This window comes from Cygnus atratus, chromosome 1, assembly GCF_013377495.2.
Source record: "Cygnus atratus isolate AKBS03 ecotype Queensland, Australia chromosome 1, CAtr_DNAZoo_HiC_assembly, whole genome shotgun sequence".
NCBI classification, from domain to species: domain Eukaryota; kingdom Metazoa; phylum Chordata; class Aves; order Anseriformes; family Anatidae; genus Cygnus; species Cygnus atratus.
The window spans coordinates 74,183,630-74,471,987 of record NC_066362.1 but is presented as its reverse complement, the minus strand read 5'-3'; the positions used below and the strand labels follow the sequence as shown (position 1 = coordinate 74,471,987).

Genomic DNA, 288,358 nt, shown 5'->3' with positions numbered 1-288,358 from the left:
GTGGGGGTCTGTAATAGACCGCCAAACCAGGATGAGGAGATGGATGAGGAGTTCTACAGACAGCTGGCAACAGTTGCGAAATCATCACCTCTTGTCCTCGGGGGGGGACTTCAACTTCCCTGGAAATGCAATACAGCTCAGAAGAAGCAGTCTAGGAGGTTTCTGGAGAGTGTGGAAGATAGCTTCCTGACGCAGCTGGTTAGTGAGCCTACCAGGGGAGGTGCCCCAGTAGACCTTCTGTTCACAAACAGAGAAGGACTGGTGGGAGATGTGGTGGTCGGGAGCTGTCTTGGGCAGAGTGACCATGAAATGGTAGAGTCCTCTATTCCTGGCAAAGTCAGGAAGGGGATGAGTGAAATTGCTGTCTTGGCCTTCCAGAGGGCAGACTTTGAGCTGTTCAGGACACTGGTTGGCAGAGCCCCTTGGGAGGTAGTTCTGAAGGGCAGAGGAGTCCAGGAAGGCTGGGAACTCCTCAAGAAGGAAATCTTAATGGCTCAGGGACGGTCTGTCCCCATGTGCCCAAAGATGAGCCAGTGTGGAAGAAGACCGGCCTGGCTGAACAGAGAGTTGTGGCTAGAGCTTAGGAAAAAAAAGAGGGTTTATGATCTTTGGAAAAGAGGGTGAGCCGCTCAGGAGGTCTATAGGGATGTTGCGAGGCTGTGCAGGGACAAAATTAGAAAGGCCAAAGCTCATCTGGAGCTCAATCTGGCTACTGCTGTTAAAGACAACAGAAAATGTTTTTATAAATACATTAACACGAAAAGGAGGACTAAGGAGAATCTCCATCCTTTACCGGATGCGGGGGGAAACTTAGTGATGAGAGATGAGGAAAAGGCTGAGGTGCTTAATGCCTTCTTTGCCTCAGTCTTTAGCAGCAAGACCAGTTGTTCTCTAGATACCCACTACCCTGAGCTGGTGGAAGGAGATGGGGAGCAGAATGTGGCCCTCACAATCCACGAGGAAATGGTTGGTGACCTGCTACAGCACTTGGATGTATGCAAGTCGATGGGGCCGGATGGGATCCACCTGAGGGTACTGAGAGAACTGGCAGAGGACCCGGCCAAGCTGCTTTCCATCATTTATCAGCAGTCATGGCTATCCGGGGAGGTCCCTGTCGACTGGTGGCTAGCAAATGTGACGCCCATCTACAAGAAGGGCCGGAAGGTAGATCCAGGAAACTATAGGCCTGTTAGTTTGACCTCAGTGCCAGGGAAGCTCATGGAGCAGATTATCTTGTCATCACGCGGCACTTGCAGGGCAAGCAGGCCCAGTCAGCATGGGTTTATGAAAGGCAGGTCCTGCTTGATGAACCTGATCTCCTTCTATGACAAAGTGACGTGCTTAGTGGATGAGGGAAAGGCTGTGAATGTGTTCTACCTTGACTTCAGTAGGCTTTGGACACTGTTTCCCACTGCATTCTCCTCAAGAAACTGGCTGCTCATGGCTTGGACTGGCGTATGCTTTGTTGGGTTAAAAACTGGCTGGATAGCCAGGCCCAAAGAGTCATGGTGAATAGAGTTAAATCCAGTTGGAGGCCGGTTACTAGTGGAGTCCCCCAGGGCTCAGTACCAGGGCAAATTCTTTTTAATATCTTTATAGATCTAGATGAGGGGATCGAGTGCAACCTCAGTAAGTTTGCAGATGACACCAAGTTAAGTGCCTGCGTTGACCTGCTCAAGGGTAGGAAGGCTCTGCAGGATAGGCTGGACTGATGGGCTGAGGCCAGCTGTATGAAGTTCAGTAAGGCCAAGTGCCGGGTCCTGCACCTGGAGCACAACAACCCCAAGCAGAGCTACAGGCTGGGAGATGAGTGGTTAGAAAGCTGCCCGGCAGAGAAGAACCTGGGAGTATTGGTTGATAGTCGGCTGAATATGAGCCAGCAGTGTGCTCAGGTGGCCAAAAAGGCCAACAGCATCCTGGCTTGTATAAGAAACAGTGTGGCCAACAGGACTAGGGAAGTGATTGTCCCCCTGTACGTGGCTCTGGTGAGGCCGCACCTCGACTACTGTGTTCAGTTTTGGGCCCCTCACTACAAGAAGGACATGGAGGTGCTCGAGCGAGTCCAGAGAAGGGCAACGAAGCTGGTGAGGAGTCTGGAGAACAAGTCTTATGAGGAGCAGCTGAGGGAGCTGGGATTGTTCAGTCTGGAGAAGAGGAGGCTCAGGGGCGACCTTATCGCACTCTATAGATACCTTAAAGGAGGCTGTAGAGAGGTGGGGATTAGTCTATTCTCCCACGTGCCTGGTGACAGGATGAGGGGGAATGGGCTAAAGTTGTGCCAGGGGAGGTTTAGGTTGGATATGAGGAAGAACTTCTTTACCGAAAGGGTTGTTAGGCATTGGAATGCCCAGGGAAGTGGTTGAGTCACCATCCCTGGAGGTCTTTAAAAGATGTTTAGATGTAGCCCTTAGTGATCTGGTTTAGTGGAGGAGTTGTTAGTGTTAGGTCAGAGGTTGGACTAGGTGATCTTGGAGGTCTCTTCCAACCTAGATGATTTTGTGATTCTGTGAGAAGCTTGAGGACGGAGCTAAATGGCCACTTTATGGATTAATCGACTATAACACTATCTTGCAATTAATGTTGGTTTTGATGAGAGAAGGAAAATGGGATGAAATGTTGTATACTGCTATGTTGTTTCAGCATCCTGGAGGGAAAAGGTATGGAATCAAGTTGGCTCCTGATTGAGCCTTTGGTGTTAGCATTAGAAAAGTACATGCTGGAGAAAGATAAAAAGAAGTGTTAAAAGGGTTGTTGAAGGTGTTAAAGGTGTGGCATGTAGTATTTGACTGAGCTGTTTGAAGTTGAATGAGCAGGGAAAGAGGATGTAGGAACGTTAGTAGTTCCAGGGTTGAGGTGGAGATCTCAAAATCACGGGTGTGAGCCCTCTGTGGCAGAGGGATCATGATGAGTCCAAGAGAGTTGTCATGGAAACAGAAAAGCAGCTAACTCTTAAAACAACCTGAGTTCATGTGCAAGCTCAGATTGCCAATGGAACCACTCAGGGAACTGTGAACAATTGCATTCCCCTGACCAACCCCCCACTGAGACCCTAATCACCCTGGAAATTATGAACAGTTACATAAATACCAAAATCTGGTTAAACTGGGAATTGAGAATCTGTTCCAACAAGGTCCAAAAGAAACCCCTATGGAATTTTTGAATTTTTGGACCAACTTTGAAATGCAATGAAGAACAAAAAAAAAAAAAAGACAAAAAATTTGGACCTGGCTTCAGAAAACAAACAGAGGCAATTGGCTAGCCTCTTCCTAGAGCAATCAGCCCCTGATATCAGAAAGAAATTGTCTTAGGTTGCAGGATAAACTTGCAACAGTCGGGAATGACAGGGACCTGGGGCATCTACCCTAGCAGGTCCACTGGTTGAAATAAAGCTAGGAAACAAAGAAAGAGGCTTGAATTTTTTGTTGGTTGCAGGAGCTTCTTTCTCTGTGTTGCAGGAGCTTCTTTCTCTGTGTTAATTCAAAAATTGATTCTGGAAAAACGTTGAGTCTGTATATGTAATAGGAGCAACTGGCCAACAGGAAAAGGCGTTTTTTGCAATGCTTGATATTTAAATTGGGAAAAATGATTGGAATTCATCAATTTTTATACTTACCCAGTTTGCTAAGGCCCTTATTAGGAAGAGACTTGCTGGGAAAATTGGATGCAAAAATTTCTTTTGAACAAGGAAAAATGGAAATCATATTAAACTCTTAAATCTATGTAATTATGAACCAAGTGACCAGGAGTCTGGGCTACAGGAATACCTGGGAGAGCAAAGAATGTAGTACCTGAAAAAATTGATTTAAAGGAAAATACTCCCAAGACATGCCAAAAGCAATACCCACTAAAGCTGGAAGACGGAAGAGGAATGGAAGGAATAATTAAAAACTTTCAGAATATAACACTTCATATAGGCCTAGTTAGAAAGGCAGATGGAACATATCGTATAGTCCAGGATTTAAGGAGACTCTGTAGTAGCCAACCCCTATAACTGTTTGACAAAATTGGAAAACAGTCAAGTTTGGTTTACGGTACTAGATTTAAAGGATGCCTTTTTCTGCCTGCCTGTGGCAACTGAAAGCCAGAAATTCTTTGCCTTTGAATGGGAAAATCATACTAAAGGACAAAAAACTCAGCTTACTTGGACTGTGTTACCACAGGGGTTCAAGAATAGCCCCACCATATTCGGGAAACAACTAGTCTGTGATCTTGAAGCTTGAAAGACCCCTTCGGGAAAAGGGGACACTGTTGCAACTGAAGAAGAAAAAGAATGTGTAGAATGGACCATTAGTTTACTACATTTTTTTGGCACTAATACTGTGAACCCTGCCTCTTAGTAACAGAGTTTCCAGATTACCCATTCACGATTGCATCAAGACCATGGACACAGTATACTGCAGCTGACCAGACTTAAAGGATACATCCCTAGAAGAGGGGGAGGATTGGTATATAGATGGCAGCAGCTTCATCTGCTAGGGATTTCACCTCACAGGATATGTGGTAACAAACATCAGCCCAGAAGGTGGAAAACATCGCCTTGATAAGAGCTTTTGAGCTGGCCAAACATTTGGACAGATTTGAAATATGCCTTTGGTGTGGTGCATGCACACGGGGTAATTTGGAAGGAGAGAGGACTTTTATCTTCCTCGATTAAACATGCAGAGGAGATACTGAAGTTACTCCAAGCAGTATACCTGCCTACTAAAGTTGCCATTTTGCACTGTAAAGGACATCAAGCAGGGGATACTGATATTGTAAATACTGATATGATATGGATACTGATATGGTAAAAAGACTGGCTGATGCAGGAGCCAAAGGGGTGGCAGAACGGGTATCTGAGAGTCAGATTTTGGCACTAGTACCAGGAACAGAAAACCAGGCATTAACAAAAGCTTTAGAAAATGAAGTAGAATATTCTAAGATGTAAAAAGAAAATGTTACCTACAGGTTTAATGTAAATAAATGATGGGAGAATTGATACCATATTAAATTGAATAGTAATTGGAGAACATAAAAAAGTATGCTGAGGAGCTGAAGTAATGTAACAGTTTTTAAATAGAAAACGGATAGGACCTAATTTGTATACCATTGTTAGACAGGTATAAAAGTAAGCCACAGACAGGAATCAAGCTCCAAACAATGGTAAATTAATTTTTTTTGAAATCCCAAGAAAAGTGGGGTATCAGTATTTACTGGTATTAACTGACACCTTTTCAGGATGGCCAGAAGCATTCCCGACCAGAACAGCCAAGGCTCGGGAGGTAACTAAGATATTACTACAAGAAATAATACCTCGTTTTGGAGTTCCAGCAACTATATCCTCTGGCAGGGTACCACACTTTATCTCAAGAGTGGTACAACAAATTAGCCACCATTTGGGTATAGACTGGCAACTTCATACTCCATATCGCCCTCAGTTGAGTGGCCAGGTAGAAAAAATGAACCACTTAATCAAACAACAAATTGTGAAACTGGGACAAGAAGCAAATTTGGTCTGGCCTCGGTCTCTTCCTTTAGCCGTTTTGCACATACCAAGAGCAAAGGAAGGGCTAAGCTCCTTTGAAATCTTACATGGACGACCCTATGGAATACAAAGAGGAATGTCCTTGCAAACTGGGGATGAAATTATGACCTCCTATATGGTGGCCTTACGTAAACAGCTCAATGAAATTGGAAAGCATGTGAGTGGGACTCGGGGTAGAGGGTTAGATGGACCAGTGCACAATAGACAACCTGGAGAGTGTGTGTATGTAAAGTCTCTTGCAGAGAAGACTTTGGAACCACAGTGGGAAGGACCATTCCAGATACTCCTTACCTCTTTCACAGTGATCAAAATCAAGGAGCAGAATGCCTGGATCCATCACACCAGAGTGAAAAAGACACCCAAGACCCCATGGAAGGTTACTCAGGTGTAACCTGGAAGGTGTAACCAGGTGTAACAAGGAAGCTGAACAGTGGGAGCACAGTACCTAAAAAGTGGAACATGTCCATTTGGCAATTGTGAACATCTAGGGCAGAGATATGAACTACTCCCACTTGAAAATGTTAACATATACATCAGATGCTAACTTCCTGTGTATATGTTAAGAAACAAAAACAGATTGAGGCTGCAGTAGCTCAAGATGATACATCCTGGGGATTTACAGATTTGGTACAAAAATTGACTTCCTGGTTGCCAAAATTAACATGGCTGATGCAACTGTTTATCACAATAATCGTGGTCGTATTTTTATCCATGGTTCTTTGCGTGGTGAACTGATGTACCTTATGGTGTTTTGAGAGTACAGGAAACTCCTACAGCAAGTGGAAGAAGAACCAGCTCAGACGGAAACTGGAGTCTAACAAATATTTTGAAAGAAAGATAGGGAAACACTGTATTGAACCTAGAAATAGTAAAAGAATTTACTTTTTAGAAAAGGGGGGACTGAGAGAGGGAGTTAGGAGAATCTTAGCAAATAGAGCGCTGACAGTATCAAACTAGTGGATGCTACTTAGTGTCTTTGCTAACTATTGTACATTGCGCAAATTAATTAAAGCAAGAAGCCTTGGGCCACTTACCAAGGTTAGTCTCTTGATAAGAGTGTGAGCCTGTCTTAAGAAACTGGCAGAAACTGGTCCTGCGGATGGACAAGAGCCAAGGAGCAACTGAGTCTGTGCAAGGACAAGAGGTCAACGAGGAAGAGTCACCAACCTTCATCCCCATGACCCCCGGCAACCACCACCAGGAGATACTGCGCAAGCGCAGATGGGAGGAGCTTATGGAAATGACTTCTTGAACTAATTTTAATATGAAGCGGGGACAGGTTATGCATATGTATAGGCGCATTGTGAAACTTCATGCGTATGTAATGCTTTACTGCATATAACCATGGCAAGTTGCCACATCACGTGCGCACGACTTTGGTGGGACTACCCCCCTTGCTGCCCAGCACTGAATAAACATACCTACTTTACAATCTTACTGTTTGTGGAGTCTGTTTTCTGCAAGTCAAAACCACCAACCTTATCAGTCTCTGTTAATATGTCAGCCTGTACATTACAGCAGCTGAGGAGCCAGCACACATTTGTGTCTGCTGTCACTCCTCCATGGTGGCCATTTCTGGCAGGGAGGCAGAGGACAGCTGGAGGTTGTGGCTTCTAAAATTGCTCTAGTGTGCATTGCCAGGGCTTGTCATCTGTGCACAGGGAGAACTCCAGCAAAAGTTGTTGCATGGCATAACAATTTTACTCACTGATCAAGTGGCAAAATCCAGAAAAACAACACCGGCAGTTTGTTACAGGAATCTCATTTAGGTCCCTGCATTAGCAGGGAGTACAGAGGCTTCTCCTCCCTCTTCTCCACTCCATTGGTGTAAACAGCTTCACTGTTTCTGAAGCCAGTTTATAGTAAGGAGTCCTAAGCTACTAACAAACAGTAATTCCCACACATTGGAGTCATAAAGTACACAGAATTTTACATACACATACACTGCATTTTTGTAAACTTTTCTTGCGTTCACGTATTCTTGCAAGTCCACACAGCTCAGATGTTATCAAGACACTGGATATTATATGCACCTGTGTATAAGTTGAGCCTGGTATCTGAAAAGAGGCTTTGTTCCAGTCTGTCTGCAGAATCTGCAATCATTCTTCCATCTTTGCGAAGGATAATTTATATACAGATAAACTAGAACAGAGTGGAATTGGTGTTGTTGACTTCCCAGCCACTCCCTGAAGAGAGAACAGCAATTTCCACTGGAGTGGGACTCAGCATTTGAGGTCTAAACCTCATTATGCTGATATCTGTGCAAGTTCTATTTTTAAATGAAGGCATTCATTTTTGCAGACACCCTTTCCATCGTCAGAATAAAGCACATAATTGGTTGCAATTATTTCTGTCTTATCTGATATACATATACACCATCACAGGTAGCAGAAATACTCATCTGCATGTTTTGTGATTCAGACACTAGGAGACACTGGTCTGCAGATCCTGTGGTGAAGAAGAATGGGTTATTTCCAGGTCTAGAAAGCAGATTCCTAGCACACAGCAACTTTGTCTAAAATAAGGAGCTCCAGTATAGCTGTAGATACACAATAGATTGTCACAGAGGTTATTCCTGTTACATTAAGTAAAGTTTTTTGGCTTGTACTAGCTGTTCCTCCTCCAGCTTGGTAGCTGGTGGCTCTCATTCAGCTAGATTCGGCATTGGCATGTATATACACTTGGGTGTTAAAAACATGGCCTTAGAACCCAACAGCTTTGCCTTTAGGGGCTGGCAGTGGTTTTCTCATGCAGCAAAGGAGACAGACTGTGCCTAGGAATGGGAGTAGGATTCACTGCTGTCTTTTGAAACTTCAGAAGCCTTTTGGGCAGGTGGTAAGGATGTATTGCTCTTATGCCCTCAGGATTAAACAACTTCAGTGGATTTTTGATGCCAATGAAGTTTTCTGACTCACATTCACAGGAACGGGGGGAAAATTCTGTCTTCCTCTGCAGAACTTCCACTGCAGATGTCTACTCTCTCTAGTCGTGTCTTCTTGTGGCTTAGCACATTTTGTAGGTTGTGGTTTTCTGTATGACACAGACTAGGACTCCTCAGCATGGAGCTGCTGAGAGCTGTAAAATAGAAGTCTACAAAATCCCAAGTGAACAGTGGATGGAAGAGTGACTGTATCATCTGTTGCAATGCAAGAACAAAGGAACATCACATTACACTATCTGTTTGCAGCCTCTAAGAAGACAAAAGGAGTCCTTTTTCACACAGTGGGTATTTAGATGAAGAACTTACAGCCATAGGATGGTGTCAATACCAGCACAGGGGAAGAAAAAAAAAATTAAGTACTATTAAACACAAAGATACTCACATAGTCCTGTGCTCTCAATTGTATTCTTGCACAAGCATTTCTACTATTCCTCCTCTACTCTGCCGTGGTCAGGCCTCACCTGGAGTACTGTGTCCAGTTCTGGGCTCCCCGGTACAAAAAAGACAGGGATCTCCTGGAAAGAGTCCAGCAGAGGGCCACTAAGATGACACAGGGCCTGGAGCATCTTCCCTACAAGTAAAGGCTGAGAGACCTGGGTCCGTTCAGCCTGGAGAAAAGAAGACTAAGAGGGAATCTTATTAATGTTTATAAATATCTTAAGTGTGGGAGACAGTGGGATTTGGCCAACCTCTTTTCAGGGGTTTGTGGGGACAGGACAAAGGGTAATGGCCACAAAATGGAGCACAGGAAGTTCCGCACCAACATGCGAAAGAACTTCTTCATGGGAAAGGTGACAGAGCACTAGAACAGGCTGCCCAGGGAGGTTGTGGAGTCTCCTTCTCTGGAGATATTCAAGGCCCATCTGGACGCCTACCTGGGCAGCCTGCTCTAAGGAAGCTGCTTTGGCAGGGGGGGTGGATCCGATGATCTCTCAAGGCCCCTTCCAACCCCTACAATTCTGTGATTCTGTGTGATTCTGTGATTTGTTATAGGCTGCTGTCAGAAACAGCTCACTGGGTCAGACAGTGGTTTGATTTCATGCCATCTATCTGCAGTTCTGTCTTAAATTAGGAGGTGTGGGTAGTGAATAGGACCTGTGTCTGAAGACTACAAGGCTTGAATTGGCGGTCTCCAAAATGAGCAAGCCATAATGCACGGAACACATCTTTTATTCAATAAGCAAGCAAGCGCAGAAGTATAATGTGTAGTGCTTACTATTCATACAGTACTAAAAATATAAAAATAGAAATAAAATTTCACTGAAAGCATTTTCACTCACAAATATACAAGGAAAAGTGCTGTCAAGCCACATCATGCTACACCACTTGCCAGTTAAACTGACAGTTTGTTTCCCAACAAAACTGAAACACCAAAAATCTGCTAGTTTTTCCTCATGGCTTTTGGCGAGACTGAATATTTGACTAGCAAAAATAGGCCTCCTGCCACTGAGAACCTAAAAGGCATTGATGTCATTACCTAACAGAATAAAATAATTCTGTAAAGTTTTACAGTAATAGGAGCCTGCTTCAGGCTGTTTGTGTACCTGTCATCGAAAATAAAAGAAATCAACTTTCCTCCTGATCACAATCCAGACCAACAAGCCATGGCTAACAATTACTGAAACTATTCTGCATCAATATTTGTACAATACTCCCACCTGGTGGTGTATTTTTAAACTCTCTTCCCTCATTGCTGCCATTCCCTCTGCCTGCTTACATTGTCACACATATCCACTTTATCTTAGGTCTGAGGGAGTCCAGTAGCACAGAGAACAGTGCTGAATGCCGTTAACTTTTGGTGGAACAGGAGGATATCCAGCACCTTATCTTCTCTGACTGTATCTAATAGGTGAAATTCAGATCTGCACAGTAAACCAACATGAGTTAGAGACTGATTCCTGAAAAAAGACCTCTGCACCAGATAGATGCCTTGGTCCCCATTTTGAGGGACTAAGCTAGAGCTGCAGGCTGAAAGCTTCTGTTTGCTGACCTTCTGGATGGAGCTGAACTTCTTCCATCAAGAAGACTGCTGCATGCAGCCATCCATGATCCATGAAAGCATGCATGAGCTTGGGGATTAGTGACAATCACAGCTATATTTCATAACAAGGCCTGTCTTGCAGAGTGTACCAGTACACAGAACCTACTCAGAAATTATAGAGATAAGGGTGTGCAGAACTTAATGTGAATCCGACTTTGATCATTTATTTTGGAATGGGATTTATTTATACTTGATTTACCAGCTATAAAAATAAATGTGATGATTAACCCCTGAGATCATTCTAGCATACAGTTTTGGCCTGTTACTTGTTCCCCTCTGAAATAATTTATTTGGTTTATGGACATTTATTTAGGTCTTTATGAAAAGCTTTATAAAACATTAAATAAGCAAGATGGGCCTGAAAAGGTGTACATTCTAGTTGCACATATGATACATACCTTATACATAATACAATTTCTTAGCAGCTGAATGTTCTAGTGTTGTCTAGGAAGTTCTTGCATGTGGACAAGTAATTAAAATACCAGAAAATGAACAGCTGTTTAGGATCAAAGATAATCGTATCTGGTTTACACTTAAATTGTTTAAGGTTTTCTTAGATTGTTTACTTGATCTACGGTTTATTTTGATTGTTTTTCTTTCTTTAAATCTTGTTACACATAATAGCTACAGTAGTTTGTCCAGCAGGTAATAAATGAATGCATAAAGCACTTCTAGCTACATTTGGATATCATATGCATGCATTTTTATAAATAAAAATCAAATGTGAGGTCACATTTTCCCATCTTCTGTTTATAAACTAAATCAAATTTCTCATTCATAGAAACAGTGAAGATGTCTTTCCATAGCCCAACTCGACCTGAAACACAGAGAGGGAACAGTCAGACAGTGGAGAGAACACCAAATTTTTACAGTCTAATTGTGCAGGGCACCAAGAATAATTTGTGAGAAGCTGATCAGTCTTAACTTTCACTGAAACCTCAATGAGACCTGATACTATTCATTATCTTCCCCAATCACCCCTGCCATAACCTCTGTGAGGACTTCCTCTGTGAGGACTTAAAAAAAAAAAAAAAGTGCCCTATGCCTTGTCATCTGCACTGGAAGAGTATTATAAAAGAAAAATTCAGATTTTTATGAGATACTGCTCCAGCCTTAATTAACTATAAATACAGATTTTGTTTTGGATATTAACTTACAAGTTGATTTCTGGTGTCAGTTCAAAATATGGATGCTTAATAATACCATCAGCTAACAACAATACATTTCAAAATGACCGTGCCTTCACCATATACTCACTGGAAAACAATTCAAAAGGTGCATGAAATACAGAACATTAAGCTGATTATTGAATTTTGATCACTGAGATAAAATACTAGAAATCAACTATGCTAAAAATTCATGTTTAAAGGTAAGTTCAACAGACCAATTTATGTTTCTTAGAATGGAAAGAAATGATTTGTAAAATACGAGTGAATGCCCAGATTGTATCTATTGACAAGATATTGACAAGAACACATGCCATGCAACCAGTTTATGACATTTAAGTTTTAATTTTGTACATGAGGAAGAGGAATCTTTTGGTGGATACAGTATGGACACTGAACACTTTTACCTTGTATGGAGTATTCTTCTACTTTACTGAACCCAACTAGTAATACAACCTGATGACATTGCTGAAGTCACCAGTCAAAGGCTACAGTCCCCTTAGCAACTGTTACTCTGCAACAAATTTTAACTTGTATTCCTGTTGGGTTACTTATTGATGAATAAGCCCCAAGGAGTAACCAGACTGAGATAAACAATTCTCTTCTCATTTATACTGGGTATAAATAAAGACAAAATCCAGGCTTGTTCAGCTGGAATAAATTAAAGGAAAACTGAGACTATGCTACCCTGAGACTATGCTACCACAGTTTAATCATAACAGCAAGAACAAAACTACATGCAGGGAACTTAATTAAACATCTGATGCATAAGAAGAACATCTATTTAATTAACATTGCTTTTATGCAGCAACTCTATCATTGAATCCAAAGACAAAACTGTCTGAAACTTCTATAAATTAGACATTAACATGATGATATAGTATGTGTGACAAGGGCCACTTAATGAAATCAGGATTTTCCTATAACTCCTGAAGGTATGATAGTGTTGCGGTTTGTTTCAGGATCAAAAGGGTCAAAAGAACCTGAAACTGACTAAAAATGCATCATTTTGTTTTTGCCAAGTTTGTCCCGTATCAAACAGACCATTAAGAAATGTCTTGCAATCAGAAACATCTGATAGTTTTATTCTGGTAACTCTAATTGCATAAAGTACAGCAGAAAACATAAAAGCCTGTATTTATCTTTCAATAATGTTAAGAAGTATTTTCTTCCTCTACTTGGGAAAGAGGAATGTTTTTATTTCTGAATCTCCCTAACAGCACATATGAACAAATCACAGGTTTTACAAAACAAATGCAGTGGATTATTTGTAATTTTTTTTTTAAACCACATGAATTTATAGGTTGTCAAAAAAAGTCACCCACCTGGTTTATGATTTGAATCATGCAATTGTGTAACTTATGATGTGATATGAGTCAAATGTAAATAATATATCTAATCATTGCTCTGCTTTCACAGCAGCTCATGGTTATCTTCAGAGTATAGATCAATGTGCTAAAAGAAAAAAATGAAGAACTAAAATAAAGCAAAATAAATGTAACTAATGACAAATTAAAAATATTTGAAACAAATTCCAATAAACTGTCATGTAACCGCCACAATTCTGTCACAGAAATGAACAGAAGAACAAAGCACTGTTAATGAAGCTACATTCTGAAGTAACAAAATATTGTAAAAGCCAGAGACAAGTGAACAAAAGAAATTCAAAATAAGGATTTATTTTTTAAAAAGCACACAGTGAACAAGTGACAAAATATTAAATCAGCTGTTGTAGCTCCCTTCCTTCTTTATTACAAAATGGAAGTATCTTTTTGAAAGGTTTGTTAGAAGAGAGCAGTAAGAGGCTCTGACCCTTGGCTGGGGCTTGCAGGCTCCACTACAGAACAATGAACACTAATACCATGCACAGAATGGTACGTGCAAAAGTGGGCATCACCCAGTTTATCTGGATGGAGATGACCTGGGGAGCAGTGGCAGTGGTTGACCTTTCTGCGTGTTGAAGGACTCAGCAGCTGTGTTCCCTTCTCTCTGGTTTCTCTGATATTGCAGCCTCACCTTTCTCTCACAACCGCCTTGCTGGCTTTCACTGGGCAAAAAGGAGGGATTTTGGCTGTGCACAGCATGTAGCTGTGCTGCTGCTCCACAGATCTCCAGGTAGCAGAGGTTAGATACAAATCTAGGTTTTTGTGTTACTTCATACAATTGAACTGAAGAAAATGTGGCTCTGTTGTTTGTAAGATCTTAAACTTATATCAAACACTTGATCTGAGGCATTCAAGATGCCTTACCAGACTCATTTTTTGATCTTGCCTTCACAGCAGAGAAGTGAGGTGATAATATGAGTTTGGTAATCTGCTGTAAAATTCTATGGCAAATGAGATGGTCTCTTTTTTATAAAAGATACAACCTGTATTACATGTTGAATTTTTCAGTTTGAAAAAGCAAGAGGAGGGCAGGATGAGAGTTGAAAGTAAGATATCTAAGAGCAGAAAAAACACACTATGCAGTAGAGACTACCAAAGACTTCACTGGAAAACAATCTCTGTAACTACAAACTTCTTTGTCTTCACCAAAATTTTACCTCAAGCCAGCAAACTTCAGATAGTTATTTCAAGAACTAATTATTTATCATAACATAACTGAACTGGGACAAAAAAAAGGTGCCATATCACAGTTATGGCAGAACCACCCACAGGAAATCAGGTTCCAGGTCCTACAGTACTAACTGGAATGTACAGCTCCTATGTAACATACAAAAAGCCTTTCTGTACTATTTTTACAAAGTCACACATAAAAGCAAGGAGGTCTGAGCAATAGCTTTTGTAAAGTGTGACATTCTGAAATGTTTGTGCCAACATACAAACAGCACAAGTTACTGACGGGCAGTTACCCTGACCAGTCTGTGCAGGGGAATGAAAATTGGCATAAGGCTCTGCCAAGAAAGACAAAGGTCAAAGAATAGCAGTGATCTGCTTCCATGGGAAACAGATCCTCTCAAACAAACCTGACTGAATGTTCATAAGATTACAGTCTGACTGAGTAAAGGTGAATGCAAAGATACAATGGACTTCTGTAAGGCATGTGACGTGTTTTTTTAATGCAATTACATAATGTTGTATTGGATTTATGTGGAAAGGTTTGGGGAGGGTGAAGGGGGACTGCAAGGCTGGCTTCTGTGAGAAGAGATAAGGAGCTGCCTGCCATGTTGGACAGAGTCAGTTCCAGCTGTCTCCAAAACACTGTTGGCCAGAGCTGAACACCATTAGCTGGTGGTACCTCTGTGATAACATTATTAAAAAAGGGAGAGAAAACTGCTGTGAAGCAGCTGTGAAAAAAAATTAGAAAAATGCAAGAGAACCAACCCTGCACACAACAAAGTCAGTGAAAAAGAAGGGGGTGGAGGTGCTTCACATGCCAGAGCAGAGATTCCCCTGCAGTCCATGTAGAATACTGTGGTGAAACAGGTTGTTCCCCCACAGCTAAGGGAGGACCATGTCGGAACACTGCCATGCTGCAGCCCATGGGTACCCAGTCTCTTCCTAAAGGACTGTACCCAATGGATAGGACCCATGCTTGAGCAGTTCTTGAAGAACTGCAACCCACTGCAAGGACCCATGTTGGACCAATTTGTGAAGGACTGTATCCTGTGGGACAGACCCCACACCAGAGCAGCAGCAAAGTGAAAGGAGAAAGCAGCAGCAGAGAGGAACTGTTATGAACAGACCACAACCTCCATTCCCCCCTGCATCACTCAGGGTGGGGAGGAGGTAGAAGAGTCAGCAGTGAAATCAAGCCTAGGAAGAAGCAACAAAAGGTAGGTTTAGTTTTGTCTTTGTTTCCCACCATCCTACTCTATTTTTAACTTGCAATAAATTAATCTTCTCCAGGTCAAGTCTGTTTTGCCTGTGATGGTAATTGGTGAGCAAACTCCCCAACTTTATCTTGACCCACAAGTTTTTTCATCCTTTTTTCTCCTCCTGTATCACTGAGAAAGGGGAGTCAGAGAGCAGCTTGGTAGGCATCTCGCAGCCAGCCAAGGTTAACACTGCCTCCCCCCCAGTCAATAAAATGCATGATAAATGAATAAACAATTGGCTTACTCAAAATTAGCAGTGAAGATGGACTAATGATGTTTTATATTCTTATCAGAGATTTGAGAATTATAAAAATTACAGCTAATAAAATTCACACATAACAAGAAGATTGGCTGAGAGAAGTAATATGGAAGGGGCTCCTACACAGAAGCTTAAGAACAAAGCATTCAGGTCATGCTCCCTGAATAAGGGACAATAACATTTCTAACATTTCAACCAGTTCCTCTGAAAAGACTGTGTGGTCACGATAAGCATGAGCTTCATGTTTGATGCTGTAGCAAAAAGTGCTAATGTGGCCACAGATGGACAAAGGAGGGAGAGGGAAACAAAGTTAAAGTTAAAACTGAATTAAATCAGTGGATAAAGTGATTTTTATCCTGAACAAGGCACTTGTGACAATGACATAGGAAATCTCCATCTCATTCTTTATGCTCTTGTTTTTAAAAAGAGCTCTTAAGTGTTGTAATGCAGCCCACAGAAAATAAGTAGAGGGAGACTTCTTGAGTCCACTTTCCTATGCTTATCAGAAAGAAGACTGAGAAAGGACTTGATTTCTTGGCATTGTTGAAATACAGATATATCAGCAGATCAAAGGACACTTCAGGTTCCTAGAGAAAGGCCTCACAAGAATAAACATCTATAAGCTACAAACATTTTAAACAGCTGAGAGACAATGAAAAACAGACATAAGGAAAACTAGAAGTTCTTCTCATTTGATACCTTGAAACTAGAATGATTTGCTATTCTAGAAAATCTGATATAATGAAACACAAGGGTTTAGGCCAGGACAAATGAAATTGTATGGGCTTTGGCATGCCAAATGTCAGAAGGAGCCAAGCAATCTTCCCAGCATTAACAGCTCAATCAGTTGAAGTAAGCCAAAAAGACATCTTGTCTTCTCCAACAGAGCAGTTTGGATGATGCTCAATATGCACTGTTGATCCTGAATGTTTCCATTCTTTTAATCACTTCCACCTGACTTTATTCCGAAACAAACCTCAAAATTGTACCAGTTTCCTCACATCATTTATAGAGCAATATTTTGCAAACATCTTAGAGTATCTTGGATGTTACTAAGCTGTCAGATGCTTCTTGCAACTTCCACTCTTTTAAGTTTTACTGTGGGTTTTAAACATACCCCTGCCAACAGGAAGCGCTTCTGCATTACAGCACTGATCAATGAGTTGATGGCAGTGTTCCACCATGGATTCCAACTGTGCTTTGTCATAAGAAACTCCCAAAAACCTCACCAGTTGCTCCACCATTGTTGCTAGGTCCTGTAAGAGAGCATTTAAAGATGAGTTTATTTTACAGTATTTTAAATGATTTTTTTTTGTATGAGTTTAAATACTTCAAAGTGAATTACGTCCTGATGAGTGGGAAAAATATCAATGAAAAAGTTGCAGAAACATCACCATAAAAATTTTCCCACCTTCCTATTTGCTGAAAGTAAACCCACATATTCCAAGTAAATAGGGGAGAACAGATAGGAAGCGGAGTGATGCTGTGATGCCACCAGCTTTCAGCAGCATCCCTCACTGAGGGGTTAGGAATATACTGTTATTCAAAATAATGGGTTTGAAATCATTGTTACTGAATTATTCTGATTATATTACACCTTTTAGCATCCAGCTCCATGAGAAGGTTTAAGAAAAAATACAAGCTGGAATTTATATAAATGTGCATTTTGAAATATTCTCACTAATTCTCAAAAATATATTATTGCAATAGGAAATGGAAATTGATGTTCTATGTAGTATTTCCATTACATTTCTGATTTAAAATACAGTGGATTTGTTAGCCAACGCACTGTAAGGACGTTAGAATTATGTTCACCTTATGCTACATGATCATCCCCAATTAAGACTGATTCCCATATGACAGTAAGAACAATCAAATAATCAGAATAAGTGCCAAATATATAGGATAAACCCCCTGATGAGAGTGTGATACCTCTGTTCTCATTGATACAATGCACACAGTAAGACATTTATTTTAAGTGAACACCCAATGTTGAGGGTACCAAGCATTGAGCAGTTACACCTCTCTGCCTTCTGTGCGAGCAATGGAGCACCTACACATGCAGGTGGATTCCTGAGTAAATTACTGCTTCTACAAAAGTGCTGACAGTACATGGAACAAATTGAATGCCAGTGCTTTAAAAATGGTATCAGACATTAGGAAGCTCAACTATGGAAACATGAACCATTTTTTTCCCTTCATATGTTTTAAATGCTACAATGCTAAAAGCAATTAAAATACCTCTTTGCTACATGTAACCTACCTTGTGCATATCTTCATACTTGAGGAAAAGCATGTTGGCATCCATGTGATGTTCCCAAAACTCTTGGACATGTTCAAACCAAGAGCCATATCCTACTACAGGTACAGGAGATATTATGATAGGCATATACAAAAAAAATACTGTTATTAATTCCTCTTCAAAAAGTGAAAAAAAATAATTGGAGAGGTTCATAGCCCCAAAGGAACCACCTAGTTTTGACCCATTGCCATGCACATCAATTAATTTAATTGAAAAAGAGTGTTTCTATCAGTTTGGAATATTCAAAAGAGCTAACCTGTCATAAAAAATGTTCAACTGAAAATGTAACTATATTTCACTATGAACCTCTCTAGAGCTCAGTATTAGTAATGCTTGACTACTACACAGAAGTGGAGCCAACATAAACATAAATTATATAGTTTTGCAAAAGGCAGATTTTCAGTGGCTCTAACCTGTGTGAATTCCCGCAATTAGCATTATCACACTGCACCTTCCATCATCTAGAAGCTAGATACTCATTAGTGGAAAATTCCATAGAGCATCTTTTATGATGGACAAAAAACCTGCTAACAACCATTATCTTTTCTTAGTTAGTTAAGTATTGAGGAAACAGACTTAAGTTTTCTTCACTGTCATTCTCAGAAAACTGAAGATGTACTGACAGAATATTCTATTTATCATTACATCTTTTGTCCCCTCTAAAATTTAAGACCTATTCTCTTCTGTTGTAACTTTCTTAGTACTTCCATGCAACTGACACAGTTATGCCAGAACATGGTCTCAGGTATACTGTAGCCAAGGTGCTACACTGGGAAGGCCTACGTTCCCAATTCTGCTCCAGCAGTGGTTACTAGAAATTCTAACACGCACACTACCCCAAATTTTCTTCCTTTATTTTCCAGTTCTCTGATAAAGTCCATATTTGTGCTGATTTCAGTCCATCTGCATGTGTGTAGCAGAGGTACAGACACTAGCATTTATTACCCAGAGAGTATCTTTTGCTGCTAATATTACCAAAATGAAACCTGGAAGAGAAATGCATTCTGGATATTACTTTCTTACCAGTGATAAATTCCCCAAAAGTATGTCAGATAATCAAGGCAGGAGCTAAGCAAACACGGTGAGCAGTTTTACACATTTTCTCAGTATTTTTAGTCACATTTATCTCTACGGCAAACATCACTACAAAACATTTAACTTTTTAGCTTTGTATTTTGAAGCCACCTTTTCCCTTTGAAAAAGAACAATTTCATTTTGGTATATGAAAAGTTTTCAATGCACAGAAGTCAGTTTCATATGAAAAAGAATACAGAACTTCCCTTCTATATTAGGCCTTTTAATATATCTTTCATATGTCTCCAGTCTAGAAGTTCCTGCTCACAGGCTACAGACAAGATTCCCATTCCTGGGGAATGTAGAAGAAAAAACTGAAGGTGCACTAGAACAGAAGGAGATCATTCACCCTCCCTGCACAAAAGAAAATGACAGAGGTTATAAAGCCTGTTAACTAACCTCCACTGGCAGGCTTTTACTTTTAAATTCCCTTTAGTATTATATTGCTTCTTTAGCATCAAGTCCTCCATATTCCAACTTTAAGGAAATTTGGATCTAGAAGAGATCCTGGTCTCAGAGCAGATCACAAGGTGTTGGGTGGCTTCTTAGCATCACATTAGGGTATCAGAGAAGATTTTGTAGAAAAAGAATACAGTAAAAAAATTGCTAATTTTTTTAATCTCACTAGCTACATGTAGCAATCCACTGGCAACAAGCCCAATGATAGCCAGTTATGTGAGAACATAGGGCTTGCCCTCCCCCTAAGTTTACTGAGTTGGTGCAACAGAGCTACTTATGGTAGTGCAGTTGGAATGGGAACAGTTGGTGGGTGTGTCACAATACAGCCCTTGCTCAAAGGAGTTACTGGGTATCCATCTACTGAGCTGCTGTAATGCAGGTTACTGTATTCTCATTTCAGTGGTATATTTTCAGACAGTAACAGCCTACAGCTGCTTTCTTACAGGGGCTCACTTCAACTTACTGATATATTTCTACTGATGTACTCCATGCACTCAGTCTCATGCAAAACTAGACATTTTTGTGCATTAACCGATATCTTGCTAGCAACTAATTTCAAGTTCCAGAATTAAATAAAAATATTAAAGGAATTACCATGGCAAATGTTTCTTGAGGAGCAGAAAGACTACTGAAGTAGGTAAGCACAGAGAACTGAAAGCAACAGGTGCCAGGCACATTCACCACTTTTCACAGGGTACCTGCTGCCTTGCAAACTGAATTTTAAAAAATAGAGTAGACCAGAATTTGCCTGAGTGAAGTAGAATGGTATCAAGCCCATGGGGTGAGTAATTGTAAGGCAGTTATTAAGAAGGCATGGCCACAGTCCACATGGACAAATCTAAGTCTATGCAGCACTGTATCTGTAGCAACCTCCCTACTCTATAAACAAAACAACTGCACCTTTATCCACTTCATTTCTGTACTTGCAGAGGGAATGCAGAGATGAAAATACATGTGTAACAGCATGTGCACGTGCTCCTTACACTTGTCATTCATAAACCTTCTGCAGAACTCCTGAAATGTTCCTCTGTAGCTCATGGTTCTTAGGGAGCGGTGAAACTGGTAATAGGACACCACCAGGTCTTTGGGGTTGCGAGCCATGTATATTACCTACAACAGCGAGAGAAAATCTTAAAAGTTTTTTTTCCCCCCCATTTCCCAAAGCACAAACAACTGCTGCTGGTTCAGTTAAATAAACATGAATTTTTACCTTTGAATTGCCATTATGGAGGTCTGAAGGCAAAAAACGATATGGTAGGTGGCTTTTTATGAGGCGAGGAGATGTTAGTTCCTAAAATAAAGCAAAGAAACATTTCTTATTGTGTATTAGTTCTTGGCACATCCTGAGCTGTCCTGAGCCGTCATACTTGACGTCCTTTACCGTCCTGAGTCACATTCACTAAGTCACTTAAGTTAATAGGGGTCTGCAACTAGATAATAGGTCATGGAATTGCATCTTTTTTTTTTTTTAAATCAAAAGGACGGATAATGCATATGTGCAGAAATTGTAGAAATCGTTGTGTGGGGTTTGTTTGTTTTTGTTTTGTTTTGAAACTACTTCCATTTGTAGGACCTTCAAGAAGAGTGTAACTGTAGCATTATTGGTGTAACACTAACTTTGTTTCCTCTGATACTTCCACTAAAATTCTGTGAAAAAAGAAGCTCTAAATAAGGAGCTTCAGAAAATCCTTAACTTCTTAACTTCAAAATTATAACCCTGCAATTTTATCTTCAAAAATAGGCCTAGACAGTCGAGAGGTTTATCTTGAGAATATTAACACTTTTCAAACAGAAAGCACTTTTCTATCATAATTTCAGAAAAAAATGTCTTATGACACAATCTCTCAGGAGAGAAGAGCTGCATAAACTGGTATTAGATCAAGTTGCTAGCACATAGTATTCATAATGTGTAACCTCAAACTAAACCGCTCACTACTGCCACCACATATTTGCCGTGAAGTAGCACTGAGGTTTCACTGGAATAGGGTGACAGTGAAAAAGAAAAGCAACCTCTGACCCCTAAATGCTCTCAGCTTAAAAGCAGGCTGATGCTGCAGTTGTCAGTGACCAGAACTAGCTTCGATCTATCCATGCCAGCCTTAGCTAGCACAATTCATTAAGCACTGTAGAAGTTCTAGAATGGAGCCTAGTATTTTGGCTAATCATTCCAATATATGACTGTATTTAAAGTAGTTACAACAATAATAAAATCACACATGCCATGCCACTAGTCTGAGTAATTCTTAATAACATGGAAATCATTTCAAGCAGAATATTCCAAACTCCTCTAACTACACTACAGAGTCTACAGATTCACAGACCCTGGGTCTCTAAGGACCTAGATGTGCAAATCCAGAGTACAGGGTCTATAGATCCACAGATCTCTGTATGTGTAGTTCTTTTGCAAATTCAAGAAAGGGATCAAAGCAAATCAGTCGTATTTGGGGAGCTTCCAAGGAAAGGAGGCTTAGAACTCTTATTCAAGAAATCCATTCTCAAGATATTTAGGATGTTGAGAAACATGTTTTAAGACATTACATAGAGTATAAACAAGCTTAATAAAAGCAACTTCAAAATAACCCAATAATATTCTGAATCATTTCAACAAACTGAGCAAGTCCAGTGATGAAAAGGACAAGGACACAGGATGAGATGAAGTGATAAATATGGAGCCTACAAAAAAGATATCCAAATGCTGAAAGACTTTCTTTGCAATACATTGTACCTTGATGATGTCCAGACCAGGCTGAGGGTACTCTAGGACTGGAAGTTGTTCATCTATATTCATTAGTCCAATCTCATCTGGATCAGCTCCCTGACTCACTAGATAAACCACTTCCTGTAGCAAGCCTGTGCCTGCATAAACCAAACAATGAAAGAGAACAGATTGTATTACAGTTCTTATCTAAACAGAAGCATATGAAGGGAGACCTAGACATAGAAATAACGATAACTTTTGTCCTTAAGAGTCTGCTCTGAACTCAGTCTATAGCTACTGTTTTAATGTAGTATGTCTGCTCCCTTTGTTTTTTTGTTTTGTTTTTAAACACATGAAGATCTTTCACATAGAATATCTGAGGTTTATCTTTGGTAGTAACTTAAATAGAACTATATTTTTGTTTCCCAGTCCTTTTACCTGACTTGGAAAAGTATTTTTCCTGAATTGGAAAGCATTTTACATATACTGAGTCTTACCCTATGAATGTTAGTTAGGCAAATACTACTATCTCACTTTTAGAAATTAAAAAAAATGAAGCTGATAGAGGTCATCCAAGTTCATAAAATGCATTATAGTGGCTATACCGGGAAACAGCCACAGTGTCCTCTATTCTAAACAGCAGGCAGTTCTACTGTTACATAATTATTTGGGTCTATTTATACTTCCATTTTATAGATTGGATAAACCACTGACCACATCAATATGTAGTGAGTTAGTCATAAGCTTTAGAAGCCCTAATTATGTACCTCTCTCCGGTCTGAAGACACTTACAAAAGCAACCAATAAATAATATAGCCTTAATGACTGCACATTGGAAAGTTAAAAGGTATTTCAAACATAAGTTTGAACAGGGAAAATATTTCAACTGATTTCACCTTCAGGCAGGTAGGACTGGAAAGCAGGAAACACTCTAAACAGACTAACAAAATTCAGAGATATTCGCCAGGGCCTTAAAAAGAGAAAGGCATGGGCTTTTGGTGAGATGGAAAAACAGAATGAGATGAGATCAAGTTGATCTAACAGGCAAGGGACCCCATGGTTTAAAAGACAAGTCACGTGGACATGGGAAATCCTGGATACTGTGACAGACTTACCAATTCTTTAAGTGTTGCGAGTAGTAAAGAAAACGAGACCAGGATTTATTCTCTCGTGTTACCTAAAGGACCAAATAACCCAAACCTATCTGCTTCATGACCTTGGAAAGACTAGCTGCAAATCTAGAAATCATGCTTTTGGTCCCATTTATGTTGAAAATAATTTGCAAGTTGCAAGTAATTTGTAAATTCATTAAGTAATTCATGTTAGCTATTATGACTGTACACATGAACAAAGATACATTTTGCACAAATTCCTGTATGTTCTTCCAACAAAAAGAAAATTGCTGTATTATTCAGATTATTTTTTTAAATCTACACTAGGAGTAAGGAAAAAAAAAACAAAGACTCACATACTGTAGAGACTGGTTAGAGTGAACACAGTTTGGATGAAATATGAAAGAACACACCTCTCTAAAAATTGCTTTGGAAAATAAGTACTTTAAGACTTTGTTTCCTGACTGATTGGTGAGTAAATTAAAATTGCTTGAAAAAAATAAACTTTTACATTATCATCACCCAGAGACAGCTGTCACAGACTTAATACACACTTGCCCTTGAGGCTGTTCACTCTACTTTTTTTTTTTTTTTTAGAAGTCCAAGCATGTATTTTATGTATTAAAATTAACATTCATAGGGTACTTCAGTATCAGTCCTTGTGACTCTGAATAAGCACAACCCTTGTTGTCATTAAATATTTATTCTGACAGAAGACATCCTGGTTCTCTATAATTTATTTCTGTATTTCCAATTCTGCTTGCAAAAAAATGCTATTACAGCAACCTTGTTCCATGAAAGGAAAAGGAATAACTGTGTAGGGATAAACACTAACACCAGGACTTTCTAAGTCTCAATCTTTCTCCTCTTAGCTGCTCTCTAGACAAAAAGACGCCATTTCCACTGTGCCCCTGAATACAGGATGGATGCTGGGTTGAGGCAAGACTATGCTGAAAAATTCAGGAGAGCAGCATGTTCCCACCCAGCTCTTCACCAAGTCAACCAGGTAACTAGGAGGTAAAGGCTGAGAAGAACATTCCCCATGGCCTTACCTAGTTCTGCTCAGACCTGTGGCCATGTACTAGACTTGCCTTGGTTACCAGCAAGATCCACAGAGCACTGGAGAGATAGGAAAAGACCTGCTAAATATCTTATAATCCACATAGTTTGTAGGAGGCATGGGGAAGAAGGTTTCTGATTTGGAGGAAAATGAGCCTCTGGAAGCTCAAAAGTCTTCACTGTTTTCATCTAAATGTGCTTCCATCAAAAATAATTATTCATTAAGAGTAATGCTGGGCACATGGCAGACAAAAATAAAAATCTTGATCAAGTACAGGTTCTTTAAAACAGTACTTTGAATCTATGAACCTCAGTGCTAATAATAAGCACCCACATGCACATATACATAAACTACTATAGCTATGCATGATTCTATGATTCTATAGAATGCTGCACATACTCTAGCATCCTATTCTAATTCATATAGTGATAACTATTTCTGCAAACTCTTCTACAACAGGGAGGACTGTAAACTGATAGCATAGATATTTGGCTTCTGGCCAACCAGCAGGTTAGTTTCTCCTCCCTACAGATGCATTAGGATCTCTGATCCTGAATCATCCCACCCGTGAACTCTGTGCTAGTTTTCACTTTTTGTGTAAAAAAAACTTGTTTACAGAGAAAAATAGCTAAAACCATTTATATAAAATTATATATATATATATAAAACCTCTTCACATCTCTATTAGGATTAAGAACAACTCAAATTGAAATTACAGATATCAACAGAGCTGAACATTCTTTTGGTTTAGAAATGGTGGCTTAGCCTAGCAAGAGACAAATGGCAGCCCAAATTCCAGACCTAGATCCTAGGGCAGGATCTTCTACTCCATTTTCTAGATGCCCAAGCCTAGACTGGGGCTAGCAAAGTTTATTAAATTTGCCACCGTGGAAGGTGAATGCGAGTCTTCCATTGCTGCCCCTGACTTCCCATCTGGGTATAAAGCATATAGAAATTGTCTGTTTAAACCAACTGACAAACTGATGTCTGAAGTGTGAGAACCGCCATTTTATGGGGTTGGACCTAGAGTAAATTGCTGAAAATGAGATTTTCATAAGAAATTATGTGAATTGGGTATTAGAGTTGATTTAATCCCTCTGATAAACCCTGTGTATCACCAAACTTGGGCAGATCTAAATGATACAGAAAATTTCTTAGTAAAAGGGGCAATAATGACACTTGTTGGAGAGAAGAAGAAAGCTAAAGAAAATTAAAGAAAAGAAAATAAAGGAAGCTAAAGAAAAAAAAAGTGTAGAGTTTACCTTTATACTCCCCAGATTTCTGGCCTGGCTGCCAACTATGATGCATTGTCACTTGAGGGCTCCTCACTTTTTAAGTGAAATTAAAGGACCAGGTCACTAAGTGGAAAAGCTATCATTTATGTACACAAAGCCAAAGTTTTTTCTTGGAGCCAATCAGTGGATCTTGTGAATTCTCTAGTATTTTCTATCACCTTCTCCTTATGTTTCTGAATGCATGCACTTGTACGTGCATGCCTCACCTGGCATGGTACAGAAAGGGTGAACAGTCACAGACAAACAGGATTAATCTGTCAGCCTTTGGGCATGAGGCACCAGATGCAACGTTCATAAGTACCCAGTGATTCTATCCTGCCTTCTTCCAGCTGCTGCAGATCCACATTTCATCCTGGAAGAAGACTACTGTCCCTGCTAACTCCAAGGTCATATTGCCAAAACAGACATGGAATTCATTAAAGCCTATCCAATTTCAACTAAAATGAACCTAGTCAGCAGAGAAACTTCAGAGCGCTGTACCCGAGAAACACTCTTCCCTGAGAAGCTTTTCTGTTATGTCTATACAATGCCCCAGGAGAAGTAGTGTTCCAATTTATCGTATAATATCTGGAAAGAGATGGGATGGGAAAACAGCAGTAATAAGCTACTGCCAGAACCTGCAGGTTTTTAAGAGATCCTTTTAAATTACCTATGAACCTACATTTCTACTCTGCATAAGGGCATGTACAAAAGAAGCCCCATCACAGCAGTTTGAAACTGTGCTAGTTGGGCTGTGCTGTCCTTTGCAGCCTAATGATATACAGAATCAGGACTCACTAAGAATCCTTCCACCCCACAATCACCCCTACAATGAATGGGAACCCTCTTGCAAGGCCAGTGCCTCCGCAACACTAGCAAGGTTAGTTCATGGCCATAACGTCTCTGCTTATCAGTAAGCCTAACTGCTCCAGCAGCAACCAGACAGCATAGCAAGATAACCAGAACTTTGAAATACCTCGCAGCTATTCCTTTCTGTTTCTATACGTTATTTTCAACATCAAATACAGCCTCTGTAAGAGAGAGCATTATTTTTTAGGGCAAATGTTCTCTGGCTCCTCTCAGTACTTTCTGGCCACTGGCACACTCACATGCAGCTATTGCACCTCACAGATTTGTTCCAAGTGAAGTGGCAGATACAAAGATGGATGCCTCCTGTGAAATTTTCCTTCCCTCCATTGTTTCTACTGTAGTTTATTTCAGTTTTCTCCCCTCCACATCAGCTAACATGGGACAAGCCTGCAACTCAAAGATGTGAAGGTCTTTCTTGTAAGGAAAGTCATACTGAAAAACATAATAAATACTAATGTTAATATTAACAATTTTGTAGCACTCCCAATTAGTTGCACCTCATTTGATCTACCAGTGCTTGATCAAGTTTCAACTAATACAATGCAACAGACCCATTATGACTCATAGGTGTTTTTTTTTTTTTATAGCATTGGTAAACGTAGAGTGCTCATTAAAAATGAGGGCTGCAAAAGCTGTTACAGATTGGTCTAGCAAGTGCTATAAACCAATTCCCCACACAATTCTAATTGCCTGCAAGCTCATTCCCTTTTCACCAATTTCAGTGTACATCTGCAGGTAAGTATGGCAAATTCATCTTTGTCCTACAGTAGTGGAGGGAAAATTAGATTTTTCCATTAGAGGAAAATAAATAAAAACAAACCATAAAAATCTCTCTTCTTCAGGTCCATATGTCCTTGTTCTCCTACACCTTGGAATTCCAACTGTCCTAAGAATATGGATTTTTATTTTTATCACTTAGGGTTTTAATAATAAAAATTATATGTAGACCTTGACACCATATATTCCAATTCTTCTGTTCCTAGATGAGACTCATGATTCAGAATGAAGGCTGAAATTATGTTATATTGCCAATATTTTTGACTGCCTCATTAAGGTGCTGATTTTCAGAAGGAACTGAATACTCATGCTGAGATTAATGCCCCCTTTACTTGGCCTAAATGCCTCTAAATTCAATATTCACCTGTCAAAGGAATCTGTGGAACATGAGGAAACTGAATCCAGATCCTGAAACTGATAGCAACAGCTTAAACATATTTGGATTTAAAACAAATGTTAACTGTATGATTTCCAATAACATTCAGTAAGTAGGGTCTTGGCTTTTTAGACTTATTAATCAGTTTAGTTTTCATTTAAGCTAATGGCTTTTAAAAACAAAACTAATCGGCTAAATTCTGCTCGTCTTTCGCTAGACTTATATCAGAAAATACAGAACTGGGTCCATTAGGTCTGAACTGTGTTTTTAATGTGCAGCACCAGAGGCTGTAAACAGTATCCTATAAAAAGTGTATTCTACTTGGAGCTAAGAGGTACTTTTATTTGGTTAAAAAGCTATTGCTGAACTGTTTACACACATATTATCCTTAGAAGCATTACTACCATGTATAAGACAATAAACAATTACAAAACAGTGTTATTTTCAGTTCATGCATTAGTACTATTTTTAAAAGATGGCCCAAGTCCTAATTCTCCCTTACGTTAGGGCACTAACTACTCAAGTGAGTGTGGGATGAGAAGTGCAGAATGAACCACGGTGCATCCCAGACCAGGCACCGACTGCAAAGGCTTCACCATTGCCAAAAGCAATGCAGACGATGTGGTGTTTTCCACTCCTAGCAACAGCAACAGGAGCAGCTCAGAAAAAGGCCTCCTTACACTAGGAAGTGAAACATGCCAGGGCCTGTTCTCTGGGAGGACATGCTGGGCAGCCAAACCCGCATCCATAGAGATGAATTTCCCAAAAACAAGACAGCCTCATCTGTAGCTTCCTGGGACCTATCCCTGGCTCCAGCTACTTCCCACCCCATGTTGGGGAGCCTACTGTCTGGGAAAGGGCAAACTGTGCCAGGGAACGGGCTAGCAACAAAGCTATGCTGATGACAGCCTGCCACTGTTGGAGCCTCTGTCTTAGGTTTACCAGTGTAGACATGGAGAGCAGAAAACTGGATTGTCTGTGTTCCCTACTTTAGGCTTCATAAAACCAGAAGAAAAACAGCTTGAGTCACAAGCTCCCTAAAATCTCTATCCAAACCATGGTTATGCCAATCCACTCCAACAGGCAGTGGACCACAAGGCAAAGGCCTCTTGCTGGGGACAGTTGGGACAAAAAAATATTTCTTTCCCTCTCAAAGAAGCCACAACATCCTCACAGCCTCTGGAACTGCAGCAAGGAGTAGGTGCATACTACCAGCACTACAAACCAAGAGACAGGTCCACAGATTGTTTTTTTATCCCTAGATTTTGAGTAACAAGACGACACTGGTTTGTCTCTCTGCCTTTTGAATGATGAGTCAGGATTTATGCTCTCAAGCTTGTCCCCATATCCATGATTTTATCATACCTAGGTGTCCCAGAATTTGTTACAGGTTCTTCACTGACAGCTGATACTGGTTGGTAGCTGAGAGGGGAGAAGGACTTTACTCACGGCCATTCTCTTTAGGCCTTAGCTGGTCTGGTAAAATATGTCCATGTCCATGGATGCTTGTCATGTCAGTACCAGACGTCATCACCCATGGAGCAGCTTGTGTGAAGTTGTCCCAATTCATGTGAAACCACATCAGCCAAATTAGCTTAAGGAGTTTATCTTTTGGCATAAACTCACCTACCTAATTCTCCTTGAGACAAATGAGAATATATTCACACAAAATGCTCTGCAAGCAGTTCTTTAAGACAAACAGCAGGCTAAGGACACTAAAATCCTGCACTACTGCAGATGCTTTTAAAAGAGGTCATCTACCCATATCCTTAGATTAATCCTTGCTTTCTGTTTCCACTCACCAAATAAAATGTGCTGCCATGGTACAAGATAGCACAACACCCACCTTGTTAAAACAAAGAGAAAAAAAATGTATGGTATAACATCTCTGGAAGGAATATTACATGTTGGGAACATGGAAATAATACCTAGATCAATTAAAGCTGCAGTCTTGCTTGCTGCCTTACTATCTGACAGAATTACATCCCTCTTTACCCTTTCCACACTTATTCAAGGTTGACCAGGTCTAAAGTCAACCTAGTCCATTCAGTTGTCACCTTCTTTCCTTGGGCTTCTCTCTGAACATCCTACTTTGGACATCCTCATGACGCAATTCAGAGAAACAAGCCCTTCGTAACAGCAGTGCGAGCACCGGATCATGCAGTTATGCGAAAGGGTAGGCCACCAGGAGAGTAATTCATGGAGGAAAGACTGCTTTTATTGCTTTTATTTTATGCTACCAGGCAGATTCTGTCTCAAACATCTGGAAATTATCTGGCAAACTCTGGCCATATAAACTAGCAATGATAATTCTTCACAATGTGCCAATGGTGTATTACTAGACTTTCAAGTCCCACTTTCTCCCTGGAGCACACATAAGATACATGCAGTTACCTCAATCTTACCTCAGCTATATCCCAAGCCCTGCTTTCTCTGCAGTCCTATTCCCCCAGTCTTTTAAAGCCTACATGGAAAAGATGACCCAACTGCACCACTCGTTACCCCAGCAAGAGCTCAACTTAATCTCCAGCAATAAGTCCCCCCATGGCATCAAATTCACCTCCATTTTCACACAAGTAACAACACTGTACCAAGGATAAGGCAGAAAAGAACACTGCTGTGATGACAAGTCATTGTTTTTTAAATCACCCTGAAGGACTTAATCATATTAAAGAGAAGTCCTTAATTACCCTAAGCACCACTGATTTCTAGGACAACTATATCACTTTGTCTTGTAATGTTGTAATACAATACAATGTTGTAATACAGACTGCAGCTAAATGCAGCGAAGGCAGGAGACAACAGGGCTTCCATATCAGAAACTTGTGTTGAGGTTGTTCTCATAGCATTTGTGGTGACTGTCACCTCTTGAAGTGCTTTGGTTGGCATTCAGACTTGTGTAGCGAACAGAAATGCAATTGTATGCCTCCGTTTCAATCCCTTCCAGGAAAATTGTTGGACAAAGCTTGCCTACACATTAATGTATATTTGCATATATTAGGTGGTTAAATCACAAGAAGGCAGCATACAGTGTCATGTGAAAGCACTGAAAATACGAGCTGTATGTGCAAAAAAAATGGAAAAGAGGCATATTGTTGTTTCAGAATTTCTAGGAACATTTTTAACCTTCCATGCATGAGACTATGTAGTCTCTTTAGTCAGCTATTACTTGTATAAGATCAGGGAGTAAACCATTTTGTCTCAAACAGAATCACCCTCAAATGAACGCTGCCCATCGTAAGAGCTGCCCTGAGCAAAATCATTCTTTGCAAGGTACCCATGCCCCCACTCATATTTAACACACTCTCATTCCCTCTATCTGCTGAACTGAAGTTTTAGGCAAGCTACAGTCATTTCTATTCTGCTATTGCTCTTCAAATTAGAAACGGATATAGATCTAATCGGGAGTACAAAAGGGGATCTGCCAATCTGTATCACCATGGGTTTTCTCAGTATTGCTGCAAAATCCTTGAAGAGAGCACACTATTTCTGATAGAAAGCGCTGTTGATCCAACAGAAGCACTCACATTGATCATTATTAATGTGCACTTCAACTACATATGCATAGAGCAATCCAATTTTAGCAATACCTGCAGCAGTTCTGTGCTACTCTGGCAACCCTGATCAGCAGTAAATAGGCTTTTAACTGTATAGTTAACCTGGGTTTATGATTGCCTTGCATCAGCAGGACATTGCAAATCAGCCACTGTACTGGCAAATCTGAACTGCTGTGTAGGTAGTCAGTGTGTATCTTCTGAACATGTGTCTCATCTCGTCTGCTTCACATTTGTCTCATTTTGTTGGCTTGGATGAATTTATTACTCACATACTTGGACACAGTGAAGGGCTAATTCTGCACCCTTGTCTGTATCCCATATGGTGATCTGATATCATTACACATCATCCAGAACTTGCAGCCTTATACAGGATGATGGCCTTCACATCCTGCACTATAAATGGTGGGTGGGTAAAAGCACATGAAATTAACTTGCATTTTTTAAATTATAGATGTACTGTGGCATTTATTAACAAAAACCTCTTGGTAGTTGGTTCTCCACTGCTCCTCCTTTCACTTTATATCCTCTACTATCTCAGCCACTGCCTCAGACTTAGCTAGCTAAACATTTCTTATACACTTTCTGCCTCTGATATGCTTCCTTTCTGCCATTTCTCAGTACCGTGCATTTTCCTCGCAGTGGGTCTCATAAGCCTATAGTCTCATTTGACCAAAATGAGATAAATGAATGTTTCCAAATGTTTCATCTGCCATGCCATGTGTGTCTGTGCATATATTGAGCAAAACATTTTTCTTGCTACTGAATCTGCAATGTGTTACAGGATTAATATATAACATAAATGGTTTATATAGTCTGTATCAGTCTGTAAAGGACTTTGGTATACAGAACCCTAATTATTTCAGCTCTTAAGCCCCATCTCTCCAGATTCTCCAAAGTGTTACTGAAATTTTGAACAGGCTGAAAGTGATTAGATGCTGGGTGCTTCATGTTATTAATCCTTTGTTTGTTGCTCCCTTCCACCAAGCTAAAAAATAAAAACATTCCCATACAGTGGTATTATTATATGCTCAGCTCTAATACCTAGATGTTTGATTCAAATTTAGAGCTATAATTTGCTAGTTTATCTACAAAAATATAGATGGTAGATGATACCTTTTCTCTAAGAGAATTTCTAGTCATTATACATGAAACAAATTCTGTCAGAGATGAAATACATCCATATGCCTCCAATGGAAAATGCAGACAAAATGCTTAAATAACTTATCCAAGGTCAGAGAATCTGCAGCAAAGAAATCATACCAAATGTCCAGCATACAAAAACTTGCATCACTTCTGAAGCAGCACTGATGGGACAATGCAGGCAGTAGTTTCTTCTCTCCAATATAGGGTGTTCAGTTGAGTAGTAATTTAAAGAAGAAAGAAGTCGTTTAATAAAAGATTGCATAATAAGAATGAAGAATCACATGTGCTTAACCTAATTCAGTCTAATGTTCAAGTATTTTGCTTTCCTTCATTAACATCTTCACTATGAAAGATGAACATTAATCACACAATCACAGAATCGTCTACGTTGGAAGAGACCTCCAAGATCATCTAGTCCAACCTCTGACCTAACACTAACAACTCCTCCACTAAACCATATCACTAAGCTCTACATCTAAACGTCTTTTAAAGACCTCCAGGGATGGTGACTCAACCACTTCCCTGGGCAGCCCATTCCAATGCCTAACAACCCTTTCAGTAAAGAAGTTCCTCCTAATATCCAACCTAAACCTCCCCTGGCACAACTTTAGCCCATTCCCCCTCGTCCTGTCACCAGGCACGTGGGAGAATAGACTAATCCCCACCTCTCTACAGCCTCCTTTAAGGTACCTATAGAGAGCAATGAGGTACCCCCCGAGCCTCCTCTTCTCCAGGCTGAACAATCCCAGCTCCCTCAGCCGCTCCTCATAAGACTTGTTCTCCAGACCCCACACCAGCTTCGTTGCCCTTCTCTGGACTCGCTCGAGCACCTCCATGTCCTTCTTGTAGTGAGGGGCCCAAAACTGAACACAGTACTCGAGGTGCGGCCTCACCAGAGCCGAGTACAGGGGGGACAATCACCTCCCTAGACCTGCTGGCCACACTGCTTCTTATACAAGCCAGGATGCTGTTGGCCTTCTTGGCCACCTGAGCACACTGCTGGCTCATATTCAGCCGACTATCAACCAATACTCCCAGGTCCTTCTCTGCCAGGCAGCTTTCCAACCACTCATCTCCCAGCTTATAGCGCTGCTTGGGGTTGTTGTGCTCCAGGTGCAGGACCTGGCACTTGGCCTCATTGAACTTCATACAGTTGACCTCAGCCCATTGGTCCAGCCTATCCAGATCCTCCTGCAGAGCCTTCCTTCCCTCGAGCAGATCGACACACGCACCTAACTTGGTGTCACCTGCAAACTTACTGAGGGTGCACTCAAACATGAAATGAGAATGAACTGGGTTGAGCTGATTTACATAATTTTCCTAATTCTTTAGTCTTTGAGGTCATTATCATCTATCTAACCCAGTCAATACTGATTTCACATACGGGGAGAAGGTGGGCAGGCTGAGGAGCATTCGGGATTCGGAGAAAGAGGTCAGCTGGTGGGATCATACTCTTACCATCCCTGAGACAGAAGCATCAGCTAACCACAACACAAATGAAGGATCTCCTACTCTCTCACCACCAGGCAGTAGAAGGGGACTTAAGAGATGGGGAAATGGAAGCAGGTTTCTGTTCAGGGTGGCTAGTGAACCCCACTCCGCTACTTCACCTTCCCAGGTGCTTTTATTCTACAAGGTATTAGGCTCTGGAACTCGATGGACAGGCAAATGATGATGTGGATGAAGGTCAATCCAGGTTAGAGGGATCACCTGGGGCAAGTCAGCCTACCCCCAGTATCATGACTCTCTCTGTCACAAGAAAAAGAAAGGTTGTTGTCATAGGTGACTCCCTTATGACGGGAACAGAGGGCCCCATATGCCAACTGGACCCGACCCATAGGGAAGTCTGCTGCCTCCCCAGGGCCTGGGTAAGAGACATTACTAGAAAACGCTAGCCCGGTATGGCCCTCTGATTACTATCCTTTATAGTTTTTTCACGTCAGCAATGAGAACTTTTTTCATGTAGCAAAAAGAAGTCCAAGGACAATCAAAAGGGACTTCAGGGCCTTGAGGCAATTAGTTAAAGGATCAGGTACACAGCTAGTGTTTTCTTCTATCCCTCCAGTACCAGAGAGCAACATTAAAAGAATTAGGCAGACCTAATACGTAGCTCCAAGGCTGGTGTCACCATCAGAATTTGGGGGTTTTTGATCATGGGATGGTCTGCACAACACCAGGCCTGCCGGTGCCTGACAGGACACACCCTTCTCAGAGGGTGAAAAGGATGTTTACTCAGGAGTTAGCATGGCTGAGTTTTAAACTAGTTTTGAAGGGGGAAATGAACAAAAACAGGCTTGCTGGTGATAAGCTACAGGACAGCATGCCAAAACAAAGTGTGGGGTACAGTGAAGCACATTTGAAATAATTCTACACAAATGCATGCAGCCTGAGGAACAAGCAAGAGGAGCTAGGAGCCTTGGCTCTGACCCAAAGCAAAACCTGGTGGGAAGTCATGTGACTGGTGTGTTAAAACAAACAGTTACAGACTCTTCAGACAGGACATGCAGGACAGATGAGATGGGGGGTTGGCACCGTATGTAATGGAGGGCTGGGCTGTACAGAGCTTGCCATTGGTGATGACAACATAGTTGAGAGTCTCAGGGTAAGAATTAAGGGACAAAAAAGTAAAGCAGATGTCACTGTGGAAGTCTACTACAGACCACCCTGCCAAGATGACAACACTGATGAATTATTCTTTAAGGACACCTCTAGATCTGCCACCCTTGTCCTTCTGCGTGACTTTAACTTGGCAGATATTAGCTGGGAATACCACACAGCTGATACAAACATATCCAAGAGATTCCTAAAACTCCTTGATAACTTATTGGCACAGGTACTAAGGGAGCCAACCAGGAAACGTGTCCTCCTTGATTTGTTGCTTGTAAACAGAGAGGGTCTCATGGGTGAAAAGGCAATTGGTGGCTGTCTTGGCCGTAGTGACTCTGAAGTAGTTGAGTTTAAAATCTTTGGTGATAGGAAAAAAACTGCCATGACAACTTGAACCCTGGATATGGGAAGAGCAGACTTCAGGCTCTGCATGGAACTAGTTAATAACATCCCACAGGCAACTGCTTTTGAAAGTATTGAGATCCACCAGTGCTGGTCACTTTCTAAGTACAACCCCTTAAGAGCACAGGAACAGACAATTCCAAAATATCAGAAGTCAAGCAGGTGGGGCAGAAGACTGCCTTGGCCTAGCAGGGATCTTTTTCTAGAGCTTAGGCAGAAAAATAAAGTGTATGGCCACTGGAAGCAAGGTCAGGTGACATGTAAGGACTACAGGGATGCTGCTTGCATTGTAGACACAAAATTCACACAGCCAAAGCTCAGAGTTGAAGTTGGCCAGTATCACAGGAGACAATAAAAAGAGCTTTTTAAAATATGTTAACAGTAAAAGGAGGACCGGAGATAACATTGGTCTGTTACTTGATGAGAAGGGTCACCTCATAAACAGGGACATAGACAAAGCAGAAACATTTAATACCTTCTTCACTTCTGTCTCCGGTACCAATGAGGACCACGACTGCAGTAGTGATAAACTCCCAGTGAGCCCCCAACTTGTGCAGGATCTGCTGTTCCAGCTGGATGCATGCAAGTTTTTTCCTCTTCCCTGAGTCTTCTTTCACAAAGCAAGTCACTTGAGTTTTACACTACTTCACAGTAGGGAAGCAATTATGCTAGAGACCCAGCAATACCTATTAGGTAACTAGAGAATTCTTCCTCTTCTGAACCATTTGTTCTTTCTCTAGTAAGATCTCTTCACTGTCTTGAAGAATGACTCATGAGAGAAACATGAGAAAAACACTGCTAGCTAGATAAAAAAAAAACAAGTTTTCCTAATGACAGATCTTTCCTCACCACCTTTAGTTCCTGCTTTACGCGTGTAAGGACCTATTCAATTCTACTCCCACTGAAATCAAGTCAAATGCATCAGTGGCAAACATCTCATTGTCTTCAATTCCTTATTATTTGACATTTTTATTTATAATTTCTTTGCCTAGTAATAGTTAGGACTGAGTCAATACCAGATGATATTATGAGCTATATACAAATAAAACAAAAGATAATCCCATTTCAAAAGGGTTTTCAAAGCGCAGGAACCCAATGGCCCTGACCCCTACAAATAATTGTGTATTGGTCTTGCTTTCCTGCACCTGGGTGGTCCTCAATGGAGTGAGCTTAAGAAGCAGTGTACTTACTCTTTTAATTGTTGGAAAGAATAAGGCTTCAGTCACCAAAAACCAAGAGCATGAAATCAAATTCAAATGTACCCTATATATCAGTCCCTATAATGACAGTTCACAGAACACTTCTCCATCACCCAATGCAGTTTGCTGACTCCTTTTTGTTTGCGCAAGAAGTCCATTCTTTCTGACTAGCTGGAATAGAACTGAAGCACATTCATACCGCATTAAAGATGTTGGATATCTGAGCTTTACAAATTACTTAAGATAAGGAGAAACTGAAAAAATATGATGGGATTGGAAGAGAGAAATAGTAAGTACCACCATTCTGACTTCCAAAATATTAACTTGTTCATGAAACTAACATAGGCATGGTATTGTTGTAAGTCACAGGAAAGAGCTTGTAAGCATGCATAATATTGCCTCACAAAACAGAGGACAAAGGAAAAAAATCCCAAATGTATTTTGTGTAAAAATCTCTCGATTTTTAAGCCAACCTCATGACTTCTCAAGTCATGTCTCTGGGCCAGTAACACTTGAATTCCCTCTTAAAACATAAACCAATTTAAAACAAACTGATTAAACTCAAGTGACCAAAATCCTGCATAGAGAATAGGATTATAAATCCAGAATAGCAGAATGTGGCTATTCTGCAAGATAAGAAACTGTTGTCAAAATATAACAACAAAACTCTTGGGAAGAGTTCCTTATGAGAACACTGGAAATTAAGGCAAATCAACCAACTTAATACACAAAACATCCACGTGGACGCCCTTGTTCCCTGAGGAGCCTTACTCCAACAGCATAAGGCTTTCTTAAACCTGCTATTAACCAGGGTAAACCTCTGCCACCCACTGCAGCTGACTCTTCGCTGTCTGACAGCTCCCAGCCCAGAAACTCCCACAGACTGGGCACATCCTTGGGCAACCTTTCAGCCTGATTCTCCTCTCGTTTATGTCTGCACAAATCAGGACTGTCAGCAGTGTTGGCCCTGTGTATGTCTGGGTCAGTGTGAAGAATCTGATTCCTTGTGCTCAGGCTTATCAGTCTGCCACATTATGCAGGGGCAACTGGAATGCGTTAGCCAGCGAGGCAGCAACATGGGTACCTCAAAAAAGTACAACTTACCAAGCCACAGCTGGGGTATGCTAATGGGCAGGTAAGAGGACACAAACACTCTGATTCCCTGACATAATACAATCACCGCAGCTCTGTGCAGACCTGCAACCTACTCACTGATTGCTATGTCAGGTCACTGCAGATACATTAGCTAGTGAGCTAGATGTCTGCAGAGTGCAGGACACCCCTACAAGCACAGCTCATGTGCAGCCATGTAAACCTAACCAAGCAATAATGCTCTTTATATTGAAGGGTATTATTATGCAGTACAGTAACATTCAAAGACCTGAACCAGAAACCAGCCTTGCTAGTTAAGTGTAACATCCCTGCCAAGAAATCACATAATCTGAGGACAACAAGAAGGATGGGATTGGAGAAGACAAAGCACAACTTCCACAGGAGACACAGTCATTTGGTATAATTTTTTACAGTATATTTATTAAAGACATTTTTCCACTGTATTTTATAATATAGTCCCACAGACAATTGAAACTGATCAGAAGGTGAAGGGAAAAAAACAACTGCCTAGAAATAATAAGTCCCTGAATGAATTTCACAGCCAAAGAAAAGCACATGAATCTCCATCCCCAATGGTTCAAGCCTCCCTTTGCCTGAAGTGTAGCAGCGTGAGTGCTGGGTCTGATACAAATAATATTCTAGATGTTGATTAACAGAAGGCTGTTGATTTTAAGAGGAAAATCAGACAAGCAAGGAAAGTGGGGGTTACACTGAAATTTCTATGTCTGGTTCACAGCCCAGAAGCTTCTTCCACTGCTCTAACCATCAAAGGATCAAAGAACTGTTTTCCCTACAATGAAAAAAAACATGAGGCACATGGAAAGAATAACAGATTACACTACAAGGGAAATGGAAGAATGTAGACAGAGCCCCAGCACGTGGCAGGGAAAGGGGATGGACAGAACAATAAACAGAGCTCCTCCCGGCCAGGGAAGGGAGGATGGGAGGGATATCACTGTCCCAGAAAGAGGTGTTAGATTCAGGAGCACTGGAAATAGAAGAGGATAAGAGACTGGCGTGCCTGCAGTCGGAGAGGTATATACAACAGGAGGAGGCACAAAACCCATGATGCGTATAATGCACTTTATCAGCAGGTACAATGAGAAGCAAGACTTTCTTCTGTACATACAGAATCTTTTATGCAAATAAAATAATGGCAAACTCAAACGAACCTTCTCCAGTTCATTTCATACATGACTGAAGGTAAGTGTTAAGAAAGAATTTGAAAGATGAGAACTCAATGAATGTACACACAGGAAAGCTGTCCTTGAACTGATGTGCAAATTTACTGTTGGTACTTCATTAAGCCTAAGGCCTAAAGTCAGCCATCATATTCCCTACAAACTATTGGGTAGTTACTGAAATTCAATGCTGCAAGAAAAATTCAAAATGTTGTCTATAAAAAGACAGACCTACAGACAGCTGAAGTCCATATCCAGCACTCACATTTCACAGCGGACAAGATGACAGAAGAGCAAGAGTTCTCAAGAACTGACTGGACTTAAAGCTGATACTTGCCCAGCAACTGACATTTTCCCACACAGAACTCCGGAACATTTGGCAAAATAATCAAAACTGGAGAGACAACTCTGCTATTAATGTAAATAGCTCACTTTAACAAATTACCAGTTTTACAAAAAGGCATTAATTTGTGGGCTTTGACCCAGGAACATAAAATGCACACTGATGCGGAACAGGTACAAGAGGATATTAAGAAAGCTTGCCACTGCACATCAGTTATGATTAAAGCAAACAAAGATCTACAGTCAAGGGTTAGCATCATAAGCCACAGCAAAATACCTAAGTGAACTTGGAGTCAGTACTATACTTTAGGTGCTGATTTAATTCCACTGAAATCGTTGACCTTAATTAACAGACAGTCTAACTCTTGGCATGGTGACTGAGGAAATACCATGAAAGAATTTGCTTGTTCATTAATTCTGTAGTTTATTACATTCATAGAGAAGAATTTTAATTTTCAAGTAGGGTACAAAACCCCCACAGTATGAGAGGGTTCCAGGAAAGTTATTAGAGAGGAAGCACATTGTACCTCTGTAACACTGCATCTCATCTGTGAAGCAACCTGTTGTGTGGGCTCCAATTATTTAATGCTATATAGAATAGTATTACTATACACTTGCAGTTACCATAAATCTCATTACACCCTGCTCAGCCTGCCCATTCTACACTACAAACTTGCATGAAAAATGAAACCTGTGACTTGATCTTTTCAACAGAGCAGAAGCCCACCTGATTTTAAGTCATGTACCATGACAAAAAGGGTTTCTGTAATTACAGTCCTAATATATACATATGTAAAAGCATACATGCACACTGACATATTTACATATGTCTGTTTAAATGGGTCTCTGGGTTTTAGGCACAAGCTCATCCCACTCCAGCAGCTACCAGAAGTTGTTACCATTGATTGGATGCAGGTGTTAGGATTAAAGATGTAGGCAGTATCATTATTTAAGCACCCATCAGTGGAAATCACATTAAAACAGAGTCATCTTCCATTAGGCTTATTACATTACTCCCAGTAAGGCCACTGGTACATTCAGTTTTCTACCATTATTGGACCAGCTTTTTCCTGGATCACTCCCAACTTGTCAATATCCGTAACTATTTCCAAGCAATGTCTCCATCTCATGTTTAGAGCAGCAGCATCACAGAGCATGTCTTCAAAATGGCATACATACTTCTACATCAGTCACTAGGAATACTGAAGCAGTCCTGACACCCCCACCCCACCCCCCGGAAACATAGACCATAAGCCACTTGTATATTTTCTTTGCCAGATAAGCCAACACACAGTCAAAAGCTACTGATAGAGCCTTTTGATATTAAGTTATGGTACAGGGCTCAGTAGGAGCTAGAAACTCTTGCCTCTCTCACATCTAGCAGAAGGGCTTGTTTGTGTATTTCTTCCACAATTTGAACAGATGGAAAGGTGGTGAAACAATGAACATGATTTACTTTCATAAAAGTTTTCCATTAAACCTATCTGAAATTACTGTATTTTTCTCTTCCTAAATTTCTGTTGTCAAAAATACTCTTGAAATTTTGTTCAAATGTAATTTATTAACAGAAATTAGGTAAGTGGGTCCCAAGCATGTTTTACATTTGAAGATTCCCCAAGAATGCTGAGGTATTTCATCCCTATTAACTATATTTTGTGCATGAAACATGTTTTGTAAAACTACTTTCTTCCATTATGAGAATTCTGATCAGCTCCAGTTAACAGAAAAATCTGTCAATGCTGTTGAGAGACAGGAGGATGAAGCTGTAGTTAAGGTAACGGAGAAGAGCATGTGGTTCTGGATTCAGTTTCTGGCTTTGATGTAGACTTCCTCTAGGGCCTTGGGTAAATCCATGGAAACCATATTTGGGTTGTCTAATTTCTAGTGACAGGCCTGTCCCTAGTCAGCAAACCCTTTCACAGTTGATTCAGAAACCCTAAATAAGGCACCAAGCCATAAGCCATGTAGGATCAGTGGACAAAACAAGTTCCATGGGTTTCAGAAGACCTCAGGCCACCTGAAGGTGGACTGTTGCCTCCTGGAGCTTGCAGACATTATGATTGTGTTTTAAAGCCTATTCCCATGACAAGAACAGACTCAAGACCCATCATAAATATACTCTGTCCTAGCAAGTAAAATACTATGGCACCTATTTTATCGCAAGGTGAGGCTGCCCCTCCAGTTCCTCCACACAACTCTGTACCTCCAGCTTTGGTGCTCTAGTTCTCCACCTCCCTTTTCCTCAGCTTTCACACTGTTATTAAACTCTCCTATAGTAAAGCACTGCCTCTAGCTTTGTAAGTGAGCAGTTGCTTGTCACTGACCTCAGCTGGGGTCCTGAGGGACCTACTATATTCACAAAATAATAGCAAATTATACATGATTATGCAAGTTGGCTTTCCATGGCCAACTGTATAGCCATCAAAGCTAAATTATTCCCAGGTGATGTATTACAGCTATTTTGTGCCTGGCTGCTAGAAACTGAGGTTAGGTGTGGATATTTAGCAGTTTGTCAGTGCAAGGTTGGGGTGCTGTACTAACAGAGGTGCACAGATTCACAAAATAAAGTCTTAAAACTGAAAGAATTAAATTGTGTGCTTCCTGTACGCTATATAAGTCTTTACAAGAACAATAAGGATGCTGTTACCTTGTCCTAGTCCTAGCATTCTGGGGGCCATTTGCCAGCCTACAAACTAGCCCTATCCTCTCTAATGCATGCATCTGTCAAGCTCTAGCTTGTCTTTAATAGCATAATTTTTAACCAAATGTTAAAAAAAGTGAAGATATTTAAAACTCCTTGAGAAATGGCATCGTAACAGATGTTGCTTTTTTGAAAATGTATTTGTGAGGCAGCAGACTGAGGAGAAACAGCAAAGAACCCTTCGTAAAGCAAAATAATAAGAGCTAGTCAGTAAGCTGTGATACTGAAACATTTCACAAGGGCATTTACAGAGCTAACATCTGTTATCTCCAGTGGACTTTGAATTTTCTAGAAAGCGATCATCCTGTTACCAGGAAAAAACCTCACTCAAGAAAGGGCTTCAGCAAGAAGCCGTTGTGTTTGCTGCTGGTTTGCTCGGCCGCCTCGCCGAGCTACCATATTTCCGCCTCCGTGAGGGCAGCACCGCATCCCCCCGCACCACTTTTAGCCGTTTCTGCACGGGAATCCCGGAGCTGGCAGCAGACGCCCCGGCGGCGTGGGGCCGTGCCGGCGGCAGCGCAGAGTGCCCGGGCACACGTCCCCGGGGGGCTGGTGCCCGCCTACCTGACTTAGGATAGGTGACGATCCAGACGTCGCTGTCCCTCACCGGGAAGTTGGCGATCTCCTCCATCTTCCCCCGGCAGAAGGGCGGCAGCCGCACGCCATTGTACTCGAAGTACTTGCTCTCGAACTCCCCCGGCGTGCTGGGGGTCTCAGCCTCGCTCTCCGCCATCCTCGCCCTGGCTGGCAGAGATGGAAGTGACCGGGGGGGAGGGAGGTGCGGGAGCGCCTGGCGGCAGCGGGCAAAGCGAGGACCAGGCCCCGCCCCCGCGCACGCCCGGCGAAAGGGGGAGCGGGAGCGCGCGCTGATGTCATGCGCGGCGCCGCCAACGGCCGCCAAGCGCCGGCCGCGGGGCCGCACAGGGGGATGGGGGGGTCCCGTCAGCCCTGTGCCGCTGGCAGGGTGCAGGCCGTCCCCCTTGTCGGGGAGGCAGACCTCAGAGAAGCGGCTGTCCGTTTGCATTCCTCGTACTGCCCAGGCTGAGCCCCAGAATTGTTTCTTACACAGCACAGTCTTCATCCTGCATCCCTTTTCCCGCTCCTTAGGTGCCAGCTCTGTAGGGCAGCAGCCCAGGGGGGTGCTGCATACTGGCTCCAGCCTGATCCTGCCCCAGCAGGCACAGCTGCCCCCAGCAAAGCCCTTTCTGACTCGCTCCCTACAGCACAGCTTACTACCAGCACTGCTGGTACTGCCTGATAAAGATACAGCCATTATCAGCTCCCACTTCACCCCTACCCTGACGGGCAGCCCCATCCACACAGTTCCTAACACCTCAGCTGATGCTTGGGCCAGAGCTTAAATAGCATTTCCCTCCCTGAGCCTGTAGGTTAGCACCCAGGTGCTGCTGTTCAGGGTATTTAAGGCCTGCTGGCACCTGACAGAAAAGTATAAAAGGTCTACCCCCCAGTTAAACTCTCTTTATATTAAAGAAATCAGGAGAATTTTAGCTGTTTTGCCTGGTATGGATGAAAAGCCAGCAGTTTGATAGACTTAGGCCTCTGTTAGTTCCAGGAAGGTTAGTAAAGAATTTTTATTTGCTTCTTTTAATGGTTGTTTGGCTGTGTGTATGCTTCTAAAATGATGTTAAAGTATAACATTCTTTGAAAGCTTCAGATACAAAGTGTCTACAATAAGTATAAACTTCCAAAAAAATCATGAAGAAACAGGAAATTAGGGGAGGAGGGTGCAATTGCATAACAAATACGTTTCTGAGGGAGTAAAATATAGCTAACTTCAAGTTAATGCACTAAATTGTGAACAGCAACCAGATGGAAGTTGTCAAACTGTCCCTACTACAACCTCAGGAACCTCAACGAAAACAACAATACAAACAGCTCAGAGCAGTAACTACTTTGAGCCTTTATAGTTCCATCTGTTATTAAGTAGAAATCAGTATCTTTACTGTAGTTTACTTGTTCTTGCCACTACTAAACTACAGGCATTAAAACTATAGGTGGAGCAGGTAGGAAGAGTTCACAAAAAGCTATTATCCAAAAAAAAAGAAAATCTCTCCCTTGAATGAAAATAATTTGTAGAAGTGGGTCAGTTTAATATATATAATGTATACATATATGTGCGTGTGTGTATATATATATATATACATATATATATATATATACACACTTAGAGTAATTCACCCTGGAGTGTTTTGACTAGTAAGAACTGCTCTAGAAGTTGATAAAACGTGTTTAAGTCCCTGTGATGCCAAGGTTAGTTTTGAAACTGTTCCTTCAAGATACCAAAGTCAAAATTCTCTCTAGAAATCTAAAAGAACTTTTCCAGCTTAAATAAAGAAATACATATTTGTGAAAGGTGGGTTAACAAGATTGGAGAATCCAAGGAGCTGGGTGGTTGGCATTCTATATTTCAAGATAATATTGTAAACTTAGAAATAACTGGTATTCTGGGGCTGGTGCTTCTTATTTTCTTCCCAATGGTGTTTCAAGTGGTCTCTTTTCTTTTTATTCTTCCATTGCTTAAAAAAAAAAAAAAAGTAGTTCAAAGCTGCAATTTTCTATGGGAAGCTGAATTGTGGGGTTTTCTAGATAACCATCAAGGCAAGATTTATTAATGTTTTCTGATGCTTAAAATCATTAAATTGTATCAGTGATAACTTCAAACCCCAACAAAATAGACAAAGACTTGAATTCTAGACTCTGCTGCTATTTATTGATTTAATTTTGCTTCTAGAATTCCTAACTTAGCCCTCAGGTGTTCACACAGACCTTGCTGCATATATCACGTGGAGGGAGCCATCCTGACAATAGAAAAACTGTGTTTCTGTTTTCCCTTTAAGTTAATAGGAGTTGTCCACATGTGTCTTGGGGTGGAATTCCTTTATGTAGAGCAAAAAGCCCAGCAGACATTACCACAAGGGATACAGCAATAATTGGAGCATCCTTCTAGCACTGAATGCTTTCACTTACCTTCTGTTTCGAATGAAAGAGCAATTGGAGCCCAATGGGGATGAGAAATTGGCTGTCATGGATTAACTGCCCTTGCAAAGATCAGGTACGGTGAATCCTAATGTAGACACGTTGGACCTATAGTGCACCAATTGCACAGCCGATGTATGCATGTGAATATTCAACATACTGGATTTGCTGCAGGTATACAGATCACCTGCCCAGCGCTTACCAAGGTCTGATGTATGAGATGTGCACCAGACTTGCTGGGAATTCAGACTACTGGACTACAGGATGTTTGAAAGACTGTCACTAGAAGTCACTGGACCACCCTCTGTATAAAACTTGGATAAGACTTGGAAAAGAAGATCCTAGAAGAAAAATGAAATGCTGACTTTAGGGAAAAGTTTTCATTTTAAGATCAGAGGAAGCAGGATTCAAGCCTAGAAACAGATTAACTGTTCCTATGCTCTTTAGGTATGTCTGTATTTATGTGTTCTGTCACTACAAAAAGCACTTCTGTAACCTTTGTGCTCCCGAAGAGTTAGATGTCCTTGTCTTTGCTATCAGATTTGCATACTTATCAGATGAAACTATTGTAAAGAACATTCCCGTCTCAAGATGTGCGTATACTGTTGCAGACACAAATAGTTCTTTCAAAAATCTATCTGATGAAAAGATAAACTTGGCAATGTTCTGCCTTACCTTTTTATTAAACCATTGTAACAGCAACCCGCATCAGGGTTGGAGAGATGAGCTTATTCAGAAGGAAAGGGTTCAGAGGAAGCTAGACCGCTCCCACATGTTGAGGTGCCAACTACTGTTCAGTTTTAGACCTGAAACCTATAAATGCTATCACAAGTATGTGATGTTTATAAAACCTTGCTTTCTGAGAGGTGCTTGTTTGTTCAGGGAATACACATGAACTTTCAGGAATGTTTCTTACAGTCTCAGCCCATATATGAGTGAGAGCAATGTGACCTTCAAGCACACAGTCCTAGTCCAGCATCCTAGTTATTTTAGTGAATGGGGCTGAGGAATAAGCCATTGATCGTCACTCACTGTCTTGGGTTTTGTCTCTGGTACCCCATGAAGAGTGAACACTCGGGCCTCAGCCAGGACCCTAAGGAATTGTATCTCTTTTCTGCATAACATTAACAAAGTCTCCCTGTGCTTAAATTCCCACCTCTAAAACAGTGCAAGTACTCAAGCGCTATCTGAAGGGATCTCTTATTATTATCCAAGTGCAAGATTCAAGGTCTTTCTAGGAGACAAGATTGATGCAAAGCATACATTTCCCTGATGTAATCCTGTTCAATACAGTCAGAATGCGAGGGTTTGTATTTGTTAAGTGTTCATAGCTGATACTTGAAAGAGACCGTTGCTCAGTGTCCCAGGTTGTGGAAGACCACTCAGCATTAAATTCAGAAGTATTGCAAGTCACCTTCTGATGTTTCACTGAGGCAGGTCCTTGCAACATAGCATTTTTTATTTTTATACTTTTTACAAATTTAAAATGCTTCTAAAATTATAATATGGAGAGTTTCAAAGTTAGCAGGCTTGTATCATGAATACTGGTAGACTTCATGCGTAATCTTTATTCTTAGCACTATACTTCCCAGAAGGCCATGTAGGAAGACATGTAGACAATAGGAGCCTGTCTTACTGCCAGCTTAAACAGTGTAAGAAAGCATGTGATCACTTTGCTGATGCGTCATATGCATTAAGCTTGAAATGAGGACAGGGAGACAAAAGGCAAGTGACTAAAACCAATCATCATGCTGTGGGATCACTTCAAAAGTACAAATGGAAGAGGTGCACCAGTATTTTGGGTGAGTCAAAGCAAAGATCACATGAGAAGATGATGAGCAGGAAACAAGTCGACACTGCATATTAATGGCTTTCCTTTCCTGAAAGGTCAGAATGGGAATTTCGTAAACCAGCATCATCACATCACATAAATTATGCAATGATAATTCCACCAGGCAAGACAGTATGGGATATCTAGCATGCCTCAACTAGCCACACTGTAAATACTTCCCCAGTGGGCTGTAGATCACTTTAGCTATCAGCATATTTCCAGCTGTATTCCATCCTCCCAGAATTTTGAGCTTGGAGCTGTTTTTAACATAATTTTTTTTCAAAAAATGACCATTAGGGATTATTTTTGAGGCACAAATGTTTGTCTGGGACTGAGCCATAAGGAAAAGCAGATTTCTAACTTAACATGCTCTATCTTTCACTGGAAATCTTCTTGGAAGCCAAATGGCCTTGTAGGCACAGTGCTGGCCTGGGACATAGGAATCTAAACTCTATTGCAAGCTCTTGGTACTTCCATAGGTGAACGTGGATGTGTAGCTTCACCACCTTTAGCTTCCATCAGCCTCCCTATAAAGGGGGACAGCAACAGTTGGTCATATTTGTTCGTGGGAGAAAGTATAATCTGATATCAACATATAACAAGGCTATCATTGATGCTTAATTATTATTATGCTTGTTACTTACTTATGGCATTATTAAAGTTGAAGACATGGTTTGGGGATAAATAGTCTCTTTAGCAAGATGAGGGCACGGGAGGTAGATGATCATTTCAAGACAGCAATTAATGTGGCTTTCACTGTATTCTTATGGTAACTATTTCTTAATTCTCAGTGTATTAGGAGAGGCAGACAACTGAGTAGCCTTTGGGTATACTAGTTTCACTATCTTGGCATAGTAAGGGTAGTGTATCTATATCTTATAAAATTGCTTTACTTTTGAAGGACCAGATTTGAACATCTCCAGTGATCCAACACTACAGATCTACAGGATTTCTTGTATTTACGGTTGTAACCCCACAGAAACGGTAGCCAAATAAGCAGTGAACTGGATATGGCTGCTTTAGAGCTAGGGTCTCAGATTTACTTTCCTTTCTGAATGCTTCTGAATTTAGCTGGAGAAGTTATTTCTCAAAGCAATCTGTTCTAGAAATGGCACAGTTGCTGTTGTTCCTGATGAGAATTAATAAGAACATTTTCATATGTTTTATGCTTCTAAAAGTATATTAGATTTTTTTCATATCTAAACATTGGCTTAGAGATATGATGGCTAATCTTCAAATCACAGAACTTAAACACATAAGACCCTATGAGTTCCTGAATGGACTTCATAGTGCATGCTTTCATATCAGTTTTCTGCTATTCAAACAGCTGCAGAATGTCAAGTGCAGTTAACTGGGAGCATGTGTAAATGAAAAGACAAATTTGAGCTGACTCCACACAAGCCAGGCGGTGGTATAGTCAGGTTTGTGTAGTGATACAGGGAAGTTTCAGTGCTCTCAGGCAACAGCTCAGCTTTCTGCTTACAGCTAAGCAACTGTGTGGATTTGAAAGCTTGGGATGGTAGTGGATGAGGAACTCTGCACTGTGCTTTGCAATCCCTACCCTTTAGGCACTTCCATAAAACCACTCTGATATCTGATGAGTGTCTAAGCAACTAGAGCTTAATAAATCTAGCTCTAGACTAGAAAGTTGAAAAGATGTGTTAAAGGGAATTGTCTGCTCTTCCTGTGTAGTCATTTTCACATTGAGGATACAGATATCAAAAAGAAGGCCATAGCAAAGAAGGGAGTTGCCCACCTGGACTTCTCAGGAACGTCCAGAGTTGCTTTAATCGTCAAAACAGGTGTTGATTGGGGTTTAGACTATGTACCTCAGAAAGCAGTGAATGTCATCCTCCACAGTCTTACATGAGTTCAGAGAGGTGAAGAACAGTCTCCACTACACGTTAATTACAGATACTGCCTCACATCAACACAGAAAACAAAAATGGGTATGCACAGCTGAGAGTCAGCTTTCTACCTCATTTCTTAGTGAATTAGTGGGAAAAGAAAGGGAAGAAGGTATGTATTAGATTGAGGAGAAGGCATAAAAATAGAGAAACTGATCTCTGCTACTGGGGTGAGCAAGCTTGGATGACAGGGAAGAAACAGGATGACCAGAGAAAGGCAATATGAAAGTAGTCAGTGTAGGAAGAACAGAAGTGACTTACGAGATAGGGATGGAAGAATCTGGGTGCTGAAATGAATGTGCAAAGTTGCTTGCAAGTTGGTGATGGCATGGTGTGACACCCTGCTGTAGTCAGGAGCATTAAAGGTCTCAAATGTAAGACAAACTGAGGGTGGTGGGAAGTGGGAGACCACACATAGGGCCTGAAAGAAGGTAAAAATGGAATGATATAGTAATGTGATCTCAAATTGAACTAGTCTGATGTTGACTAGGACTGTAGATGCATACAGTGGAGCACATGTGACTTGAATTACATAATCCCCATCATCATCAATATGGCTATTTATACATTTAAAATGACCATGTGCACCGTTACTTTATTGCATTGGTGAGTTAATAAAGGCATTAAAATGTGCAAACTTGAGTAGAAATTGATAACAGTAATGTCCTGACACAACTGACATAGTATTCTGTATTTTCATACATACATGTATCACATACATACACACTTAACTAGTCATCTACTACTTCAGAATGGATTTGTCAAGTTAACTAATGACCAAGAAAATAGTTGCTGTTGGTCTCAGTCCTGACAGTCCCTCTGTCAAGTCACTGTCTTGTTGCTCTACTTTATATTCTGTGTGTGAGCGTGTACCTATGATGGTTGTCAAGGTTAGATTCATTCTCAAAGGCTTTCCCAGAGAGTCTGGTATTGTAACTTAAATCACCTCAGCTGCAAAACATACACCTCAGGGAGTGTGATGAGAACCTTTCTCTGGGACACTGAGCAACTGGTTCACATGGTTCTCTCAAATATTCTTGCTTATTAACTGCTGGGGTAAGGATTCAATCCTGGGGTAGTTTCATTTCATATGTGGGACGCTAAATAGCAACAAAACACATCTATCATGTAGACAGCCTGTTTGTGGTGTAGTAGAAAACAGAACGTAGCTCTTAGAGACTAGAATTGATGAAAAATCCTCCTTCCTTCTCTTTGATCAGCATCTTTGGGGCAGGTGAGGCCTGATACGTATTACCTGCAAACTTTAGATACAACAGTGCCTCCATGCAGCACTGTTCTCAGCTGAACATCTCACATTCTCAAGAAAAAAAAACAGGTAGTACCATATATGACTTAATCATACACCTAGAGTACTACTTTCCCATCCTCAGAGGCAGCATTGCTTTTTGTTGCCTGAGGCCAAATTTTGTCTCCTGAGCTGTTTTCTAGTCACTCGTTTGGTTCATAGGTGCATAGCAGAGAAAGATGATTTGTAAGGGACTATTTTTATTTCCTCTTCTCTAATTCTAGGCGGTCTGGGATGACAACCTCTACAGGGCTAAATATCCTGGAGACCTACCAAATTGCTGCTTCTGCAGCTAATTTGAGGAAAGGGGGCTGGTAGATTCTAGCAGGAAGCTCAACAGCAGGGAAATGGCATTTGGAAAGAACTTGAAAAGGCAGAAGGAAATGTGACAGGTGCCTGGAGGAAAGATAGTTGCTCAGAAATGTTCATACTAGAGTTCACACTAGAGAGTACAAGTTGCAGGTGTGGACTGTTACCTTGCTGCATGGTGAACACAGGGCAAAGTAAATCTTCCTCACAGTTGTTCCAGGCATTGGTGCAGCAGCAAGCATATGCTGCTAAAAGGAGGAAAATATTTTCTCGTACAGTTGTTTGAACTACAATTATGTAAATAACAACAGATAGAACAGCTGCTAGCACATGAGGAAACCGTATGCTGGGCTTCCCCTGTGCTTTGCTAAGGCAGCTTGTGTGAGTGGCAGTAGACATTTCATGACATCTCCTTTCTGATCCTCTGTTGCATCTCCTGCAAAGTGCACTCCCTGAAGGCCTTTGTGGAGCAGGAAGCAGAAGCTAGGCTCTTCCTTTCTTACTACCACAAAGAATCTGTTCCTCAGGGAGCAGGACAAGCTGTGAGCAGTGCCTGCATGGATTGTGTAAGGCACAGGGGGAAGAACCCACAGGTTCCTATGAATAACTACACAAACCTGGCAACCTTCCGTGTGTAAGAGATGCCATGACTGGTTCTCTAACACTAGCAGCATTAATTCATGGTGGCCTGATTGTGGCCAGGTGTATGTAATGGAGACTAACAAACTGTACATGGCTATATGCCAGGCTTCAAAGCCACTCTGCCCCACAAATTCTGAAGTGATATATGAATGGATGAGCAGGCTGATTTTTTATTTTTTTTCAATGGCACTGTTTAGATCACAGGCAGATTTGGAAATGAAATAGCTCATCTTTCAGCTTCTAAATCCACATGTTGACTATTGCAAAGCTCAGAGATTTTGGTTGCAAACCATCTTCGCCTACAACCTCATCCTAATACTTACAGCTAGCAATATGGTTCTTCAGACCAAAGAGTCACAAGGACTACAGCGCAGTATCTGCTGGCATGTTGGTGGTATCATGATAACACTGGATGTATCATCAGCTGTGTCATGAAATCACCTGTAAATAGTTCAGATGTAATGTCTTCCGCAAATGGCTACAGTCATCTCTGGTGGAGATGGACCTTTAGTGAAGGCAGAGGTTACAGTGTTTCAAGAATGTCATCTGTACAGGTGTAATATGACTCAACAGGACTTCTTAATTTTACTGACAAGTAGATCTATGTTTTTCTGAACACTGTGCATTACTGTCAGGAGCAAGCCTAGCTGTTAGGTATAATTTAGAGCCTTTGGAATATAGCAACCTGGTATTCTTCCTAACTACCTTTATTATCATTGTTTAGGTGCTGAGGACTAAGAAAGCACAGGTGCTGGGTTTAAAAAACAAACAAACAAACTTCAATTTAAATGCTTAAACTTTTATCTCACTAGTTTCTGTGGAACTCTATCATACGAATTAGGGATGTAGACAATTTCTAGAAAGAGAAACAATACAAATCAGTTATATTCCAGGAGACATAGTATTTTCCTGAATTTTAAGCACATGGCTGGTAAAAGGAACTCTTAATTTCTAACCTCAGTTTTGCTCTAATTTACTTGACTTTTCAACTCAAGTTCTTCAACCTCTTCTTTCCCTACTTATGAAATACACTGAATGCATTTGTCTCAGGAGTCTTTATGATGGATTTGCCAAAGCCTCCTCACTTACAGCAGCCTCTTCAGAGCTAAATGTAAGAGTATGTTTACCAGAATATGTTCAGTGCGAAGTTCTTTCCAGCACAAACTAACTCGCAATGTTTCATGGTTGTTCAACCTTCAGCTATGTGGCTGGGCAAAATGGAATTTAAACTTGTTCGTATCAAAGACTGCCACAGAGGACAATTGCTAGGGAAAGAGGCTGGTAAAGAAGCTGTTGCCCAAGAAGTTCTGTATTAACAGGTTTGGGAGTCTGACCTCATACTTCAAGCTATTCTGGTTATGTCCAGTACCTCATGTGGTTTGTGCAGGAAGCTGTTTGAGGAGTAGAAGGCAAGGTGTGTGAGTCTGCCTGTGTTCTGATGCCATCTAAAGCTACTACATTAAGCCTAAGAAGCATCTGATTTTCTTGCAGATGAGCCTTTCTTGTGCTTACGCTGAAGAAATCTGAATGAGGGTCTTGGTAAACAAAATGCAAAACACATTTGTGAGATGTTCAAATCCCCATCATCCACCTCCTTGGATTGTGGCCTAGTCATCAGATTATAGACTAGGTAAGAATGGACTCCCATGCTTTCTGTGGATGATGTGAACTAGAAAATTCTTTGGGCTAGGAGCAAGAAAAATTTCAGAAGTGTATCCCAGGAGTCTGTCTTCTTTCCCCTGGTACTGGGCAAACAGAGTGCTGGGGATTCTTGTGTGTTTTAGTGACCTGATTCTGAGCAGGTCGGGACTTAATACACAGCTCTAGGGCTCTCCAGGTAATGCTTTTTATAATTTTAATTATTTTTTTTTAGTTCTATTAAAAATCATGATAGAGTTCCTCAAACTGAATGTCTTGAATTACACTAAATAGAGTCCTAACAAATACAGCTCAGATCACAACTGCAGACATTCTATATGTAATTGAAGATGCTCTACTCAAAGTATTAAATAGCAGATAGAAATCAAGATGAATAAGCTGTCACTGAATCTTTCTCACTGCTTTGAGACAGGTGGTAAAAGTGATTTCTTTGGATATGCATGAAAAATCAACATGAAGTAAGACAGCCTTGAAGGAACTATGTGCAGATGAATACAAAGGGCTTTCAATTGCTGTTAGTACAGATAAATCTCCTGGACAACGTAGCTCCAAGCCAGTAATACTAAATCAGTAACAAGCATTCTGACAGGCAGTGGCAGATGGCTATGATGGGTGATTTGGAGAGAGGTTTTCCCTAATTGCAAAACCAAATCCAAGGGTCTTCTCTTCTGAATCTTTCAGAGTCAGAAATAGAATGACATGAGCTTCTTAACCCTGGTTATTCAAGCTAGCATGCTATGGAGAAATTTGTTCTGTAAGTCTCTAAATACCAAGGTGAAGTGCCTTAATTTTTCATATTGCCGCTGTGAAATTCATATTACTATGAGGTAGTGAGGTGCAATTGGCATTGACATGCACATCATTTTATGCTTTACAGCAGCTCGTTTGCTTTTTTTGCTTTTTTTTTTTTTTTTGTAACAGTCATTAGGAAAAGGGAAGCTTTAACAACAGTGAATTTGCTCAAGTCCTTACTGTTTCCTTGCTCAGCCATAGTTTTTCAAAGTACAGCTCTCCCCTCCCCAGAAGCTCAAGCTGAGGTTAATGTCCTGGACTGCAGCTGAACATAAGGCCTTCCTTTGAAACAAGGGTAAGGGCTTCAGCTGTGGTGGTACATCATTGGGCAGGAGATGCTCTTTGGGTAGGTCTGCTCTGCCTTTCACACATAGGCCCAAATTTATTATTGAGCTTCAACTTCTTATTCATAATGGAGGGCTATACATTCAAAAAGCATTCATGTTTCTTAAACTTTTTAGTATTTACAGCATGAAACAGTGAAAACTGTAGATAGCCTGTACAGAATTTCTGGAGCACCACTGTACATTCATTACAGGCTGTGCTGAACAAGTAGCCTGCATTATTCTTGTCAAAATTATTTTTTTCAAATGGAACTGTATCTTTGATCAGTCATTCTTTATTCATTCCTGATGTGACCACCACCTGAAGAAAGAGCCATCTTTCAAATGATGGGAAGTTGCCATGTTTTGGATGAGTGTTCCTGTTCCCCTCAGCAAGAGGTTTCCACCGTAGCAATGTATGTTCACCATGTGAACTCTCCTCTGATCTATTTTACTACTAGGTCATCCAGGCTAGTTCAGTCACTCTTGTGCCTGTGTAGCAAATAAATTAAAATGAGTCACTTTGCACTGAAGCAAATAAGGTATGCTTCCACTCCTCTCAACAACTTTGCTGTGGGAGCATTGGCCTTCAGAAGAGGATGACAGAGAGAACTGCTCTGTAGATTTATCACATGAACTTGTGGCCAGGCTATTTTACAAATTAAGTAGCAGGTCCTTGTTCTTCATTTTTTGGTTTGCACTGAAAGTCATTACCAGAGTCAGACCTGAATGTTTCAAAATGAGTACTTTTTTGATTGCAAAAATAATCAGGATGTACCCACTACTCTTGTTTAATCTGGTAATCATTTCCAATGCTAGAGAATTCACTTAATACTAGTATAACTCCATGCAATTTAAAAAATGTGTTGCAATTTCAGACAATTCAATCTGCATTCACAGACTGAAATTGTAGTGCCTGATGCAACTTTAGATGCTGCTTTCTTTTTCAGTGGGGTGGTTTCCTGTTGAGGGTACAGATGTGACTATCATATGCCTTAACACTAGGGATGCATATTGAGCATAAACTGCATTGCTTTTTACCTCTCCTGTCACAGGGATGAAGAAGTCTTGGATTTAAATATGGTTTTCATTGTTTTTTTCCTTAAAAAAAAAAAAAAAAGACTCATAAAGTAAGCAATATGTGCAAGGAGAAAGCAAATGAAAGAATGGAGCTTTAGCTGTAATAGGGAGTCTGTTTTCCTCACTAGTTCTAGGTACTGTGTGACCTAACCCTTGTAACTCTTGTTCAAACTATCCTTTAATTATATTGTTGCACTTCCAAAAGCCAGTCACGTGTCAAATGGGGCTGTCAGAATATCGTCATGCAATCATTTAGCAAGAAATTCAGCCTAATGGATTTTGAAAATCTAACCTAAATGGGAGTGTTTTTTCTTTCACAACAAGCTAAATCCATTTCTTAGTCCTCTTGCACCTGTTTTTTTCTCACATGCTTAAACCAGCATTACTTTCCATACTGTTACATGTAAATGAAGCCAGAAAAAAAAAAAAAGGAAGTAAAAATTTGTCTTGATAGATCTGTTTCTGGAACTGAGAAACCAGAAGACCTATAGCCCATGTATGGGCCTTTTAGCTACTGAGTCTGTAAACTCTGCTTTCAGAGCAAGACTGTGTTAATCTGTGTTATAACTACTTCCTAGATTACTGTTGTTATCCTTACAAAGGAAAAGCTACAGAATTAAACAATGGTGGTTACTGGAATACCTGTCACACATTTACCTGTAAATACTGTAACACCATTCACTTGTATGTTCTATGCCAATTTAGCTCCTCTAAATACTTGAGCACTATGTTTTCCCCCCTGTAAAAGTGTAGTGATACATTGCCCATCAGATCATACCAAATCTTTGATTCAAGTAAAGCCTAAAGCAACAAAGGTCTGTTTGTGTGATTCCTTGTACCTTGCAAGAAGTGGTTGACTGTTTAGGTCTTAGATGTGCTTTTTTGTTCATTCTCTGTAAAGGAAGGTAAAAGGGTTAGAACTTTTCCATGCATGTATTAATAACAAATGCAGAGGAAACATTCTGTGGCTCTTTGAATCTGCATTTAGAAACCTAGAAATCAAACTGCTGAAATTTCAGAAAATGGGCTACATGTCTTACAAAACATTCAGAGATGTAACTGGTTCTTATGATCTGCAGCAAGTTTTTTTCTGTTATTCTGTAGATTGTACTTGCAAATTCATATATGCTTCAGATGTATGCCTCAACTTATGAAAATGACTACTGCAATGCAGTGTTCTCAGCGCAGTGTTCTCCTCTGCTCTATCATCTGTTTCCTGTTATTTTTAAGAGTTGTTTCAAGATATAAAGGTCACTCTGCTTTGGTCTTTCTTTATCCTGTACTCTTCTAATTATGAAATGGACATTTGACAGATGCAGTCGCATTGCCAAGATGTGTAGTGTTCTGAGAATCTAACTCATTTTGCCGTTTCAGGAAACTGCAAATTAATTAAAGTTGACATTGGGATTTTTTAAACAAAAGATAAAATTTTCAGATAGAGTTAGGATGGTTTCTTAAACTTGAAGCAGCTGTTTTATGTGCATTACACATATACACATACACATACCATTTTTGTTCTGAAGCCGTTTCAGACTGCCATTCCACCATACTTTCTCTTGAGCAGCTACTTCCCCATCTCCTTCCTTTACCCAACCTCAGATGTTCATTCTTGCTTATTTGCTTCTGTGCCAGCTTCTTGGTTATTTTGATTGCTTCTGTAGCTGCTCTTTTGCCTTACAAAACAGAAAATGGAGAGGATAAGCTGCAGTCTTCTGTAAATTGAGAGTTTATTGGGAAGAGGAAATAAAAGGCTCAAAGATGTTGATAGTAAGTGCTTCAATGAGAATTATTTTCAATTAGGGAATCAGGCTTGATGTCAGAATAGCAGTATATAAGTTAATTATATGGTATAAGAGATATTCCTTTACAAGAAAAACAAATATATGTATTAGGAACAATGCAACATAGAAGTGGTTCCTATAGCTGCTGCAGGGCTCTGTTTCTTTAACCTAGAGCCTGTGTGCTACTGACAGTCCCCAGTACATGAAACCAAATGGACAAAATCTTGGCATAAATGTAAACAACCTCACATTAATTCTGTCGCGGAAAATAAAGATTTTGTAGTCTAACATTTACTTGGCACTACCTGGTGACTATGATGGCAATACTGAAAAAATTTCCTTGGGTTTATTTTGAAAACAGCTAAGTAGTCATTCAGTTGTTTCTTGGCATTTTTAAAGGTGATGGGATCTGAGGAATTAGTCATTTAGCTGCAACTTGAAATCACAGTGCGATCTAGTTTTCACTTCCTTCTTTCACCTTTTTCATAGGTGTTTTCGTAGGTGCTGAACCTGAAGTGTGCACACTTTCTTCAGAACTAGGAAGTAATATGTTTCTAGCTTTGAAGTAATTGCTTCAGTCAGGAGGTTTGCTATAATCTGAGGACAGACAGCTTTGATTTGATTCCTCAGGACAGAAAAAAATATAATGGAGTTGGCATCAAGCAGGAGACTGGAACTTAAAGTTCTGGGATTACTAAAGCTAAAAATAGGTAACAAGGAAAGGAATGGATGCATCCCCTTAGGGGACACATCGCAGCCAGCTCACAAGATTAGGAGCTGTAGGAATATATATATTGGTGTTGATTGGATTTTGAAAGGTTTTGAGATCCTCGGCTGAGAGCTGGCTGAGTTCTCTACAACTGAGAATCAATGAACTGCTTGGGCAGCTTGGGATATATACTAGGCAAGATGTGTGCAACAGGTTTCCTTCATCTGACATTGGACCTCTTATACTTTTAAGATTCATCAGTGAGTGATTAACAGCTGGACAACCAAGAGCTTCCACTAAGGCCTTCACATCAAACTGTAGGGAAAAAACATTCCATGTACTCTTTCTGTTGGACATTGCATTTGGAATGTAGATTACATGAAATTGTGTTTTATGAAGTAGATGGTAACTTTAGACTTGTCTAAAGACTGTTTCAAACTACTTGCATCCCCCATCATCCTGATTTAAATGCACATGTATGTGCACGTGTTTTAGAAATGGAAAAGGAAATGTGGCTTGTCTCCACAAGCTCCTTGAAAGAATTACAGAATTATAACTAATCTGAGTTGACCCATCACTGGTGACCTCCATGAAAATATATTTAGCTGGAGACTGAGTAAACCTCTTAAGGCTTAAAAAAAAAAAAAAAAGTCCATGTAAATTTTTTTCTGGATTTTGTTTTCCATGCGTTGGACAGTTCCTGGAGTATTGATGTTAGGGTGTAGCTTTCACAGTTCACACATTGCTAATAGACATTTTATATAAAGAGAATAGGTTGCTTGCACCTGACAACAGGAGAAAGTCCTATCTTTATCAACATTTTCTCTTTGAAAAGCCTTTTGGCCAGATTAACAAGGACGGAACTGTAGTGTGTGCTAGAGGAAGGCTGGAGGGCTGCCTCGTGTTACGGCAACAGAGTAAGGAGTCTGCTCCCTACAAAGGCAAGGAAAAAGGGGTGTTCAAGGACAGGCAGAAGTACAAGAATTAGCAGTCCTAATGCCTGCAAGAATGCAGACCTGGTAACAAAAGCCCAGCTGGTGTCACCTCTGCCAGCAGTCACTGTAATGAGTCACCAGAAGAGCAGCTGATGAGCCTTGAGCAGGTGCTGCAGTTTGTTCAGCTGTCTGAAGTCATGAGGAGTCAGCCTGGTTGGCTATAGCAGGCTTCATGAGCCTAGAAGGCAGAGCCAAGTGTCTGCAAAACACAGGGCACCCAAGACTCATATTTGTTTCCAGTCTCACCTTCTCTGATTTGCTCTCTGACCTTCATCCTCTCCCTTGTGTAGCTTTGCCTAGATAAATATGCCCCTAAGCTAGCCTTCTTACTTCTTACATGCACCAGTGTGCCTTAACTTTCTGACTTCAGAGCACACAGGTGTCAAGTGCCTCTTCAAGAAATAACCTCTCACGTTGGGATAGCAACTAGAAACTGGAACCTCAACTTCAGTTATTGCTTCTTAGAATGTTAATTATGTTACCAAACATACCTCAACCTCAGTAACTACTTGATGGGAAATGCAACCATTAGATAGATGTTTATACAGCTCTGGATATGAAAACACTTGCTGTAGGGTGCAGTGTGGTCTCCTGTCTGCCTGTATGGCTGTGGTCAGGGAGATTTGCCAAAACTGAATTAGCTGCCCAGTAACAGCCAACAGGCGTGGAGTGAGATGAATTGTATTAATCTCTGTGGCAGCTAATCCCAACTGAATCTTGGTGGTTTTGGATGCTGCATCTTGCTGTTTGGGACCAGGTTCTATGCTTGGAACACAGAGCAGCATTCTCAGTACTCAGAAAAATATGAAAAAAATGTAAGCAGACAAGGTTCAAGGTTGAAGCATTCGTCTATAAGTACACAGGCACATACATAGTTAAAGCATTTATGCTAATAATCTCAGATCATACAGCTTGTCACACAAAGTTTACACAGGTATTTGAATGCCCAGAAGGAATTAATTTGTGATTGGGTAACACCTCAGCTTATAAAACTGGGGCAGGGAAGATCTTAAGTTGTACTTCAGTACTTACGCTGCTAGTTCTGTACAAGTGTGCATTTCTATGGTACAATGGAGGTGGAAAGCCGTATGGAAGTCTTCTCTGAGTAAAGAGAAACATCTTACCCTGATATTAGACTGAAGCTTTATGCACATAATCATGATTATCTAACTGAACTTTGAAATAAACCCATGAAATCATGCAAAGCTTCTAGTTCTGCTTGGCAAATTTAAGGCAATATAAAGATAAAAGCTACCAAGAGTGTTTTTGTCTTCTGAATATGCAGAACTTGTACTTATGTTGATCTTGGCAACAAATGAGATTAGAAGAGGTCATCTAAAGATAAGATTATTATCCCAACTACCTGTATTCTTTCTTCCCCCTAGTCTCCCAGTTAATCTTCACTTGTATTGCTGCATGTCTAGGGGAAGGAAAAGTAGTGGTGTTTCTTCTGCCCTAGTCTAGAATTGGGTCCCCCTTTCCATGGAACATCCAGAAATGTTGAAGTGTTTTTGCTGTGGCAGGAAAGAAACGCTGCAGTGCTGGGGGTGGGGGTTGGAAATGTAAGGATTTGCTGTAGGAGATTGAATCCTCTTCCTGGCGTGTGTTGTTGTGTTTACAAGCTTCCTGTGACCTTGTGTTTTTTCTTGGGAATAATCAGTATTATCTTCATTTAGTGTGCAATGAGATATGTTGCCCCTTTTAGAGGTGGCAAAGAAGGGTTTAATCTAGCAGGACTGTATTACTCTGGGTTTATCTTTGGTTGAAAAGAGAAGCACAGTTTACCTCTAGGTTTTAGGGGTTGGGAACTGCACTGTACCTAGCTGTGTGCACATCTGGAGGGCTGAGTGGGAAGTCAATGGGTAGCAGACAGATACAGCCCTGCCTCAAAGTGTGGATAGAAATAGGGAATTTTCTTATTCAGAGCTTCACTTTGGTGAGGCTAAGCTGCATTCTTTGCTTTTGAAATTGACTGAACGAAACACCTTGTTCTCGTGTTGACCAAATCAGTGCTGTAGTATTATTTGGTTAGAGAGAGGTTGTTGTCTTTACTTCTGTTTCTGGAGTAGTATAATCCATTCCATGTGACAAGTCAGGACCAGTCCTATTAATGGAGTAAAGTTAAAGATAGGAGTTTCTCTGAATCTACCAGCTAAGAACTGAGATCAGTTCTGGCTGTTTCACAACCTAACTGACACATCTATCACTCCACAGTCAAATTCCCTTTAGTAAGTCAACATTTGGCAGATGGGAAGCTGGGGAGGGGTGGGGGAGAAACAGTGACCTAGATTAGAAAACAGGAATGGATTATGGGAGGGAAGAGATACTGTGCATTCTCATGCCTTAGATTCTTTTCCACATACTGAGAAGACGATGAAAATTACTGTGTTGTATATAACTTAAGACTTAAATTTTACACAGGGTGGTCCACTGCAGTATTACAGCCATCAGAAGTGCATAGGGCTGCACCTGCATGTGCCTGGGTTAAACAACGGATTTGGGGGTGCAAGGGAGGGATAGACCAAAACAAATAAAAAAATCCAAATTATTTTTTCACAACTCTTTTGTCATGGCAGAAATAGAAACAAACAACAACAACAAAAGGCTTCTGAAAGAATTGAAGTCAGATACAACAGCAGTCTGTTTTCAATGGCATGTTTTTTGGGAGTGAAAGAGGGCAGAGGAGGTAAATGTCAGTCACTTCTCATACCAGACGCAGCTGACTGACCCACTGACCAGCTTTGGCTGGCACTGTGCTGTGCCTTTTGCCCCTCACACCCGAGGGAGGGAAGGAGGGGCTGTCCATAGCTCACAAGATGAGATCACTGTAAGTGCATCAGCATCCCTAGCCTCACTGCACTGGCCCCAGTCTTAAGGTTAAGTTGTGTTAGACTGAGTCAACCAACCAGTTGGCTCCTGACAAAGGGAAAAGACTGTCCCTGTTTGTCTAGTTCTTGCTAAGCCAATTCGTCTTTTTAAACCAGCAAGCTATTCACTCCTGTTGTTCTGAGCTTACATGGCTGAACTGGGTAAGCATAGGATCAGAGAAGTGGCAGAGCAGTGACAGGAGGAGGAAAGGAGACTGGGGAGCATGTGAACATGGAAGCAGAAGAGGAAGGAACACAAATTGGAAGGATGAGGGGCAAAGGGACAAAATATGGAAGTGCCAGGAAGCTGAGAGTCCTTGGTCTTGCAGTAGAGCAGAGCTGGGAAAGATGTCAGTACTCCTGGTCCAAAGGAACACCTGCCATAAGCTACATAATTACTTGTTTCAGAATAAGAAATCTTACGAGGATGAAAAGGTGAGGAAAGTCCATGAGCATGGGGTGTCCTTCTACATGAGGGGCTTGTGCAAATCTGAGAAAATGGACAATGAACCATTATAAAAGTGTCAGTGAAGTGATGATAAACAACCACCCATACGTTCTGGAATACATTCACATATTTCTATTATGAAAACTATTGCTGTCCAAAGATGCCAATGGCCCCTTTTAGTGAGGAAAAAACAGCTGAAGTTGAGTAAAGGCGATGACTTGCTGACTGTGGCTCTGAGCTAATTGTCACTGTTCTTGTCTACCAGCACAAGTGAAGATCAAAAGCAAAAGTATGAGTAGTTAAACATTATCAATTTATATCAGTTTCAACTAAATAACACACAACATAGCATATTTCAGAAACCCAGCTTCATGGAAATACTAGTAAATCACAGGAATGTGACAATTTCAGCAGTATTCAGTGGGAAAAGAACAAAAGAATTGCTTCTACACTTACATTTAACTTCAACAACCAATTCATTTCCAGTAGGGTAAAATATTTCATTTAAACTTATTTGGTTTTAGTTGCATATTACTCTTCATACAGCTTAACATTACCAAAATCTGCTTATTCAAAGGAAACACTTGCATTTTCACACTGAAGTATTTCCAAATAGCCATTTTTTCTGCATTGTAAAGAAAAAAATAATCTGGGTTTAAATTCTGAATCAGAATGCAAACACAGTTAACAATACTAGACTTTCTCAGAAAAAAGGAAGCTGTAAAATCATTAAAAAGGAGTGTGAAACAGCCATGAGGGTATGCATTCATTCTGTTGTTATTTTTCAGCTTTTCTTTTGGTGATACAGGAATAGGTTTTATCAGATATGAGTATCAAGTCAAGAGGAAAAACATGCCAGGGAAATGCTTACACTGAACTGCAGCACATACTTCAGTGTAGCATCTGATCTTCATTTAAATAAATTTAGAACATCAGCTATAAAAAAATAGAGCATCAGTGTATGAATTGACACTGCTTGCTTGGGAAATCTTCTGTATTAGTTTTCAAGAATTCAGCCAAAACTTTGATGTATGAATCTATTTCTCTAGTGACAAATTCTGAACATATATGCTTACCAAAGTAAAATCTGTACTATAAAAGGTGTATTACTGTGGGAGATTCACTTAACACTAGTCAATGAACTGTGCAGTATGAATTTAGGACTGAAATAACTGCATTAGAAGTACAAAAATAGCAAATGTACAATGGGAATGTGCATGCAATTTTTTCTTGAGCAACAGCAACAGTAATATCTGCAGCAGGCAGTACTGACCGTTTAAAAAAAAATTCTCTAAACTGAACTCTCTGAATATACAAACACAAGCTCCTGGATCAGTTACAGGAATTAGTTTCAAAATGATTCAGTTAGCAGTTAAATGAGATGTTTGTATTTTAGCTGAAGTATCTTGGGATGGGCTCTAATCTAGATAGCTTTGGCCTCCCTGGTGTGTTAAATGAGGCCTTCAGTCTGTTCCTGTGGAGGCCAATAGAAGTTTCCCTAATGATACAGGCTCTTACCATTGCTTATGCAAATTGTCTTTAGCCAAAAATGTAACCCTACTTACATTTTGATTATAAACACTAACGGCTAGAAAAAGTCCATCTTTCAGTTGTCATCTTACATGCTCTGAAATCCTTCATTAATTTGTTCAGTTGTGTTACTTACAAGACTGTTGCACAACAGTGGGAGAAGTGGCAAGTCCTGACAAATGCTTGCTTTGTCTAGAGATTAGTTGTTTAACTATCTTCACCATCACATCCTACATTTTTGTCATGCGAAAGCCAGGCTTTAATCCTCTAAAGCCCTATGTCTCTACTTAATGGATGTGTTCCAGGGTCTCTAGTTAAAAGAAAGAGTTTCACTGACTTGATTTATTATAGGATTAGAGTGAGCTTGAGTACCATTAGAAATTCCTTCTCATGTTTCAAAATTGATAAGGGGCTACATAGGTCAAGCACACTAATCATGGACTAGGGACATTGGGCAGCTCTTCAGTCTTGTACATGTAGGAGAGAACTAATGTGACTACATATGTTTTTTCTCTCTCCCTTTTGTTTCTTTTTGCTGTTTTCTTTGAGGGAAAGTGGACCTAGAGTCCCTTTCGCTGGACATATTTGAATGGCAGTAGTCCCCATGCTGTCATTCACCATCTAGGACAGCATGTTTGCTCAGCATCACAGCTCCCTCCTCACCTCAAACTATAGCACAACTACATGCAGCCTTTTTTTTCTAGTTACCCCTGATCCTCAGCTGAAGTTCTAGCAGACATACCATGTAGGTGGTAAGTCTCTTTTCAGTTCATCACTGCCATCCTATTTTATGGGTATAGAACATTTTGTCTTTCTGGCACAAATTTTATACTATTTTTTCTCAGTGAAAAGCATCACTGAAGCGAGGGGGAAGCACTGAAAGTAAAGGTGTTACTCTAGCAGAGCAGTTGGCCAATTTCTAAAACTAAATGCAAGTTTGCCAGTAGATCTGAAGTGTGAGTGTGTTGGTTTGCATCAATGGAAGATCTGGACCTGGCAATACAAACAGATAACGAGTTGTTGATTTAGAATGGCACTCAAACAACCAGTGACATTGGAAGTCTAGAGTAAAATTTTTGCTGGTAGTGAACTTCCATAAGATTCCAGGGAAGCTGGGAGCATAATAGGTTCCCACTTTCTGCTGTGCATATCATTTGCCTGTTGAACAGCTAAACAATTAGCTATTATCTAGTGCCAGCTAGATGAAAATGAAATAATTAGACCTGCAAAGGGAGATGGGTGTTCTGTTTGCTGTTTCAACTTGAAATGCTTGATGCCTGGGGCTAAAATTTACAGCACCGAGTTAAAGCTAAGCCTAAATTTCCTATGCAGCAAGAATTTTGAGGAATTGTGAATTCTTCAAAATGGGATTTATAATAGCCAGACCCCTGCACAGTTAACTGCCTGAATTATCTGACAGGACAATGATGAGGGCGGATGTTTACTTTAAGCCAATGAGACATGCATAGCTTAGATGGCTTCCTTGATGAACTTAAATAACATCTTTCCTCTGTAAACAAAAAGGTCTCTATTCCTGTTAAAGCATAGCTGCAGGGAGATGAGCCTTCCCCATCATCCTCCTCACACTAATTCAGAGATTAAAACAGAGGTCCAGGCAGAGGAAGGTCACCGAAGATCACTCCTGTAACAGCTTGTTGACCCACAGATGAAGCTGTAGCCAACTGTGATAGCTTCAGCCACTTTCCTCTAGCAGTATTCTCCACTATTTGGTCCAAACTTCCAGCTCTGCAGCTTATGTCAGTAACAGAGTCTATGGGTGACCCGTTCGGTGATAAACTGGAGCTGATTGATACAGCAGTGCGCTAAGGGTTAAGAAGAAGATTACTCAGGGGCATAGAGTGGTAACCAGGCTAGAATAAGAGGAAGTGGGAACCAATAAGAAGTTGCTAGGCTCGGACGGGCCTATAGAGGGCTACGCGTGATCAAAAGGAATGCACCAATCAGAAGTCTGTAACTACGCTCGCTAGCCGCGTGCAGCGCGTGTAGCTGGCTCAGAAAGCTATATAATGTCTGGCATTAGAACAATAAACGTGAACAGCAGGTCTAGTGGGGCATTCCCCCAGTAGGCTCACTAACCAGCTGAGTTGGGAAGCTGTCTTCCACATACTCCAGGAACCTCCTAGACTGCTTCCTCGGGGCTGTATTATATTTCCAGGATCTCCATTTCTCGACTATCTTGGAGTCCGTGTCCTCATTCCCTTCAAGAATCCTCCGAGACCTTTTGGGAAAAGGCAGACCCACTGAGTTGTCTTCGCTTTTTCATCCCCATTTTTAGGAGAACTAGAAGCCTCCAAGTTGCAGTACTAAATTAGTGTGAGTAGTCATGATGCATACAGAGTAGTTGTCCAACTTCTCCATAACACAAAGATAAGCTAAGACCCCGAGCCTACAACGTTGTTGTTTTGAACAGAAGGGTCCCTAAACACTGTGCAGCATAGCATACATCATATCCACCTAGGCTACCCCCAGCCTCAACTTCCTTCCCCTGTTGTGTGGTGAATGCTCCTTCCTTCTGGGGTTCTTGGCATGGCCCCTTTTCTCCAGGTCACCCATTTTACAAAAACAGCACGGAAGCTTGTCCACAGCAAGGCCATGGGTTTAGTTGTTGAGAAGCAGAATTGTTTAGGTTGAGAAACACCCCAGAGGAAAGAGTTATTTCTTGGAAGATTAATTCTTCCAGCCACTCCACTGTGCGTAGATGCTCATATGAGCACAGCAAAGGGCAGTGACTGATCAGGTTGGTATTACTACCCAAAAGCTCACTAGGAGTCTTTGCTTTGGTTTAGCCATCTGCAAGGTACAACTGTTTGGTATCAGCTTCTTCCTTTCTCTAACTGCAAGAAATACAGAATTTTTCGAATCTCTGGTATTTAAAGAATCAAGGGAGCCATGACTACTACTATAACAAAGACCTATATTCATGCACCTTGTATATGTTTGAATCCCACTGACATACTCTGCTAATAGCATCTTCACCTGTGTTCATCTCCTTAATCCTTTCACCATAATTTCTTACCATATATTCAAATGTAAAGAATAGGGCTAATGCATGCTAAGCAGCTTACTAGTTACTATTTACACAAGCAATATTTTCCTTTTATTACAAATGTTAATTCCACAGTTTTCTCTTTCCACCTCTCAGTGGTGCTGAATGAAGGACCAACTGTTTCTGTGACCTGTTTCTATATAGAATGGAAACCTCTGCAAGTAGGTGAATATAAAATAATCTTCAATCTTGTCTTGCAGCACAACAAACCAACCATCAGTAAAGATTCAAAATGTATCATAACTCTGGGGAAGTTTTCTGCTAGAGAAACAGTTCATTATCTACATATCTATCTCTAGATCAATTCTCTGAATATTACTGGTCTTGGAGTTGGGAAGACAAATATCTAGTCTTCAGAGCAATAGCAAGTTTGAAGTCTTCTCTTAGGTCAAGACCACAGAGGGAGGCTTTGAGTATCTCTCAGTTGTTGTAAGGTGCTGATTATTAGGCCTTTTAATGATAAGATGTTAGGTCTTTAAGGTACATTATTTGCCACAAAGCAGTTACCATATATAGTTATATCCAGAATTGCCATTAAATAATAAATATAGCTAATGTAGAAACAGCCGAAGAGGAAACAATACATTCTAATAGCCCCACCACAAACAGAAAAAGGAACTCTTTCTCTACAAGACAAGATTTGAAAAATCTTACCGTGGTGGCTGTCTGAATTTTCCTCAGAGTTTGTTAGCCATTCTCTTTTTTTTTCCTAGCATCCTGTCTTTAAACAGTTCCAAGTACTTTAAAAATAACTAATAAGAAGAGCTAAGGTTGCAAATTGGCAATGGGCATAGTCATTGCTGTATCTCATTTGTAGGATATATAAAGCACCAAGGGGTCTTTGGCAATAAACTATTGCTACATACAAATCAGGCCACAAAGTTGTGAAACAAAAATGCTGTGAAAATATAGCTGAGTTAAAATTTGACCTTGTTAATGTGAAATAGTTTAAGCTATTTGTTCTGTGCAATAGTTATGAAGAGTAAAGGCAACAGCTGTGGTATCAGACCTGAGAAGCAAATTGTTACCCTCAAGATTTAACTTTGAGAATGAAAACCACAGGTTGCACCAAGGAATTCAAGATAGGAAATTTCATTTTCTTCTACCAGAACCAGTTACACTGGTTTCCGGACACCCTCTAAATATGAAAATATGCTATGTGCAGGAGAATTTCTATTGACTTTTAGAAATAAATTGACAAAGCAAGACTCTATAGTCACATAGTTCAGTCACTGTTTTAATTTCTTTAGCATGCGGTGGATAGTTCTACCTTTGATTATAGCCACCTCTTGATTATCAGTGAGTGGGTTGCATGTGCTGTGGGTTAACAAGACTCCTGCTAGCAGCACAGTGATGCAGCGTGCATGATGGAGTGCATGTCCCTTGCACCCCACTTAAAACCTGTTCTGTTCTTCACAGAGACCTGTTATCAAACAAGATGGTCAAAGCCAAACGCGCTGAATGTTTTGTTACTTAGCACGTACTGTGTATTATCTTTTCAGAATTTGGTTTGCTTCATTTCCCCTTCCCACATTGCTTTAAGTGAAGGTTGGCAGTAGAATTCAGCATTTCAACAGAAAGCATTTTTAGAACATGGGATGCACCCAGATCTAAGAATCTCCTGTCTGTTTTGAGGCTCAGTCCACTATCAACTGAAAATCAGAACAGGCCTCTTAGCTTTAGTTCAAAGCATGCATTAGGATTATCCTGTGAAGTTTAGAAGCTGCACTGAAATTGCTCAAACTATCAGCATCTGTGTTAGCTGCATACAGCACAGTTTTTGAGAACATACTCCATAATTTGTACAGTTTTACTACTCCCTGCCATAATAGCTTAGGAACATAATTACCAAAACATTAACCCAATCCCAAAATCTTTCCCAAAGGATAGCAGGATCAGGCCCAAGGGAAAAGCAGGTCAGTATCTTTCACTAAAATGACCTACTTTCCATCTCTTGCCAATGAAACCAGAGAGTAGTTAACCTGAGATGTCTGCAAGCTTAATGAGCCATGCTATGACATGTGAACAGAAAAAAATAACCACACAAACTGCCTGTGTCTTTGCTTGTTGATACCGCTGTTTTAGAAAGAACTGGAAGCCAGTTATGGACCAAGAATGATATTTTTGCCAAGAACAAATTCTCTGCAAAGGCTAATATAGAGTAGAGGATATTTCAGGTGGTGCTGCAAACAGATGATAAAGTGTAAAAAGCTATACTCAGGAAAGTTTAAATAATGTTCTCTGTCCTTGCTCCCCAGAAATGCAGCCCTGTGGCAGAAGTCAGGGAAGAGAGCAGCACAGTGTGCATGTGGAGCCTTGGCATGAGGAATGTAATGGGATTCCTTGTCCAGGTTATGATTAGTATTTGTCCTCAGCTCACCTCCCTCTGTAATTCAACACTCTTCTGTCCTTACCCTGTGGTTCCTCATGCATTTTTAACAGTCAAGGTTTCAGTCCTCTGGCCACCGATGTAGGAGGTATTCCCTTAGGGTGTGCCCAGATAACAGAGGATGACTATAAGAAAGAAGTAAAATTCATCTGTAAAAGATTTAAATTATTCCTCTGGTAAATTAGCATATTCAGGGGTGCATAAAAAGGAGTCACCTGAATAACAAAGACACCAGGGCTCATACTCTTTCTCCCCCAGGATCTCAGACCTTACCACTTGTCGCCTGTCCAGTAATGTTCCTTTGTTGCCTCCTATTTGTGCTCAGTCCTATATGGTTCCTTTACCTATAAATTATATGCCTTCATTAAACTTAATACTTAAATGGTATCTTTCTTCTAAGGAGTTAAAAGCACTTTACAAATGCACTATTGCTTTTCTCTCTTCTTTTCCAATATATTTAATCAGTATCTTAGGAAAATGACACACCTAAATCGTAATTAGTATTGTAGCTACATGGAAAGGATTAAGGGAGAAGCTTTCAGCAGCTAAATGATGGACGGATGGCACACCTGTTGAATTTATATGCTCAGCCCCTTGACTGGGCTGGGTTGACATCTGTTTACAGATGTTTAAGCTGCATGCAGGTTTCCTGGTAGATTGTATCCCCATCAGACTTCACTAAATTTCTGTTAACTTGCTTGAGGCTTTACTTCATTTCCCTGTATTTACTGGGAAATTATTATGGAGTAGATTCAGTAAAGGATCTAGTATGTCTGCAACACTGATTGCAGCACAGTGTATGTAGTGATATGTGAGATAAATGAGACAATTTTGAAACCATGTATTGTACAACCACAGTAGGGTTAGTTGGTAGTGCTTGTGATGGATTGCATCATCTTTCTCGGATGGCCCAGTTTTTAGAGCTAGCTTGAGGATTTTTATCCTAAACAGCTGTGTGGTGCAGGATGGATAAACTTGTACTTGGAATTAAATGAGTAAACTAAAAATGTGAAAAACAACAACAACAAAAAAGAATTAGAATAGGTTTTGAGAGGAAGGACAATTATCTTTATAGGCCTGGAGATAAAAGGGAGGTGAAATAGACAAGTGATTAGCCAAAGGTTCAGTGTGTCAAACTAATCTATGCTTTTGATGAAACAGTTGGTTTTCCAGGCAAGGGAACTAGCAGCCATCTTGTCTGTGTACCTCTGGTGATATTTTGCATGAAAAACTATGCACTAAGCTGGAGATGATGTAGTGGAGAAATTGTAAGATCTGTTATGGAGCAACCAGAGGAGATAAAAACTGGTACTGAAAAAGAATAAGCATATGCAGGAAGGGGAGTACAGTGTAGAGAGAAAACTTGGTGTTGTGTACAGGGGAATTGAATTTAAAAAAAAAAAGCAGAGATGAGGAAGGACCTGAATTTATCAGCTGATCATAATATGACTATAACTAGTCAGAATTAGTGATTCAGCTTCCCTAGGCTGTAAGGCTCTAGTGATACCCCATCTGAAGGACTGGTTACTGGACTGGTCAGGGCACATTTGTAGTGCCTTTCTGGTGACAGAGGGATGGAGGAGCCCAGCTACCCGAGTGTCATGCGTGAGGGCTGGCTGAGAATAAGGTTCATCGCTCCAAGCATTGCCAGTTAAAGAAAGGAGTTACTAAAGTCAAAGGACAGTGAAAAAGTAGATGGTCATGAACTGGCTGTGTATCATTTTATGGTAGAAATGCAAAGACTCCTCCCACCTATTAAAGAAATGAGGTTCAGGAACAGCTTTCTAGTGACAGGTTAGGACTAAAATTATTTTTTAAATGGAGTTGATCTCAGCCTGCAAAACAGATTAGTCACGAAAAAACTGATGTGATAATCCTTTGAAAATCCCCTACCGTTTAACTGGCTCTCCATATCTAATTAATGAATCAGGTTGCCCAGAGAGGTTGTGGATGCCCCATTCCTGGAAGTGTTCAAGACCAGGTTGAATGAGGCCCTGGGCAACCTTATCTAGTGGTTGGTATTCCAGCCCATGGCAGGGGGTTTGAAACTAGATGATCTTTAAGGTCCCTTCCAACCTGAGCCATTCTGTGATTCTATGCATTTCTGCAGTTGGACAGAACTGTTCCTCTCTGAGCACCTCTGTGCCTCTTTTCCAAAAGTATGGATTGAGAAATGGTACTCTCCTGTACATAAGCTCTGAGTAAATACACACACATGGATAGAATACAAAATATAGGGGAGCTGGCCTTTTAGAAGAAAATGGAAGGAAGAAAAAAAAAAAAAAGGTGGTCACTATTTTAATTGAAATAGGACTCAGGAACTGTGGGATGTGGCTCCCTCTTTATTTACAGCTCTCTCCTTCCCTGTGAGCTGAAATGGGTTCAGTCTCACACCTTCTTCCCTAAATGAAGAGAAATGCCTCAGTGACAGACATGTTTGGGATTAGGACACTCTGCTCTGCCTATTGAAATGGTGAGATGACGAATGGATGAAGATGCATGCCACAAATAGATGTAGGTGGCTGGAGAGCTAAGTTAGAGACAGGAAAACTGAAGGTGTGACCCAGTGCTTGTGGTGTTCATTCAGACAAAATCCAGAGTTTCTCCTGATAGTGTGTGTTTTGTCCAAGGATTATTCAAGATCTTGCTGGTAGAACTACCTAGTAATTTTTCAGCATTGGCTTCAGGCCCACTCAGACTGAAAAAGAGCTCAATTCCCTGCTCTCTCTCTCTGGCAGTGTGCCCTGCAAATAAAAAATTGCACAACACAACCTCTCTCCTAGGTGTATTTTGGAGGTGTGAGCTCCTCTGTGTCTCTTTCAAGATGTTTTTGAATTCTGTTGTTAGGATATGATGGTGTATGCGGATAGCTAAAGAGGGTTTCATTAGCCCTGACCAAAGCAATTAAATCCTGAAAGATTTCAGATATGTTGTTCTGTTTTTCTCATAGTCCAGCCCTGGGGAACTCTGGGATTTGTGGAGAGTTGTCACATACAACTACCAGTTCCTCTTAAACTATTAGAGGAAACCAGCGCCTTTCTCCAGGGAGATAAATCCTGCCTGGAAGCAGTCAGGTGCATTTGAGACTTCCAGAGCACTTGTTTTCTAAATGTTTCTGTGCACCCCTCTGGCCTGCAATGGCCTACTCCACAGAAGTATCTGGGCTAGCAGGGAAGGTGGTCTACAGAGCTGACACAGTGGCATTGCTACACTGGTGCAGACCAGAGTCAGGGCTGGCCGACACCTCTTCATAGGGGTGTTATGTGGCTGTGAGACAGCTCTTCCATAGCATGTGTTGGTCAACAGGCCCGTTTGCTGCTGGGCTAGATGTGGTGACGTGGTGGGGCATTAAGCAATTCTGTACAGGCAGTCGCAGGTGACCCTATGGGGAGGGAGGTGGGTTAGCGATGGGACGTGGTTGGATGTGTGGATGATTGGATGTATCCAGCCTAGATGGTGCTATGGTTCTCTGTTAATCACTGATGGCCCGGCAAGCTGTCAGCACGTTCCAGGCTTTCTGGCAGCACTCAGGCACCTGAAGATGCCGATGTGAAACCTCCGGAGAACCCTCTGTGCCTGGCTCCCGCGGTCGGTTGCTCAGCCCGCCGGGGACTTCACAAGCTCCATCAGACGATGCTGGTTGTTTGGGCTGGGAGTGGTATTTACCTCCTCTGCCCATGCTTCTGTCCCTAAAACGCCGTTGGGGCGTGCCACCTGAGGCACTCGGTGCCGAACGCAACCTGTACGTCCATCCTCCCTTTATTATTTAGCCCGTCATCCCCTCAGCCGGGCCCCGCCTCACAGTCGGGTGGGGGACGGGGACACCGGATGGGGGCGGGGCTTCATTTGCATCCGCCCCGGGGTTGGCTGGGCCGCCGCTGTGCCATGGCGAGGCGGCGAGCGGCAGCACGCCATTGGCTGTCCGGCGGGGCTGGGCGGGGCCGCGGCGGGGAGCCGCAGGATAGCTCCGCACTCGCGTACTGCGCGGGGTGACGGACGCTGCGGTGGTTGGAGCAGCGGCAGCGCGAGTGGCTGTAACGGCCGCAACGGCTAGCTGCTGGTGGCCATGCTGGACCGCGAGCGCGGCTGGAGCGTGTCGTTCGCTGGCTGCGGTTTCCTGGGCGTCTACCACATCGGCGCGGCCACCTGCCTGCAGGAGCACGCCCCGCACATCATTCGCGACGCACGGCACATCTACGGCGCCTCGGCCGGAGCGCTGGCCGGCGCCGTGCTGGTCGGAGGCGGCTCGCTGGGTGCGGGGCGGCAGGGCGGGGCGGGGCGGGGGGGGGTTGTTCCTGGGCAGCTGTAGTCTCTCTCGGGAAATAAGCGCTCGTTATCTGGCGGGAAGAAAAACCGTATACCTTACTTCAACTTATTTGGGGCTGACGAGAACCCAAATAGATGTTTATCTAGTAAATTTGATGTGCTAGACGTTAAAGCAGGCTGATGCGTGGAAAATATCAAGCTTGTTTGGTAGTGACTAAAGTGCATTTTAAAAGGTGTATGAAACATCTGAAAATTATTTTCCTTTTAAATCAGAGATCCACGGAATAAAGGCTTGGGATGCAAAATTGATAGTTTTTGTTCACAGGAGCCATAAGAGGTTTAGAACTAGGAGGCTTTTTAAGTTCACATTTCATCTTGCTCAGAGGTAGAGGAGGAAAACCACTTATGTTGAATTTGGAAAGGGTTTGTTGGTGTTTTTAAACTTCTGAGCTCATCACTAAAATGTGAAGAAGTTCTCTGTACCTGTGAGGGACTTGTGCTGTGAAATGCTTGTCCCTGCTGCTCGGTCACTTACCTGTCACTTACGCTAAACTTCTTCAAAGTTTTAGCAATAAACTTGTATTACTTAAACATTTTAATTTAAATTTACTTGAAGGTACTAGCACAGCACGCATAAATTGTTATGAGCCTCGTACCGGCTTTTAAAACAAGCCATGTTTATCCACAGTAGCTGTTTAGTTTTAGTACATATCCAGTGCTAAGTTTTAAGATATTGTAAATGATTCAGGAAGACTTGGAAGCTGCTATAAATATAAGAAGTATTCTAAAGCACACAAATATTGTTTACCTGGCCATATGTGATATTAACAGCTTTAAACATTTTTAGTATTTTAATAATTAAGAGTTGTAAACTTAAAATTATTCCAACGTCTTTCTTATATGCCAAGTGGAATTTTCACTTTTCTATAAACACTAGATTAACTAGTGTGTTTGTCACCACTGCCCAAGGTATTATATTTTATGGACAAGTGTATTTCTTCTGGAAACATTTTTTTAAGTCACTTGGGAGTATTACAAGACGATTCAAAAACAGCCATATTCTAAAATCTTTGAGTTATTAGCAAGAATTCAGATGTTAACTCTGCATCTTTTTAGTTGTTAATTTTATGTTAATTGATATAACATGCAGTATTTATTTCTGCACTTATGGTTCCAAGTCCCACCTATTTTCACAGTTGCGTTTCCCTGTGGGAAGACAGAGCCAGGCTCTTCTTGGAGATGCCTGGTGGAAGAATGAGAGGCAGCAGACACAGTGGGAAAATGGGAAATTCTGATTAAATCAGAGGAAAAGAAAAATGCCACAATGGTGACAAAATACTGGAATAGGTGCACAGAGAAATTGTGGTATCTCTATCCTTGGAGGTGTTCAAGACTTGACTGGACCCAGGTCTGAATTACTATGCTTGTCCTCACACATAAAACCACAAGTGTGTATGTGTAGCTCTGAACAGGGTTTTTGACTAAACTTGACTTGCATTTTTTACCTCTTGGAGGTTTGTAGCCAGATGTTTTGACTAAAGGGATTTCTTTTTGTTACCTGTTGGAAAGACCAACTTAGAGTCTGTAGGTTTTCAAGTTTGACTTACTGTGAACAGACATTAAATAGAGAAAACAGAATTGGACTGCTCTAGACTGAGGGAGAAGCTTCCTTCATTGAATTTATGGGAAGATTAAGGTAGGAGCTCAGAGGCGGCTGTTCTTTTGAGGATGATACGCATTTTGGGCTGATCCAAATTGGAACTGTTGAGGTGCACTCATCTTAGATCTTCTCCATAGATGTCTTTGGACATCCAGTATTTTTGTGGTGAGGTGGTAATCCGTTCTAAGTCTATTGGCTCAGGTTTTTTTGGGTGTACTCTGTTAAGCATAGGTTTTTGGTTTAGTGTGCTAAGAAAGGCTGAGGTGTTCCTACTCGAGAGGAAAAAAAAAAAAAAAAGCTTTGTAGAAATACAGTATTTTCAAAAATAAATCTGAACTCAAAAGCAAAGTTCTTTTCAGTGCAGTGTTCGTGGTTAGCTTGATAAGTTGAATCCTATCTATTCCAGAAAGAAGCTATGTAAGTTAAAATATGCAAATTCTGAACAGATTTTTGAATGACCTTGTAGTGTATCACTCAGGTTAAACCTGTTATTTTGACCTTCCTCCCCCTCTTCTTCCAAGTTGACTTGCTTATCGGGCAATATCCACAAAGTATGCCCTGGAGAAGCATAATACTAAATATTTAAACAAAACCTTGACAGGAGGATGAGCTGTTATTCTCATTAAGCATGACTAGGTTTCTGGCTGATAGAATGGTTTAGCTGTTCTTCAGGAACAATCATGTACTCTGTAGTGGTTTGATCTAGTTCCTAAATGCTGATTTAATTGAAGAAAATTTAATTATATGTCTGTTACATATTGGTAAAAACACCTATTGAAATGGAGACCTGTGTGAGAGGTGTTGCAGATCTCCCCCACATTCCTTATCCACTAAGCAGTGGGTAAATTTTTAAAGCTAAAAATTTCCCTCTTGAAGCTCCCTACTGGAAGTTCCCATGTAATGGTCCCTTTATTGTGTTTATGTATAAAGGAAGATAAATGATGCCCTGAAATTTTAAGTTGGGTTAAAGTCCAGCAGGTATTACTAGTGGTGACGAACCCAGGCTGTGATGAACTTCTTCAGCAGAGATACTGTGGAACTAAAATCCGTGCATCGTGTAGTTTTTATGGATTTTTTTTTATGGATGTTGCATGTGGAATACTTCTATGCATACATGCATATGGAAGGTTACTCATCTTTCTTTCTTCTTAAAGAACATGTTTCTAGAATTAATAATTCCAAACAGAAGCATATTATATGGATATTCTATACCTATACTCAGAAATAACAGATATAAATAACTTAGTGGCTGGGTCTTCATGAGAACAAGTTCTAACTATTTGAAAGTCTTAGGTGACTACTTTTTTCCTTCTCAGAAGACTTTTCAACTTGCAGTTAAATGCTAGTGGACAGTTATTTCATGTATTAAAAGCTCTTGAATTTTCGTATTGGCAATCAGAAAGAAAAGTTGGAGCTCTAGAGATGATTTAGTTATAAAAGTTTGGTTTGGAGGGGTATCTTTTTCTTTTTTTTTTTATTGGCATATTTTCTATTAAATGAAATGCATTTTGTTTGCAGCTGAAGCTTGTGCAGATGTTCTGGCATTAGCGAAAGAAGCTAGAAAGCGAAATCTTGGACCTCTTCATCCTTCCTTCAACGTGATAAAGATAATACGAGATGGACTGATGAGAAATCTTCCAGAAAACACTCACCAGTTGTCATCAGGCAGACTGTGTATTTCACTAACCAGAGTATCAGATGGTAAAAATACATTGATATCTAATTTTAACTCTAAAGAAGAAGTTGTCCAGGTATGTTTATTTTGGCAACTTTTTGACGTTTTTGTAATCTCAAGTCCATTTCACATCTTTCATTGGGTTTCCATTTTAAAAATTTAAAGACATTGTTACTTTGAAAGTATTTTAAAAATTAATTCAATCTTCATTATGCCAAATTTATTCTGTTTTCCCAGTTAATATATCCGTGAACTGAGGGAGTAGGTATGTGAGATCAATCTTAAAATGGACAAAGGCCATTTTAAGATTGGACAAAAGGACAAAGTGCTGTGTATCTAATGACAGTGTCTTTCATGAAGAAGGTTTTTTAAGGTTGTTCTTATAAAAGCAGTCATCAGGAAACAGTCAAAAATACCTTTTTTTTATTTCTTAATATCCATGAATAAGCTAGTTCTATATTATTACTCTGGGATCATGCTAGTGTCCCCAGTTAGTTACTTTGGTTACTCAGAAGAGTGCTGCTTCCGTGCCCAGGGAAGCAGTTGAGTCACCATCCCTGGAGGTATTTAAAAGATGTTTAGATGTAGAGCTTAGTGATGTGGTTTAGTGGAGGACTTGTTAGTGTTAGGTCAGAGGTTGGACTAGGTGATCTTGGAGGTCTCTTCCAACCTAGATGATTCTGTGGTTCTGTGAAAATGTGTAGCTTGAGGGAATGATCATAAACTTTTTCTTGCTAATTAGCATTTCTACAAATGGTCTTTTAGTGAGTCGTATCTTTTTTTTAATGGATTGGGGTTGCATTCCATAAAGAAGTTTGAACACCCTCAATTGTCTATGTAAAATAATGCTTGTTAATAATATATATTTTTTTTATTTAAGAATACTTGCTGTTGGTTGTTTTTTGATTCAGTTGTTCTTGCCAACAGCTAAAGAGATAAAGATAAATGATAAATTTAATAATAGAACAGTTACCATTTAATTTATATAATCTCATTTTTCTACAGGCTTTGATCTGTAGTTCATTTGTCCCCATTTATTGCGGCCTAATTCCACCATCATTTAGAGGTGTGGTAAGTCCTAGTTTTTGATTTTTAAAAACACTTGTATCTATTCAGAAAATAATAAAAGACAATGTATATACTTTTTTGTTGTTGTTATCCTACAATAAAATAAATAAGCTCTCATCAGAGCTTTTAGTACTGTAGCTGTATGTATGTTACTACTTTTCAAAAGAGCAAGGGAACAGCAGATGTGTTGGAAGTAGAAGATATGTATCTCTTCTCCATCCTGGAAAAAAAAATCCCCCCCTCAAATGTCTCATTTGCTGATGTAGTAATTAAAATAGAGTATTCTAAGCTAGCAAAAGTGAACATTTAAGGATAAATATTTAATGAAGACAGTGATGCTCACTTACATGCATAAATTGATAGGAAGGATCACTTGTTTATTTTGGGGGAAAAAAAAATCTGAGAGATTATATTGTATATCTGCATGTTCTTGGTATAGATAAATCTGCCTTAAAACTGAATTTCAATTCAATTAGATATAGCCAAAGATTTTTAATGTCTTGTCATTGGTGTTAAGTGTGAAAGAGATTGCTCGTCAGTCTGTTCCCATTACTTCACAGGAACTCTTGGTTACAAAACCTCTTAATACTTCATGGCTGTACTGGGTTTTCTAAAATCCCACATTAAAGGGGCAACAACTGCAAAAAAATCAGTATAGTTTGCAGATGTTTTGATTAACAGGTCTGAAAGTGGGCATGCACTTCATCATATTAATGGCTTTTTTTTATGGTGTTGCACTAACTTGCGTTTTCTTTCCTTCCAAATTTGATGTTCCTTACATAAGGAGAGGGGAAGTATGTTGAAAGAAAACTCAAAACTTCCTTAACATTGTTTGATTACAGACTGTTCTGAAGGCTATCTGGAAGTGCTAAAAGGTCAAGGATAGCCATGGAATGTATTTTCTTCTGCTGCTGAAATTAAAGCAAAAGTGATTAGAACTGTGTAGGGATTTATCTTTATCTGTATTTCTAAACCTTGTATGTCTTCTTAAAATCCTCCAGATTAAAGGTGTTATGAAAACAGGACGTTGGACTGAAGCCAAGGTTTAGGTGGATCCAGGATAATCTGGCTACTCAGTCCTTGTCACCAGACAACAATGTTATTTTAAAAGGCTTAGTTCAGAGTACAAAAACATACAAGAGATATTTGATTTGGTTCTGTTTTGAGGCAAGGGGAAAGAAGGAATCTTATCGTTTTGTTCTTTGCGATTATTTTGATATGATTTTAATGCATAGAAGTCACGTTGTAACATGGTAATAGTATTACACTTGTGTATGCTTGGTATGAGTCCTGTAGGGTGTAAACACAATGGAATGTCTAGTATTTAAACTTTGTAGCATCTTGCCGTTTATTGGCTTGACGCTTTGTGCCTATATACCCTGTCTTCCAAAGACTTGAAGATAACTTCCAATAGATGTACAATACTAATAATATGCAACAGCTCTTCTGTGTGCATCTACTGCAACAACTGACGCTCAGAGTGTTTATAGAGCATTACTTTGCAGACCACGTTGCATTCAATAGCATGGTAAGCGCCAGCAAAAGAAACAGATTTGCTGAAGTTTATTATATAACACAACTTCAGTTCTGGGCTAGCTATTCTGTAAGCAGTAGAAATGCCAAAGGCTAGTTTCTGTTGGATTTGAGGTGCTTCTCCAAGATGAACTTTTTCCTTTTTTGCGAAGTGTTTGGGTGATGTGTTTGTTTTACACCTTTCAAACACAGTGTTTGAGATTAAACATTTTGTGAGGGAATAAATGGACAGAAACTGAAGAAGGAAAAAGGCAAAAAATAACAAAACCACAACCAACAAGTATTTATGTAGAACAGTAGATCAGGTGTGTGCTTCCATCCTTGAATAATTTAATGAGAAGACTGCATGCTATGATTCCACCTTTGCTTCTTGACCAAACAGCTTGTATGGTGCTTGATAATTCCACAAAGGACTTGGTGATTGCCTGAGTACCTTAGTGATTGCATTATACACCTGGAGGAAGTTTGTCAGCAGCTGCATACTGCTGAGTCTAAAAAGTGTTTGAGAAAGCTGGTAGGTAGGAACAAGCTGCTCTAAAAGAGTACGTTGGATAAATTGCTCTGAAGCTGTCCTCTTCCTCATTCCTAATGTGTTTCTCAGAATGCTTAGGGAGCTAGTATCAAGACGGATTAAATTGATAATCCAGGTTGCTCCTGCTCAAAACATTACCTTACTTTTACATTTTATAAAGGACCTTCAGTTCTCTCTGACACCTAGTTAGGAAGGAGGAAAATGGAGCCAGTAGAACAGCAAAGTTGGTAATGAGGAATGGGCTTTCGACATTGTCAGAACAAACTGGCTAAAATTCATCCTACTGGAAAGAAGGCTGTTGTGAGTGACCCAATAAGTTGTCTTTGCTCATAGCAGCTGCAGCACTATAGATTTATTACCCCAATATAGAACTCCTCAGTTCTTGAGTCTTAAAATGTCTGAGATGATGATGCACTAAAACTACAGGCATGGGCAGTTAAACACAAAGACTAAAGGATAACCTGGAACAGCTTCTGAACTTGCATGCAAAGCGGAGCGGATACCCACAACTGATGTCAGGAATCCTGAAGCTTTTTTTACTTGCTGTTTCTTCATGTACAAATATTTATGATGCTTTTATATTAAATTCTAGTTACTAAGAGCAATTTTAAGTAACTCATATTCTAACTATATGGATTAATATCGAGGAACTTGAGATTCAAAGTGTAGAGCTATTCTTTTACTTGTGTTCTTTCTACAGAGGCACCCAGGTAGCTCTTAGTTTTGTGCTGTCCTTTGAGGAAGACGAGACAGTTGCACTAATATTTTTAGTGCACGTTGTGTGGGATTATCATCCCTAAAATGGACTTTTTCTTTCTTAAACATCCAGAAAAGTCACAAATAGAATGCTCTTAGACTATCTATGGAGCTACAGGTACAAATGTTTAAGTGACGTAAGAGGACAAAACATACTACTGAAAATGTTTAGACTGGGAGCGTAGACAGAGACTGTACTATTATTCTTAAGTGATATTTAGTTCTCTAATGGGAAATCTGCTATTTAGAAAATTTCAATGTTCTTTTTACTTCCTTTAATATTTGTAGCGCTATGTGGATGGAGGAATCAGTGACAACTTGCCTCAGTATGAATCTAAGAATACAATCACAGTTTCACCTTTTGCTGGGGAGTGTGATATCTGCCCAAAGGGGAATTCAGCCAATTTTCATGAAATGAACTTGACCAACACCAGCATTCAGCTCAGTTTGGGGAACCTTTATCGTTTAACACAAGCACTCTTTCCACCAGAACCTAAGGTAACTTCATGTAGTTACTAAAACATTTTTCCAATATATAGGCTTTGTTTTTGCAGAAAGCTACAGTAATCTTAGCACTTCATCTAGTCATATAAAGTTTTCTGTTGACAACTTCTCTTGTTTCTATTTTATTCGTAGCCTGTCTTCATTCTAAAAGAATGAAGTTAGAACTAGATGATCTTTGAGGTCACTTCCAACCCAAGCCATTCTATGATTCATTCTCCTTATTTTTAGTCTCTCTGACTAAAAATGGTATTGGCTTTCTCTGTTTATTTAGGAATTAACACAGGATTCTATCATAAAATCAACACTGGTAAATTAATAACAGGCAGTTTAGAGTCCTTTCATGTTTACCTGCTAACCAGGTTCTTCAGAACTTTGCAGTTCTAAAGCAACAGGTCTTTGTAAACTTAATACTTGATGCAGGCAGCTTGCCTTTAAATTTTGCTAAGCACTTGTAATTGCAGATCTGATGAGGGAAATAGCTTGAATTGCAGTTGCTGAAGCTGAAAAAATGAAAACAGACTTTGCCAACTGGCTTTTGGGATATACTACAGAGGAGAAATGTTTCTGACTACTATAGTTGTGTTTTGTTTTGTTTTTTTTTAATTGGGAGGGTTTTGACCATTTGGAAAAAAAAAAGTTAAATTTTACTTATGTATGTGTTAATTTTTTTCTTTTGTCTAGGACTACTGTGTACATTAGTAGGTGAGCTGGTGTTGCATCTGGTGAAAGATGTTTTCATGTGGAAGGCTAAGTTTGAGCTTGAACATGCGAATTGCACAGCTGACTTCTCACTGTTTTGGGAATTGGGAAGCACAGGGAGGGAACGGGGGAATTGGCATATTCTACTAAGCCACCCTGTTACATTGCTCCTGACATAGACTAGCCAAAGGAGGAAACTCTTGCAAACAGTTAGAATGTTGTCCTTTAAGCTGAGTAATTCAGTACATCTATGATAGTTGAAAAATAAGCTTACATATGCATGATCACGTGTGTCACACAGTAGGTTTATTGATGTGAATCTGTTGAATTAGAGCAATTGTAAGAAACTTCTAGAATTATAAGGATGAAAGGTAGATGTAAATGGCTTTGCATTCTGTGAACTCTTGATCTTAAATCTCCTTTTATTTGGCTGACTCATTTACCCTCTGCTTGCAGGTACTTGGAGAGATTTGTGAGCAAGGATATTCAGATGCTTTTAAATTCTTGAAAGAGAATGGTATGTTACACTTGTGGATAATTACTGATGATATGGTCTTAACCTGGGTTTAAAAATTAAAAAAAAATGGGTGAAGCGGTTTTAAGTAGCTAAGAGGGGCTAAGTCATAGAGGCTTTTTGAAGGTAAGTTATCATCATGGTAAGTTATATTTTCATTCTGAATTTCATTTGATAGAAATCATAGTAGTCACTAGTCATCTGAGGCAGTTGTGCTGTCATGTAGAAATTGCACTTCTGGGGTTTTGTCAAACTTGTATGAAGTGAATGTTACGGTATTGTTAAGTGAAATAACCAGGGAATTCTAATTCCAGGAAAAATGTATTACTAGTTTCTTCTGTGTTATCCTTAAAGGATAGGAATAGGCTATTGTTACCCACTCCTCTGTAACCTGCATCTTACCGCTTCCTCTTCTGTATCATCCAAATAAATTTGTAGGTGAACTCTTATAGTCCAGAACTGGGAGCTGGCTAACAATATAAAATCAGTAATGGACAAATACTTTGTATTATGAAAGACTTTAAAAGAAGAGGACTTGTACTGTAGCAGTTACTGGGATCTGGATAAGTTTGTGAATAAGAATTAAAACCTGCTTCATTTTGCTCTTCAATTCCAGTAACATAGTTTATATTGATAAATGCTATTCCCTGATCAACTTGGGGACGGACAGGTTAAAGACAATAACTTAATATTAGCATGGAATTAACCATATGTAAGGTATGCCTACTCCCTATATTTGTTGGAAGCAGAAGCAAATTGGAGATAGTACTTGGTCAGATTAGAGGAATGGAAATTGAATTGTGATACTTGTACTATTAAAGCTAGTGCCACCTGCAGTGCTGTAATGTAGTCATAGCTTAATGTGCTCATTACTCATTCTCTGTTATAACTACGTATTAAATATTCAAGTCTCCTTGAAACAATTTCGTCACTGTTAAAGAACATCACAGTTCAGGTTAAGAGTTTCATTTCTAGTAATATTATTATATATTTACTGAGAGAGTCCCACTTTAGATCCTTTATGAAGTGATTAAAAGCACAACTTTTACAAAAAGAACCCGGCCTATAATTTGAGGTTGCTTGTGCTAAGATGGGCTGTGTTGCTGTACTGTTTCACAAGTTTCCTGTGTGCACATTTCCATCTGACACTGTCTGAGATTGCTTGCAGGTCTTCCATGGTGTCTTTCCCACACATCTTCTCTGTATTGCACTATTGTCCTCCTTCTCGTACTACTGATACCTTTGTTCTTATTCCGTCACAGGTTTGTGAATCAGTGATAACTGTAGCCTCTCCAAACTCATTCATTATTCATATCCTTTCTCATTGAGCTATTTCAACTGTAGGAGCTATTCCCCCCTCCCCCCCCCCCCCCCCAAAGAACATGTTGATTTAGATAACTCTCTGCTATATTCATTGTATATTCTTTTGACATTTATCTTTTAGGAGTACTTGTAAGTAGGATATAGATTCTATTGCATGTAGGTGTGGGTCCTAGTTAAATTTGGTAGTCTTTATATATAGTAACTTCATGTTGTTTTTCTGGAGACTGAATGTAAATACTCCTTTTTGTTATAGTTCACTTTGTGCTTATTTTCTAATCCTCAATTCTAAGGCAATTAGAAGTGCTATTTGTTAATCGGAATCCACCGCTTTTGCAAGGCAACTAATACTGATTTATATCTATACTTTGAATATATCTTTAAACAATATTGCACCCTACTTGCTTTCCTTTTTTGCTTTATTGTGACAGTAGCTCAGAGTACTCTTGTGAAAACTGCCATGTCAAATTTCCCAAATTGGTCTGATGTATTGAGGATGTTTTCTTTCAAGTAAAAACAAAATCAGTTTTCTTCTTTTTTAACTATTTCCTTTGTTGCTGGAAAACAACTTTGGCAAATGACTGTGTTTCCAACGCAGTTTCAGTTAATTGTTCACTTTTTCATTTTCTTTAGAACTCATTTTAAAGTAAGACCTAAACCTCCAAAAGAGTATTCATCAATATGACTAAATGTTTGTAGACTTATAAGAGCAAGTGTATTGGACATTGGGTAGATAATGTTCCCTCAGGATAAGGACTTCTGTAAAGATCCAGAGTACAGGTACTCTGAAGACCTGTGGAGTGAGCCTAAGTGGAAGCTCTTGACTCTTTCAGGTATTCTGAATGACTCAATTTATGTCAGCTTGTCCTTCACAAAAAGAAATCCACATGAGGCTGTGCAACACGTTGACTATATGAAGAAAAAAAATATTTCTGAAAACAACAGAGTGGAAACTTCAAAAGTGGAAGTACTCAGTAACCAGATAAAACAAAATTCATGGCCTTTGGAGAAGAGCATATTTGAGAGTCTACCTCCTAGGCTTCGTAAAGGTATGTTCTTCAGACTGTTCTGTAACTTTAAATGACAAACTTCGATTTCCCAACTTGCCCCCCTGCCTTACTCTTATCTTATAATTTGCATTAAATGTTTTTTATTTAATCTTGTAATTCCCTATGAAATTAGAGACTAGCTCAAGCCAAAAATGTTGCTTAAATGCTCACAAAATGTGAATGTGTACATTTTGATTTAGTTACAAAAATAAGATTGAGCTTAGAAGGAGCTACTTTTAACACTGTGGAGTCATGAACAGGATTCTTATTTGGTTTTGGATATATTTTGCTCATCCACAGTATCTTTATAAGTGTATATTTCACAACAAATTTGAACCTCAAATCCAAATACCAGTTACCACCATCTTATTTTTAAACCATACTTCAGTAGATTTCTAATTGTCTGTTTTTCTTGACTTTTTAATAAGATGTTAATAGACCAGGAACACTTCTAATATTTCTTAATCTATAATTTTTACCAAGGTTTTTTGTAGATGCTGAACAGTATTTTCAAGATCAGAAATTCCTAGTTCCAGTGACCTAGGAGAACAAAATCTGAAGTGTGAAACTTCTGAAACCATATATATAACAACTAGAACGTGTGGAACTCTCGAATTTAAACTCCTTAAAGTTACACAGTCTCAGATAAGACAAGAATGCTGTATAAAATATATAAGTATTTTTTGGAGAGGGGAACCTTACATCCTCTCATCATAAATTAATACTTATATTTATTGCTTAAAATTTCAGGGTAATGCCTTTTTGTCCCTGTGGTATTAGTCAGTGCTTCACATATTTTAAAGTAGCATAGAGAAGGTTTATGATAAGAGTGCCTTGAGATTACCTTTTTTAGTTTCTGTCTGAACATTGCTCAGTAAGACTTCACAATATTGACTGAAGATTACCAAACCTTGAGCAAATTATTTAAACAATTTTCAAATAATCTTTTTTTTTTTTCCAAAACAATTATTCTTAAGCACTGCAGGAAGCCTGTAAAGAACCAAATGGATTCTATGCTCAGTTCTCTAAACTCTTCCCAATACGAGTGATATCTTACCTGATGCTACCATATACACTGCCTGTGGAGTCTGCTTATTCTGCTGCTTTACGGTAAAACTTTTTCATGAACAATTTTATATTTATTATACTTGAGTATAAATGAATGCTGATTAATTTTTTGTAGGCACTCTGGTACTCTATAATTCAAGTGTTAACTGTCTAAAGTCCATAATTTCTACCTACGTAATATATCCTCCTAAAACCTGTATAGTCTAAGGCTAGATAAACATATTAAGAAGACTTCTAAAAACAACGACAAACTACTAAAAGCTGTCTTTTAATTGCTCAAAAGAAGTCCCCTTAATTGTGTTTGCCAGGAGCAGATTCTTTACTACTACTGCTATATTGTGCAGTAAAATATTTTTCTCTGCCACTTAACATGGCCCTTCTGCATCATATTTGACAGATGAGAAGCAGTCAACAGAATTATGTGGTGTTCCCCTCTCCCCCCAGTGTAACTGACTGAGGTTAAGAGCATTATAAGGAAAAAGAATGTATTTGTGACTTTGTTCTATTTCTGCCTTACTCTTGTTCTTCCTTTCCCATGTAACATTAAACTGACAACCAAGTTCCTACTATGCAGAAAGGTCTCAGAGACGGAAGTTTCCTTCAGTCTTCCTAAAAGTTGGTAACGTTGTATAGAATACACATACTGGTCAGACACTAAGCATAGATCAGAGACATAGTGCTGTGTGCTGCACTTCTTTTCTTAGCTTGTAGAAAAGAGATGAGTGAGATAGATGAAAATTTAGAGAGGTTGAGAAGACCTGGAGATATTGGTAGGGGAGTTAACACAGCTTTCATTCTCGCTGAGTTATTTTGTTGGATGTGGGACTCGGTGTGTGGAAATATAATGTACATTAGCTTTACTGCTTACAAAGTACCTTGCGTATTTTGATTTTGATTGTAGGTTAGTGAACTGGTTTCCTGACATGCCGGCTGATGTTCGATGGATGCAAGAACAGTTTTGTCAGATTGCTGGTACAGTTTATTCCCAGGCCAAAAGGAGGCTTTTCTGTACATCCAGGTAAACTGGTGTGCTGCTGCATGTAAACGATGTATTTTTTGGAATTCTCTCTTATCAGAGTTTCAAGAACTACTAAGTTTCCCCCTTTAAACAGGATTTAATCATTTTCTCCAGGGTAGCACAAAATGGTTCTCACTGCTTCTAACCCTTATCTTTGTTTTTTAAGACTATTGTGTGGAGTTTCTTGTTTGTAACTGATCAATGACTGCTACATACCTGAGATGTAGAGGTGTTGCCTGTTGGTATGCTTATGCTTTTGGGGGTGTTACAGAACAAGCATTGGACTGGAAACAAAGACCATGTTTCTGCTCTGCTCCATAGCAGCTGGAACAATCAGTAAGAAAAGAGGAGAAGGTTGCTCAAGAAATTCTAAATCAGATGTGGGAGTTTGGAACTGGAAAATGTTGGGAGAAAGACTTTATGTGGAAAGAGCAAGCTCTTGGTCATAAAACAGGGCATGGTGGTCACATGGCTTTTCCTCCATGCTTTTATGGTATCTTAAAGGTGATTGATTGATTGTCCTGGTTTTGGCTGGGATAGAGTTAAATAATTTTCTTCCTAGTATCTGGTACAGTGTTATGTTTTGGACTTAGGATGAGAATAATGTTGATAACACCTGTGTTTCAGTTGTTGCAGAGCAGTGCTCACAGTGAGCCAAGAGCTTTTCTGTTTCTCTCACTGATGTGCCAGTGATGAGGCTGGGGGTGCACCAGAGGTTGGGAGGGGACACAGCCAGGACAGCTGACCCAGGATGACCAAAGGGACATTCCGTACCATGTAATGTTGTGCTCAGCAATAAAAGCTGGGGGGAAGAAAGGGGGCGAGAGGGGGCGGACATTTGGAGTGATGGCATTTATCTTCCCAAGAAACTTGCGTAATGGACCTGTTTTCTAACAAATGGCTGAACTTCCGCTTGCCGATGGGAAACAGTGAATAATTTCCTTGTTTTGCTTTTGCTTCACCTAGTAAAGTGTCTTAATCTCAACCCACAAGTTCTTGTGGCCTCTGACTTTTCTCCCCCATCCCACATGGGGAGAGTGAGCAAGCAGTTCCGTGGTACTTGGCTGCCTACTGGGATTAAACCACAATAGTGATCAACTCCCACAGAACTGTTTATATTGTCAAAAACTCTCAAAGTTTTCTGACGCCTTTCTTTAAGTGGATTTCATCTTCAGGTAGCTAGGTCCCAAGGCTCTGTATGTAGAATCCTGCACTGTATTCTATAGGCAACTGTGGGCATGTACTGTGTTTCAGCATCCATCACGAACTTATTGCTGCTTTTGCAGAAATACCCCCACTGTTTTTTTCCTCTCTTCTTGTTATGTCATCAGATCTAGATTCTCTTTTGCAATCAGACCTAAATCTTGTGAAAATTTGAGCTGTTAACAGTTTGGACATCCTCTTAGTAAACCTAACCTTCTGGATGGTATCTCCTAGTGCAAGTGAAATTCAAGTGTGGAAACTGAAGTTGAAACGTGTGATAGGGAGGGAGTTTGTTTGGAGGGGGGGAGTGGTGGTTTGATATGTTTTTATAGTTGTTGGGTTTTTGTGTTGTCTATTTGCAAAGACACTGAAAGAGAGAGAAGACAGAACTTTTTTGAAAAAAAGATGTGTATTCTTGGTGACAACTTCAGTTTCCTGCTTCTCAAATTACAAAGGACTAACCTGGTGGTTCAGGTGCTGTTGTAAAGCTTAAAATTCTGTTCCAGCTATTTAAGTTGGTGATACTTAGCTGGTTGTGAAGTGTAATGCAGAGATGGTGTTCATGAAGTCGAACAACTATCTTTGCTTGTGAATGTTGAGACCATGCTAATTAATGTCTGCTAACCACTGTGATTGGTAAGTGACCAAATACTCCAGGTGGATAGCTGGGGGAGATCAGAACTCCTCAAGTGGTAATGTACGAGGTATGAGCTGCGTCTCTCCATCTAAGCTTATCAGAACAGTACGATGATTTTTAACGTAACAATTTTATACCTATTTCTATGGACAATACATAATGGTAGATTGCCCTTATTCGAGGTAAGATTGCTTTAAGATTATTTTCCTGTTGTCCTATGTCCTGACTCATTAAATGCATTTAGTATTAACCATTTTCCTGTAGTGTTCTTCCTCATGGAGATTCCCTGTAAAGTATCTGAACAGTAATAGAATTGTCATTCAAACATTAGTAATCTTTTTTTTTCTTCTTAAACAGGAAAGACAATTATGCATCGTTAAGGAAATGTCAAACTGCCCCATCTACTGTGGAATTTCATTCCTCATACTGTCATCTTCATCACTGTCATCAAGTGCCTCACTCTTCTGTGGACATTGAAACCTGGCTCTGGGAGTCTTCACAATACATGGACTCAGTTATGAAACATGTTTCTGCTAATCCAAAGGAGCAGTCAGACTCCTATCCTAATTTTCTCCCAAATTCTGATGAGTCTGGACTGGAAATAGATTTTGACTCTTCCTCAGAGACAAGTTTCCAAACTTGTCCAGAATTAATTCCAGAAAATTAATGTGGAAATAGATTCCAAGCTTCCAAAATTCCAGTTTGGCAGAGAAATTTAAATCCTAAAAGACTAAAGGTCACTTTCTTTATTGCCAATAAGTCTTGGAGTATTGTTTACAGTTTCCTAAAAAATCTGCCTTTAGAATTCTTATATTTTATGGATCATAAAAAAAAATGTGGTTGCTATTACTAAGTAACAGACTGCATGTCTGTCAAAGCACCAGCTCAGTGAACTATAGTAAGGCTTGCAGTAAACAGTGTCTCTCTGGAAATCAGATTTTAAAAAATCTACTTTCAGAATAAAAAAAATCAATTCTGTAAGCAGCTTGTTAGACGAACAAACACTGAAAACAAAAGTTTTTTTTTAAAATACAATTCCTAATGATATGTTTTAGGATTACTTTTATAGCACTTAAATGAAATTGAACGTGTACTACATAAAGGGAATTACACATCTGAGCTTTTTAGTGGCTTCCTATGTCTGTTTGCCTTATGTTTGAACATACTGGTCTATTTATGGAAAAGTTGTCTGCATGAGATACTGTAGGAACAGTATCATTCTAGGTTCTTTTACATACTGCACAGTTCATATTACTGCTCAAGTTCCTCTATGGCTCTTCCTTGTTTTAAATACTTCAATGGAAAAAGTTGTAAGAACTGGGACACTTTCACATGAAGTGTAAACAGGTACAGTTTCAGTGACTTCATAGGACTTTTGTGTACTTAAAAAGAGCTTAATACTTGACTAAGTATTGAAAAGTAGGTAAAATAGTGGCTGTGATTAGTAGCACAAAGTAATTTGAGGTGTTTAACTTTATGGCAAATGTGAACGTACATCAATGTATAGAAAGTGGTAGATGTTGTTTTGGTCTTCTAATTGCTACCCAATCATTCTTGATAATTTCCTCCCCCCCTCCTTGCTTGAGATATTTTTTTTCTCTCCTTTCACTTCCCTCTTGCTAGAGGGGTGAAGAAAAAAAGGTCTTTTCTATCTCAGTGAGGTATGATAGCCCAAAGGAAGTTTTCCAAGAACAATTGCTGGAAGAAGCAAAAAAAAAACTTATTGAAGTAACAATATCCAGGGCCATGTGCAAAGGCCTCAAATAATGATTTGAAAATCAGCCAACTCTTATCTGTGTTGAGTGATGAGGATTTTAAATACCCCCCTACAAACATTATACATGATTTTAATAAAGACAACATATCAGTGTATGAATACTTCAGGAAAAATAAGTAACTGCTGAGATTTAACTACCCTTTTGATGTTTTGGTATCATGTCTTCGACATAGTTGTTTTTACAGTAGAAGGAAACAACTGTGTCTTCAGAGGTCAGGTTGTGCATGTGGGATGGGGCAGGTCTGTGACATTTGAAGGCTTCTCTTTCAAGAATATGAGTTCTGGGCAACCCAGGTGCAGTCCAGGGAGGAGACTATGCATGCTTACTGAAAGCATCCTGTAAAAGGAGTAGCAGACTTCAGGAATGTGATGCTCAGGAGAGAAGAAAAGGGAATGTCTGTTGCTGTAGCGTCAACTATGCTACGTAGAAATCTTTCAGATAGCAAAATCTAGCATTTCTGAATTGGACCAGCATTTAAATGGTTTATCAGTTTCTCAGATTTCCCTAGGCTCCAAGTGCTAAATTTTACAACATTAAAATGATTAAAATGAATGGCGGGGGACAGGGGAGAAACTGTCAAGCTATCAATTTTATGTTACAGAAGACTTTTACTTCAACTGCTTTATTCATTTATTGTGTGTATGCATTTTTAAATTTGCAAGAAAATTTGGAAGTGTTATTGTAACCACAACTAAAAGATAGAAGTTCTGAGTTTTATTGTCTCAAGCTTTTTGTAACATTTAACAGAATGTTATACAATTAGTTTTACCAGTATCTTTTAGAATTTAAGCATGATTGACAAGTTCTGCTTTCTGTGTACTGAGGTAGTTCTACTAAATACATTTAAATCAATATTACCCCCTTCTTCCATTCTGCATAGCTCCAATTTTCTCTAATTTTTCTAAAATAAAAAGACAATCTCTTTTGTTACCACATTTTCTTGTTACCAAGCTTTCTGGGGTATAACTGACCAACTACAACTTAACTCAAAATGCATTAATTTCATAGAATCATAGAATGGCTTGGGATGCAAAGGACCTTAAAGACCATCCAGTTTCAATGCCCCTGCCAGGGGCAGGGATGCCACCTACTAAATCAGGTTGCCCAGGGCTTCATCCGACCTGGTCTTGAACATCTCCAGGGACAGGGCATCCACAGTTTCTCTGGGCAGCCTGCTCCAGTGCCTCACCACCCTCTGAGTGAACAATTTTCTCCCAAAATCTAATCTTAATACACCCTCTTTTAGTTTAAAACTAATCACTGTTGTCCTGTCCGTTATTTGCCTGAGCAAAAATATGCTACCTACATGCCCCCTTTAAGTATTGAAAAGCTTCAATGAGATTAGCCCGGAGCCTTCTCTTTCATGCTGAATAGCCCCATCCCTCTCACCCTTTCTTCATGGGAGAGGTCTCCAGTCCTTTGAGCATCTTTGTGGGCCTCCTCTGGACTCACTCTAACACCCCCACATCCTTCTGGTGCTGGGGACCCAAAAGCTGGACACAATACTCCAAGTGGGGCCTCACAAGGGTGAGGGGGATGATCCCCTCCCTCGACCTGCTTCTGGCCACCCCTCTGTTGCTGCAGCCCACAATGCAGTTGCCATTCTGGGCTGCAAGCATGCACTGCTGGCTCATGCCAAGCTTTTAGTCCACCAGAACCCCCAAGTCCTCTCCGCAGGGTTGCTCTTAATGAGTTGTTCTCCCAGTCTGTGCTCATGTGTGGGATTGCCCTGACCCAAGTGCAGCACCTTGCACTTGGCCTTGCTGAACATCATTAGGTTCATGTGGGCCCACTTCTCAAGCCAGTCCCTTTGATAGCATCCCTTCCTTCTCTTGTATTGACTGCACCACTCAGCTTGGTGTCACCTGTGAACTTGCTGACAGTGCACCTGATCCCACTGCCTATGTCATGGATAAAGATATTCAACAGTACTTGTCCCAGGACAGACCCCTGAGGGACACCACTCATTATCAGCCTCCACCTGGACATAGAGCCATTGTCTACCACTCTCTGGGTGCGGCCTTATGGCCAATTCCTTGCCCACTGATTGGTCCTCCCTTCCCATCCAGATGAGAGATCAGGTTGTCATATGGGATTGTGTCTAAGGCCTTGCAGAAGTCCACGTAGGTGACACAGGTCGGTCTTACCTTGTCCTTGGAGTGATGCTTGGAGTGATGCTGTCACTCCACCACTGAAGGCCACCAGATCGGTCAGGCAGGATCTGCCCTTGGTGAAGCTTTGTCTTGCATGTACCTTAACGTTGCCTCAAGGAGGATCTGTTCCATGAACTTCTCAGGCACAAAGGGGAGGCTCCCCGTCTGCAGTTCCCCGGGTCCTCCTTTCTACCCTTTATTAAAAACGGGAGCGATGTTTCCCTTTTCCCAGTCATCGGTGACTCCACCTGACCGCCACGACTTTCCAAACACGACGGATACAACCCCGACACCTCCCGCAGCCCGTCCTCCTCCCCCGCCCCCGCCCCCATCAGGCCCCACGACCCCGACCCCGCCCGTTTCCCGTAGGCGCCGAGCGCCGCCATTTCGCGACATCCGCGCGCTGCCGGCTCCGCCCCGCCGCTTCCCCCCCTACCACCCAATGAGGGCCGGGGCGGTGCCGGCTGGTATGGCAGCCCACGCGCCGCGGCGTTGAGTACCAAAGGTCACCGCCGCCAATCCTGCCGCTGCCGCCGCCGCCGCCATGGGCACCGTATACGCTCGGGTAGGGGCTGTGTCGCGGGCAGCGGGAGGGCAAGGACCGCGGGAGGGCGGCCTCGCTGCCGCCACCAACCTCTCCCTTCGGCGACCTTCGGGCGGGTCCGGGCGGCGGCACCCGCGGGCTGAGCGCCGGGGGCGGTCGGGTTCGCTCCGGGGGCATGGAGACATGGGGGCGGCCTGTCCCGGCCGGGGGCTGCCGGCGCTGACCTTGGGGCAGTCAGCGGCCCCGTGGAGCGGCCCAGCTGTCTTTCCCCTAACGCGGCCCCAGGGAGCCGACCTGGAGGTGCCTGCAGCCGCGACATGGGTAACTGTGGTTGTAGTCCCAAATCAGAGGTGCTTCAGCCCTTTGCGCGTCTTTGTGGCTCTCCTCTGGACCCGCTCTAAGAGGTCTACATGCTTCTCTTGCTGGGGGCCCCAGAGCTGGCTGCGGCACTCCAAGTGGGGCCTCACAAGGCAGAGCAGAGGGGGACAATCCCCTTCCTCGACCTGTATCTGGCTACCCCTCTGTTGCTACAGACCAGTATGCAGTTGGCCTTCTGGGTTGCAGGCATGCACTGCTGGCACATGCCGAGCTTTTGGCCCACTAGAACCCCCAAGTCCTCTCCACAGGGCTGCTCTCAATGAGTTGTTCTCCTAGTCTGTGTTCATGTGTGGGATTGCCCTGACCTAGGTGCAGCACCTTGTACTTGGCCCTGCTGAACCTCATTACCATGATTTAAGTTATATTTTGATATTTTTCTCATATTTTTGGTTTCACATTCATCTGTCAATTGCTATTCAGTATCATGTGGATGCAGAGCATTCCATGTTTGCCTTAGAGCTATCAGGAGCAAGAAAGGACTCTGTTTATTTAACTTGTTTCTGATGTGTAACAGGAATTTGCCATTCCAGCAATCCTTAAATAATGCAGCAAGTACTGTATTAGTGACTTAAGACTAAAAGTGTATTTACAAAGTTACCCAATCCTGACTTCTGCTTTTGCAGGTAAACCTATATTTGCTCTTGCTCGATTCCATTGTCTTCTGTTAAGAGTCTTATTACTTTAGGACTCTTTCAAGTATAGTAAATAAAGCCATATTGTATTGCAAAACATTTTGATTACAACACTCACCTGAAGAGCTCTGATGGATGGGGCCTGAGGTTCTCGAACACTACTCAGAAGGATGCTTTTAAAAGACATTAAAATACAAAAGTATGTAAAAATGTACGTGAAGAAAAGTAGTGCACTGAACACACCTCTTTTCTTCATCGTTCATCATTTGCACTCCTCTTGCTCCCAAAAACCCAAGCGAAGTGTTGCCTCGCTTATTTTAAAATAATAACAAAACAACAACAAAAAAAGATAGAGTTCATATTTAACACAGGATGCATGCTTTAAAAATAAGGTTATTCTTGGAAGAGAGCAGTATTATTTTGATAAATCATGAAAGCTATTTAGCTTTCACTAAAATTGTCAGCAAGCATGTAGTTAACAAGTGTGCTGGTAATTCCCCTCACTTTAGTTGTTCTGTTTAGCTTTTTTGCCCCCCTGTGACCTGATGAACACAGGGTCAGAAACCATCATTTTTCTTTACAGAAGACAACTTGCAAATCATGGACTATATTAAATGGAGCTTTCTTGTATGCTTTCAGAGTTTGGAGCCCCTTCCAATGAGTGGGCCAGACTTTGGTGCCTTGGGAGAGGAAGCTGAGCTGGTTGAAGTTGAACCTGAAACAAAGCAGGAAATTCTTGAAAACAAAGATGCAAGTACCACATCAGCATCCTGATGTTTTTTTCTCAACAGAAATGTCTTAGTGCACTTGCATGTTTTTCCTGAGGGAATTTTCTAAACTGTGGTGTGAGACGTGAAAGAATTAAATTTAGTGCTGTAAATTTAATCTGTTGTTCTCTAGTTTCTGTCCTTTTTTAACTTGCCACAGGGATTATTATTAAGCTTTGAGCTAATAGACCTGTTTCCAGATGCTGATTTCTCCCTTCTTTCATAAGAGATTTCTGCCCTGCAATACTGTTTAGCAGCAAACTATGTAACAGTCCTTAATCTGCTTGAGTGCAGTATTAGGGGCATAGTTTAGTGGGGGATATTGGTGGTAGGGGGGTGGTTGGGACCAGATGATCTTGGAGGTCTTTTCCAACCTTAATCATTTTATGTTTAGCCATGTTTGGGTAAACTGCCACTGTGTGAATTATGTCATGATGGTAAATACTAACTTAAGCAAAAGATGTTTTTCTGTTCTGTTTTGCTTTTTATTTCATATGTAAGAGCATGTCTGCTTTGGTCCATAATAGTTTTAACCATACTAGTGGGAACGGATATCATGCACCATCGTAGTTTCTATATAATTTTCCTTATTCAGTTCAGAGTTATTCCCCCTAGAAGCTTGGTAATAATTTTTTTTAATTATTATTTTGTTTTGTTTATTACATATTTATTCTGATAGTTTTTTAATTATTATAATTAATTTATTATTTATAATTATTAATAATTAATAGTCTTATAATTTATTTAATTGATATTATTATTAATTTAATTATTATACATTTGCAGTAATGGTAGGTTGTTCTTATTCTGCTACCTTATTCATTACAAATACATGAAGCATTTGCAGAGTTTTTTGGTAGTTATCCCTAAAATTATAATACACTGAAAAGATTGGAAAAATAAGGAAAATACAAATGCACTACAGTTATTGCATCAGCTAACCTGGAATCTGTTGTGATTTTTAACATAAAATGGTCTCAGATGATGAAACAGAAAGGCGAATATTTTTAAGAAAAGAGATAATGCTGTGATATTAATATGCACTTTAAACTACAAAGCTCCAGTGGTAGTAAGAATTTTAATAGTTTAAATATATATGATTTGAGGTGGGTTTTGTTTCATTTTTTTTCCTTATGTGTAGCTGATACAAGAAATGGCTAACTACAGCTAACAACATGCTTTGCCTTAAGTGTCTAAATATGTTAATATGATTTCTGTGGTGACTTATTTCACCATCTAACACTTAAGAAACCCCAGCAGCAATACTCCACTACTGTCTCTTCTGCTCTAAACAGTATTAGATTTGATATTAGAGTTTTTTCTCTTTACTTTTCTTGTTAAAGGAACAGTTTTCCAGAAACGTAGATAGCACTGATTTCTCATGATGTAGGCTAGCAGTAATTAACCTAGGAATCTTCAGGATTTTTTTTCACTTAAAACAAAAAAAAGAAAACAGTTTTTTTTATGTATAGCTGTTTTTGATGCTCATTGTTAGATGCAAGCTCAGTATTTGTGTTTCAACATGTGTTACTTTTAGGTGGTTGTTCAGCATGTACACTTCGATGGACTTGGAAGGACCAAAGATGACATTATCATGTATGAAATCTCTGATGTTTTCAAGGCTAAAAATCTCATTGATGTAAGTACTATAGTGAATAACACCTCGTATTTAAAAATTCAGGTTATGGTTTTCTGTCTTCCTGCCTTGGGCTACTCTCCTCAGATGTGATGCAACTTTGCCAAGTTTTGTGATGATTCTAAACTTGTCATATGGAAGACAAACTTAAATGTGCAATACTGGCAGATACTGTATTTTCTGATGTGTTGAGCTCAAAGGCATTGAGAGATGGCAGACAGTAATCGCATATTTTCAGCTTCACCATTCCTGTTTGAGAATTGCTAACTGTGTAGGGGACATTTTCAATTAATTTGCTTAAGAAAAGTTACTGGAGCTCAGCAAAAATGACCAGTGGCAGTCTCCACAATGGATGAAAGCGTAAGTTAGGCTGTGTGTCCTTGCACTTCTAGGTGGTGATTCCTTCTGGAGTGCAGCTGGCAGTGAATTATCTTGCTCTGGCTGTGCAGGTCAAGTACACCATGAAGACAAAATTCTTGTTTTGTGTGTATTTTCTGAGTATATGTCCCCATGTAGTGCTTGATTATGCAACTGAATTCATCATGAGATTCACTGGGTTTTATCTCCAGTTGGGGCAGAAAAAGAGTATGTGTGTGAAATTACGGATGAAGTGTGCATGCCAACTTTTAATTTAGACATGTTTCCTTTTAGTACTATAAGAAGTGCAAAGGAGTCATCAAGTCTTTACGTGTAAGCTGGTCTAGATTTTAATAGATTAGGATGTGTTTGTTTTGTTCTGCTTTTGTGAAAAGCATGGGTCCAGTAAATAGATGTGTAAGATTTAAGTACTGAAACCAATTTGAATAATAGGTTTAAGCATCCTAACAATTAGGATGCAAGCTAGGTAGGAAATTAAGCCAGATGCTCTGGGTTTAATTGCTTGATAGATTTGAATGTTAAAGTGGGTTGTGATTATTTTGAAGGCACATATATATATGTTTATATCTGTGCATACAAAATCTGTGAATATTGCGTGACTTAGCAGCATCTTGTTTTATACTAGTTATTTTAGTAAGCTGAAAGACTGAGCTACTTATCTCATCCTGTAGGTAATGAGAAAATCACATGAAGCTCGTGAAAAGTTGCTTCGTCTAGGAATCTTTAGACAGGTAGAGGTTTTGATTGATACCTGTCAAGGTATGTATTGCCTCATTAATTCTCACCTTTTTTTCATACACACATAGACACACATACTTATAATGTACATTTCCCTGTGCTAGAGGTCAGGCATTTTTTGTGTATATAACTTACAAAGGTATATGAGAGAGCTTTGTATATTTTAGGTATACGTGTAGGTGTGCTATATATAAGCATGTATGTGCCTACATCCGATATCTGCACGAAAAAGATGCATTTGCCTGTGGCTGCATATATGCGTATGATTATTACTTGTATATATGCAAAAATGCGTGAATTTCAAGCATTGAAATAATTACAGTACACATCCCTTAATGCAAAATTTCAGAGGAAGGATAAATGCTTGAGGAAAAGCTTGAAAGTACCTCCTGTACTTCCATGTATTAAACTCACTTAAGTGATATTATATCAACACATTTGTTGTGCTTAATGGAAATACTAGTACTTGTATCAATGCTTGTAATTAAAAATGGTCTTATACATATGGGGCAGCTGAGTGTGTGCAGGTTGCTCAATAAGGCTCATTTGGCATGTCCAGTCTTGTAATTGCTTTGCAACCTCAGTGTTCTTTTCAGCAGAACAAAGTGGCATTATTGAGAAGGAAATGCAGTGCAGTTGCACAGGCTGTTAGTGATGGGCTGCTGTCCCAGTTGCTTCAAGCAGAATTAGGTACCCCTGACAGCTGTGTTTTTTGAACAGTTGCCTCAGCCAGAGTCCTGAGGGAACTGGATAGCTTGTGTTGTCCAGCACTTAGCCACAAAGTGCTGGGAGCTCTGCTCTAGTTGACAGCATTATTCTTGACATGTCTGGACCACTTTAATTTCTATTTCTTGTAACATAAGAATTTGTGTGTGGCTTTGTTTTTAGTGGCTAGGTAATAAATCTTGCTAATTCATTATTAAATTAGCATGCTGATGATTAAAGCCAGACACGCTTTGAATGAACGAAATTCTGAATGCACATCCAAACAACATCTCAGAATCATAGAATATCCTCAGTTGGAAGGGACCCACAAGGATCAGTGAGTCCAACTCCTGGCTCCACACAGGACCACCCAAAAATCAAATCAGACCCCATGTCTGAGAGCGTTGTCCAAATGCCTCTTGAACTCTGGCAGGCTTGGTAGTGTGACTGCTTCTCTTCCTCATACATCTTGCCTTCTAGACCCTTCACCATCTTTTCCTCGAGCTGTTTATCTTTGTAATGTAGGGGTTTTATTATTGTTCAATTCAACCAGTTTTCAAAAAAAAATCAAGTAATAATCAAGTCAATAATCAAGTAATCTTATGTCTGTGGGTTTGGTTTTTTAGTTGGTTGGTTTTTTTAAGTAGCCCTCTAGAGGTGATGCTTTTTATTTATTTAGGAGATGATGCCCTTCCAAATGGTTTAGATGTAACCTTTGAGGTAACAGAATTAAGAAGACTAACTGGAAGCTATAACACTATGGTTGGCAACAACGAAGGCAGTATGGTATGGATCATTTCAAATATTTATTGATTCCTTTTGATATTCCTCTTACTTTCATGCTTCAAACCTAGCAAGGAATTTGATGATTAAATAAGTGAGGACTTGATCGAAGCCAAATTATTTTCTTGATCCAGCTTTACTAAGGCTTTGTCAGACTTTTGTCTGTAAAGAGCCTTTGTATTAGTCAGGCTTTCACTCAGCAAAAGCCTGTTTCACATGAGGGAAGAACTTCGTATAAACACAAATTAGTTATTCCACCTCAGTATGTTATTTTTTTTAATTGTTAAAATTACTTTGGTTATTTATTGATAGTATTTAAGATGCTTTATCTACTAGAGAAGCCATTAAGCAGTTTGGCATCTAGCTTCTATGAGAATTATTTAAATGTTTTTTCTTCTCAATCAGAATGCTTTAGGTTTGACTTAAAAATTGTTCTAATTTTTCACTTATTTTAGCTCAGTAGCAGTTATTCTGGGTTGCAGAATGCTAGGTTTTTCCATGACCATTATAAACCATGGAACTTATTTCCATTTTATTCACTTAAGAATGCATCAGATTAAAATACGGTGTGAGAAATATTTACCAACTGACACAAAAAGTAACAGACATACTGTTGTTCTGTTAACATGACTTTAACAGTGGTGCTAGTTTAAGTAGATCCTGCTTTCATGTGCTCATTCCTGCACCTGTTGTGCCTTCTCATGTGCACAGTGCAGCTCTTCTTGGGCCTGCTAGATAAGCCAGATCAAGGGACTCATCCTTTTCTTCTTAGGGGTATTTTTAACCTGGATAAGATACTGCACAAGTCGGGTAATGGTGTTTTGTGAGTGCAGGGCAAATAGTAACCGAGTGAACTGAGAAACGGTTATGCAGTTCTGCCACTGAGATCAATGCCCAGGATATCATGGTCTGAATGAAATTGGTACAGAATTCTACTGGAACTGGCTCTTACCTGATTTGGGGCAGCTCCTGGTCTTCTCTTGGTGAGACCACCCCTGCAGCCCCCTTGCTATGACAACCTTGCCACATAAACCCAATGCTCGGTTCTAGTGCAATTTGAAAACAGTCTGAAAACTACTTTGGTTTCTCTTTTTTTACTCAGCTTCCCTATCAATTTAATTTTTATTTGTTACAGAGAAGTAAAACACTTGAATAATATAAAAGCATGTTCATGTATACACTAGTTGTGGCAGCAGAGATTGTTTCTTTAAGAGTTAAATTGATTTGACATCTATTCTAATCCCTTAAATTCATCTGAAGTCTGTTGATATAATATTTTGTACTAATAGCCCTTTGGATTAGTGGTTTCTGGTTGGATAATTGCATAGTAGCCACCATCACAAAGTTCAGATGACTGATTTCCTTTCAATAGCTGTTAGCTTTAAAAACCTGATCGACTTTGTCTTTTTATAGTTATTTTAAAATAGCACACACAACAGAACAATCCTGGATGTATCTGCGATTGGGGGAAACTTGTTCCATCATTTCTGCCAAAGGGTCAAGTACTGTGAATAGGATACAGGGAATTTTTGTCTGAACAAGAAAACATTTAACTATAGTTTCTGGAAAATTGTGATGGTACGTTGTGCTGCTGTCAGGGCTGATTGCAAAAATATTTTGTTTCTCAAAACAAAAATACCAGGGAGTGGCTCTGTATTGATGATTCTCCATTGGCTTACTGATGTGGTACCAATGAACCCTACCTGGCAGGTAGTTTTCCTGATGATCAGCTGGAAACTCTGCAGTTGCCAAATACTTGTTATCCTGTGCTTCCAGACTGGCTGGGAAATTTTGCTTGAAATAACAGCAGTACTGATGATACAGTGAGAATGCAGGTTATGTCAGCAGGTATTGGACCGCACTAAAAATTGGATGATGATACTAAATGTAACTTGTGCTACTGCGATGGCTGCTGCCAGTGCAAAGAGAAACCTAATTTACAAGAACAACACATTCAGTTACAAGTATTTTTTAATGTCTTTATTTCTCATTCTTAGGGTAGATGTGCATACCTTCAGCATATGATTAAGACACAACTTAGCGAACTGTTAACTATGTAATGTTGTTTTTTTTTTTAATTTATGTAGGTACTTGGGCTCAAGTTCCCCAATCTCTTTGGACGTGCAGAAAAGGTAACCTTCCAGTTCTCATATGGAACAAAGGAAACTTCATATGGCCTGTCATTCTTCAAACCACAGCCTGGAAACTTTGAAAGAAAGTAGGGAATGCATTTCTAAGTATTTCTTTTTTAATGAAGAAATATAAAACAATTATTAAGATATTTCATTGAGTAATAACTAAAATTATTCCTTTGCTGAGGGTCTGTTAGTCTTTAAGTAATGTAGTAGATCTGTTTCTTAATTTTTTTTGTGATAATGTAAAACTCCATCTACTTAAGTAGTTTCACTTTCAAATCTACCACTAATGTTGTTTCAGTTTTTCAGTTAACCTGTATAAAGTAACTGGACAGTTCCCTTGGAGCTCTCTTCGTGAAACTGATAGAGGAATATCAACAGAACTTAATGTAAGTGTAGCAGAGGCGTTTGTGGAGTACATGCTTCATTTACATTTAATTCAGCTCACAAATATTTGCAAATATATTGCAAATATTTGCTTTACTTTGTGAAAAGTGACTGAAACACTTGTGCACAGGGCAAATTTGTCATTATTTAAAAGATGTCAATAATTTTAAAATGGCAGAGGTAATACATTGTAAGTCTTTCTTAGAATGTAATTTTATTTTCGCCATATAAAAATGCCCAATGTGTTTTTCTTCACATTTTTAATGTTTAAAGCAGCATTTTAGAAAGGCAGGTGGTTGTCGCACTCAATCCAGTTCAAGATATTTTTTTTCAAACTCTCTTGGTTGGAGCAGAATTATTCCCACATGAAAAATTATTTCGCTATGATACGAGAAGTTTGGAAAGAAAAAGCGTAGACTCATGTATAAATAAGACTTGAGAGAGGGAGATGTTTATTTTAATTTTGTAGCAAAATTGCCTTTTTTTTTTTTGTAGTTTCCAATCTGGAAGACCAATCACACACTGAAGTGGGAGGGTGTGTGGAGAGAGCTTGGATGCCTTGGTAGAACAGCATCCTTCTCTGTTCGAGAAGAAAGTGGACACTCTCTGAAATCTTCCCTCTCTGTAAGGCTTTTACCCATTTTAAACGTGGCGTGTGTTATTGTGAGTAATCTCATATTTTTGAATGATTGCAAAGGAGCTTTTTGTCTTATTTCCTGGTAGGTAGTATGTTTTATTTCAGATGTCTTCTGCCATGTTTGGTCATTCACACAGAGTCATCCAGGAGGTCCAAAGAGAAAACACTTTGAAAAAATGACTGTTGCATTTTAACTGTTACATAGGCTGGCCCATTCTTTCTTCGAGGCTGTGTAAGAGAACCTCCTTGTCATCTGCCATCTATTTTTGCAGTATTATCTTACTTTGCAGAAGACAGGATCAGTAATGTTCTTCATCCTATGGTTGTACTGCTGTTTCTGAATATTGTTCTGCTGTTTCTAAATACAAGCAATTTTTGTTTGCTTGTCATCTTTGATCTGTAGGTCACATTGTAGGAGATGAATTTTGTGACGGTAACTGCAAATAGTTTGTGATACACACTGAGGTGTTGTTGCCATATTTCTGATGTTTACCACGACCCAAAGTTATAAATATATATGATGTGGCCTCTAAAGTCAAAACGAAGTTATTCTGTAGGAATATTGTTTCCAAATCCACGGAGCTACGCAAGCCTTAGCTGGAGCTGTGGTTGTCTTCCACTATGTGCACAGGTTTTGACTGAAAATAATAGTGTCACTATGTGGTATTCAATAGATAAGAGAACTGAAAAATAATCAGTTGATTCTTTTCAGCATGCCATGGTAATTGATTCCCGGAACTCTACAATCTTGCCAAAAAGAGGTGCTTTGCTGAAAATTAATCAGGTAGTATTAAATCATTTATACATAATTGGATATTTTATGTGTGTTTGAGTAACTCCTATTTTATCTAACTACTGTTCGTATTAAAAAATGCCTAAAGTTAAATTAATTGTAAATTGACTAGGATACAGTGAAGGCTAGTAGTTACTTTTTAAAAATCATGATTTTTTTTAATGGAAGCAAATTTTCATTTGTATACCATTGGTAAAACAATGCAGCTCATTTCTTGCCATTAGCACTAAATTATTTATTAGCTGAGATGCATTATCACTGACGGTTTCTACACTCGATGGCAGATATTAGTCTCCTGTTTCCTATCACTGCATTGCAAAGCTACCAGACTGTGGTCATATTGCTACTTACAAAGTTTGCAAATCTTAGAATTAAAATTGAAAGATAGGGTAAAAATAACTCTCAAAGGCATATACACATGTATCATTTTAACACAGAAAATGGTTTTTACTCTTGTTATGTTTAGAGCTTTAGAAAAGCTGGCTTTTCTGCTGTATGGGTTAATGCTTCCAGAAGCATTAACTTCTGGAGTGTTTCAGAAGCAGACTGCTTTGAAATGCCATTGGAACTAGAAGTGCTGCTGTTCTGTAAGCAGCAGTGAACTATTCTGATTGAGTAAGAAAGGTGGTTATAATTCAGGATTTAGTTAGCATATTGTTACGTGCTGCCTGTAACGCTGCTTCAGTCACTTATTCTATTCAGCTAGCGTTGGTGTAATACAGTCATTTGTCTTTGGTTTTTCAGTCCTGTTTTAGTGCGTATGAAATCTCAGGTCCTAGGTAAATAAAATGAGGTTTGATTTCAGGTGCTGAATTTTCAAGCTCTATTCTCTTGTGCCCTCATTTGTGGAAATGGTTTAGAAAGCAATAGCCTTGCACAGTATTTGGGGGAAAGAAAAAGTTCTGAGGGTTATGCATGTTTTTTCATTGCTCCAAAACTCAGGTGTCTCAATATCCAATGTCTGTGTTTCTTATTCAGAAAACACTGCTTATGATGATGCAGGCATGATGAATTTGTGTTGGAAGAAACACATAATACCCTTTACAGCTTTAAATTTCTGTCTTTGCAGGAGCTGGCTGGCTATACAGGTGGAGATGTGAGATTTCTGAAAGAAGATTTTGAATTTCAGTTAAATAAGCAACTTCTCTGGGATTCGGTAATTTTTTAAAAAGATATCTTATTAATTGAATTAACAAATGAGGTTATTGAATCAGTGTCTTATGATGATTTTTCACCATGGATTACAAAAATATGATGAAAGTGAAAGATTGATGATGTTGATACTTTGATTTGTATTTTTGGAAATGAAATACTTTTATTTTTAACCTGTTATAACCATGTACAGTCATGTGAGAAGTGGACAGTTTGTAAAGGGCTTGTCTGACAGCTAACAGTAGAAACTATTTTCCTTTCAGAGGGAATGCTGGGCATGTCTGTTTTTTGTAATCATTCGTTAGAGTGATTTTTGAAAAACTGAACTACAGCCTTTGTTCTGTCTTTTTTACCTGCTTATATATAGTCTGGCTAATCTTGATTTAGTTGGCTTTTGTCATCATAAATTATGAATATATGCCTACTAATTCTGGAAACATAGTGTGTATTATATGGTAATTATTTCTTCTATGTAAAATTATCAGGAAGTAGTGGGAAAACTGATTTCACTACAACACTAAGCATGAACCACAACGTTTTGAACTTCTTCATATTTATGTACAATGAATGATTGAAGTTTCAATAAGAAAAATACATGGAAGTGTAAGAAGTCTGTGTTAGACTCCAGTCTGCCACCCTGTAGGCAGAGCACATTTTATGGTCTGGTATCTATATTAGTTCTTCGGTTTGGAGTCACTGTGCAGTTCTGAAGCAAATTCCTGTATCATCCCCCCTTACGATGTATTGATTAGATTGGCAGAGCAGTTCTTGTGGACACCAACCAGGTTCTCTTGAGAGGAAACTACACTGGATTCTACATCAAGTTCACGCTTTTTGTATTCTAGTTTCTTATGAGAACATAGAGCTCTTAAGTCCCAGGCAGCTTTAACAGTATAGACATAATATTAGGCTGAAATGGGTGTTTTTCTATTTACTGAAATACGAATTTCACTATGTCCTAGAAATATTTCCGTCTGTATATAAAAAGATGTTCTTTTATCACATGGAGATTATGCAGTATGTTCCTGATAAATAGGCGTGGAATTAACAGAGCAATTTCCATTGTGAATATTTAAAAGCAGAACTAACAATAATTTCTACCCCAGGATCCAAAAATAAAAAATAAAAAATGTTGAGACAATCTTTGCCTCTTAACAGCATTTTAAGAAATATTTGAATGATGAAGAAATTTTAGGAGCCTGGGAAAATGTTAACATCACGCCAACACAAACTGAAAAACTCAAAGCTACTTCTGTAGTGTGCATATTTATCAACCAGTGCTGTAAGGAACTGTTGGTCTGCTCTTCCATGCTTTTATTCGGAGTAGACTCTGTGCAATGCAGTTTTAAGAATTATCAGTGAGACCAACATGAAAGAGCATTTTAAGGCAATTTGCTATACCCTTTTCTTATCACATCATTATATGCGCACCTTTCATGTGATGGAAGAAAGGGCATTGCCTGATGTGTACTTCTAGGCATTTTATATATATTTGCTGACCTTCAGCTGATCAAGACAGGATATCCTACTATGAAGTAATTCAATGACTTCTTGGTTACATAAAAAGGATTTTGTTCTTTCCCGTGGCTACTAATATGGCTACACTCTGAATGAAAGTGAAGCAAATCTCGTCATAACGTGTACATAATTTTCTGTAATCCATTGTCTATGAGTGTGGACTTGGGTACAACTGGCCTTTGCATGTGCTGTGTAATGAGATGTGCTTGTACCTCATGATGAGTTCACATGTGCTTATGACAGGGGAGGTGTCTGGGACTCTCAGGGAAGAACATAGCAGGAGTGGTGTGTAGACCAGGGGAATTATCCAACACTTGTAGCCTTGGTATTACCAATAGATCTCACCATTTGGTAGTAGTACTTCTACTTTGTACACAGACAAGAGGCAAACGATTAAATGTGTTTGTTAGAGTGTCTGGCCCCCAAGAACTAGATAAATAAGCAATAATTATATATATGGAATGTATGTCAACATAGTGAGTTATGGAAGATAGTTTCATTTACTTACAAGGCTAATTTACAGGCAGGTAATAATTGTAGTTTACTGGTAGCTATTTGCTTCTACAGGTTTAACATTGCCAGGAGTAATTTATGTCAACAGGTGTTGTCTTATTTCAAGGCATGAAAATTTGTAAGTAAGTAGGAGTTGCATGAGCGTTTCCTTAGCTATTGTGAAAGTAGCACTTGGTTTAAAAAGTCCTACTTCAAGATGTAGCACTGCATAGTGTAGAAAGAGGGCAGCAACGATCAAGAGTTTCCTGAAAATACAGTTATTGAAGGTGTGATATCCATGCACGCACTGTGATCATTTGTAACTTTCTGTCAGACTAATCGGAGCTCTGCCTTCACTAAGCAATGGAAATTTACTAATACCATTTTTAGGGAAACTAAATAATATGTATGTGTTAAAAAATAATTCTTTTTTTTTTTTCCTCCAAAGGTTTTTTCGGCATCACTTTGGGGTGGAGTGGTAGTACCTATTGGAGACAAGCCATCCAGTATAGCTGATAGGCAAGTTTCTTTGTTTGTTCATTCTAAATGTTTCTTAATTTCTTGCAATCAACCCAGGTAATGTATGAAAAAGGGTATAACAGAAGAGAGAAGCAGAAGTAGCTCTGACTTTGAGGATAATAAAATAAACTTAAAATTTGCTTTAGTTGCATGTTAATAATCAAAACAAGTCTTCTGTTTTTCATTTTCATATTGGGGAGGGATAAATTTATAATTTGCTAAGTAGTAGCTCTGTCTGCCAATGTTTGCAATTGCAAACGAGTATTTACCATCTCCAAAATTTCATATTGGGCATAGTTAACACTGTAGGTATCTTTACCTAAAAAGTCAAGTTACATTATAGCTTTACTTCTAATTTTGCCCTCCGACACCTCCTTTTAAAGATCACTAGCAGAAAGCATTTAGACTTAAATTTATTTACAAGAAGTGCTAAACGTCAGTTGTATTAACTTTGCATGTAATGGATCTTAACTAGAGTATTTCTATCAAAATTCTTACAACAGACTGAGATTCAGGGTTCCGATTCTTCGATTCTTCCGATTCTGGGGTACCTTCCATTTTTGTCTTTATAAATGATGGAAAACTAGTTTTGATGTTTAATACTTGATTTAGTTTGAAATTTTTGCTAAATGTATCAGTATTTTGATTTTTATATAATTTCTTTTATTTCTTTAAATGCACTTTACAACGCTTTTTATAAGGTCACCTGTAACTCTGAAAAGCAATGTTAAAAGTATGAGTAGATAGTTTCAAATACACCCTTACAAGTAAAGCATTAACTAAATCTGACTGTATTCGCTAGGTTTTACCTTGGTGGACCAACAAGTGTGCGAGGGTTCAGTATGTACAGCATTGGACCCCAGAATGAAGGTCTGAAACATTTATATCCCACTCTTCTAACAATACTGAAAATATTACCATGTAACAAAGACATAAATTCTATCCTTTAGCTTTTCATAGCTTTAGAATAATTGCTCCCTTTCAGGGCTTGTTAGGTCTTTGATCTGTCATTATATATTAGTTTTCAATGGAAAAAAGTCCAGTAGCTCTTAGTTAAGACATAGTTACTTCTATAAACCAAGCCTGTGTTTGTACTTGCATAGGTTACTGTTACATTTGTTCTCTTTGTACTGACTTTTTGTGTATAAAAAATACACACCATTTTCTAATGTTTCTTAAAGGGAATTTCACCAGAGCATATTTTTTTTTCCTAAAATAAGTCAAGTAGGTGCCAGAGCTCCCTCTTCCCCCTTCCTTCCTCCCCCTTCCTTTAGGAACAACTCGGGGATGTACCTTCCTTTAGGAACAACTCGGGGATGTACCTTTAAGAGCTGGGTCTTTTCGTGTATTCCACAGTAAATGCTTTGATTTCTGCATTTCCATAAATAGGTGATTACTTGGGAGGAGATGCCTACTGGGCTGGAGGCTTGCATCTGTACACTCCTCTACCTTTCCGGCCTGGTCGGGGAGGTTTTGGAGACCTTTTCCGAACACATTTCTTCCTCAATGCTGGAAACCTCTGCAATCTTAACTATGGTAAAACTCAGTAGACTTGTAAAGTAGAAGAGAACTGTTATGAGTATTTATTCAAAAGCAATTTGTTTACTACCCATATTTTGGAGGCTGTCAAAAAGCTGTTGCTGTTAACTTGTATGTTTGACAGATTGCCAGTGTTTTTGTTTTTGTTTTTTTACTCCTTGCATAAATCATAGCACAACTTAATATGAAAGAGAGCTAGGATGGCAACAGCAGAATCTGTGAATTGGTGGTGTTCATAAACTAGTGTGGGGTAGTTGATTCATGCCTGCTATTTTATAACATTCTAAAAGGAGACTGGAAAGTGATGTTACAGTGATACTCTCATGTTTTTGGAGATGGACTAAATAAAAAGTGGTGGCATTAGAGGATAGAAGGAGGTATGGTAGTTGAAGGGATTTTTCTTTGATGCTCAGCTAGGCCCCAAACAACAGTAACACCAGGCAAATTTCAGCCTAGTTTTATTACTGAGAGTGATGTTACATGGTACAGAACATCCCATCAGTTGGTTTTGGTCAGCTGTCCCAGGTGCTTTCCCTCTGCTTCTCATCGATTGCCCACCTATTTGCTGGGGGGGAATGACAGAGTGAGATATGGAGAAAGCCTTGGTACTGTGTAAGTAATGTTCAGTAATAGCTGAAACATCAATGTATTATCAACACTGTCCTGGTTACAAATCCAAAACATAGCACCATAATACCTGTATGGGCTGCTATGAAGAAAATTAACTCTATCCCAGTACAGGGATATTGTGATATTTGATAAAGTTTCCTTTGCTTGATGAAGAGAGATGGCATCCATGTGGGAGGGTTGTACTTTATGCAGTGAAAAAAAACAGATGAATCAGATTTAAAACTAGCAGAGAGATGCTAAAGACTTTTAGTTCAGTTTTAGTACTCATTTCTGGATTCATGCAAGTAAGTGCCCTGTGGTGAGAAAGGAAGCTCAAACAGAATCTTAGAAGTGGGTAGTTTGAGTCCAAACTACTTGGCATTTACAAGATTCGTGGGTAATAAATTTGTAATCTGCAGGAGGTGCTCCCAAGTAGTCTGTTTCCTAGCTCTGGCATTCCAGCTTGTCTTTGAACATCTTGGCAATCTACTTTGATTCTTGTTGTGCTGGTCTTTTGCTTTCAGGTGATGGTCCCAGAGCTCACCTGCAGAAGCTGGCAGAGTATATCCGATGGTCTTATGGTGCCGGAATAGTGCTCCGACTTGGAAACATTGCTAGATTGGAACTTAATTACTGTTTCCCCATGGGAGTACAGTCTGGTGACAGGTTTGTTTTTTACACCAATTTCTTTAATAGTAACTAGTTTTAAAAGTGACTGCACTTCTGTATGGTTTTGGCAGAGAGAACTGCTGTCTTTTGTTTATTCAGTGACAGTTTAGAGATTTTTTTTCAGTACTTAATGCTCTTTTCTTTCAGCTGGTTATATTTATGTTGGTTTCACAATACTTCTTAGCTTAAACCTGTTTATATCAGGTTTTAGAGTTCATTTAACTTGAGATCAGGTGTTGAAAAGTATGAATAGCTATGTAGCAGGTTTAATTTCTTCAGGGGAAATGATCACTCAAACAGCTCATGGGATTTTCCTAAGCCTTCCAAAAACAAATGATTGGATAAATAGCAAGGTCAACGTCTTTGCTTGAAAAATGAACGCAAGTGTAACTGTATAGATAAAGGGAGAACAAATTAATTTGTTAGCAACCAATTATCCTACACCAAGCAAATATTAAAATATGTAATAGAAAAGCTTCATTGGGGTTGCTCTTGCCTGCGAAGTACCATGAATATTGTAGGAGAAACTCTGTTTTGTACAGGAATCAGATTATGTTTCTACTTGTCATTCATGTGAAATGTGAACAAATAACAGCAATTTGAAAATTATGGGCTTTATTTTACAAATGTAAGCGCTCCATATGGATGACAGATTGGCAAAGCATTTATTTAAAAGAGCCTTTGTCAGCTGAAGTTTGAACTGTAACTTTCCAGAGACTGAAAGCCTTGGAAATCTGTGGGTAAGGAGAATTAATTTTAATTTCATCAGTACGCTATAAATCACTTATGTTGTTTATTATTTGTGTCTTTTCAGGATATGTGATGGTGTTCAGTTTGGAGCAGGAATCAGATTCCTATAATATAGAAATGATTTACATCAGTAATATGAAGTTGAGCTCTGTAATTGAAATTAAGACTATAATACAGCTCGATATGGTCTATTTTTTTCTTTAAATACTGATACACATTTGAGTGATTTACCTCAGACTCCACAAGAAACTATATTAAAAGAATTATGCTCTGAAGGTTCATTGTACCTCTGATTCTTATCAAAGATGGGAGAATGTTCATAAGATTCTAGCTATTTTAATTTATAGTTTTTACTTAGTAGTAGTTTCTTAAAAAGTTAGACAGTTGTGTTGGAAATTGGTTCTTGAATACATTCGACATGACTGTAATTGTCATTGGCCTGCATAGCCTTCAGTCTTCCAACTGCAAGTCTCACAAGTGCTGGGATGACCAAGTGCGTGTATGGTCAGAGTGGAAATTAAGGGGTAACAGTTTTTCTCCATCTTCAAAATGCATCAAAAATGATACAAAAAATAATGGTATTAAGTGAAGCAGAATATTCTGATTCAAGTATGTTTCACTACTGTAAAATCATCCATATGTAAATGTGTCCTGTAATCTGAATTGCGTACTATAAATGCTCAAGTCCAGCTGCCTAGCATAGTGAATGCTAAAATTCAAGAATAACTTTGAAAGATTTTCAACTCTGAGGAAGTTTTGAGTCTTTAATAATCATAGCCAAGCCATTGATTTTGGGTCTTGCTGGTTAGATCTTCTGTAGCAGTTGCAAAAACAGACATCTGGAAGTGATCACATGATGCTGCCTTGTTTGCTTTTGTGTCAGAGGCATGCTTCACTACTACCTTTTTTAGATGCTAATCACAAAAGTGGCCTCTGAGACTGGAGTAATTCACTAGTTCAGTCCTAATGACTCAGCTTTGAAGATAGTTTAGATAGATAGATAGACCTACATCAATCTTTAGTTATAAGAGAGTGAATCTGTAATCTACTTTTCCTGCATCTAAATTTACTTTTGCTGTTGTTGTTTTAGGCGTTGGAAAAGATAAAATTACAATACAAATAATATTCTGGGAGAGTAGAATTTCCCAGCTTTGTCCAGTCTGTCCTTGACTCTAAATCTCCTCATGTAATTGTCTAGCACTGGTTCTTGAGCAGAAGTATACAAACTATTATACTCCCACTTTCTTCTATCCAACTAAAGGCATGGGTTCGCACATACTGAGAAGCTGTGTGACTTTGCTGAATGATGTCAGGACTCATGAAATCTTGTTCCCAGTCAAGTTAGTGCTGGCAGGCACTCTGTTCTTTAAAGAGGCTACAGTTTTATGCATTGCTTTAGCAGTGGTATATATTGCTATTGTACTAATACAGTGACTAAATCTGTTCATGTTGGTAACTCACTTTATAAAATACAAAGCCTAGAAACTGGTCTGTGTAGCTTTGCAGAGCTTCACTTGACTGAACATCCTTCCCCTTTTTATAAAGTTTATCAACAGGATCACAGATGTTCGAAACAGAAAGTGTGAATTACAGAAATCAGATCTACTTCAAATACCAACATTTAATATAAAGATTTTTTTGTGTGTTTATCTAACAGTGAGAGAAACACTCTGTAGCCAACAACTTAGGCTCAGGCGAGGATCTCAGTGGAGTAGCAATTTATTCGCTATTGCAGTGGCGGGCGTCCCACAAGCAGGAGCGTGCCTACTAGTCACACAGTATGGCTTATATACTTTATTTATCGATGGCCAGGACCCTCCCTTGTTTCCCTATTGACTAGGTAATCCAGATTCACAGCCTATCCGATGCTTCAGAGACAATACATGGCCTTCAGTTGCCTGCCTGTTAAATTTCAAATTTCTTTTGACTTTTTTTACTGTTTGAAGTGGTAATGTTTCTTCACTTATCTGACTTAACTTGACACCGTGATTTTCACCTAATTGTTCTAAGGAGTCTGGTTGTCTGCATTTTACAAGGTCGCCTGCTAAATTTTCTTATCACTGCAAGCATATCTCAATACCGCGTTGCTTACCTTTAAACAATGTTACTTTGCAAAAACATTTTATTCCCACAACAGCTCATGTGGCAAATACATATTTAACAAAGCATTTCCGATGATTTTTTGTTGTTACAAGATAAAATATGACGCTATGTTAAGAATGCCAACAAATGTAACTGTTTTTTCTCCAGCACCATCTACATTTTGACATACAAAAATATTTTTGGTGGGAAGAATGGGAATGTTTAGATACTAAAATACTGTTAGGATTTTCTCCCAGGAGTTCTAAGTTTATTTTGGTCATGTTGATAAAATTAGATGCATTCTGATACCCTAGGAACTCTGTTTTGTGCGCATTGTTATTAAAGTCTTCTCACATTTAGTCTTTTAATATTGCGTGGGAGTCCTAAACTAGTATCAGTTGTCCATTCTAGAGGGCAAGGTATCCTTCCTGAGTAGAAATAGTCTTAAGTTGTGCACTAAGAATCTAGCTTACAGTTAAGTTTTGGGAAAACTGTGATCTATACAATAAAATAAGGGATGAATGGGGAAATTTTGTTGAAGGCTGAACAAACAAGCCTTTCAAGAACATCTGCTGACAGACTATGCTTTACTGAATACCATAGAATTGCCAGTAATAATAAAGGGAGGAAAATCCTGAGTCTTTATCTGGGTCACTGTTTCCCTACCTGTATTGCACTACATTAAAAGATAATGTTTTCTTACAGCATATAACAAGTGCACAAAAAGGAAGGGAATGCATTCCAGACTCTGGAAGCAATGTCTGAATCACACTGTCACTTGTATAGAATATTTTGAAATGAATAATGTATTCCCACTTGAAATTTGTTGCAGATGCTTATAATTAGGATGGATAAGATAGAAAGTAGAATCCCAGTAGAATCTGCTCTAGCACTGAGCAAAATCAGTGGCAGAATGAATCTGAAATAATTTTCTTCTTAGTTGATTGCATTTCTGGACATAGAGTCTGGAAAAGGATAAAAGGCATAAGGAAGGTCTGCAGTAATAACTGTGATTCCAAAGGATGGTATTTGCTTAAATGGAGTCTTGGATATTGGTTTACTTACTGAGTAATTGAGATGCCCTTGCTTTTATAGCCTACTGTGCTGCACCTGAAGCTGGACCACATGCCTGAGGAGCCTTTAGGTGTATGTTAACAGCACTGAGGTGGCAGATGCCATCTGAAGGAGAGTTTCTTTGGCTGTGGTGTTTCTTCAGTGCCTACATTTCTTTCTATGGGCTAAAAAAGACCTGGAGGGGGGGGAAAGAGCACCTTCCTTATAGTCAAGAAGTAGCAGGAGCTTCTGGGGACAAGGACTGTGCAGTCTTACTGCTGTATTGAGGGCACCTCTGAGCCAGTGAGAGCAGAGAAATGTGTCAATAACAGGGCTAATGTTTCTATCACCAGTTCTAAGGCAGTGATTTCTTGGAGCTGTTCCACCTGCATAAAACAAAGTTGTGAACGTTCTTTATGTTTGGGAGAGCTGGTGGCATGAGGCAATGCTAATAAGTAAGCTGTTAGGCGGACTTTGGGGGAAGGTGGATGAGGAAACAGGGAGGTTGTTTGAGTGTAGGGGTCAGGTTTGTTGTGATATTGAGATCAAAACTGCATTTGATTTCAAAAATACAAGCTTTAAAAATAAAATAGGATGCCAATTTATAATATGGAAATGTGCTTCAACAAAAGTATGTTTGCTGTTGCCCTGTGCCTTTCTTAATACAGGTCTGTACCTGTTGTTAGTGAAGATCTCAGCAGAGATGTAGCAACTAATGTCTGATACTCAGTGCCTTGCCAAAATACCTATTGAATTTTGTAGAAAGTGCTGTTCCTGTCATGTCCTTGGAGGGGAATGTGCAGAATTGTCCTTTCCCATGTACAATAAAATAGACAGAAAAGCGAGTATGGGTCAGACTGGGTCTCCCTTCCCTGGTGTGCATGAGCAGTTACTTGAATGAGAAAATACTAATTTGTATTGATGTTGCAGGGGGAAAAAAGCCTCATTCCTTAATGGGAATAGTGAAGTTGGTCATATGCCTGGCATATTATCTTGAATTTTGTATGGGATAACATAAGAAAATAATCTAAAATTACAGAATTTCAATGCACAGGATTGCAGTATTTTTCTGCCATTCTCATCTCTTTAAAAGGCCTAGCGCCTGGCAGCCCCAGTGCTAACGATAGATTTGAGGAGGATTTTTACACAATTACTCTGCCATGGGAAGGTTTTTGAAATTGTGGAATTTACTGTATGATTTATGTCATCAGTGCTAAATTGCTGTTAGCAACTGCAGTGCTCTTGGTGATATTAACTTAATTGGGACAAGACTTTATGCAGAATGTGGTCTGTGCAAGTCAGAGCACTCAGCTTCCTTCCATTGTTAGAAAATACAAACTGGTCTGCAGCTGTAGAGCTAATGTATGCATGGAATAAATGGTCTTTGTAAAAAATTTTCAACTAGAATACATAATATAAATTATTCTGAAGCAAATCAGTAGCATCAGTTAAGAGGCACATTTCTACCTCAGTAGTGAACAAGTACCATTATTTAAAAATAAAACCAAAATAACAACAACAAAAAAAGCATTTTCAATCATTTGGTAGACCAGAGAGAAAAAATAATAGCATCTTGTGTCTAAATTATCTATCATCTGAGAAAAATCAGTATGCATATTATTATAATAGAGGAAGACTGTATGGAATGATTTTCTATTTTGAAAAGCCATGTGGTTCTGCTTTACTTCAGTATGTGAAGAACTATGAGATCATTGCCCCATATATCCCAGGTCACCATTACTTTGTGTGTGGGAATAAAAATGTTGTTTTTGCAGAGTTACATTGTTTAAAGGTAAGGAATGTGGTATTGATATGCTTGCAGTGATAAGAAAGCTTAACAGACAACCTTGTAAAATGCAGACAACCAGAATCTTTAGAGCAATTAGGCGGAAATCACTGGGTAAGAAACATTACCACCTCAAAGAGTATAAAAGTCAAAAGAAATTTGACTTAATAACAGGCCGACAACTGAAAGCCATGTATTGTCTCTGAAGCATCGGATAGGTTGTGAATCTGGATTACCCAGTCAACGGGGAAACAGGGGAGGGTCCCAGTCCTCGAGGAAAAAAAAAGTATATAAACTGTGTTATGGAACTAGTAGGTGTGTTCTCCTGCTTGTGGGGCGCCTGCCATTGCAATCGCGAATAAATTACTACTTCACTGAGATCCTCACCTGAGCCTAAGTTGTTGGCTACAGAGTGTTTCTCACATGTGACACACCTAATTACAGTAATCTCGTTTTGAATGGAGTATCAAATGCTAAAGTAGAGGAAGCAACAACAACAGCAAAAAACATTGAAAGTCTTTTTTATAGGCAAAATGAGCAAATGTCAATCCAGACTTTTAAGTGTTCAGCAAAACGTTAAACCTAACAATTCTGGGCTGAAATTAAAATAGATTTTGAACTAGATTTGGTCTTTCCAGTGTAATGTTTTGTGAAAGACATGTTTTCTTAATGAATATACTCTCACAGGAATCTCCTGACAAAAGAGGGTACCAGAGAGAATTTTCTGGGTCATAAACTGCTGGTATCTCATTCAGTGTGGAAGGTTTCAATGAATAATGTAACTGGGCTGCCTTGGTACTCCTCTTTACACAGAACACACACTTCAAATGGAAGGCCATTCAACTCATGCGGCAGCAGCTGTGTCACTTTGAATGGCTATCGGCCAGTTAAATTATTAAAGACTAACAAACACTTGAAAGTCCTCACATAAGCTCTTCATTTCCTATTTAGAAGAGCACTGTTTGTTTGAACTTCTTGTTTTCTTTTTTTGAAGTGTAATGTTGCCTTTGCCATAGACACTCTCTTCTTGTCTCAAACAATCCAGTTTCCTTTTATTTTACAATAGGTTGACATACTTTTCCTACTTAGGCTGTAAATTTAAACATTTCTGTTATAAACATGTAGGATATCAAAGTGTGAGGCAAATGGATGTATTTGTGTGGTTTTCTTTAAATTATTGAAAGATATTTGCACATAAGTTGTTAAATTTCAAGTGCTGTACTTAGGTTGGTTAAGATTTGTATGCTGTTTGGACTGTGTGTATAGCTTGTGAACCAATTTGTGTGCTTTCTTGGTTGGAGTTTGTACTTACAGATTTTCAGATTACAATTTCATAAAAACATTCTGGTATGTGAACTGATTGATTTTTTTTTTTTTCTCTAAAAGTTGGGTAAAAAGTTTTTTCCACAATGCCTTAAAGCTAAGTGTAATCTAAGACTTCAGTGTTAATTTTATGAAATGAAACAACCACTGTGGTAGTCCTGCTGTTAATTTAACATTTGTATGTACTGCAGTGATACTAGTGTTTGTTTTATGGATTCAGGTTTTGTATGCACTGAAAATTGCATTTGTAAGCTATCTCACTTGGCCGGTGCCTGTTGAATGCAGGTAAATTCCTTGCTAACTATATAATTTTGCAAAAATATATAATAACCTTAAATGAAATGGGCAACCTAATCAATGAATAACTTTGTGTACCTCTTCAGCATAAGTAAGGTTACCACTCCATTTCCCTCCCACCATTGTCTTTGTTTGTTTGTTTTGTTTTCCCTTCTGTTTATTCAAAATACTTATTTTAACGTTAACTTACGAAGTGGAAAGAACTGCAGGGACTGTTCTCTGTGGATGCAGTGTATGCCTGGTCTTTGTCCTGAGCCATCTGCTGCACAGGAGTTAATTTTACCACCAGTGCTTGTATTGTAACACAAGTCTTATAGATCACAGATCTTTCATTCTGTGAAGATTTTGAGAGCGTTCCCTCAAACAGCTGGAGGAGCTGTGTTTGAACTGACTTATTTAATAAATTATGCAACTCTTCAACACCCACAGTACTGGCACTACCACTGCTAAATGATGCGAAAACACACTTGACTGGCCAACTTGGTACTGAGGGATTTAGGCAGCTGCAGTTTTGGATAAGTACACTCAGAACTGTGTGAAAGATGCATCTATTCATAGTGTATCTGAGTCCGACTAGCAAAAATGCATCTCGTTAATGACTCTAAGTCTTGAAATGTTCACTGGAAAAATGTGTATTAGTTGAATTAGTTGTAGTATTCTACACAGTAGAATACCTGAAGTTTTTGGTATGTTAATCCTTTTTTTCCTCTAATAAATGAACAGGGTAAAAATCCTCTGCTATGGGCAATACACTGTAGTTTCAGAAAACCAAACTTATTTGTCCTTCCCAAGAAGCCATATCAATAAACAGTATTCATCAAAAGATCCTTCACAGGCAAACACAAGACAGGTTTTTCTTGCTGTGAGGTATGAAGATCAAGCATTTGCTGGAAGGAGGATGTTTGATTAAGGCTGGGGCAATGGGCTGTCTAACCAAGAAAAACTTCCTCAGTTTTTAGTTTAGATTTACCATACATTACAAAATCAGAGTAGCATAGCATAAAGTTCACAGATTTTTAAAGGCAGTGTGATATGTGGAGTAATAATTCCTGTCAAGAAGATGGTTGATCTTAATAAAGAAGGGGGAGATGTGGGAGTGTGGCCATGGGGGTCCACAAGCCCCATCAGACTCTTAACGATGAGGCCATCAGGAATGTAAAGAGTTTAGAGGGAACAAAGAAGGGTGATTCAGGAGACGCCATGACGTCTCGGGTTGCTTGTTCTCCAGCCGTTAAGGCATGGAAGTTGCTGGGGGTTTGCTGGTTGCCGGGCAAAGTTGTTTGACCAATGAAGAGTTAGCGGAAAAGGACTGCTGTGGGGCGAATAGTATAAGAAGGGAGCCTGTCCTCAATATGGGATGCAACACGATATGATGAAGTTCTGTCATCAATAAAGTAGTAGCAGTTACTGATCCTAAAAGAACCCTGGTGTCCGTGTGGTCATTACGCCACAAATGGCACCCGAACAGGGACCTGAGGAAAACAAACAGGGACATGAAGAAAAACAGGGACATGAACAACAGGGACAGGCTAGCAGAACAGGGACCAGGACAGGAACAGGGACGTTGATCGCCTCATGAAGATAGGTTCGGTCAAACTCAGCAAACCGCTCAAAGAAGCTCGTATAGAAGGTTGCTGGAAATACGCGCACCGGAGCTGGAAGGAAGCTCCAGCTGAGAGAAGCGGACCCGCGCACACAACTGCCCCTCGCTGGCTGAAGGTAAGCAGTTAGCATTATGGGGAATCATACGTCCTTAGAAACAAAGACTGTCCTGGTAACCTTACAGCTTATTCCCTTTATTAACAATCAGACAGTTTATGATCCTGAAACATGGGACCAAATTGAGGTCAAGGTGTGGCACTCTGCTACTAGAGACGACGGGGTTGCGGTGGGATTGCTTGGCCCCTGGCGAGCAGTCTCTGAGGCCTTAAAGAGCCATGTGCGACCACAATCAGAAACGTGTGATTTGCCAGATAGTGAGGGAGCTGCGGGCTCGTCCACTGATCCACCTGCTACACCATCGGCCCCCCCCGCCGCTACTGCCATCGCAGGCCTTTGCTGTTATGCCCCCTGGTGACCTGGACGTTCCTTTTGATCTAAGCCCTACAGGCCCTGAAAAGGAGCCGGATCTGTTTCCCTTAGATCCGGGAGGAATAGGATACATAAGGCCCGAAGGCCGAGTTGCTTAACAACTTAAAGCGAGACATATTGTACCCATGACTAGCCCTGGACTTATCCGGTGTTTGTAATCAAGAAAAGGAATAGAAAATGGAGACTTGTTATATGATCTGAGAAAAATTAATGAAGTCATGGAAGATATGGGAGCATTTCAACCAGGATTACCAACTCCAACTATGCTCCCTAGTCATGGACATCAATAGTAACAGACTTAAAGGATTGTTTGTTAAACACTTGCCAGAATTCGGAAAACTTTGCCATGTTTATGTTTCAATTGATACCTTTTCTGATTGTACATTTGTATAAGCGTACTTGGGTTTCTTATGAATATGTAAAAGCAATGTTCTATATATTTAGAAAGTTCGACAGGTGTGTGTGCATGTTGGTAGAGCGTAGACTCCCCGCGCACTCAGCACTGTTTACTTGCCTTTTATAAATATTACTAAATTCAGATTGAGGTGTATCTTCATTTATAACAGCAGGGTTACCTATGAATTAAGACAAACACTTCTGTAACAAAGCATGACACGAGTGTCCTGGTGAAGCAGTAACCTTTAAAGAATATTTGAGCAGATTAGGGGAGAGGAGTATTGCAGTGCTTGGTAGACAGGTGCATGGAGCCAGGATGATGTGGACATGATCGTGTGGTCACTGCAATTTGTATCAGCTACGCGTTAAACATTGACTGCGGGCAGATCCTTATAAAATCCCTTTTGTATGCTGTGTGCAACATTGATCACAGGATGCTTCCTCATATCTTGCAGTAAAAAAAATCAGAATTGAAAGCCGCTGGCAGGTCTGGGACATGCCAAGGAAACAGGAAGAGAAGCTGAGGTTATAACCAATGTCTTAAGCAGGATTTCCACTTATTGAAATTAATTTCTGAAATCAGGAGAAAAAAAAAGAAAAAAACAACAACTTTGGACAGGAATAAGAAAACAAATTCTGTGTAAGCTTCAGGACTGACCAGTGCTTAAAGAAACAATTTGAACTTGCCCTGTGTTTGCATTCTATTTGGACACCAATTTATCATGTCACTAGAATCACCTTCTAGTTGCTGTTCCCAGGACGTCGGCGACACGTGGCCAGCGCTCCCAGCTCTCGGTTGCTTTTGCCAGCGATGCGCAGCAGTGCTGTGGGTGACTTTGTCCCTCATGTGCTGGAGCAGTGGGTGGCTTGAGCAGAGGGACATTATAGCCTGGAAACCTAATCCATTAAACGCTAACATTCAAAGCGGCTGCAGGTCCTGCTCCAAACCTGTGACTACCCCTTGATTCTGTGTTTTGCCAGCCTTTGTTTTTCACTCTCCCATTGATTTGCAAAATGCAACAGCAGGAGTGGAGCCCCTATGGCGAACCCATGGTTCAAATGCAGATAGAAAACCAATTAGAGACACAATGACGTGAGAAAGCATTGTGTTCTTCAGTATCATTAGCTATCATGTTAAATAATACTTTCCACACACAAAACAAAACAAAAACAACAACAAATATTTTTATACAGATGCAACATAGGTAATTAATGGTGTCTCTGTGTTTAGAAAACTGCTCCAAGTAACTAGTTACAACAGAAATGCAAAACACTTAGTCTCCTTTCTTGAAAACACAAGGCAAAGTCAAAGATGCGTTGCGTAGTGCTGCTCCTGTGGCAGGTCAGGCAGGAAAATCTGTCCTTCAAGCTGCCCTAGGCTGGGTGCATGGACCCTCTGTCAAGTCGCCTTGACTTGACAAGTTCTGTGCTGGGGTAAGGGCTGCTGATGGGGAGCTGTGGCAGGATCATGGCCAAGGGCATGTGCATAACTTTAGGTACCCAGCAGTCTCATTAAAGTCAATGGGATCCCTTCAGGAGCTTAAAGTTAAGTATGCGCATCAGACTTTGCAGGATCAGAGCCTAACACTAGGAACTCTTTCAGGATGTTTCTAACGTGTATTCCACAGAGCCCTCATCACGCTCCCTGATGCCGTAATGAAAACTTCTTTGGGATCACAACTAACTGGTTTCGGCTGTTTCTCTGCCTATACGCTTTGCTTACGGTGGCGGTGCTCCCTCTCTGAGGTGCCCATGGAGTCCCTCACACCCCGTGCCGGGAGGGGAAGTCACAGCTGCAGTCCATTCACCCCCTTTTCTAACCCCTATCAGCACAGCTCTCCTCCTCAAATTTGAACATTTGAAATCTCAAATGTTTTTATTTATTTATTTTTTATCCTCGAGGCTCTCCGGGTGCCCGGTGCATCCCTCTGGAGCGGCCGCCACCCGCGTCGGGTGACCATGTTGTCCCACCCCTGCCGCCTGCGGCCTTCCCCGCCGTGGCAGGGCGCTGTGGCCGGCGGCAGCGGCTCCCAGCCCGCCCCCTGCCCTCCGCGCCTCCGAGGCTTGCACGCCCCCTGCTCCCCACCGCGGCCGGCCGGGAGCTTTCCCCCTCCTCGCCGCTCGCAGGGCTTTGTTCGGCTCCGCGGGACACTCCAGACCCCCGCACAGGGCACGGCAGGGCTCGGGCCGGCTGCCCCGTTACCCCCCTCCCCAAGGCGAAACCCATGTCCTCTGCTCCCATCCGCTCGCCGACGCTGCGGCCCCACAGGATGAAAAAAGATGAGTCGTTCCTGGGCAAGCTCGGTGGCACCCTGGCGAGGAAGAAGAAAGCCAAGGAGGGTGAGTTTGACCGGGGGGGGTGGGGGGCAAAAAGTGCATCCCACCGGCGCCCCCCGCAGCAGCCCCCGAGCAGGGCAGAAACCCCTTTTATTCTCCAGCCGGGCAGCGCCACCCGGGGCAGTGGAGGGGAGGGCGAAGGAGCAGCTGGGTCGGCGGCGTGCCAGCCTGCCTTGCCCGCCCACCCGCCCGCTCTCAGGCCTGCGAGTGGGCCCTGCCCCGGCGGGGCGTGGAGCCTCAGCCGGACCAGGGCTGGGGCCGGGGTCGGCGGCGAGGCACGGAGGAGGAGCGGCCTGAACCGCCGCGGTCGGTTGGTGGGGGGTGGTTGGTCGCCGAACGCCGGTCAGGCAGTCAGAGGGGCGCCCTCGGCTGCTGCCCGACTGGGCCGCTCGCCGTTGGGAGGGGAACCCGCGTAAAATAAACTGCTGGTGACAATGTGGGAGTCTTTTTTTCCCTTTTTTTAATCTAGTCGAAGTGTGAGAATTGTAAAAGCTGCGAGGGAATGATTAAATCCACCTGTGTTTTGTGCCTGGTTTATCCATGCCTTTTATATTGGCACAGATATTTTGCCCAGGGGATTTCAGTAACTGACTAACTTAAGCAAAAAGGTGTCACCCCTCACATGACAGAATTTAGCATGGGCACCCTCATAGGAGAGCATGAAGGTGTTGGCCTACCCCTTTCGCATGGGGCACCTGGAAGAAGTTCTGTCAGCCGTAGCACCAGCTGATGCTGCACCCATCTTAGGGGTGTGCAGCTTCATGGGGTGCATGCTGCTAGCTGCCCACAGCTGGCCTCATCTAGATACTCCCACAACGTGTTTTCGTAGCTGTCTGTTTACACCAAAGGCTGTGCGGAGATAGTACTGCTTGCACTGAAGCAACACGTCTCCCTGTCTACACAAAAAAGTTGTCTTCTAGCCAACAGGCTTGATAAAGATGGTCCAGCCCTGTATGAACAAACTATAACTTTCCCCTGAGCATCACCTCCTTGAGGACAGTGTACACTGTTGCCCTCCGATTCCCTGACTGACCAAACACATGCTTTTTGTGGAGAAACTCATCCCATTGTGCACAAAGTGGTGCCTTCTGCTCGCAGGAAATCTGAGCATGGTTTCCTTATGTTGAGATGCGGCTCTGGCTTTCTGGCTGGTTAAAATTGGCCTTGGCTTTATTGTGGTGCCAGAGGGGTGTAGGGTAGGAAGCAACTCTAGTTTCAGTCTCCTTTTGACTAGCTGTTGAGTGAGCGTGCTTTGCCCATGTTGAGTCTATTAATTGCCTGTGATATTTAGAAGGCAGATTTTAATACTTAAAATATTTGGCCTCAAAACCCATCTCAAGGAAATTGCTTCCCTTTCCTTCTCCTGGTTGTTCTGGTGTGGCTTACTGGTATTTCCTCCATTATCTATTTTAAATCAAGTTTCTCTGTTGTGGTTCTGCTGAGGAGTAGCAGAAGCAGTCGTGCCTTTACCGTGATGTCATTTACTTCTGAAGGAAGATGGCGGAGAAAACCCATTTCCAGCAGGGGATGGCAACTGCACGCTTGGAAAGAGTAGTTTGTTCAAAGGTGACTTTTAAACCTAAACAGGTTGGAGGTGCCTCTTCTTCAACAAGAAGTGTCAGTGTTGTGAGACCGTGTTTTTAAGGAGACCAGTCACTCGGTCAGAGTGCCACAGTCACTCAGCTGGGGCCATTTTGCTGAGTTTGTGTGTTATTTTTTGCCAGATCCTGTGGCCACAGCTCCCCTTGCTGTAGGATGGCCTGTTGTAGTTGCTGCTTTGGTGTTCACTGGGGAACTGATGCTGTGGTAATATAGAAAGCATGGCCATGCTTTTGCCAGCATGATGTGAAGGAAATGGAAATGTGTGACTCAGCTTTTAATCTGAGTATTCCTTCCAGATTGACAAGGGAAACAGAGACAACACGGTTCCCACCCCTGGAGCTGCCTCTTGGCATGATGTGTTTATGCACAGCACTATGGTGCTGCAGGCCATTGAAGCCCTTCATTTTAGAGGAAAATGGCTTACTACCCTTCTGCTTTTTCCTCATTAGGAAGATTTAAGGCCCATGGAAGGCATGCTTTGAGCTGTCTTGTGCATTGTGCTGGGGTGGCTCTCATGCAGGTCATTAAGACCGCAGCCCTGAAACTGGAGGGGACCCAGGGCTAAGCTGCGAAGAGGTGCTGGGGTGGGGATCAGTGTCAAGGGAGAGAGGCTCTTCAAGCCTTGTGCTAGGACTTGGCCGGCCACCAGAACAAACTGCAGGGCTAGAAGCTAAATCTTGGTATGAGACTGTGAAACAGAAGCAAATTGGAAGCTCACCTGAGTGACACTGAATGAATTGATAGACCACATAAGAACAGTATGGTCATGTGCTTGGGAACTGCTTCACCCTTGAGGACTTTTCTGCCTCCCTGCAGGCAGTTTCTGCTCAGCTTCTCTGAGTGGACCAGCAGAGGTCAGAGTGATCTTCTGAGACTGTAGACTGCCTTTTATAGCAGCTACTCTCCACAATAATTGAAATGTTGTTTGCTGACTTGCCACAACCAAACTATCCTTGCTTCCTCTTCCCCTATAGCATGAGAAGTAAGCAAGCCAGAGAGCTCTTAATAAATAATTCTTGCTTTTGCTGGCCTGTCTTTTTTATCGTAGTGTAAATACGAGCCTGTTATCACCGTCTCGGCTGTGTATATATACAAGACCTTTAACTTGGTCCATGCAGCAGTTGCAATGCAGTTAAATTAATCCTTTTAGTCTTTGTGCACAACTCATCTGTGAGCTACATAGCTCAGAGATCCGTAGAATAATATTGTTTTGTGTTTTTTTTTTTTTTACTTCTATGAGTGTCTTTTTTTTTTTTTTTAATCATAGGTGGCAGCCATGTCATAAATAACCATAATATGTGGCTGCAGACCTATAAGCAACTAAGTGTAAATATTTTTTGGCAAGCTTACATGCTGTGATCCATTTTTAGAGAGGTTGTATTCAGAGAGGAGTGTTCATTAGGCTTATCAAAATTGCCACTGTAAGCTCATAACCTTGCTTTATGATGGGACAATAAATACAATTCCTAGGTATGGTGGAGATAGTAACTATGGTGGTATTCGAAGTATTTACTGTGACGTGTAAGCAACTTTGCTGTTACTCCTGCTTTAGCAGTATAACATGGTATGGTGTTTTGTAAGCAGGTGCCTGGAGATCAAGTATGGTTAAGATTTCAAATTCTAAAGCATTTTAAGAGTCAAAGTCTATACGTTGTTTACCTGTCTGAGGAAGTCTTTGAATTTGTACCTTGAACCTTTGCTTCGTGCTGTTGAACATTATATTCCTGTTTCTGAATTTTTATGGCTGAACTGACTTATCGTTCAACCCTGACTTAAAAGAAACAACCACAGATGTTTGTTGGGAAAAAACATTTTTAGTCTGATTTCCTATGGCCATAGTATGTGTGATCTCACTGTCTGTTTGACTCCTCCCTTCCTCTTCCTTCCCAGTAATGTTTTTCACCCATCGTTTGGCTAAAAATGGCCCTGAGAGAAAACTACCTTCAGGATTATTAAATGACTACAGGTTTTGTCAAAATGAGCAACCCAGTTAGAACAGGAAGACCTTAGTGGATTACCATTGCAGGAAAAACTGCAAATGAACTCGACCTGTGTAAGATATGAGAGTCCATGTGGGAGCGAAGTGATCAGAAAAATGAACAGTCTATGGGGAGACTGCGACAATGAGCATTTCTGTATGTTACAATCAGTCATGGCATACATCCTGAGGAAGGCGGGATGCATTAGTTCCAGTGCTCATGTGACCATGTGGTTTATTTTTCCCCCCCCATATTAGGTTATATGGAAATATGCATGAAGTCTTAAGTTTGCCTGGTGTTACTGTGAAATGGTTCTGTCTTGGTATATCTTGGGCTTTCAAGACGTGCCAGATCTGCGTTGTGGTTAATAAAACTTCAGCACAGCTGTTCAGATGCTCCAAAATCTGCTTTAAATACCTTAGGAAACTATTGGGGTGCTGGCAGGGCTCATAGCAAGGTACAGTTTTTAAGCTTCTTTTCAGACCCAGTACAAGATGCTGTTTTGGATAATGCTCTATGTTATCTTGACCTATAAAAGGAACTTTAAAAAACTTCCCCTTTCCTGTCGGTCAAAGAGTGATGTCCTTGAACTGAAATAAAGGAGGTGTTTTGCTGCAAGTGTCACTTCTGGGTTACTTGCAGTGCTTTGTGTTTTTTTTTTTTTGTTTTCTTTTTTTTCTCATAACACACCATTGGAAAGATTTGGGTAGCAGGTGTTTGGCTAAATAAACCTTCTATTATTATCTGTTCATGTGTGTCTGTGTATATTTATATATAGTCTGTATGGAGGAGTCATCCAGAGAAATACAACAGACTCAATTGCTCAGTTGTTTCCCAGTGGCATGATGGAGGATGAGCACAGAGATTTTCAGAGTGCTCCAGAAGAGAGCAATTTGTTGTGCTGCCTGATGAAATCAGTGGTGGTGGGGGAAAGGAGGGAAAGGAGCCCAAACTGACCGCTACAGAAGGCAGCAGCTGCAGGATATACAGATTTTATGCATATCAAAGTAGGTTAAAGCACTGTAGTTAGGGTCTGTGCCTCAGTATAACAGCCAGATGGTGTGGTCCTGCAAAGTTTCCTCCTGTGTTTGCCTACAGGCATGCCAGCTTGGTACATAGGTTGGTGGGTGTTTCTCTAGAGGGCAAGTTCCTTTCTCCCACAGAAAGGCAGCAGTCCTTCCCTCTGTCTTGCAGCAAGAAAAGCTGGAGGTTGAGTAATTGATATGCTCATGGTCACCTGTTGAGCCAGTGACAAAGCTGGGGAAAGAAACTTCATGAGTCCTCTCTGGTGCCGTGGTACTTAGGTAGAGGTGCTGCATCATCTGCGTCTGTGCTTCCCACAGCTCTACACAAGATAAAGCCCATCTTCAAATTGTTCAGGTGGAACTGTTGCCCACTCCATTTTGGCTTCCTTGAGGGAAGAAGATAAGGAAATAGGCTCAACAACAGAATTAAATTGGAGCAAATGTTGTTTTTCATTTGTTTTGTGTTTTTTTTTTTTATCATTCCTTTGAAATTGATGGGGCTGCTTCTGCACGTAATTGTTCTCTGAACGGAAAAGAGGTTCAGAAACAGGTTCCTCAGATCTACTTCATTGCCTTTGTATGTGATAAGCGCATCACAACTCAAAGGCATTCCCTTGAACACAACAGGATAGCAGAATCGGATTTAGCCTGGAAAACGGATCTCATCTTTCATTTGAAGAGGGTATACTAAAAATCATTAAAAGCTCTCTTTAATGCCATCTGTTGTGTAGTCTCTAGAGGTGCATCAGTGTGAACGCCCTGCAAAAAATCAAACTTCTCTGTTTCAACATGCTGTGGCTGCGCTTTAGCCACTGATTAGTGTCTGCTTGAGACTTCTCACAGAAATACTTTGCTTGAAAATCACAGAATCATCTAGGTTGGAAGAGACCTCCAAGATCACTTAGTCCATCCTCTGACCTAACACTAACAACTCCTCCACTAAACCAGATCACTAAGCTCTACATCTAAATGTCTTTTAAAGACCTCCAGGGATGGTGACTCAACCACTTCCCTGGGCAGCCCATTCCAATGCCAAACAACCCTTTCAGTAAAGAAGTTCTTCCTAATAACCAACCTAAACCTCCTCTGGCACAACTTTAGCCCATTCCCCCTCATCCTGTCACCAGGCACGTGGGAGAATAGACCAATCCCCACCTCGCTACAGCCTCCTTTAAGGTATTTATAGAGTGCAATGAGGTCTCCCCTGAGCCTCCTCTTCTCCAGACTGAACAATCCCAGCTCCCTCAGCCGCTCCTCATAAGACTTGTTCTCCAGACCCCACACCAGCTTCGTTGCCCTTCTCTGGACTCGCTCGAGCATCTCGATGTCGTTCTTGTAGCGATGGGCCCAAAACTGAACACAGTACTCGAGGTGCGGCCTCACCAGAGCCACGTACAGGGGGACAATCACTTCCTTAGCCCTCCTGGCCACACTGTTTCTTATACAAGCCAGGATGCTGTTGGCCTTCTTGGCCACCTGAGCACACTGCTGGCTCATATTCAGCTGACTATCAACCAGTACTCCCAGGTCCTTCTCTGCCAGGCAGCTTTCCAACCACTCATCTCCCAGCCTGTAGCACTGCTTGGGGTTGTTGTGCCCCAGGTGCAGGACCTGGCACTTGGCCTTACTGAACTTCATACAGTTGACCTCAGCCCATCGGTCCAGCCTATCCAGATCATCCTGCAGAGCCTTCCTACCCTCGAGCAGATCAATGCACGCACCTAACTTGGTGTCATCTGCAAACTTATGCGGGTACACTCGATCCCCTCATCCAGATCATCGATAAAGATATTAAAGAGAACTGGCCCCAGTACTGAGCCCTGGGGGACTCCACTAGTGACCGGCCTCCAACTGGATTTAACTCCATTCACCATGACTCTTTGGGCCTGGCTATCCAACCAGTTTTTAACCCAACGAAGCTTACGCCAGTCCAAGCCATGAGCAGCCAGTTTCTTGAGGAGAATGCAGTGGGAAACGTTGTCCAAAGCCTTACTGAAGTCAAGGTAGACCACATCCACAGCCTTTCCCTCATCCACTAAGCGCGTCGCTTTGTCATAGAAGGAGATCAGGTTCATCAAGCAGGACCTGCCTTTCATAAACCCATGCTGACTGGGCCTGATTGCCTGCTTGCCCTTAAAGTGCCGCGTGATGACACTCAAGATAATCTGCTCCATGAGCTTTCCTGGCACTGAGGTCAAATTAACAGGCCTATAGTTTCCTGGGTCTACCTTCCGGCCCTTCTTGTAGATGGGTGTCACATCTGCTAGCCGCCAGTCAACTGGGACCTCCACTGATAGCCATGACTGCTGATAAATGATGGAAAGCGGCTTGGCCAGTTCTTCCAGCAGCTCTCTCAGTACCCTCAGGTGGATCCTATCCGGCCCCATCAACTTGCATACATCTAAGTGTTGTAGCAGGTCACCAACCATTTCCTCGTGGATTGTGAGGGCCACATTCTGCTCCCCATCTCCTTCCACCAGCTCAGGGTACCGGGTATCCAGAGAACAACTGGTCTTGCTGCTAAAGACTGAGGCAAAGAAGGCATTAAGCACCTCAGCCTTTTCCTCGTCTCTTGTCACAAAGTTTCCCCCCGCATCCAGTAAAGGATGGAGATTCTCCTTAGTCCTCCTTTTCGTGTTAATGTATTTATAAAAACATTTTCTGTTGTCTTTAACAGCAGTAGCCAGATTGAGCTCCAGATGAGCTTTGGCCTTTCTAATTTTGTCCCCGCATATCCTTACAACATCCCTATAATCCTTCTGAGTGGCCTGCCCTCTTTTCCAAAGATCATAAACCCTCTCTTTTTTCCTAAGCTCTAGCCACAACTCTCTGTTCAGCCAGGCCGGTCTTCTTCCACGCCGGCTCATCTTTGGGCACGTGGGGACAGACCGCTCCTGAGCCATTAAGATTTCCTTCTTGAGGAGTTCCCAGCCTTCCTGGACTCCTCTGCCCTTCAGGACTGCCTCCCAAGGGGCTCTGCCAACCAGCGTCCTGAACAGCTCAAAGTCTACCCTCCGGAAGTCCAAGACAGCAGTTTTAGTGGTCTCCCTCCTGACTTCACCAAGAATAGAGGACTCTACCATTTCGTGGTCACTCTGCCCAAGACAGCTCCCGACCACCACATCTCCCACCAGTTCTTCTCTGTTTATGAACAGAAGGTCTACTGGGGCACTTCCCCTGGTAGGCTCACTAACCAGTTGCATCAGGAAACTATCTGCCACGCTCTCCAGAAACCTCCTAGACTGCTTCCTCTGAGCTGTATTGCATTTCCAGGATATGTCTGGGAAGTTGAAGTCCCCCTTCATGGGGGGGCTTGTGAGTGCACTTCAGCTGGGCCATTGCCGGCTCCTCAGTCCCTGACATTGTTCCCCCTGGCACACCTCTAATGAGCCTTATTCCATCCCCATCCCAGTCCCCCTTCCTACCTAGTTTAAAGCCCTCTCAATGAGCCCTGCCAGCTCCTGTGCTAGTATCTGTTTTCCCCTTAGAGACAGGTGAGACCCATCTGCAGTTAGCAGGCTGGGTGCCAAGTAAACCACCCTGTGGTCAAAAAAACAAAATTTCTGTGTTGGCACCAGCTTCTGAGCCACCTGTTTATCAGGTGGGCTTTCCATGTCCTCTCCATACCCCTCCCTGCCACTGTAGGGATGGAGGAAAGCACGACCTGTACTCCCACTCCATCTACTAATCATCCCAGTCCCCTAAAGTCCCATTTGATAGCCTTCAGGCTTCTCTCTTCAATAGCATCTCTGCCAGCCTGGACTGTCAAAAGAGGGTAGTAGTCAGAGGGGCGAACCAGGTTAGGAAGCTTTCTGGCAATATCCCTGACCCTGGCCCCAGGGAGGCAGCAGACCCCTACAGGTAGGGTCAGGTCGACAAATAGGTCCCTCTGTTCCCCTGAGAAGGGAGTCACCTACAACAATTACCCTTCTTTCTTTCTTAGTGGAGGCAGTCCTGAGGCGTGGAGTCAACTTCCTCGCCCTAGGCATCCTTCTGGATAGACTATTCACCTCATCCTCACCCACCGGTCTCTCAAGCTCCAGGGCCTCAAACCTGTTGTGTAAGGGCACCTGGGAAGGCGATTCCAAAAAAGGCCTTTACAATAGATTTTAGAGAGATACAAAGCTGTAAGGCACTCTATCTTCTTTCACCTTGCAGGCAGTGCTCATGTTGGTTGTATTATTTATGCCCGGTATTTGTCCTGGTCACAAGTGTTCTTTGCCATTGCAGATGGCATTTTTTGCTGGCTATGCCCAGGTGTCCTTCTTTATGAATGGGTGCTGGCGGAGTAATTGCTCCAAACTCTGATTGGACTTTGTCATTCATCTGGTGCCCAGAAAGCTCAGGATGGAGTGTGCTACTGATGTGGTGCCTGTGCTTTTGTCATGAAGCATGTCCACATTTCTAAATAGCAGTGAAGTGCCAAGTAACTTGCAGGATGTTGGCTAGTCTTGTGGTGCTTCTCACCTACCAGGAAGCTTCGGGAGCAAATCAGCCTCTCGCAGATCCTTGGGGTACAATGTGATAAAAGCTTCTACTGGCTGCTTCCTACTATCTCCTGACCTGATACTCAATGTATGTTCAGGCTGTTCCCTTCAATAGACTGGTGTTAGAGCTCGCCCCCATCTGAAGTTACTCTCAATGTCCATAGTATGGGGCAGTGAATCCCAAGTTGGCTGGAGAGACAGAGTATGTGGTGTCTGGTTCTGTGGTTCTGGTTCACACAGGTACTTTTGCTGCAGCCGGAGAGGTTACTTGGTAGGGGAAGTGTATTTGTGCATCATAATGCAGTTGCTGCTGAAGCACTTGAGCAGAAGGTGAGATGAATGCTGGCTAAGCAAAACTACTTGCTTTTTAAGAGAGGAATTAGCATATAATTATATTAAATAATTATCTATTAATATATAAATATATATATTAATTAAATTATATTATATACCTTTCTAGATATGTCTATATATCCATGGAAAGACTGTGTGCAGACATGCAAATTCAAGTCGAACTTATTATCCTTTCTAGTATTAATTTAAACAGAGACTTAAATTTCCAGTCAGAACCTGTGCAGCCCAATTGCTGAGTTTTTCCTGAAGGGCTCATTTGTTCCTCTGACTACGTCTGTCTTCAGTCTTGTCTTGCTGGAGCAGTGCCAGATTGTGCTCTGATACTGAGTTCTGTTCTGGCAAAAGTTTTACTGTAGATAGTTTATGTCAATGTCTCCACCAAAATAAGCTTAATGTGCACAAGAATAATCTTTTTTACAGTGTCATAAAAACACATTTTGCTCCTGTAACTGCATCAAGGCTGGGATGATTTGCCCAACACAGCTCTAGGCATAGTCTCTCAGTGAGACGGTAGAGTTTTTAATTACAGTTGAAAGTTTTTCTTCCAGACAGGATGCAGCAAAAGTATGCAAAATAGCTCTGTAGCTCTTCAGTCTCAATTGAAAAAAGTGACTTGCTTTTATTTAATAAAACCAAACATTCTAAAATTGTTAATTTTCCAAGTTGAAATCATTAAAATGAGCATAATTGTAAGAACATTGGTATGTTTTATCATAAAGCCTTAGCAAGGTGCTTATAAAGACTTTTAGTTTTACAAAGCCAGATTCCAGAATTTCTTAAAAGTACTAATTCAAGGAACTGGAAAGGTAGTTCTCTTTTCCTTAAAAACTAATCTACACTTAAAGGCAATGTTCCAGTGATATCTGTTTCTTTTCATTTCTTCTAAAGGATTCATTAATGCTAATATCTTGGGAGAGGCTTCTAGACACAGACATCTGGCTGTTTCTGTTTCGAGGAGCGTGTGTGTGAGTCTTGTGAGACTTTGATGTGTGGAGGGCTGCATGCAGACCTGATAGGAAGCGAGGCAGCTGCAAAGTTGTGACCTCATGCAAAGTCCGTGCAGATGCTCTTTGCTGGACAGTGGGAATGGGGCATTCCTGGTCTCGTTGGTGAATCTGTGTGGGGAGATTAGGCTGTGTGCTGCAGTGCATGGCATCATACTGTCTTAAGTGCTTGGTTTTAAGAGTTGTGATACTTCAGAGCTCTGTATAAATACAAATGCATCCTACTGATTTACATGCTGGCAATAGTCCAGAAGACTTACTATTCTTAGGTATAACAGTGCTAAATGTCTTTTTGTGTACTTTAAGAACTGCTACAGGTCAGCAAATCCAAAAACCAGATGAAGCTGGTGGAGTTTTTCAGTGCAGTGCGTGGGCTTTGGATCACACCTTGATGTTAGAAGATTTGGGAGATTATCTGGCAAGCTCTTTCAATTGCAGAAGCATGTCAGAACAACTTGTTGCTAAGGGATCCAAGGTTATGTGGTCTGCAGTGAGGCCAGCGTAAGGCAGAGTCTTCTGTTTACAGGAATTGGTGTTTCAACAGTTACAGCTTTGCTGTTCAACTGAGATGAGAAATTTTTGTGTGTTCCTTATGTGTACAGGTGTCATCAACAGAGCTGAGGAGACTCAAGTTTGTAGCTGCAGAAGCACCAGTTGTTGCTGGTACTTCAAAGCTGCTCACAAAGTGGCTTAGTTTTCAAAGGAAATTGTGTTCAGATCTCTTGGGCACCACTAGAAGTCCTGGCCTGCCAACAGGTACCTCTGAGGTGTGGTTTCTGTCAGGGTTCCTGGGACATAATGTCTCAATGGGGATGTAAGAGAGTACTGACATACAGACATAAGACACCAACATATAAGGAGGGCGAATTTTCCACCTTTCATGTAGCATAATATGTTTTGTCGTTGCCCTTGCTGCTGCTGGTAATGCAGAAGGCTCTGTACTTTCCTTATAACCCTGTAGTCTTGCTCCATTTCCAGCATTTTCAGCCTTTCTGTGCTCTTATGCCAGTGAGCCAAAGTCTTCACTGCAGCAGCACGCCAAGGGCCAGCCCTCAAACTCTATTCAGTTATTTCTGGAGACCTGAAGGCCAGCAAGAAGGAAGGAAGGGGAGGCTTGTCTCCCCAAAGGCTTTTTCTTATGCTGACCTCTGCTCATTACAGCAAACATCCATGTTCCTTGAACAAATGGGTATTTTACTGCAGAAGGCAGTGACTTAAAAGTCAACCACATGGCTCCAGAGAAAGATCTGACCTGCTGTCAACCCATGCCAGTGCCTGGATGTGACTGATGGTACTGGTCATCTGTGATGGTGTCCACTGAAAGACGCCTTATTCTGTACTGCCCTCCACTTGAGCTCTTTGGTGTGGTGGCTTCAGTAGTTGCTCATCCTCTCTCTTGTACATTCTCTGTCTGCTCTGTGAAATGTGCTGTACATGCGCATTGTCACTGATGAAGCTTAGTTTGACCCTCAGGGCACTGCAAAATCAACTGATGTAGTCATCAGAGCTGTTGAATGTATCTTGTGAAGTGTGCATCTCGGTGGCAGGTGTTCCCCTCAGTGTATGGCACATACGGGGAATGGCCCTTGCTTTACGTGCTGCTCTTGTGGCTGCGGTGTACCTGCCTCAGGCAGTGAGCAGAGGTGACGTTAGCACTTATCAGCCTCGGCTGAGGGACAGGAGGTGGAGGGAAGTGCAATGTGTGCTGTAGTGCTGCTGCTTGCCAGGGGCCCTTCTGGGCCGCTCTCAGGAGGAGCGCTGGCTTCCTGGGAGCTCTGCTGCAGGACAGGCCACCTGGTGACAGTGCACACTGACTGCACCATTGCAGGCAGGGCTGTGGGCTGGGGAGCTAAACCAGCACGTCTCTTGTGGGTGATGGTGACCCTGGTTTGTCTTCAGGAGCGGGCTGAGAGTGGAGGGGAAGTGGGAACAGGAACCTCTGTATTGCAGAACTTGTAGGTCAGTGGCCAAGTGATTGCTCTGGGGTGAAGTGTATTCAGCCTACTCAGGTGTCAGCTTCCCGATTTGGACGCTTTCGTTGGCTGAGTAGAAAGCTGCAAGCCAAAATTCGTAATTTCTGTTGTAGGTGCGTGTATATATATATGTAGATATAGTTTAACTGGAGAAGTATTGTGGCTAATATATGTGGTTTTAGGGTTTTGTAGTTTGAATCCATCTAAGTCTTGCTCTGAAAACCAGATGTGGAGAGAACATGCACACCTGGCAGAGTGTGCTGGCCTGGAGCTCTGGGCTCTTAAATCACTGTCACTTCCTTGTGGGGGAACATAGATCCACACAACGAAGCTTCTAATTATAAATGCTGGACATGCAATTTGTTTCCATACACCAGCTGTGGACTTCTCTCCAGAGCCTTTAGGCTCAGAGGGGAGGCTGCAGAACGTCATTCTGCTTGTGGCTTTGCCAGTGGCAATCAACAGGATCTTTGGGAATTCAGGTTTGCCTCTCAGTGATTGTTTCTCCAAGTTAAAAGGCTTCTTTATAATCCCTGAGACCTGTCTGGTGATCAGATATAGCTTGCAGTTTGGTTGTAAAATAAGCAAACTGTTCTGGCTCCTGGAATTCCAGTTCCTTCTTTAGTCCTTCTTTCTCTGAGTAGTTGAACCACAATCATAGAATATATGATTATGCTATATATATATATACACTAAACATAATGGAATAAACTGAACAAAGAAATAGTATATTTTCTATTATAGCTGCCATGTAGCCTTGCTACTTTCTTTTTTTTTTAGCTGAGGTGGTTGCATATACAGTCAGTGAGAGCTGGATGAGGAGAGTGATTCTGATGGCTACATGGAGCGTGGTGTCTTTTTCACTGTCGTTAAATAGAAAAATGTGTTATTGCTCACACAGATTCAGATTAATAGTTTCCCTCTTGACCATTTACAAGATTGTGCTGAGATTAGACCACTCTCTTGAAAATGCCCACTTTTACTGCAGTACTGCAGCTGTAGTTGTATTAACGTAGTGAGGGGCCAAAGTTTAAATCATCACCTTGGATCCTAGGTATCATTTAGCTTAGTATTGTTTAATATAAAAAATTCACCTGTGGCGGTTGTTCTCTGCTGACATTAGTATTATGAGCAGTAAGAAGGCTAGGGAATGATGTTTGACCAAGCCATGACTCTGACATATAAGGTGTTTGTTTTATACTCTCTTTCCAACTGTATATTTCTGTTTCCTTAATTCCTGTCATTTACACATTACCAGACAGCTCACAGGCACCAACATTTGCTGATACAGTTCAGGACCTGGCAAAGAGCCTTAATCCATATGCTCTTTAACCAAGGGGGAATGAGCATGTGTTTCTTTTCTGTAACTATAATTTTTAGTGAGAGACTTTTCTTCCCATTAATGGTGTCACATGCCAGAATCCTGGCAGAAGCATCCTCGCTTGTCTCCATTATTTGCTCAACAAAGGTGATGTTGATCCAGTGGTTGGTAAGAGGATTGTCTGAGAATGAAAGTGCAACTCCTTTGAAACTGTCTGAGCTGAGGAATTCCAGTTTTATGCTGAATGCACAGGAGATGAGCATCGCTGTCCCAGGGAGGCTGATCAGTTTGCTGTGTCACAGCATAGCTAGCAAGACAGAGTGGTACTGGGAGTGTGAAAGATTTCATATCTGTTATATTGGAAGAGTAAAAGCAGAACAACCAATTGCTGTGCAAGAGAATGGGCATAAAGGTGCCTGCCTGGGGAGCAGCTCTGCTGACAGGCCTTGGGGGCCTTGGTGGGCAGCAAGATGACCACAGGCCAGCAGCGTGCCATTGCAACAAAGATTCCTAGGCTGTATTAACAGAAGCACAGCCAGTAGGTTGAGCAGGGTGGTCACCTCCCTCTACGCAGCACTCATTAGATTCCAGTTCACAGAATCACAGAATCATTAAGGTTGGGAAAGACCTCCAAGATCATCTGGTCCAACCATCCCCCTACTACCAATGTCACCCACTAAACCATGTCCCTAAGCACCAGGTCCAACCTTTCCTTAAACAACCCCAGGAAAGGTGATGCCACGACCTCCCTAGGCAACCTGTTCCAATGCCTGACTACTCTTTCTGAAAAGTAATGTCTCCTAATTTCCAACCTAAACCTCCCCTGGCACAACTTGAGGCCGTTCCCTCTAGTTCACTAATAATTCCACTAGTTACCTGTGAGAAGAGGCTGACCCCCAGCTCCCCACACCTTCCTTTCAGGTAGTTGTAGAGAGCAATAAGGTCTCCTCTGAGCCTCCTCTTCTCCAGACTAAACAACCCCAGTTCCCTCAGCCGTTCCTCATAGGACTTGTGTTCCAGGCCCTTCACCAGCTTTGTAGACCTTCTCTGGACACACTCCAGGGCCTCGATGTCTTTCTTGTAGTGAGGGACCCAAAGCTGAACATAGTACTCGAGGTGCAGCCTCACCAGAGCACAGCACAGGGGGACAATCACCTCCCTGGTCCTGCTGGCTACATGATTCCTGATACAAGCCAGGATGCCGTTGGCCTTCTTGGCCACCTGAGCACACTGCCGGCTCATGTTCAGGCAAGCATCGACCAACACCCCCAGATCCTTTTCCTTTGCACAGCTTTCGAGTCACTCTGCCCCAAGCCTGTAGTGCTGCATGGGGTTGTTGTGACCAAAGTGCAGGACCCGGCACTTAGCCATGTTGAACCTCATCCCATTGGCCTCTGCCCATCAATCCAACCTGTCCAGGTCCCTCTGCAAGGCCTTCCTACCCTCTGGCAGATCAACACTACCCCCCAACTTGGTGTCGTCTACAAAAGTTGATGTACTGTGTCCAATTTTGGGCTCCTCAATGCCAGGAAGACACGACTAAACTGGAGCACATTCATCAGTGAGCCACCAGGATGGATGGCGGCTGGAGCACTCCTCCTGTGAGGAGAGGCTGAGGGAGCTGGGCTTGTTCAGCCTGGGAAAAGAAGGGATTTAGGGAGATCTTCTGTAAGCAGTCTGCTAGTACCTCTGAGGAGATCACTGAGAAGATGAAGCCAGGTGCTTCACAGTTGTTCATAGTGGAGGAAAGAGCCAACAGGAATAAACTACAGCAAGTGAGGTTCAGACTGGATAAAGGGAGAAACTTTGTCATGATGGGGACTATGAAGCAATGGGACAGGATGCTCAGAGAGTTTGTGCAGTCTCTGTTCTTGGAGGTTTTAAGATGTGACAGGATAAAGCTCTGAGCAACTGAGTTTGATCTCAGAGATGACTCTGCTTGGAGGAGTAGGGTCCGATTGAGACCTCCTGAGGTCCCTTCCACCCTGACGTTTCCCTTTGAACTTATGTGGCTCTCTGGGAAATTAGATCCTTCTAAGGCTGGAGTAAGTACATTTCTTGAACAGCATGACAGTGCAAAGTCTGCGGCACAGTGATTTCCGAGCGTGTGAATACAAGAGTGTGCAAGGACCTGTTTTCTCATCAGAGACCGTTGACTTTTTGCACTAGCATACTAGTAAGACTACATTTTTTTTTCTTTTTCACTGCCTACCCTTTTAGTGGGAAGGAAAGCATGGGTTCTACTGGACTGCTGCTCTGGCTGCTTCTTTATGTGAAGGTGAGTTAGAGAGGCTGTGTAGTTATAAAGCTCTTTTAGGACTGACAAGTAGCTGAACTTGAAGGTCTCTAGGATGTTTGGCCCCACTGGCAGACCATGTTTTCTAGCTCATAGGACCTGATACTGGCTGTGCAAAGTCTTTAAATGAGACCACAGAAAGCTAGAACTGCAGACTGTGTGAAATGTTTGTGTGCTGTTTAAATAAACAGATAATATAGCTACAGGTCCTTTGATACTTGGCAAAATGTGACATTATCTTGTGCCTTGGACTTGTTTTGATGTGATTCTTGGGCTGGCTGTTGTTTCATGATTTCGTTTTGTTATTCCTTATGGGCTGTGTTTGGGAGACTGGACTGGAACAGCAGTCAGAGGCCTGGGCTCCTCTTTCTGTGTGGTCTTCAGCAACTTGGTTAGAACATGGTAGTGTCTATTTCTTACTTAACCCAGGCAGAGTTAAGCATCTGAATACTTCCATGGGAGACATTATTTTCACTATACTTTTCCCTCATGGACTAGCTTTTATCTGACTGGGCTCTGAGATGCAAACTTTCTTTTACTTTGAGGTTTGTAGTTCTTATCACTGAAGTGTTTGTCTTGGCAGACTCCCCTGGTGCTGTAAGCAATGTGTAAAATAATTTTCCACATATGACTGGTCTGAAAACCACTGAGAAAACTTCTTGTATTTTGCAGAGTCTGCTTGTTTAGTGAGATATTTCAGTTCCTTTTCAGTACACATCTTTGGTGCCCTGGATGTAGACAGGAAACAAAAGGTAGACATGGGCAAGAGTAACCTTAGTATACAATACTCTGAAAAGTTTGTATTGGTAGTTTATGATAAGGTTTCAAGTCTCAAGTACTGCATATCCCTCCGTCGGTCCTGTGTGTTCTCTTGAACTGAAACCTAATATTCACTAGAAAATCCTAAATATTTGTGTTGCAAATATATGAGTTTTTTTCAGGGGTTTCCTTATCTTTCTGGGTGACATTTGGGCAACTCCAGCAATTAGGCACATGCGCTTTTTGTGGTTTGCATTTATCTCAGCTTACTCTTCCTGTAGAATCATGTTGCACAAGCAAAAAAAATGCTTTTTTTTTTTGAATTGCAAGTCATAGGTGTATCCTCCTTTCCATTTGTGAGAAGCCTGCTTGTTGAGCTCTGTACCATCAGCTGGAGAAGACTGCCTTTCTGTTTCTTCTTGTGTTCACCTGCCATCACTGCCTTCAGTAGTGAGTCTGCTTTTTACTGCCTTTTTACTGCTCTTGACATGTTTGGAAGAAAAGGCAACAGCAAATGTTGTTTGTACAGTGGACTGCTTTTGGTGGTTGTCAATCTTTTGATGCCTTTGGAAAGTAGGGTGAAGGATGTGGGGAAAGCAGTAAGCTGAAGCATGTAAAACTGCTCAGGTCATTAGCTGACTGAATTGGTTTCATTCAGGTACCTGCAAATGAAGCCTCAAATTGTGAGGAGAAGGTGGAAAGAAGGCAGTGGAGGGATGGAAATGAGCTCAGGTGTAAAACATATTACCATGTGCAGTAGTAGTGACTTTTTTGATACCAAGTGTTCTGCTTCATAAAGTTGAACGGTTTGATATGTATGGGGGATCAGAGAAAAGACTGTGGGTGGTGGTAAACTTCAGTGCTGTTTTCTCTCTGATTTTGTCATGTTAGAGAAAACAAGAACTGAATGAGTGGACTAGGCATCTCTATGCCAGAGTAATGCTTTCAGCTCTGCTGCTGCCTCTCTCTTGTTGATTGGCTTTGGCTGGACCCATCAGACTTGGATACCTTAAGTAATGAGTTGATTCTGTTTTTTTTTCGAGTTGGTTTTGGTTAAGGAAGTCTTTTTGATGCTTGGTGCTCATTGAAATCAGTCTGCTTAGGTAGGGATCTCAGACCAAGTTCTAGACGGAATGTGTGTTTTCCTGCCTGCTTGTGCCTGTTATCTTTGGTTATAGGAGTACACGGAAGCCTTGAAGTACTAAGTGCTGAATAGTGGAATACACTATTTCATGGAGAATTGATAGCACGAAATTTAAAATACCTTGCAGGTTTTCTAGTGGGGGGCATATTAAAGCCAGAAGTCCCCTTTGGTTCTTTCCTCTTCTTGTCAGACTTTTTCGTTACTTGTATTCTCATCTGCCAGATTTGATTCTGCATCTTTCTTTCAGGTGGAAGTTGTCGAGGTCCTCGTGCAGTGTGTGTGGGAGAACAAAATCCTCCACCATTGCTTCTTGGGAAGAAATGACCTTCTGTACGTTGTGATGGAATTTTAACTAGGGGGACTGAAGAAGTGAATTTTCTACATTTTCAAGTAGATTTTGTGTGCAAAGGGAGTGTAGCTTTCCCTAGCCACTTTTAGGGTGCAGTTACTACCTGTGATATTTGAGGACGCAGTTTGTCTTTTTCATGTCGAAGAACTCTGGGCATCAAAGCAATTTTTTTACAATCTCAGCACAATACAAATGCCAAAGGTACATCCAGTTTATGTCCTGGAGTGTAGAAGCTGTCTAGTTTTGGTTTATGTTATGTTAGTGCTTAAGTGAGCCAGGCAAGTGCTTTAGAAATAAAATACACACTTGAGGGCTTGAGACCCTCTCTTTACTGGAAAGATATTTCCATTTGTTAGCAAGACTGTGCAAAAACTAGTGCAAGAGGCAGGAAACGGGAAGGAAATCTCATGTAATGAGTGGATAGATGATGTTTAACTTAAGGAGATCTGCTCCTAGCCAAACGTTAGTTCCAGACTTCAGAAGTGCACATGTGATCACAATATTGAATTGTAGCAGTCAACATGCATCCTGAGAATACTGAAAGATATTACAAATTAAAATTCAGTTTGTTGTCCTTTCCTTGCTCAGCTGCGTGAAGGGGAGCATTGTTTCATTTTGCGCAGGAAAGACAAAATGTCAGAAATGTTTGCTATGACCTGCTTGAAGATATACTTGAAAATACACTACTATCCTTGAAAATATACTACTATCTGGCAAAAAGAAAGGTATTAAAACCTTGTGCTATTTTCAAAGCTCTGGGATTGCTGCTGTATGGCCAATGCAGGAAGAGTGAAGCAGAGCTGACCAGGTTGGCATATCTGTTCAGTGTGCTACTGGGTGGCTTTTTCCATTCTTGAAAACCCGACCTCTGGAGCTGTAACTCTGTAAACACTTTAAAACACCATTCCTTTCTACAGTCTTACTTCTGCAATATTTTTTTTTCTCAGCCACCACTAGTGTTTGTGCGTCTGCACAGTGAAAATTAAATTACTATTTTTTCTGTCTTAGCTTGGTTGGTTTTCAGCCATGCTGTGCCCCCACACTTGGTCATGGCATGGCTTCCGCAGACAAAGAGGAAGGGGTGAGTGGCAGCTAGGGATGGAGGGGAAGTCTGGAGTACCCCTTGGCTGACAGCGTGGATGCCTACCAAATAAAACAGTTGCATAGCTATGGCTCAGGGCAGTAATTCAGGAAACAGGAAGCAGGGGCTTACCACAAAATGGAGAGTCCTGACTTAGACTTTTAGGTTTAGCTCCACAGCTTTCTATATGCTTCTGTCAAAGTCTGCGTCTTGCTTTTCTGCCTTGCAGAACTGATTTCTGAGGATTCCTGGTTAAGTGCTTACTGTGTGGGTATTAGACCTGTTGCATGAGCTGAGCAGAAGGGGACTGAAACAGATGAGATGAGCTCTGGCCTTGTCCTGTGGCAGCTGTGAAGCTTGGGAGGATCGATTTGACTGCTTTGAAGACCCAAGCACTGTACTGATGCTGTGGGCTCACCTTGGCTCATAGTCCTGCTGATTTGTGCCCATGCAGCTGTGGTCTGGCTCCAGCTTTGTAAGTTGTTATCAGAGCCAGATTAACAGTGGGGCGGGGGGCTCTTCTCAGATACCTCAGCAGCAGTAGCAGTGGTGGCCAGTTCTGCTTTTTCTGTTCTGTTGCCCACAGCGGATGGGCAAAGAGGAGGTTACCAGCACAGGTACTGGCTGGAGAAGGGCAGGAGCTTCCACTCAGCCAGGCAGGGCAGCGAGCTGAAGCAGAGAGTTGGTTCAGAAGGCAGCAGCTCGCTTTTTGTAGGATTCCGCTTTCCTGCTGTGTTGAAGTGTGATGTGCAATTATGGCTAAAAATCTTTCTACTTAGTAATAACAGATTCTCATTTTGTTTGGTTTGGTGTTTAGTTGCCAGCACTGGTGATGTTGAAAGCTGCTCGTGGTTGCTGCGGTCTGCTTTGGTCTCTTTTCTCCCAGGCTATTTCTTCTCTCCCCGTTTCCCCCTTCTGCTTTAGCACACCCTTCCTTTTTTGAAGAGAGCTCATACATGTGAAGGGCTTGCCCAGGACAGCTGCAGCAGTGTTAATATTATTTGACTCAGCATAGGTGTCACCAATCGAAAATGCAAATTTTCTTTTTTTCACCACAATTAAAAACAGCACCATTCAATAGGTAAGGATTTTGACGGTAAAAAACTGAAAACAATATTTCATCCTCCAAAGCAACACAAAGGCCCAGTTTTTCGTAAAAGTTTCTGGCTAGATCAAATGTTACATGTGCTGCTGCCACTGTAGATACGTATTTTCCCACTGACAAAAATACAGGGGTGATCTTTGTTCTGTCAGTCACAAAATAGGCCACTCATCTTTGTAAGTTTAACATGTCCATATAAGCAAGTGTGGCTTGCTCTTTGCAACTAAAACAGAAAGATTACTACAGCTCTTTTCTGAAAGCTGTCTTTAGCTGTAAATTTCTTTAAGTGACAGATCCTGGCCATTGTGAGTGCCTTCTTTGCTTGCTGAGGCATATAAATAATTTCCTTTACTACTGTTCTGTTTTGAGTGCAGTCCCTTGATACAGTGTCTTTACATGAATGAGATCAAATCTTTGCCTTTGATCTGCACAGGGATTATTAATTCTCTATTGTAATTAATGGAGGCTTTGTCTTTCTCCTGCATTCTCCACGAAAAGATCTCAGAGCCTTTTGTAAATGTTAAGCAATTAGTAATGCAGCAGCAGACTGGTGAATTGTGTGTGCAGTTTGCTCCTAGAAAAGAGACAGTCTAAAGTGTGTCAGCACACACTATGTTTGGGGCTGGTTTGACAGGTGCCAGTACAACAGTTTTTCTTGGAAAATGTTTTTGCAAATGGAAAAGTTTTTGCAAAACCTTTTTTTTTTTTTAAAGCATTCCTAGAAAGCTTACAGTTTTGAATACTTCTTTTTAAGACGGGCATTCAGGTGTCAGGTAGAATTTTGTGCGCGTGGCTGCATGTGATGGTATGCAATGAGCAAGGGGAGGAGCAGGCAGGCGCTGCAGGCCCTCGCTCCCCAGGGCACTATTGCCCTCTGGTCTCAGACCTCCCATGGGAAGTGGCAGCTCCAGGAGATGTTTGATCTTTTGTGCGAGGCTGGTCAGCTTCCTCAGGAGGAATCGTCCGGTGTCTGCCTCTCACCTGAGGTGCAAACAGATGGGGGTCATGCCACTGACCTGAGTCGGGTAGAAATGGAGTTTGACATTGACTTCCCAGTTTGCATGTGATTATCTGAACTCACAGGATTTGAGCTGCTGGTTGAGAAAGTGCAGCTGGCCGTGGTTTTGTCTCTGTGAAGAGCAGTAAGACTTTGGGAGCAGGAAAAGAGCTTCCTCTGCAGTTCTGGTTGTACATTTCTTTATTGTGTGTTGCTTGTACCAAAGAGGATGACAAAGTTACTTGAACAAGTCATCAGTAGTAGAGCCAGCAGTAACAAACCAGTCTAATAGCTTTCAAAGTTAGGGTTTAATCATGAGATGAAAGTACGTAATGTAAAAGTTGTGGTTCAGGCAGTGCTGAGGAGCCAGCTCAACACTGCTTGAGTTTGAAGGAAAGCACCGTATCCACAGTCCCATGATGAGCACTATGGCAGCTGCTGCTTTCTGTGGGGTGATATTCAGCCCTGCAGTCAGAAATAACTAGAGCTAAAATTAAGTAGCATTTGCTTTTGTGAGAGGCAGAAGCTTGTGGTCAACTTTTTAATAACAAAGCAGTGAATAGTAAAGATTTAAGAGGTGAGCTGCGCAATGTACTTGATTTTCTTTTACATCATATTAATATTATTAAGAGTGAAAGTAGAAAGGATCAAATAAGTTGACATCGGCTTGCTCTTTGTTATAAAAAGGAGAAAGCAGGGACTTCTTGTTACAGTGCTCCTGCTGACTTTAAAGGTCATTTATTTCCCTACTTGTGAGAAATACTCGACAGCCTTGGTGGTGCTTCCAGCTTTCTGCAGCTAATTGCTCCTGTTCTGTGCAGTTTGCCTGTACTCCATGCACTGAGGTGGCCTACCTGGCTTAAAGATGTCATGCTGTGTAGCATGTGTGTTTACGATCTGCTCATAATATTAATTTTTTGGAAAGGCCACAATAGCTTCCACTGTGACTAAACCATGTTGATTGCCGATACTGCCAGGAGCCTGTTAAAACATTGGAGAGCTTCCAGGAACCCTTGTTGCTTTCCAGGGGACTGGTCAAGAAGTGACCTTTTAGGTGTGAATTTAAATTTCTGGTTTAGGGAGATGATCGAGGCTGTTGCTGAATACCTTGGCCACTCGCCCATCCCTCCTTGCACTTGAATGTTGCTAGCGCTGGCTGCCGTGGTCCTGAGGTGGTTCAGAGGACTGGCACTGCCTGCTAATTGAGGATCAGCTCAGAGAGGGGATCCCAAGCCAGAAGCGAGGCAGGCTGTAACAGACGTCTGGGAGAAATCGCAGTTATTTCTGCCAGAGGTCTTTCCAAGGCATTGTCTTCTTGTGCCTGTGGTTACACCTGGCCCGCCCTGTGCAGGTTCATGGCAGAGTCATTAGACTGTCTGCAAGTGTTACATTAAGGCTGTGACCATTCAGCAGAGTCTTGTGGTGGGTCATGGTGGGGTGAGGTCCATCTGTGGGCAGGAGAGCTCTCCCTGGGTGCTGGGGCTGCTTGCAGGAGATGTGCTGGCACTGAGACGTCTGCTGGTGGCGTGATCAAACCAGCCCGGAGCAACAGATCTGCGTCTGCTGGAACCGGTCTGGACTAAGTGATCACTGTCCCAGCCTGTGCTCAGCGTACCTCTGCTGTCTTCCCCTGCTGCAGGTTTCCTGACTGACCTATGAAATGGAATTATTGGGTGTTATGGAAAGATGTTTTACTCAGATCTCATTTAGAGAGCATACAAAGAATTGCTCCAGAACAACAGGGGAAAATGTTTCTTGCAGGAAAGGGCAGAGGAAAAGAAGAATTCCTGCAAACAGGCAGGTGGAGAGCAGGCAAGGAGCAGCAATGCGTCATGTGGGACTTAATGTGGCTGCAACCTGGTATGCAAGCTGAGCTCTGATCTCGCAGTAAAATGCCCTTTTGCATGGATGGCTCCTTCCCTGTAAGAGTCCAGTGTAAGCCTTACAGCTAAACCACTGTGGCTGTTACAAAGTTGGAGAAATTGGTGTTTGCCAAACTAGGCATATTGCCATCAGTCTAATCATTCGGAGTACATCATTTGGGTTTGTGAAGCATGGGCTGAAAGACATTCTTTGGTGTGTTGCATTAAAGCATCATTCAGGTTCTTTTCAGAAATGTACCTCTTGCTCCATCCTGGCTAAGTTTTTGTTTGTTTGTTTGTTTGTTTTTTATCTGTTTCCATGTGCTTATATTTGGATTCTCTGTTTTATCTCCCAATGATGTGGGGCACTTTCCTTTTACTGCTCCTGTTTCTTTGTCTGTTCAACAGAGATAAGTGAGTACTGGGGGCAGTGAGCAGGGAAAAGGTCCTTAGCATTTCTTCAAACGCATTATGGAAAGGTTCTGGAGTTTGACAGGTATTGAGAATACCTGGGCAGATTTATACTCCTGAGCGTGACTGCTTTTCTGCATGCTGACTGTTGCTGTGTGAACCAACGTGTCCTTGGGGCAGGCTGTGAGGGTGGGGAACCCAGCCATGCTTTGGCCAGAGGATGAAGGGGGCTTTCACTATCCTTACAAAATGCTGTCTTGGAAGGACTTGTCTCTGTCCTTGCCCTGAGGCAGGCAGCAGCAGGCCAAGCCAGGAACCTGGCCATCTGCAGAAGTGACGGGGATAGGGAGGATCCTGGCTGGCAGCAGTGCTCTGCTCACTCCCTTCTCCGCGGCTCCTGCCCCAGCCTGACAGCTGGGAGGCCATCTGAGCGCCTCCTCCCGTGTCAGTGTCACCCTGCCCAAATTAACCTGGGGCTGGCGGCATCAAGGTGTCAGCCCCTCATCCAGTTGCTGCTGCCCCTTCAGCATGAAGACTGCCCACGTGATTCGTGTGCGGATGTGTGTGATGGACCTCCGGGTGCTGGGGGGCTGAAATGGCAGGGCTCCTGTGTAAACAGCGCAAAAAAGGAGGTATGACAGATCATGTTTCCAGCAAGAACCTCTTCCTAAGCTTAGGTCATGGTATATGGGCTCTCTGTGGCTAGGGCTTTCTGGGCAGCAGGCCTTGGGAGGCTTTCTACTGAAGCAGCTTTGCTTTGCTGTTAGCAGTAGGGCAGGATGCTCTGCTCTTGTTCTGGCCAAGTCTTGCTGGATCTGAAGGCAAGTATAAGGGTTTTACGTGGCTCTTCATGTCATGAGGGACTGGAGGGAGGGGGCTTAGGGCACACATCCACATTGATGTTTTCTTTTGGTTTAGTGAATTGCTCAGAAACAAGGTATTTGCATTAGGAAGAGTGTGGAGATCATTTCAATATTAAAAAAAAAAAGAGCAAATGTATCATCTTAGTTGAACATTTGGGAATAAAAACAGTTTAGCTGCATTTAAAATTAGTCTGTCTTGAAATGTGTGCAGTATTTTATTTATATAGCATACACTGAAGACAATACCATGCATTCACTGCCCTGAGGAGCTCAGCAGCTCTCTTCTGCATTTGCAAAACATTAGGTACACTAATGCTCTGACCTTACCAAACACTTGGCATTCCCAGAATGACAGAAGTGCTTTAATAATGAAAAGGAAGTTACATCTATAAGGAAGTTTAATTTAAGGGGAACTTGGGCATTTATAGTCCTAAGAGGACTTTAAAAATCTTCCCCTGTAATGTCTATTTCCCACACAACTTTCCTTATGCCTCCTTGTGGCTGTATTCCCGTTGGCATCACAGTGCAGGAGCTGCTCGAGGGAAGAAGCTCTAGCTGGGCAACGTGCAAGCAGGGCAGGGTGAGGCATGCTGTGAAAGCTGTTTGGTCTGATGTGTGAGGTCTCTTAGCTCCCTGACCTTTGGTTGGAGAGCTTTCCAAAAATAGGAACGAATGCAGAAAAGGGACAAGTAAAGCTTTGCTAATAATGACGTTTATTCAGGAGGCTAAATCTCAGCCTGCAGATGCTGTTCTGCTCCCTTCCCTTTGCAAAAGGTGTACAATACAGAAAGAAGCCGTGCTGGTGGCTGACAGGCCCCCTGCCCCCGTGGTTTGTGTCACCTCAGCTCTGACTGGCCTCTCCAGCACAGTTCGCAAGCTGTAAGGTCTCAAAATGAAAGACTGGTGTTTGCAGCTTGCAGAGCATAGGAACAGCTTTTCGTAATTGAGGATTTTAGTCATGCTCAATATCATGCTGTGAAACAGAGCTAGCTAATATCTTCGAACTGCAGTTAAGAGATGTGGTAAGTCATCTTAAGCGCCTTCATTTCAAGTATCTGTGAGAGGAGGAGTGGGGATTGCAGTGTGCTGTTGTTCCTGTCCTTTTCTGGGACAGTAAGATTGCTATCTTTTCCACTTCTATTGAGCTGGAAAAAAGTGAGTACTTATGCAGGATTTTGTAATCTTTGCAGAATGCATGCGTATGATTAGTCTGTGATTTGATTTTCCAACAGGAAAGGGGAATACTGACTATTCTTGACAAAAGCGCTTATTAGTACACTGTGAGTATTAGCTAATTGTCCTCCTTTGCTTCGCCCCCCCCCCCCCCAAAGCTTCCCTTGCAGATCTTACAATTATGTGTCTGGAAATCCTTGCTTTACCCATGAAAGAATATGGGACTTGGACCCCTCTCCCAAAGGAGACTGAAATACAACAATGTCACTGCATGTGATTTTAGTCCATGCTAACACAGATCTGTGACTGAATAGACGGGGTTATTGCAGTCTCCTTTTATCTCCTGCTTCAGATGCATGTATTTTAATAGGTTGCCTTATAATAAGTAGTTGTTATCTGAATTTAAGGGGAGATAGACCGTGGAGAGTGTAGAAGTGTTCTAGTACTGTTACTGATTTTCTTACTGTCGAGCTCTATAATACTAAACAATTATTATTTATTTATTTTTTTACTCAAATTCAGTTCCTCCCATGTAGCAACATGTAGGGAAGTATTTTAATATCCATTTCATTGATGCAGCGTACTCTACTGACTTGCCCAACTGTTACTGAGTTGTACGTTTGGGAACTTGAAAGATTCCAAATTTGTGTTCACCAGACCATGCAATATCTATCTTTAGTCAGTGGCAATGCTAAAATTAAATACGTTTTCATCGTTTGGTAGGTCTCCCTGGGATTCTCTGAGGCTTTTAATGAGGCCAGTGGCAAATAGTTCTTGGTGTTCTGCAGTTGTAAAAGGTGGTAATGAGTGATGGTGGTGCTATCAGAAAGTGAGTTTGGTTTTACAGTTTGCTGTCTGCTGTAGATCTGGGCCATTCTGCAGACAAAGCTTACGTGCCTCCCTTCTGGAGAAACAAGCACTCTGACGTTGTTTTTACTACAGAGTTGAGTTTCTTGCAAAATATTTTCAGCTGGTAGTCTGATGGCTCAGTTTAATTAGCTATAGAAGGGTGTTCTGTTAATTTTATTTTCTACTCTAGCTGCAGTTCTTCATTCCATAAACTTTGGGCACATTTTGAAATGGATCTACCAGATGTTTGTTCTTACTATCTCTTCTACCCCTACATATCCAGAAACTTTGCATTTATTACAATCTTTCTTTCTGTTTTTTCCTTCTCCTCAGTGAATGACCTGCAAGAAGAAGGTAAAAATGCTATAAATGCTCCAATGAACCCAAGCACTGTGGACATGCATCCAGAAGATACTTTCTTAGGTATAGTATTCATGCTACAGAACTCAACTATGCTATTAGTAATGAAGGCTGCCACTGTGACTCCATATCCATTGCTTTTCTGTTGAATATAGATGGCTACGTTGAAACTGAGAGAATTGAGAACTATTGTATGTCAGACGTAGACAAGAAAATAGAGATGCTAAAATGGAATTTAAAGAGCAATGCCAGCTAGGCAGCTACACTTAAAGTAAGAGTAGAAGAAAATTGTCTTGCTCAAGGAATTGGCAGAGGACTTTGAGTTTTTCTGTGGCCATTCTGAAAACATAGAAAATTGGGATTTGCAAAGAATTAGATGGAAAATACTGCTAAGTTTGTCTGCTTAAGAGTTGCTTCAATGTCATTAATCCATTGTCTAGTTGCATCTCAGTCTTTATTTGTCCTTATGGACATCCTTCTTTGGTAAGGAAGTAGTATCTTTCCACATATAGATGCAAAACTGAAGGATCAACTCATAGAAAGTCTGTAGCAGAAGTGTGTGTTGTGGTTCCTATGGAACCATTAAACTGCCTCAACTCAATGTATGTGCTACAGTTTCGTTAACAGCTGGATGCCAGGTTCTGACTTTGGTTATTGCTGGCACTTTGCAAGTGATGTTGCAGCAAAATGGGACCTGATAATAAACAGATCAACATTTATGTTGTTGAAAACAATATGATTAGTATGGGAATATGTAAAACGAGGAATGCTTTATAGAAAGAAGGCAAGTATTCAATTTCCAGTTCCCCTCCCTGCCAAGTCCCTCAAAGAGCAGCAACATAATGTAAAAGCAGTGTTTAAAACTTGTTGGAAAAAATGTATTTTTTTTCTTTCCTGGACATAACTTTCTTAATCTACAGAATTAATTGAAGCAAGCTGTCATGGTGGCAAATAATAAAATCAGTTTTGAAGACCTCTCATGCAAAGCCATGACCACTGGTGATCCTTAAGCAAAACTTCGTGATGAATTGTGTACCCTTATGGGTCTTGTTCAAGATTTCAGTTTGCAGCTTTTTGGATGTGTACTGGGTGTCACTTCCTTACAGCTAGAGTGCCTAGCTCTTCCCAGGGGGTAATGAGGAAGTAAAGGAACAGGGCAGGAAAAAAAAAAAAAAGAACAGCTGAAGAAATCATGTTTCTTCCTAGATTTGTGGAAATTTGTCAAGAGTGTTCAGATAAAAGGGTCTTGTTTTTTATTAATATTAAGGGCACTGCAAAATACCAAACCTAAACGTCTGGGAAAAGCCTAAGGTAACCCAGTAGGATAGTATAGTTTGCCTTGTAGCTGATTTGCGAGGGTCATGTTTCCCATCTGAGAGCAGTGAGGTCTAGCACTGTATTAGCAAGTCATGGTAGATTGGTCATTGTCAGATTTTAGAATTCCTCTATGCAAAGTAGCAATGGCCCAATCTGTGGTCATACCCAAGACCCTCCCTTGTCATATTGGAAGGAATTGGGAAATCAAATGGAATACAGGATTTCATATTGTCTCTCTAGACTCAGCTAAAGATAAATCTACAGGGTCTATAAATTATTACTTTAGCTGAAGGCATGTGGATCTCCTCATTCGGTTGTGACACTACCACCTGTTCTTGTGTTCCTGTTGTGTAGTAGCCAAGGTTTGCTCTCCACTTGAATAAATCTGACCTTGACCACAGCTGTCACTTGACTACTAAAGGAGCTAAAATGAAGGGTGCAAGGAGAGAGGTCTACTACTTGAAAGCAAGCAACAGAATTTAAAATACAAGACTTGCTCCAACTGTTTCTTACATACTGATATACATATCTACAAGAGCATATAAACACAAATGTGATGCATATATTCACACATGCTATTGGGAAGATAATTCTGCCAAAGGCTGTTTGGTTGTTAGCTTTACAGATTTAAAGCTGATTTTTCTACCCATATTTTAGTATGAAATCATCCATTCTAAAAGTTAATCTTTACATTCCTACCTCTTATGGTTGGGTGGTTGGCCGTTGGAGAGCATTTCACACATCTTGCCATCCCACAGTAACAGAAGAAATAGAAGACTATATACCTGAGAGATGTATTTTATGTCCTTCCGGCACACATAAGCAGAACTGATGTAAATTGGGGTAATTTTCATTTTCTGGGTTAACCAGAGATTAAGCAGTTCCTGTACCCAGGGCCACGTGTATGACCATTGCTACGTGTCAAGTTTTAGGGAAGCACAAACTGTCAGCCTGGGTCTCAGCAGCTGCACTAAGTGTAGTGCCATAAGCTTGCTTTACTTTTCAAGGTGGTGTAGTTTGGGAAGGATATTTTCAAATACAAATGACATACAAATTAAGGAGAGAGAGGAAAGTAATTGGCTGGTTTTTTTGGTTTGTTAGTATTAGTATGCCCGACAGTATAGAGGATGGTGATTTTTCTGATGTATTCTGCATACACAGGGCAGGATCTGGTTTAGAGAAGGTCAGTGGAAACAATTTATTTTAGGAAGTTGTATTATCTTTGTATGACTATTAAAAAAAATCCCTCACACTTTGATCATCAGATATTCGCTTGCCAGGGTGATGACTGGGCACTGTCATTTCTTAATCAGCTGACAGGTCACTTCATGAATAGTAATTGTTGCAGTATTTCAGCAATGTATATTTGATCTAACTTGTTTCCCATTTCACTCGGACAGAGGAGAATGAGGAGCGCACTATGATTGATCCTAACTCCAAAGAAGACCCCAAGTTCAAAGAACTGATCAAGGTAGGATGTCAGTACTTGGTCTTTTTTCAGATCTCAAAATACTGAGCTAGAGTCATTTACAAGCTGGTTACCATGGATACAGTTGAGGAGGAACAACTCATTACTGAAGTATATCTGTGAAAACTGAAGAAACAAACAAGGATGCTGTTGGTAAGGCTAAAAGCAACAATGAGAGAAACAAGAAAGCCTGAATGTCAGAGCGCCCATGGAAAAATCTCCGCTATCCATTTACATCCTTGTGATTATTAAAGGGAGGATCAATGCTTAGCTTTGATCTACTGCAGTCATTGCACATAAACATAGGTTCTTTCTCTCTACAAAGACATGAAAGGAGCCTTGGAAAGCTGTAGAGAGATTTCTGGGAAGGAAAGAGTAGGACCAAAATGAGCACGCGCATGGTAGGGTACACCAAGGAGACCTATGGTGTTATAGGAAGGTTGGAAATGAGGTTCTTCTTCCCTTATACTCTGTTGTTGTTGTTGTTGTTGTTGTTTGTTTTTTTTAAAAAAAAAAGGTAGAAAAAGGGTAAAGAAGGATGCTCCTGTATATTATTAGTTAAAGCCGTTAGAATTTTTCAGCTTTCATACTGAATAGCATACTGATCTCCAGAGCGTGGATGGAGACCAACAGGTGAGTGAACTGATGGACACCTTAGCTAATAATGTCTACTTTCTGCCCATTGTGTATGTGAAGAATAAGGCATTCAGTGAAACAATGATTTTCAATTTCATGAGAACTTGCTAACTCACAATTTGATAATTCAGTTTCTCAAAAATTATTAAACATGAATTTGTTCTAATTATCTTTTGTGCAATTCCTACTGTTCTTACTTTAACAATGGATAACTCAACATTTGTGAAAAAGAGCCTACTCTCTTCTAGAACTTCAGTTATGTTTTTTTCAGTGGCTTCTTGGAGCAGAGAATTATCTACTATGTATCTACTTTACATTCTGAGCAACAGCACTGCAAAGTGACTTTGTTTTGTTTTGTGTGGTTCTGCCTCTCATTATTCTTTTTCCTTGGTTATCGCTGTATCTGTGTTTTATGTGGCAGGGAGGTAGAAAGTCCCTAGTTTACTTGTAGGCTTAGGCAAGGGCCACAGCATCCTGAGTCTGTATTGTTGCTGGAGACACTTGCCCAAGGTGCTGGTGATGTGTCCCCAGCTGTGCTGACATGAGGTTCGGCTTCCTCTCTCCTGGCAGTGCTTGTAGTTTCTGCCAGCTATGATGGAGGGTTAGATCTTGAAGGACTGTTATTTTGGAGAACTGTTTCTATCTGGTAGGTTGTTGGAATTAACATAGTGAAAGCTTGAGCAGAAACAGAAGTGCTGGCAATTCTGAACAGATATGATTTCTTCCCCAAAAGTGTTTGTGCTTATGTCATAATTCCCAGTACACTTCCTCTTTATTTTTTTAAAAATAATTAAAATTATATATATATGTATGTTTTAGAAACAGTAGTTCAGCTGTGGCTAGGTGGGTCTGAAAACTTTGGCTAGTGTTTACCCACTCCAGCCAGGTAGGGGAGTGAGCTGTGGCACATTCCTTTCAGGATACTGTCATGTCCTCTGTCTGCAAGCATATGCTTCGCAGAATGCCTCAGCAAACTGTTCACCTGGTACATCTTTAAAACAAGCCCAATGATCTTTTATTAACAGTGCAATAACATGTTTAGGATTACAAAACCACATCAAATAGGGTTTAGCAAGGAGCTGTGTTCAAATTTCTTTGTTATTCTAATTCACCTGGAATACAGTGTGTTTTTAAATTAGGTGAATTTGCACATTCTTTCTTTGTTAATACCCAGATCCATTAATTCTTTCAAAATGTACAGTGGTCTTGCACCACTCTTTCAAAGTACACTGTGGTTTCTTTGCTAGTGGAGCAGTAATATTACCATGAATAATTCAGTTGAACCAGAGTTGCTGCAGTGAAGAAACCAAATGTGCTCTGTGATGCAGGAGACTTGATAGTGAAATCATAATTGTTTTTAAATTGGAAATTTTGCTTTTGAATTTAATATAAGGTGGTGGGTCTTTCTTGGAAGTCACAGTCTAGCAAGGTTATATTTTTCTTTTTGAAAGGCTGAAAACCTTCAGGAGGAATGAAAATCAGACTTAGAGCAGGACTAGAGATTGTGTCTTGAGTGCCTGAAGTGCATTGCAGAACTAGGCTCTGGTTCAGTACATCAGTTTGCACTTGCATGAGGTGAGGGTAACTTATTACCAATTAAACTGCAGCAGCTGGTGCAGGGAACAGCATGTAACTTCACATTGTTTCCCTGGGACCATCCTCCAAGGAGAGAGATGTGTCCTGCAGAGTGCCTACTTGAAAAATTATGTAATTTAGGTAATTGCTGAACATTTGCATACCTCTCTGCAGTTGAGTTTTTACAAGGATGTAGTTAGAAAAACATTTAACACTATGTTGTTATGAATCTATAAGGCAAGGAGAGGTTTGAATCATGTTGGCAAAACCTGTTTTATGCCACAGAATGAGGGTAATACAAGCAAACGAGCAATTTATTCCTCATTTTGTGTTCCTCAGTGGTTAATGAAGTTTTCTGGTAGCCCCAGTGCTGGACGAGAATTAGCCATGTTAATGCTATACAGCAGCAGCCAGGAGAAGAGACTGTCTGCCCCGCAGAGCTTGAAATCAAAGATCTCCATGGTCTCACAAGGAGTTGAATAGATTGAGGTTGTTATAGTTCAAAGTAGTTCTCTCTCTTTTTCCCTCAAAGAGGAATGTGTCAATAGCAGCAACAGAGCCTGATGCCTCTTCAAATTTGGCAGTATAACTTAGTTTCATTGGTGCCAGCCCAAATCTCTTTCAACACCAGAGTAAGACATGCCAATGGTTTGCCATCACTGATTTTGAGTGTTTCTGTTCTCCTGTCAGTCACATGCAGTTGGGGTAGATAGAACTCAGTGCAGAAAGGAAGCAGAGATATCTGTTGCTGACACTGATTTAATACCTCTTTGTCTCTGCAAAATGTTGTTTTAATTTCTACTAGCCTGGTGCCATAGGAATTAAAAGCATAGCGAATTGTTTGGTGCAAGCTTTTGTGAGCATTTGGAAGCGATTTTGACAGAGCTGCTGGGATTCAAACTGTGTAACACTGTGGTGATGAAGAATCCAAAAGGAAAAAAAAAACAAACTCATTCTTATTAAAGCAAATATAGAGTAAATCCCCTCACTGAAGGCTGCTTAGTTGGGGATGCAAAAATACACGCTTTAAATCCTATTGCTCATATTAAAATCACTAGGAACTAAATTACACCTTAAAGTGTTGTTTGTTATCAGCATTGACAGTATTCTAAAAATAGTTTGCCACAATTTGTCACTATGAAGTGATATGCTCATGTGTTCAGATAAGTTCCCTACATGGCCTTGTTTGCCCTGTGTGCAAATGCAGTTTGGGACATGGCTAGACAGACACAAAGCTGGAAATTCAGATCAGGAAAAGATGTGTTGTTATTTATATGTATAGTATAAATAATTGACTCACAAAATACTCTGTTTCTAGTGTCTGAAATATGTGAGCTTCTTTTACATATCATCCAATATTTGCCAAGTGGCAAGAGAACAACTAAATCAAAGAGTTTGAGTTTTGCATTTGGGCTGTTTTGTGACTGGACCCTGAAGTGTATCCTGTGATGTATCTGGAGCAAACAAGAAGAAACAATGTCTGTGATACTTAGAATCAAGTCTAGTTTGCTATTATGCTATTGCAAATCTGTTTACAGTTCAGTTTCCATTAATACCTATAATTCCCTTAGCTGATCCATGTCGCTAATTCTAAAGAGTGTTGGTGGCTCTTCTAGCTCTCTTTTTAAATGTGTTCAAAACTTAGGAGGCTGATCTATGTGCGCTTTCCTTGTTGTTCATGGATTTTTCTTTGTGTATGGGATGCAAAGGTGGAAGGAATCTTTTTTTACCCCCTTCTGGTTCAGATGCGACTGAGGTAGAAGATCCAAAACATCATTGTACTTAATAGGCTGTAGGAATTGAATCAGAATCTTAGAAATATAGTCACACATTTCTGATCTGACACTTATGCCACCAACATAAGTGGCAGATTTCCTAGGCTTTTCTCATGTATTTTGATAGATAAAATATGCTTCTACCATTTGAATCCAAAAGTATACAACAGGAGCCTGCAAAAATTGGGTTCTGTTAGTAAATGGCTTGCCTTGACCAAAGACAGCAAGTTAAGAGTTGCAAGGTGACTTGGTAAGATCAGAGACTTGATAAGATCAACTGATGCTGCAACAACCTTTGGCCCTTAAAGCTAAACTTTAATGTCTAAACTACATGGATCAAACACTGCTGCTCTAGGTACTACCTGAGATGAGTAAGCATTCTGAATTTGTAGTAAATAATTTACTTTCCAATAAATTACCATCTTTTCAATGTCAACACTTACGGCTTTTTAAAATTCACTGTGGTGAAGAGAAAACCAAAATGAAGCTGTTTCCTTTTGATAAGGTTTCATGTGTGACCAAATGAAACCTTGTTTCCTGTACGCTCTTTCAAAGGCCTGCTTTTAAAAACAAGAGGCCTTCTCTCCGTTTGCAGCTGGCCAGTGCTTTGTACTTAGTCAATAGTTTCCAGACCTGAGTAAGAATTTCTAATATTAATTTCTATGTTCAACCCTGAAGTCAGTTAAACCTTCATACCTTTGATCTGTGCTTCCTAATTCTCCCAGTAGTCAGGGGTGAAAAGGGTCATTAAAATCAGGGCTTCCTTTCTTTGCTGTTTTTGTGACTGGGTTTCCCATTTTCTCATTGTGCCAGATGCATTCATGCAGTTTGTCTTGTTTTTCATTTTGTTCATTATTCTGTAGAGTGGCTGTGGGGCCTTTATACCCTTGAACTCTGCAGATTAATTCTGAATGTGCCTCGCCACTATGGGAGTAGCAAACCTGCAGAACAAAAATGCTTCACGAAGCTGGTGAAGTTTGATATAAAAACCCATTTCATGAAAATTAAAAACTAAATAGGCCAGGCAGATGGCTTATTTTTCCTTCTGGATGTCTACCACTCTTTTCTCCCAGCTCTCTGCCTCATGGCAAATTTCAGTTTTCAACCCAGTGTTTAGTAATGCAGCATGGCTCATTAAATCACACATATACATGTGGCCAAAAAATGATTTAGTAAGTGGATGTGTCAGAATTTAAAGCACCACTGGAAATTTTACAACTACAAACGTGTCTGAGCATTTGACGCAATTCAGAGATGTTTTCTATGAGTGTGAATATGTGTGAAAGGACAGGCGTGGTTTTGAGGACACAGGGATATTATATAAAAGTTTTAAAATCACTGCTAATCCCAAATACTATACTGTCTGCTCTAGTGGTTGGCAACCCTGCCCAGAGCAGGGAAGTTGAAACTAGATGATCTTTTAAGGTCCTTTTCAACACAGGCCATTCTATGATTCTATGAAAACTTCATAGAAAAGCAGCTTTTCATAAAAGTGTGCTCTAGTTAAGAGACATAACAAACATTTCCATGTACCAGCATGCGACTTTGTGAGTCTGCAAGTACTGAACAAGGTGAGGTTGAGGTGAATTCAAGATCATTAGCTGTACGTGGGATCTGCTGGTGGTTTCACCAGCCATTGCATGTAAGGAGAAGCATGGTGTTACGGCTGACACTGGGACAACAGGCTTTGCAGTCAAGCAATTCCTCACTCCTTCTTACACACATTTTAAAGGCAGCAAATGTAGCCCTACCTTAGAAATTAATATTGAAGTGAAGATACATAAAGTACAGACACACAGACGTGAAGGAATGGGTAGAGGAGTTTGAGGCCAGAGAGATCCAAGTTAAGCGTATTTTCACACACAGGAAGAACTCTGGCTTCACCTTATGTCTGCTTCCCACAAGGCACTCTGTGCCTGTATCAAACGGTTTAAATTTTTAGAAATTCAGGTTATTGAACATTTTCTGCTTCTGTCTTTGCATGAAGGAGCAATTCTAAAGAGCTGGAGCATTGACTCTCCATGAAAAAAGTGTCACAATGTATTTCTGTGTGTTAGTCATTTCAATAAGCAAAATAGTGCTTTACATCCCTTGCAAAAAATAAAAAGTAAGAATAAAAATCAGTGCAAAAAGATTTTCCAGGCTCCTAATTAAGACACACTCAAGAAATTAAGAGTTACAACAGGAAAATTGAGGGTGTGTGGAGTTTGTTTGTTTTAAATTGCAACATTTGTCACTCTTCAAGGACTGTATAAAAACTTTTTTTTTAATATAAATTGCAAATTTGTTTTCCTACCAGAGATGGAGTTGTAGTCTGAATACTAAAGAAGTTAGAACATTCTTTAGGGTATTTTTCTTTCATTCAGGTGCTACTCTATTAAAAAAAAAGTAACTATGGCTAGATCTCGTATCATTAGTATCCTTTTATGTACTTCTTTCCCAAAATTTTTTCAGTGCTAGATTTCTCTGAAACATTTAAGTACTACATAGTGTAAGTATTTCCCTTTTTAACAACCTATACCCATATGAGAATATTTCCAAAGCTGCTTCATAATTCTTCTGTGCCTAAACTTTTGGAAATAAGATGTTGGCTCCTATATTAGAAGGTACTTCCAGACTTTTGTTTTTAATTCCTTGGCATTTTCTGGATTTTGACTTCAAAACTATTCAGCACAGGAAAAAATAACGTGTTAAGTACAGGTTTCAAATAGTTTAGCATCCTGAGTCATATTTAACAATGCTTTTGAGGGCTTAGGGAAATCAGACATCTTCATATTAGGACTGTGAGGGGATTTGATTGTCATATGATAGTTTCAGCTTAATTTCAGGTGATTTTTTGAAAGCCTGCTCTGTAAATCTCTGTAGTCCCATGGATTGACCCAAATCTTCTATGACTTCGGGTGGTTTTCTTTTGGTGTCTATGTATGTCAACCTTTCATCATTTTGGAGTTGGGTGGTCACTATTGAAAGACTTCAAAAATCTCTTCTGAGATGATCTGTGACAAGAAAATATCTCATTACTTAGGAGTTGCTTTTCTGTATCACTGGTGAATAGTTTTCAAGGCTATTCCTCTTCTCATTGTCTTTCAGATAAGGCAGTCCTTTACTAACTTGTCTCATGTCCCTCTCCAACCATTTACCATAAATGTCCTGCTGTCTTCTGAAAAAGATTGAAAGAGACAAGAATAGCTAATTGGAGTTTTCTCTCCAAATGTAGTCGTGTTTTACCACCTGCAGAGCAGAGCTCTGCTGCTTTATTTAGACTGCATCTTCTTGCATTTAACTTTTGCTGGCTATAATCTCCAATGAACTAATTTTGTTTGGGGTTTTCAAAGGAAATACAAAGGTTTCATGCCCTGTTCCTGGTGGCAGATGACATGTCATGATTCTTCAAAAATCCTAGCTTTGAATCTAGAAGAGAAGGACTGAGCAGGGAGAGTTTACCTGAGCCAGAGACTCTTGAAGAGGCATCCTGAGAATGGTAGAGGATGAAATGCCGAAAGAGCAATTGTCTTGACATTTTTCTCTCTGTCTGTATGCAATATATATGTGTGTGTGTGTGTATATCAGGCTATGTGACACTAGAACAAGATGGTTTCCAGGACACATTGGAGCATCTGCTGGGAGATGGGCTTCTCAGCCTTTCCCCTGTGACTGTAGTCAGAGTGGGAGCTTGGCTGTAGCTACCATGGCACAGTGCTGCAGTTCCCTGCTCAAACCAGGACTCCAGGTGCCGGGGGAGCAGGTGTGCCATCAGGCTGTGTCTGACACAGGCTGCTCAAGCAGAAGTGCATTGTCAATTCACTGAAGCCACAAAGGTACTGCAGCAGGGAAGCATGAGGCAGGAGAAGGAGAGAGAGAAAAGATACCCAATACTCTGAGCTGGTGGAAGGGGATGGGGAGCAGAATGTGGCCCTCACAATCCACAAGGAAATGGTTCGCGACGTGCTACAACACTTAGATGTATGCAAGTTGATGGGGCCGGATGGGATCCACCCGAGGGTACTGAGAGAACTGCTGGAAGAACTGGCCAAGCCGCTTTCCATCATTTATCAGCAGCCGTGGCTATCAGGGGAGGTCCCAGTCGACTGGCAGCTAGCAAACGTCACACCCATCTACAAGAAGGGCCGGAGGGTAGACCCAGGAAACTATAGGCCTGTTAATTTGACCTCAGTGCCAGGAAAGCTCATGGAGCAGATTATCTTGAGTGTCATCACGCGGCACTTGCAGGGCAAGCAGGTGATCAGGCCCAGTCAGCATGGGTTTATGAAAGGCAGGTCCTGCTTGATGAACCTGATCTCCTTCTATGACAAAGCGACGCGCTTAGTGGATGAGGGAAAGGCTGTGGATGTGGTCTACCTTGACTTCAGTAAGGCTTTGGACAATGTTTCCTACTGCATTCTCCTCAAGAAACTGGCTGCTCTTGGCTTGGACTGGCGTAAGCTTCATTGGGTTAAAAACTGGTTGGATAGCCAGGCCCAAAGAGTCGTGGTGAATGGAGTTAAATCCAGTTGGAGGCCGGTCACTAGTGGAGTCCCCCAGGGCTCAGTACTGGGGCCAGTTCTCTTTAATATCTTTATCGATGATCTGGATGAGGGGATCGAGTGCACCCTCAGTAAGTTTGCAGACGACACCAAGTTAGGTGCATGCGTTGATCTGCTCGAGGGTAGGAAGGCTCTGCAGGATGATCTGGATAGGCTGGACCGATGGGCTGAGGTCAACTGTATGAAGTTCAGTAAGGCCAAGTGCCAGGTCCTGCACCTGGGGCACAACAACCCCAAGCAGTGCTACAGGCTGGGAGATGAGTGGTTGGAAAGCTGCCTGGCAGAGAAGGACCTGGGAGTACTGGTTGATAGTCAGCTGAATATGAGCCAGCAGTGTGCTCAGGTGGCCAAGAAGGCCAACAGCATCCTGGCTTGTATAAGAAACAGTGTGGCCAGGAGGGCTAAGGAAGTGATTGTCCCCCTGTACGTGGCTCTGGTGAGGCCGCACCTCGAGTACTGTGTTCAGTTTTGGGCCCATCGCTACAAGAACGACATCGAGATGCTCGAGCGAGTCCAGAGACGGGCAACGAAGCTGGTGAGGTGTCTGGAGAACAAGTCTTATGAGGAGCGGCTGAGGGAGCTGGGATTGTTTAGTCTGGAGAAGAGGAGGCTTGGGGGCGACCTTATCGCACTCTATAGATACCTTAAAGGAGGCTGTAGCGAGGTGGGGATTGGTCTATTCTCCCACGTGCCTGGTGACAGGATGAGGGGGAATGGGCTAAAGTTGTGCCAGAGGAGGTTTAGGTTGGATATGAGGAAGAACTTCTTTACCGAAAGGGTTGTTAGGCATTGGAATGGGCTGCCCAGGGAAGTGGTTGAGTCACCATCCCTGGAGGTCTTTAAAAGACATTTAGATGTAGAGCTTAGTGATCTGGTTTAGTGGAGGAGTTGTTAGTGTTAGGTCAGAGGTTGGACTAGGTGATCTTGGAGGTCTCTTCCAACCTAGATGATTCTGTGATTCTGTATAAATTGGATGATCCCCCTGCCCAACAAATAGCATTAGGTGGGTGTGGGAGCATGGGTCTTGGATGCATGTGTCGAAACAATTGTGGTAGTTATAACCACACAGAGGATGCCGTCTGATGGAGGGAATGACCCAAGTAATAGATAAGGCTCCTGTAACATTGCAGGGCAGCAGTAGAGCAATTAAACTGGTGTGGAGCGTATCCTTTTATATCCACATCTTTTTTTTGATGTCACTTTATCTTTCCTTTACCTGCACTAGAGAGGACCACTTTTGATACTTTGTTTTTATTATTGAAAGTTTTTCTCCTTCTGTGCAGTTTAGGGGGCAAAAAGGATTTGATTTACATCTGTGTGCATTGATGATGATCCTTGCTTTCTGTGAATTGACTGGTTGCCATATCACCCAGCTAAAATTTGCCGCTTATGCTATTTAGAGCTGAGTTTCAACCCTGCACATTTTCAGCATGCTTTGTAAGTACTGAAGATACAGGTTAGAGATGAAGCATAAGCATTTCATGTTTGGATTGTAAACTTACTTTTGAACATTAAGCCTAACAAAGCCTCCCTAAAGTTGGTAGACTCAATGAACCTCAGTAAGTAAGCTGAATTACTTAAATATCCATGTGACCAATATACTCAAATATTCGTGTTTTGTAGGATTGCCAACGCATGTGTTTGAGTGCAATCCTATCTATGTTTTATTTACCTTTTTTTCATAATGTCCTGAATATTAAACAAAACAAAACAAAAAGTTCTTAGCTATCATGACCGCCAAAAAGAGGCAGAATTATGGGGCCTGATCAGAAAGTGAATTTAAAGCATCCGCAAGTTGTATGTGAAGCAAATTAAAAACTGTAGACTTTTTAATTGATGCTCGTTATTTTAGGTAGCTCCCCTTAATGTATTTTGCACATTTGTGGTTGGCAATACTCTTCTCCTCTTATGAATCAAGGATTTAGCAGTAACTTTACATCTCTTCCCACAATATTCCCACTATATTATTTTGCAAGTCATTTAATTTTCCAAATAATAAATTGGAGGAAAACACTCCTGCCAACTTGAAACAGTCAATGTGGTTTTTCCTGTAACTGTTTGGAAATTATTATCTTCGGCACCTGGAAAACTTAACTCAGTTCCTTTTCTTTTTACAGGTTCTTTACATTCATTCCTGTTTTGTAGGTGACAATGACTTTTATAGTTATGGTGGTCAGCATAAGGGGACTATTACTTACATATATTGTTGAACGGTTATCAGACCAAGTTGACCAAAGTTTTAATTACAGTCTTCTGTAATAGCTGAAGATAAAATGTGTAGTCCTTTTGCCTAATGGCAAGGATCTATCTAGTGGGTCTGTTTAGCTCCTATTAGTGGGAGCATTCACTCTTTCCTCTCTGAAGCTCTTCTTCCTGGTCTACTACTCATGTCTGTTCAGGATAGAGATGACAGTGGGAGTGCTGGGAGCCTTCGGGTTCATGGGACTCTTGTTCTCTACTGGCAGGTGTGCTGATTGTGTAAAACAGATGACAGGAGTTTTTGGACCCGGAAAGCAGGTTTGTTAGATACTAGCAAAGGTGATTGCTGTAGAGCTGCTAGTTGCTACTTGCTTTAGCATTGGTGGAATGAGGAGAGGTTTTAAAGAGGAAAAATAGAGGGCACTACAGTTACCATGTTGCCAGACCTGAATTAAAAACAGAAAAAGCAAAAATATCTCTTTGTTTTTTCTCTGTAACTTGGAAATACATAAATACGGTTACTCTTTCTGTTTACTATTCCTGATTATTGCATGGAATATATTTCTATTCCTGATCACTGCTCAAAGGAACGTATTTCAGTATTTTTTTTACACATTTGCCTCCTCTTTCTATACTTCCAGGTTCTAATTGACTGGATTAATGATGTGCTGGTGGAGGAGAGAATCATTGTCAAACAGCTTGAAGAGGACCTTTATGATGGGCAGGTGCTGCAGAAGCTGCTAGGTGAGTTCACACAAGAGAAGGTGGCCCCAAAGACTGAAAGGAGTCCAAAACTGATCCCTTCCAAAGCTGCAGACAGCAGGGAGTCTGTGCAGTAACTTAGCATCTCACCAGGGATACAGTTTGTTTCAGTGATAGCTACAGTGTCAGCTTCTCCATCTGTTCTTCTCAGGCAGTCTGCTGAAAGGGGTGGAAATCAGGATGATTCTCAGGTAGCAAATTTGTGGACTAAAAATAATCCAGAGAGCTGAAATGTGGCAGAAAAAAGGTGGAGAAATTTGTGTTTACAGCAGGAGACCAAGCAGGAGACATGTGGTCCAAAATTTTTTCTGCACAGTTTGATCCTGAAGGCTTTTTGGACTGAAAGCTATTCTTGAGGCCATAACTGAATTACTTTTAAGGGAGAAAAAACAACAACAACAAAAAAGGATAAAAGAGAATGCATAACACTAGACACATACTTACAATGTGCTCTTCTATGCAAATAATACATGAGGGGATATAGTCAGTTAAGCAACTGTGATTTTGCAACGCCCTTACATCTCTGCAGTCGGTATGTGTGCTTATGCGAGAAGCACAATGGAGAAGAACTTTAATGAAGTTGCATTGATTTATAGGGGTATTTTTAGCAAACAAAGAGACTTGAAGCTTCAAGTGCCAGTGTAGATCCACACAGTTTCTTGGAAACAGCTAAGTAAGCTGAGAGCTGTCTGCCTATGGCATGTTTTCAAGAGTGGGCTGGGTTATGGATATATGTGTCAGAGTGGGGCAAGAGGACTTAGCGTTGCTAATTCCATTGGTGCTAACTGATACTTTTTACTGAATTTTCTGCATATGCTCCTTAAATAAGTTTTGCAGTGTTTTGGTGAACATAAGCTTTTACAATTCGTTAACAACAATTTGTGTGCAATTAAAAGTAGCTTGAGGAATAAAATGACAGTACTTCTAATACTTTTTGGTTAGACTGTAACTGGGACCTTCCAGCCATAGTGTGGTGAGGTGGGGTATTGTTAGTTTAGCTGAGGAGTATTTGTGTGAATGCAAATTAATTCCAGGTCTGGGATAGCATCTGGTGGTTTGTCTCTTACAGAGAATTTCCAGTTGAACATTGCTCTGGTACTCTTACATAAAGGCATTCAGAAAAAGGAGCTGAGGTCTTACGCTGTTACTTAAATCTCTCAGTGAATTACCTTGCCAGTCTTAACACCAAGGTGTTGTGGGTTTACTTGACAAGGTTTTGGTAGTGGGGGGACTGCAGGGATGGCTTCTATGAGGAGAATCCAGCAGCTGCCCCATGTTAGATAAGTGCCAGTTTCAGCCAGCTCCAAAAGGACCCACTGCTGCCCAGAGCCGAGCCAATACGTGATGTTGTTTGTGCCTCTGTGAGAGCAGATTTAAGAAAGAAGGGAAAAAAGAAAAACACAAAACTGCTACACAACAGCAACTGGGAGAGCAAGGAGTGAGAACCAGCCCTGCAGCCCCCAAGGTGAGTGCAGAAGGTGCTCCAGGCACGCAGCAGCTGTTCCCCTGCCGCGTGTAGAGAGGCCCCTGGTGGAGCAGGCTGTCCCCCTGCAGCCCATGGGTCCCATGGTGGAGCAGATCTCCGTGCTGCAGCCTGTGGAGGAGCCCCCCATGGAGAAGGTGGACCTGCAGTGAAGGAGGCTGTAGCCCATGGAGAGCCCCCACAGGAGCAGGCCCTGGGCCGTAGCTGCAGCCCGTGGAGAGGAACCCATGAAGGAGCAGGGGGTCTGGGGGGAGCTGCCGCCTGTGGGGGACCCAGGTTGGAGCAGTATGCTCCTGATGGATAGACCCAGTGGTACAGACCTATGTGGGAGCAGTTCTTGAAGAGCTGCTGCTTGTGGGCAGCCCACGCAGGACCAGTTCGGAAAGGACGGCATCCCGTGGGAGGGACCCCACATGGAGCAGGGGCGGAGAGTGACCATGAAGGGGCGGCAGAGATGGAGCATTGGGGACTGACTGCAGCCCCCATTCCCCTGCGCCACTTTGGGGGGCAGAGGTAGAAGAAGGTGAATGGAGGGAAGGTGTTCTAGTTTGTTTTCTTTGTTTCTCAATTCTCTAGCTTGTTAGTAATAGGCAATAAATTTTATTAATCTCCCTATGCTGAGTCTGTTTTGCCCATGACGATAATTGTTGAGTTATTTCCCTGTCCTTATCTCAACCCTTGAGCCCTTTGCATCGTATTTTCTCCCCCTTTCCCTTTGAGGAGGGGAAGTGAGAGAACAGCTGTGGTGAAGCTCGGCCACCCACATGAGTAAAATCACCACAGGTGTGCACCTTCTTACTGCTGCTTCTCTGTAAGCTCTTTGAAATAATTGAGGTGAGCTGGCATTGCTCTGAGTCCTTTCTGGGATGCAGGGAGAAGTATTGCAAATGGATTTGCAAATTGGTCTCAGTGCTGAAGATAGTCACTGGTGTGTGATGTCAGTCTAACGTTAGAGGATAAGAAGAGGGCAGAATTGTACTTCCTGTGCTTACATGCCAGTGTTTGGGCAGGTGGTAATTTATTTCATAATAGTCATTTGCTGTTGGGAACATGTCTGTAGAGGCCTTGGTTTCCAGCCTCTGGCTTGCATATGTGTAGAAAGAGCTTAGTTGTCCATACATACATGGCCATATAGTTGGGCTTAGCTTAACTTACAGGAGGAGAGGTGATCACGTACCTCTTGCAGGCTTGAGACTTTTGATTGGACTGACTTTTCCTTATTTTCTTACTGTTGGGCATCTGACAGGAGACCAAATACTTCTCCCCCAGCCTGAAGCCATCACAACTCAGCCCCAGTCTTGTGTTGTCTCAACATGATTTTTTCAGTGGTACCTTGATTTCTTCAGCAAGACTTCCTGAATTTATCTATCTTCATGTTCTCTCAGTGATGCAAGAGGCAGCAAAGCATGTCAAAGCATGGTGCTCCTGGTGCTTGAGGCCTCACAATTAAGTCACCCCACTGTTTTGTAACAAGTCCTTTTACCTACAGGAAGGGCTGACGAGCTAAGATCATTAAACCTCAAGTAATAGTTACTACTTCTTGTATGTGAGAGATGTTTCAAGATCTGTCTTGATGGGCAGATGAAAGACAACAGCTTGTTAGTGGGCTTACTCCGAAGCTATTTGGAGTAAGAGATTTGCAAGTGGCTGTTAGATCGATTCAGGTGGGGCTCCTTGCTTAGTTAATTTTATCAAGGTACAAGTTGTGCTACCGAGAGAGGCTGGAGTGGCTTGGTGTACATGGTGTCAGGGTAAAGAGAAATAAATTTCTCCCTGCTGACTGGAAGTTCACCTGGGCTGAGAATAGATAGGAACAACAACACATGACCACAAATGAATCTTCTAGGACAGATTATTTAAAAAAAAAAAAAAAAAAAAAAAAAGGCTCAGATACCTTGGCTGAAGAACTTTTTTTCCTGCTAAGATTATTTAGATAATGATAAAAATTTCTTAATGTAGATTGATAGAAACAGTCAAAATGTTGAAAGTACTCATGAATTGATAACTTACAAATCTCTTCTGTTTGGGTTATTAAAATGCTTCTGTTTTTCTGTCATTTTAAAATATACACAGCTATGAAAAATGTTCAGAAGACACACACTCTTGAACTTGAGACCAGAAATATTTTTGTTATTGGAATAATACGTTTTGACAACTTAGGAATGTTTCTGAAGCCCATCCCATTTTGTGAAAACTGCTTTGATTAAGTATGTTATTTTCTTTTTTGTTTTAAATACTGGAATACATAGTTGGAATATATTGATCCAGTCCTGATTTCCTAGTCCCATCAGCACAGTGAGTTTGACTCTCTAGAGTGGAAGGAGAAAAGAGACGAGTGGTTTCCATTGCTCTGGCAGCTGAAGAACTCTCTGCACCTTCCTCAGCTTTCTTTTTTTGTGAGAGGGACATTCAGCTCCTATGTCTTTGGCATGAGGGCCACAGTGGAGAGGAAGAGAAGAATTGGCTTGTCTGATTTTGGCAACAAATAATTACATTACAGAAACAAAGTTCAAATTTTAGTAATGGTGTTTTACAAAATTTGCTTCTTTAGTTCACTTGTGCAGTTAATCAACTATGATGTGACAATGTCATGACAACATGACCATATTGTACCAACGTATTTTTCTAAATTGGTTCCAGTAAGTCACTATAAATCTGTGACTCTTGATGGGTTGAGGAGGCACACTTTCCTTTAGATTCCTTTAGACCTTCAGCTAACCTGAATTAGATCTCACTAAGCTGAAGTAAATGTCCACTCAAGCATTTCCTTTTTTTTTTTTTTGTCCTAAATTAACTTCAATTATTAGAAAAGTCCATTGAACTAGTGGAAATTCCTTGCGTAGAGAAGGCTATGTTGTGCCACATGTTTTTCAGCAGGGAAAAAAAAGAGGAGGCACAGTAAGTATTATTACGAACTTGTTGCCAATCTGAAAGTTTTTATGTATTTTGACACCTGATTGGTGAGCATGTTCTGCCAGACCTTACCAGTTTTCTATCACAGGGTTTATTGGAACTGACACACTTTGATGAAAGGTTTGCTTTCAGTGGAAAATTACTCTGCTGAAAAAATTCTATCAGAGCACAGCTCTGATCCCCACCGCTCTGTGGTTGTTATTCTCACCCAGCTCCTTGTTTAATCTGATATTGCCTGTTTCTTTTTTTGTTCCTTTCTTCAAATACAGAAAAATTGGCTGACCGTAAACTGAATGTAGCAGAAGTGACGCAATCTGAAATTGGTCAGAAACAAAAGTTGCAGACTGTTCTGGAAGCTGTCCATGATTTACTTCGACCCCATGGCTGGACAGTCAAGTGGAACGTTGACTGTAAGGACATAGCTATGCTTTCTGTCTCAGCTTCACAGGCAGAGGAGGGTGTGATAATCAATAGCTTGATCATACTCTTTGTGATTTACTATGTTGTTTTATTTATTTGCATAGAGGGTGTTACCAAATCCATGTGTGGATTTTAACTGGTACCTTCTTCTGTGATTTTTGTTTAAGGACAGACATACGTGGCTGTGGGATAATTGAAGTGCTGTTCCTTTAGGCATATGCTTTCATTAGAAATTTTTTTGTTTGCTTCCTGAATTTGAATCCTACAGACATGCGAATTTTTTTAGTCATTCAATTACAAGAGGGTGATTTAAGCCTTCAGGCTACCACAGTGAGAGTCAAAAAGATGCTGCATCCTGTGTAAGGATATTGTTTCTGACAGGCTAAGCAGAAAGTGCCCTGTATTCCAGCTTGGCCTGTTATGATCCAAAAGTGAGAATGAAGTTTAGGAAGTTGATTCACTTAGGTTGTGGGTGGTGTTTGTCTCTTACAGCCAGGTAATCTTTTGTTAACACTTTGAACATCTTCTAAAAACAGAATTCTCCAGTATTCTCCAGTACAATGGAAGGAAAGTGATTGAGTCCACTTGTTTTTATTTCACTGACTAGGGAGGGAGCTGAAGTGTCTGGAATCCTAAATTTGTTATGTAGCTTGAAGGGAATTAAATCTAGGCTCCGCTACCTGTAAAATTATTTTGTAAACTTCATTAATTTAGGAAAAGGAAGAAGGAAAAAAGAAGATTGTCTTCACCAAAACCATTTTTTTAATTCTTTTACCTTTTTCCCAGAGGTGTTCATTTAAAATAAGGCATCAGTATTCTTTTATTTGCTTCCTTTTCCTTGTTCCCTGCAGCAATACATGGCAAGAATCTGATTTCCATTCTTCACCTTCTGGTAGCTTTGGCAATGCATTTCCGGGCTCCCACTCGACTGCCTGAACATGTGTCTGTACAAGTGGTGGTTGTACGGGTGAGTATAAAGTCATATGAAAATTTAATCAAAACAATCACTCTAATTTTACGCTACCAGGCTGCTCCTATCTGCTCCTGACTTATTTAGGAAATGATTGTCCTAGTTGTTCAGTGAGTCCCAGTCCTGGGGATGCATTTTGTGTACTTAAATGTGATTCCAAGAACATCATATCTCTCATATGCTTAGGACTGCCTTTTTAGGATGTGAGGAAATGGCCTCAGGTTGTGCCAGGGCAGGTTTAGACTGGATATCAGGAAGAATTTCTTCATGGAAAGGGCATTGGAACAGGCTGCCCAGGGAAGTGGTGGAGTCCCCATCCCTGGAGGTATTTAAAAGACATGTGATTGTGGTGCTTAGCAAAATGGTTTAGAGATGGACTTGATAGTGTTAGGTGATGGTTGGACTTGATTTTGAAGGTCTTTTCCAACCTAAATGATTATGTGATTTTCTAATGCAATATGAAGCCAAAATCATGTGATGGGATTTTGTATAAAATAGTTGTGTCTGTAACTTTTGGCACTTGAAAATGGTTTTTGCCATGTTTTTGTTTGTTTGTTTGTTTGTTTAGAGAAACCATTGACTCAAATAACACAGGATTTTTAGTACGTAGAATCTCCTCAGTCTGGGAAGCCTGTTGCTGGTGTTGTTTTTCCCCAGTGACTTATTATTCAGACTTAGACACGTTGTTTTCCTTGGCGTACTAACGGAGTTTCATCATTTTTTGCACAGCCTTGTGTTTTTGTTAGCTTTCCTTAAATATGGAGAATAGATCTGACCTGAGGAACCTTGACTTCTTCCTTCCTGCTCTAGATATTGCTATAGTTCTTCCTTTCCCTGCATGGTGTTGACCATTTCCTTCCAGTGTACAAAGACTCTGCTTTCAGAGTATACTTACTATTGTTTTTTATCTTGCCTTCTATCCCAGCTGAAGCTGGATGGTACCATCTGCAGCATGTGAACCCAGCTTCTCTGAACAGCTGTTGGAACACGAGACAGATCTGTTGCAGCTGGCTACTCTTTCTGATCATGCCATGACTGTTAGCTGTGGTGCTCAGCACTGTTGTCGCGAGGCAGGCTCAGCTTGTGGCAGAAGGCTGTGGAAATGCCTTCTGTACATGCCAGTTGCTGTTAGAGCTGTCAAGCTGTAGTAGGATTCCTTTAAAAAATCAAGAAGATAAAGTGATATTAGACTCTATTTTGCAAATGTAGATCCCCTTACAAGATGCAATTGCACTGTGGTTGGTTAGGCAAGCCCCATTTTGCTTTAAGTTTAAATAATGGCATTTTCCAGGCTGCATGCCTGAATGCTCTAGAGGTACAGGGTATGATGTAAGTGGGTAATTGACAGATTTTCCCTAGCTCACAGTAAATGTTATGCATTCTCTTTAAGAGAGGATTTTGAGCTGCTTTCAAGCTCCTGTAGTTCTCTCATTTTAGGAAAGGTGAATTAGGTATAAAGTAACATGAATGTAAATAGAAGACTAATTTATTTTTATTTTTTTCTTGACTACCTTAGAAAGGTAAGGATATACAAATATAAGGTGGTCTACAGTCTTCTGTCACCCTGATGCCTGAAATTTCCTTCTTCCCAGTACAGTAAAGTGTCTTCTGTAGCTGTGATGTGTGAGGAAAAAAAAACACTTAGGTAAAGAGGGAAAGCTTCCTTTTCCTCATCCTTTTTTCACAGCTTCAGGACCCTCCATCTCTGTAGTGTAGGCAAGTCTGTGGAGAACGTATTTTCACTTTCCTGTTATATATAATATTATGTATATATGTTATGTATATATGTTGTATATGTATATATATGTTATATATGTATATGTTATGTATATATGTTGTGTATATATGTGGTATATAGAGAGGACACCTACAGAGAGGATCTTGTTCCCCGGGGCCTCTGAGTCTCAAGATTAGACAGGGCTGAGATGAAGATGGAATGAAATGAATGCTGACAGGAGCTAGGGAAAGAAAGGAAGGGAGGGAGGGAGGAAAGAAGGACAGGAGGGAGGGAGGGAAGGAAGGAAGGGAGGGAGGGAGGGAGGAAGGAAGGAAGGAAGGAAACTCTCATGTTATTTACAAGGAGGGTTAATTTAAGCTTGAGAGCTGTAAACTCTCGCCCTTGGACCTAGAACCTTGAGTCCTGGAGATAGTTATGGGAACTTCTGGTTCTGAGCTTACCTTAGCTGAGCCTGTGTAAGAGGAGACTTGTTTCATTGCTAGACTTCAGTTTGTTTAAGCGGAAAGCAAAACACAGCATAAACTGAAACATGTTTCTTCTGCAGTGTTCCTGCAGAAGGCAATTATTTTGGCCATAGAGTTTGGTAAATTGAATTTTTGTAGTTCAGCATCCATAATCTAGTCTAAAAATGCATGCTGGTTTAGTAACACAAATCTCTTTAAATGGATTTTATTTAGCCTTTTTTACGCTGACAAATAGAAAAATGGTAATGAGGTTAGCATTATTCCCAATCCAAGTAAGAAAACTATTATTAAGGAGGTTATTATTATAATTATCAATTTAATTGTTAAATGATCTCTTATTACAGATCCCAATCATTATTAGGATTCTGTCAAGCTAGATCATAATTAATATAAGATAGCTGTTCAGAGACGTTTTGGGTAAATGCCTCTTCTTGCCTGCATATGCATTTAAGGGGATCAATCAATAGCTTTTAGAGAGACTTTTTTGTTTTCTTTGCAGAATTGGCCCTGGAGCAAGAAAACCTTGAAAGATATGCGAGTATTGTGCAAGAATGCACTTATACTGAAGTTTTCAAAACTAGATAAGTCTCACTTTCATGGGTGTCCTTGGCACTTAGAATTAACATTATCAGTTTAGTCGAGCTGTTCGCACACTGTACAGATCTGTGAAGTGCTTCTTGCCCAGGAGGGCTGTGTTTACACTGTGAAAATAACTGTCATACTGGCTTAGCAAGTTACTGCTTAATGAAGCTGTGTACATTTTCATAGCCCATCCAAGAGCAATGCCAAACACCTTTTTAGCTTGTGGAAGTGTGGGCTTTCTCTTCTCTAATTTTTAGTGACCTGGTCCACAAAATGAAATAGTATTATGATAGGACCATGCTACATGAGAAGTATTTATCAAGATCTCCACAGACTGGTAGTGATTCTGCCTTCCCTTGAATTCTACCCTTTCGAGTCTTGAGGTGACAGACTGAGACTTTCCTCAGTTGCTGTTCTGAGAAAGATACATAGATGGATCTTTATCCGTCAAATAATACACTGTCTTCTTTTGGTCCTGCACTGTGTAGTTTGCTTAGAAAATCCACAATTGTTTTGGAGAGGACTTTCTGTTTTACTTTCCCTGGCAGAAAGAACCTTTATCTATGTATCTATCTACCTACTGTATTACCCAGAACAGTAACAAGACTAACCCAGCAGAACAATACTACATTGTTTTATAATGGGCACCATGAGGTAGCCCCTCTCAAGAGTGAAGCTCCTGAAACCGAGTTACTTTCAAACCTGTTTTGAAATCAACCCCCAGATTTGTGTTTTATTTTTATTTTTTATTTTTATTTATTTTTATTTTGTTTGGTGTTGGCTGTTGTTGTTGTTGTTTTTTGAGTGAAATAGAAAATGTGAGAATGGCAATAGAACTCCCAGTTATATCTGAAGTGTCCTAGCAGAGCAAGGGTTTAGGTGGGTCTTTTACTTAAGATCCTGTTGACAGCTACTTCAAGTGCTGAGTTATGAATCTAAGATGGTACATGTTTTAATACTAGTATCAGTGAGCATTTTCCTGTTCTAGCCCTCCTCAGTGAGGGCAGGAAGGGTTGAAACTTTGTGATTTCAGTGTGTGGCTCCAGTGAGAACTGAAAATCCTGCGATTTTTCTTCCAGCTGACTTTACCTTCTGATAACTGAAACATGAACTTGTATGATGAAGGAATACTGTAATTCAGGAAAGCAAAAATGTTCTCAGGAATAAGTGTAAAAATTGTTTGTAAGGCTCTCTGCTTGTTGGTTATTTTTGCAAGGCTCAGTAACTGCTTTCTTTCGCACTTAGCTTTCCTCTTCCCCATTTTAAAAATTGCAGCATGTCCCACCTTGGTGCTGCTGGGAGATCTGAGGTATTTTTGCAGTAATTCCCTTGTAGTCTGAGCTGCAGACTGAAAGGTCAGAGGCAAGGCAGCATGAAGAATAAATGTGTCTGGTGGCGCTTATGCAAAGAATCCAACTTTTATCGAAGGATGACATTTGTTTTTGGATTGCAAGGCCAGGGGACTTAGGCTCATGCGAACAGCATACTCAGCTGCCTCTGAGAGAGGTGCATAGAAGCGCTGCCATTTCCACCCACTGGGGAATCAGTGTGGGCATCCGTTTCTCTTTCTTGTCAGCTGCTTGGAGGCATTACTCACTGGTCACCACTCACTGAGCTTTTGTTCACAGGGCATAGCATCTTCTCCCTGAGGTACAGGGTGACTGGAAGGTCCAGAAACTGGTGCAAGTACAGCAGAGACTCGGTGGGATGCAATAAAGACAACATTGTTCCATTTGCAAGAAAACATTGCCTTGTCAGACACTTCCTCATTTTCCCATCCATGCTGTCATCCTGGCTTGTTTTACCAAACTTTCTGGTGCTGTTCCCCTGGCTCCCTCAGGGGAGCAGAGTTAGATGTATTTGTGATATGGAAATAAGGCATTGAGAAGACACAGCTGGCAGGCTGGATTCAGCGCAGGGCCTGGCTCAAGTGGGAAGCTGCCACAGCACAGCAGTGGGAGACAGTGCCTCCCACCCTGCTTTCAGCCAGGCTCCCTGGGTGGCTTGAGAAAGCAGCACTGCCTTCTTCTGTTGAATAGGGAGTGGAAGGGAAGGAATTCTTATTACTGTTTTTTTTATTTCAATTTGTATTTCTTAGATTGCTTGTGGGGAAGGATGTGCTTCTCTTCAAAGCTGTTCTCCGTAATAAGTTCTTGTTTGGGGTTCAGCTGGTGAAAATGATTGAGATGGCATATGTGTAAAGAGCTTGTGCCTGGGTTTGGTTGTTTCCCTGCTTACCAGAGCTAGCAGCTTTCTTTATTAACTGTTTTGTCAGTTATTCTGACAGGACCCAGTTCTTAGATGCCTGCTGAGATTTGAGCTCTTGTTGTCGGCTTTTTCAGCGTAAAGAAGGCAGGGAAGAAATTCCCCCTTTCAGGCATAAGGCTGTGTCCCATAATTTTAAAAGGGTCCTACAGACTCAGTGGAAAGAGGTGCTGAGAAGGTTTTTTGAGTTAGGTAAAAACACTTCCAGCTTCCAAGAGGTGTGTGCCATGTGTCCAAAACTCTGGGGAGACTCAAAACCATTTGAGTCCCCTTGTATCAGGGGGCTGTGTCTTACCATGGGGGAAGCTTCTTTGAAACTGGGTTTCAGCACATGCTAACTCTGTTGGGTTGTAGAGTTCTTGCTCATGCAGAAATCTATCCCAAGGAAACAAAATCCAGTAACAGGGGAATGCTATCTACCGTGAAATCACTGGTCAGGTCAGTCTTTTTATGTTCCTTGTGTTTCCATGATGGCTCCTGACAGGAGTGTGACTAGTGGCCTCAGTAGCATGTCTGCTCTAGGAGAGCCCCCTTTGTGCATTGAGAGCTTTGCCAGCACATCAAGGCCCTGGCACAGGGGCAGCAGACTGTGTTACTTCAGCCCCAGACCTCTCCTGAGAGCCAGGCTGCTGGTTGTGTCAAATTGTTGGTTGACATTGACACAAACAAGTATCCTTGGGGACTTTAAGATGGGGCTGACATACTCTCTCTAATTTGTGTTCCAGGCATGATGTTGCCTCAGGTCTCAGGAGGAGAATTGCTAATGAGTTTATTGGCTGCAAATATATACACATTTTCCAAATATTCATTTGGCTGTCAGCCTGATAAATGCCGCTGTTGTAGGATTGAACCCTCCCATGTCAGCTGTTTCACCTCTGTCCCTACAAAACTTCATCTTAGCAAACATATTTTACTCAGTTTTCTCCCCCAGGATTCTGAAAGATGATGAATGCTGCAGAGCTCCTGTTCATCTTCTCCTGTACTAATGCAGTCTCTGTTTCTAACTCCATCATCATTTCCAGAAACGCGAAGGCCTTCTTCAGACAACTCATGTTACAGAGGAGCTGACGACTACAACAGAGTAAGTACAAAATGCTTTAGTTTCAAAGCGTGTTTCTGTGGTGCGTGTTGTGAATTTCCTCACAAGAACAAAATGGAGGCATAATCTGCATCACCTCCCCCTGCTCCTGCTAAATTAACAAAATCCCTCAATGTGTTGCTTTTTAACTATATAAAAATAGCTTTGTCTCTGGAAATACGTTCCAAAGGACAGAAGTATCTTCTTGACGTTCTTGTGTCACAAAAGCTTTTAACTGGATGTTTCATTGACAGTGATCCTTGTGGGCCTTTTTTCCTGCCTTCTGCAGGTCACCATTTTTAACTCATTTCTGCCTGGTGCTGTTGCCTCTCTTAAATAAAGGGCTGTTGTAGATAATTTGAGGACAGATTAGTTTGACAAAAGGCAGTAACTCTCAAAACTGAAATGATACTCTAACAAAGTTATAAGGAGAGACGAGATTGCTATTTTCATGTAGTACCTGAGGATTAGAGTTCAACAAAAATAAATAAACAAAACTCTTCACTCTCCAGATTTTGCAATGGGTTTACTTTGCTTTATATGTTTACAATTCTTTTTATAAGGAAAAGGCAAGACATACACTTCGGCTGCAAATAAAAGCTGAGATTCTCCTTCACGTGGCCTGAAGGCAACTTATCTCACAGGGGCTTACATGAGCCCTCCTTCAGTGTATCAGTGTATTGACTCCCTGTGGAGTTGGCTCAGCTTTCTCTGACTTTGAAGGTTAATGAAGTACCATGTGGCTTGCTCAGTGGGGAAGGTCTTTCAGATGGAAACATTCAAAAATGAGATCATAACATCTATGTGTGGACATTAAAGTTCCATAGTGTTTTTGTAGGATCTACGTTCTGCCTCTGTATTGTGGACCAAAATTCTTCCCTTCTCTCCTGTGCTCTTGAACAGTATAGTTAGCTCATCCTCTCTTTCTGATGTGGTTTGTGAGATGTGATCTGTGGAGTGGGGCTTGGACATTTCTTAGGAAGAAAGATGTTTACAGATACTCCTGTGTGTTTATGCATGTGTTTTATTATGAATGTGTTACTTAATATTATAGAAACGTAGGTTACTGTTTAATGTGTTGCATACCTGCATAGGTACAGGAAATGCAGTAATCAGCAGAAAGCAACATTCATTGAATACTTTTAAAATTCATCTGTGCAAATTGGGGCCTGATTCCTAGCTGGTGAACATCTGCATATGCCTGGTGATGTCACTGGACTGTGTATATAATTCATATGTGGCGGTATTGTTTACATTATATTCATATATGATAGACGTTTTATTTCTTCAGATAAAACAGATTAAAGTGAGATAGGTAGCCTTGCTCTTTCTGAGCTGTGTGGTTTAGCTGCTGTGGTTTCTGCTGACCCTATATGTGGAAACTGTCCACAGAAACATATGTATTCATTCACTCTTCATCATAAAAATAGTTAAACATAAAAAAATCACAATTCTGTATAAAACATAAGTATTCATTTCCATTCATTTCAAATGCATCTCCCTGACATCGCTGGTGGTCTGCTGAGGACATTCCTGCAGCACTGTTGGGTCTGGTCTGCAACATGCTCAGCCTCCTGACATGGGAGGAGTGGTTAGCCCTCGGCATCTTGCAGGAAAAGGCCCATTAAACCAATGGTCTTGTCTTTTGAAAGTGATTATTCATGAACTAACCCAATGTCTTTGAATGCTCTGACTTGCAGGATGATGATGGGAAGATTTGGTAAGTAACAAAGTTGACTGTTTCATTTTTTTTTTAATCTATGTCGGGCACAGAAATCTTGTCTGCTTTCCTTCAGCAGATCAAGACAATGGATTAAGCAATTGCACAGGGTTGGAATGTATTGTGGGGGCAGGTTTTCTTACTCCACACAAATGTGGAGCATAATGAGCAGAACCAGATCATCCAGTGTGCTGCTTTTGCTCCTTAGACTCATCTCTGTTGGTCTGTTTTCATTCATATGTAACAAATAGCAAAAATGCTACACAGGGCAATAATTCCTAGTACCATTGTTAATGGCTTTCAAGCAAAAATCTTTGCAATCCCCAGCAGTAAGTTACACCTTCTTCAGAATGTGACCATTTAATTTATATATAAGTGAACATGTGAAAATTACTTAAGCAAAGGTACATGCTATGAGGTCTAAGAAAGCACTTTTTATCTGTCTACTTTCAGTGACCAGTCCTAATCGCTTTGCAAGGAGTACTGTCTTCTCTCCTCCATGTTCACCAGATTTTAGAGACTTTACCCGCCATAGATCTGGTCTTCTAAACAAAAATTAAGTGTTTAGCGGTGCTTCTGAGAGACTTCTCTTTCTTTCTGTCTTCTCAGACAAAATCTGTGAACACTACCATTTTCCTGCCTTGTAGAATATCTACATTAATATGTAATTAGGTACCTGGAAAATAAGTAATGTGAGGGGGCTAAAAAACATATTTTTAGATACCAAAGGAACTTGGATAATAAATATGTTTATTTAGCAGCAGAGAACTATTAAAATCTACACTAATGCACGCAGCATGGGCAACAAACAGGAGGAGCTGGAAGCCATCGTGCAGCAGGCTAGCTATGACTTGGTTGCCATCACTGAAACGTGGTGGGACCACTCTCATGACTGGAATGCTGCAATGACTGGCTATAGGCTCTTCAGAAGGGACAGGCAGCACAGAAGGGGTGGTGGTGTGGCTCTCTATATTAGAGACTGTTTTGATGTTGTGGAACTCGAGACTGAGACTGGGAATGATAAGGTTGAGTCCCTATGGGTTAGGATCGGCGGGAAGGCCAACAAGGCAAGCATCCTGGTGGGGGTCTGTTATAAACCACCAAACCAGGATGAGGAGATGGACGAGGAGTTCTACAGACAGCTGGCAACAGTTGTGAAATCATCACCTCTTGTCCTCGGGGGGAGTCTTCAACTTCCCTGGAAATGCAATACAGCTCAGAGGAAGCAGTCTAGGAGGTTTCTGGAGAGCGTGGCAGATGGTTTCCTGATGCAGCTGGTTAGTGAGCCTACCAGGGGAGGTGCCCCAGTAGACCTTCTGTTCACAAACAGAGAGGGACTGGTGGGAGATGTGGTGGTCGGGAGCTGTCTTGGGCAGAGTGACCATGAAATGGTAGAGTCCTCTATTCCTGGCGAAGTCAGGAAGGGGATGAGTGAAATTGCTGTCTTGGCCTTCCAGAGGGCAGACTTTGAGCTGTTCAGGACACTGGTTGGCAGAGCCCCTTGGGAGGTAGTTCTGAAGGGCAGAGGAGTCCAGGAAGGCTGGGAACTCCTCAAGAAGGAAATCTTAATGGCTCAGGAGCGGTCTGTCCCCACGTGCCCAAAGATGAGCCGGCGTGGAAGAAGACCGGCCTGGCTGAACAGAGAGTTGTGGCTAGAGCTTAGGAAAAAAGAGAGGGTTTATGATCTTTGGAAAAGAGGGCAGGCCACTCAGAAGGATTATAGGGATGTTGTAAGGATATGCGGGGACAAAATTAGAAAGGCCAAAGCTCATCTGGAGCTCAATCTGGCTACTGCTGTTAAAGACAACAGAAAATGTTTTTATAAATACATTAACACGAAAAGGAGGACTAAGGAGAATCTCCATCCTTTACTGGATGCGGGGGGAAACTTTGTGACAAGAGACGAGGAAAAGGCTGAGGTGCTTAATGCCTTCTTTGCCTCAGTCTTTAGCAGCAAGACCAGTTGTTCTCTGGATACCCAGTACCCTGAGCTGGTGGAAGGGGATGGGGAAGGGAATGTGGCCCTCACAATCCACGAGGAAATGGTTGGTGACCTGCTACAACACTTAGATGTATGCAAGTCGATGGGGCCGGATGGGATCCACCCGAGGGTACTGAGAGAACTGCTGGAAGAACTGGCCAAGCCGCTTTCCATCATTTATCAGCAGTCATGGCTATCAGTGGAGGTCCCAGTCGACTGGCAGCTAGCAAACGTGACACCCATCTACAAGAAGGGCCGGAAGGTAGACCCAGGAAACTATAGGCCTGTTAGTTTGACCTCAGTGCCAGGGAAGCTCTTGGAGCAGATTATCTTGAGTGTCATCATGCGGCACTTGCAGGGCAAGCAGGCGATCAGGCCCAGTCAGCATGGGTTTATGAAAGGCAGGTCCTGCTTGATGAACCTGATCTCCTTCTATGACAAAGCAACACGCTTAGTGGATGAGGGAAAGGCTGTGGATGTGGTCTACCTTGACTTCAGTAAGGCTTTGGACAACGTTTCCCACTGCATTCTCCTCAAGAAACTGGCTGCTCATGGCTTGGACTGGCGTAAGCTTCGTTGGGTTAAAAACTGGTTGGATAGCCAGGCCCAAAGAGTCGTGGTGAATGGAGTTAAATCCAGTTGGAGGCCGGTCACTAGTGGAGTCCCCCAGGGCTCAGTACTGGGGCCAGTTCTCTTTAATATCTTTATCGATGATCTGGATGAGGGGATCGAGTGCACCCTCAGTAAGTTTGCAGACGACACCAAGTTAGGTGCGTGCGTTGATCTGCTCGAGGGTAGGAAGGCTCTGCAGGATGATCTGGATAGGCTGGACCGATGGGCTGAGGTCAACTGTATGAAGTTCAGTAAGGCCAAGTGCCAGGTCCTGCACCTGGGGCGCAACAACCCCAAGCAGTGCTACAGGCTGGGAGATGAGTGGTTGGAAAGCTGCCTGGCAGAGAAGGACCTGGGAGTACTGGTTGATAGTCAGCTGAATATGAGCCAGCAGTGTGCTCAGGTGGCCAAGAAGGCCAACAGCATCCTGGCTTGTATAAGAAACAGTGTGGCCAGGAGGGCTAGGGAGGTGATTGTCCCCCTGTACGTGGCTCTGGTGAGGCCGCACCTCGAGTACTGTGTTCAGTTTTGGGCCCATCGCTACAAGAACGACATCGAGATGCTCGAGCGAGTCCAGAGAAGGGCAACGAAGCTGGTGTGGGGTCTGGAGAACAAGTCTTATGAGGAGCGGCTGAGGGAGCTGGGATTGTTCAGTCTGGAGAAGAGGAGGCTTGGGGGCGACCTTATCGCTCTCTATAAATACCTTAAAGGAGGCTGTAGCGAGGTGGGGATTGGTCTATTCTCCCACGTGCCTGGTGACAGGACAAGGGGGAATGGGCTAAAGTTGTGCCAGGGGAGGTTTAGGTTGGATATGAGGAAGAACTTCTTTACCGAAAGGGTTGTTTGGCATTGGAATGGGCTGCCCAGGGAAGTGGTTGAGTCACCATCCCTGGAGGTCTTTAAAAGACATTTAGATGTAGAGCTTAGTGATCTGGTTTAGTGGAGGAGTTGTTAGTGTTAGGTCAGAGGTTGGACTAGGTGATCTTGGAGGTCTCTTCCAACCTAGACGATTCTGTATAATGTGTTCTGTTCTGTAAATAAAAATAATTTAAGTGCAGAAAAACTGTTAAAGCTATGTTGAAAAATTTAACAGCATAAAACCAGCACACTTCAACAGTGTTTTTGATATATTTTTTAAACACAAATGTAATTGGCTATAATTGGTTATATTTTTAGCTTTTTTCTTGTTTCACCTGATGATGACAGTTCAATTTTAAATATCATCCAAACAACTCAGTATTTGGAAAATTTCAGTCAGCCTTGAAATGCCACTATGTGACACATTGCAGAAATCTTTTCACTTTAGTAGATTTTAAGATTGGATTAGATGTTGTGCAATGGTAAGGCTTAACTGTTCTACAATAACTTAAATCTTTATACTGTATGTAAGCTTTGCTCTTCAGAGAGTGCTGAATCAGGTTTTACTTATATGGTCAGTTTTAAGCTTTGATGAAGTCAGTGGTGCTAAAGGTAGGCTTAAAATTAACTATAGGAGCATCTGATTTTGATGCTGACCAGTGGGCACAAATGTAGCCATGATTGTTTCTGTAGTGCAACAAAACCAGATGATGTTTCAGTGGCTCAGTGATTAGGTTATGATTGAGTCAAAATTTGTTTCATTTTAAGTTTTCTTCCACCTACATTATTTTGTGTAACTATTGTGAATAACAGGAAAGGGCAGTCAATGGACTATATGTTTATTTGCAGTTACTCCTAAAATTCCCAGTGCAGTTTGCTTTGGTGTTTAGTTAGACACCAAAATGGGGTGACAACTTTTAGCTTGAGTCTCTGGCTTTCTGAAACTGGCCCTTAAGCTTGTGACATGTAACCTGCTTCTCATACTTGGCTATTAGAGGTGTATTGATTTTTTTTCTTTTTTTTTTTAATTTTGTAAAACCAGAGCGTGATGCCTTTGATACACTCTTTGATCATGCACCAGACAAACTCAGCGTAGTCAAAAAGGTAAGAAAAATAAAGTAAGATTTCTACATTTTTTTTTCTTTTAGTAGGATATCCAGAAACATCTGGAAATGGCAGAAAATGATTGTGAAGTAATAAAAAGGGTCGCTGTTTCAGAGTCGGGTGATACCTGGATTCATTGGCTTCAGTCAGGCTCTTCTTTGATTGCTCTTGTTTATTGGTACAGGCTCTTCTGTGCAGTGCCGATAGATGCATTGACTCTTAGGTTGCAGCCACACCTTATTTTGGCTGCCCATAAGCAGGATGAAAAGGTTACTGTCCCCAGCCAGCTGCTTGTCCTTTTATCCCTCTCCTGCCAGAGATCAGTGCTTCATGTAACTATATAACTGCCTCAGCAACTGCTCCTTTATCAGATTCAGTCAAAATGGTACAGGTTAGAAAAGCTACTCTGCACAGTATTTGCAGTTATCCAGATCATTCTGGCTGGACAGTTTTACAGACTTTTATATCCCAGGTGCTGTCCTCCAGCAAGGAGGGGCTGGGCTGCAGGGTGACAAATATCTGGTGGTGTCAGAAAGTCTTCTAGAATAGTGTTGCCAAAGCTGATAGAGAATTAAGTTAACTGTATCCGTGTGATAGAAATGTTAACTTTCAACTGTGTGTCTGTCCCCTTGGAAGTGTTTTAAGCAGGCTGACAGATCTCTGCTTCGATATGTTATCACCTGTCTGGCTAAGCAGGATCTTGCATGTCTGTTTCCTGCAGGAATAGAAATATGTAGTACAGATCTGGGTTATATTGCGACTGTCATTTGGAAATTTATAAGCGCACATCACTCCAAGAAGAGAGGTGCGTGCAGAACTGTGCGCTGTTGGTATCTTCTGTTGGGAGTCTTAGCTCAGTGCTGCTGATGCCTTGCTTCCAGGCAGTGGATCTTCTCCAACAACCTGAAGAGAGCAGTGTGGACAGTAACTGCACCTACTGCTGGCTGCATCTTCACAAAGAACTTGCAAAAAAACCAATGTCATCAAGTTTTTTTTCCCCACAAGACAGAAGTATGCTTTCTGTGCTAGAAAAATAACAAGTTATAAGTATGTAATAGCACCACCTGGTGGCTTCCGGCTTATGTTGCAAGAAAAATGATTACTATGCTGTTTTCAGTTTTAAGTACTTACTTACGCCAAAGCAAATAGCACACAGTCATATTTATTAAGCTTAAAAATGCCTTATAAGAGTATGTTAACCCTTTCACATAAGCATTGTCTGTAATTTCTAACATCGCTGGTTCTGGTGTTCTCTTTTTGTAGTCTCTGATCACCTTTGTGAACAAACACTTGAATAAACTGAATTTGGAAGTAACTGAGTTAGAAACCCAGGTAGGAGACTTGGTCTTTTTGTTTGTAATCTAACTGTGTAAATTACAAATGTAGGTCCTCTCCCCATAAAACTGTGTTATAGAATTGTTTATCTTTGGGCATGTTAATTTATAGGATCAGGGCTCTGTCTTTTAAGTAGTAATGACATTGACTGATGTTTGCTTCCCTTACTCATGTTTACATATGCTTCATACTGTTGTTAATTTGCATTGTAAGGTAAAATTCTTGGATATTCATTATGCCTATATTAATGACCGTAGAATATGGCTGGGTCTCTGGGCAGCTTGTCTCCTGGATCAAAGTGGTGTGCTGTAAAGCAGTTGCTGTAGTTATGGGTGGATGGTGGGTTTGTCTTTCTAGCAGTGAGGGTTCATAATGAACCAGTGTGAGCTCTTAAATAGCTGGCAGCCTGGGGCTCTCAGGAGGAGTCGGCACTGGATTGTGCAGTTCATCATAGAAATACCAGTGCTAGCTTTAATCGCATCAAAGAGGGACTGGAAACAATTTTGATGTTGCAGCAAAGGCCTTCGTGTCCTCCTCTTTATCCTGCTGTCTTGTGAGCATGTGAACTCTGCTTGCTTCTCAGCAGTGTGGATTAGCAACTGAGCTCATGTACTGCCGTGGCTTGACTGCCATTGGTATCCAAGTTAGTTTATTTAAAGCTAGCTGAGGTAACTGTCTACCACCACAGTCAGCTCTGTAGGAGTTCCCTCCCTCTAGCACATAACCAGGCATGGAATATGCTTAGAAACCTTAAGCAAGTGTGAAGTGGGTTTAGTTCTTCAGTGAAGTGTCAGTGGGGCTAGTTCTCACTTTGCAGGTCAAATTATGCAATTTTCAGACTGGTTCTTTGGCTGAGTTTTACAAACAGAAACAAATATTCTTTCCAGAGTTCGGTGAGCTGTGGAGAGAAGGTTACCTTATTGTCCTGGGAAAAAAAAAAAAAAAGAAAAAAAAAAGTAGCATCTAGAGAATTATTCCTGGAGTATTGGTAATTGATTTTGAGTCTGACTTGGTTTAGTACCAGTCATCCACTGCTATTTTATAGCTTTGCTGAAATAAATGGGTGACTGGATCTGATTTGTCACAAGAAATTATTGCTTAATGCCTTGGAAGTACCCAGCAATTTACTTTCAAAAAGGTTAGAGAATGTCACATACACCATATCAGGATCACAAGTGAGAATTCTGTTTGAATACATAGCATCAGCCCCCTCCTCCAGCCAGTAAATAGTCTTCCTGTCTGGTAGGGATACTGAACAGTATTGCTGAGAGTATTTAGTATGGTATTTAGTATTTACAGAAACTGTGAACATTCTATTTTGACTTGAAACAATTTATTTTGTGAAGTTAAGCTTTTTACCTATGACAGGGGAGATTTAATTTCAAGTTCAGATTAAGGGCAGTGTATAGAATCCTCAGCACTCACAATTTGAGAAGAGAGATTGTGATTGAAACTGTCATGTACTGTAGTAGTAGGACTGGAAGTATATAATATGGAACAGGGTTTCCCCGGAAGTCTTTTTTTTTTTATTGAAAAAAGCTTTGTTAAATACTGCAGTGAAGTTGGCAAGATTCCTCAAAAAAATAAAATGAGCAAAAGCTCATTTTTAAAATGAACTTTTTAAAAAAGTGAGCAAAAGCAAGAACAGGTATATGTACTTTTACCTCACCCCAGAGTATTCAGTAACCTAATAAATGGAGAACTGGCTGGAGATACAGAAGATTTTTGTTTTGGTCTATGCCTGTTCAGATTGAATACTCAACACCCCTACGGAGTGCAAATTGTATATAACTCCCAGGTGAATTGCTTCTAATTTCTACTGCCTGGAGTTATTTACTATGTATAAGTAATTAAAATATTTGTTGGCACATGCTCTTGAATGGGTTAGTGTTATAGCTAGTGGGCTTGTTTTCTTCAGGAACTGAGGGTAGAGGAAATAATGCTACCATATGTAGGGAGAAAGCCTTGTATCCTGTTTTGTTATTGTTGTTTAAGAACTGAGAAGAAAGCAGCTATAGCAACAGGCTCCTAAAACAAGTCTGATTCAGCTTGCTCAGCTGCACTGATGATTGCAAGGGTATTGGTGAATCCAGGGAGCAGACAAAACAAAGCCCTAAATGCTTGTTACACTTGCTGTCAGTTTCTTGCTATGCCTGAAAGGAGCAGTCAGTGACTTCTGAACTGTCTTACGCCTCTGTGCTAGCAAACAACAGTGGTAGAAATCAACGTGCATAATTTGGTCCAAGTATTCATTGTTCTGCATGTTTATGAATGCTTATTTGAAAACAGATGCTTCCACCTAGAAATGTCACTAGTATTTCTATTTAGTTTGCAGATGGCGTTTATTTGGTTTTGCTCATGGGTCTTCTTGAAGACTATTTTGTTCCACTTCACAACTTCTACTTAACGCCTGAAAGTTTTGATCAAAAGGTGGGTAGAAATTCCAGGTTGTCTTCCTTTTGCTTTATTACCACATGATATTTTCCAATCATTGTGTGCTTTCTCTTTGTGCCCAGTAGATACACTCTTCAGGAGCAGTAGCAAAGGTGCACTGGCTGTGACACTTGATAGTTAATACTACAAAAAGTTGCTTGTGAAATAAATGGGTAAATTCCCCATAGTTAAGCAAGAAAACATCATATGCCACATAAGACTCATGAACATCCAAAAGGAATAAATCAGTAATAAGTGCTTTGTACTGTATAGTACTTTTCATAATCAAAGTGATTTATTAAATTGCAGTACTGCCTGAAGTCTTTTTGTGCTCAGGGATGCTTCATTGTGCTAGACAGTAGAGATGATGCCTGGCATTGCCTAGTGTTTACCACATAAATAGAGAAGAAAGACAAAAGATGAGAGTTGTGAAGCTCCACTTCATCTGCATTTTGTACACTGGGATTGATGTAAAGATAGAGCTTCTTCCTAAGGTCACAAAGTGCCAGTCCTAAAAACTAACCCCTGATCTCATTAGTATCAGTTGCCTAACACCCAATGGTTCTTTTTCTATAGTTTATTTAATGTTCCTAGAAACTAAATATCATTGGTTGATATGTACTTGATAGGCTTGATATGCGGTAGTAGAAGAGGTGCTACATGGGCCATGATCTTTGGTTGAACTAGGATTAAAAATTGTATGTCGAGTGCCCATGTGTTTTGTAGCTGATCTAAAGCCAAGAAGGAGGCCCTAATCCTGCCAGGGAGGGAGCATGCAAAAAGTTGCCTGTCTGAAGTCAGTCTGTGAACACAGACATGTTTTTGTGTCCAGTTCCTGGCAGGGTCATTGCCAACATTGCTGACTTAAATTTGTGACAGAATGTACTAGCTTGTCTTTTTGTTGTTGTTGTTGTCGTTTACTTCTCTTTGGTCAGGAGTGAATGACTTTTTGTCTAACAGTACCTTAGACATAATGAGCTTTGTGGAAAAAGAATGGGTTATTTGAAGTCTTAGATGGTCTTAGTCTTAATCAGGGTATTAGAAATGGAAGGGGACAAAATAAGTGTCTTGCTTTTAGCCATGCACTCATTGCACTGTCCTGTGTCATTCCTAGAATTAGTGATGAGAGTCTTAACACAGCACGTGTGCTTTATTATCATATGCAAAAGTTTGCCTCTTTCTGCACTTGTTCCTGGACATGCATACTTATCTGAGTATATTCAGTACCTGATATTGGAGTAGTCTGAGCCTGGTTGTGCTGGAGTAACGCTTTGGCCCCCTGCTTTTTATTCGGCTAGGTTCTGTAGTGAGGATGATGTAAGTCTAGTGTTGGCTGAACTGGAGCCAGGAGGTGGTTAGGTCAGGAATGGAAGCATTGCAAGAAGTGAGAAGATTGAAAAGGCTTTGTATGGTAAGGGCTGCTTACAATGGTGGGTATTTTGTACAACTTCAGTGTGCCCCTCAGTTCCAGTAATGCTCCCTGAGGGACAGGATTTACCACTGGTACAATAACCCAGCTTTGCCTATGTGGATCATCTCAGCGTTGCAGGAGGAAATTGAGGTGTGCCAAATGAGAGCTGTTACAAACCTAGCCTAATGCGTTGAGCCTGCTGATTCTATGGGTCATATAGCATTTGTTGACTTCCTCGGTAGGTGACTAGTTGCTATGTGGGAGCTTAAAGAGGTTCTCTGAAGGCAGACTCTGGCAAGAGAGCTTCATTAGGTGTTACAATTGTGGACAGGATGGGGATTAGTTCATTTAGAATGTTGTATACTGTACATGAACTTGATAGAGCAGTGGGAACATGTTTGTCTATTGTCTTCTAAACAAGCTCGCCTTTATAGCTTTCTCTTGCTTTTTTATCCCAATAGCTTGAGTTTTCTGCCTTTTAGAAATGCAGGATGCTGAGTCATAGCCAGTACTGGTTCAATCAAGATTTTGTTGTTAATAGTTTAAGTTCATAATAATTATCCAGTATTCCTGAAGTAATGTGGTTTTGTGTGGAGACTTTGCCTTGAGGAAAGGGAATTTGTAAATCAAAGTAAGAGTTTAGGCACTGTGTTTTGGGAAGGGAAAAAATATCTTCATCTGGAGGATGATTGTTTTTGTCCCAGTGAATGAGGGGAAACTGAAGCAGGTAAAAAGAGATTAATAAAGTCCTGAGCAATAAGTGCCAGTGAAGGGGGCCTTCCTTCCTCGTTGCAGGGAGCTTTGTATGCTAAAGTCCCTGATTTCCAAGATGAGTAGCTTTAATTAAATCTCTTCCTCTTGCTATGTATTTCAGAACTGTCATTTGCAGAGACAAAACTGCACAGAATTCATAATCCAAATTACCTTGCTTAAATTTCATTAAGCATGACTCAGAAAGCTTCTGTGCAGATCTCTCTAAGCTATACAGTTCCCTCCTCATTAATGTTTTCTTTTAGTCTCACCTCTTTTTTTCATTTTTCCTTTTTGTCTGTTTTCTTTTCTTTGACTTTATGTTCATGTGTGGTCCTTGGAGGCTTGCTCAGGGAGCTGTCTCCTTTTCTGCACAGTTGTGCCTAGATTGTTTTGCAAGTTCACTGCACAGTCTGCCTAGCAACTGTCACCACGAACCATTTCACTTACCTTCATTTGAGAAATCTGATTTGAATTTTATCTCTTTTCAATCAGAGGAAGCTAAAGTACTAAGATGCCTCGCTCCCTGATGGTGTGATGTTTGCATTGCTTAGTATACAGCTGATAATGCAGAAAAGAGTAATATTAATTGAAAATACTTAGTTTAGTGTCCTTATTTCTGACACACCCATGTGTATTTTGTCATCTCTGTTCAGTTGTGTCACTTCTGTTAACATTGCTTGTTGCCAGGACTGCAACAGATCTCTTGCTTTGTAGTTGGAAATGCTGAACTTTGGGTACAAGCAGAAAGATCTCTGCAAAATGCAGCTCTGTTCCAGTTGTTACTGGGAGCTCTCAGGCCTGTGCTGTAGAGACTGAGATCAAGGCTCACTGGGCTTTTTTTTGGTATTTTTTTACACTTGGAAATTTGAAATTACTTCCTGTGTATCAAAAAATCAATATTTGCCCTATAATGATACAAGCTTTAATTTCTTAGTCCCTCAAAAGTACTTTCAGTCATGCACAAACATGTAGATGTCTTTTATTGATTTAAATGGAATTGTCATTTCATATTCCAGTGTAGAGAGAACAAAGCATTTTTTTTAATTTCATAAAAGGTTTTATAATGCCTGTATAACTTGAGGGTTCTAAACAGTTTTCCTTTTTCAGGTCCACAATGTTTCCTTTGCTTTCGAGCTGATGCAAGATGGAGGACTCAAAAAACCAAAAGCTCGTCCTGAAGGTACGGTTGTGACACGTGGCTTTAAACCATATATAAATACATAATAGCAGGTGCAATTCAAGTACAACTGCATTCAAGATAACAGGGCAGTATTAAAAGGTGGAGCTATAAATGTGCACCTTGACAGTTTTCCAAAGGATTCATTGTCTGCGTCTGGGGTATATATTTACCTCTGTTTCTTGTCTGGAATAGGTTTACTGAGGTGTGCACATCTAGTTTTAGTGAATGATTCAGAAGCTGTTCAGTGCTATATTATACATTTTCCATGGTATTCTCGATCACAGTCCAAGCAGGGAGCTTTGCATGGTCTAATTGTCATAATTGTTGCTCTGATTGTCAAACTGTTGCTTACGCTAGGGATAAAAAGAGGAATTAAAACTTTCTGACTGCTAATTTTTATTCCTAGAGTTACAAACTATTATATGTATTAGAGGCTTCTACAGAACAAAGTGAAAAATGAGGAGACCCCAAGAAATGTTCAGTCTGACTTAAAATAAGACAAATTGGTGATAGCAAATAGATTAACGAATAGTGGAGTTGGTCGTTGTGGTTAAAAAAAGACAAAAAACAATATTAAGTGAATACGTATCCTGTCAGAGTGCTGTTCTTTTAAATTTGGGGATGAAAAGTGCTCCTGAAAAAGAATTCAATGAAGCAAGACACTAACTTGGAGTTGAGTCAGTAGCTGTGTGAGGAAGACAGGGAAAGTGGAAAAATATGAATGCAGGATTGGGAAAGTAAGGTTTTTGAGTGGAAGGGTTAAAAAGATGACAAAAAGAAACCAGGTAAGCTAGATAAGCCTGTCTCCGGAGAAAGATTTTGTTAAAAACCTAGAAGATAACTTGTCTAATTGAAAGCTTGCCCCCCCACCCTTTTTTTTGGATTATATTTTCATCAGTTGTTCTACAGAGGAAATTACGTTCTTGTAAGTCTGTCTTATATCCTTACCCTATCATGACTGGTATTCTACCATAGCAGACTTTTTGTTTGCTCCAGACAAGGTGTGTAGATTCAGTAGGCAGCAGAATGTGTTTAAGTGTTTTTCTGACTGAAAATTTAATTACTGATATAAGTCAGAGCCAAATTAGCTCAATGAATTCCTTTTTTGCTGCTGCAGGCTTTGTGTGTATTCCTTTCTCATCTGTCTGTGTACCCCTTCTGATTAGCAGTGGTTCACAGCTGTTAGTGAGTATGCTTGTGTGTGTGGCTGGAATTTCCTGTAAAACTGACTGTTCTTGAAGAGCTCCTCCACTGGGCGAGACAATAACGTATTGGGCTCTGCTTGTCACTGTACTTTTATCAAATCCTCTGTAGGATCAGGATCTTGATAGTACAGTCATGTAGTACATGACTGCTGGAGATTAGTAGGAGTCAGCTGTATATGCCTCCTGCAGCATTGTGAGGGTGGACGGACAGTGTCTGCCCAGCACAGTGTCACTGGTCTGGGCCCCCTTCCAGCTCCTGCTTGTGCCCCAGCTGAACCCTTAGCTTTTGCAGCAGCTCTTTGCTGCCACTTAATCGCAGCACATCTTAGCATGTGCCCTGGTTTCTGTGCTTCTAGCTATGTTTCTGTTCTACCCTCTAGATTTCTATTTCTCACCATTAGCACCTTGATCTTGGTTTATATCATAGGCAGTTCCTGCCTCTGAAGCTGGATGTCAGCCAGAGGCAAGAACTGAACCCCACCAGGCTTGATCACACCTCTTCATGCCATGGCAGCTGAGATGGGGGTTAACAGTGGCTGAGGGAAAAGACCCACCTCGCTTTCAGTGGAAGACTGAAGATGTGTGGCATGGGGAGAAGAAAAACAATTAGAAGGAGGGGGGCAGATTCCCTAAAAATCTCTGACCACTACATTCTCACTTAAGGCTGACTATTGGGGCCTTATTTGTTTTTATTTTTATTTTTTTGGGGGGCATTTTTTGTAGTGCCAGGAATGTTTCATTTAGCTGTTTTGCAAACAAAAGAGGCTGCCAGCATCCCTGGTCAAATCTGCTGATAGATGTCCCTTAGAATCATAGAACCATTAAGGTTGGAAAAGACCTCCAAGATCATCTGGTTGAGCTGTTCCCCTACCACCACTATCACCCAATAAACCATGTCCCTAAGTACCACATCCAGACTTTCCTTAAACAACCCCAGGGGCGGTGACTGCAGATACTTGCCTTGATTTGCCAGCTTTATAAGTGCATGGCTGTTGCAAGATGTTGTTTCTCATTTGGGAATGGTTAAATTTATGTATACATTTTAAATCCATTCAGAGGGAACTGGGTTTTGATGCAGAGGAAGCAATGATTGATTCTGCTCATGTCTCACTGGGAATGGTATGGTAGTAAGCAGCTTTCCGTGATACCTGGAAAACTTAGAAACATATTTCATATATCCAGGTAAGATCTCTCTTTTTTTCAGGATGTATTACTTCACAGCAGTTAGGATCTTACATTTCTTTAGGACAGCAGAAGATTCTTTTGCAAATGCAAAATACAAAATCATAAGTAAGTTAGGTGAAACAATACGTGCAAAAAGTTCGAGAGGTTATTGAAAATACCAGATGGAAGTGTGGAGGTTATAGACTGTTATCCAGTATGGGGTGGGGGGGAAGGGTGGGGAGGTCCTGGCACTGATTCTTCAAAACAGGCAGTAGGTGTTTCCCCCGGGCCTCGCATTAATTGCACTCAGTCTTTAGAATCATAGAATATCCCGAGTTGGAAGGGACCCATAAGGATCATCAAGTCCAACCCCTGGCACCGCACAGGTCTACCCAAAAGTTTAGACCATGTGACTAAGTGCACAGTCCAATCACTTCTTAAATTCAGACAGGCTTGGTGCAGTGACTACTTCCCTGGGGAGCCTGTTCCAGTGTGCAACCACTCTCTCGGTGAAGAACCTCTTCCTGATGTCCAGCCTAAACTTCCCCTGCCTCAGCTTAACACCATTCCCGCGAGTCCTATCACTGGTGATAACAGAGAATAGGTCACCTGCCTCTCCACTCCCCCTCGCAAGGAAGTTGTAGACTGCGGTGAGGTCCCCCCTCAGCCTCCTCTTCTCCAGGCTGAACAGGCCCAGTGACCTCAGCCGCTCCTCATATGTCTTCCCCTCTAGGCCCTTCACCATCTTCGTCACCCTCCTCTGGACGCTCTCCAACAGTTTAAACTTTACTGTTTGCTGTCTTCCTCGTTCCATGTGTGACTGTTCCATAGATATTTTTTCCTGTGTATCTTCGCTTCCTCTTCTGCTTCCTTTTTTTATGTATTTCACCCAACCTTTCTTTTCACCTCTTCAGCCTTCTTTGTGCTATGCCCACCCCTACCCCGATGTCCCTGGATTACATGTTTGTGGCATTTCCTGGCATTTTTTAGAGTAATGGGATAGGAGGTGCTAGCAGAAAAACTTTACTTGAGAACTGTTCCAGAATTGTTCTCTGGCCTAGCATGGTAAGAAAAGACATTAGATAACAGAAAGCTTCTGGTCTGTTGAGAGAATTTAAGCTTTGTTTATTTGTGTAGTGTATCCCTGCAGAGTTGTGGGTGTATGAGGTTCAGGATCTACTATGATGTGCGTGGCTACTTTGCTTCTTCTCTGGCCAGCAAAGTCATTGGTGAAAACTCAGAAGATACTCTACCAATGATGTTGCCAGAAGGTGGCATTTCCCAGAGGCTTTATCCCAGGTTTCAGGCAGAAGCAGGCCTTCTCTGTAACCAGTATTAGATGAGGAAGGGAATTATCTTTCTTACATTTCCCAGAGAAGTTAGCTGTGATTGTAATATCATGAGGGTGTTTTGAAGTGCATCATGCATAACATGTAAAAAGCTTGGCTTATGGAGATCAGAACATTTTTGTAGCTGTTCCTACAGGCTCAGAGATGTGAGGACTTTTGTTCCTTTGAGGGTAAATGGTGGAGAACAAAAAGCAAATTAAGAATTTCTCCTTTTCTTCCACAGATGTTGTCAATTTGGATCTGAAGTCTACCCTCAGAGTTCTATACAATCTGTTCACAAAATACAAGAATGTGGAATGATCCTGGAATCTGCTGAGGTCTTCATCATACCAGCCTCCTTAGGCAAAAAATACAATAAAAATACCCTCTGCACACTCCCTTTGTGCCTTATGCTATACTTCATGCATTCTTTCTACAGTTGATGTGGTCTCTCTATAGCTGTTTGTATGACAATCCCACTAAAAATAATGCACATGTACTCTCTAGGTCACTTGAAAATGTGTAGATATTTCACACTTTTACCAGAAGATACTGTTGGGTCTGATTTGTTATGATCAACAAATGTTCTTTTGATAAAAGAAATATACCACTAACTACTTAAATAAGCAGGGACAACATGAGAACTTACTAATGTCTGTCTGTAGACTCTGATTTTATAATAACCTTTCTTTAGCAAACTTCTTGGTTACCATTACCATTTCAAGATTTTCCAGGCTTAAGCATTAGCGATAGAAAATCAGCATTGGAATTTATTTAGAAGTTGAGCCTTTTCTTTTAAATAAGGTTTTGTATGTTCTGTTGGGTGGGTGGGGTCAAGGGGAATTACAGGCACTGTCTGAAGCTACATGACAAAAGCTTCAGTTTTTATGTTCAATTTTGGTGTTGTTGGCAAATTTGCTCAAAACACCTTCTAGTCCTACATCCAAATCATTTATAAAAACATTGAAGAGGACTGGCCCTAAAATGGAGCCTTGAGGGACCCCACTAGTGACCATCCGCCATCCTGATGTGGCCCCATTTACCACAAACCTTTGAGCCCTGCCCGTCAGCCAATTGCTCACCCATCGGATGATGTTTTTGTTTAGCTGTATGCTGGACATTTTGTCCAGTAGGATCCTATGGGAAACCGTGTCAAAAGCTTTGCTGAAGTCCAAAAAGATCACATCAGCTGGTTTCCCTTGGTTGACTAGATGGGTGATCTTATCGTAAAAAGAAATCAAATTTGTTAGGCAGGACCTACCCCTCATGAACCCATGTTGGCTGGGACCAATGACTGCATTGTCCCCCAGGTGCGCTTCAATAACTTCAAGGATCATCTTCTCCATAATTTTACCAGGCACTGACGTGAGACTGACAGGCCTGTAATTGCTAGGGTCTTCTTTCTTACCCTTCTTGAAAACTGGCACAACATTTGCCAGCTTCCAGTCCAATGGGACCTCTCCAGATTCCCAAGATCGTTGAAAAATAATTGAGAGAGGTCCCACGATGACGCCAGCCAGCTCTTTAAGCACCCTGGGATGAATCCCATCGGGACCCATGGACTTGTATGGATCCAGGTGGAGCAGCAAATCCCGCACACGTTCAGGGTCGGTTGGGAATTTGTCATTCCCACCGTCATGGTCCTCCAGCTCAGGGTACCCTGGGTCCCGAAGCCCAACATCAGGGTTGAAGACGGAGGCGAAGAAGGCGTTAAACGTCTCTGCTTTGCCTATGTCATTGTCTGTGAGGAGACCTTCCCTATCAAGTATCGGACCTATGTTTTCTTTGGTTCTCCTTTTTCTGTTCACATATCTAAAAAAACCTTTTTTATTGTCTCCCACAGACATGGCCAGCTTCAACTCTAGTTGGGCTTTGGCCACGTGAATTTTCTCCCTACAAACACGAACAGCATCCCTGTATTCCTTCCTCGTCGCCTGACCCTCCTTCCAGCAGCCGTACACTTTCTTTTTTTGCCTAAGCTCCAGTAGAAGATCCCTGGTCAGCCAGGCCGGCCTTCTGTCCCGCCTGCCTGACTTCCGATGTTTCGGAATTGCCTGAGCTTGTGCTTTTAGGAGGCAGTGCTTAAAGATTGACCAGCACTGGTGGACTCCAATGCCTTCAAAAGCAGTTTCCCAGGGGACCTTGCTGACTAGTTCCTTGAGCAGCCTGAAGGCCAAAGCAAAGGTGAAAGGAACCAACCCAAAGGTGAAAGGAAGTTTCCTTTTTTTTTTTTTCCCCTGAAAAAATTCAGGCCCGTCGCTCCTGTGAGGCTCTGTGGGAATCATTGCTTGTTTGTACTTAGGAGGAAGCTGACCTCTTGCTGTTTATACAGTGCCTAGTACAATAGGACTTGAATTTCAGATGAGGCCCTTAGACTCTACCACGGTGCTTGCATTTATTACAGAGGAGTCTTGCAGAGGCACTAAGGCCAGGTGGGTCAGCTCTACTGGCTAGTTAATGAGATTGGTCTAACTTTTGTGCTGTGAAATAGGTGTATCATGAGGCTGGGAAATGATTGAACCAAAGGGTCTCTCAAACTTTTTTGTTTAATGCAATGTACTTGTGGGAAACAAGTCTGTTAAAGAGCTCTTATTCCACCTACCTCCCTTCAGCTGATGTGGAAGTGCCAGTGCTATTTATATTCTCTGAGATGTTGGCAAAGACCTCCAGAGAGTCTAGTTTTAAAATTACTGGCAGTATTAATATCAAAAGCAAACAGAAATTAACAAGAGGAGATTGATTAGAGCAGTTTGGGTTTGGGAGAAGGAATGGCTATTTCTGAGATGGAAATTTATAGCTGATATTTAATTGCCTGTGAGCAGATGTGAACATAACACATTTTAAGAGTCTGTATTTTGTTCAATTAGGTGTTTCTGGTCACTATGCAGAAACCCAAATCCCTCCTCTGCAACCTGAGGCATGGGTCCCTGCTAGCATTCCTTATATTAATATTCCAGTCAGTCGAGACTGCAGGCTTGATGCATTGGACAGGCTGGGGGCAGGTGTCGTCTTGTGGGTTGTGTTATGTTTTTAAGTCTATTGGTAAATGTTGCACGTGGAAAATGCATTGTTCATTCCCTAGCTCCTTGCTGTCAAGCCAGGTCACTCTTAGATGCTGTCTTTATTGCTAACCGGGCTGGGAGGGGAATGGATTTAACTGAACGGGAGCTTCATCCCAGGCAGTCCAGTTTACAGGAAAAGCAATAAAGGTAAAGCCATCTCTGAACACCTGTTTTTGGCATGACTTTGTTACATAGCCGTGATACTTACTCTCAAAAGGTAACTGAATGGTAAGAATGTTATTCATGAACTCTGCATACTGAAATTTTAGATATATTCCGCGAGGTACCAGTGGGTAGATCTGAATCTGGTTGAGTTCATCAGGAATTCTGAATGCTTTGCAGTGTTAAAGATTCCATGTTTCTGAGTACTTAATAAATGTCTGTCTTTTCAAGCCCATACAGCTTTGCCTGTTAGGTGTATCTGCTTGACATACTCAGTTCCAGTAAGCTGTATTACCACAGAAGAAGCCCAGATATTATTCAGCTGCATCCTGTTTCTCAGGCTGAAAAAGCAGCAATGGCAGATTTTCTTTGATCAGTTTAAACCTTAAAGAGCTTCTCACACCTCCTACCCCAACCCTTGTGCTTTCAGTATGAACGTATTTTTTAAGAATCTTTTTTACTGTTTTTAACAGTGTTTACTCTGGATTTCATACTAAAAACTAGCCTTTCAGATAAAATTCTGGACTTGTCATATGTTGGACACATCCAGCTTTGTGATGAGTTGTGTACTGTAAGCAAGTTACAATGCAATGCTATGTTTGCTAGAGATCACAGTAGGAGTGTTGTGCATGGTTTACGACAATTGTACTATTTATTCAAATAAATAAATGATGATCACTTGATTTTCTACATCTTTTTTTGTCTGAATGGACAAGTCAGCAGGAAGAACTTTTGAAAGATGGGCTGCAGCTGTCTTCTTCATCAAGGGGGGTCCTAGATACATGGTGATCCATGTAGACCTAGCAAAGCAGCGCTCTCAGGCTTTGGTACAGGTGATGCGCAGGCAAACCAAATGTGTCCGACTCATATGTAGGTTTCATCAGCTGGTTTTTTGGTATTTCCCTGCCACTGGACATGATCAAGTTGTTCACCTTCTCCCTTCCATAGGAGAAAAATGAATTACACCCTCTAATACCTTTAGAAGGCTCAGGGCCAAGTTCTGCAGCCATGCAGGAGGGAGGCTGAAGTCCTGTATGTGTCTGCAGAGCACTTGCGAAGCCAGAAGCACAACCAAGAGTGGCATGACATCGAAAACGCCTGTATTCTTGCTCTGGTATAAAGGGAACAGAGAGTGGCTCCCTTATAAAGCAAGGCCATGTGGGAGAACAGGAAAATGCATTATCAGAACTTGTTATTAGTGGGAGTACTGCTGATTCCTTGAATTGTTCTTCAGTTGTTATTTCTATATGAGGGCCAGGTGTATGGGGGTGTGTGCATATGAGGTGTGCTTTGGGAGCGTACAGAGTTTTGTGGGGGGAGATGGGCATGAAACCAAATGCAGCTCTGGTACAGAATTTACTAGTGTTGTACTACAGAAGACTGGCTACTTCATGCACTTCTGACAATATTTTGGAGGAAAAAAGTGCCTGTCTACCATGTGTGCTTGAGACTGCTGTTCTTTTAGTATTGTCACATTGTATTGTGAATGAGGAAAGAAACAAGATGAATTGCTAGTTGAAGCACTGAGAGACCTAGTAATTAGAGATCAATTTCCCAATTTTTAATTCTTCGTATTTCCTCTGCCTGCTGGTATGAAACTGGATTTGTCTAAAGGTTGCAACAGCATCTCCAACTGTACCTTCTTTTTGGTTTTGCTCTCTACATTTCTGGGCTGTGGCAGGCACTCCTGCATAAATAAGAAGGTACTCTAGGTCTTTTCTGATTTGCTGTAATGTTGTGCTTATCTGCTTAGAAAATACAGTTAAGTTTTCACTTTGACCTTTAGATGAAAGATTTGGGATTACATTCTCAGTCACTAGGAATTCATGGCAGCTGGAAATCTGTTTTCAGCCCACTTTCCTTTATCCCATTTAGCTCATGCAGAACTATCAGTTCTCATCTATGGTGTGGAGCTAAACACAGGAGTCAGTCCCTTAATAGCATTAAACCAGACCAGCTTAATTAGTGTGGCTGTCTACTGTCTCATTCTGGGATTTCATGGAGGACTGCAGAATCACTGTTTTCTTTCCGAAAGAGTTAACAACTGTAAGTGATATCTGAAGGAGATGTCCAGGGAAAGTGATGGCTGTGGGGAGCTTTCCCTCTTTAATCTGTGATAAAAAAGGGAGCGCAGAGCATCAGCACTGCCTAGCGGAGGTAACTCTTGTAACAGATGAGCATTTTGGACCCTGGTGTGGCTAACTAGCTGTCCAAGGACAAATGAGTTCATTTCCTTCTGCCTTGGTTCCCTCTGCCAGGTAGAAAGAAAAATGACGATCTGCCTTAGAAAGTGCTCCAAGGACCATGAGTTAAAGGTGTAATGTAGCATGATGATTTTATCTGCTGTTGGTTGTTCTATTATTAAATGCAAAGAAAATTTGCTCTGTGAGCCACCCCCAAGAAGCGGACTAGTAAACAGTGCAGTACTGTGGAAGAATGACAGTATCTTGCTATTATTTTTTGGCATCTCAGGAGTTGCAGGGATGCATGTTTCCTGCATTTGTATTTCTGTTTATTCCAGTCTCCAGCAGGGACCAAGCACACAGACAATGAGGTTCCGGATGCATCTCTGGTTTCATTTTTGAGTGCAGTCAGTACTGCGTGGTGCAACTTCCCTCGCGCACAGTGTGTGTGCTTCGTGCTGCCCTGCACAGGAGCTGCAGCTTCAGCATGGAGCCGAGCCTCGGGGGCAGCCTCAGCTCCTGGTAAATTGCATCCCACTTGCCGTGAGAAGATCTGCCAAGAGTTGCCGGAAAATTACTGAAGGAGAGAATAGTAAGTTTGGGAAAGGGACTCTTATGGGTGCAGTTTTGATTATTTTTTTCATCTGTAAAACTTCCTGCATCCATGTGGATTGTTCTTGCTGAGACAATGTCTCTTCTGATGCTAGTGAGCAAAAATAGCTCTTGAAAAGTCTGGTACTGAATGAGGAAGTAAAAGTAAGTTTTAAACTGGGTGGACAATGCATGTTCTCCTTTTTTCTCTTACTTTTTAATTCAGGTTTTCTGAAGGCAGAAATATTATCATTGGCATTCAGAATTGTTTTTTATTCCCTGCTTTGTCTGATCTACTTAGAAAACTGTTCCTAGGAAATGTGTTTGTGCTAATGCGGAGTAGGGCTTTTGTGTTTTTCAAACAGGAAATTCAACAGTTGAAACAACTTGGTAACGTCAGTAAGTGCCTTGCATATATTCTATGGTCAGTTTGGATGTCAGAGACTGCTGTTCACTTGTTAATGTTTTATATCATATGTAAAGGATATCTGGGAGCCGGACTGTGTGAAGGCTCAAGGAGAAGTGAATTGATCTGGCCCACTTAGAGAACTAATTGTTTTATCTGTCATTGTTGCATTGCAACATTATGCGATAGCCTAGTTCTTGGCTGAACTAAAATTCACTTGTTTGTACCTCAGCAAGTGGCACAGGAGAAAGACAACACCTGTTGACTTTAAAATGGACAAGTATGTGTACCTGTGATGTCTCAGTAAAAGACGAAGGACCAAATTAAGCCATTTCATTTGAACAATTAAATAATTAAATGATTAAATAATACTTTCATTTGAATAATTAAAGCTGAATTTTATTTTAAAATTCCATTGTGAAATGCCACTACAATCTATATTCAAGCAGTTGTCTCCTACAATGATCACTTCTCCGAGCAGTGGTAAATAATTCATGCAGGAGGCTGGAGAAAATAGAACATCAGTAACAGGCATGGACAGCAAATTTAAGTGATGATCTGCAAAGGTTAGTTGCAGCAAACATGGAGGCTTGTGGTTAAGAATCAAATCTCCCATCCCTTCCTATTTCTCATTAAGCAGCTAAATTCAGGGAGGAGTCCAAACCCTGTCATGTTCCATTTCATGCTCTTTCTGCAGCAGGTTGTCTTTTGAAAGGCTACTGCCTTGGATCAAGCCTCACAGCAATGAGTCTTGCCACATGAGGGACTGCTTGAGAACACTAATTATTAGTAATAAGTAATGAGTCTATTAAATGCTAAGGAGCTGCAGTTCTCAGGCCCTGAAATGGCTGTTGGAAATCCATGTGGATAAATGTGAGGAGGGGGAAAGTAACAATACAAGCTCTACAGGTAAACGATGGGCTCAGAGTGGAGTGTTGCTATTTAGGAATAAGATCTTGGGGATATAATGGAGACTTCCATTAAAGTGTCAGCTCAGCAGTGATCAAAACAGCAAATGACATAAGGAATTGGGAAGAAAGGAGTGCAGAATAGCGCAGTGAACATTACAGGGCACCTCCCTAAATCTGCATGGTTCTCCTTCCCAGCAGTAAAAAAAGCATGTGGTAGCTCTGGAGAGGGTTCAGAAAAGGGCATCTGGGATGACCGATGGGTCAGACTGGTTTCCCTGCAAAGGATGACTAAGACATAGGCTGTGTTTCTTCCTCAGCTTTGGAAAGAGATGACTGTTGAGGGTGTAGGGTAGTAGTACAGTAACAGTGATGCGAAGAAGGTGAATCAATGGGTCTCCTTTTCACCATGTGTAGTGGGGAGCTTCAGGGGGAGCTAGCCCAGGTTCAGAGCGAGCAGAAGGGGGTGGTTCCCCATGCCAGGTGAAGCCACACTCTTCAACTCCTTGCAGCTGAATGGTGAGAGATAAACACCTTCAAGGGCTGGCCGGGAAGTTCGTGGGAAGTAAATTTATTGGCAGCATCTACTAGGACCCCACTTCTGCTTTAGGAAGGCTGAGCTGCAGGCTGTTGAAGCTCATGAGAGTGTTTTAGGGAAGTATCTTGTGTATGCTCTGTTTTTTGTTTGTGTTTTGTTTTTGTTTTTCCCCTAAGCATCTGACTTTGGGTGCTGTAAGGGTCTGGATATAAGATATTTTTTCTCACTCAGTATGGCCATTTTAACATTCTGACCAAGTAGGGCACACGGGACTGAGGCCCTGGAGTACATTAGCTTTTGTTGTTGCAAATTCTCAATTTCAGACCCTGTCTTACAGGCTTCCAAATGTTAAAAGAGTAGCTTTCTGATGTTTGGGTTCCTTGGCCAAAAGAGACTGAGGATGTGGCAGGCAGTATGCATTATTTTGATGTGTAAATATTCAAAAAAATTGTAAGAGAGACACAAGCTAAGTATTGCAGCAAAGCTGAGTTGGTATAAGCTGTGGTTTACATGGACTTAAGGCTTATCAGTGTGACTTCCCAAGGCATAACAGATGTCAGAAACCTAATTTAAAAGTAAGTTGGACTTAAGTTTCTCTGTATTAATTACTTTTTCCCTCCCAGTTTATTCCATCTGGACAGTCTTGTCTCAGATTGTTCAGTTGCTCCTCAGGCGCTAAATGACTCAATTTCTCCTAACTATCTTACATTACCAACCATGTTTCTGGACACATCATTCAGTTTTGCAGCCACTATAGTGACAGATTCTCTTGTGACCCTTCTTCCCTAATGGTTTGCTGGGTATTTGTTTATATCGGTTTGTTTTCCAAGACTGACATGCAAAAGCATTTAATTGCCATTTTCTACCAATAGTTTTGACTTGGCAAAATCTGTGATAAAATACATGTTCATAATGCACTTTGACTGGAGCTTTTAATGAATACTGAGCCTGCGGAGTGGCACTGTGCTTTTTGGAGTATAAAGCTATCAGAGAAATGCCACTTTGGGGACCATCTCTGGGCAGTGTGAATAGCAATTGCAGAAACTCTCTTGCTCCACTGTGCTTATAGGGCTGGGTAGTCCTCATGTCTAACTGCAAGCACCTGCTTTAGCAGCTCAGACTGTCTTTTTGGTAACAGCATGAAGGAGTAGCTGAAAAATGCAAACTGGGGCAAGACCCTCATTTAAATGCTCTGGATTGCTTTTTAAAGGTGCCTGTCCATGGCTACTGACTACATAGGGAGCCTTGAGAGACACAACTCCTAATTTAGGTGTCTCAGGTAGACAGTAGGAGTCCTCTCCTGTGTGACCCTGCCACGTGAGGCATCTTGCTTTCTTTTAAAAAGGAACTAAACCTGCCTCCTCTCTCCTTCAGTGGCCCTGCAGCACTGAACCTCAGCAAGCAGAGAGTGTTTCCCTTCCACAAGGAGGTGGCACTATTGATTAGTGGCACTATTGGTTAGTCTATCCTCCTTGGAGCCCCACTTCCACCAGCAGCTGGGAACGCATCGTTCAGAGGAGTGTAAAAAGCCTTCCTGGTGCTCATATTGCTGTCTGCTCTGCTCTGGTTTTTATGGAGATTAGGACTGTCAGGAGGGATGTGACCTCTGGCCTGTGCTAGTGCAGATGCTGCCGTGATAGTCCTGGATTCAGAGACACAATCTGTCTGTAGTCCTCCCACCTCTGCAGGCTATCGTTTATACATACAGTTGCAGTATATAACTCTGCTTTCTTCTGCACTGAAGTTAACTTACCTTTGGTTTAATGATGAGCCATCCTACTTTTTTGCGTCTGTTTTTAAGAGACCACTCAGGTACTACTGTCCCTAACTTTTACACTTTGCCAAGCTGAAGCATCCTAGTTTTTTTAGTCCTGTAGGCTTGAACGAATAACCTTTACATGAACATGAAGACTACAAAAGCAAGCACTTAAAAGTGAACATTTCTTACTCTGTAAGATGCCTGTAGAGCCTGGCTTTAGCTTTTGTGCTGTGTAGGCAGCATGGCACAGCCTTATACATGGAAATTTATACATGTGGTTAAAAATTCAGACTTGTCATTGCTTGCACTGTGGTTGGATTTGAGGCTTTGAGAAAAGTAGGAGATAATCTTGCCAACCTCTTATTTGTGAACTTCTGTGTGATGGGACTTCTTTGGAGGGTTATATGGCCTCTGCCCTGCTCCCACAGCCCCATTCTCTGGCTTCTGCTGTCCTTCTGAATGACTCCTAGCCATCTTGGAAAACCTCACCCACAGTTCGGGGTTTGTTGACTGTGTATGAAGTACAAATCCTGGAGACACTACGCAACAGCTTGTGCTTCTAACATGAAGTTGGGGTTGCATACCCAGAAGTATGCCATTCTTTCTCCACAAATATGCCAGATGGTCTAGTAGGGGAAACTGTTTATATTTATAAGCTTGTCTCTAATTTAACTACCACATTCTTGATTTAATAATTCTTAAGTATTGGTCATTTTTATAACATATGTGTATTGACACCAAGAAAACTGATAGCTTTTTCTTTTCGATTGAAATAGGATTTTACTAAACTAATTCAAATGAAACAGTTGGAATTAAGGCAAGTTTTAGTACTAAAGGGCTTTTTTCCCCCTATAGTCTGATTATTAGCAGAAAAAATGAAGGTATTTTCAGATTGTTTTTAGAAGTAATCCATAGGTCATAAAAATAGTAACTAAAAAAAACAACCCTTCAGTTTGTTTTCTTCCTAGCACCCACTTTGATCTTTTCATGTATTCTTTACTCCTGTTTCCTTTCCCCTTTATCTTTTAACAGTTTACCAGGAGTGAAAAATACAATGGATCCAGACATCTTAAATGTGTTTACACAGCCTGCTGCCCTTAATCAGTTCCTTGTTGAGAATGTCATCACTCCAGGTACATACTTTGTGAGCCAGGACAGAAAAAGGTCCAAGGAATGACCTGAATTGCTAAGCAGAAAACTTGCAGTACAAATGAATTGTTTATTTTTCAGCAGCATTCCCATGGCTTTATCAGCAACAAATAAACTCTGTGTGTGTGGTTAATTTAGCATCTGACTCTCTCAAGGCAGATCATTAAGAAGTGACACAACTTCTAGCTGATCCTTTAACTGAGATTTAAATTTTATACATGCCCAAGTTTTTTTTCTTTGTTTCCAGAATTGTCCCTGTAGATTTTATTGATTTGAATTATATTTAAACTTAATTTCTGACAGCAGTCATAATAGTCTGGTAAGCCATTTTCTTCCTCACAGAGAATCAGTTAAAATAAAAAATGACAGTTTCTACATATGTCAGTTAGTGATACTGGATAATGTAAAACCAACAGCAGATTTTATAGAAAACTTGAGTCATGTCTGATAATTGTAATGGATCTTGTTTGCTTCCTTTCATAGGAGAGAAGAAGAAACTTATAAAACCCACTGCAAGCAACAATCCCAAATTGGAGGAGTTAAAACTGGTACTGTTTCTTTTGCTATAGCATTTAACCCTCACTTCGGGTTGCTATCATCTGCTGCATGGCTGCTCAGCCATGTAAATTACCTGGCTCCTTGGCCCTGGTCCCACCCTCTCTGAGGACGTGGACATGTCCTGGTGCTGGCACTTGATCTGTGCACGAGGGAGCCAGGGCTTTTGCCAAGTGCAACGCCAAGATTTTGAGTGCTGATATTGCACCAGAGTGGTCGCTGCTGTGTGTGAAATGGAGGGTAGGTTTAAAATCTGAGTTCCTTGCATAATCTCTCTTGTAACCTGGGACATATGGATGCATTGCACCAGAAGTACCTGGTTGTGACTTTGCTGTATCAGTAGCGCAATGGCAACAGGAATCCAACTGGGACAACTGGCTGTAATTGAAAGCACATCCACGTCAACACTTGCTGTGACTAATGGGAGATGTTTGAATACATGCAGGTTGGCTCTCCCGATCCCATGAAAAAAGGCTGTGGGATTGCTGTGCTGATTGGCAGCAGTCTTCTCTCTTGTCTTCTGCCTCCTGTCTGCTGGCTGCCAGTGACCGCCAGCTTGGGGCAAGCTGTGGTGCAGCCTGAAGGGGATAAGACAGAGCAGAGAAAGAAGGGATGAGGGTATGCAAGTCACCACTGGAATTCAGGAGTAAAGCCTTCAAGCAGTTGTGCAGTTCATTGTCTGCTTGAGGTAGCTGTGAAGGATGAATCCTATTTCACAGGAAAGTGCTTTATTTCCAAGCAATTTTGAAAATTCCCCCTGTGCATTCAATCACTGTGTTTTTCTAATGCCATAGCCCAGGGGAAGGCTAGCATACTGAAATTTCCTGGAAGAAAAGTGGCATGTCTCTTTTGAGACCGGCACTTCTTGCTTTATGGAGATACTGAAAATGTTATGAATATTGCAAAAACAAGCTTAAGCTTTGTGCTGATGTGTGTGTTATATGGCATTCATAAATCCATAAATATGTATGCTTCTATATTATGTTTTCTTAAACCTTCATGCATATTTGATCAAAAAGATTTAATTTTTGTGTCAGGCTTTCACAATGTTTTTATATGAAAGAGAAAATCTGAAAGGTAGTGCTGCAAAATGCAATTATGTTGTCTACAGAGACACTGAATTTGTTCTTTTCAGACTGCCAAAAATGAAGAGATTTCCTCACTATATGAAGATTTCTGTGAGCTTCAGTGCTTAATCCATTTCCTCTCAGAGACTCCTGAAAGAGTGTTTTTCCTTGTCTAACTTCCTCTCTGTAGAAGATGGGGAGGTAGAAATTGGGACCCAAAGGAGGGAATCCTCTGGGTGCCCACCAGTGCCACTGCTAGCCTTCTTGATCTGAAGAGTTTGTGGCTCCTTCAGAGAAGAGGTTGGAGTGGGGGGGACATGGAGTTACCTTCAAGGGAAGAAAAAGGGAAGCAAAGGAACTCACTTGGGAAAATAACTATTTTGCATTGCATTTTTATTTTGAAGGGCTTTTGGGAACTAGGAAATGTGAAATGGCTCGCTGTAGTGACTATAAATATTGACCAGCATGTAAAAGAGAATATGGTTACATTTAGAAGCCAGTAGCAAATGTCTTTAAATATTCCTTTTCTGATTTACTCATTTTTAGACACAACTCTGCTCTACAGCTGAGTAGAGCCCCAATAAATGGGCTGGAAAGAATTGTCTGAGCTGTAGGCTATGGCCATGGCTGTGAAGAGCTGAGGTAGCCAACAAGGAATCTCAGACATCCATGTTTAGCAGTACTTTCTGCTTTTCTGACTTCCACCTGCCTGTACTGTGACACTTGGGGTGCAGGTTTATCCCTTGCACATCTACAGCATCACCAGATCTTAACCTGCAAGCTGAGGAGCACAGCTTTCTGCTTTAGAAGATGGTGTATACTTCTTAGTTGAGGAAGTATGCTACACATGCTCACATGCTTTGTCAGCTCCTCGGTTCAGGGAAGTGCCTGAGCTAGGCCTTTTTTTTTTTTTTTTTCCTCAAGCAGTTTCAAGCATCTCAGAGATTTATATTTTATTTTTACAAACCATTTCTTATATTTTTGTTACTGTTGGCTAACTTACAGGGATTTGCTATGAATTGTCTTCTGCTTACAGCAAGTAAGGAGGGTGTTGTCAGTACAACAAACTCCAAATATTCGTTTGCAGTGATAACAATATCAATAGGAGCAATATCCGTCCCTTTGAAAGAGGTTCTTATTAACAGCTGGCTGGTGCTGCTGCTTTTCAGTTCTGCTTCAGCAAATCCTCTTCCTTTTATATTAGCATGTGTGGGTAAAGAAGGTACTTGGAGAAATACTGAGAAGCTCTTCTGGTCTCCTGCTTGCAGGAAACAACTCACAGAATGAGTGAAGCCTCTTTTCCTACAAACTTTTTTCTGTGTGAATTCTCTCATGTCTAATATAGGCAGAGGGTGGAAAGTCTACTCTGTGAAAAGCCTTTTCCCTAATAGAATTGGGAATAGGGTCTGCTTCTCTATCTGTGTATCTATTTCTACAAAATTCGTAGGAATATAACTTGAGGTGTATACCACGCTTAAAAATTTGCCTCAAATTGGCCAACGAGCCTGGTGTTATTAGGGAGAACTAACTGCCACTTAACTTTCCTTTTCTTTATAAAAGAATCAAGAAGCACAAAGGAAGTAGAGGTTGAAGGCAAAATGAGATGTGATAAGGGATGAAAGAAAGAGGTGAAACACAGCATAGCACTGAGGACTTGTCCAAACAACAAGAGTCTAATTCTCAGCTGCTTTGTTTTCCTCCACAGTTATTGATTGACTGGATTAACACAACTCTGAAACAGGAGCACATAGTAGTTAAAAGTCTGGAAGAAGATCTGTACGATGGGCTGGTACTTCATCATCTCTTGGGTAAGCTGCCTCTTTGACTTGAGCTTCCAAATAAATCTTGGAGGAACTTTTTGAAGAAAGAATAAACATCCTCTTGAATGGAGAAAGCTATGAACAAGTTGTGATAATGGTAATTCTGAACAAATGCCTGATGATCCACTATTGTTTTATACAATTATTTTTCTTCTCAGAAAGTCTTTTTGGCTGCTAGTTAACATAATAAAAAAGTTAACTTGGAAGTGTGAAATTAGAGTCCTTTTGAAGAGAGGGAGGAGTTCATAAGCCGAGAGTACAAAGGTGACTTGTGATGCTACCAGAAACATTGGATGGGATCATGGGATCAGCACTACAATTTATATGTTTTCCAGCTTGGAAAAAAAAAAGAAAAAAGAAAAAAAAAAGAAGGAAAGAAGGAAAAGGTTCCAGGTTTAATACACTGAGCTGGAACTGGTGAAAATCTAAGAGGCTCTGTCTGTATACTACAATGTGCTTTTATATGTGCTTTTTGTATGTGCCCTTTTGGGATGGCCTTTTGAACCATTTCTGTTTCTCCATCTCTCCTGTTTCTGCTTTATTTTTCTTTCTCCTTTCACTCTCTTTGGGAATGCCTTTCAAGTCATATTTCCTTTTTCCCAAGGCTGAAGAGAGCAGTGTGAATTGGATTGGCTTATTTTCATAGTTTTCTTGCCTGAGCTGGGATTTCTTCAATATATGTGAGTTGGTATGGCCTTTGTGCAGTATCCCCAGGAAAGATTCACTCGTCAGATTCCTGTAGCTTCCACTAGGAAAAGGAGCAATGTGGAGTGTGATGTGTGGATGGGGGATGCTGCTGTAAGGAATGGGCTGAGTACTTCCCCGTGAGTAGAGCTTCACTGATTTTACTGAGGCTTTCAGAGAGTTCAGGAGTTTAACAAGGCATATGCCTGTGGGTCATGGGTCTGTGCCATGGAAGCTATTAAATGGTATTGGGATTTAAAACAAGACTTTGTGTGCTTTATTATGACTTTATATATATATTTTTTTTCTCTGTGGTGGTGTTAAATGCTTCCTTATTCATATGGGCTCTCTGTCAAAGAAAAACTAGGATCTCTCAAGCTGGATGTTGACAAGATCGCATTAACAGAAAAAAAACAGCGGCAGAAACTCTCTGTGATTCTGGAAGCTATGGATAAGTGTTTGCAACTGGATGAAAGTCAGCTGAAATGGAGTGTGGAATGTAGGTTCCGAAGTGAAATGGGACAAAATTATTCATCCTAGGGCTTCCCTGGCTATAAGACTGCTGTGAGGCAAAGGGGTGCCAGAGCAGTAATTAAATGATCTGTTTGCAATTACTATTTGAATCACAAGTGAGACAGGAATATCTGATGCTGACTGGGTGCAGCTCCATCCTCTGAGATTGTGGCTTAACAGCCCTCAACATCCTTGTGTATGTCTCACAGAAAGGACTTTTAATTTGTGTTATTGCTGAATCATCATATGATATAAACCCCAACTTAATGTCCTGCCTGTGCTATAGCCCTTGATGACTCTGGGATGCTCTGCACAGGGATATTACTTATTTTTTTATGATGAGGTTTAATTGTTTTGCACACTAACTGTTGTTTCTTTTCTTTACATGGAATAGCTATCTTAACAAAGGACTTACTGAGCACCCTGCATCTTCTGGTCACAATAGCAAAGCACTTCCAACCCAGTCTGGCTATTCCTCCAAATGTTCAAGTGGAAACAATCATCATTGAGGTAATTATAGTTTTAATATTTGTCACTGAAGATCCTAGAGACCATTCACAAGACTTAGTTTGCTTAGAATTAGGGAGAAATGTGTGTGCAGCTGTAAAAGAGAGACTTTTATTTTCTGTGAACTATGCCTTTTAATTTAACGACAAGACCATCATTTTGTGCTCAGTTCAGATGCTGTAACTTTAAAAGGATGGAAACACTATGCCATTTATTTCTCCTTGATCCAAAAATGGACAGTTCAAACTGAAAACAGCTGTTGATCTCTGTAAAGGAAAAAAAAAAAAAGAGGAGGAAATTTTGCTGGTTTTATCTCTAAGTGTTTTAAAATAGAAGCCTGCACTCTTTGATCATGACATTGGTTTAATGCTGAGGATTTATTTCTGTAGTGGAAGGGAGTCTTTACTGTCCATTAGGGTCACATTTTTATGTTTTTCTCTACAAGCTGAGATCTACATGCTTTCTTCCTCTATTGTGTTTCTTAAAGGCAGCTCTGGGACTTCAAGAGAACATCAGATAGACCACAATTTGGGATACAATTGCAAAAATTAGCACAGCTGTGTCACAGTTTTAACAGTACGGTTGCAATTCAGTCATGTTGGAAGCCCTGCACACTGTATGGCATTACCTAACACTTTGCCTCTTTGGAGGATCATAATTGGAACTGGGACCATGTATGTACTTAAGCTGTGTATTTCACTTCAGGAGGTTTCAAAGTGTCCAGCAGGGACAGCCTCTTCTGGGACCCCATCCCAGCCTACCACTTAGGCACAAATAGACCCTCTAATTTCTAATTGGAGTCTAATTGCTTGCTGCTGTGCCACAGTCAGATGCTCCTGTCATGTGGATCCATCCCATCAGTGAAAAGTCAGACTCTTTGTAAAAGAGCCCTCCCTCTAGTGCCCTGTGTGGCTGCAAGTGCCTCAGCTGTGCAGAAATCAGGAGGGATTATCTATGAAACCGCAGCATCGGCAATGGATATTAACCCTGAGAGATAAACAGAGAGAGAGAGAGAGAAGAGTAGCTACAGAGATGATGGGGTTATGGTTATGAGCTGGTTCTTCATAGGAGAAATTAATGCACCCAATGGAACAGTAATTGTTAGGTGAAAAGTGAGGAAAGCCCATGAGGCATAGGCTTGGAAGAGGGGATTGAGAGTGTCTTAGGGCAGGAAGGGAAAATTGTTGAGGAAGGTGATATATACAGAGGGAAAAAGGTACAAGGTCATAAACACATTGTGCCCAAAGAAAGGCAATGAAGCTGGTGAAGGATATAGAAAACAAGTCTTATGAGGAGTGGCTGAGGGAGCTGGGGTTGTTTAGTTTGCAGAAAAGAAGGCTCGGGGAGACCTTATTCTACTTTACAATTACCTTAAAGGAGGTTGTAGCAAGGGGGAGATCGGGCTCTTCTCTCAAGCACCAAGTGATAAGATGAGGGGAAATGGTCTCAAGTTGCACCATGGGTGGTTTAAGTTGGATATTAGGAGAAATTTCTTTACTGAAGGGGTTGTGTGGCACTGGAATAGGGAAATGGTTGAGTCACCATCCCTGGAGGTCTTCAAGAAATGCTTAGATGTAGAACTTAGTAGCATAGTTTAGTGGTGGACTTTAGTACTAGGTTAAGGGTTGCGCTAGACGATCTTGGAGGTCTTTTCCAACCTGAATGCTACTATGATTCTGTAAACAAAGGCCCAAAGTACCTCCAGAAATAGTGAGAATCACCATCTTAAATCTAAGCAACCCACCTAACCTAAGTCGTCAGCTAGAGGATTTGTTGATGGGTGGCAGGATATGGAGCAAGGTCGTCACAAGACAGAGGTGAGCATCTCTGGTGCTGTAAAACTGAACACTTAATGCAGGGAGACTCGCAAAATAAATCAGTGCCTGCCCTGAACAGCTTATTACATTCGTCAAGGCTCCAAGTGAACACATCAGTCTCTGAACTTCACCAGCTGAGGGGCCTCATGCTTTTCCTTTGGCTTCCTCTGCTGGGGAAACAGGTCATTTCTGGTTGAGGAGGGAAGAGAGCAGAAGGGAGCAGCAACCTCTGAAAGTGCCTATACTAATTGTACTGGACTTCTTAAATAAATGCTCTCTGGTAATCATTTGACAGCAAACAGTTTGTGAAAGTGTGTTTAATGCTTTCAGATTTTTTTGTGTAACTAAACCAAAAATACTTATTTTTTGTTTAACAGAACACCTCCGAAGGATTAAGGATGACAAGTGCAGTGGAATATATCACAGGAAGCAAGTAAGAAGGAATATATCTGGTTTGTACACTGTCAATCAGAAAGGAAATACTGTGGGTATTTTCTCCCTTTAGAAAAAATAGCTGGGATCACGATGATGACAAAAATCATGAAACCAGACATGCATATATGTATGTGAACTTTCTGGTTTCTTTCCTTTTTTTTTCTTTTTTTTTTTTTCTCTTCAGATTGGGTATTAGGTTATAATACCCTCCTCTTCTACTCTTTATTTAAACTTCTGTAAGAGAATGTATATAAGTATTTCTGAGGTTGTTATTGCCATGGACTATAGTAACATATAGTAATACACATCTAGTACTGTAAATTTTTATGTCCCCAAATAAACAGGAAATTTTATAAAGCCACAATTGTTTAAATCTACTATTAATTCATTGCTATTGTGTCCATAATTCAAGATAAATGAGTCAGTTTTTTCCTTATTTTACTGTTGAAGAAATAAGGTTTGAGCTTGCTGAGTTTGTGAGGTGCTGTGATTATTAAAGGAGTTGAGTAGTAGGATACTGTTTATACACTGAGAAAATATGGAGATCATTCTAAGAACTAGAAACAGATTTTTCTACTATCATCTTTTATACGTTAGAACATCTTCAAATTCTAATATCATGAGCAGCTTATTGAAAGAGGTTATTACAGATTGTGCTTATAAAATAAATGTTTATTAGGTCAGTTAAAAACTCATACGCTTCCAGGTGCCTACACAGATATCTAGTGTGTTTAAAAATGTCCGTTGGAAAGCTACTCTAACATAAAGTTAATGGCACTTTGCACTGTATCTCCTGTTTTACAAGATGCCTGATGGTCCAGATAAGCTTTCTTTATGAATAAGATTAATTCTGCTGAATGCTTTTTCTAATTCTTTTTTTATTGCACGTCTAGAGAGAATTTAGAAGAGCAGTCAAGTAAGTATTGGCATTGCCAAATTCAGTGTTGCTCTATTATGCTCTATTATGTCTGAGATTCTGATCCATTTTCACCTCATGAAAAAATCAGTGTGTTCCCACTACATTTAGTGAAGATTCATGGATTTCTCCTAGCACTTTTTTCCAAATGTCTCCTGTTAAGGTCTGTTGAGATCAGCACAACAGTTTGGAAATGGGGTGGTTGCTTTGCCCATGGGTTGCAGGCAAAATATGGATGGGTTGTGAGACAGGGAATGATACAGTGGGTTGATGATCCAGCAGAGAAGCCCCGAGTAAGGGACAAATTATGCCTTGAATTAAAAGAAATAATCAGTGTGCACTGATCACATTCTCTCTGTTGGAACTACTTATGAGCACAGTGCCATGAGGATTGTGCTTCTCATTGCCTGTAAAGAGTTCCAATGTCCTTTCCTTTCTGCAGCCTGCAGATGAGATTCTGGAATCTGCTGGTGGGAGGCAGCTCAGTAGAAAAAGCAGCCTCCACAGAGATTTTACCCTTAGGGCTTTTGAGGGGCATGAAACACCTGAGGTGAAAAATGTCCACGTGTGCAAAGCATGTAGGAGGTATGGGCACTGCTTAAGCTTCTGTGTGAGGCTTTTGGTTTGTATTCCATGAGCTGCTCCTCCTTTCTGGAAAGGAGCACATTTCATTCCCAGTGAATCAGTGCAACTGTTTAATTCTCTGCTGTGCCCTTTATGTTAACATTTTAATCTTTGCAGAGGTGCAAAATGTATCATTTAATATGTATTTATCACTTCTTCTGCTAAGTGGCCTCTAGAGTGGGCTGAAATAGTGAAAAAAAAAACATAATTAGGTATTTCTTCCAGTAGGCTGATTCTGCTGGAAAGAGAAATCTGAAATTCACTCTTCAGAATGCTGTCTCTATTTTTAAAGCAGCTTGCTTAACAAAGAGCAAAGTCCCAGAGCATGGCTCCAGAAGAGGGCTCTCTAGTTGGCGAGACTGTTGCAGACTGCAGACTGTGGCTCAGAGCTGCGATGGATCCACCTGTTTCTTAACAGCGCTCCTGCAGCAACACCCTAACAGGGAGGGAGGGCAAACCCAATGAAGCTCCTTCACAGCAGGGGCTTCTCTGTTTCTGGCTTTTAGGAGGAATCTTCCAGTTGTTCCAAATAATACCAATTAATGTTGTTTTGATACAGCGGATGATGCCTTTGATGAATTATTTAGCCGTGCTCCAGATAGACTGGATGATGTAAAAAAGGTAATTTATTTATTCTTTAATGGACATTAAAATCTGTAGGGTAAAACATAATTCATAACTTCACTGAATAAAATTCTCCTTCCTTTCCCTCTCTCCTTCCCTTATTTTTTCTTTAGGTATTTTTGCAATTCGTCAACCAGCATGTTGGAAAATTAGGATTAAATGTGAAAGACATGGAATCTCAGGTAGCCTGCTCTGAGCTGTATGTCAACATGTTTTGTCATTCGAGTGTTTCCTGTTACCATTATGTTTCCTCCTTTTTGTTGTAGCAATTTTAAACTTGGTGACATCACAATTATATCTAGCTTTGGGTTAGCATGTCAGGCTTCAGTCTCTGAAGTTTCTGAAGCTAGTAAGTAGTGGTAAAATATAACGTTGTATTGAATACTGCATGGTCCTTATAATGCTACAGGGAGTAATTTTCAGAGTCCTGCTTTTCAGAGTACATTTTTCAGAGAACTCCTGAATACTCTTTCTGTCAGGATGGAAATGAGGCTTGTTCTGACAATTACACTGAAAGCCAGGTTGGTTGCTGGTGTTTAGTGATCCTTAATGCTGGATTTGCTTTAGGGTAGGAAGGCCTGATTTTCACTAAATTTCAAAACCCCATCCTCTGAACATCAAGCTTCTTTAAAGTCCATGAAGTTGCAGAAGTGCTCATTGGGCACCTGAGGATCACCTTCCCAGGTCCCATAAACACACCTACGCTGTCTTTGGGGAGCGAGCAAACGTGAACTCGGGGACATCCCCGGTGGCATTTTCTTTCTCTGCTTCTGCAGACACGTGCACTGTAATGGCAGAAGAAATCAGCCATCAAGTCCTGCTTTACTTCAGTCGCTCAGCCCCTGGATGCAGTGTCAGTCCCTGTGATTTACACTGCATAGACGAGGAGTGGAGCCATGCTCCATTGCTCTTCTGGGTTTTTCTGGTGGGCAGCTGTGAGGAAGGAAGTTCTGAGAGGGTTTTGTCATAAATCTCAGCCCCTAGGCATAAGTGTAGTCATGTGTTTGCTGCTTGTGGTCGTCTGAAGTCTTTTCACATCTGGAACAATTTGTTTTAATAGCTGTCCTTTTGCAAGGTCGTATTTTTACTAATATGAGCTTAGCAGCGTTACGTAAGTACATATGAAGCTCACCGTCTAAGAGGTCAAGGAAGCTGAGTCATTGGACCGTCTGGTTGCCAGAGTACCATTGCAATTCCTTTATCACTAGAATGGCATTTATCTGAGGAATTTACTAAAAGCCCACATAATAAATAATATTCACATTGCTCCTCTTCTAGTTTGCAGATGGAGTTATCTTACTTCTGTTAATTGGACAACTGGAGGGTTACTTTCTGAATTTAAGGGATTTCTTCCTGACTCCAGCCAGCACCACAGAGATGGTAAGTTGTTATTTAATCACTTAGAGCTTGAAGCTTCAAACATCTTGTGTATTTATTGCTTCCATATGCCAGTGAAGAGCCCTATGTCTTACTGTTACTCCTGCTGCATATAAAGTCATATGCGTGCATGGTGTTTGCTGGTAGTTCTTTGGGACAATCCAAAAGCAGGCACTAGGTGCTGTTGAAGTACTTTGGGACAGGTTGTTTTCTCCTTCAAAAACTAATTATTGTCTCATGTGAGGCAAACTATTGTTACTTGCATTTATTTAGGTAGATACATGCTTCTGAAGCCTTCCAGTGAAAATCAGAGGCTCTCTGTGGCAGGGAACTGATGTGCTATCCTCCTACAAGTCTGTCCTACAACTGACATCTTTAACCAGATGACATATTGTGCAAAACAGAACTGGATCCATATAGCTTTCCTTACACCATCCTAAAAATATACCTTAATTGAGACATGACCAGAACATTTTGAAAGTCCCCTCTGTGCTTCAGAAGCTCTTGAGACTCTTTTCCTCCCCCAAGGCTGGGAGCTGTAATCTACCCAGCCAGCTTTGCCTGGCTCCATTCTCAGCCTCCAACAGGCATATTTTATCAGTGCTTCCAAAGAAAAAAGGGGATCAACCAGAAGGTAGTGGATGCTGGGATGCTGCTGTGAAAGCCTCATCCACAGATCCATGATATTGAAATATTTTGGGATATTTGAGATCTTTTCAAGTTGTCTGTTGTGTGGCTAGGATCACAGAAGAGACAAAAACTCAGTTGCTGACCATGTTGGATCACTGGCACTTCTAGGAAGCTGACCAATGATAACCATTAGTTGATGGTTTTGTATGCCTGCACACCATAAAATCAGTGAAAACTGCGGAACTTTTTTCCCATGAGTCACTGGATAGCTCAGAAAAATATCAGACCCTGGCTGGTTTTTCTGGATTGTGTGAATTTAGATCTCTGAAGGTGAAATGTGTCAAATCCTTTCTGTTTGAGAGCTGGCTGAGATGGGAATCTCTCCTCTGATGTGATTTGCATTTGGGGTTTCCCACACAAATGAATCTTTCTCTTGATTCCCAGTCTAACCACAGTTAATCACCCTGGGCACTATTTATCTGTGATGAAAATTCTCAAGGGTCCCTTACTAAATAATAAATACTTCTATGGGGCTTTTTATTAAAACATTTAAAAGCACAACTGTCTGAGACCTAGGTTCAGATTTTGTCAAAAAGTCATTGCTGTAAGCTGATGACTGTTAAAGGTATTAGGAAAATTTAGATTTTATATCTAAGATGATTCAGAACAGGAAAACATATTTCAAAGGGTTGAGTCAAATAAAATCAAAGCACTTACTTGCATTTGTTTTCCTTCCCTTTCTCTTCTTCTGCCCTGTTTTCAAAATTGCGTGCTCTGGTTCATTGAATTAGAAGTAAACTTTTAACGTTTCTAGTAATTTCATTCAGAGGATGTCGATTATTGTTTTTTCATTTAATATTTTGCAGGTAATCTTTTTGTTTTTGGATTAGCCCTATTCAGGCCTCACAGATCTCTTTCAAGAAATGAGATGTCCTGAAATGTTAGGTACAAACCAGAGCTCAGACCTTCTAGTTCTTACATTGTTGCATGTGCTGTTCACTGGCCCCAGAGAAGGGGATACAATGGGATTGTGTACTGGCGCGATACAATACTACACATTCTAGCAATGTTACTTTAAAGTATTGGACTTGCAGTTGAACATTTTGCCCAAGTGATATTTACCATTTATTTCTTCTCTGTTTGTTCAAAACAAAAAAAAGGCAGGATGACAATATAGCTAAAAATATTGAACTACCATGGTTCAACTGTCATTTGTACATAAAATGTCTTTCAATTCCCATTTGGCATCTTCCTCCCTGTCAATTTTGATGTTAAGTGGTACAGTAAAGTGTGAAAATATAACCTTTGCTAAGATTTAAAATATATCATTTGTGTTATAAAAATGGTGACAACCACGCACGCCATTGAGATCAGTGCAGTGCATCAACTTTCACTCAAGCTGGAAGCTTGAAGCTCGAAGCTGATACGTACACCTTGTGAATCACAAGGAGAGGGAACTGGGATTAAAGCAATGGTACTGAAGAGGAAAACAAAAACAAAAAATGAAAAGGGCAAGGAGGACATTAGAGGGACTGGAGAGCTGAGGAAAGAAGGAGCCAAAATCCTGGAGGTGACTGGCCTGCAGGTGCAAGAAGTCCATGTTGTGAGTGGGTAGATTTGGTGCAAGTTTTCTGGGTGTTCGTTACAAACAATGAAAATTATAAGAAATTGCAAATAAGATCTAGACCTATATTCTCATGTTGATAGAAAAGCATGTGTCCTGAGACAAAGGATATAATCATGAAATATGTCAGGCTGGAACCAGGGGTGAACATTGGTAAGGAGATGAAACCTGGGAGGGCCCCTATGTTTATTAAAACTGCGGACTTGGTTTATTTTGTCAAAAGAGTCCTGGAGTTGAAGTACCCCGAACGTCCCAGTCTCTGTCAGATTGTAAATCCTAGAGAATTTGCCAGCTATTTTGAGTCTGGAAATGCAGCTGGATGGAACAGCTTATTTTTCTAGGTTGCCTTTCTTAGGTAGTTATCAGTATTTCTGATAGTTATCAGTATTTCTGTCTGAAGGTTTATTTTGAAATCTGCATGTTGTCTTTCCTTGTAAATCTCATATGCTTACAAGGGGAAAAATGTGACCTTTTTACCTGTGCCGATTAAATAAGAAAACATTTTATTTATTCATTCTGATCAGAAAATTGTTTAGATGTGTATGAGCCTAAGCTCTCCTGTGTGCTGACTATGAAAGGAAGAAAACAAGCTTGAGTTCAAACTGTCAGTCTCAGTTACTTGTATATCACAGAACCTGGTAAAACAGAAATCTGTTACTTCACTTCAGAGCACACAGTTTTTTCTTGGCTTATGCACGTGGGACCCCAGTGCTTGTTGTCAGAAGATAATAGGGAACAGCATGGCAGCATTTTATGATGTACCTCCTGAAGGATAAATTGCTTAGTAGCTTAAGGAATTTATGAAGAAACAATTTGAAGTTCTTACACGTACTTCATTAGAGCAAGGGAGCCTGCTAATTACCATCCAAATAAACAGCTGCCCTTAAGCTAGTAAGAAGCTAGTAAATGGGATATTATATCATTTTAAAATATCATTCATAATTACTGTATATGCCTTTGGTGCTCCTTTTATGTGGGGACGTGAAAGAAAAACAAGAGAGAAAAAATAATCAGGAAAAGAACCCCAACCTTTATTCATAGAGGTATGCTTGATTTCTCTTGAGTAATATTAAGGATATCATCACTACTGTTATCATGCATATACATCTTCATACATTAAAGCAGAAACTTCTACCTCATAAATGTAGCTGATCAGAAGATTTCTAATCTTTGTAATTCTTAATGAAATATAGACATCTTTTTACTTCATTTATATATAAATATATATATAGTTCCAAATGCAGTAAGCATATGGACTTTTTTTTTATTATTAATTTTTAAAAATAAGTAGAAATAAATTCCATGCATCTATTAGATCCAGTTATGAATCTAGCCTCTTTTCCCCATGGAAACATCAATTAGCACAAGGCTTTCACATGCAAGGTCTATTTTTAAATAAATGGATTGTTCTTCCCACCTCATGGGATACGTTTTGTTGGAGATGGATTTTACATCTGATTTTATGTGATAATTGATAGAAATCCTGAAGAGCACCTCCATCAAAACTAAAGAAGTGAGTACGCATTTATGAATCAGTATCTTACTCCAGCTATTAGAGAAATAGCTTTCAAAAACATCCTGGGCACTGTGCTGCTAGATGGAAAGTACTTTCTGTTATATTGATCTCTCCCTTTCTCATCCACAGCTTCACAACGTTAACCTTGCATTGGATTTGCTGACAGATGGAGGTCTTCTAAATTTTTCTGTGAACTCTGAAGGTGAGTCATGACACACAGACTTGTCTGGAATAGAATTGCTAACATCCTGGCTTGCAAAAGTTAGAGTAATTGAAGAAAGTAGGTTCTGCAGTGTGGCACTCATGCATTTTATTATATGACTGCCCAATAGTTCCTCATTCAGAATGAATAATAATAAAGCTGAAAATTGTTTTTGAACAATTTTTATTCCTATGCTAAAAATGTTGCATTGCTATAACTTCAGTAACTTTACACTAAACTTAAACCATTTAATAAGTCAGTAGTTTTTACAGATTTAGAACAGTGACAGTTCTTAGTGAAAGTGCAGCAGCTGAGCTGGAGGGAAAGCCGTTTTCCTATCTCAAAAAAAGTTTTAGTGATTTAAAAACAAACTTGTTTCATATGGGAAGACACATTTCAGAAGATGTCCTGAGAATCAGAAAGACTGACTGCTCTACCTAAAGCTAGAATAGCTGGTAGGTCATGGGGAAAATCCTCAGCTAGTGATTGAATTTAATATGATTTAGAGGTACTTATTACAGCTACTCTATTTACTGTTAAAGGATCTCATCTGCTGGTGTTTCATTGTTAGTGTTTCTTCTGGTGATTTACAACAATGTAAGAAGAACAGTAAGCTCTCTAAAGCAGTTATCGTCTTCCTTTGTAATTATTAAACACAAGAGCAGGTTGCCTAGCTAGAACATGGAAGCTGAAAACTAAAAAAAAAAAAAAAAAAAAAAAAAACCTACAGCAGCAAAACATGATAGAAACATTACAAGCAAAATATAGTGTAAGGTAATTCCCGACACGAGTCATGCCACAGAAGAATCATAAAAAAAAAAAGGTGTAAAGTTCTATTAAATTATCTACTCTGTCCTCTTGTTCTGAGCTAGGTAAGAATTATTTCTCACTATGCATTATTTATCCTGTCTTCCAGCAAGATAGTGCAGCAAAAGGTCCCTTTTCCTTATGTTCATTTAATACATAAATAAATTGCTAACTCTGTGGTTCCTGTTTTGCTTTTTGTTGCAATTAGACTGTCTACGTTCATGTTATAACTAGGCAAATGTGGAAGATTCTTGGGCAGTTGCAGCCTCCTCCTCTTCCAGGGATTGCTAACACTTCCCATCTGTTTTTGTTTTGTTTTGGTTTGGTTTTGTTTTGTTTGTTTCTTGTGCATCCACAGATATTGTGAAAGGAGATATGAAGTCTACAATGAGGATTCTGTATTGCTTGTATTCCAAATACAAGACTAAAGAAACATGAAGAGCAAGACCAAGAATTTGAATGCTCTGTTTGCCGCTGTGCATGCACTTGTGTTTGACATTTGCTGTATTAATATTGTATATTCAAATATGTGTTTCTGCAAGGTTTCACACACCCTGAATAACTGGAAGTTAGTGCATGTTCAGGGCCAGTGAATTGTGTAGTTCTGTGTCTGTAGCTCTTTATCTCTCTCTCTTGTTCGTTCGAGACTCCATAATGCTGCAAAGTGTAACACATGCTTGTAAAAGATTCTGGATTCTTTGCTTCTGGAAATGAATATGGAAGATGTTATTACACCCACCCTGTGTTTCTGCTTCTGGTTTGCTCTGGAAACAGGAGAAGGGGAAAACCAACCATGGCATCTCCAGGAAGATTACAGATACTATGAAAGTTCAGGTTCAAAAACTTATTTACACAAGTGGCCAGCTGTTCTCAGACAGGAGACTGTGGATTGGACACCAGATGAATAGGTAGCCAAAATGAAATCGGAACTTACCTTTAATGACATAATTGAAGTCTTTGATAAAAGTTTCATTACTTGCTCACTCGAACCTGGAAAAGGGACCTAGGATCACATGCCGATGTGAGACTGTAGTAACAGAAGGGTCACCTGCACAGCTATGGAAAGATGCCCTGATTTTCTTGCTAAGCTAAGGCCAAACTGGCCAGCTTCAGGCTGTTGCAGCCCTAGTGTAACATGCAGCTAGCGAAAACGTTGATGTCAAGCATGTTAAGGAGAGACTGACATGACTGCATTTCCCTCCAGATAGAGGTGGACAGATCCTGGCTTGGCTTACTCTGCAGCTGGTAGAAGAGGGAAGCATTGATGGAAGTAACAAAGCTCAGTTTCTGCCACTTCTGACAGCATAGTCATGATGCGGGGGCTCTCAAACTCTTGTGGGACTTTCTTAGCTGCATTTGTCCAGCAAACATCCTGATGCAACCCAGCAGGCCCCCCTGGATGCAGCTAGCTAACCACAGTTCATGTCAATTGTCACCCTTGCTCTTTCTCTGAGGTTTTTAAACCTGAACTCCTTCAAAAACTTCATCTGCTCCCTTGACCTTAAAATTATGTCATGTTTGTGTTACATAAAGCTTGGGATGTGATTAAAAAACAAAAAGTTTTGATATTATTCTGGCTTCCATCTAAACTGATTTAATTTCCTGCAGTCAGTGGCTCTGACACTTGGCCTCTGATCTGATCCTCCATCTGTGTATTAACAGGACACCAAACACGCTGAGCGCAAGTGGTGACATTAACAGATGAGAATTTGTTGTCTAATTCTTGATCACCCAGCCAAAGAAAGATCCTTAGATAGCAATGATGATGTCTTCAAGTCCTGCCTTTGAAAATCGTAATAATGCACAGCTGTTAAAGGAAAGCATTCTGCAGACTGCTATGAGCATAATCCCTTTTGCACCGATAAATACATTGTTATATTTTTACAGAGGAAAAAACCAAATGTGTGGTGCAAATGAACTGCAAGATCAAATTGCTTCCCTAACACAAGTTAGTTGTATGTGACATTTTGAAAGACTTAAATCAGAAATACTTGTTCTTTCATGTGCAAGTCTCCATAGGTATCTTGCTTTATTCCTTAATGGGCTCAAACAGTTTACCGGGAGACTTTAAAGTTTGTTCTGGCTTCACAGATCCCCGCTGCCATTGCTGTAATATCGTAAGCAGGTTGTGCAATACGTCATTATTGAGCAGGTAAAATTGGGCTGTCTCTGGTGGAGGGTAGGGGTGAGGAGCAGGAGAGCAATTGGCAGAGATATGGTAGCAGTGCAGCCTTTTCCACCAAGTCTGTTAACCTGAATTTCATAACTGTTGCTTGTGACCGGAAGTCATTTCCAGTGTGTGGCTTTTTTTATAGCCTCTGGACTATGCCTTGGGTAAAGGTGGCATGGGGGGGAGGATTAGCTGGTGCTGCCTGGTTGGGAGGTTATCACATCAAGGAAACGTTGATTTTTCTCTGCGTGCTCTGAGTTTTTGTGGCCCACTCCTCTGGTGTAAGTAAATCTGGTGTTTGCACTTCTGCAGATTCTTGTCAGGGGAACCAAATCTGGTTCTTGATATTTAATAAAAGAAAGGGTTGTATTCCCTTCCCAACATCATTTTGTCTAACCCTGTTATAAACAAGTAATTCTTTAGAAAACAGCTGGTTGAATAAAAAATACAGCAAGACCAAATAAGAATGTTTTAATCTGTTTTTCTATTCTATGAGCCAATTTATAACATGCTTGATGTCTCTGAACACTTTGATAAAGAGCCTGTGTTTGATTCCTAAATCATGCTACAGAATTTTACTAATCCATTGTATAGGCACCCACTCCATAAACCAGTGCAGAATATACAAGCACATTACATTTGAGATACAGTCACAGATTTGGCATGGTTTGAATAGTAAATATAAACTAACAGAGCTAAAAAGAATATTCCAACAGTATGAAACTGGGGAAAATGGAAATACATATTATTGTTCTCAGATGTTACTTTTGCCTTACATCAAGATACCGTGTTTCCCTTTCCTGTTTGAAGTGTAAGTTAATGAAAAGCAAAGCTGCTTACTGTTTAAGCTTGCAAATTAACTATATTTTGAATAAACTAAGCTTTGAGCAAGCTTTTTCATTAACATATAATTAAGTTTGCAATATTCATGTTTAAATGCTAGACAGTAAACCATTTCTGATGGAAAAGCATGGTGGACTATTAAGGTGTTGAGGTTTTCATTTATTGTGTCTGTAGCTAGGTAAGCAAGTTTACCTGCAGTGACTGTTCATTTTTCCAGTGGGGTCATTGACTGACTGTGTCAAAGTTTTTCTGAGAAAGAAAATACAGTCTGTTTCTCTCTTAAATGGCCAGTATGTTGTCCAGGAATTTTGGAGCCAGAGAAAAGCCCCACAGCAGCTTCTGTTGTTGTCCTTTTCTCAGATGGAAGTGACTTGTGGCTGGGTAGCAAGGTCATGACTTGGAAGAGATCTGAAGTGTTTCTGACTCCTGCTTAATTTCATTTTTCTGTTGTCCTGTATTTCCAAAACACTCTGCCTTTTAAATATGAAGGTGTCTTTGCAGAGGTGAGGTGGCAAAGGTCTGTGGAAAGAAGAGCAGGTGCAGGGGGCAGAGTTACCATGATGACTTTAAGGGAAGTGGAAGATGCACAACAGCTTTAATTACGGGGTCAGTGTAAGGAATGGTCTAGCAATTCCTGTCACTAAGGGATTTGAAGGGTTAACATTGAGGCCCAAGTCTAGGTGATAAGAGAACAAAGGGGTTTTTAGAGAAAACTGCTGACTACTGCACGGGATGTTGCGAGAGTTTCTGAAATCCGGCCCAGAGGCTACCAAATAACAAGAAAGGGGGAGCTGAAGGACGACTGAAGGACAAAAGTCTGGGAGGAAATCCACCAGCCTTCAGCCCGAGCGACCCCCGAGAGACCACCAGAGACTGATACACAGGCGTCCCTGGGAGGGTTTCAGATTCTGGAAACCAATTATAATAACCCTGCCTCTTATAGAAGTAGTAATGAATATGTATTAGCCTAGGAGCATAAAAACCAGCCGCCGTACGTAACAGGCATGCATCCTGCTGGAGCAGAGACTCCCGGCACACCCAACGCTGTTTGCTTGCCTCTATTCGTTTAATAAATTGTAAACTTTGATTGTAATCCTATTTGGGACTCAGTCATTTATAACAGTCAGGTACTGGTGGCAGACCCGGGAAAGCAAACTGGAGACTGCAAACTGGGCTCGTGTGGCGTAATAACCACATGTACACCAGAGTAAGTTTAAGGATCGATAATTTCAACTACAACTTTATTGAGGACGGGCTCCCTTCTTATACCATTAGCTCTACAAGCGGTACTTTCCCACTAACTATTCATTGGTTAACAACTTCGCCCAGCAAGAGCAAACATTTAGCAACTTCCATGTCTGGCGGGGCCCATGGCAACGGCGGGGCTGGCGATGGAGAGCGCCGGGGGCCAGGGCACGGCCGGCGGCGGGTGAGGGAGTGGGGTTGGCGGGGCGTGGCCATGCTGAGGCAGCGCCACCGGGAGCGAAACCGGAGGGGCCGTAGCAGGGGCGGCCTCGCAGCCGTTCCCTGGGCCGCCTCCCCACTGTGGCCTTGCCGAGCACTGCGGTGCCGTGGCCGTGCCGATGCGAAGGCAGCCGGCGGCAAGGAACGGCTGAAGCATAAGCATAATAGGAACAACGTGTCTGTTAAGTTTGGGGATGAGATTGTGGAAGGGGATTACGTCTGTGGCGTTTGAATAGCAAAAAACACTTGAAGTTAAACGTGAGGATGCAGGCAGCTAATGTAGAAGAGAGAAGGTGTTTATTTTTAGTTGAGGAGGGTGAAAAGAGGCAATAGAGTGAGAAGGGATCCACTAATCTCTTGGGTCAACCAAATGTGCTGTGAAATATTAAAGTCAGCAGAAAAGAAGAAATCTTCTAAGATTGAGGTTTGTATACCAATTCTAGAACCTTTTTTTTTTTTTTAATGACCTTATGCCAATAAATTTTCTTGCATAGATATGAGACTTTAAATTTTGACAGAATTGAAGCCACAGGAAACAACACTGCTTTTCTGTAAAGTTGTAGTAGCACAACTTCTTTCTGCTAAGAATCTTGTTTTGCGTGTTTATATGGGTGCCTCACAGAAACAGCCTAACATTAGTGCAAGTTCATTCCTCTCAGCCCCAGTTTATTAAACAATTAATCTGTTTTCTTTATTAGTCTCCATTGATTAAGGTAAGAATACTAGAACACATGAACCTAAATAAATGTACGTAGTCTTTAAGTAGATATTTAAGGCCTATTATTTTTAGGGTTTTGACTTCAAATGTTCAGGAACACTACAATAAATTGCAGGAACACAAAAACAAACAAACAAAACCCCCACAGCTGTATTCTTAGGAAGGGTCGTTTCCTAAGAAGAGAATAGTAAAGTTATCCATAAATGACTGATGTAATAATTACAGGTCTTGTTTGGCAAAGCAAACTGGAGAGGTCCCACTTGACTGGAAGCTGACATTTGCCTTTTTTGAAAATTGGAATAGAAAGAAGACCCTGGTAACTACAGACCTGTCAGTCTTGTGATATATGGAGTAATAATTTGTGTCATGAAGATAGTTGATGTTAATAAAGAAGGGGGAGATGTAGGAGTGTGGCCATGGGGGGTCAACAAGCCCCATGGTTGGTCATAACATCGGACTCTTAACGAGGCCATCAGGAATGTAGAGTTTAGAGGGAACAAAGAAGGGTGATTCAGGAGACGCCATGACGTCTCGGGTTGCTTGTTCTCCAGCCGTTAAGGCATGGAAGTTGCTGGGGGTTTGCTGGTTGCCGGGCAAAGTTGTTTGACCAATGAAGAGTTAGCGGAAAAGGACTGCTGTGGGGCGAATAGTATAAGAAGGGAGCCTGTCCTCAATATGGGATGCAACACGATATGATGAAGTTCTGTCATCAATAAAGTAGTAGCAGTTACTGATCCTAAAAGAACCCTGGTGTCCGTGTGGTCATTACGCCACAAATGGCACCCGAACAGGGACCTGAGGAAAACAAACAGGGACATGAAGAAAAACAGGGACATGAACAACAGGGACAGGCTAGCAGAACAGGGACCAGGACAGGAACAGGGACGTTGATCGCCTCATGAAGATAGGTTCGGTCAAACTCAGCAAACCGCTCAAAGAAGCTCGTATAGAAGGTTGCTGGAAATACGCGCACCGGAGCTGGAAGGAAGCTCCAGCTGAGAGAAGCGGACCCGCGCACACAACTGCCCCTCGCTGGCTGAAGGTAAGCAGTTAGCATTATGGGGAATCATACGTCCTTAGAAACAAAGACTGTCCTGGTAACCTTACAGCTTATTCCCTTTATTAACAATCAGACAGTTTATGATCCTGAAACATGGGACCAAATTGAGGTCAAGGTGTGGCACTCTGCTACTAGAGACGACGGGGTTGCGGTGGGATTGCTTGGCCCCTGGCGAGCAGTCTCTGAGGCCTTAAAGAGCCATGTGCGACCACAATCAGAAACGTGTGATTTGCCAGATAGTGAGGGAGCTGCGGGCTCGTCCACTGATCCACCTGCTACACCATCGGCCCCCCCCGCCGCTACTGCCATCGCAGGCCTTTGCTGTTATGCCCCCTGGTGACCTGGACGTTCCTTTTGATCTAAGCCCTACAGGCCCTGAAAAGGAGCCGGATCTGTTTCCCTTAGATCCGGGAGGAATAGGATACATAAGGCCCGAAGGCCGAGTTGCTTAACAACTTAAAGCGAGGCATATTGTACCCATGACTAGCCCTGGACTTATCCGGTGTTTGTAATCAAGAAAAGGAATAGAAAATGGAGACTTGTTATATGATCTGAGAAAAATTAATGAAGTCATGGAAGATATGGGAGCATTTCAACCAGGATTACCAACTCCAACTATGCTCCCTAGTCATGGACATCAATAGTAACAGACTTAAAGGATTGTTTGTTAAACACTTGCCAGAATTCGGAAAACTTTGCCATGTTTATGTTTCAATTGATACCTTTTCTGATTGTACATTTGTATAAGCGTACTCGGGTTTCTTATGAATATGTAAAAGCAATGTTCTATATATTTAGAAAGTTCGACGGTTGTGTGTGCATGTTGGTAGAGCGTAGACTCTCTGCACACCCAGCGCTGTTTACTTGCCTTTTATAAATATTACTAAATTCAGATTGAATTGTATCTTCATTTATAACAGTCGCATTTCAGTGCCTGGTAAAATTATAGCAAAGATTTTTCTGGGAGTTGCTGAAAAACACCTGAAAGACAATACAGTTGTTGGTCACAGAAAACATGGGTTCATGAGGGGAAGGATCTGCTTAACGAACTTAATTTCCTTTTATGACAAGGTCACCCACCTAGTTGACCAAAGGAAGGCAGTTGATGTTTTTGGATTTCAGTAAAGCTTCTCACAGTATCCTTCTGGGCAAAATGTCTAGCATACAGCTAGGTAAATACATAGTATGAGTGGTGAACAACTGGCCGACGGGTCAGTCTCAAAGAGTTAGAGTAAATGGGGTTACATCAGGCTGGTGGACGGTCACTAGTGGGGTTCCACAGGGCTCCATTCTGGGACCAAGCAAATGGCATGAATCTGTGACAGATTAGGTTCAGGGTGGATATTAGGAGAAGGTTCTTCACCAATTGGTTGTCAGGCACTGGAACAGGCTCCCCAGGGAAGTGGTCACAGCACCAAGCCTGATGGAGTTCAAGAAGTGTTTGGACAATGCACTCAGACATGGTTTTATTTTAGGGTGGTCCTGTGTGGAACCAGGATTTGGATTCAGTGATCCTTGTGGGTCCCTTCCAACTCAAGATATTCTATGATTTAACGGCTGGAGAACATGCAGTTTGAGATGGCAAGGTGTCTCCTGAAACACCCTTCTTTGTTCCTTCTAACTTATTTACATTCCTCCTGGCCTCATTGTCACCAGTCCGATGTTATCACCAACCACAGAGCTTGTCGACCCCCATGGCAACACTCCCACATCTCCCCCTTCTTTATTAACAAAGAAAGCACTATTAACACAAATTAAGACACAGAGAAAAACTATCAGGCATACTAATCCTATCTTTAACAAGCTTTGTAACCACATCCCTGGGAGAGGCATCACATCCCCTGAGTGCTGCCCAGCTGAGGGGCTCTGGCTGCCCCTTCAGCTCCTGGAGCCCCTGTTTGTGAGTCCTGCATGCGTCAGCGGCACCCTCCCATATGTTGTTTTTTGTTGAGCTGGAGTCCAAATCGCTGAGGAGAGTGCTGTGATCATGTTAAGGCAGATGAGACTGACAACACCCATCTTGGACTGGCTCCTGTTGAAACAGAAGCATAACCTCCGCCCCAAGTTATTAGAGAGTAGGGCCCTTCCCACTGACTGGTGCTTAAATTTTTTACCATGACTTGTGCCCTTTCTTTAACTGAGTTTAAGGTATTATGATTAAAACATCTGTGAATTGGAGGACCTTCCTCTGTCCATTGATCAAAAAAATTAAGAACATAGCATGCTTTAGCTATCCTTTCCTGGGGGATCATACCCATACTACCCCTTTTTTGTTTTTGAAGCATAGCTGTTGTGGTTTAACCTGGCCGGCAGCTAAGCACCACACAGTCATTCGCTCCCCCTCCCTCTCTGGGATGGGGGAGAGAATCAGGAAAATGAAGCCTGTGGACTGAGATAGAGACAGTTTATTAGGACAGAAAAGAAAAGAAAAATAATAATGATAATAGTACTACTACTAATAATGTGTACAAACAAGTGATGCACAATGCAGTTGCTCACCACCCATTGACCGATGCCCAGCCTATCCCTGAGCCGGTCCCCCCACCCCAGCTAGCCACCCCTATATATTGTTCAGCATGATGTCAGATGGTATGGAGTACCCCTTTGGCCAACTTGGGTCAGCTGTCCTGGGTCTGTCCCCTCCCAGCTCCCACTGCACCTCCAGCCAACCTGCTGGCAGGACAGAGTGAGTAGCTGAAAAGTCCTTGGCTTAGTGTAAGCACTGCTCTACAACAATTAAAACATCAGTGTGTTATCAACATCAACATTATTCTCACCCTAAATCCAAAACATAGCACCCTACCAGCTACTAGGAGGAAAATTAACTCTATCCTAGCTGAAACCAGGACAATAGCTTTTAGGGTACCATGGACCCATTTTTTTTTTTGCTTGACCCGTGGGAGAATGGGGTATACCCGTCAGATGTTGAATGCCACACTCTTGAAAAAAAGTGGGTCTCGTGGGCCAAATATCCTGGCCCATTATCTGTTTTAATTGTTTTTGGGATTCCTAATGTCACAAAAGCTGACAAAAGATGTTTACACACATCCTTTGCCCTTTCTTCTGCACGGACAGATGCAAAAACGCAGGCAGAAAGGGTATCAATTGAAACATAAACATAGCGAAGTTTTCCAAATTCTGGCAAATATGTAATGTTGAAAAAACAATCCTTTAAGTTTATTACTATTCATGTCCATGACTGGGGGAGCATAGTTGGAGATGGCAATCCTGGTTGAAGTGCTCCCATATCTTCCATGACTTCATTAATTTTTCTCAAATCATGTAACAGTCTCCACTTTCCATTCCTTTTCTTGATTATAAACACCGGCAAGTTTCAGGGGCGAGTTGTGGGTACAATATGTCTCACTTTAACTTGTTAAACAACTCGGCCTTCGGGCCCTATGTATGCTATTCCCCCTGGATCAAAGGGAAAGATCTGGCTCCTTTTCAGGGCCTATAGGGCTTGGATCAAAAGGAACGTCCAGGTCACCAGGGGGCATAACAGCAAAGGCCTGCGATGGCAGTAGCGGCGGGGGGGGGGGGCCGATGGTGTAGCAGGTGGATCAGTGGACAAGCCCGCAGCTCCCTCACTATCTGGCAAACCACACGTTTCTGATTGTGGTCGCACATGGCTCTTTAAGGCCTCAGAGATTGTTTGCCAGGTGCCAAGCAATCCAGCCACAACCTTGTTGTTTTTAGTAGCAGAGTGCCACACCTTGACCCCAATTTGGTCCCATGTTTCAGGATTGTAAACTGTCTGATTCGTAATAAAGGGGTCATTCGTGGTAGCCCATACAAGCATTTTCTGCAAGGCTGCAGAGGGCACAGTTTTTCCCTGTTTTTTTGAGAATGAGCTGGAAAGTTCCCAGGACACTCTTTGTTACTAAGGCCCTGTTCCCCATGGTGTGCAACTGCTTACCTTCAGCCAGTGAGAGGCAGTTGTGCGCGCGGGTATGCTTCTCTCAGCATGCTTCTTTCAACAATGCTTCTTTCAGCTTGAGTGCTCTTCCTTTCAGTGTGGAGTCCGCTTCTCTCAGCAGCAACCAGAAGTCGCTTCTTTCAGCTTGAGCTTCCTTTCAGTTGGGTATGCTTCCTTTCAGCTTGCTGGGTTCGACCGAACCTATCTTCGTGAGGTGATCAGTGTCCCTGTTCCTGTTCCGTTAGCCTGTCCCTGTTAGTTCATTTTTGGTTTTGTCCCTGTTCTGTTAGCTGGTCCCTGTTCGTTCATTTTTTTTTGGTCTCTGTTCATTTAGGGAGTCCCTGTTCAGGCACCATTTGTGATGAAATAACCACATGAACACCAGGGTACGTTTAGGGATGGCAATGTTCCCACAGGTCTGAGATCAGGACCTGTCCTCCTCCTTAGGAGCTGCCTCCTGCAGGGTGACAAGGCCATTTCTTAATGCACTGGGCTGACTAGAGCTCTCCCATGGGGACCTCGCTGGTGTGCCTCGCTGGGATCTGACCAGCTGAATTTTGGAGGGCAAGCTCTGGCAGATCCTAAATGCTTTTGGCAAGGAGAAGCACCTGTACTCCTCAGAGGGGATGCCTGTTCTTCGTGTCTGTCCTTTCCTTATTCTTTTTTTCCTTCTCTTGTTCTCTTCCTATGATTTCTATTGCGTTGCTTCTTTCAGGAAGACATCCCCACAGTTGCTTGCAAAAGTCTCCTCAGCAATTAGGCTTTCAAACCGTGCAAGCACCTAATTCAAATTCTTCCTCTCTATGAGCTCAAAGGGTGCGTGCACATGTGTGTGAAAAGATCTTGCTGCTATGTCTCAGGCTTCTAAAATCTCCCCAAAGAATAGCAGCCATTGTCAGTTTTTACACACTTTTTTTCCTTTTTTTTCCTAGTCGATTAATATTATGATAAAGAATAGATGAAATTGACAGTTTTTACACACCTTTTTTTTTCCCTACTTGATTAATATTATGATAAAGAATAGATCAAACTGTTACTTTGCAGGCTTCACAAACAAAATTGTGTCCATCTACTTGCCGTGGAAATAGATGTGTTTCTTGCATTACTCAATATTTTCTAGGATTATGACAAGGTGAACAGGACACAGAGTAAAATATGGAGAGATGAGTTTTGAGCCTAGAGATAATCAAATCAAGAGAACAGTTCTGTAGGCTGGAACATCCTCTCCCCCCATCTTCTCTGCCAGCTGGTGGTACTTTCTGTAATTTTAAAATAAAAACCCCACACTTCTATTTCATTGGCACTTTGATTTGAAAAAGGCATATCAGGGCACCTTTTGCCATTGACTATTCCCCTTAGTGCCTCCGGATGTCTAAACCCATTTCCTGTGGCATTCCATGACAACTGGAGTCCCCTAAGCCATTCTGTTCCACCCACCACCTAAAATTAAAAATTTTAAGGGCATTATGCACTGATGTTCTTTCTCAGGGTGTACTAATTTCACACACCTTGACAGGAAGTCAATGTAATAATATGAAATAACAGATAAATGTTAGAGGTGAAGGGAGGAGCTTGGTCAAAAGCTGATGAATTTTATCTGGAGAACAACAGCTGGCTGCTTGGGTGAGAGCTGTCAGGTTTGGGGATCTAAAATCCTCCTGTCATGTAATTCTGGGGAATTGCAGTTGAGGTGCTTTATGCTCTCCCCTTCACTTATATCCCAAGCACCCATCAGGCTTACTTCTTCTGGGGAGCTACAGCCCACACTGGGCTCTTCCTCATGTTGTGGGGAGGAAGGGCTCCACAGCAGTTTTATGGTTTAGTTTTTCTTGTGAAATGGAGCCCAACTGTGGAGTTGTGCCCATGATGGAAAGATGGAAACTTGAAATATAAGAACTCAAATGTCTGTGGTGTACTGCAAATACTTTCCCTTCTCCATTGTTCATCTTTCCCCCGACTCCCTCCCCTCCTTTTTGTGTTTAAGACCATTTTTCCCATAGGGGAAGTATTTTATTTTAATGATGAATATCAACCATCACATTCAATCATCCCTTTCCTTCCAGGACAGTACAGGGCGTTGATGGGTGCAAGGTTGTCCCTGAGCGTGGTTACCTTTCTGAAAGACTTGTTGCGTAGCCAATTGCCAGCCCCAGGCTAGAGAACATGATAAATATTTTAGAATCTGTATCACACAATCACAGAATCACAGAATCGTCTAGGTTGGAAGAGACCTCCAAGATCACCCAGTCCAACCTCTGACCTAATACTAACAAGTCCTCCACTAAACCAGATCACTAAGCTCAACATCTAAACGTCTCTTAAAGACCTCCAGGGATGGTGATTCAACCACTTCCCTGGGCAGCCCATTCCAATGCCTAACAACCCTTTCAGTAAAGAAGTTCTTCCTAATATCCAACCTAAACCTCCCCTGGCACAACTTTAGCCCATTCCCCCTCGTCCTGTCACCAGGCACGTGGGAGAATAGACCAACCCCCACCTCTCTACAGCCTCCTTTAAGGTATCTATAGAGTGCGATAAGGTCACCCCTGAGCCTCCTCTTCTCCAGACTGAACAATCCCAGCTCCCTCAGCCGCTCCTCATAAGACTTGTTCTCCAGACCCCACACCAGCTTCGTTGCCCTTCTCTGGACTCGCTCGAGCATCTCGACGTCCTTCTTGTAGCAAGGGGCCCAAAACTGGACACAGTACTCGAGGTGCGGCCTCACCAGAGCCACGTACAGGGGGACAATCACTTCCCTAGCCCTCCTGGCCACGCTGCTTCTTATACAAGCCAGGATGCTGTTGGCCTTCTTGGCCACCTGAGCACACTGCTGGCTCATATTCAGCCGACTATCAACCAGTATTCCCAGGTCCTTCTCTGCCAGGCAGCTTTCCAGCCACTCCTCTCCCAGCCTGTAGCGCTGCTTGGGGTTGTTGCGCCCCAGGTGCAGGACCTGGCACTTGGCCTTGTTGAACTTCATACAGTTGACCTCAGCCCATTGGTCCAGCCTATCCAGATCGTCCTGCAGAACCTTCCTTCCCTTGGGCAGATCGACACACGCACCTAACTTGGTGTCATCTGCAAACTTACTGAGGGTACACTCAATCCCCTCATCCAGATCATCGATAAAGATATTAAAGAGGACTGGCCCCAGTACTGAGCCCTCGGGGACTCCACTAGTGACCAGCCTCCAACTGGATTTGACTCCATTCACCATGACTCTTTGGGCCCAGCTATCAAGGCAGTGTATGCACAGCACTAGCCTGGCTTTTAGAGACAAAAGCTAGGAAAAATAAAATGTGTAGAGTTGAAAGACCGCAAGTTCTTAGCATGGATGTTTTTACTAGAAATAGTGTTGCAAATATATTATATGACCTTAAATAAAATCTAAAGTAATCTAAAGAAATCTAAAGAAATGTGTTTCTAGTGCAATTTCACCTCTAGAAAAGAGGTGTCATAGAAAAGAGTTTAGATAATTTGGACCACATTAAGTTATGATGCAGTTATAGGAATATCAAGAAGTCTTAGTGAAAGTAGGTCTATATATTTTGTCAGGTTATTCTGCAGACACACCAACTAAAGTCATGCAAAAAATGAATAAACCTCAAATCACAGCCTCCTTCTAGCATCTGACTTCTCTGTGTGTTCTTTCTCCTTCATATTTCAATACTTGGGCATTCTGACTCCTTGCCCCCCAAATTTTCTTTCATCTTGTGGCCCCCTTGTGCTGCTTGCCTGGGTGGCCAAGCAGCTGCCTTTTTGCAGTGCTTACTCCTTCCCCTCTCCGTGTTCATTGCTTTCGACGTGTCACTGGGAAGGTAGAGAAGTCACATTTGCAATGCAAAAAAGCTGTGAAAAATTTCTGGGAACACCAGCTACCTGCTGTGTATAAGAATTTAAAATGTTTCTCAGTGGTATGCAAGAATAATTCCTTTGTCCTTCTTCCAACATTAAAAAAAAAAAAAAAAAAAAGGATGTCATAGAGTTTTGACTGAACCAGTATGTTAGGGATGCAGATCACATATCCAGATCACACTAATGAGCTAATTTTCCATCCTCATTTTACCTTCTGATTCAAGGCAGTGAGCATATGTGTGTGTGTGTACTTTCCCTGGATGTGCTCTCTTTGTGGCAGGAAGATGTTGAATAAGGATGTTTTGAAAAATTCTGAATGTTTGAGAACCCCAGCAGATTGGACTCCTCTTATGCAGTTGTACACCAGGACTTTTTGTGTGTAGGATATCTGGATGCTGTGAGACAGGGAACAAGATAAAGGATGGTGATTCCTAGGTCTTAGCTAGCACAATTATATGTTAACGACCCAAAGATAAGGGAACAAAAGACTGTATGAGTAGATAATGGAACCAGCAAGAATTGGCTTGACTGCTAAGACTGTCAAAGACAGGAAAGGCCAGAAGATAAGCAGCGAGGAAGACTTCTGGCCTTCAACAAAAGACCACCAGAGTATGCCAGAAGACCGACCACCCAAGGATGCCAGTACGCATACAAATAGAGACGGAACCTATGTTAATGATTCTTCGGAGACCTGATGAATATACAAGAGACTTATGGGAAATTAAATGAATATGCATTTGTCCCACTAATATAAGCACACTGCCCGTACCCGTTGGTGCGCAAGTTAGGTGGAGCTATCCCCCTTGCGCCCAGCATGTACACGCGCCGAATAAACATACCTACTTTACAACTTTACAGGTTGTGGAGTCTGTTTTCTGCAAGTCAGCTGGTCTCCCACTGGTGGGAATGTACCTTCTGCTGTATTGTTACGTGTAGTAGTGTAACTTCTATAAGTGTCAGGTTTGCAGTGTGCAAGTAGAGTTAGGTATGCGTAGAATGTACCTCAAGAGCTGACACCTCTTGTTTACTGTACACTCTGCAGATTTTTTGCATGTTTACTGTGCGAGAAATCTTTTAATGACAAGGAACTTTATCAATATCAGTGATACCAGGATGGGTATCTCCAAGGCAAAGCTTTCAGGTTGTTACTGGGACAACTACAGCACAGACAAGAGGAATACAGCTCTCACACTAAGACTCCTCCCAGTTAGAGTGTCTTAGGTAAGAGAAATCTAAGCATGTAATTTCTATACCCAACCATGTGTAAAGCTTTTGTCCTTACAGAGTTTGAAGAGCCACAAGTTTAATCTTAGTGCTTTCTTAACCCTTAGAGTTACTCATGAGATCACCAGCGGAGATATGCTTTGAAACGTATTTTGGTCCCCCTGAGGGTGTAGAGTCTGTAAGGAAGGGCAACAAAGTCTACATGGAGAGGGATTTTCCAGGATCTTGGACATGAAGCCAAAAGGGCAAGAATTGTTGATAAAATTTCTTACAGGGGATCCCCACTGTGGAAGTGTTGTCTCTGGCTCATTGCTAAGTTTAGAAACCACATAAAACATGTACCATGCACTTTATATAGAGCAGATGGTACAACAGACTCTACTGGTTGCAGTGTGTCAAATAACAGATTGTCTAAAAAAGTTTGCTTGCTTTTGGCAGACAATTTAATTCAGCTCATAGTATGTTACTGAAGTTCATTTTGCATCCCTGCAAAAGTAGGCAGCTAACACATTTTATGTCATCTGCTATACCCAAAGTTTCTTAAATAATAAAAATGTTAGAAGTTGTGCTCTTGAATGGAGGTAGGGGAAGGAGTCTTGAGTGTGTGAGTAGAAAAAACAATCCGAAATCCATGAAAATGATTCACTTTCCAAAGCCTCAGTCTCTTTCCAGTTGGTACAAAACTGTATTTTCATTACCTTTTTTTATACTTTGTGACATAATTCCTCCCTTCTGTTTTGGAATGGGAGCAACATAAAACACCTCAGAATTTATTGCAAAAAATACAGTTTCTACAAACTCGTCATGTCTGTGCAGGATGGTATATTAGATTTGGTACCAGGTATGATCAGAAACATTCAGTAAACCATGTTAAGAGCTAAGCACACATGGATCTTAAACCAATATTAAAGAAGTCTTTGTGTACAGCTTGATCATACTGAGCATGAATGATCACATTTCTAAGGGATCTTAGGAAAAACTAGTTTCTTCGGGTCCTTCTGTGTGTATCATTGCATGTTTTTCTCTTCTCTGAAAGAGTTTCTTGAAAACACCATAGTGTAATCCAAACAAAAGTACTTAGTTGAGCTGGCTGTCACCTGGACTGGTCTGATATATCCAGCAAGCACGCTCAGTTGTTCTGGCTCTTGTAATCTTCTTTTAGCTTTGTCAGATGGGTGACAATATGTAGCTGCTGTCAAGTTACGTGCTTGTCCTGGAGCTGAGCTAATATATTGAACATCCCAAAGACCAGGTCACAGTAATGGCAGGCCAGACACAGTCTGCTTTAATGTCAACTTACACCTGCTACTAAGGGCCTCATCTTGTACTGCTTCTGCTGGCCAGAGCCTGAGAAAGGTGTCTCAGGTCTGAATCTTTGCCATGGTCCTACCTTATATAAGCTGACTTTTACATAATGTGGTTGAGACCACGTTGTTTAGGGAAATGATTGCGGACAACCAGTACTTCCAAAGAAAGTTTTTAACTGATTTATAATCACATATGGCAAAATCCATCAGCAAATGAATTTATTTAGTGTGCTAGGAAATTCTCTATTCTCTGACTTCTCACAATCTTGCTCCATGTGAGTATATTCCTATAGAAACTGCATATGAAATGGTGCCAGCACATAAGAGCAGTAATTCACAGTCAGCTTTGCACAGGAGTTAAGTGACCTTGCAATATTCAAGGCAGAAGAGAAGAAAGTCTCTCAGATGAGACCATGTGCAAGAAGAGATGGAGTATACACTGGAGCATGCTATGCCTTCTGTTCTCCTCCCTCTACCCTGGGGAAGAATTGACATTGTGCAAAACTTGTACTTTTTGGGTCCTGTGAATGCTTTTTTCCAAGACACCCACCATTGACTTAATTGTAAGTTCAGTGGGAGTAGAGCCAAATTTAGAAGACTTTGGAAAATCCTTTTCGAAATATACAGTCTGCCATTCATAGGGATGTTGTCTGGATGTCTTCCAGAGCAGCTCCCAGGCCAAACAGGACTGTCACTGAGTGCTTGTGAGAGTGACAGACACCATCTGTTAGACACAATTGGAAGCAAACGTAGGATGAGTGGGGGAACCTGGGTGCTTACCTGCTATGGGGGGAGCTACTAGCGTGGGTGCTGAAGGTGATTCCACCTCCTACTCGCAACTTTCCTCTGGAACAAAATATGTTATAAAATTTGCAGCTCTAGAAAATCCATTTGTTGCTGGCTTGGAGCCAGTCAAATCAAGAAACACTCATTTGCAATACTAGTAGCAGCATGAAATGTTCACTTCAATTTTACTCATAAGCTATTTTTGATTAACTGCAGACATTTGTGCTGACTTTTCTGCTGCAGCCTATTCACATACTTAGCCACATTTGCATGTAGCAAAGGGTATTTGGGCATGAACAAGGGTATTTCCTTACTTTCTGATATCTCAGATTTCCTCTCATCTGAGTTCAGAAGCAAATCCAGTATTAGAGGTTTAAGAATTAATTGTCTATCAGGCAGCTGAAGCAAACGGTTTATAGAAATCCTGTTTGCATTATTTTTGGAGAAATGACAGTAGACAACCAGTACTTCCAAAGGAAGCGGGGTGGGTTTTTAACTGATTGGTAATCATACATGGCAAAATCCTGCAGCAAATAGCCTTTCTTAGTGTACTGGAAAATTAACTAATAGCTGGAGGTATGTTCCTCTCCAAAAGTTTTCTTTCTGTGATTTGACAGCTCTAGTAAGCCAATAGCTGCTAGTCTAATTTCATACCTGTCTGTCTGTGAGGATGGATTTTAATGGATGCTTTTAGTGGTTGCTGCCCTCTAATGAGGAATTTTATTTTTTTTAAGGAAGGTGCTTTGCAAGCTGGATTGTTTTGTAGTGAGTGACATACTGGAGAAGACACCTGATGTCTCCGGATGAGGTGGTCCCCCTGCCCAACTCCAGCGGTGGTGGTGAGGTCTCTGAAGGTGGTGAGCACGAGGCGTGAAGGTGGTGAGCAGCCCTCGGACAGCCTCCTCTAGGCTGGGTGCAGCTCACCTGGCCCCTTGCCAGGCTGGTGGTGGTGGGGAAAACCCATGAAAAGGGATTTTCCTCTCTGCTGAGCTGGTTTGATGCGTCTCTAGCAGATGAGCGCATGGAAGAAGGTGTGCTTTTGGGCATGCGGGGAGCACGTCCCTTTGGCTCTGTGATGCCCAAAACCTTGAAACCCATGACGGGGGAGGCAGCCCTGTTGCCACCTTCCTCACACTAGCAGACTTGCTTCTAACTGGGAGCGTCTGCTCACGAAGGCATGTGATTAATGTTGTTGGGTCTGCTTGCAGGAAAAGCGCCTCACTCAGCCAACCACACTGCAACACCTGCCTACGCCAGAGGAACAGCTTCACCACCTTGGAGACCTGGAATGAAACCCCTGCAGCTCCCTCCTTCTCCTGCTCTCCTGAAACTGCTCTTAGAGTTATTGCTTCTTGTTTTCTACCTTTTTGTTTTGCTTATTTTTAATTCAGACTTGTAGACGAGCTTTGTTTTGCTTTGCAGCAAGTGATGGCCGAAGCGTGGCGAAGTGCAGTGTGCTCACACAGACTGCACTTCTGGGGAGTAGGCCTGGTGGGGTTTGTCTGGGAGGGATGGGAGTTTTCCTAGGACTCTGTATGGGAAAATATCTACCAGCCTTGGAGTCTCAATTGGCACACACACAAACAGGTCAGATAACTTTTAATCTTATTTTAGGTTTTGTTAATTTTAAAATGTTCTTTCCTCAGGTATCTGTAGTATGTGACATTGTGTATGACTATGTGTATGTGTGATAATGCTTTAGCGTGCTTTCTTCATGCTAAATTCTCTCTGAAATCCCATTTCAAAGTGCCTAACTGTGAATAATGTGCCTAATTTGTGAATAATGCAGTAAAAAAGAAATTTCAGTAATCATTTTCAGCTGTGTGAGGTCAGAATCCAAACGCATGCAAAATTAAAGAATATTTCCTGAGGGTGGGGGAAAAATACCAAGTTCTCTGTAACAATTATATTAACTTGCAAATCCATGTACCTCCATACCTCCATAATTACAAGTCAAGGCAAATATGCCCTTTTTCCTTGAAAAGAAGAAAAAAGTACTAATGTAAAATGATGTCTTTAACAGAGTTGCTTTATAGTGGCTCTGTGTTAGACATTAGAGGACAGCTATATTTGGGTAAAATCTCCTTCTACCCATCAATGATGAGAGAGTGGCTTGTGCACTGGTGCATGAAATATCATGAATCTTTCAAAGCAAACATTGGTTGCATATGAAAACAACCCCCTGCACATGAGAAATGAAGATGGCCCAACTACATATAATAAAGACAAAAGCAGAAAGCTCTGCAACCTGCTGAGATAAATATTTTCCAGCCTGGGAAATTCATAAGTCTGGAAATACTGTGAGGTCTAAGAAAGCCAATTGAGGCAGTTACTATATGAAAATTATTTCTAAGGTACAGCGGCCACACTTCATGCCTTTCTTCTGTTTCTTCTTTCTTCACCCAGTGTCTGAGATATATTCTTGATAATTACCATGGAGAGAGCCATTGTGATGGTGTTACTTTTGTATTCTCTTTTTTTCTTTTTCTTTTTCTTTTTTGTTTTTGTTTTTGTTTTAAAGCCTTTGAAGTAGTGATTGATTTTTATTTATTTTTTTAAACCTTCAGTCACTGCCTGAAGTAGGTGGGAGGTATGCGAGAGCAAATCTCAGATAATGGGCCTAGAAAAAATGATAGTATTAGCAACTTGTTCCCAGTAATTCCTATTGAAATTTCTGAGCTTATCTGCTTTTCAAAGGGTATTTCACTGGCTTGCTATCTTAAAATAAATAAATAAATAAATTCTAATGACATTATGAAGTTATTTGTGTGGGATTTTTTTCCCCACTTTTTTTCCCCCTCCACTTCGATTTTTGCATCTAATTTTACATCATGTCAATAAATACACTAGGATGAGGAATCTGGCTACAGACTTATTTATTTATTTTGCCTGGCTTTGACTTGTTCTTCCCTCTCCACTACTGTCTTCAGACTGGAGGCAGGGGAAAAAAGACAAGTGGGGATGTGAAAAGAGGGGTATCTGACAGTGGTGCTGTAGTCCTGAGCTCTCACAGAGCTGATGGGGGGGCTGGAAAGAGGCACCTTGCCTCCTTTTTGCCTCTGCCAGTGTTTGAGATGGAGAATCCTTCCTCCTTCAGAGGTGTTTCAACCCCAGGTGCTGTGACACCACTAGAACAAGAGTTTCTATTCCTCTGCTATCATCCTGGCTCTCTTTACATTTATTTGCTTGGGTAAAATGGGCTTGGTAAATGAAACAGCTTTATAAATACCTGAAGATAGTTAATCGTGAAAGAGAATGGTTAAGGCAGACAATGGTAGCTTGCAGCTTTTGTAAGAAAGTCTTTACAGATGAAAGGTTGACAGATGAAAGGTTGTTTCTTGTTGGTATTGTACAGCTAAGATTTAAAACACTGAAACAAAACTCCATGTTTTTTTAGCACTCACATGGGGGAGTGAATTAACAGGGAAATACTCCATAAATCAAGGAGAGCATTGGTGAATGCTTAGTTTTTTGTAGACCAATGACCCAGCTTGATATGCTTAGTGCAAGCTAAGGATGCTAGATTTAATCTCAGTATGATAATTCAGGCTTCCCAGTACTGGAATCCACTGTGTGCTATAGGTGCTAGAACATGAAGAGATGCTGTGAAGACCACCTGAGAATTTCTGCATCCATTTTTAAATGACAGTCCTCAGGTAGAGACATAAAATGCTATGATGGAAGGATTTAGGGGTACCTAAATTTTTTGCTCATACCTGTATGAGGCATAGGATCCAGTCTTAGGTGCTTGAGCTTAGCCCTGGAGCTGTGCATACACAGCTCTGTGCAAGGCCACCAAATGAAATTCATCCTGGCTTGTGGTGCTGTGTACATGAAGTGAGGCATGAGACATCCTACAGTTTAAGCTGAGTGTATTCACAAGTATATTCATTACGTATATGGCACTGCTGTTCTGTACAGGCAGATTGTGTCTTGGTACCTAGACCTAATATTCTGCTACTTGTCAATTTGTGCCTTGGATCAGCGGCAGGTGGTTTGAATAGAATTGGTTAGTTTTAAGACTTATCCCTAGTTTTTGGGTGGTGTGTGTGCTGTTATTATTTTCCCCAAATATATATTTTTCAGACTGCTGGAAGATGCTCTGCTGACTTTTCTTCTCTAGATTTGAAGGAGAGAGACAGTTCTGCTGGAGAATGTTTTGCACTTTATTACCCAGGAAGGAGAGAGGCACTTGTAGTTTAATGGAGATTGTGTTACATAAAGACTCCCAGTGGTACTCACTGCCTTGAGGTGGACTCTGCTTTTAGTAGTTCTTGACAGTAACCAGCTATCTCATTAAGAAAGAATTTAACCATGTCAGCCAGGGGTTGCCAAAGCATGGTTATCTGGTGTGGTTCACATCCTGCAAGAATGTTTCCGCTACGTTGACTGTATAGGAACTGGCTGACTGTGGTTCCTGGCCTTTTTGCCATGAGGTCCAAATGGCATCAGCATTGATATGGCTTTCCTCTGCAAAACTCTAGTCAGCTAAAATAGACAGAATCCTCTTAAAATGATGCTGCACTTTTGAGAAGGAAATGCATGTCAAAGTGATTTCCTTCACTCCAGTTCTGGCCCTGCACCGATATGAGGGCAGCACCTGACACTCCATAGAACACACCGGGGGCCTTGCTGATTGCCATTGATTTCTTTCTGAGAGGTGCTTGGGCTGTGCCATTGCCCTGAAGAATAAAAATACTGCAATAGGCAGATAAGCACGGGCTTCGTGTTTCATGACAGGAAAGTGCCAGGGTCTCTGCAAAGGAAAGAAACAGATGAACTTCAACCACAATAAAAGCAGCATAGCAGATATTGATCTAGCAGCCCTCCTCAGATGTGCCTTCAGGTTGTTTTTTTTCCAGGCTGGCCAAAGCCTAAAAACCTCTCCCGGAGCTCCTTTAGAAAGCAGTGATGAGTAATGCCGTGTGCCTTTTATGCCTTATTTCCTTATTGCCATGTAGGACTGAGGTGTAAGAGATGATAATGCCACACAGTGAACTTGAGCCATGTCAGCTGCACGAGTGCCACTCTTCATGAACACAGGTAAGCTTAATGCAGATATACTTATGTAGCACGGAGTGGAAACAAATGTTAGACATGCAAGAGATGAGCATCTATTACCTGGTTAGTGGTGTGCTGTTGGCCCAAGGACTGCTGTGCTGGGAAGCAAATGATTGTAGTTAGGAAACGATTTCTGCTCACAGCTCCTTTCTGCTTGCTAAAGCCGTACTTTAGGGGCAGCACTTTAATGACTGAATGTGTTTTTTATCAACAAGTGAATTATCAGAATGGTCTGTAATGCATCCCCACTGGAGTAGGGTGGTCAGTGAGCACAAAATGCCCATGTGAGTCAAAACAAAGCAGTGCGCCACAGCTAGACAGGGACAGCTGATGGTGAGGAGTGACTCCATCAAGTGAACATGCTGATAAGGAAGCCTAAGGAAGATGCAGTCTGACTTCTGACTGCTCAGTTTATTTGCATTAGCCTTTATGATGTTTGCTTGACTTACCTTATTAAAGAGCAGCAGAAAAAGCAATTTCACTATTAATGCCTATTTCGGAGTCAGGTTCCCAAGGCCATGTGGACAAAACATGGAACATGGCTTATTAACTTGCTGGATAGAGGGTGAACCAAAATTGAGAATGAGTTACCTCCAGCAAGGGATTACAGAATCGGTTCTTTTGGCGTATTTTGCTGCCAGAAGACTTCTGGGGCCTCAAAGAACTCCCCCCACTAGTTCAAGTCCTCCATGTGGAATGAGAATGACCTCAGTGATGCTCTCCTTTCCCTGGGGCCTGTGGCAGCTATGGAGAGTAGGTTTCTCCTGGCATAGTACGAGGTCAATTTTTTCAGTGAGTCCCTGCCATACCGTGGCAGTCACTGAGGTGAACATCACTGCTCCCATTGGCTCTGCAGAGGTTTTGATGGCTCATTGCCATATGCATTTTCCTCTTCTGTTACAAGTGTGTTCATGTGACCCATTTCCTGTCCTTGTTCTCAGTATCCAAATGGCAAGTGTGCAGGACTCCCTAGAGTGGCTAACCACCGCCAAGCTCTGTTTCATCATTTATGTTTGTTAAGTAATTCCCACACACAAACACTTTACATAACAAATTCCACTTTTCTGAGGCCATGAAGTGCTTCATTAATGTCAGTTAATTGGTCTGCACAGTTTTTTCATAATGTAGTCCATAAATATTATTCCCATGTTATTTATTAGCAACCTGTTGAAGACACAATATTGTTGTACCTACATCCAAGTTATGCTGATTTTGTACCCTACCTATCTTTTTTTTTCTTTTTTTTGAACTAGAGATGCCCTAAACACCTACCTTCTACTCACTGAACTTATTACAGGGCTTTTCTCTGCTGAAAGTGGCCTGCATAGAGGACTTCAAAATATAATAAATTTACACACACACTACACTTTGCAGTTTTTCACTGCCTGTCTTCAGTGTTACTTTACATGCTGTTTAGTTTTTCCTGGGCCTAACACATTTAGCTAGCTTTTTTTTTCTTAAGAAACAAGTTCAGTCTTCTCAATTGCTCCAAAACTTGGTCACTGTAATTTCATTCCTGCTTCACGGGAGACTTTATACTTCAAATGAGACTCTACGAGGGGACGAGATACAAAATATGTATGATAAAGAATAATGAAAGGTAATTGGAAAGAATAATGAAAGGTAATTGGACATATTAAATTACATAATTGGGCAAGAGTTGCTCTGAACACCTGATAGAATGGTCATCTGTTGCTTGTTGCTGTACAGATCCAAGGGATCTGCAAGTATCGTGTTGAATATTCATGTGTTACACCCACTGATACCCATGAGAGGGTCTTGGGTTGTGTAATGGGAGACAAATAGCCCTTCATGGTACACAAGGTGTTTGGGTGAGTAGGATCTGCAAATGAGCGTGGTAGAGACTTTGCACAGCGGGAGAAAAATTAAAATTCTGCATGTGCTACTGTCACCTGCCAACCCATTGAAAAGAACCCATACATGACAGGGAAATAACTGGGAGTTTTAAAATGAAAGGGGAAAAATGTTTTAGGGGAATGTTTTCATGAAGAATGAAATTTTGAGATTGAGTATTTAATTATGAAATTACAGATGATTCAGCTGGAAATGGGATTTTGAGGCAGATTGCTACAAGATACCTTAAGGCCTTGCAGTGGCTTAGCCCTTTACTCATTTATAGACTTTTTTTGTTGTTGTTTTTAATGCAACAGGAGAATAAATCTGTTCCATAGAGAACAATCACCCTGGGAGTGAGGCGGAAATGCACCTGGAATCACAGTCACTTCCTGTAACTGAGCTAATCGTGTTACTCCATGAAGTTTCTCATGCAAATAGGTATTTTCTCTAGTATCAGTTTAAAACAGACTTCTGCGCTCATTCAGTACTGTATTAGCAGAAGTGAAAGTAGAAAGGATCCAAACATAATCAAAGCTGGTTATCTGAGGATTCCATCTGTCTGGTTCTTCTTTCTCTGGTGCTCAGCTTCTGTAGTTTGAAAGATATAATGAAAGATCTTCCTCAAAGCCTGTTCACTTTCAAGGGCTTACAGACTGAGTTCTGTCCAGTTTCTTTTTCTAATTTGCAGTAAATTCACAGAAAAAACACCTAGGTACTACAGTTTGCATATCTTGTAAAATGGGTAAACTAATAGGCCTTCAGAATGGTACTAGTAGTTTGAGTTGCTACTTCTAATCTTTTCTGAGATTTTTTGGGTAACACCAGAAACTATTTACATTCAGTTCACATTTGTCTGATTGTAGGTTTCTAAGTTTCCTATAACTTGGATAAGAGTGAAAAGTATTGCTGGTATTCAACAAATAATGATGACTTACTAACACTGCAGTACTATCAATAACGATCTCTCCCATCTCTAGGACTCCCTTTTGAATATATTTAAATAGGAACATGTGCTAAAACATGACTTTGCATACCTCAAATGCTTTACTCCCATGCTATGGGAACCCTTTCAACTTGTTGTAATCCAGGGAAATCACTTCAATAGCAAAAAGCGTATTTCCATGATGATGCCTTCTGTCTCAATGAGGACAATCCTTTGGTGTGCTTTCTGAATCTGCTGTCTTATGGAATTAAGTATTTATAAGCATGCTGCAGAAATAGTATCTTGACTTAGCTCTCTCAGTTTTGTGTAGAAATGGCTTGGAAAGAGAAATGAAATTTTTGGATACTGACAGATACCATTACAATAACAGAAACTCTAAATTGGGAGCCTCAAGGCATCAGATGATGGCTTCAGGATGTTTTATTCACCTGAATTCTTAGTCTTTTCTCACCACTGCAATGAGCAGTAGAAATCTTAGGCACTGGTGGTCAATGTGACAGTCTGTTTGGTGAATCCTGACAGTCATTTGTGTGACCACATTCCTAATCTGGAGGTTAGGGGATGAATATGATGCTTCACTCATGACACGCTCTTTTTGCAATTTGTATGTAGCCGAATATATACATGCATATACATATATTTATGCACACATATATACTTTATATGTATATATGTAGAATAAATATTTTATATATAAAATCTCTCTTTTTTTCTGTGATTTTTTTTCTTCTGTGAAATATTGGAGTTTTGGAATGGGCACAGTGAATTAGATTACAGAGGTTCAAAGAGAGGCAGTGATAATCAGATTGGTTGGAATGTAAGTAACTTTGATCTTCAGTTCTTGCAGCTTCATCTGATTGTTCTTTTCCCCATCTGCCTTCACAGTGACTCTGTGGTCAGGAAAGGCCTAGAGAAGGGTCTGAGTATCAGAAACCTGTGCTGAAGGATGTAGAGCATCCTTTGATGGAGACATGAAGATATGCGGCCTTCTTGTGCGGTGGTTTTGTTGGGATCTGTGATTATCTTTTGTTTTCCTTCCATCCTGAGAGTTTCACATTTAAGTTTTACCCATAAAATCAAAAATTGCTTCAAAATAGGACTTGTCAAGACTATTTTGGAGAATTATCAGAATTTATAAAAAAGCTGCAACTTATTGTAGAAACATAAGCACAACATTGGGTTTCAGAACAAAACCTCTTAAAGTTCCAAGGTCAGAGAATGCCATCGTTTAGAAAGCTTGTTCAATTATCATGCTGTTTTATGTGTACAAGCTACAGAAAGCCTAACATAATCACATAAACATATTTTCCCCTGCTGTAGAACGTCAGCAAAAGAAGTTATCATGTGTGTGACCCTTGTGCATTTGTTGGATAGTTGGTGAAGCAGATGATTATCTAATCATGACAGTTTATTTCTGTCCTGGAGCTGTGGATTCTGTCCTTTCTCACAGCAAAACACTGAAAGAGCTTGGTTTCTGCAATTTTGGGATGAAACTTATTAGCTTCTTAGTATGAAATGTCATTTTTGTTGAAAACTGGCATATACTAAATGACATTAAAAGGTCGTCAACATAGTTCTCCTGAAAGAAAATTAAACAGATTGTTTCTACCTGAAAGATACTGTGTAGGTTGACTGAAAATTATTTTTTTTTCATGTTGAAAATGTTTGCATCTGGTATATCTTTTCAGATATACCAAGTAACATTGATTTTATATGTATAACTCCTAGCTCTGTCTACTAAAATATACTACTACTACTACTACTACTACTACTCAAACATGCCAAATTTTCAGGGATGGTCACTGTCTCCTTATTTGAGACCTTGGTATCTGGAATTGCAGATATGCTGAGCACAGCTGGAGTCAAGCTACTCTGCGTGTATATTAATTTTTATATTCATTCACGGAGTGGAGGCTATTTATTTAAAAATGGATACAGTACCACGGGTGGCAATGTTGCAGAGAAACCTTATAAGAACTAATTGCTGCAGTTTCAGCCCAAGCTGTGAACAGCGGGTGGTGCATGGAGCTTGGAGGCAGTAGAGAAGCAGGATGGCTGCCCATGCAGGACAGCCTGTGTACACAGACCTTCGAAGGTGATTTGTGGAAAAACTGCCCAGGATCAGATATTTAAAGATTGTGCTTCCTGTGCATGCACGAGGGAGACAAATTCAGATTCCCCTCTCTGCCTCCAATTTCATACACTCCAACTTTTGACTGCCGGCTCCTTTGACTCAGAATATATTTTTAAAACTTTTTGTGTGTATTTTCTGCAGCTGTGGAAAATGAATTGGAAACGCTGGTGCGATGCTGACATGGGTCATCAGCAGGACTGAAGGTCCACCACCAGGAGCCAGAGGGCTAAAGGTGAGCCAGTAGCAGTGGTGGGTGGTTACACTCTATGTGAAGCAAGACCAGCAAGGGATGAGATAACGCTCACCAGCAGAGCCTGGGATTTACACTTCCATGCTTTACACTGGAGGGAAATGGTCTAACATGCACAAGTGCTTTGGCTTTCCCACTGCTCAACTCTCCTCTGCTCTTCCCACCCTCTTATTCCATTTTTCACTCCTCTCTGCCTTCCTGCTGACTACTTAGCATGATCTTGTTCTTCCCTAGCCCACGCCAGGCTTCAGATCCCAAACTTCCCATGTGGGTTTCCTTGCTCAGCAAATGTAGGCTGCCTTCCCTCCCGCCTGGCTGTGGTGCCAGGAGGCTGTGTCAGAGACAGACTGTCTGTCCTCTGTCAACAAACGTAAATGCTTGGTGGCACGAAGCTGATTGTGTGTGTGTGGGATGCTCAGCCCTAGAAACCTTGCAAGACGCGATGAGGCAGAGAGTGTTTGGTCATTTGTTAGCTCTTTCATCTTAGCTGTTGTACTGGTTGCCAGGACAACATGGGATGATGAAGAGGTACCTACTGCCCCAGCCAAGCTGCTGACCAAAAGCAGAAAGCATCAGTTTGCCAAAAAGATCACCAGAGAAAAACACATTTCCCATTCACAAGCCCACGTTTTCAGGAGCAATTAAATTATCTTGTTTCAAACTTAAAAAAAAAAAAAATCTCCGTAAGGAAGATATCCCACATCCATCTGGATGGCTTAAGGAAAGCATGGCTCTATAAGCAACTGCAAGTGTGCTCTGTGTGGGTGATGCTAGGCAATATCTATAATAGATGGTATTATCAGCCCCACCTCCAACTGTTGAATGCATAATTTGAGATTACAGTACAGCACCGTTATTCAGCTGTTGCTGAGACAAAGAGAGACTACTGTTATTATGCGTTTGAATTATGGGACATGAAGATTAATGATGTGCAAATTAGCAGCATTCTGCTACAAGTAATTTTTGCTTTCATTTGCCACTATCATCCCTGAATGCCAACATTTGCTTACATTTATAATGTTCAAATGGTATATTAAATATCAAATTAGGTATTGACTCATCTAATTCTCTGTGCTGAAATGCATCTAATATGGAGAAAGTTTTTGCTTCTAGGAACCTCTGCTGCCCTTTTGTCAACAATTTGTATCAGATAACATTCACAATATACAACTTTATTTAAATTGCAGGGATTTGTGACTACCTGGTGTTCCTGAGCTTTTCAATTAGAGGCAAAGCATTAGCTCTGTCTGCAGGTTGTTCTATCTTCTCAGTAATTCTCACCTTATCATCATCATATCATCATTTTCCATGTTTGCTGCATTCCTTAGGTCAAATAGATTTTTTTCTTGGGGGATAGATAAAGAAAATTATTGCTTTGACTGTCACAACAGACTGTTAGCTGCCAGGCATTTTTTACCATGTGATGCAGCTAGGAAATGGCAGCACTTGCCGTCTTCCCTCTCCTCTGAATACATTGTCCACAGTAAAGGAACAGTCTTTCTCTTTAATTTAATTGTTAATTCTTCCCCTTCCCCTTCCCCTTCCCCTTCCCCTTCCTTTTAATTCAAGGGTAGATGTTGTGTGTACACATATAATGTCTGAAAATTATTGAGGTTTTGACTCTGAGTTTTCTATGTAAGGAAGCATTTTGCTCTATGAAAGGAATAATTAATTTCACTGGGACTATGAAGGCATAAGGACTACTTAACTGAGTTGAGGGTAGCAGAATCTGCTTTCTTATGCTACTAGTTATAAAACAAATATTAGTTAGCTGCTGCTCATGGTCCATCTGAAGAGAAAAAATATACACATAAGACTGTTATCAAGACAGCAAAATGTTAGTTTGGGGAAATATGAAAAATATTTAAAACAATTTTAAATGAAAATGGACTTAACCTTTGTACAAGCAGGAGAATGTACATGAGACACTGTGTCTGAGGTGACAGTGTGCTTAAAGCACTTTTTTTTAAAGGAGTGGCCTGGATTTAATACTTTCTCTTAATTTTATGGGATGCAAAAAATGATATATTTTTTTACTGTCTTGGGTGAATATAGTTCTGTGCTAGATGTTGCTAAATGGTCTGCTAAAGAATGAAATGTTTGCCATTCACCACAACAAATCCTGTTGCCAGAAATTTTAAGACTAAACTGTGACATGGATCTGCCAGTGTTCATGCCCTGATGTGGTATTTAGTAATTTTTAAAAAGGGTTAAAAGAAGGCTTTCCTAAATTAGAAAAACAGGGTGTATTTAAAATCACATGAGATAAAACATTGCAATTAGCATGCTTCCAGGTCCTCATGGATCATTTAGGTCGAGCAGATTGTATATTAAGATGTGTTATATGAATTGTTAATTGCTAGTTGCCAGTTTAAAGTCTTATTTGCAATGTGCTGGGATGATCTGAACTATCCTATGTTTCTCTGTGTATGTTTAACTTAAAGAGTGTTTATAACATGCTGCAGCTGCTCGTCCAGTATGAAAGGGTGTTTAGATGATGAAAATGTGTCATCTTTTTGGTCCTCTATATTCATGAGTGAAGAGTATAATATCTTTAAGTCACTTACAGAAAACTGAATTAAAACTCACAACATGCACAATTCCTGCAGTCACCTGCTCAACAAAATTTGTTTCCTTGTTTTTGGCATGAGGTTGAATGCCTGAGCATTGCCATACTTCCCTGTTAATCTGAAAATAAGTGACAGCTGGCTGGCAGTCAAGGCATAATTCAATACTTACACAATTTATTTTCTACTCCTTCTTTTGTTTTAGTCTGGCCTTTGCATGCCATTTAAAATGTCTGCAGACAGAATGCTGGGATATGACATTCCCTTAGTCAACTCATCTGATGTTGGAAGTATGTCTGCTAGTATTGATGTTGAAAACTCATTTTTGTTAATTCTGCTTATTTCTTTGGGCCTTGTGGAACCAAATCATTTGAGAAAAGTATGTTATATGAAGAGTTTTAATCTTCACCTAACTGATAGTGGATATAAAGTAGAATTAGTATTATAAGTGGTATAATCTTTAAAAGCAAACTGAGTGGGCAACAGATTATAACCTTTCTCCAGTAGTGCTAATCTTGGTTATAGGGTGAGACTAGATAGAAAACAGACTGTGATGGTCAGGAGTAGGGTGGTTGTTTTGGAAGACAGAAATTGTTGGGGTGGAGCTCATTTATGTTTGTTTTTTTTTTTTTAAATAAATTTTGAAATATGTCCAAGAAATAAAAATCCAAAGGGAACTTGGATTTAAACAGACCAGTTTCCTAAGAAAGGTGATAATCTCTTCCTTCATGTATAGACTTCTGAGTGGAAGACAACTGATAGCTCTTAATGCCAGTCAGATTTGTAGGTTCTAAAACTGAAATCAGGCCACTTCAGCAACCTTCTGGAGAAGCCAAGCATATCACTGGGAGCTAAGGTATGTAACTGAGGTATTGGTTTTTTCTAATGTCTGAATTAACTTTGAGTATACATGCCAGCATTTCTGCTGGCTTCAAAAGGAACAGGATCAGTGCTTATGGAGGTAGTGTTGGCAGTTACTTTGACATGTTATGATTTTTCTCTTCTAATCTGCGATCTTATTTTTATTAAACCCCTGGAATTGTGCATTATTTGCATGACTGAAGATGACAGAGTATATTCATAGCAGAGAGGATACCTTCTGAATCAGTAAATCAAGGAGGGAAAGATAGCCAAAGCAATTAGTTGAGCAATCCTATAGGAAACACCAACATTATTACCAGCCAGTGTACTGGCCTGTAGCAGTTGCGCTGCCACACTTGGGTCACAGCCTGGAGATTTAGACTGGAGGTTGTATGCATGCATTTACAAGTCTCTAATTTACCACATAGGCTACTGTATAAATAAACCTGAAAAGGAGGGAATACTGTCTGATTTTCATACCCAGGTCTGAATGTGCAAAGCTGGTAATTAGAAGAAACTATACTTGCCTTTGTGAAATTATGTGGATGTTGCTGCACAAGTGGGTGAAAGGATGACATTTTTGGAGTAGAACCTCCCTTTTAGGATTAGCTCCCTATAAAGAGCTGTAGGTACTGTCAGAGTGTGTTTCCTTATCAGATGCACGTTTGTGTGCATCTCCAGCAAAGTGAGTACATGTAACTCTGGATGCAGCTGGAGTAGTATTTTCGGCCAGAGCCTTAGTAACACATACAACTATTCAGTTAATCTGAATGAATTAAAAATCAGCCTGGTAAAAAGAATCTAAGCTGTATCTCGTGGCTTCTGTACAACCAATGCTTTCATCTCATGCAAATTAGCACTAATTAACATGCTCCTCCCCAGTGTACATTCAGCCATTGTGTAAGATGAACAAGCCAAACACAGTTATTATCATTTTAATTTGGTCATATTGTAGAAATGTCAAAATATTTGCTGGAAAAATTAATTCCTACAATCAAATATATGTTTTCCTGAAATGAAATCAAGGGTAGCAGTCATCTTGCTTCAAGTCCTCCATCATATTGCAAGAATTCTCTTCCAAAAATTGATCTGAAATGTCCTCATGCACTTAACTGGCAGGAAGTCAGAAAATATTTACATTGATATATTCCTTTCTGAACTTCCTTTCCAATGAAAGCACAAATAGGCAGGAAGTTGCCCAGAGGGGTGGTGGTGCCTACATTTTAGAGAGAGTCAAATGCTGGCCAGAGCATGCCCTCAGGCACCTTATTTTGGGAGCTGGCTCAGCTTGGAGGAACAGGCTTGGCTTGGTGACTGCCAGGCATCCCTTCCAGCCTAAGCCATCCTGTGATCTTCTGTGGTGCCTTCCTGTGCTGAACGGAGCTGGCAAGCCAGCCAGGATTTGCATCTTCAGTGCAGCTTGCTGTGGGAAAGCAGGAGACAATTCGTGCTGCAGCTCTCCAACAGTGGAGATGTTAATATGGAGGGAAAGCAGTTTGTATATCACATTGCAAGACAAGGTGAGAAGATACATGTTTTACTAAGGACAAAGTGAGCTCAGCTCTGTCTGAATTGGCCGTGCTTGTCCTTTGTTAAGCTGCAGCCCAGTACTCCCTAACAGCACTTCAAAAGCAGTAATGCTTAATTTTATGCTGTCCCAGACTGCCTGTTCCACGGCGTTGGTCTGCACCTTTGGACAGCTGAAGGTGAGGGGTTCCAGGAGGGCCCCTGCCCCACACAAGCTTCGGTTCATGTCTGGAGGGTCTATGTGCTGTTAGAGGGGGGAAAGGAAAGAAAGAGAGGGTATTCCTTCAAGTCTGAAAATTTGGAGGGTGAATGAATACCTCACTTACAGACACTTAAAACCTAATTTTAGCTACCTAACTGAAAGAAAAGCTGTGTGTTTTAATAATCAGGGAGATTGATGCATGTGACAAGAGGGAATGGCCTCAAGTTGTGCCAGGGGAAGTTCAGGTTGGAAATTAGGAGACATTCCTTCTCAGAAAGAGTAGTCAGGCACTGGAACGGGTTGCCCAGGGAGGTGGTGGCATCATCGTGCCTGAGGGTGTTCAAGGAAAGGTTGGACATGGTGCTTAGGGACATGGTTTAGTGGGTGACATTGGTAGTAGGGGGATGCTTGGACTAGATGATCTTGGAGGTCTTTTCCAACCTTTATGATTCTATGATAGTATGATTCTCTCGCATCTCGGCTTGGCCTCCCTTTTGCACACAGCAGCCGCCTGTATCTATGGTACAAGAGCAGCCCCTGCCACTGAGCAGTCCTACAGCTTGACTGGGTATTTGAAGAAAAATTGGTGCCTCATTATTTTTCCATACAGGAGCTCTTAGAGTTGGAAGCTCTTAGTGTGTGTTTCTCTCAAAGTGCATGATTTCTTTCTGGGTCACATGACAGGCTCTTTTAAAATTGTATTTCCTTATGTTACTTCCTGGGCAAATATCACAGCTGTTTCAAGGTCTGGTGCACTTTTGTCCTAGAGGTGTCATAAATGTGGACTTCTTTGTGTGCATTCATTATATATTGGCAGAAGTCAGAACTTGGAAATGAAAAGCATTAACATATTCTAAAAATCAAGAATATCACATTAGATTGTTATTCAAAGTGATTATAGGGTTTACGTGTTATTTAGAACAATATTGGTTGCAGAGGACAGTTTGTGCATAACCCATATGACACATGGCCCAACTGAATGCAGGATGCGGTAGGAGCATTTCTCTATAACAACCTATGAATTGTTGCTGCTTTCTCTATGAAAGAGTGTTAAAAACTTGCTGGATCTTTAAAAGGACTGTACACGGTGGTTTGTGTACCCCGTCCCCCCTCACCCCAAGAATGAGCAATGCTGCCTAGAATTGACTTACGGCATCTGTATACATGCCTGAAACATCTTCATTTCTTTAAGCATAATGACAGAAGCCTGTATAGATATGAGCCAAATGTGAATCTCTCCTTTATGATCTTTTTTTTAGTACAGGACCATGGCATATTAGAGAGGGAATTGCCCAACACTTCAAATTGTAACTGTGGGGATTTGTGACCATTCAATTGTTGGCAATTTATTGGAGTATGCAATTTGAGTTAATTACACTTATTTTCAAGTGTTTTAGGAAGAGGACAAAGACTGAACCTTCTATCAGTTCTTTCTTCTATCACTTTGAAAATTTGTCTGCAGAAATAAAGTATTGCCTCCACTGGGAAGACAGGCAAGAATAAAGAAGGTTCAATCCAAACTAAAGGAGTCTGTTTCCAAATGCAGACATTTGGGAAAACAGGATTTTGGCAAACTGTAAATAGGAGGCTTTGCTTCTTCTAATTGGTCATGTGCAGGGAATGAAAACTTGCAGGTGTAAAAAACACTACTGAACAATTTCTACTCGATGTGCACAGGAACATTTTGTGCTGCTGCAGTGTTCACTCTATTGCTGTTCCTCCTGCATATATAACAAGCAGTATGCACCTTAATTCTTGAGAGGAAGATATTTTTTCAAAATTCAGTGATACTATCTGAGCTATTGTTCATTGAGGAACACTGAGAAAGGTTGAAATCTCCCTGGGAACAGGTGGCTGAAAAATTAAGAAATCAAACTCCAAATTAATTGGAGCTAATCAACTGATTGGGTGTCTGATCAGTACAAATTATCTGACCTTGTGATTTTCATGGTTGCTAGGTAGCTAGTTGACGACAATCCTGAAACTGCAGCATGATATGATGAATAAATCTCTGACCAACAGGTGGATATGTAATCAGTGATACTTGCAGGGGTCTCTGTCTTAGTCTGTGGAAGGAATGTATGCAGGCACACACAACTATTCATTGCTAAGGAGTGCTCTGGACTTGAGAAAAGACATTTTGCAATGCAAAAGATACATTCCTTTCCAAAACCATTACAGTTTATCAGTAAAAACATGTGAGGGAGTCAGTGGTTGCTCAAAATACTTGCACAACACTGAGTGACGTTGTATAATTTCACTGCTGGGGAGGAAAACCCAGGATGCAAATGAGTATTAAAGACTGGTGCACAGATGTGAGGGGGAAGGCAGTCTGGTATATTCTTGTGTTGTTGTCCTGGAGAGAACAGAGGTGGGCAGTTAACAGGGTGTTTTGTAAGAAAATGCGCCAGTTGGACTTCATCACTTGCTTTTGTGATTATTTTCATTTAGTACTTTATTTAATGACACAGGCAGAAAAAGTAAGAGTACATTAATGGAATTTGCTGCTGACACAAAGCTGGGAGCATATATTTATCTGTCTGAGGACGGAGGAGTAGCAGGCAGCTGGATGGAAAAAAGCTGCTTGTAATGGAAGAGTAATGAACTAAGTAACAGGAGCTTGCTGGGTATGCATGTATTTTGGCTGACAATTAGAAGGTATTCAGCTGCCAGGACAATAAGGTTTTTCAGTAACCTTCCTGCATGAGCAGTGGAGGATAAACTATTCTTGAGGTGGAGGCTGGTCAGCTATAAAAGTATTTATATAGCTGCCTGATAACAACAACCTTAATGCAGGAGACCCTTCTAGTTCAACGTGCCTGCTTTTCTAGCCACACCACCTCAGCTCCCCTCTGACCACACAATACCTTGTGCTTGAGGGACACAGCTGGGGAAGCTGGATTTGCCTCTGCAGGCCTATAAAGAGTAAGCCAAGAGCAGATAATACACTTGGGGAATGTAGCTTCCAAACTCTCTCTATATACCTATAGCATGTCTAAATTATTGTATTCACAGATGTGTTATTAGCCAATAGTTTTTGATATTTTGCTAGAGTGGCAAAGGCACAGACAAATACTGGAAAAATCTCTGCAAATTTGTCATACAATCCTTCAAATTGTGGGGGATATCATCTCAATGATTTATCAATAAAACACTTTCAAAAAAAATTTAATAGCAACATTTTCCCCTAGCTTTATGCTAAGAAGCAACATTTTTCTTGTTGCTTTCAAAAAGCAGCCTTGGAGCTTCCTCTCCAGTGCTTTAAGTTCAATGAATATGTACGTCAGGGAAGAGTTTTTTAATAAGAGAGTCAGGTATCACCACCTCCACTATCAATAAAAAGATGATGAATAGCGTGTATTCATTTACTAGTCATCTATCTGTCATTAATAAGGAAAAAAGTTAAGCTGCTACTTGAAAATGAGAAAGGAAAAGAGGATGGAAAACGATTTAAGGTTGAGACTTTTTTTTTTTTTCTGTACTTCTATAGTTTCTCATGGCAGAGCTAGAGGCCATGTGGAATTTATTTTTCATTGAGTGAAGGTGAATTAATTTTATGTCAAATATTGAGAAGTCACTGGGAAGATAATGCACTGAGTAGAGTTGGGGGAGGGAAAAAGTATATACTGTGGTGTTTGGCTCAGTGACTCTAAGTGGCTTTGGTTTAGGTGTGTCAGAAACATCTAAAAACTGTGCTGCAGTCTTTGGATATTTTGTCACACAAGGCTGAATGTTGGGTGAAGACTGTTAGAAATGTTAACCAGCTCCAGGGTGCTGTTTCTGCATGTCCTGGAGCTTTGGTTTCTTAGCTACAAAATGAGATGATTTATTTCTGCTTTTTTTCTTCATTTCTATATTTAGGCTATAACAGGGAATATTTTTAATCTTGTGAATAAGCAGGGCTTGTTGCAATGAGGCGCTAGTTGAAGCTGTGATTTCTACATACAGTTGTACTACAATATTGTCATAATTTCAGAGCTTTATGGGAGCAATGAGGGGGAATTCTGACATGGTCAGTGTGGAAAGGAAACCATTTTTGACAATAAGATTCTGAAATGTGCAAGCCGTAGAAGCCTGTGTGCTTTTTTTTTTTTTTAAATAAAGACATCTTGTTGAACGGTCAGGTAGAGTTAATAACCCAAACTGCAGTCTGTCAAGCCTCTTACACGTGGCTCCTCAGATTGCTTCTGTGTTTGTTCATGATAGTATTAGACTGGCTTGTGGAACCTCCCCCTGAAGGACTTAGCATCTAGCCATGGCATTAAAAGTGGTTGCAACTCAGTAGAAAATGAGGGAGAGACAGAAATTTAATTCCTTAGTTTCTTTGAACTAGAAACATGAACTAGAGAAGGTAGAAAAGATGCAAACACTAATCAAGTTAAGACCTTTGGAGTATCTACTTCATCCTTGCTCACCAAAATTACCTAACAGTGTCTTTCAAAATTTACTCAAAGAAGAGATTAACTGATGTCTGCAAAATGGTATTGTACTTATGCTCCTTTAAACCTGTCCCTTTCTGTATTTTGCCTCTAGTCAGGACACAATTTCTTGTATGCAGGTGCTCCTTTAGTGTTTTCAAGCACACTGCATGTCGCTACAAGATCCCATTTTGCTCTGTCATAAGCAGATGATACAGGACTAGAGCAGTCAAGGCTTTCTCTGTGGTTCTGTATGGTTAAGCTTTCTAAATCAGAAGCTTTCACTAGTTTTCCTCTGACTTCTTAATTTCTCACTCTTAATACTGTTGGGGATAAGCAAACACTTAAAAATGTGCCAACACTGTTTTGTAACATTAGTCAACATGTTATCCTGTAGCAATGGTTTTAGCACTATCTTCCTTCCTTCCTTCCTTGCTTGCTTTTCTGAGCTGTATTTTTGGCCTATGTCCATTTTTTATTATTTTTTTAATTTTAAATAGGACATTATTTTAATGTGGATATACCGGTTAAAGTATGCCAGAGATGACTGAATATGCCTTCAGCCCTGCTAAGGAATACAGAGCTTTTAAAGGTACTGGGAGAAGAAAACACTTTCATGAATTTTCTGTGAGGAAAATAAAACTGCAGTAGTTCAGTCAGAAGTGGAAAATTTGTAAAGGTATTGTAGAGGACGTTTGAGCTATGCATGCTCCCTCGTGGGCTGAGTGCTTGTTTCAGTCTGTGTCATCTGGGCCGCGAAAGGGTGAGCCCTGATGAGCACCCAGCCCTCTGGAGAAGAGAGAGAGCATGAGGTCGTGTCACAGACCTGGGAAGAAAAGTGCAGGTTTAGCGTAATGGCTCTATTTTAATTAACAGTAATGCTGGAGAAATATTGCAAGCTACCTCATCTAGAATTGCTTTTGAAGATATGTATGATTTTTTGCAATGAGGCATGTCTGTCGCTTCCCATACTTTATAACCCAGAGACAGCAAGATTTCATTGACAGCAGGGTCGGAGGACCCATTCTAGCTGATGCTGAGATAGGAGAAAACCTTTCCCACTGCTCCTAAAAGGCAAGGAAATTCCTCCTAACACAAGTAGAAGTTACCAAACTCTTGCTTCCACTAACTGAGAGGTCTCATCACTCGCTCAACTACTTACCTATAACCGTTCACAATAAAAAAAAAATCTGGTGACTGCTGGGTCAAACCTGGTGTCAGCTCAGCCCAGTTCCCCTCCTCACAGCCTGAACAAGATGACTGGGCTCTCGGAGCAGTCTAGTTCCACTGCTACTGCCAGCAGGGGTGATGAGCACATGCTGTGCACCAGGCTGACAGAGGGCTTACGCTACGTAAGAGAACTCCTTTAAACCAAGCTTGGATCTCTCTATAAAGTGCTGCAGCTCAGAGGACAAACATATAAGATATGTCATCTATCTTCCACTTTTCCCTACCTATCTGAACATTGTGTTAGTAATACTTGCATGTTTTAAAGTGTGTCTCTTTTGCCTTTTTTTTTTTTTTTTTTCTCATGCCCTGTTCATTTTCTCTTCTAAGGAGATTCCTATGAGAAAAATAACTGAGGGATTGCATAATGTAAAAAAAAAAAAAAAAAAAAAAAAAAAAAGGAAAGTACCTCCTGGTAGAGGAAACCTGGTTAACAGCTATGCTTATCTGTCTGGAGAAGAGAAACACTGCATGAAAGCTTTGCATCCACCGGTACAACCACATGAGATGTGTGCGTGCAATGCTTATGCTTATCCAGGACAAAAAAGATTTGGAGACTTTCCACTGAAAGTAAATGAAAGCAAATAGACAGCCTAAAGCATGTCTGGCATTGTCCCCAGCAAGGACCTGTGAATATTCATGTGCATTAGGCTGTACATTACACAGCCTATATCTGCCAATGTTCCTCAACTTCCCACAATCTTCTGAATTTGATTTCTCTCTTCAGTTTTCTGCATTGTTCCAGTCATTTACTATAGCTCACTGTTGAGACAGTGTGTGCTGTGATAACATCTACAGCTTTTGTTACTTTCTCCCATGTTTCTCCTTCTGGAATGCTAATTTTTGTTCTTGCTCTTCAATAAAAGGTATTTGTAGGCTTTTCCTCTAATCTTTGTTTATTCCTATGGTCCTATTTGATTGCTTTTATGTAACACAACTCAGTGCATTATGCTATGGATGGATCCTTAATGGAGGTGGACTGTCTGGAGTATGAGGAGTGGCGCTGGACCCAAGAGTTTACTGTGTAAGCAACAAAACAAAGGGCAGAGATTTGGTGTGTGTGTGATCCCTCAAGGTCTCAGACCAAGCTGTTTCCTGACTGCTAGCCCAGAATACCAAGTCAAGTGCTTCAGTGCCCTTCATTAATACTTTGTTTTCTTGCCTTTTAAGCATTACCACATTTAGTTCTGGTGTTTCTTCCTTCATACGTCCACGTAGAAGATAAATTTTTTTCAGACTAAGTATTCGGGTATCTGGGTCTGGCTGCTCTAATTGATATTCTCTCTGCAGCTAGTGATCAGATTTTACCCTTTTAGCAGTCTCTAAATCTATGGTGAAGCTTGAGGGGACCCAATATTTTTCCTAATTTGTTGTTACCAGCTTGGTTTGTCCTAGTTCCTACCATCTCCTCCTGAAAAATAAAATTCAGTTTCCTTGACACCAGTTCGCATCTCCCCATGTGATCAGGAAGGTAAGCAATTAATTTACATACTCTGTTAACACTGCCTCTGCTATCATAATCTTCCTTCTACATTCCCTGAGTTTCTACTGACTCTTTCAGTTGACCTCTTTTATCTTATTTACTGGAAATGACATCTCATTATCTCTCAATGGGGGCAGTGCAATCTTCATTCTGCTCCTTGCTTCATTTTTAACTGTAACATTTTCATCTCTGCTTTTCTAGGAATGCTCCCATCCGCCTCCTCTGGGTGATCTGGCATGTTATTCAGCTCTAAGGAGACTTTTTTTTTCTTTTTTTCCTTGCTGCAGGTTACTTTTTGCACTTTGTTCCTCCAAGTTGGCTGTGGTCTACCTCCATCCACATTCATCACCACTTAGCAGTGGAGAACTAAATGGCAGACACAACACTGTGCTGTATCTTTTTGAATGCTTTTGTTTTTGTATCTTATTGAGTGTTTTCCATCACTTGCCTTATTCTTCAAAATGTGCCTTGAGCTTCAATGTCCTTCCCAAATACAAAGACCTCTCTGTGTTTAAGAGCTGCTTTTGCAAAAGAAAGTTGCAAAAGAAAGTTAGAAAGGGCCTGCTGCTTCTTGGCCTGTCCTCAGGTTCAAACCTGACAGTGCCAGCTGTGGTTCTGAAAAGAACCATGCTGCCCTTTTACAACAGTTTGCACTGCCCCTCCTCAGGCAATATCTAGAAAAGGTTCTCTCAGTGGATATCTAGCACTTATTATATTTTTCCTCTTTTTCTTATTTGTAATAAAACCCGTAACACAGGGAAAGAGTTTAATGCCATAGGCAGTGGATTGTGTTTTGTTGTAGGTCTGAAATTTTTAGAAAAGAAGAAATTGTCTGTTTGTGAAGGCTGGGTGCTGTATCTATCATCCCTAAGTATCTCTGTCTGTTTTTGTAATACATCATAATATCTTGTTGCCAGTGTAATCTTTGCCCTCTTTGTTGCCTGCCTCTCCATAGTGAAGTGTTTCTGTCGTACTGTGGTTAATTTGGAGCACAGTAAGAGAATTCAGCTCTTTTAGATCTAAAGCTGCAGCTTACCAATAGCCTGTAAATTTCATTAGATTTCTGAAAAGGAGATGCACACATCCAACAAATATCACAAAAGATAGTGACATGGCAAAGAAAAAAACAGCTATAGTCACATTTGTAAATGATTCTAAATACATAAGGGAAAAAGTCAAGTAATTGAAAAACACAGAATGTCTTGAAAATAGGCTCTGATTGTGAGATCCTTCTGGGAAAAAAACAGGCTCCTGTGGAAAGATCAGAAGCATTTAAGAACTAGTCTGGACACTGAAGCAATGTGGCTGTACATGCTGCTTGTTAGAGCTGTAGTAGGTAGTTGTGTATGAGAGAGTCTCTGTGTTATGAAATGTTTTCAGTTTAATTGTTCCAGACTATACCTCGATTTATTCCACTCTTAAATAGTTGTATAAAAACTGGAAGATGCAGTTTTGTTAGAATAAGATTGTAACATTACTGATTTTGTAATTGTTCTGAAACAAAAGGAGTTAAGGACTTTGTTGCCATGAAGCTAGCCTCTTTGCTCTTATAAACAATAGGATGACTCTTATCTCATAAAAAGTCAGATTGTCTTAAACTGGTTGGGGACATCCTCCACTTTTTTTCTTTATGTTGTCTTTTTTTTTTTTTTTTCTAACTTAGTTGCTTTTTCATCAAAGCTTTTTTCATCTGTTCTGTGAAGATTAGCATGGCTTTTGAAGCCCTGCTACATCCATCATTACTAAAGCTAAATTGTTGACTAACATGCACACTCAAACACCCCTTCCCAGCTACCTTATGAATTTATTTAATCCAATTACTGCAACTATAGGGTAAAGCTAGCCTTTGAGACAGACTCATGAACTGGGGAGCAAACACCTTCCCTTGAGTCCTTTAAGAGCTCTTAGAAGACCAAGACTGATAGCCCTGCCAGATGCTGTCCCAGTCCTGATTAGATCCTGCCTCGCTATATCATCTTGTTTACAGTGAAATTTTCCTTTCGAGTAAGAAGAAATCAAACAGCTTCTTTTCTATCAAATCTCACTTGGGAAAGGTAGTGCTGTCAATGGATATTTTCAAAGTTAAGGCCAGAAGATCTGCTTTCTGCTTTCAATTCCCAGCTCTGCTATTCATTCCTTCTGAACTAAGGCAAATTACACATCCTGCTTTTTCGGCTGGGTTTCTGATATTATCATTTTTCTGCTTGCTTTTTTTAATCTGTTTAGATATTGTCTTGAACAGCATGCAGTCAGTTCCACTTTGCAGTGAGACAGCTGAAGCACCGAGACATCCAAAGCTGTGGCCTTTAATGCAATTTCATCCACCATGCAACTGGGAAGTGTTTCATAAAGTGTCAAGGCACCCAGTTCCTTTTGTAATCTGGTAGACGTGTTGAAGGTCACGCACTGGTTAGAGCCTCAACAAGGAAGATGGGTCTCAGTGGTTGTACGCTGATACCTGAGGCAGTCATCTTCCTGCCATTAGAGGCAGAAGGGACCTTGGATAAACAGGAGCTACAGATGATGCTGTGTGAATTGGGTAGAAAGACATAGTCCCGAAGTCTAATACCTCAATTCAAAATTGCCTGTAAGGCAGCAGGATAGATTGCTAGCAGAATTTAATGAGTCTCCTCTCTGACTTCATAAAGCCCATTATGCCTTAATCCTTTTTATCATCTTTGGTTAACACACAGCATCCCTTTGGTTGAAATCAGTGTTCAAACTAAGGAGGTAATTTTTTGGACTCACAGGGGAAAAGGAAAGCAAGGCAGAATAGAGAGGATTTTTTTTTTAATAGGTGTAAAATAATTTATTAAACAAAATTTTCTTAGAGCAGTAATTTTTGTGGTGCACCCTCTCTCTCTCTATTTTTGACTCACATTGTCCCACAAGTACTATATTAATTTCCGATTCTTACATTTTTGTTCATGCTGTTGTTATTGTTATCATTATTACTTGAAGTCAAATGAAGATGACATTCTGACCTGCTAGATTTCAAACCATTTCCTTATCTTTTTCATTCTTTTAACATCTAGTGTTTGTAGAAAACACTTGTTTCTGAAAATAAATAAATATATTTATCAGCATGTACCCAGGCAAAAGAGTGTATTCACCAAATATTTCTTCTGTACATGCTAATCAGCCATTTGGAAGCCTCTTGGGGAGGGGCAAAATATTTCTCAGTGACTTCAGTAATCAGCCATACAGAATGAATTGCAAATAACTGATACAGAACATGCTACGCCGTAACAGTGGTGATATCCAGCATATGGAAACATCCGACCTCCTGTTCCTTTGCATAGTAAGATATTTCTAAAAGTTTGGTGGCCATTTCTAGGGCAGAGCATGAAGAGGAGGAAGGGCTGAATCAGTTCATTAATTATTTCAGTAGGTATTTACTCTCATGCTGGCATTCTCAATGATAGCAGGACAACATGCTGTTATGGCCTGGCACACACTGGACTTGCAGAGCACCAGTAGTTTTATAGGAGTCAGTGGGACTTGTTCTTAGGCATCTTCACAGAACTGAGAATTTGGGAGCTGCCAGTGCCATTCCCAGTCAGATGTCCCAGTGCAATTTTGGCCAAACTTTTAAAGGCTTATGTGCTGCTGTGGGATTTCCTAGTGCTTCTGATAATCTCAGTAGGCCAATAACTGTGCCTTTGTCTTGCTTAACACAGATTTAGTCTTGAATGACCTTATTTTTTAGAACCAGTTTGCTATTTAATTTTGATGCAAGGGTATAAGTTGAAAGACAAGCTGGAAATAATTCCTTTGAAGTCCATGAGGATACATCATTTTAAACCAGACCCAAAGATTAAGTTGCAATGCCCTATATGCCACATACTGTGCTTACCAGCCTCACATTTAGCCTATTAGTGCAAATGGTAGAAATAATTTGTCATGGAGACAAAGGGAGATTTTTTTTAGAGGTTTGCTGTTTGCAGTGTGTTCAGTAGCCTATATTATATTCATAAACTGCCATTTGCATTAGAGTACCTGGTCCGCAAGCTTTTTCATTATGCTTAATAGATAAATACAAGAGAAGGTGGGGGAACTATAGGCCTGTTAGTTTGACCTCAGTGCCAGGGAAGCTCATGGAGCAGATTATCTTGAGTGTTGTCACGAGGCACTTGAAGGGCAACCAGGCGATCAGGCCCAGTCAGTATGGGTTTATGAAAGGTAGGTCCTGCTTGACGAACCTGATCTCCTTCTATGACTAAGTGACGCGCCTGGTGGATGAGGGGAAGGCTGTGGATGTGATCTACCTTGACTTCAGTAAGGCTTTTGACACTGTTTCCCACAACATTCTCCTCAAGAAACTGGCTGCTCGCGGCTTGGACTGGCGTACGCTTCATTGGGTTAAAAACTGGCTGGATGGCCGGGCCCAAAGAGTTGTGGTGAATGGAGTCAAATCCAGTTGGAGGCCGGTCACTAGTGGAGTCCCCCAGGGCTCAGTGCTGGGGCCGGTCCTCTTTAATATCTTTATCAATGACCTGGACGAGGGGATCGAGTGCACCCTCAGTAAGTTTGCAGATGACACCAAGTTAGGTGCGTGTGTCGATCTGCTCGAGGGAAGGAAGGCTCTGCAGGAGGATCTGGATAGGCTGGACCAATGGGCTGAGGTCAACTGTATGAAGTTCAACAAGGCCAAGTGCCAGGTCCTGCACCTGGGGCGCAACAACCCCAAGCAGCACTACAGGCTGGGAGATGAGTGGTTGGAAAGCTGCCTGGCAGAGAAGGACCTGGGAATACTGGTTGATAGTCGGCTGAATATGAGCCAGCAGTGTGCTCAGGTGGCCAAGAAGGCCAACAGCATCCTGGCTTGTATAAGAAGCAGAGTGGCCAGGAGGGCTAGGGAAGTGATTGTCCCCCTGTGCTCGGCTCTGGTGAGGCCGCACCTCGAGTACTGCGTTCAGTTTTGGGCCCCTCACTACAAGAAGGACGTCGAGGTGCTTGAGAGAGTCCAGAGAAGGGCGACGAGGCTGGTGAGGGGTCTGGAGAACAAGTCTTATGAGGAGCGGCTGAGGGAGCTGGGATTGTTTAGCCTGGAGAAGAGGAGGCTCAGGGGTGACCTTATTGCTCTCTATAGATACCTTAAAGGAGGCTGTAGCAAGGTTTTGTATATTCTGTTTAGGGGGGTTTGTATATTCTCCCACGTGCCTGGTGACAGGACGAGGGGGAATGGGCTAAAGTTGTGCCAGGGGAGGTTTAGGTTGGATATTAGGAGGAACTTCTTTACTGAAAGGGTTGTTAGGCATTGGAATGGGCTGCCCAGGGAAGTGGTTGAGTCACCATCCCTGGAGGTCTTTAAAAGACGTTTAGATGTAGTCCTTAGTGATCTGGTTTAGTGGAGGTTTTGTTAGTGTTAGGACAGAGGTTGGGCTAGATGATCTTGGAGGTCTCTTCCAACCTAGACGATTCTGTGATTCTGTGATTCTGTGTGAAATGCTATCACATTTTCAGTAACAAGTTCATTAACTAAATTCTCCTTTATCCCTTTCTTTGCAATGTGGAAATTTTGCTGAGATACTTTTTGCCCTAAATTAAATATTGGAAAGAGCACTGTTTTTTTTTTTTTTTCTTCTTCTTCTTTCTTATAAGCCACAAAAGTGACGAATATATCTTTTTTGATGGAAAAGGAAGGCTACTTCTTAGGACCAGTCTTTTGCTCCTTTGATCCTATTAAACATCCAGTCCTGGGCAGTGGATGTCATCCTTACTGTTATTGATGTACCTCAAGGTATGGTGGCAATCTGGGTGATGTCAAATTAAGACCTTCTAGCCATTTCTGCTTTGTAGGGTCAGCAGTTTCAGACTGACATGTATTTATCAGTCTGATGCTAATTTGGATGCTAGCGTGAATAATTTTGGCTGATCAGTAGCTATTTTGATAACTTTTATGGATGGTAGTCTAATGTTTTATAGCAGAATTTCCTGAGGAAATTAATATTTCAGATGGGAAAGAAGAATGGGAGTGTGTATGCATATAAGGAAAATAGAGTGGTTGTTTACATGAACATGTTTTGTAAGCAACAAAAAAGGGATTAATTATTCTGTGCATAACTTCTCACTCTAAGACAGTCTTTCAGCCTGGTTCCCAAGTGCCCTTTAACAAAGCAGCTGCTAGAAGCAGACTGGATAGGTAGATCTGCAGTAGTGCGGCTCATTTGTATAAATATGTTGCTACATCATGTGTGAATGATTTGGTCTCAGTTTTCCACTCTAATTCTCATTAGTTCTGTAAGAGTAATGGGTATTTCAAGTGTTTCATTAGTAGTCTGTCACTCTACAACCAGTCACCCAGCTGTTGGTGTTTTGAGTGCATTGCCAGGTGTCTGCAGAAAAGCAGGGAGCATGTAGGGACCACGATGGGGAAATCATGGAGCCTGTGCATTTCTGCCTTGTTCACAGCCCTCTGCACCAGCCCCTGAGAGCAGAGCTGTCCTTCTGCTCAGGCAGGTGAGAAAACCTCTCTCTCCCACCAGAATCCTGTCAAATGCAGCTTGCAGACGAAGCAGTGGTGGCAGCATGCAGAATTGTGCAAGCTGACAAACTCAGTCCACCATAACTAAAAATTTAGAAGGCATTTCATGAGATTTCATAGTATTTCCCATTTGGAAGCAGCCTAAGTTAGCTAAACACTCTTCATTACACACTGACAGATACAGTTAAAGTTGGTGAGTTGATTTACAGAAATTACTAACAGCTTTTAGATATGTCACTCTAATGTCAAAGATCTTAAAAAAAAGACAACAAACATTGACACCACTCCTTGAATCAAACGTACAGTAGTCCTACAGTTAATCAAATGTCAGCATATGCTCTAAAATGTTTCACCACAAAGGAACAGGTTTTTTAAGAATTCTGTTAAGTGCCTGCAAAGCATGTGACAGAGATGGATAAGACCATTTGGTATAGAAAAAGCTGCTTTTTAGGAGCCATCTGTGTTTTTACTAATGAGAATGAATTTTAACTAATGAAAACTTCGGTGATAAATGTTGTGCATACTGCAGATACTACACAGTGTTTTTAGATTTTATGCAGTAACTTAAGAAAAAGGGGTGGAAAATCCTGCAAGGAACGTCTGCCTTATTTTGAGCTGCAGGTGTTTATTATTATTATTTATTTGTTTTTATTTTATTTCCCCAGTCCTAAATTGATATACCCTGCTGGAAAATTTTAGAAAAATATTGCAGATTTTATTTAAAGAGCAAGTGATTGAAGATGTGGAGTGGACAAATCCTTTCCAGTGAAGTGAAGTGATCTCTGTCAATTAAGGTCGGGGTTGGTAATCATATTCCCAAATACCCCCAAATCTAAGCTTCTTTACATTGCAGCTTCCCAGAGCTCATAAAAATCATGGACAAAGGAAATCTTGATGGTGACTATTGATCCTGAAGCATATCAATACCTCTTATAGAATGCTTGGAGAAAAAATCTTATCAGAAATAATTTAGGTCACATATTGCTTATTTTCTGTGAAGGGGATGATGTGTTGATGGAATAGCTCATGTGTTGGGGATCCTAGTTTTTCATATGTATTTGGCTTCCCTTTCTTGCAAACACATAGTTTGGGAAATACCTTCCAGGTACTGGCTGACTAGTCTCCAGACCCTGGAAAAATCCACAGGCTGTGGAATCTCAGTTACGTTGGTGCCCCTCATAACTGTACCTTTCTGAACTGCTAAGACTCCCCTTACAGCTGGGGAGAGAAAGGGGACTTTAGATGCTCACTGAGACAGGGGTACATTCACAGCAAAAGAGCCACCAGTGTGCCCCAGCCTGCAAACACTGATTTCTTTGTGTTAAATGTAAAAGGAGGAATGGATGGTGATGGTAGGCAAGAATCCCACCTTACCTCCTTGCTCACCAATGTGGGGGTCCTCTGCCTGTCCCTTGTCTCCCTGGAAATGAAAAAGGAAATTATTGAATTCCTGCTTTAACCTGGGTGCCATTTTACAGAAGAGTTTAACTCAAAGCTGTCTCCCCTCCCTCTTCCCGTTGTCACCATAATTTTCTAATCTTATCTATGATGGCACAACACTATAGAAATAGTAGCAAAGCTCATTTCTGCTTGTACATGCCACGTTATTTCAGTTCTTGGTGATGTCACCCTGATACACTGTTTCCATGCTCTCTGTAACCTTCCATAATCTATTGCTTTACATAAAAAGTAACTGTTCTGGTCAGTGTGTTTCTAGATAACTGCTGCTTATCTAAATGTGAAGCAGAAAAGGGCGGAATAAATTCAATTTTCAACTTTAAGCATGTAGAAAATGCTGGATGTTTAAAAAATGGGAGATTAAAAATAAATACTAGGGACTCTCAATTTTTCCTCTGAGCTTTTGAGCATTTGGGTTATCCAAAGTTTTCTTCTTGGCAAAATCTTAATTTTTTTTTCCCTCTCAAATGAGTGTTAGGATTCCCTTGAAATAACAAATATCTAAGAGGTGGCATTAGAGAAAGCATGCAATGCTACTGAGAGAGCAACATGACTGTTTAGGCCCACCCCATTGCACAGCACCTCTCTGGGACCTTTTTCTTTTAGCTCTGTTGCATTAATTTCTTCTGAGGTGCTCATCACCATTAGAGTTGCCAGGAGTTGCAACCATTTTCATGAAAAACGTATATCCTCAATGTCTTAATTATCAGTTTGTAAAGATATTTGTAATCAGTGTGGTGGGTTCTCAGTAACAGTATGACCCTTTAAATGTGCTGACACTATCGTTAAGTCTTCCTACTATTTGAATTGGACTGCAACTACTGCTTTCTGCCACACTGAGCTGATGCAGTCTTTCATAGGAGACCTTTTTGAAAGAAAAAAGGGGGGAATAAAGCTAGAAGAGGGTGGAAGGCTGGGAGAAGTAGCTTCTATTTTCCTTCTTTCCCTGGCTCTAAAAGATTCAGGAAGATGTGTGGAGAGATAAAAATCAGTAAGTTAAATGAAAACGAATGTTCTTGAATAGGGTCTTTGTTACCAGCCTCTAAAATGCAGCACTTCAATACTTCAGACTTCTGGATTTGGGTAAACACAATTACTTCAACAAGGCTTATAAATTATTAGTATTTTGCAGGGAGATTATAACACATCATTAGAGATGAAAAGTTATTTTCAGAGCTCAGTTAAGTTTTAATTTGCATCCTTAGAGTCCATGGATGACCTTTTGGTGAGGTCGGGACAGACAGCAGTATCTGAAACGTGGATCAGAGGGAGATCTTGGAGCAAAGATGCCTCTCGTGGAGGGGCAGCAGGTCATTAGATGGGACAGTTAGAGTTTTGTGTTGTTCACATTCAAAATGGTTTTCAATACACCTGTTAGCTGGCTTATTCTTCAAAATGAAAGAAAAGTAAAAAGACTTTTGTTGCTCTTGGAATAAAATTGTTCTTCAGAGACTGGACTTATGCACAGACTCACTCCAGTTAAGCTAATTATTTGGTAGGAAGAAGCCTGCACAGCTAATTCTAAATGGAGCACAGAACACTCCCCAAACTTTGTTTTAATCAAATAGCATTTACACTTCTAGAATCCATTTTATGATTCTTTTTCTCCTACCAATCACTCAACAGTGATTATTCCTCCAATAAATCTTCCACTTATGTTTTTTAATTGGCACTCCCTTTACACAACTATTAACAATATATATATATATCTTTCAGTATGTTGTTTCTGTATAACTAACACTTCATAGTTCCCATACTTACGTAAATGCTGAAACCCTTGGTTTTAGCAGTATACACCCTTCTATATTGCTGCTGGCAATTCTCATGTGTGAGACAACTGGAGCTGCCTCAGACACCGGATTACAGTGGCTGCACACGTTGTGGTTTGGCCTAAAGTACGTACAGCTGACTGGTCACACTTTACCTGCTGAATAATTACGAGTGTAGATCCTAGCTATGTGAGGGAGCCATTCTTGATTTCTGGCTTGTTAGTGGCACTCAAGATCTTTGACATTTTATGGCATTTCAAGCTCCTTCTAGCTGGAGTAACTGCATCTAACCATGCTGTTCTGATTAGCTACATTTTCATACACCTAAATAATTTCAGGGTTTTGTGGCTGACTGAATTCCATCTAATTTCTATCATTATAATTGTTGGCTTGCCACAATGATTCTGTTGTCGAGTTATTTTATACGATGACATGGAAATTTATGAGATGGCAAAGAAAGAGAATTGCCTCCTTATAGTATTTTGTTGTACAAATATGGCTTACTAGAATTTGGACTTAAAAGGATTTCTAATAATTCTTTTTCTAATTCTGCCCTTATGAATGGCTAAGTTTTCTGCTTTATAAATTGACAGACTTTTGAGACAATAAAAGACAAATATTATCAATTCTGATAGAAGAAACTGCCTGAACAATTCAGGAGAAGAATGAATAGGAATACAGAAAATTATGCTCTATATAGAGGAAGAGCAGAGCAAGGGATACCACAATTTTTCAAGCTTATTTGAAGATTTTGTACTGATTTTTTTTTTAAAGGGCATGAGTGGGAAGGGTGACCTCTTTGCCTGTTTATTATTAGGTTGTTTTGAACTGAAAACATTGCATTTTAAAACCTCGTCTTTATTTTGTGACTTGTGGTTTTAAATTGAATATATTTGATGTGGATACTAATTTGTGAAAACAAAAAAAGTCCTCACAGCCTCCTTTTTAGAGCTGAGACAGTACACTGGCTCAGCCTTTTTCTCTAGAGCTTTAGGGCAGTACTGTGCCATTTTCAAAGAGATATCAGTGCTGTGAATACATTTTCCCTATGTGAACTCTGCATCCATAAGCAACTCTGTGTGCCAGCCATTTAGCTGGCTGTTGAACTATCCCATTGGTACAAAATAATCGTGCTTATAATTATCAGGCATAAATTTAGATGCTCTTTGAAAAACGTGTTCTTCAATATCAAAGCAATACAACAAACAGGTCCTTTTGTGTTGTTGCTGAAATGAGCCTGGATCTGCTGTTTAACTTGCTTATATAATGACAATTTTCAGTACATTTCTTCCAATGGCTCTGAAGATCATAAAGCAAGTGTGTGTTGCACTTGAACACCTTGCATTGAACTGATGTGATCTATGCCGATTCACTGCAGTGCCACATGAAATTAAGGACAGGAAGCAAAGATATCTTTTCAGACTGCAATCCCATGAAGTGATTCCAGGTGGGCAGTGGAGAGAGGAACTAGTGAAACTGGAGGCAAAGCAGAAAGCTGGAGAGCCCCATTTTAGAAAGGTTGCCAAAGGATTTTTAACCACCACCACAGGATCCTGATTTTTCTATCTCATCTCAGGAACAATACCCCTATCACCAATGCCTGCACTAGAAGGACTTTTGTTTTTGTTTAATGATCACTAATCTAAGACCAGGATTTAGAAACAGTGACTGTTTCTGAAGCCTTTAAATAGATCTGTCAAATATAAGCTGTTTTTCATCATTTCTACATGCACCCACCTAATTTCAGCACCTGGTTTCTCACAGACTGCTGGAGTTAGAGACTAATCTTGCATGTTTTTCTGAGCTTTGGCACTCCATGTCTTTTGTAAAGAATAAAGCATAAGGCTATTGCATAAAAGGCTATTGCAAAGCTAAGCAGTTGTGAAGGGTAAGGGTGTGACAAGCTAGATTAAGTTTATCTGTGGTCCGTGGCCCTCAGGAGAGACTGTTTTCCATCCGTTTGTCTGGGGCTGGGGGACAGCCCTAGTGCTGCTTCTCTTCACAGAATTATTTTGTGATCTAGAAAGAAAATGATTTTCTCCAGCTTCACCAGATAGATGCTAAAAAATGCTGCTCTTTGGCACAGAGAAGCACTGAGAGGGCCACCCTGGCTAGACAGGAGTGAAGTGATCAGTCCAGGTGGGAAATCTGAAGAGCTGGCCACTTCCAAGATGGCAATGTGGGGTGCTATGATAAAATCCAGACCCTACCATAGGGAAGCTCTAATTCTGAAAACAAGACAAAATGTTTTGCTGCTGTTCACAAGGCATGGCAGTTTCTGAAGGCTTAAGAAAGCAAGCTCAGGAACATAACTCTCGGACCCCCATCTACCATTTAGTGTCTCCTGCCCACCAGACAATACATGCAGGTTGTTGTAATTTTGAAGCTGTAAAGCTACTGTCTCCAGCCTGTTCTGGAAAATGTGTTGCTGTGCTTTCCTCCTGACGGTCCCTCCACCAAGTGCTCTGCAGGGAAAGATGTTTCAGTGTTTAGCTGCTTGGCCTCAGCCTCTCATGCTGGGGCTGATGATGTTGAATGGTATTACAGGGAACAGAAGAGCTTGTCAAGTGGTTCTTAGCTGTGTAATAATTTCCTGAGTGTTAGTGCTCAAACCTCCAACAGATTAATTTTACACTGAACAAGGTACAACATGTTTGTGCATAAAGTCCCTGATCTAACTGCTGTAGCTAGAGCTGCACTGAGCTGGTACATTGGTGACCTTTTCTGTCTGAAGATTGGGTAGACTAGGACAAAATATTCCTGGAAAATATGTTATCTTATAAAACTGGTCTGAGAATACTGCAGTTGAACAGAACTGTCATTGACCGAGATATCCTGGTGGTTATTATCCTTATGAGATAATACAATTGTAGGAATTATAAATTAGGAGAGACTATTGAAGTAATGTTTTACTTCCATAACAACAAAATGCTCCTACATCACTCTTTCCTTGTATTTTATACAGCTATTAACACTTAGCCATCTGATATCATGTTAATAAAATTAATTCATCAACTTTGTCTAACCCTTCTGAAAATAAAATGAGATAAACATTTAGTTCTCTGATAGTTTTTTTTTTTTTTTTTTTTTTTGTAAATTAACTAAATTAGTTAGGTGAAACTACCTAATAGTGATTTTATTTGTTTATTTGTTTGTTTTTCCTGTAAGGGTCTTTGGGTCATACATATCTCTAGTATTTAAGTTTTGTGATTGCAGTTGTGTTTGAAAGTAGACAAACTCTGCAAAAGCCTTTTAAGGAATAGATCCCAGGATAGGACAGAGAACATCCTGTCTAACTTCTGAGACTGTAAAGCCCTTCAAAAGGATCTCATATTTCTCTCCCATGCTGTGAAAAACCTTAAGCTGCTGTTTTTCCAGGTGAGCTTTAAAGTGTCGGCATACATTACATACCACCTTTTTTTCCATGGCCTGACGTGACCAGTTCTGAACAATCAGAATCATTTTGAAATTTTATCTGAGGCCTGAAAGATTTGAAGGAAATTTCTTGATGTTCATCCATCAAGACTATGAAACCTCAGATTTCTTTTAGTCTGTGGAAGAAGAGGATGCTCAACACCTAGCAAGAATAAGACATCCAAATTTTATTGCAAGTATTGGTATCAAGAATGTACCTGGGGAAATTCAATCTGGTTATGATCACTGCAAGGCCAGAAGCCAGGCAGAGCATGCTGAATAGCAATAACTGAGCTATAATATGCATCTTCTGCTTTGAAATGTTTGGCCTGGAAGGCTTGTTGAGAGTTTTCCTAACTGCCTCCAGTTAAAACCGCTTGTGTTGTTTTTTCTATTTGCATTCATGGCAGTAACTCTTTATTTGTGAGAGAATACCCTCTAAATTTCAGAATTTATACACTGAATATTTATATAAATGTATGTGGGGAAGAGCAGTGTCTTGCTGACCTTTATTCTTCTTGAGCATGGAAGTGGTTCAGTTCTTGCTTCTGTTCAAAAAACCAAACCAAAACAAAAACAACTAAAGTGCATCCATAGGCCCAGTGAACCATGAATGATAGCAAGACAATTAGGAAAAAGTGGAGGAAAAATGTTGTGGTCAAAGTATTAGTCCTGCCACAAACTACGCATGTGATAACTTGGGTATGTTATGTAAGGTGGGATTTGATTGCCCAGACCTAGGGTCCTGGGGCCACCAGAGATATTTTCAGTAGTCTGAGGTGTTTGGACTCCAATGGAAAACATCACAAAGATGATGGGATTTAAGGAATGCATGCGTCTTTCTGAAATGAGAGCAGCTGGAGATTGGGCGGGACACGCCATGGCATCTAAAATGATGCAAGATGGTTTGGTAACTGAATTTCACTTTTTATGGGCAAGAAGGGGGAATTAGCAATGCGTGGAATACTGGTACCTTGGTGTAGCACTTGGACAGTTACCTTCCTTAGGGAATTCAAGCACCCTGGGAAAGCACAGGAGGAAATGTGGGTTGTCTCCAGTGCTGAGCACAGGGATATCTTCTAAATCTGATTGGCCTCTCAGATTTAATTTCATGGGATCCTGGGATGCCCAACGTCACAGAGACTTGCACAAATATAGTGTAAATTCCCTGATGTCTTACAGGAGGTGTGTGACAGCCGTTCCCCTGACTCCTTTTTCCAGAGGGATGCTTCATGCCCTTTCTCCAGAGAGATGAATGCAGATGTTTCCCAAGTCCTCCTCTCCCTATATGTGAATTCCTAAATGCCACCACAGCACTGGCAGAAGCAAGCACTCTTGAATTGTCCGCTTGGGTGTGTTTGAACACTTGTTTGATTAGACTAGCTGCAATCTGACGTGTCTGTACAACTGAAAATGGATTTTCACAGTCTGCTGGCCTTCAGGGAGGGTGTATGGGCTGAATGGATTGCTATCAAGTAGGGGTGCAAATGTTTGCTAATTTTTTTCTTTCTCCCTTGGGGAAAGATGGTGTAACAGTGATTAAAGTAAAATACAAGTTTTCCTTCAGCACAAGCTTCATTACAGCTACCTGTAGGCATCTCCTCAGTACCTTCAGTTGTAGACTGCAATCTAGCTTTCTGCGGTCTGCCACAGCAGCGCATTCTTTCAAATTCCTCTCTCCCAGTGACTTTGGCAGTAAGGAATGGATCTCTTTTTAAGAAGGCAGCAGGAACCTTTGTGTAATTTAGACTGTTTTACTGACAAGGTGACAGTTTTCTTCTGGAATTTCTTCCACAGTTAACACTTTTTTTTTTTTTTTGCTTTAAAGATATGCTCCTACCCCTTCCTTCCTTTCTGCTCTTTTACTGTGGCTTAAGCGATATCTCTCTGAACATCCAATGTTAAAGAATACCCTTATTTTATCTTAGTTGCAGATGTTTTCTGTTAAGTCTTGAAATCCTGCTCCTGTAGGTCTGAGTTTTCCAAACCCTGCTGCAACATTTTGAGTTTCTCTGAGAGAAAATGAGACAGCAACATAGAGGTGAGTGGCACCAGGCACCCATGATGATGTGTGCTCCTGTTTGGTAGTACCAATCTAGATTTTTTGATTTTTTTTTTTTTCCCAATGAATACCAGAGATTTGGCACATGAAGTTGGGCAGATTGTGTGAGTGAATACCTAAAGCTGCCTTTTTAAAGACCATGTTTCTAGCACAAGCTCTGCCAAACAGGAGTTTGTTCATCTTCTAAGCCAGCATATTTTGTGAAAGCAGAGATCTCTACTCGCTTTTCTGGGCTAGGCGTGTGAGGAAGGATACAGCTGAACAAAGGTCAGGTGATACCCTAGCTTGGTCATCCGAGGGTGTGTATTTTCTGCTCAGCCTTCTGGTGCATAACACAGACATGTTTTTTCTGGCAGAGCAGGCAGTGGTGTTATACTGAGGGTTGGCTGTCTGGAAAGATGGGGCAAGAAAGCACTGTGACTGTCATGAGTCACTTCCTGAAGATTAACAATTCAGGTTTAATTTCAGCTGTTACTGGGGTTCCCCGTGGACAGTTGTGCTCCAGTTCTGTCACTAAGACCAAAACACCAAAAGAAATGCTAACTTTAATTTAAAAAAAAACACATAGATGGACTGTCCTCCTCTGCTGCCACCCACCCAAGACTGAATTTGAAAAATGCTTACTTCAAAGAGGCAGTGAAAGTGTTTGTTGTTTGTAAAACTGATTATTTGGCTTAAGGTAAAAGGTCCAAGAGGAAATTCTGAAAAAAGATGCTCTGACCAGGTTGCTTCATGTAAGATTTATTGAATTTCTGGGCTTTCAACTTATGAATGCTGTGTTAATGCTGATGTAATTTCTGCCTGCTCTTATAGAAAACAATGTATATTACCCATTCTTGTTATAATAATATGCCCCTTCCATTTTTAAATTTAAAACATGTCCAAGTAAAGAATAATAAATTCCAAAACTCATTTTCCTCACTTCTGCATTCTTCAGTTACTCCTGCGACAGATTTTGGATCTGTCAGTGCCAAAATGAATTCCATTTTGATTGCTGAAACCCTCTGAATTTCAGGATTATTCATACTATCTGGTGACTGTTCTATGGTATTTCAGCCTTCCTGTTGATTTAAACCATCTTTCTGCAGTGGGGATCTGATGTGCTTGGGGGCGCAAGGGGCGGTTGCCCCTGTGCAGCCTGCCATGAGGTGGTTGTTCCCAGTGCAGTGGCTGGGAAGGAGGTAGCTGCAGAAGCTCTGCGTTTCTCCTTGTAAAGAGGAAGGAATGCGAAGGAGAAGCACAGATTTCTCCAGTTCTGCCCCAAATGCACTGCTTCTGCCTGATTTTCTGTTACCAGTTGGAAAAGGCAGCTCAGGCAATCACAGTGATATGCTCTTTTGCATAATCTCCTCTCCTCTCCTCTCCTCTCCTCAAAATTGAATCAATAAATTATTTTATTTAAACAAACACAACCCACAGTGCTCTGCTGCTTTCAGGAGTAAAAGTGGTGGTGGTTATCAAATTTATTGTGCTAAGGCTCTGTTTCTGAAAGGGACTGAGTGGCAAGGCAGAGAGTTCTGCTATGAATCCACCCACTCAAGTGACAGGGCAAGGTGAAGAACGGGTGCCAGGAAGCCCTGAGGTCAGGTCTGGGGGTCTGCAATGAATAGGTGCAGTCCCACAGCCTGGTGCAGGCCAGGGACATGGACACTGTTTGGATCAATGCAGATGGAGATGGAGGCAGTGACTTCATGTGTGCTAATGTTCTGTGGTTACGTGGTTCAGATCCTGTGGGACTCAGGGTACAGGGCTCTTCTCAGTGAAGCAGTGGTTTTGCATAGAAGGAAGGGACTGTTCCCAGCCATTTAAAACCTTGGGGAGAGATTTGTTTTTGTCCCCTTCTCTTGCCCTTCACTTTTCGTTTATGTCTTGTATTACCTTCTCCTTACACAATGAAATGGAATTCTTTTCCTTTTGTTTCTATCTGGTTTATCTCTCTAATTCTCAAGAATTAGCACAGAACTGCAAAATCCGGACTGCAAATCAAGCAGAAATTAGGCTCAGAGAATGGGAAATTAATTCTATTTTGCTTTTTTTTTTAAAAAAAAAAAAAAGAAGTAAAAAAGCACATTGTCTCAAACCTGAAAAGATGTTTATAGAAAACTCTTTCAGAGCATTGCTTTTAGATAGTAATTTCAATTTACAGGACTGCTCTTCATCCCAAGTACAGGCTAAGAGGGAAATACAGATGAAAAAATATTTTAAGTATTAAATCAGAATTTCATTTCCCAATTTTTAATTGGTAGTTAAATAAAACTTTGCCAACAGCCTCAGCACCAGATTTTCAAATCCCTTTTCAAGTAACACCTTTACCAGCTTTATTTAGCACAAACTGTCATTATGGAAAAATATGAATTTCATTCTTCCACCGTTTGCTTTTAATACCCACTGCTGCTAACACAGCACCCATGTGACATAATAACTTTATATACAGTTTAATAAACAGAAGACTTCTCCTTTTGTTTTTGTGCTTTCTCCTTCACATCCACCTTGAGTTCACACAAAAGAAGACAAAGGCTGCATGGCAAAGCCTCAGTGAATGTGAAGCTCCACCAGGTTTCAGTCTGTCTCAACTGAAGGATGGTGCTGGTGGAGCTAGGACAAATCTTGCTCATCTCCATGCTGGAATGCAAAAGCATTGAAAGCTCGCATGGATACATTTGCTCCAAGCTGTCAGCGCTTCGGTGCCAAGCTTGCCTGGCTGCTGGGCTGCGTGCTTCGCTGCTCCTGCTCAGCTTGTCCCCAAGGACTCTGCCTTCCCAAAACACCTTTTCCTCCTGTCCTTTCCATAGGAAGTGAGTCCTGATGAGGCAACAGTGACAGCTCACCACTGCAGTATAGGCAGCGCACTTCCTCTCCACTTACCTTCATTGCTGCTGATGGTTAATTAGCAAATCCTATCCATGGTTTGTCTACTAACTTTCCTGGCTTTCTTACACTCACAATTTTCTTTTAATATATGCTATCCTTCATATCTTGGCATGCATATCCCCATCCTAAAATGAGCTAGAAGAGCTGAACTCATCTGCTTGTCTCCCCTTGTACAACTTCTCTGCAGGGGTAGGAACAGTGCACAGCAATGCTGTGCATATACCCCTATGTGTATACCTTGTTCTGTAGGAGAGATGGTCACCTCTTAAAAACATTTGCTTCCTAAGCTAGCCAAAAGAGGATGATTATAAAACTTTAAGTACCTCTGACACTCATATAGCACAGAAGAGGATGGTTTCTTGCTTGCTTAGTAAATTTCTTGTCTCATTTTAAAAGATGATTTTTTTGATAGAGAGATATTAGGTCCAGTTCAAAATATTTCTTAGCAAATATGGATAAACCTTAATTTTTCAGGTGAGATGAATTATGTTTTTAATGAAGTAAGAGAGGTAAGATGAAAAACACTTAGGAATTAATAACTTTTTTTTTTTTGCTAAAAGCGGGGGACAACAAGTTAATGGGAGGTGAGAAGTGGATCTGGATGTATTGGTTAACCAGAGGTCGTTGTAGCTGACTGTGCTAAAAACAATCCAAAGAACACAGAAATACCGGTATTCTCCTTCAAGGCCATTGAAGACTCATTTGAAATATCATGTTTAGTCCTGGTTCCTCATGTTCCAGAAAGATGCACTTGAACTGAGACAAGCGTGAAGAAAAAATTAATAGGGAGCAAGGTCCTAGGCTGACAAAAGCTGTTGTGCATTTAGCTTGGGCAAAGAAATGCTGCAAAGGGTTGTGATGCGTAGTACTAAGACATTCAAATACACTGTGAGCATCAAAAGCGATGAAGAGCTCTTTAAGTTGTTACAGACAAGCAGCAAACTTGAAAAGTTAAGATAAATTTTAAATTAATGGTTTTATTGAGTACGATTTTGGTCAGAGCCTATAGACAATGAGGTGGTTGGACCAGTTACTTGAGACTAGAACCTGACTGCAGCAGATTTAGCAAGATTTCCTAGATTTTCCCTCTGGGAAAAGGACATGAGTGGATGGGCAAGAAGATCACTTTCAGCCTCAGAGGCTCTGACTTGTGCTTTTTCAGGTTAAACTTGTCTAATGTGCACAAAGCTTATGTCGGAGACAGCACACTTGTTCAGCAGTGTTACATGCCAAGTGTTCTCTAGCATGTTATGTGAATTTCATCACTTTTAGAAATATTTGTAGCTGACTATTAACAATTTTGGACTGTTTGGGTTCCTACTGAAATTTCTGTTATTTTCAGCCATCAGTCAACAGGTCATTCACAAGCAAACAATTGTGTTTGCTCTTTGTTGCACTTGGACCACTTTGTCTGGATCCTCCTGACTGAGCTGTTTCGGGTGTGCTTTGCTTTAGGGAATGGCTGCAACAGCCTACTGGGGATTCTGCTCCTTGCTCCGATTTTCTTTATTGTCTGCATCAGTAAGAAAGATAGTTTCCAGCACTCTAAGAGATGGACTTGTGGGCAAAAAAAACCACACTGTAAATCTCTGAGAACAATGACCCAAGCTAAAGCTTCACAACCTTACAGAATGGATTTTGTAAGACAACAGCAGAATTCATGCAAACAGAAAATAGAGCTTGTGATTCACATATAGGTATTTCTAAGGGTCTTTAGAAGGAGACTGGGTTGCTGGTTGCATCGTGTTGTTATGGTACTAATCTTGTGCCTTAGGGCTTCAAATGGCTGCTTGCCAAAACTAAAAAGGAATTTTTCTTATTTGGCTATAACTAAATGCAGGAGATGGTGGTGCTTGTACATCTTGCTCAGTGAGTCAAAGTGAAATACATCACTGCCTTCAGAAACTGAAAGGCTAGTTTTCTCAGGTGAGTCTGTCAAAGACTACACAGATTGCTTTTTGGCTTTCATTTCTAAAATGGAGTGTGGTTCATCTTGCTTGTTCTGTGTTGTTCTTCTCCTACTATTACAGAGACTTAGGATATTGGTAACATTATTGAGATTCCCTAATCTCTCTCATATCTGCTCACAGTAAATTGGTGCTTTCAATCCTTTGCTACAAGCCTTAAGCTTATTTATTGCCAGGCACTGCTGTTTATTCCAGCCAAGTGTTCGGATGCTCTCATGCTATGTTTTTCTCGGCTCTCTGTGCTCCCATAGCTGAGCCTACATGGCTCTTTACTATTCTTTTTCAGCCATACAACTATCTTTGGGTTTCCCTTCATGAGACCTTTATGCATGACCTACACTGGGTTTTGTATGTGGGAGAACAGAGAGACTTTGTATAGGAGGATTTTCATGATGCTAATAGGAATACTATTAGTATTACTGTACTGTGCTATTATAGGAGCTGTTGACTCTGGAGCCACCTTAATGTTTTGTTTCAAATTGCACTTAAAGCCTCTTGCTATTCACTTGAGGGAAGAAATGCCATGCTTCAAACATAAGCTGATTAAAACTTCAAAATAGGGATGATGATTCTGTTGATTCAAGGTCTGATAATTTACAACGGATTTTGTAAGCACCTGTGGCTTTCTAGGATGCTGCACACAACATTTTATAGGGCCTTTGTCTTAAGGCAACAGAGAAGGCTGAAGCTGAGATTTGGCAATATGTAAACTCTGTGTGTCTCTGGGGCAGTTGAAACACACAGATTCTTGGATGCCTTCATCTCTTTGGCTTTTGTGATTTTGTACCAGTAATATTGTTACGTGCAGCCTTTTGACAGCCAAGCTTGGGTACGGGCCCCTGAGCTGTGCTTTGCCATGTCTGTTGCAGTGTGTCTGCTGGGCTCCTGCTGATCTCATTGGCTGATCTCAGATATAGGTTTTTCTCTATGACTGAAACAAAATCCTGTTGGAAAAGGGCTGAGCCCCAAACCTGGGATACCAGTGCAGCTATGACCCAGTCATATAGATGCTCCTTCTCTGTCATGTCTGTGATAAACTCTTGGTCCACAGACCTATTGAGAATTCAAGGTTTGATCTGAGTGTGAAGGCTTAGGCCATCCTTAATTTTTCTTCTAGGTTTAAAAGCAACAAATGATATTCCCAGCATTTACATTAGCTAGCACAGTGACTGCTTTTTTGTTGTTGTTGTTGTATTGGTTGTGGAATGCATGCAGCTGTAGATGGGTTTCTGAGTCTAATAAAAATCCTCCCAAATAATGGCCAAATGAGGATGATTTAACCCATGATCTGCAATAGTTAGCACTGCAGACCAAGACTTAGAATGATGCAAGGAACAACAGGATAACTGTGAAGGTCCAGATTCCCTCTGCACTCAAAATGACAACAGTCTTTTTTTAACTCAGCACATTTGATGATTTACAAAAGGAAAACTGCATTGATGAACACAGAGGCTGTCTGAAAAGCTTTGAGGCAGACACAGATGCATATCAAGGGTCTGAGAAGGGATAAAGATGCCAATGCATAAGGCTTGTCAAGCTTTTGCAGATATCCTGAACAGAAGTAATTAACTCTTCATGAATAGTTAAATTTGGGGAGCTAAGAGGTGACTGCATTCCACAGCCTGCTTAGCAAAATAACTGCGTCATGTGGGCTTTGCCACAAAGTTAGCTGAATTTGGAAAGCGAGTCCCACAGTTCTAGTCAAGCTGTGCAAATACTCTGAGCACATTTAATATATGTAAATTAAATTAATGTTAAATCACCGTGTCTCTGTGGTAGTGAATAATACAGAAAAAACAAATGGGATGCACAGCAAATGGCGGTGATCCAGCTCTCAGATCATGCACACAAAGATTTCCTCAAACTCTTCTCTAAATGGAGAGATTACAAAAGTGCAATTTTACTTAAAAGAACAAATATTTAATAAAATCAAAATTGGTGACATTATTATGTTTCTTTCCACTCAGTCCTGCAGTGCTCTGGCTTGAGCTTTAATGTTTGAGCTTGATAATTTAGTTTTCTAAAAATAGGCTGCCAGAGTATGCCTTACATTTCATTATTTTATGAATACTCCTTTGGACATTCCAGGCCATAAAAGTCAGCCCCCAAACTTGCACTGTCAAGCAAATATTGTTCTTTCCTCGGGTGGATGAATTATTAATTGAGGCTGGGCTTTTTTGTGGCAGGAAATTCTGATGAGTTCAGTTTTGCAACAAGGGTTTTAATCTTGTATCTCCAAGCTCTTAGTGCAAGCACGTAGACATAAAAATGATTAATTATAAATATTTTTTACTTATGCTGCCAAGCTCTGAGCTAAAGGAAAAGGTGCCTGTTCAGAAGGACATGTACCTTGGGTCCCTGAGGGCCTGGTGCACAGATTGAAGCCCTGGCCATGGCTGCGCCTTTGCCCTGGGTTTTGTCAGCAACAGAAAGAGGCTCAGTTTTTGTCAGGGTTGGCTGTAGGTGTTTTCTGTGTTTTTTTTTTTTTTTCCCATTTATTTATTTATTTATTGTCTTAAAACCAGTTGATACTTTAATATTGATGCTCTCATGGGCTTTTAATGGAAGTGGGTATAGAAACGAGAGCATAAATACAAATGATTCTCTTTTGTTGCTTCATAGAGAAGGCATATTAAGCTAGTGTTGAATAGAATGAAAAATAATGCTGTCTCCAGGATAATTATAAAAATAATGTGTAGTGTTGCTGTTTTACGCATTTAGATGGAAGGGAATTATTGAAGTGTGCAAATGTTATTGTAACCAAAGGCTAGCAGTAATCAAGCACTGAAGGGCTTAGAAACTTATTTGTGGTGCTTCCATGTTTTAAAGAAAAACTGTCGGACAACAAAGAGTATACATTAAAAAAAAAAAAAAAAAAAAAACGCAACCTTTTCTGTATCTTTCTTGTCCTGCAGATACATGGTAGGACTGTTCAGGGAAGGAGTGGTGTTTCTGCTGGGCCCAAGAATTGTTTGAACTTTTGTGTGTCTGTGTGGTCTCTTTGAATCTGCCTCATGTTGAGGGCAGCCCCTGGACCTTTCAGCACAGTGTGGGACTTCAGGAGGCAGGAGCTGATAAATAACATTTTACGAAGCTGTTTGGGTGAAGGTTGTGGTCTTTGTTGTCTGGTGCCCTCTGCTTTCCTATCCCTACCAGGGATGACCCCAACAGACTTCCATGACCGCATGCTTCAGCACCTAAGGTACTGGGAAGAGTGGTGAGGAGGATAGAGGGGAAGGAAGAGGGATGGAGCCATAGAGGAGGCACTGACTCGGTCTGCATGCCTGGAGGACACACTGTAATTCAAGGCAAGTCGAATGGCATGGAGATTTCAAAGCCAGTGACATGCAGCTTGTCTTTGCACAGAAAGGCTCTCCCCTTCCCCTCGCTGCAGAGCTGATGCGTCTCTGCATCTCAGAAGTGAATTAAACCCAGATTGGCAAATTATGGGATGACAGCACGGCTCTGGGTCTCACAGCCAGTGCAGCAGCCTAGGGAGGCAGCCCCACATTGCTGTTTTAACCAGATACCCTTGAAATACTTTGCAGCCAAGTCTGCTGAAAATGTCAAAGCTGAGATAGGCCCCTGTTTACATCCAGAGTGAAAAAACCCTCCCAGTTTCTGCAGCTGCTGCCCAGATTCCATGCTTTTGGCTGTTATCACTTTTTGTATCATGCTGCCATAAATCCACGCAGCTATTGTTCTTCAGTGAAATGGCGTGTGCTGATGAATAACATTTCATTACTCCTAGCAGCATCATGCCCATTCACAGAGCCAGGAGACATTCATTGTCTGCCAATTGTTTATTAGGTGACTAGTATACATAAACGAGATGTTTTCGTAAATGTGTCCAGTACAAATCTATGCCCAAATGATCTTTGTTACAATAGTTGCCAAGGGACTTCAACTGCAGTGAGAGCTCCCCAAAGTCAAGTGCAACCCAGGACTGTAATGAGGCAAGAAGGATGCCTCTGTGGTTAATTTAAATAAATCAGAGAAGAGGGAAGGGAAGGAGATAAAATGGACTGTTTGACCTGGTGTCACAGCAGAGACTATCAAAGGAACTGCTTTCTCTCAGAACGTGCAGTTTTGTGAGGTTCAGATTTTCATGGGGTTATGCCAGCCTTTGTCAGCAGGAGCAGAGGAATTAAATCCAGTGACACCTGTGTGTTTGCTATGCTCACCTGTTCAGGAATGATTGTACTGAAAACATTTGGCATGCAAACATCAAATTACTTGGAAATTTGTGTTTTACAAGGGCATTTTGTGTATTTCAAAGATGACACTAGAAAACAAAGTAGAATCTAAAATCTGCAGCTTTCTCCCTTGGGTGAACCACACTTTTTTCTCATCAGGTTGTTGGTAAATCACAGAAGTATGAGCCCAGATTCTGCAAAACTTAGCCCTTCACATGGGAACAAAAGCCTTTTTAATCCTTAGCTTTGCTGAGTGCCCATTTGTTATTGCTGATGTCAGGCAGATACACTTTTAAGTCAAAAACACTGTGTGCAGGCATGCTATGAGACCAACCATTTTGGTAGAAAACCCTGTCTTGGTTTTCTGACTCTGATATAAAAAGTCAGAGCACAAGAAATGTGCATGGTGAGGAAGGCAGAGCCAGTGTTGCTGCTGACACTAACTGCCCCTGAAGTGGGGAGACGTGTCTGGATCCCCTTCTGGTGTGGGATGGTGGGTGAACAACTCACCCGGATCAGGGATATGTCACAGAAATGCTGGTGCGTTCTGGCCCTTGATGAGCTGGGGCTCCCACTGAGCATCTCCCAGCCTAGATTTCGTCTGGTGCCTCCAGGTTCCCTACTGTCCTGTGGTCAGAGGGGCTGTGCCACATCACCCTGAAGAAACAAGGTGCAAGGTGAATGATGTTGGTGACTTTTTAAGGCCAAGGAGAGGATTTCACCATAGAACGCCTCTTGAAATTTCTGGGTATTTTTGTTTTGATTTGCTTTTGTCTGAATTGTAAAATACGTATTTTAAAATTGTAAAATGCAATTATTATTTTTTTTCTCCTGAGGTCCTAATGTCCATTTCCTAGGGTGGATCTTCCCCAGCATGATGGATGCTGTGGGAGCAGTGGTAATACCAGTGGGGAGATCTCCTTTGCTGACCTGAGCATCAGTACCAGACCTGCTGGCAGCCATCTCATCACATGGTTACTGGTGTCAGTGAGTGAGAGGCTTGGGATATTTCTCCCCCTTCAGGCTTTGAGGACTGTTTGTGTGTGTGGAAAACCACTTCTTTTCATGAGCTATCACTGCTTGGTTGTCCAGCCATTTCTGAACAGCTGGTGCTGCTCTGGCTGCTGAGGACCTTTGCTTTGAGCTGGCAGTGATCATGAAACCTGGTTTTGGCAACCTTCTAGCTTAGCTGGAATGGAAGATGCCCTCGGGTTTGGTTATTTTAGTTCTGTGGACTATATGCAACATGGGTGGGGAAGCAGTTAGACCTCAAGAGAACCCACTTTTTTGACTCTTGAAGCAAATAAATAAGATTTGAGGTACTCTGTCACTTTACTTCCTCCTTTCTGCTATCTAAGTAAAACTGCACTTGAAAGGCTTGCGTGACGTAAGAGCAAACAGCAAATTTTTCCTTTCAGACATGGAAGAAGGTACTTACATGTATTTTTAAGTTGTGTCCAGATTCATTCCTTTGATCATGAATTGCAGCCTGTCTGTTACCAGTATTATTTCATACTCTATCTTTTTTCATGTAGTTTCTTTTCCTTTTGATCTTGCTCTGTTACTTCTGCCAGTTGTGCTACTTGAGGAGAATATGTAAACTTTAGATCTGAGCTGGCACTGAAAGGCACATCTCTCTAGCTAGTAAATTACTTGTGTTGGACGCCTTGGAAGTTTTACTGGGATGCAAAAGCTTAGCGGCTGTGCTGGACGGCAAAATGAAAAGTTTGTCTGGCATCATCTGTGGAGCATTCCTGGTGCACTTGGCTTGGTTTGTCTGGTGTGCTGCAGTGCACATCAGGCACACACATACACAAAACCTGAGCTCTCAGGAGCTAATCCCAGGGAAGACTGGGGGACTGGTGAGTTTGGTGACTTTTTTTTTTTTCCCCTCAGGATCTCTGGAAGTCTGAAGGTATAGATTCTTCTAACTTAGAGGTTAGAGAAAAAAAGTTAAATGTTTCTCTGTGAAACTCGGAAGTCAGAAAGAGTAAGACTATGGAGGCTCTTCTTCCTCCGCACTGATTCTGCAAATAAACCAACTTGGCCTCTTGAGGAGAGGGAAGAGCTTGCAGCTGCACGGAGCGGATGAAAAGAGTTGGGAGGCCCATCAACCTTGCTTGGCTCAGTGATGTTCCTGATGGACATCTTTCAGAAGCTTTTCCAAGCTCTCCCTTCACTGGCCACAGGGTGTCTGGAAGCATATCCTTTCAGGGTTAGCCCTATCCCATTTCTCCAGGTGTCCTGGTTTCAGTTAGGACAGAGTTAATTTTCCTCCTAGTAGCTGGCAGGGTGCTATGTTTTGGATTAGGATGAGAAGAGCGCTGATAACGTGCTGATGTTTTAATTGTTGCAGAGCAGTGCTTACACCAAGCCAAGGACTTTTCAGCTTCTCGCTCTGCCCTGCCAGCGAGCAGGCTAGGGGTGCAGCAGGAGCTGGGAGGGGACAGACCCAGGACAGCTGACCCAAACTGGCCAAAGGGGTATTCCATACCATCTGACGTCATGCTGAACAATATATAGGGGTGGCTAGCCAGGGTGGGGGGACTGGCTCAGGGATAGGCTGGGCATCGGTCAACGGGTGGTGAGCAATTGCATTGTGCATCACTTATTTCGTACACATTATTATTATTATTATTATTATTATTATTATTATTATTATTACTTTCCTGTCTTAATAAACTGTCTTTATCTCAACTCACAGGCTTCACTTTCCTGTTTCTCTCCCCCATCCCAGAGAGGGAGGGGGGAGGGTGAGCGAACGGCTGTGTGGTGTTTGGCTGCCGACCGAGTTAAACCACAACACCAGGCCAGCACTAGCACTGGTAATGTCTGTCCTGCCCTCTGGTCCTGTGGCAGGGGACCACATGTGTAGAGCACAGTCCCAAAAGCCTGTGGCTCAGCAACCATCTGAAACACAAAAACCCTAAACACAGGATGGCATTTGACTTGTCTGACTTTGAAGAGGTTAAAGGGCCATTCCTGCCTAGACTTGCTGGTGCTTTTTTCTTTTTGTTCTTTTTTCATTTTCTTTGATTTTTAAATCTCTCATCTCTATTTGTGCTCCCTTCTCCCCATTCAGGTCACAGACTGGGAAGGAACAGAAGCATTTCTGTGCATTTCAGAGCCACTGCAGTGCTTAGGCGTATTGATATACATTCAGAGGAATTTCCAGATGTCTGTTGGTAACATATTGTATGAAGCAATGACATATATTTGCAAATCTATTTGGGCACAAATCTACCATGAACTACTGAAACTTTTATCATATAACTCAATCGATTCAACAGTAGGTTTTTCTCCTTCACCTCCTTTTTGAAGTCCCATCCTCTACAGCCAAGTGACTGCTTGAGAACTTCAGCTTTCATTTGTTAAAAAGAATTCTTCAGCTCTCATAATCATAGGTGGACTTTTAGAGAAAAGTCTCCTAAAGGATCCAGGAAGATAAGAAGCTTAAGAAGAACTGAACATTGTTTGCTTACAAGTAATTACTTTCAAAAGTAATCTTCTGACTAGCTGGATTTAGCTTTTTTAGGTTTCAGAGTGCCACAGGCTGTCAATACCTGTCTCCACTGAGAAACTTTTCCTAATACAAGCAATTTTGACTGCTGTCATTTTTAAGCCTAATCAGTCTTATGCTAACCTAGTTTTCAATTCATTTTGCCCTTGTTTATGCAAGATAACAAGATGTGTTCCACGTTATGCTACTAGTAATCTGCAGTTGTTGCATTTTCCCCTTCATGTGTTAAGAGTTGCTCAGTGTAGACAGGAGGGCTGAGATACGTGTATATTGCATGGGGTTCACAGTGCCTGGGGTGTCCATAACAGGCTGCTGTGCCTTCTGTCTTTACAGTTCTGGTTCAGGTCTGGCCTCCAGTCTGTGGTGACTGAAATGCCCTGCTGATGTCTTTTACTCTTTCAAGCCAGTGTGATGATGAGACTTGATGATACATGGACACCATTTTTGCAGTCTTTTTTTTTTTTTTAACCCCAAAACCACCAAAAATTCTGGCTGGAGTGGATTTCTTTACTTCCCATCAGATAGTGTTTGACCCCAACTGGCCCAGGTTTTTGAGGGAACTTGCTTGGCTACTGTGATGCAGTGAAAACTCAATAACCAAAGTTATTAAGCAGGTATTCTTTATTACGGTGCTGGGTGTGTGTGGGATCACTCCGCCTAACACACACACCAGGGGTTACTGGCAGTGTGCTTATATTAGCTTATATTTCATTTCCCATAAGTCTCTTGCATATTCATCAAGTCTCTGAAGAATCATTAACATAGTTTCCCGCACCTATTTGCACGCGTAATGGAGTCCTTGGGTGGTTGTCTGGTGTACTCTGGTGGTCTTTTGCTGAAGGCCAGGAGTCTTCTAAATTCCTGACCCTTCCTTTCTTTGACAGACTTCAGCAGTCAAGCCAGTTTTTCTGGTTCCATTATCTATGCATACAGACTTTTACTCCCTTATCTTTGGGGTCGTTAACATACAATTTTGCTAGCTAAGACCTATGGAATCAACATCCTTTATCTTGTTCCCTGTCTGAGCTGCACGCCATGCAGCTTGAACTGGGCCCTGCATGCAGGCAGCATTTTGTGCCTCTGGCAGCATAGCAGATGGCTAACGCATGGTGACTTCCTCTGTGTGAGGCAGTGAGTCACCATAGGGCCCAAACCTTCAGGAATGAGTAATGGAAAAGTGTGGCAGGGGCTGAAAGGAAGGTTTGACAGAGGGAACCATAGGGCCCAAACCTTCAGGAATGAGTAATGGAAAAGTGTGGCAGGGGCTGAAAGGAAGGTTTGACAGAGGGAAGCGTGAACTTTTTTGCTTCATCTTTAAAAAGTAGTTTTGTTTGTTTGTTTTTAACAGGCAGTGGCTTAACATCTTTAAACAGACTTATTTTCTCTCCTGCTTGTGGAGTGTCACTATCTGTTGGCGATAACTGTGAATTTGTTACCAAAAGGTAACCAAAAGGTACCAAAACTGTGAATTGTACCAAAAGGGACTCTTTTGCCTGGCTCATTCAAATGCAGTAGTCATCCTTTGGAGTGTCTGATGTGAGCATCTCCATCCTGCACTTGTCTTCTTCACAGCTGTGCAGTACTCCCCTGGCAGTGGTGGAAATCTCTTGTAATGTTGGTTGTAGCCAAGTGTTGGAAAAACATTTTACTGATGGCCTTTGCAGCTGTGGGAGGCACCGGCCAACAGCGGTGTGTGACCAGCCTGGTTCCCTGGGTTTCTCCAAAGATGTTCACTGCCCATCATGGTTGTCCCAGGACCCTTGTGGGAAGTCTTGGATAAGCTTTTCTCACTGGCATTTGGTACTTGGTGACATTTTTGGTCTTCAAAGTATATGTTGGGCTTTGCTGCTCAGAAACTTATTCCAGATTTGATATTTTTAAGAAAGGTGACACATAAACCTGCCCTTTCTTATAGGTGTTTTAGCTTCACAGCTGTCTCTTTGCTGGGATAACAATTTGCAAGAGTTGTCCTTTGTCCCATAATGATTATTAATATGGAGCACGCCAGGTCTCTGCAGAGCAATATGGATATGACTGACACGGGGTGGGTAAGAAAAGCAGGGGTTGGGGCCTCACAGGTTAGCATGAACAGTGCTAGTCATCTGCAGACAGAAATGGGGTTGAATGAAAATTGCATGGCATTTGAATTGAGCCTCCTCTCTACTGTGAATTTATACTTCTGAAAACAAAAACAAAACAACAACAACAAAAAAACAGCCCTGGACTACATTTGCCAGCTGTTTGATTGATTTAGCTGAGCCCTCACAAGTGTTACCATTCAGTGTCTGTTTGGGGAAGCATTTTGGGCACGCTGGACTTCTCATTTGTGTTTGGAGACAGGCTGATGAACACCAGCAGACAGCTCTGCTCGCCTTGCCTGGCCAGCGGGATTAAAGCATGAGTGGCTCATGAAGCTCACACTTGGTAGGGTTTTGCTTTTTGAAAAGAGAGCCCTGGCTGATGGCTGCTCAGCAGACTTAAATGCAAATACTTAAAAGAGCCAAAGTTAATGTGTGAAGACCATCACTCTTCTGATTTTGTAACGCTTCTGTGGTTGTCCTAAGCAAAAGCATGCCCCTTTGCACAGTGGTAAAGTGGTAGGCAGTGGGGCTGTAGCATTCCTGTGAAGGCTGTGAGGTTTTCTGATTAGTGATGATTACAAAAAGGAGCTGCTGTCTCTAGTCCCAGGTAGAGCTCTGCAGGTTGCTAAACAACAAAAAATAAATATGCAAATAGAAAAGTTCAATTGCAATATATATCTATTTGGAATCAGGGAACTTTCTGAACAATCTTACAGGTGCAAAAGAAAGTC

General features: G+C 41.1%; 5 protein-coding genes and 1 long non-coding RNA gene across 9 annotated transcripts; 5 read left to right on the top strand and 1 right to left on the bottom strand.

The window, feature by feature from the left end:
- Nucleotides 1-9,625: 9,625 nt before the first annotated feature.
- SULT4A1 (sulfotransferase family 4A member 1) lies at nt 9,626-42,832 on the bottom strand. 2 transcript variants are annotated; one of them, XR_004779312.2, is made up of 8 exons: nt 42,560-42,832; nt 22,309-22,439; nt 20,794-20,874; nt 20,567-20,693; nt 18,012-18,106; nt 16,866-17,004; nt 12,998-13,127; nt 9,626-11,323 (listed from the first exon to the last, which is right to left on the bottom strand). XR_004779312.2 is itself a non-coding variant. In XM_035550943.2 (7 exons), the coding sequence occupies exons 1-7, from the start codon at nt 42,726-42,728 to the stop codon at nt 11,211-11,213; spliced, it is 855 nt and encodes a 284-aa protein (XP_035406836.1). In that variant the 5' UTR covers nt 42,729-42,832; the 3' UTR covers nt 9,626-11,210. The 2 variants fall into 2 exon arrangements, 1 of the variants encoding a protein (XP_035406836.1); XM_035550943.2 differs by lacking the exon at nt 12,998-13,127.
- Nucleotides 42,833-72,554: 29,722 nt separating this feature from the next.
- On the top strand, nt 72,555-90,842 carry LOC118250153 (1-acylglycerol-3-phosphate O-acyltransferase Pnpla3-like). The gene is made up of 9 exons (XM_035550945.1): nt 72,555-72,880; nt 76,072-76,304; nt 77,234-77,299; nt 80,406-80,615; nt 81,777-81,837; nt 83,988-84,203; nt 85,181-85,313; nt 86,173-86,289; nt 88,487-90,842. The coding sequence occupies exons 1-9, from the start codon at nt 72,694-72,696 to the stop codon at nt 88,794-88,796; spliced, it is 1,533 nt and encodes a 510-aa protein (XP_035406838.1). The 5' UTR covers nt 72,555-72,693; the 3' UTR covers nt 88,797-90,842.
- A 1,646-nt stretch (nt 90,843-92,488) lies between these two features.
- On the top strand, nt 92,489-116,084 carry SAMM50 (SAMM50 sorting and assembly machinery component). The gene is made up of 15 exons (XM_035550946.2): nt 92,489-92,625; nt 94,254-94,364; nt 95,919-96,020; nt 97,067-97,154; nt 98,518-98,624; nt 100,709-100,839; nt 101,058-101,145; nt 101,639-101,767; nt 102,493-102,564; nt 103,643-103,729; nt 106,184-106,254; nt 107,057-107,124; nt 107,644-107,790; nt 108,927-109,068; nt 109,886-116,084. Exons 1-15 carry the CDS (start codon nt 92,605-92,607, stop codon nt 109,929-109,931), a joined length of 1,410 nt encoding a protein of 469 aa, XP_035406839.1. The 5' UTR covers nt 92,489-92,604; the 3' UTR covers nt 109,932-116,084.
- A 4,767-nt stretch (nt 116,085-120,851) lies between these two features.
- PARVB (parvin beta) lies at nt 120,852-191,848 on the top strand. 3 transcript variants are annotated; one of them, XM_035550947.2, is made up of 13 exons: nt 120,852-121,189; nt 148,151-148,240; nt 150,895-150,965; nt 162,333-162,435; nt 167,119-167,259; nt 168,121-168,236; nt 174,311-174,369; nt 176,067-176,086; nt 180,580-180,641; nt 181,905-181,973; nt 184,305-184,406; nt 187,681-187,753; nt 191,695-191,848. In XM_035550947.2, exons 1-13 carry the CDS (start codon nt 121,075-121,077, stop codon nt 191,769-191,771), a joined length of 1,098 nt encoding a protein of 365 aa, XP_035406840.1. In that variant the 5' UTR covers nt 120,852-121,074; the 3' UTR covers nt 191,772-191,848. The 3 variants fall into 3 exon arrangements, with proteins under 3 accessions (XP_035406840.1, XP_050564349.1, XP_050564350.1); XM_050708392.1 differs by lacking the exon at nt 120,852-121,189 and adding an exon at nt 138,255-138,436; XM_050708393.1 differs by lacking the exons at nt 120,852-121,189; nt 191,695-191,848 and adding exons at nt 138,349-138,436; nt 190,015-190,140.
- A 5,396-nt stretch (nt 191,849-197,244) lies between these two features.
- Nucleotides 197,245-222,037, top strand: PARVG (parvin gamma). Its single transcript, XM_035550948.1, has 13 exons — nt 197,245-197,449; nt 202,092-202,192; nt 202,692-202,756; nt 205,536-205,638; nt 206,693-206,833; nt 207,242-207,357; nt 209,549-209,604; nt 210,500-210,522; nt 211,706-211,767; nt 211,884-211,952; nt 213,049-213,150; nt 217,047-217,119; nt 218,285-222,037. Exons 2-13 carry the CDS (start codon nt 202,114-202,116, stop codon nt 218,362-218,364), a joined length of 969 nt encoding a protein of 322 aa, XP_035406841.1. The 5' UTR covers nt 197,245-197,449; nt 202,092-202,113; the 3' UTR covers nt 218,365-222,037.
- A 657-nt stretch (nt 222,038-222,694) lies between these two features.
- LOC118250157 (uncharacterized) lies at nt 222,695-237,906 on the top strand. The gene is made up of 3 exons (XR_004779316.1): nt 222,695-222,827; nt 236,007-236,151; nt 236,481-237,906. It is a non-coding gene; the product is annotated as an uncharacterized LOC118250157 (long non-coding RNA).
- The last annotated feature ends 50,452 nt before the right edge of the window (nt 237,907-288,358 follow it).

Bases quoted from the DNA above. Each gene is read 5' to 3' on its own strand.
- SULT4A1 (XM_035550943.2), bottom strand. From the start codon at position 42,728: ATGGCGGAGAGCGAGGCTGAGACCCCCAGCACGCCGGGGGAGTTCGAG. The intron at 20,694-20,793 runs GTAAAAATTCAT...TCGCTGTTGTAG, and splicing joins TCCATAATGGCAATTCAAAG to GTAATATACATGGCTCGCAA. The intron at 11,324-16,865 runs GTATGTTTAAAA...TCTGTGTTTCAG, and splicing joins AGCGCTTCCTGTTGGCAGGG to GTCGAGTTGGGCTATGGAAA.
- LOC118250153 (XM_035550945.1), top strand. From the start codon at position 72,694: ATGCTGGACCGCGAGCGCGGCTGGAGCGTGTCGTTCGCTGGCTGCGGT. The intron at 72,881-76,071 runs GTGCGGGGCGGC...TTTTGTTTGCAG, and splicing joins GGTCGGAGGCGGCTCGCTGG to CTGAAGCTTGTGCAGATGTT. The intron at 81,838-83,987 runs GTATGTTACACT...TGACTCTTTCAG, and splicing joins TAAATTCTTGAAAGAGAATG to GTATTCTGAATGACTCAATT.
- SAMM50 (XM_035550946.2), top strand. From the start codon at position 92,605: ATGGGCACCGTATACGCTCGG. The intron at 96,021-97,066 runs GTAAGTACTATA...CTCATCCTGTAG, and splicing joins AGGCTAAAAATCTCATTGAT to GTAATGAGAAAATCACATGA. The intron at 107,125-107,643 runs GTCTGAAACATT...TTCCATAAATAG, and splicing joins CATTGGACCCCAGAATGAAG to GTGATTACTTGGGAGGAGAT.
- PARVB (XM_050708392.1), top strand. From the start codon at position 138,292: ATGCTTTTTTTTTTTGAATTGCAAGTCATAGGTGTATCCTCCTTTCCA. The intron at 180,642-181,904 runs GTAAGAAAAATA...CTCTTTTTGTAG, and splicing joins AACTCAGCGTAGTCAAAAAG to TCTCTGATCACCTTTGTGAA. The intron at 181,974-184,304 runs GTAGGAGACTTG...ATTTCTATTTAG, and splicing joins TAACTGAGTTAGAAACCCAG to TTTGCAGATGGCGTTTATTT.
- PARVG (XM_035550948.1), top strand. From the start codon at position 202,114: ATGGATCCAGACATCTTAAATGTGTTTACACAGCCTGCTGCCCTTAAT. The intron at 211,768-211,883 runs GTAATTTATTTA...TTTTTTCTTTAG, and splicing joins GACTGGATGATGTAAAAAAG to GTATTTTTGCAATTCGTCAA. The intron at 213,151-217,046 runs GTAAGTTGTTAT...TCTCATCCACAG, and splicing joins CAGCCAGCACCACAGAGATG to CTTCACAACGTTAACCTTGC.